The sequence below is a fragment of the Plutella xylostella genome, chromosome 10 (genome assembly GCF_932276165.1).
Source record: "Plutella xylostella chromosome 10, ilPluXylo3.1, whole genome shotgun sequence".
In the NCBI taxonomy this organism is placed as follows: domain Eukaryota; kingdom Metazoa; phylum Arthropoda; class Insecta; order Lepidoptera; family Plutellidae; genus Plutella; species Plutella xylostella.
In genome coordinates this window covers 2800925-3089282 of record NC_063990.1, presented here as the reverse complement: position 1 = coordinate 3089282, position 288358 = coordinate 2800925, and the positions used below count along the sequence as shown (strand labels likewise).

Below are 288358 nucleotides of genomic sequence, written 5' to 3'. Positions count from 1 at the left end.
TGGACAGAGTATAGAGTTGAGTTCTACGTTCTACACTAAACACGGATTCAGTACAGTAGTGGTCCACCTTAAGAGGCAATTCGATATAACTGCCAAAGAAGCAACCACTAATGAAATATGGCTATATGGGCTGCTGAACAAAGGGATTATTATTAAAGGGAGAGGGCACATACAAATCATTGAAATCCTGAACTGTGGTCGTCCTATATTCTGATATAAAATGAGCGGTGTATGATTTGTTTTACCTTCTGCATCAACTTCTTCAGGTAGTTAGGAGTATTTAAGTATACCGACTGGCAACCGCAGAACTATACCAGGTGGCAATGGAGACAAAAGTTTCAATAGCTCTTGTTCAAGAACCCTACGTGGGAAAACATGGCTATATGAAACAACAGCCAGGAACACGCCTTATCCAGTGTACCCTAAACCGACAAAAGCCAGTAAAGGCAGCCATCATCGTCTTCGGCGACTTGCTAGAGGTAATCCACGATCCACAGCTGGTGACAGAAACCGAAGCAGCAGCCGTGGCGATCGGAGGGGGGACAAAACTGGGCCTGGTATCAGTTTACTTTGAGGGGGATCAGGACATAGATCCATACATTGAAAGGACTAAAACATTCTGCGAAAAATTGAACACGCGAAACCTCATTGTAGCAGGCGACGTTAACGCATGGAGTCACTGGTGGGGAAGCGTCTCGGAAAATGACAGAGGGGTGGCGTACAGCTCATTCCTAACAGAAATTGACCTCCAAATTCTCAACACAGGAGACACACCGACCTTCGAAACCTACAGAAATGGAAAAATCTGCAAAAGTACGGTAGATGTCACCGCCTGTAGCACGTCACTTCTGGGTAAGATCGAGGACTGGAAAGTCGACGCAAACTTAATAACTTCTGACCACAACGCAATCACCTTTACACTGCGAACGGGAAAGGCACTAGAACACCTAAAGCCAATCACAACGCGTATGTATAATACCAAAAAGGCGAACTGGTCGAAATTTGCGTCAAAACTAAAATCCCTCCTGGTTGAGAAAAATATCACAACCACGTCCGTACAAGAGTGTGACAATCCAAAAGATCTTGAAAATATGATCTCAACGTACACTGAAGCCATCCACGAAGCCTGCGAAACGTCCATCCCAACCGCAGGAAAATGGAAAGGGGAACCCAAACCCCCGTGGTGGTCAAAGTCGCTTGAAGATCTCAAAAAAGATGTGTTGAGGAAAAAAAGAAGAATAAGGAATGCTGCTGCAAGCAGAATGCCCTATGTCATAGCGGAATACCAAAAAACTAAACAAGAATACTCCGAAAAAGCCGAGAAAGCCCAAATAGAGAGCTGGAAGGAGTTCTGCACGACTCAGGAAAAAGAAAGCATGTGGGACAAAATCTACAGGGTGATAAAGAAAACCTCAGGCAGGCAGGAAGACATGCTCCTCAGAGACACTGCGGGCAACACTTTATCCCCACAACAGTCAGCAGAACTCCTAGCAACGACGTTTTACCCAGATGACTCCGAAAGCACCGACCAACCATTCCATGCGGAACTGAGAGAAAAAACCAAGGAAATACCACGGGAACATCTAAGAGATAACGACCCACCCTTTACAACTGTGGAACTCGACCTTGTGCTACAAGCAATGAACCCAAAAAAAGCCCCAGGACCCGATGGCTTCACTGCCGATATCTGTGGCGCAGCCATCCAGTGCGAGAGGGAGGTGTTTATGGCGATAGCCAATAAATGCTTATCATTTAGACACTTCCCATCGCAATGGAAAACGGCGCACGTGGTGATCTTGCGGAAAGCTAGCAAAGAGGACTACACGCACCCAAAATCCTACAGACCTATAGGGCTACTCTCAGTTCTCGGAAAAATAGTTGAAAAACTAATGGTCGCTCGCCTACAGTGGCATATCTTACCGACGCTCAACAAAAGCCAGTACGGCTTTATGCCCCAGAGAGGTACCGAGGACGCTCTCTATGACCTTGTAGCACACCTAAGAGAGGGAATGAACACCAAAAAATTTGTTGTACTTATCTCCTTGGACATAGAGGGCGCCTTCGACAACGCATGGTGGCCCGCTTTAAAACATCAACTGGCAAAAAAAAGGTGCCCACAAAATCTGTACGAGATGGTATGCTCATATCTCAGTGACCGAAAGATCAAGGTCAACTACGCTCGAGCGGCATGTGAGAAGGGGACCACTAAGGGATGTGTCCAAGGCTCCATAGGAGGACCAACTTTCTGGAACATCATCCTCGACTCACTGTTGCACAAACTAGAGGCTGAAGGAGTGTATTGTCAAGCATTCGCAGATGACGTGGCCCTTGTCTTCACAGGTCTAGCAGTAAAAACCCTAGAGGTGTCGGCTAACAAAGTACTCGATAAAATAGTGGAATGGGGAACTCGCAACAAACTCAACTTTGCACCACATAAGACCAACGCGATGCTGTTAACGAAGAAGTTGAAATACGATTTGCCCCAACTATTCATGGCTGGTACAAAGATAAACCTCGTAGAGGAAATAAAACTGTTGGGCCTCATCATAGACCGCAGGTTAACTTTCAAAGCTCACATAACCGCTCAGTGTAAAAAGGCAGCAGACATTCACAAACAGCTAGCGCGCGCAGCGAAGGTAACCTGGGGACTAAACGGTGAAATTGTGAGGACAATATACATCGCAGTAGTGGAGCCCATCATGACATACGCCGCAAGCGTCTGGTCACAAGCCGTCGAACTGGAAAGTAACAAAAAACAACTTTTCTCGCTACAAAGAGGTTTCGCACAAAAAATATGTAAAGCCTACCGAACAGTGTCGCTCACATCTGCACTGGCACTGTCGGGCTTGCTGCCTCTCGATCTCAGAATACAGGAGGCAGCAAATCTGTACAAATCAAAAAAACTCTTGTCAGCTGACTACCTCCCACCTGGCAAAGATCTCGAACGGAATGTAGGGTACTTGGACTTACCACATCCGTCCACACTTACCTCTACCAAGTACGAGATCCTTGAAAACACCACCCTGCTGGACACCGGCTCCCAAATCTTCACGGATGGAAGCAAGATAGAGGGAAAAGTCGGCGCCGCCCTAAGTTGGTGGGAGGATGGCAAAGAAAAACTGTCCGAGACTTTTGGTCTCCACCCATCGTGCACGGTCTTCCAATCGGAACTTTATGCACTTCACAGGGCAACAAAACTGGTGAGCTCTAGCACGGATAAAAAAGTGAACATCTTGAGCGACTCGAGATCATCACTCGATTTGCTCCAAAATCCGAAACTCAGCCACCCCCTGGCAAGAAGCATAAAGGAAAACATTGCGAGGGCTGTGAGCGATGGCGGAGAGATACAAATGTTCTGGTTGAGGGCGCACGTAGGAACTGCCGGGAACGAAAGAGCTGATGAGCTCGCCAAAACAGCAGCACTACACAGCACCTCCCACGACTATGACAAAGTCCCCCTGTCCTATGTCAGAAAAAAGATCAGAGAGGAATCGGTCCGAAAATGGCAAGATCGATACGCGACCTCGAGTACAGGAGCAGTCACGCGTAAATTTCTACCGGATGTCAACCAAGCATACCGAATTACGCGAACTTCTAAATTGACCCCCGCTCACGTACAAATGCTGACCGGACACGGGGGGATAGGAGAATATTTGTACAGATTCAAACTTAAAGGAAGCCCTGGATGTGATTGCGACCCCAACATCAGTGAATCGGTATGGCACATCATTCTGGACTGCCCCCGTTTTCTTGCTGCAAGACATGATCTGGAGACACTGATAGACAGGAACTTGGTGGAGTCGGAATTAAAAGATATTCTGGCAGACACCAATCACAGACCTCATTTCCTATCATACGCAGATCGAATCTTCCGAGTAGCAGCAAGGAGAAACAGCACAATTTCTCGCCCTGAAGCCCAATCAACATCAACAACATCAACATCAGTAGTCCAATCATCAAACCCGACCATCTCAGCACCACAACAAGTGACTCCAAAAGCAACAGCGACAAACCAGCTGTTGTCTTGTGGCGAAAAAGGAGAAGCCGGACTAAGACGCCGAAGTGTGGCTCTCTTCATGGACAGTAGCAGCGAAAGACTCGGCATCAGCTTCTGCGTCTCGGGGGCGCGAAAGCGTGTAGCCATATCACCCGGCCTAGCCTCTCTCCTAAATGGAAGCACATCCAAAGCTACCATGAAACGTAAAGCCTATGACGCACTGCCGGTAACACTAGTGGGAGATCAGTCCTGCAGACTAGTACGATGCCGTAACAAGACCATCGCACTATTGGAATGGGCCTATGACACCCCGTTTGTCCAGGCATGCTCATGGCTCACTATGCTTGGAGAGAGAGCACAAGATAGTAACGTCCCCAAGATAATAAGCGTAGACGCAATGGTGATCGAGCATAAGAAAGGTGAAATTGTTGACCAGCTGGGCTGCCTAAAAGCCTCAAAACAACACGAAATAGTTGTGTATGAGGACAGAGGTGAAGACCTAAGCTTTCTCAGTGGACACATACCCGTGAGGAACAACAACCACCAGCAAACTGAAGCGGTCACCGGATCAGAACGCCTACAGGAGAGGATGGCTTCCGAGTCCGTCGCTGCTGCTGAACAGCAGGAAATAAATATGAGGATGCAGAGCAGAATCTCGCAGGGGCGCGCACAAGGGTTCCTTCAGGCATTCAAATCAGCTGCCCAAAGCCTTATGGGGAAACCACAGAGGACACCTGAGTGGCGCCAAATCCCCAAAGGCCCCATCCGAAAAAGAACGGCCCAAAGAACCATAACAAGAGCCGACATGGGTCAGGTGGTCCCACCGAAGCTAAAAACAGCAACCTCCCCTAAAGAGCATTTGGAGAATGCCGTCATAGAATTTGTGGCAATAACAACCGCCACAAAGCAGGTAAACCTCTTGTCCTGCAAAACCATCATGCAGACCTACAGGCAAGAAAACGAAGGCCGGCTAAAAATTCTACTCGAGGAGGCCGAAGCCTGCATATACGATAACAGTAGTTGCCAAGTCCTCAGAGGCAAAATGACTGGAGCGTATATGGCGGCTTACAGCGAGGAAAGCGGATTTGTACCCTGGGAATGCAACTCCTCAAAATTTACTGTCCCACACAACAACCAAATAGTGGTCGTCGCCCAGTGCACCAGGATTATGCTAGAGGATAAAATCCTAGCAAAAGTGGAAACCATCAACGCCAACTGGAATCACTGGACGATGCCCACTATCACTTGGGTGAACGGGGTACCTGGATGTGGGAAGACAACCTGGGTGATAAATAACTTCGATGTGAGCAAAGACACCATTATCACAACAACAACTGAGGCGGCCATCGACATAAGAAACAGGCTAGCGCATCGTATTGGTGACATGGTCAGAACTAGGGTGCGTACGATGGCATCAGTCCTGGTAAACGGCTTTAGAGAACATGTCGGATGCCAACGCCTGATAATTGACGAAGCCCTGATGAACCATTTCGGGGCAATCGTAATGGCCGCCCACCTGTCTCGTGCCTGTGATATTGCTCTGATCGGAGACATCAATCAGCTACCATATATCGACAGAGAGAACCTATTCGAGCTTAGGTACAATCGCCCAACACTGGTAGCAAACATCACCCAGGAGCTGTTGTGCTCATACAGAAACCCCATGGATGTTGCATACGCCCTAAAGGAAGTATACTCAGGCATATACGCAGCCACAGCGCGCATCCAATCCCTGCAGCTGAAAAGGTTAACAGACGCAGTAATTCCCAAATCCCAAATCAACACACACACAGGTGCATACACAGGAAGAAAAAGAGACCTTGACCAGCCAAGGGTATGGTGAAGGAATGGGCTCACGCGTCCTAACCATACACGAAGCACAGGGATTGACGTACGAATCCGTTATTATCATTAGAACAAAAGATAAAATAAAGCTGCATGATAGCGTACCTCACGCAGTAGTGGCACTGTCGAGGCACACCACCACCTGCACCTACTATGCGGATGACACCGAGGACGCTATCGGCAACCTCGCTAAAACGGCAATAACAGCGCCAAAGAAACGCATCCTCGAGTACAATCTAAAAATGGCAGTTAAGAATCGAGACGAAGAGGTCATTGCACTTTCTGGGGAAATGTTAAGAAGGCATAACGGGGCGGAATAAAACATAAAATATAATTTTGGTTAAGAGCGCAAAATATAGGCCAAATTGATTATTATATAATTATTATAAAAACTAACAATTAAAATAAGTTATCTTTAAGAACAGAGTCACACACTAACATCAGGCAAAACATGACCTATAACGACTGAGGGGCCGAGCCATTGCCAGGTGTCTACTAAGTTCTCCGAAGAAAGCTGGCATTGGCCCTGTCCTTCTTAAGTTTGTTGCCATTACTAATGTAAGTGTGACTCTGAAAACCATTAATAAAAAAAATAAAAAGGAAAAAAAAAAGAAAAAAAAAAAAAAAAAAAAGACATTTCTTGTATAATGAGATACACGGCTGGGGGTTTTTAGTCGGTTAACGCCCGACACTACCTGGGTCCTCTTCCCAGGTGTCCATGTGGATTTTCCCCCAGCAGTGAAAAAAAAAAAAAAGAGAAAAAGAACAATATATATATAAAAGAAAGAATATATAAACTAAAGACAAAATAAATATATATAAAAGATAATATATATAAACTAAACTTCCTTACCGAGTAGAAAGTAGATAAAAGAATTAAAAACTATCTCATAAAAATTACCACTCTTCAAAAGGCACGGACATAAAGTCTGTGGAGTGATAATCATTTATTTAAAAAAAAAAAAAAAAAAAAAAAGTATACCGACTGTATTACTCAGTAATTAGGTAGACAAAAGTAAACTGATAATCTACATGATTTGGTCTTAGCATTAAGCCCTCCTTTTGTACATTTATTTTTACTAGCTGTTCCCGCGAGCTTCGCTTCGCCTTAAAAAGTTTTCCCGTGCGAATTCCGGGATAAAAAGTAGCCTATGTTCTTTCTCAGGGTCTAGACCATATGTATACTAAATTTCATTCAAATCCGTTCAGTAGTTTTGACGTGAAAGAGTAACAGACAGACAGACAGACAGACACAATTACTTTCGCATAATTTATAATATTAGTTAGGATATTTGTACAATAAAGAATTAAATAAATAAATTATTTATTATTACCAAATTTTGTTACAATTTATGTTATGTTGGGGAACATGTAGATGTATTTGTATACCTACCTACATACATTTTAGTAAGTACTTACAGATATTGTTTTAGTTACCGGTATTAAGTACTTATAAGATAAAAGTGATCCATTTGTGGTTTATAAAGTTTTATTTTGAAAAGGCACTAAAATTTTGCAGACTACTCACTACTCAGTGCCTAGTTAGTAGTTCCTATAGTTATTATGGAGTCGACTCTACCAGTACCTACAGAGTGTCCGTATTTTTTACTATACCTAATTACGGATGGAAATGTATCTTAAATTCTGCCTCAAACGGCATGACTACTTAAAAATTTTCATTGGTTTTCGGCCTAAACTCAGTGGTATAACTTTCAAAACGATCCATAATCAACAATCATTTTGCCCAATTAAGCGTCAAACATCAGTTAAAAATAACGTGAATTCCAATGCTTTTAGCATTAAGTCCATCTTTTTTACACTTATGTCATATTAGTACAATAAAGTATCAAATAAATTAATAAAAAAACCGAATGATTTTGTTGATAGTAAAAGTAATCATCTGATTGATAGTGCATATAGTGTGACTTTTGGTTGAGCACGTAGTTTAGGTTGTGATGTTTTGCTATTATAAAATGATCAGGCGATAGGGCACGAATCTCTATTAGCAGGAGTCTATGCCTTCTCGTTAGTGAAGTACTTATGTTCCTTGTTCTATGCCTCCGCTATCTCAGAACTACAACACTAGGTATAACTTAAATCTATTTATCAAGATTCTTAACATGGAAATTACTTTAACTGTATAGCCTTCAGCCTAAAAGTTCTGAACCGGCAATTAACAGAACTGTTTGTGATCGCTAATCATCATCATCATCTTCTTCATCATCGTCATATTTGTCACCATCATCATCATCATCATCGGTAAAGTGATCGCCCGTGAACATGTCCTTGAGTGTCTGCTGCATTTGTGGCGTTCTGCGGAAAATATAATAAATATACTGAATATATAAAAAAGTGATTACATTATTATTGAAGTCAATGACTGTAAAGTATGTGGTCAGGCTTATGCCACGATGTCCAATCGGAATTAGGCAAATTTTGTTTGAAAAGTCTGTTCATCTTGATAAAGTTTTAAGTAGGTATTATGTTTTAAATAAACTAAGCCGATCAAAAATTATGAGTTCAAAACATGATCTTACTTGCAATATTGACTCCTTGGATACAGGAAGCAATGTAGAGATTGGAATCTGAAAAAATAAAAAAGAAATCTTTAAGTAAAACTTTCCTTAATAATGATAATTATTTGTGACTTTATATTTACTATTCAGGGTAAAATTTTATCAGAGTGCCTTCCGTCATTTGAGCAACATTTACTAGCTGTAACTAAGCGGCTCAAGACTTAAATCCACCTTTTGTTTTTTTACTTAGAATCTTGGTACCTACAAGTTAAAAAAATTGCAAAAATCTAATATTAACTTACGTATTGGCTTCTTTGAAGCTGAAAGAGACTTGCTCTCTGAAGCTTTGCATTGGCTTAAACTTGATGTGTTCTTTTCTTGAATGGAACTCGGGTAAGTTGAACAACTCTATCTTCAGCAAATGAACTGAAACAATTTACATGTTTTCAATATCCCAACCCAATAACTTGATATTTATCTAAACAATAGAATAGATAATAACATAATTTCTTCACAGTTATGCGAGCTTTTGACAACCCTTTTTCGGAAGTCCTAGAATAGCTTCAAATAACATAGGCCATCACTCATATATACTACTAGCTGTTCCCGCGACCCGCGAGCTTTGCTTGGCCTTTAAAAGTTTTCCCGTGGGTATTCCAGGATAAAAAGTAGCCTATGTTCTTTCTGTATACCAAATTTCATTCAAATCCGTTCTGTAGTTTTGGCGTGAAAGAGTAACAGACAGACAGACACAGTTACTTTCGAATTTATAATATTAGTTATCATAGATGAGAAAAGGCCACCAAAAACTCATGATATTTCTTAAAAAATTACTTATGATAAATCCTAGAGCCGCATCATCTTTGAGGTCGTACGCAGCACAAAATTGATTAAACCTGTCTCCCCTGAAATGAAAGAAAATTGCATTTATCATTACTGATTATTTTATATGCCAGTCTTCATGAGATTTATGAAAAAAAAACTTACCGAATGTAATGTTTAATTTTGTGAATCATTCCTAAACTCAAACAAAATCCGGCAGTGTTGGATGAGTAAAATATTTTCTGGAAATGATAATTATCATACATTGTAATTTTAAGTTGAGTTTTATAAACATTACATTACATTAGTGAAATATTTATAATTACATACTTTGGTCAAGTCACATAAATACATTGCAATTTCTAGTAAGTACGAGTACCTAATACGCTAATTTGAAAATTGTATAATTGAATAATTATATTACCTTCACTCTGTATTTCTTTCGTCTCGAGGGCAGTTTGCTGAGGCTTACGTTTCGATGTTTTTTACCCAAATACCATTCGTCCAAATAATTAAACCTCTGGAGAACATTCACCAATTGATTTACATTCACATACGTTCTATCATCAAAGTGACAGAACCATCTAAAACATAATTAATTATCTATAAGTATATACCTACATGTATACCGTAGGTAATTTAATATTACATATTGTACCTACTTAATATTTACTAAACTATAAAATACGAATAACTAAATAACAATTCAATTATTTTATGCTTAGTTGTAATTTATATCTGTTGAAAACACTCACTTAGGTTCTCTGGCATAGATTTTCACTTTATTTGCTGGATGTATTAGTGCTTCAGCGTCCTTTAATATTTCCTCTTCAATTTCACTCTCGCTACTTTTGTATGTATTTGCCCATACGCCTTTGTTGATCGCAGCATCTACGCTATTACGGAACTTAAATATAGACCTAATTGTATCTCCTTCAGAATATTTTTGTCTTGACATCAATTCAGCAGTGCTGGATTCTGGATTAGTTTTTACTGATGAACCTTTTTTGATGATAATAAAAGTTTTACTATCTTTATTACCAACACTATTCTTGTGGCTAGAATTTGTATCAAAACTTTTAGATTTATCTGTCGATAATTCAGGCATCGTTGTCGATGACTCATACTTTTTGAAGGATTTTTCAGTACTTTTTACATCAGTTGCGTTAGTTTTTTTTTGTTTGCTTTCTGTATCATTTATATTTTCAGTTTTGGGTATATCTGTCTTTAAAGGTTCTTCTCTTGCCTCATAGTCTGTATCAATTTCAAATGCAGGACCGATTTCATCCAAATGCCCTACTTCGGGTAATGCTCTTATTTTTCTTAGATATTTTTCATAGTATCTATTTTTATATTTCAATACTTTATATAAAATCTCGTCATCTAAGCTTTGAGCATCTTTTGAAAACAATTTTGATGATTTTCCATAAACGGAAGAAGTTACATTCCTTATTTTGGATTTATGTTTTTTACCTTTTTTGCCTTTTTTAGCTTTCCTGTTACGTTTCTTTTTTTTATTAACAGTTGCAGTAATATCTGTTTTCTCGTAGAAATAATGCGTCCCGTTCTTTTTCAATAGCATCTTAGCTTCTTGGTCGACGGGCTCTTTACTCATGACAACCAGGAATGAGTTCAACGCAGCGGACATTTTGCAACAGTCATACGGCGTTGGCGATACGCAGTTGGCCAAAATGAAGTGGTTACCTAAAACTGAACAATCTTAGCACACAGGACAAAAGATAAATACTTAATTAATATAAATACATTTTGTGTAAACTGTCTGCTTACTTTTTGTTGTAGAGTTATTTATAAGCTCTCTGATTGTCTCGTTAGCGTAGTTGCTGAAGAACCATGTCTAAAACAAATGAATTAATTAGGAAATTTTAACAAATGACTACTCATTTCACGGTGGTGATGGGAGACTTTAACGCGAAACTCGGAAAACAAGAAGGCGGCGAGACGAAAGTGGGGTCACATGGATTTGGAGTCAGGAACCATCGTGGGCAAATGCTGGCTGACTTCTTGGAGAAGGAGGGCCTCTATATGATGAACTCCTTCTACAAGAAGAAGCCACAAAGGAAGTGGACGTGGATTAGCCCCGATGGGAAGACTAAAAACGAGATCGACTTCATATTGACGGATAAGAAGCACATATTCAATGATGTCTCAGTGATCAGTAGGGTTAAGACCGGCAGCGATCACCGACTCGTAAGAGGCACTTTGAATATAAACTGCAAAATAGAACGCTCCCGTCTAATGAAGTCCACGCTCCGTCCTACTCCTGCTCAAATCCAGGATCCCGAAAGCTTTCAGTCTGAGCTTTGCGACCGCCTGATATGTTTAGAGAATTGCGTTACAGTTGACGATTTAAACAATAGGTTTGTGGAAACTGTCCGAGAGGTAGGATCGAAATATTTTTCGTCCCGAACCAACCGAGGACCTCAAAAACTCTCAGATGGGACTCTGAGTCTCATAAGAGAACGGAGAGAAATGAGGTTGCAGTCTTCAGTTGATATGGTCGAATACAGACGTCTAAACAGACAGATCGCCAAAGCAAGACGTTGCGATATGAGACGCTACAATTGCAAGCGCATTCAAGACGCAATAGAGCAAAACAAGGGCTCCAAAGTCTTTGCTAGAGATCGATCTGTTCGGCAGACTCTGTTGACCCAACTGAAGACCGACACTGGCAACACCGTTTCATCAGTGCCCGAAATTCTGGGAGAAATTGAGAGATTCTACGGACAGTTATACACCACAACACAAAACCCTATTACCAGCGGTGCTCACGACAGCCGAGCGCCACTCACCCGACACTATACCGAAGATATTCCGGACGTCAGTCAAGAAGAGATTAGTATAGCTCTCAAACAGCTAAAAAACAACAAAGCTCCGGGAGATGATGGAATAACGACAGAACTTCTGAAAGCCGGCGGTAGACCGATTTTAATAGCACTTCGGAGGCTGTTTAATTCCGTCATACTCGAAGGCACAAGCCCGGAGGCATGGGAGCAGAAGTGTAGTGACTTTGTTCTTCAAGAAAGGCAACAAAGCCCTATTGAAGAATTATAGACCCATTGCACTTCTGAGCCATGTGTACAAGCTGTTTTCGAGAGTTATTACGAATCGTCTCGAGCAAAGACTCGACGACTTCCAGCCACCCGAACAAGCCGGGTTCCGAAAAGGCTATAGTACCATAGATCACATACACACGCTTCGGCAGGTTATACAGAAGACCGAGGAGTATAATCTACCTTTATGTCTAGCGTTTGTGGACTATGAGAAAGCCTTTGATTCTATTGAGCTCTGGGCGATGCTTCAATCCCTTCAGCGGTGCCAGATAGACTATCGCTATATCGAGGTGTTGAGATGTATGTACAATGCTGCCACAATGTCAGTTCGATTACACGAACATAGCACAAAACCGATCCAGTTGCAAAGGGGCGTGAGACAGGGAGATGTTATTTCTCCGAAACTGTTCACCTGTGCACTGGAAGATGTTTTTAAGCTTGTAGAGTGGAAAAGACTGGGCATTAACGTCAATGGCGAATATATCTCTCATCTACGATTTGCTGATGACATAGTTATTATGGCGGAAACGCTGGAGGAGTTGGGCGAAATGCTCACAGACCTCAATGATGCCTCTAAACAAGTTGGGCTGAAAATGAACATGGACAAGACAAAGGTCATGTCGAACGAACATGTTTCATCATCGCCCGTAACTGTAGGAGGTGTCACCATCGAAGTTGTTGATCAGTATCCCTACCTAGGACAAGTGATCCGATTAGGTAAATCCAACTTCGATAAAGAGGTAGCTCGTAGAATCCAACTCGGATGGGCAGCGTTCGGGAAATTACGACACATCTTCACTGAAAACATACCTCAGTGTCTGAAAACAAAAGTTTTCAATCAGTGCGTGTTGCCAGTGATGACTTACGGAGCCGAGACGTGGTGCTTCACCAAAGGGCTTATCCACAAGCTCAGAGTTGCTCAGCGTGCTATGGAAAGGGCTATGTTAGGCGTGTCCCTGCGAGATAGGATTCGTAATGAAGAAATCCGGAGGAGAACTAAAGTTACCGACATAGCCAAAAGGATTAGCACGCTGAAATGGCAATGGGCTGGCCACGTAGCCCGCAGAGCCGACGACCGCTGGAGTAGAAAGGTTCTGGAGTGGAGACCCCGTGTCGGCAAACGGCGTGTCGGTCGCCCCCCAACCCGTTGGTCTGATGATCTGCGGAAGGTAGCGGGAAGCCGCTGGATGCAGATGGCGGGTGACCGTTTGGGGTGGCGATCGTTAGGAGAGGCCTATGTCCAACAGTGGACTACGGAAGGCTGAGAGAGAGAGAGAGAGAACAAATGAACACTATTTTGAAATGGTAATTAAAATGATAATTTATAATATAAAGTCAACATAATGCATACCTGATTTACTGCCAGTGGATACCACGTCTTTAATATTAACAACAAAATATTTAAGCCATGACGTTCATACGTACTGACTGATATGAAAACATCATCTACAGACAATTTATTGGCTTCAGCATTTAAAAACAATACAGTAATTGTTGTTGTTATTATATATAACGCTAAGGTAATTTTAGACATCGTTGTAACTATTTTTTTAAAATTATAGAACTAATGAAAAAAATACATTTTGAGCGTCCGTATTGGCTTTCTTCTTTACTATGAGACTTCTATACAAAGACGTGTTGTTATATACCTTCGCTATTCTTCAATATACATTGTCATCAATTGTTTAAATATTTTGTAATATACACTATTGTTCAGTTGAGTTTGTTTATCACTAGATTAGAAGGTACCACAAGAGAAATTTCTCACTGACTGTACCTATATTTGACTTACTCAGATCTTAGATCTTTAGAACTGGCTACCTATCTAGCATGCGGTTTTGTTGAATAAATAGATGGTGATGTAAGAGGAAGGTTTAATTAAAGTAAAGGTACCTACATAAATAACCATTGCCTTAGTAACGAATCTGGAACCGATTGCCAGTAATTTATGAACTATCATAATTAGTGAAGTATTTGGTAGACTGTAGTTGTCTGTTTTTTTTAAATAAGTAAGTACACGAGAAAAAGCCTCATATTACTTACCAAAAAACGAAGCCCTTCCAAATGGTAGATATAAAACAATCGGCTATACGATAGCTCTCAAATTAACAAGAAAACATTTTCTATTTACTCTCGTGAAAGTATTAAAAAGCGCTTGCAGAGATAAAAGGGGTGAGCGCTCAGTGAGGAGCGAACATAAAAGTAATTTAGGTGCTTTTAACGACCTCAAATCTGTGTCGACCTTGATAGTCGCAGCCGAGTGCCTGTCAGGATTCCATCAACGGATATAGTTTCAGGGCGGCAAGTTTTTGTTGTTTTCGTTGCGTCCGCCTAACCCATATAGTATATTGTGAACGAGTGTGACGTCACGCTACGTCCTCGATTTTCCTATGAAGCGAGGGTCGGGTCAGCTCGGGTCCCGCCGGTTCGCGAATGCACCGCGCATGCGTTAAAATTGCGCCAATTTCACCTTCAGCGGCCTCTGCCGACGGCTTCCAGTCCATTGAGGGAGCGAGCCGGCGCCGCGTCGCTCGACCCGATGTCACCAAATACATGAAAATCATATTTCGAAAATCGCAATGGAACTGCTAAAGACGTCGGTTTTACGGTCGTATTCTGTGTACAGTTAACGTGGCAACTGACTGTGTGTGTGCGTTTTGGAATGAGTGGTGGTGTAAATTTGGGGTTGTATTGTGTAGGAAATAAGGTTTGCGGTTTGTAATTGAGAGTGATAAATAGTGGTCGGTACTGCAGCGGCTCGTGGATAACCTTGACACGTTTTCCCGCGCTCGCCTCCAGCGCGTGCACTCTCGCTTGACATTCGCAAAGAAAGTGCTATCCAACCAATTAGAAACTACTTCCTAGTGTAACTTGTGTGTAGCTGCTTGTTCCCGTCATACTTCTAGTTAATCTTATAACAGAACTAATTAACGAAATAGTAATCAATAAGACTGTAGCAAGTTCGTTCTTACGTAAAATACCTAGGTATATAATAAAAAATACTATGGTAAAGTTTCAAAGTTAATAAAGCAATAATGATACCTGATTGGCTGACATTTGGATGAGAAGAGCGTGTGCTTCAAGATGAGATTTCTGCTGGGTAAGCACCTTCTATATTTATTATGTACTTAGGTACCATGTAGTTAATCTGGAAAGGGTACAATTTTACGCGATACCCATTCAAAGTTAAAGGAGAATCGCTTGATTTAATTATTTTCCAGGGAAAAGTAGGATTGGTGTCATATTGTCTCGTGATGATGACATAAAAGTTACGGATTTTATTACGATAAAGCTACGTTTTATGAAGTACGTAACGAGTAACGACGTACCTCTATTATTTGATCTCATCTAGAAACATTAGTCTACTTTTCTGAGACATCATTGTTTTGTGAATCATTATTTATCATGAATGAACTGGCTGGTGAAAATGCTTTGGGCATTAAGTCCACCTAATTGTGTTATACTTAATTGCTTTTGTATATGCTATAGTGCTATAGAATAATAAATAAATAAATTAAAATAGAGGTAAGTACCAGTGCTCAATGGGGTCTATGTAAAAGGAATAAATAAGATATTCATAATTAGTTTGGTATGTTTTAAGTTAAAAAATAACCCATCGTAAACTGCTAGTCTTACAAGACGTGTTTCATGGTTGAGATAAAAAATTGCAAGCTGAAGAGGCTTTATAATTTAGGGCTTTATATCTACTGAAATACACAAAATGTAGCGTGGGATGCCCTCCTGACCGCTGGACCTACGTCTTATTTCCTCAGCCGTGTAACGGTTTGCTGGAGAAGACCAAAGACAGAGTTTTGTAGCGCTTGATGTTTATGAATGTGTAGAGTACCTAGTGGGTCACTTTTTAAATCATCGAAGGAACGAACAAAAAATATCACGCTATCGGCACACAACTTAATACAACCAGATATAGTCGTGGAGAATTGACCGGAACATTTTGCGTACAAATAAGGAGGCCTATAAACAACAGTGGGCGATAGAAGGCTGATGATGATGATGTTGTTAGTCGTGGTACGTAGGTCGTAAGCGCAGCGGTCTGAAGCTTTAGAAAAACAAAACTGCAGCACTAACCACGATTCTATCTCGATTTAGAGAGAGGCCCTCCTAGTCAGTGAGTCAGACACTACTATTTTATCAATGCATAGAGAAGGTAATACTTGAGTTTTAATAGTGTATAAAGGTTATTTAGAAATGATCGTAAAGCCCAGACATTTTGAATAATGTTTTCAGCCGGCGACCTCGGCACTAGACGCAATGTCACCTTCGCACTTTCTAGACCTTCACCCTTTTATTGGCTCGTTATATTATTAAAAATATTGGATCGATAATTAATATTATGATGGGGTTTAAATAATATTATTAAAAGTGGGAAATAGGGATTCGGGATTCGTTTTGCCGTATATACACATACGATAGTAAATATCAACTTAATAATTATGAAATAACTGCAGAAGAACGAATATAATTCACTAACTTTTTGAAATATTTTATTTACTTACGAGATTTTATGTATTGTGAATGAGAACTTAATCCGAACTTAACTAACCACTTCAATTATTCAGCTGAAAGCCTTTCCAGCGGATATCCTTTAGGATTTAATTCAATATTCATTTAGTTCTATACCTTAAGAGGACTTTTTATCATAGGATTTTTTGCGAGCGGTACCTGATTGCCTTAAGTAAGCGGATAGAGGCAAAAACTTTCAGCCTTCCGTGAAAGTTTTAGCTTTTTAGTTACTTTTAAGCATATTATTATATTAAACGTTTTCAATGATACTATAATGTATCAATAATATTTTATTTACGGCATCATTGATTCTTGGACTAGTCTTCAATCAAATTTACTAGGGGCGTAAGAGTAGGAGGTTCTATGAAATGAAGTGCAAAGAAATTAAAGTAGGTACTTACAAAATATCGAAAATGACGAAATTCGACGTAAAAGTGTGGGCGACGTGGGTAACTGAATCACAGGATTAAAGTGGAGATGGGCAGAACACTTGGTTAGGAGGGACGACGGCAGGTGGACTGGGGCAGTCTGAGAGTGGTTGCCAAGAACTGGCAAACGAGGAATAGGCAGACCGCCGGCCCGATGGTCTGATGACATTGTTAAGGTGGCCGGTAGACACTGGACTAGACTCGCACAGGACCGGAAGTGATGGCGTGATAGGGAAGAGGCTTATACCCAGCAGTGGGCAGATACGGGCTGATAATGATGATGAATGATTACAAAGTAACAAAATAATTATGCAAGAGAGAGTTATGTAAAGAGATGCCTGAACTTTTTCTTAGCTAGATGGTGACTAAGGTTTGTCACCGTGGGGAAAGCATTAGCTAGTAAAACTTTCAGTGTCAAGTCAAGACCGGCATCGCCTTTGCTTTAATTAATGTATTCTGATGCTCTTTGCAGTGAGTTGCATAAATTGTATCATAATAAAACACGAACCTTGCCTTGTGTTTGCTTTAACGAGCTAACTTGGGCGTCCAACACAAAGGGGTGATTACTTGAACAATTCACCGACAAATTATGCGTAATTCCAACTCTGAACATCTGAGGAATTCTTAAGAAGTCTTCATTAAAATGTCGCTATGAATACTGAAAAGATTTTCAGCGGTGACGAAAGTATCTACTTACTTAAATTTGAAGTGGAAGTTAAAGTTTAACTATCAGTTTCAATACCTTTCTACCGATAAAAGATTACTTTCATACGATTTTGACCGATTGCTACTTTATATTATGCCAAATCATTTGAATGTTTCTAGCCTCCTCTCATCGTATGACATTCTTATTGTAAATGTCCGTACTTAGCTTTGGTACACGGCAGAAGGTACCCATGCAGCAGCTTCAATAAACGTAACCAATTTTCACATTCTCCACCATATTAACATACACTTTTTCATTGCTCGCGAGTGTAAGTAATATCTTCATTTCAAAAGGAGTACACATTTCATTGACAAAGCTTCTACTATGTTTGCCTATTCTCGGAATATTCGCCAATGACAGGCTACTCGAGTCTCCGTAGTAAAGTTTATCCGTTCATTCAATATTAACGTCCCACGCGCGAGCGTGCGGGGCGGAAACACACATTCATAAATAAGTTGGGTTTTCACTTCATCGGGTATGTGATTCTAGTCGGATTTGTTTGATTAAAGAGCTATTAGTGTGATAATTACTATATAAATACACTATTTATTTAAAGGTATATCTACTATGTATCTTGCATTTGTTGTATTTGGTAAATAATTAGTTACGTTACGTTATTTTTGTAGTACTTATAGGTACCAACTAGAAGTTAATACTTCAAATGAAAGTACTACCTACTTAACCCCTTCATTATCATTGGCAGAGGATTATGACAAAGAGTGAACAAATAATACGTGCTGATAATGAATGATTTTGAATTGATGATATAATATCTTGACAAAAACGGTTGTGTTGCATGAATTACCTTTGACTGAAGGATAGCACCTTCAGGGAGTATGATAATGGTAGGTACATAGTAGAACACTATATCATAAAAGTCATGACACAATGTTTGCTGGATAAAAATAACTGAATAACGTAGTTATTCGTAGTTATTCCTTCTGAACACTCAGTCAGTAGTTGTAGAAAAACTAAGTTTAGGAGCCCTGTCGCTAACAACAACTCTCTTGGGGCAGTAAACATACCAATTGCATGACAGCTCTACTCTAGTATTTTTGTCAAGCTAGCTAAAGTAATCCTCCTAATCTTTCCGATATTCGTGCACGATGATCGAAGCAAAGCTCTATATAGTAAGTATGTATATAACAGGGTGATTATTGGCGCTTACCACCCGCCGTAAGTCCAGTATCACCGACTAAACCTCATAAATTAAACCCTCAGGAAATGGAAGGTTTACAACTCACTGGGTTTCCTTGCTAAAGGGTTTTCCTTAGTTTTGGGTATGTGCCACCCTTTTATTTCGTGTGGCGAACAATAGGTTATATGGTCATTTATTAATACTATTTTAAATAAGTATATTACATTTATAATCACATTATAATAATTATGTAGGTAATAAATTGCTCATAATAAAACAGATAAGTAAATTACCATGTAGATTGATCTTAAACTGGCGTTGACACACGCAGACATCATTAACCAACACCACTCGTTTTTGGTCTGAATATTACATCGATCGTAAACTAAGTAATCAAAGTCATTTGACACGCAGCGTCAAGATAGGGGACGTTGCCGCCGGCAGCGATAGACGTCTCCGTTTGATTGGAAACACTCTGTATTACGTGTGATACCCAACCCCCTGTATAACATGCTATTGGCCACACCCTGTAGAATGTCTACGTGCGATTGCTAATAGGACGATTAAACAGAGTCACGTATGCGATGTCAAAAAATATTAGTAAAGTATACTACACTCACGAGCATTGGAAAAGTTCCAGTGACACAGCACCAAATTACTTCTGAACGGAACCAAATTAAGCCTTAATGCCGTCTGCAATATTTAAGTTCAGTTAATTGCACATCAGAATATAATATTAATCCCCAGGTACGAGTTATATTGGGTGAAATGCATACAGTTCATACTACACACAAACATTTGTGAATAACATTTTCAGCATTATTAACACACTTGTAACCGCAACTGTATTTACACTATTACATACTTTCAGTACCCACTCTTACGTGAAAAATGTACAGTTTTGTTCGTCACAGAACGCACGTGACCGACCACTTTACAACACCACTTCATCACCATTAACGTGATGGACGGAAATAAATTCATTTAACAAAGTTATAAATATTTAAACGCGTTAAGTTTTAAACGGATTTCGCACATTCTGTTCCTGTTAATTTCTCAACGTGACGTAACGTGACGTAATGTACTTATTTAAGTATCTCGTGCGGAACTTTTCGCTCGTAATTTGTAAAGTTTGAGTATTGTTTTCGATGAATTCCGCCTTCGATCATGCTGCCACATCTAACTTTCCGGAGATTTCAGTCGTGAGATTAGTAAAATTTATGCATGGACAAAATGAAATCCCTAAAATGAAATACCACACGTATGAAATATAGGATGACAGTCATAATACTTACTCTCACTTCTCTACAAGTGCATGATATTATATCTTTTCCCTTTTTCGGAGTTTATGTACGCTGATCCTTCTTTCTTACCCAAAGTACCTAAACCCTGAGACTCCCCAGTTCATTAGCTATGTTCTTATCAATTCTTACGGAGCAGAAAGTTAAGCCACTACACATTAGCTATTAATATAGACGGATAGATTTACCGACGTGCTCTGTAGTGAACACACATTGATTATACAGTACACGATTATACACACATGAACAAACGTGCCAGCGAATGTCCATCAGGACTTAGCAGTAACGCCATGGCTCGGATGATGCTAGAATATTCGAGCTAAATCTTACGTCACTATTAGCTGGAGCAGCTGACAGTTTCAGCCACTGTTGATACAGAAGGGTCAGTTTAGCTTAAGGAAAACGAAGTTTCAGAGTGATGCTGCGCTAACAAAGACTCTATGTCTTTGTGTAAACCATATACCGATCGCAAGACAGGTCACGTCAGACAATTTCTTGTAAAGTTGGAGTAACCTTCTAGCTAGTTCATGATATCGATGCATACAATGCAATTGTAGAGGTTAAAAGTTATCCGAAAATAAGAATACCTAATAACCAACTTAAAAAATCTATAAAACCCTATTATAATTAAGTACTTACCTGTAACATGTAGCAATGAAAAAAGTTAATTTGTAGGTAGGTACCTGATATACTCCTTGTTTCTATTCCAAATTAATGTCAGTGAAGCATGTAAACCTGATATAAGCGAGCACTCTCATATCAAAAGCATACCTTGCTCCAGTGCTCCGAAACATGATCAAATTATTACATTGTTCTAAAAGGATATTATTACGACATTACTTACTGATATCAAGATATTTATGGCAATCGTTTTTAACTCAACATTATATTTGTATTGTGCTAACAAAACAGTGATAGTGGAAGATCCATTTAGAGTAAATTTTGTTGAAGATAAATTATTTTCTGCTACTTACATCTGATTTATACTGTATAAATGTACAGACAAACGGACCAAAAAGGTTTTATACCAAAGCCATTGTAAAGGATTTGGCGGAAATTTATTGCACGGGTGTATTGTACATTGATAAGAAAGGAGCCGTTCAGTAGATTTAGCCTGAAAGCCTTAAGTTCGATAGCCATCCCATAAGACCCACTTGAATGGGATGACAAGTTTACGGTCGAAGCATAGGGATTGGTTAAAGGTGCCTACTGACTGCCGATAATATCAGACCTTAGCTCCAATTTCTCGAAAGGTTGATCAATTATACGTCATCTCCATATTAAATTCTTGACAGATGTGTCAAAAGTCAAGCAATAATCCCTGGTTATGATCTAACCCACTATGGCGAAATTGGCACTTAGTGCCAATTTCACCATTCTCTGTTAGAGCATAACCAGGGAGTAATGGTTAACTTTTGACACATCTGCCATGAATTTCATATGGAGATGACGTTTAATTTATAAATCAATCCCTGTCGGTTAGATAACCGAGAATGGTGAAATTGGCACTTAGTCAGTCAAAATTAATCCCATAGAGATAAATACAAACCAGCGTTGCCATCTGTACTCGTCGTTGTCATATACCTACTACATACCATTACATTCTATTCTAGTATAGAATAGAAAATAGATAGAATAGAATACCATTACATAATATACCTAATGCTAAATTATAGCAAAAAAAATATTAATTTATTATTTATTAATTTATTATTATTTTAGCTAGTGTTCTTATTACAGTAAAGTTGATACAATAACACCTTTTCGGTATAAAAAAACAATCATCCCTCTTTATTATCTGGCGATGATTGGGTTACCAACAGTAATTTCCCAGAAATTACTTCCTTTCAAATGGGGGTTGGTTTAACTTTACTAATTTACACTTTGTTATTTTAGGATCACCGCAACATGGTTTGTTTTCGTATTAGCTGCGGGCAAAACTTTTATAATTATTCAGTAAAAAATACAGTATTTAACCTGTAAATGTAATTTGAATTTACTAGGTGCGTTGGTTAATTATGGTTAATTATGTGTGTTACTACTAAAAAAACTTGTTTAATAAGTGTTTAATTGAAAGTATGACACATTCAGTCACCTAATGGTGGGTTGCGGCTGTCAAATGACAAACAGTGAGTGAAATTACTGATATCCCAGCTTCACGGTATGTTTAATAATTTTAAAGGGTAGATAGATACATTAACCATAGATACATTAGCCATCAACATTATGAAATTCATGAAAGACACACAAGTGGGGGGTGGGTCATATTCTATTCTATTCTCTGTGAGGTGTAAGTACCTGCACCTGGCTCTGTCGAGTGGAACCTTTGTGCATATCTCCCAAGGTCTAAACTGCCTTCCTAAGCTTTTTAGCATTTCCCACCACACTGGTCCACTGCGGGTTGGTGGCTTCACATATCTAGATGTACTAAATCTAGATATGCAGGTTTCCTCACGATGATTTCCTTCACCGTAAGAGCGATGGTATACATTGTACTTAAATTCAAAGAACTCATTGGCACATGTCAGCGCCGGGATTCGAACCCGCATCTCTAGCGTGAGAAGCGGGCGCTTACCCGACTGAGCTACCAGCGCTCTATGGTGGGGGGTGGGTATGCTAGGTACTTCCGAGTGCCACTTCGGTGACAGTTTCACTCGTGCCGCTTTCAGACTTGATGTTGATCATTTTGCCGATAAGTTTCGGCGTACACGTGTTGATGCTCTATAGAAAACTATTTTGACGTTTGACACTGTTAGATTACATTGTGTGGAATGATATTTTGATACCCTATTTTATGTTCCAGGGTTAGAAATAATAGTTAAACCGGAGCGTTTTAGCGAAAATAAAATCTTATGGCGGTACTAAGAGCTGACTACAATAATATGCATATTTTGTAAAATATGGTATGAGCCCTATAACAGCTGTCAAAACCATAATGACATAAAGATTTGAACTGTACTAAAAAACACCAGCAATTATTCTAAAACAAAACCTTATGAAACGTTATCAAGACAAAAAAAACGTTTGTAGAAAATCCAAAACATGCAACAATGTGGGCGAAATGTCACAAAAGGAATGCTGAACTCGCCAGTCCTGAAAACTGTCCCGAAATCCTGGGATTTCGGCGTTCACGCGCGGAACGTCGCATCGACCGCTTCACTTGTTTTCAGGGAGGTCACTCTACAGGGTGTTGCAAAAAGGTTATACTATTTATTTATTTATTTATTTATTATGGTTCACCAACATTTGTTACATCAAAACTATTACAATTCTATAATTAAATACAAACTAGATGCACAAACAATTAAAGGTAAACACTGCATGCACAAAATAAAAAAAAATCGTTAATTTAGTGGCTACTTAAAATAAATTTAACTACTTATACTAATTATAAAAATAAAATTATAATTGATTAATAATTGAATTAAAAATTTAGATTAATATATTAATTGATTGAGAAATTTATTGTATTTTTAAATTTAAACAAAGAGTCAGTATGAATATCAATAGATCCAGAACACTTATTTAATAATCTGCTTAACCTAGGAATGGCAGAGTTAAAACCGAGAACTGTATTACGGTGAGGCGGACACAAAGGTTTTATTGGTTGTCTGGGAAGTCTTCGAGGCACCAAAAAATTAAACTTGGACAAAATTTGTGGACAATCAATTCTATTTCTAATTATTTTAAACAAAAAACTTAGGTCTAGTAGATGTCTTCGTTTTTCTAAGGAAGTAATTTTCAAAAAATCTAATCGATCAGCGTATTGTTTTTTTTTATTTAAAATTCCTGCAAAATATGATAAGTGTCCCACGAAACGCTTTTGGATACGCTCAATTCTGGCAATATGGGTTGAGTAGTGGGGACGCCATACTACACTACAATACTCTAACACACTCCGAACAAATGCATTATAGAGTAAGATTTTTGTGTTCGGGTTCCGGAAGGCTTTGCTATTTCGAAGGACAAAACCAAGAGCTTTATTTGATTTTTTTACAATGTGGTCAATATGCGGCACAAAAGTTAATTTTTTATCCAGTGTAACGCGTACTAAGCCGAAAAGGGGTGGCTCAGGGAGGTTATAACCAAAAACTTTTTTCTACGAGATTTGGAAATTCGTTAAAGAAAAAAGTTCGTCATAGTAAAAAGTCACGTGACCAACAAAGTTTGTATGGAAAAGGATATTTTTTTCGTATTTTTTCTAAACTCTTTGTACCAAAAGTTATGCAGAATGACCCTCTGATTTACCCCATTTCGGAGCGCTCTACTCACGACTCTATCTCGTTGCCGATTGCACGACAGCTCGTATTCGTTCGTTTTTCCTCAGTATAGAGTAACCCTCCAGTGTAGAGGTACTTTCGGGGAGTTCCCGGGACACAAAGGCAGACTGGCATTCCGCTGAGTTCCAACTTGTGAAAGGTGCTGTCAAAAACGTAGTGTAAATAAAAGATTGTCTATCAGTTTCACACCTGCAAACGTCAGGAGATTCACACACGCACTCACGCCTTGTACTAATGTACTCCCTTGCGGGGTAGGCAGAGGTGCATTGCTGCACCCACTTTTCGCCAGAGTGTTATGTTAGTCCCAATGTAATAGGGGGCGGGCCTATTGCCATTTTACGGGCACATCCAAGACCTGAGAACAAATATCTGTGTTTAAACAAATATCTGCCCCAGCCGGGAATCGAACCCGGGACCATCGGCTCAGTAGTCAGGGTCACTAACCACTACGCCATTCGGTCGTACGTCAGGAGAAAAAAATGAATAATATTTTATTATTTTAACCAATTTAAAAAATCATAATTATTATATTGTATTTAGGTACATAAATAAACAGAGCTATTTGTTTGGATAAAAAATAATATTTCACTTTATTATTTCCAACCTTACCGCCGACTTAAAACGGTTAGCAACAAGGCATCAATAATGTACACCTGTTTTGGGTGAAATATTAATAACCTCACTCAACGCGATTGTATACTCGGCTTTTAATTACAGATTTAATATAAAATTTCACTTGGTAACGGGTTGGTTAAATTTAAAGGATTACGGTGAGCACGATTAAAAAGGTTAAGGATCTAGATAGGTTTTATATTCCTAGTATTTCATTTAAAAAAAAGGTAATTAATACACTCACGTCCAAAGCAACAGTTCCACTTACAAAATGCAGACATGCTTACAAATTTAATAGGAAATTACAACCAAATATTTACGTTTTTAGTTGGCAATATTCTGATGCGCCGTTAAATGTAATTAAATATTGCAAAAGGAGACATTAAATCACACACGCACACACACACGCACTCACGCCTTGTACTAATGTACTCCCTTGCGGGGTAGGCAGAGGTGCATTGCTGCACCCACTTTTCGCCAGAGTGTTATGTTAGTCCCAATGTAATAGGGGGCGGGCCTATTGCCATTTTACGGGCACACCCAAGAACCGAGAACAAATATCTGTGTTTAAACAAATATCTGCCCCAGCCGGGAATCGAACCCGGGACCATCGGCTCAGTAGTCAGGTCACTAACCACTACGCCATTCGGTCGTCACATTAAATCAGTTTTTTCAGTTTATGAGTAATATAGTGATTTTCTCAATGGAACTTTTTGATTGCCTGTGAGTGTAAATTTAGGATGGTTAATTCGGGCCTTACCATCAAAACATATACACATGCTAACCCTGTGGAATGTTTTATTATCTTATAAAATAATGCCAAATGTCATTCAAAATTGCAAGTAGAAATACACTGACGGGTGTGAATGACTTATCGGGCGGCGGTTGTCACATCTCCCTTGACAAGGGTCGATGTAAAGGGGACATCATTCAACATCACTAATAATTATGTATATTATACATTATGTCGCCGGAAAATACAAAGGTCTATAAGTAAATAACATTTTGTAGGATAGTATAACGACAAAAAAAAAATGCGCATTTATCAATTTGCGACGTCTTGCGGTAGGTTTAGAAATTAAAGAATACAAATTCGTTAGTCTAAATGGGAAAATCTAGTGCTTATCTAAATTTACTCAACTGGGAAATTACATTAACATGACATTATTTCATACTTTGTACTTATTGTTACTTACTATTATTAGGCATTGGCATTAGTTAATGTATTATTAGTACCTACTGATCATTAAGTTGTTCTCGACTCTCGACAGAACATCTGTTTATGAAATGAAAAACATGTCAAGCTCTTTGAAAGCTTCCACAAGATTGATGATATTTTCGTATTGAAACTCTATTCCTTTCATAGAAACCTACGGATTATGAATTATGAGTATCGCTTTCAACTTTTAAGTTAGTAAGTAGGTATAACTTTATATTAGTAGGTACGTAAATTCTATCGCAACAATACGCAATATTACGTAGTACTTCGTTATCTGAGGACATTTCCATAGCGAACTAAATAAAAAATCTGACTATAGATAGCGTAGACATGGAATTCAATATGTTTACTAAAGTCTTTTTTTTTTAAATCCAATTCAATCTATCCATATATATTGAAAGCAATTTTATGCCTTTAATCTGTGGCGAAACCTCCCATTAAGATAAATCATCATCCAAGGAGCTCTACGGTAAGAATTATTTATTACGAATAAATATTAGTGACCACAAGAAAGCAAGACGCCTGTTTTCTAACTTTAAAGTTTCATGAAGGTTTCTTCTTAACCTACTTGCCTTTATTAGGGACCACGATACTCCCGGGCAGAGGAAGTAAGTGGGCTTAATGGAATAACAAACTAGATTTGTACAGGGAATATACTTTGTCTTTTACCGTTGAGGCTTCACTTATACTGTGGCTAACTATACAAATTCTAGGATGATACTCGAGTTAATCCACATAGGTATAGGTACTCACTGAGAAAATCTTGGTAGTAGAATTTTATGGCTGTTCTAAACTTGTACCTATTAACTCATTAAATTAATCATTTTTTTGCAGTATTTCAGGTTTTGATAAAAAAATACATGCATTCGAATTCGTCTTTCAGTTTTTCATAAATAGTAGTTACTTACATTGCATCTTATTTATTTATAAATACTCTTTATTGCATACAAAACGAATATAATTTAAAAATAAAACGTAGGTAAAGAACAGTAAAATCACCATAAACAACTTTATTTATTTGTAAAACAGCTACAAAGCTGTTACCTCCCGAGTTGTCGGCCGGACGCATTCCAAATGGAGTTCCTCGCCACGGGCCGATCGGCAACTATCGCCCCCGCCGACTGCAACACCGGCCATCCATATTGATGACTTGTTTAGAATACAAATAGGCACAGGTACGCTGTAAGTTAATTTGGCCCAGGCGAGCGAAACCGCATCGAATAATAAGTTTGCTGAAGGAAATTGGAGTCTGCATGCGAGAGCGCGTTGTTACAAGTCGCTTAGTTGGATTTATTTCGGATAGCACGCCTTCGTGTCTTGTGGCTTCCGCGTCTGTGAAGCTTTCATTTGAATACTTAGATTGGATGGGAGAGGGGTGTAGGGGGGGGGGGATAGGTGTGAAACTTGCAGTTTGTTTACTGACGCTACAAGCGCGCATTTGGTAGTACGGTGCCAGTGGGTGAAGTGAATACATTATGTTTATAGGTAATAATACGATTAATAAATTGCGATAAAACTGCGTTCACCTCTCTATTTTAGACGTATAACTACCGTACATCAGTAACCCTATATTATGAAGTCCCGTAGTACATAATCGCTATTCATACGGTATGAATAGCGATTATGTATTTTAATTACAAATATGGTTCTGTCAGGACACTTATTATGTGAAACAAGGCACTCATTCCTGCTGATTCCTGCATCATCTAATATAAATAAAATTTGGTGGATTTTTATGAAGACTATTTGTTATACCAAATACATTACTAGGTAGTTATTTTTAATCATGGGGCCTGCTCTAGCTACAAACTAAGATTTCAATGACATGAAAGTTAGATGGCACCATAAAGGCAGAAGTAAAATAAAATCCTCTGTTTAACGTCTTAATACAGTCACTTTATGTTACTCTAGTGCCAATAAGGATCAAGTTTTACGACAAGAATGTGTACTACTATTGTACATAAAGTACAGCTGTGTTGTTATACTATGAATAAAATCTAGGTTCAAATAATTATTTACTAGAGATACCCACGGCAGTGATGCCAAAGTATGGTGATCTTTAATACTGACTATAGACCATAATATAATTAAAAAGGTCTTCCTTGAATGAAGACTATATTCAAAGAATGTGTCAAAAATATAACCGCTTTGCTGACCCGATATTCTAACCTTCTAAACTTCCATGTCTTCTAAATATGGAGGAAAGTATAATGACACATCGTCAGTAAGGTACCTACGAATATGTAGCATCGCTGTGGGACATACTACAGACAATACAAAATATATAATTAGATTTGATTTCTTTGCACAAAGATAGTGCTGATTGATATTATATTATTACCATCTGGTTATGACTCGATGTTGTGAAAGTTTTGGTTCAAAATGTAGTTTGCAACAACAAGTATTGTTCCGTTCGTTCAATCTACTAGTGTTTATTATTGACTTTAGCGAACGCAAACAAAGAAAACAAAGACACGTAGATTTCCAATCAACTTCAGTAAACATTAACTGTTTACTCCCACCAGTAGCTCTGTTTACTTTGGGTTACCTCTAAAGCCTCTCTTATTGCTAATTGAGCCAAATCCTTTTACCTGTAAGGTTATATTCAGTATAGATTATTCGTAACCAATCAAGCACTTTTAACTGGTATAAAAAACATGTTTTTTTTAATTTACTTTGGCAACACTTTTGTAAAATTACAGAAGGTTATTTATTTATTTTTAAAAACACAATAATGCTTTATTATTACTAATTAAGTCAATCAATATTTCCCTCTAAAATACGCTGGTACCTAACCTAATAAAATAAGGTGGCTTGAAAGATGTGCACTTTTTTCCAACCTCTTTATTAAAGAATTTTGATATACGAGGGGTTATGAATTTTTAGTAAGTATGCGAAATAGTTATCTACATATTGAATTTTTTTCTTAACGGAATCATTCTCTTGTTTCAGGTTTCGGCAACTTGGCAATAGCAGTCGCGATTCTCTCGATAATAACACTGACTGATTGCGACCGGGTCACTGACGCGCCAGAAAATTTAGATGAAGTTCCCCGAAAAGTACCAGGATACCAGAGAGATGGTGAAAGTAACGAGATCCCTCAGCCGGAGATCTTGGCAGTACTCCACGCTAACGGGACCAGGTGCAGGATATCTGAGTACCAGTGCGGGAACAAGAGGTGCATCCCCATGAACCGAGTCTGTGACGGCAGCAACGACTGTGGAGACTCTTCCGATGAACCGAGGCATTGTACACGTAAGTATTGATTTATTGATTACTTACACTGCTACTGTTTGCGATATGAACTGTAGTCTAGGAATTGGTTTTTAACGGTTTCTATATTCAAAATACTCAAAGAAAACTAAGTCCATGATTACGTTTCAATTTTCAATGTCTAATCATATAACATGTTAAAGATAAGATAAAGAACTCATTCACAAAATAACAAAACGTACTGTACCTAAGTGTTCGTACAAAGAAGAGGCACTAGGTTACGTGGAGCTACGTAAACATTTTATTTACAAACTCGGGGTCAAATCCTCTTTGGTGGAAGCCGTAGAACGTAATATATTTTGCTTGGCGAAAACCATTTTGTTCGTGATATAATAGGCTAAGTGTACTGCAAAGGAACAGCTGCGACGGAAGTGGGCTCTTCCTGTAAAATATCTCTCTCATGTGACAGTAAAGCAATTTGCAACGCTGCGGCTGTGATATAATTACTTCGCTCAGCTAAAAAGCTGCATATTTTTGAAGCCTACAGTCAGTTTATTGTATACAACCGACATATTATGTAGATAATCTTGACGTTATTTCCGGATACATTCGTTACATAGGTATAACGGTCAAATAGTATTAAAGCTAGCCTAGTCTTAGCTGATGTATATTACCAATAAATACCTACCTAATTCTACTGATAATAAAGTTTAGATTCACTTAAATCATTGACGTCTATAAGCGTTGTGCGGTTAAATCCTTAAGCGGCGCACGGGGCAATGTAAAGAAATCAACTGTAATCCTATTTCATCCTATTTCTAAGGCTTACAGACCTTACAGCGGACTCACCTGGCGACCTTTCATTCGATCCGAGCCGAAACTCTGTAAGTAATGGCTGCTTTTATTGAACTACGCGTTCCCAATTTCGACCGTTTGCACAAAATTCATCTTGAAAAACCCGGTGATGGATGTACACTCATTTCAGCAGTTGAACTTTCAATGTATTTTTGTGTGCCTACGTAAGAATTAATATTTAAATTTCGAACCTTAGAAGCGATCGTGAAGTCCCGCAAATTTTCATGAGAGGCTTTAATTTAATAACCGAGTAATTGCTACGTAAATGTGAACATCCACACAGGAGGCACATACTTAGTATACTTTCATCTGAGACGGGAGGAGTTAATGTAACTAAAACGCTTTTAAAGAGCAAAGTGCTCCGGAAATTTCGATCGCACGTACGAAAATAGTCGCGCAAATGCAATCTTGTGTAAGACTAAGTGAGCCCCAAGAAATGGGATCAATTCGGGAGCAGCGAATAAAATAATTGGACCCCGGATTGCGCGATCACGCACAGAGCAATGCCGTAGTATTACCGAGGCGTGAATTTAACTCGCTTATCTCCAAACCGATTTTGCCTAATTTCTGGTCAATTACTGGTGCAAGTTTGCCGAACAGGTAAAAACTCTACCTTTCTTTGGTGGATCAAAAAAGTAATTAAGTAACTACCTATAAATATAAAGTTATTTCAAGAACACTACTATGAACAATCCATTAGTGGTCTGTAATATAGTAATTACTAATGGATCTCATTATCATATGAAAGGTATCCGTTATGAAAATGGGATCACGGGATCGGTCAAAATCTTCAGTAAGTTTTATTGAGAAAATACTCCTCTAAAACGGATCAAAGGACGTGGGTTCAAAGAGTTTGCGAGCACTTTCGATTAGAGTGTCTGCTGTTATTAAATTTGAGCGGCGAAGTAATAATAATGTAGAGTCACACGCCCCACCGCCGGCCGAGACACTTTGAGACCAGCGATATAATTATTTCTTCAGTTATTGTCCTCTTCTTTTTGACAAACCCGACACACAAGTCGCCATCGTTTAGGAACCAGGCCTACCCACCTTATACGCTTTTATTTTTTGCAATAAAGATAAATATAAAGATATTATTCACCAGAAACTGGACTAGTATTTGTCACCGTGGTGAAAGGATTAGCCAGAGAGTAGCTGGCTGCGCAGGGTGCGTTGAGAGAATAGAATACAAAGCTATTTTGCATCATAACCCATACAATTACTGTACGGTGATACGGTTTGCAATAAAGAACCTACTACTACTACTACTCTACTTCACATTATTATTGTATCAAAAAATATATAAAATATAAAAATTTATATTTCTTTAAACCATAGAAGCAACAGAACTAGCTACAAACATTTTATTTAATCGTACTTTTAAATTATGAATGCTGCGGTCGTAAAAATGTACCATTCTACCTACCTAAAACGTAGACAAAAGCTAGTCTGAGTAAGAAAGGGTAATACGATAAGGCGGTTCATTAATTTAGCCGAGGCTGCCTTCCTAATTAACCCTAAATGGTGGGTGAGCCGTTATAGGAAGTGGAGATTAGATTATTTAAGGCATTACTTGTGTCACCGGTACCTTCGGCAAAGATAAACAACCTTTATTTACCTTTTTATTTCAATTTAGTTAAAACTATATAATTTTTTTAAATAAATTTAAGAACTGATGTAATAAACAAGCCAAATAATAAAAACTAACTTTTCTGTGTAAAATCACACTTCCAAAAAGTGCCCCGTTTGTAGTAGTATGTGAACTAGTGTTAGCGGTGTTGCAACATTAATGAAATCAATTTGGTGTGTCAACTATGAATACTGTAGGGCGCTAAGAGCTAATAGAGGGTAATCAACTCAGGTTATACTTGCTTGGCGACAACAACTACACAATTACATAAACTGTGTGTAAAATATCAGTATTTACGGAAATTCTTAGCTAGTGGTCTAGTGGTCCTTCGAGCCGGATCTGAACCAGCGATGTTAAGGTTTGGGAAGGCTTGCAAAGTGTCGTAAAATTCAGCTAAAACTAAAACGCAATGCGTCATGCAATAAACACATGGCCGTTAAACAGTTGAACCCAGCCTACTGCAAATTGAATCAGCCTTTATTAAATTTTAATGACGTCCTCGCCACAATGGTAGGCCCCAGGCGATAAACAAAGGATAATAGCCTCTGTGTCGCACGTATTAAGATGAACACCCGCAATCTCATCAGGACTTCTCCGCGGGGAATCGACAGTCGGAGGAAATGAAACACACTCGAGAGCAAACAACAAAACAGCTGAAATTTAAATGTTTTTGGCAAAAAAATACAGTAGCCAAAGGAATGAATTAGTTACGAAATCTGTTCGTAAATTCGACAAGGTTCAGATTCACAGGCAAAAAGTGGTTAGTCTAAAATATTCGTGCATTGATTTGCATATTTCCATTTGGTAGCATTAAATATTGAAGTTTATCGGCGAGGTCTGTGGGAGAGCGCGGTTGCAGACGCGACGGCTGCGTGTTGTCATTATGCGGGTGTCGTTGTCATTATTCACGCATTAACGTAGTCAGAATCGCTTGATGATGTGCATTTCAGGCTGCACTGAGTCAAAAGTAATTAAAGCTGCATAGCGGCGATGGTGCAGCGTCGTCGGTTCGTACAACAAAGAGCATAATAGCCACGACTCGATAAACTAGAGACGGGGAAAATGATGTTTTTGGTTAGCGTTTTGATATCGATGAAATGTTCAATATTTCCTGATATAATTATATTGGCTGTTGGAGAAGGTACTACCTACTGATTAGATTCAGATTGTCTTGAATATTGATTCAAGGTTCTTCTATCTATGTATAGGTACATATATAACATAAGTAATGAAAGTCAGTGAAAAGCGAGAAGCACTGTGGCGTCTGCTAGTACCTACATAGACACGTGAGGCTGCAGTTTATTCAAAGTAACTTTGGAACATTTGTAAAATTTCCATTTAGCTTTAATGAAACACAAATAAGTACTAAGTGCGAGAATAGCTGTATTTTAAACTGAATCCAACTGCAGTTTAATTTCAAAGTTTCAACTGTGCAGTGTGCAGTTAAAATTAAAACCATCCAACAGTTTTGTTACATTTTAAGTAATTATATACCAAAACAAAGTTGTATTTATATTATTTTTACTCACGGGCAATGAAAAGGTTCCACTGAGACAGTTTTGTGAGTGGCACTTTTTCATTGCCCGTGAGTTACTCTAAGCCCGTGAGTGTAGTTAGTAGGTATATTTTTTTTTTGCACAGTTGTTACAGTCTACTTTGCAAACCACCTATTCATTATTTTAAAGATTGATAGTTGGTTAGTTTGACATAGCACAGAAGTGTGATCGTAATCCACTTCACGAAAATGAAGTACTGTAATCTTATAATACACTTTATTCCCACGTTGAATTTCTATTGTTTTGAAAAATAAAATCTTTTATTTTTTTACTTTTACAATTGAAGGTAAATTTTACCACAACGCCAAAGAATGTAAATTTATGAAATGTTAAAAGTATATGCTATAATTCGGTTCCTACACACAAAAAAGGCACAATAATCAATCAGTCTAATCTTTATATTCTTTTCGAACTGCATTTATTATAAACTTTTAGTGCAAGAGAGAATCCCAAAGCTAAGTCAGCTGTGGGTGACTGCTGGCTGGTGTCTAAAATTTATCTGTTGGCTTTGAGCCGCGAGCTAATTACGCGGAGCTGGGACATGCATGTTATTACAGGGCCGCTATTCTGTCACTGCACAGTTTATAGGGTTAACTCTTAGATTAACAATATACGAACAAGATGTCACGTACAAAGCAAAAAACAGTCCGTATATTCTTTACTGTCAAACCGTTTTAAGTTCAACCAATGACAACCATTGTACCTACCAATGAATAAAGTCACAAATCTTGAAACCGAGCTAATTCAAAATAAGAGCTCGTTGGCACTGACAATCCATCTAGATCATATCAAAATATCGTTGCGAAAATTATGCTGAGTTTAAATATTGAGACATGGTCGAACAATGGCTTGTCGTCAACTCTGTTTATGAATTTCCCCGGATAACCCTGCCTGTCACAGCCAAATGGTACATCCATACTATATTTACATTTACTCTTACTGATGCAAGAAAGGAGTCTATTATTTAGTAGTCCCTCCTTCCTCCTTCAGTGCAACACCTTCCAGCCTTGGTATCTGTGACCAACAGACAAGAAAGCTTTTAAACCATTTTAAACAATTTAACACATACTTGTTCCAGTGACATATGGAACGTCAATGGCAGCTGGAACTTTTTTCATTGCACGTCGTGTATTAAAGTCAAGGACTTTGTATACTAAAGTATACTTTTCATAACTTGCCACATTTGCCCTCGTTTTTATTTATTTAGGACTTGATTGTGCCCGTGAATTTTACTGAACTACACCTCCGAGTGTCCTCTACGCAACAATGGCGCCCTCTCGTGGCAACTATTCTGCACTTTATTCACATTTTGTTGTTTGTTTTTAATATCACTGGCTTGTTCCCTGTTTTCATTTTACGCTTAATTTCCTCCATGTGATTAAAACTTTAATTCTCGGGGCTGTAATGATTAAATAAGTAGTTAAAATTTAACGAAAATATTCGTGAATCAGGATTACAAATGGATTAATGTAGCCAATTTATTATTATTGTTAATTTATATTGAGTTTTGAATTATGATTACTTGCATCGTTTATTGAATTGAACATTTCGACATGTTTGTGAATTTTCGAGACATTCGTATAAATGATCATATACATAATATTTTAAATAATATTTTGAAATAGTATCAATGTAATTCGAAACACTAGATTTGAATTGCACAAATCATGGAAATTTGTCGATCTCCAAGGCAAAGTTTGATATTAATAATGTTGAATTTAGACTGGTAGGTATTTCTAAAAAACATACTTACATGTCATACTATCGAAATTATAACCTTCTGCTTTTTATGTCGTTTGAAAATTGGAGAGCAGGTAAAAGATTATCATTTTATATTCAGTGGCGCTAGTACTGTACTGTAAATCCAGTAATACTCTTAGGTACCTAAGTGTATTTTTCCTTAGATGCGCAAAAGTTCCCTGGGTATTAATGTATGGGTATTAAAGCTTTAATTGGTTCGGCTGTCATAGTATTTTATATATATATATATATATGTATGAGTGTTTATATCAATATATATATATAAAACATCGAATCAAATATGTTTTTTTATAAGATCACCTTTAAAATACTATATATATATATATATATATATATATATTGATATAAACACTCGCGAGTGTTTATGTTAGTCCCAATGTAAAAGGGGGCGAGCCTATTGCCACTTTACGGGCACATCCAAGACCCGAGAACAAATATCTGTGTTATCTGCCCCATCCGGGAATCGGACCCGGGACCTTCGGCTCAGTAGTCGGGGACACTAACCACTACGCCATTCGGTCGTCTGGAAAATTTATAACAAACAACCAGATATTATGTATGTCTACTTAGATGATCTAAGTATTAATAATAATAATAAATACATTTATTTCAGGTAATTTTTCATAATTACAAAAATAACCCATTGTTGTTGTTAGTAACAATAGCCCTTATTTCTATGTTAGTACACAGAATTATCTGTATTACTGATACAGAATAAGAAATGTAAAAAATTACGTTATTCCAATGAGAATATGCAAAATGCAATCGCATTATAATAATAAATCGCGACATTCAAACTATCTCCAAATTAATTCAGCGATGCAGCGCTTTTTATACGGCCTTATTCTGTTCCCTTCCCGCAGTGCGAGTAGTGCACCCAAATAACTATTTATAAGAAAGTCATGGAGTAAAAAAACTATTTGGTTGATATACGCCTTTACTTTATACAGACACGAGCTTTTCCGTTTTATAGGACAGGGGGCATAATACTTTACGCATACCTCTGCAATAGTAGTTACGTTAGTCTAAAGATAAAGGATAAGTATTAAATATTTTTTGGTGTTGGTCTTGCTAATAGTCCGATAATGATAGACCTTTCGAATTGCTTATCCTGTAATACAAACTGTTGTAAAAGGGAAAAGCTAAAAACCGCCCTAAATGCCAATAAAGTTACCGAACGGTGCTAAAACCCAGATCGCTCAGAATACAGTCCTCGCGCCGGGATGGAAATAATCAGAGTCGTGGTTCCACTCCGACTGTACGTCAACTAGCAATGATCGCAGTCCGCACTGGGGGCTCACTCTACCTTACCAACAACGAAGTTTCACAACCCTGCTGAGCTAGCGACAACTCTTTCTCGTGACTTTAAAGGTATCGATTGCAAGACAGTGTTCGTTCGTTAGTTTTTTCTGACGGTAGAGTAGCCCCCCTGGCGCTCTGCCAGGATCGGCCGCTGCAATGTCTCCCCAAGAACCTCTCCATCATCACCCTTGATGACACAAAAAAACGACCTGATTGAGAAATGAGCTATGCGGATTTTATTGAGATGGATTTCGTGAGATGAGTTGCGCTTGGTGTTCTGATGAAATAAATGTATGTTAGACGTGTAAATGAAAATAAGGTAATAAATATAGTAATTTTAAACCTTTTTAAGTGTGTCATTAAAATTCGCATCTCGATTTAAAAGTTCTAAGAAAACTCTACGAGGGCGTGTAATTTGTTCACTAGCCTTTGAAGTGCTGCCATAAAAGCTTCCTAAGCTAACAAGCCGAAGCAAATTACTTCATTCACTAAGTTATAAAACTGTATAATAATATTCACTGCCTACGGGAAATGCTACGAGCTAAGCTACGAAATTACTACGCAATTTCGTAGCCCGATGCTACGACTTCTCGTAGCTGTAGTCGCGTAGCGCGTTCGTAGGCCTCCCACAAATAAAAACAAAATTGTGTTGGATGATTTATTTGTGTGGTCTAAATTCTTTCCGCGAATATGCAATATGCTATGCAATTGAACACTAGATAAGTATAAACTATTTATTATTAACTATACACAAAAGTTCTGTTTATATTTAACTGGCCTGTGTTGTTTTCGTCTGCTGGGCAACGACGCAGCGCCTTCTTACGGGGGTCTACGAAAGGTATACTAAGCCGAAAGGGGGTGAATCAGGGGTCATTCTGAACATCTTTTGTTCTACAGGTTTTAGAAATTTACAAAAAAAAACGTTCTCCATAGTAAAAAAGTCAGGAGACCAACAAAGTTTCTATGGAAAAGGAAATATTTTTTTCGTGAATTTTCAAAACTTGTAGAACAAAGGTTATTCAGGATGACCCCCTGAGTCGCCCCCTTTCGGCTTAGAATATCCTTTTTGCAACACCCTGTATACATAGAGATAAGATCTACAATTTCTAATGTTTTTTAATGATAAAACACGACAGTAATAGATTTAAGCTCAACTAATGTTTGTCAAGAGTCCCCTGTGAAAACCGTGTACTTTGGATATTTAAACGCATTTTTAAGTAATATCTATTTACTCTTAATTCCATCACAGTTAACTTTCATAAACAATACATTCTATGCTCGTTTTAGTATTCGGCACAAGTCGAGTCACAATTCTCGTGGTGGCCGAGAGCCGGTGTTTACGACACGCCGTTCCACGCAGAGTTCGTTATGTTTCGCCGTAAAACTGTCTTTTCGGTGAACGCTGAAGTATTGCGAAATATTTTTGGGAAGATTTATTGGGTGAGTAAAAATAGCAAGATAAATGATAAGCTCTGAGTAGGTATTTATTTCATATATAGGTATCTCTCAAAATACGCCAGTCAATAAGTAGTTATACCCTGCATTATAAATTCATATAGTATAATATGTATCAATGAGTTACGTTATAAATTCATTGTTGATAAAATAACTAAACAGTGAAACACAAATTCACTCACTTAATATCTCTTTTTGTTTAAGTAAAATACTTTTGGTAAAGTTTAAGTATTTAGTTACCCGTAAAAAGTACATGGGTATAAATAAAGTTAACTTAAGTTTCCTTAATGTAAAGAGCATAAAGGTCACTGCAGGTCTGTCCCCTCGAGTCCATTCCTTACTCTGTGGGTTACGCCCCGGGGAACAGTCGACAGAATCGCTGAAAGGATTTCAATAAAATGTGTTACTATTATTATTTATAGACCTTTGCCAAGTACAGTGTAACTTTACACCTTTACGAAATCTGCACGAATATTTTGATATAAATTAGAAGAACTCTTCAGTACCTCTAGTACCAACAAGTTTGATAGTCGAAAACTATAAAAGTTTACGTTTTCTCGCAAAGTGCCTAGCCGAAACTATAATAAAAAAATTAACAGATAATGTATGCATATGACGATTATGTTTACGTATAATTTGCAAAACCCATACAGCTTGTCTGTAGTCTTTAGTTACCTAAACCTACTATATAGTGCGACATCGCAACTTTGTCATTAAAACAAGTGCCAAAACTAAAAAAGGAATTAGTGCAACAAGCAGTAACAACAATAATTTATTCTTTGTAATTTCTGACCCTGACGTGGTACGTTTCATTCTTCTTCATTCATTTAGATGTAGGGCACCCAGCTCCCATTTTTTACCCGTTGAAAATTTATAGTTATATTAATCAACATCCTAATGGTAAATCGCAATATTCATCGTAAAGTTACCTACGTATACATAAATTACAAAATTGTAAGTAAATGGAAGCCGAAATAGAACCTCGATAAACTAAAGTTTCTATTGAAACCCACGAGCGAACATCCTAGAAATTTAGATTGTAATTATGATAAAACTAATAACATTAAGCTGCGAACTCCGATGTACTCCTAGAATGGAGTCAGACATGTAGGTCGGTTTCCAATTTCATTTCTGTTTCGCGAGCGGTATTAAGGTACTTCGGTTTTAAGTATGATAGTAATCAAAGAGAGAGCCCGTTACATGTAGGCGCGACCCGCCTCTGGAGGATTACTCTAGATTACGAATAACGAATATTTGGAGCGCTGCTGAGTTAAGCACTACTGCATTTCTTTGTATTTAACGTATAGATTACATGACAGCTCTCGGTCGTCCGTTTCTTGTGAAGCTAGCGTAACCCCGCAGTTCACTAAAATGTACAGGTATTTTCCGACTTCGCCCGCTGTTTTATCACAATTCTGGAATTGCACTCGAATTCGATATTATTTGATTGCACGGCACCGTATTGTAGTTGTTAATCAATTTAGTGTATTGGGTTACGGAATGTTGCCCATTTTAACCATGCTTTAACACCAATTATGTTAAAATGTTTGAAATAGAATTGTTTGTCGTTTATATCACTTATCCGGTTACACTGGTTACAATTATGGTTCATTGTCGGTTCGCACTTAATTCATAATAACAAACGTAGTAATAATAATAAAATAAACTGAAGTAAAGCTACACAATTTCATACAAAATTAGATCAATATTTTCGCTTACCCACCCTCATCCGGCCCCTGGCCTCTTCAGGTGTGCCACTGCTATCAACACCTAACAAGGAAAAAGGAACATGAGCCGCACTCATTACACACACGTTGCACAGATCACAGGACAGTGGACCGGGCAGTACACAGGGCAGTACACAGAGCAGTGGACAGGGCAGTGCGGTGCGGTAATCAAGTTAGAGCAGCCGGCTGGACGCGGCACAAAGCGACGGTCCGGCTGCCCGCCTATTGCATTACCCACGCCGCCTGCGCCTGACCTGGTTGCATCAGGCGTGTGGACGTGGACTGACGTGTCAATCGGTACATTATATAATTAAAACATAGACAAGATAAATGCTATAGGGAATACGAGAGAAAACCAATTGACGAATATAAATTTTAGGTCAAACTGTTTTTCTTCACCCGATATTTTGATAAGTTCGTATATTTTTAATCCAAGTATTCACTATTACTCGATCTGGCACTTTGCTGTACTATGCATATGGACACATGGATAGACGTGAAAATCGGCATATTATTTAATTAGATATGAGTAAGACGAAGAATGGTCTAGGAATACGAGCACAAAACCAATTGATGAATATAAATTGTATGCCCGTTTCGGAGCGTAAATAAAAATATAGGATGTTCATTTAGGTGCTGAATTTGTTTACGTTACGGTATTTCCTACGAGGCCATTGACTTAGAACGACTTATACCATCGTCACGAAAATTGTATGAGATAAACAAATAAAAAAATGATTTCCTGTTGAAGACGTCATTTGAGAGGCCAAGTGTCTCTTTCGGCTGCTTGTTGCCAAATGGGATGCGTAAGAATAAAAATATTGTTTGGATTAAATATGAATTCATAATTCACTTTGATCAGGTTTTTATTAAGCTACCTAGTTAAATCCTTAAAGCATACTTTAGAATACAATCATTGAATTAGTTCATTTTGAAAACTGAAGTTATAAGTTTATTTCGTCGACAGCAGCTTGCAAAGACTTTGTAACAAAATTATCCGGAAATGGGTCCTGAACTTCTGGAGCAGGTAAGGGCGCCCGCAAACACGGTATTACTGAGTTCGCAGTTCAGAACTACTTAGGAAAGGTAAGTGCGATGTGCCTTCATGCATATCAATGGAGGGCGCTCCAGAAGTCATTGAATTTAATGAGATGTTTGTTTTAGTTTACAAAAAATATATTACACTCACGGCCAATGAAAAGGTTCCACTGAGAAAAGCACCAAATTACTTCTAAACGGAAAAGGCTAGCTTAATGAAGTCTTCAGCAACATTCAGGTACATTTAACAGATCATCAGGATACCAACAAAAAATAGTAATATTTTGTTCCGATTTTAAATTAAATCTTTGAAAAATTTTGGGATATTTGGTATCGAAATTTTGTGGGTGGAACTTTTTAATTGCCAGGGAGTGTATTATGTCGAACAAGACTGTGGGTCGTGAATCGTGATAGATAAAATATTAATTTTATAATACAATATAATATTGAAATCAGTTTGATTTAACTTTAATTATTATTCCTGCTACCCAAAAAATGGATATTAAAATTAATAAATATAAGATATACTGTTTTAATTCACCTTCTGCTCAGATCAGAAAAGAAAATCCAATTTATCTTACCACAGACATTCATAAAATTTTCGCAGCGCTTTGTTCTAGATCAGATTGATTTGCAGCGGAAGGAATGTAAGCAATATTGAAATGAGCGCGGCGCCGACGACAAACGGTTTCCAATCAACATTTTTATGCTTCAGCATTATTAAACTCAACCACAATGTTAGAGTTGAATACTTTAGAAACTTCACTTTAAATCTCTTCATAGTAAGAAGTGATTACAACTTACTAGTTGGGTTTTACGAAAATACTAACTAATACAAAATTTTTAGTCTACAACGACACGATTTCGAAATCCCAAAAATAACTGACAAAATAAACAGCCGAAATGATATTCGGTTAAAATTTCGTGTTTTGCCGCAAAGTTTTGCGGTGGCAACATTCTGTGGAATCAAAACAAGTTTGAAATTATGTCGACAGATAAAATAAAAGCTCTCTGTGGAGAGTTCACGTCTGCCGCCCACGCCCGCTCCTCACATTGTTTAACGTAAATTTATTCCCACTGGTCATTCTGGGCAACATTAGCCAGCGGAATATGCTGCCTTCGAATGTTTTATGTAAATCTCCACGAAATTCAACGTCCGTCTGTCTGTCAGCTGGGTAAGAACTCACGAAAATTGTACTCATATATTTTTTCAAATTAACATAGCTTTGTAAATGGATACCCACTATTCGAACAAAAGTTTACGTTTCTACCATTTTTGTAAAAAATAGCGTATGAAATTAATTTAATACGAAAATAACTTAGCCATTTCAATTCGAGGAAGAAGCAGAAAGTAATGGGAACACGAAGTAGTTATTGCAAACGCCGAGACTGTATTTACGCGTTCCAGAAATGCCAGAAATTAATTGTAGCAACTCGAGAATAAAACAGTTGGTACTGCCAATTATGTAACAATATTCCTCGCATTTATAAGTTTTAATTAATTTACTCAGGCGACACTCAAATACTTTTTAACGAAACTAGACTACTTTGTGTTTACTGACAGAGTTGATAGATGGCAGTTGGGAAGAATACGGGTAAAACTTGTTAAAAATTGTATTGGTATCGTCCGCTGGCGATCACTAGGCGACGGCAACTTTGACCGGCGATGAAAGCGAATGTACCCGCGGGCTAATTTCGGAAACTTTTACCAAGTTAAATTAAAAGTCTGTCGATATTGCGCCCGTCCTGCCCTCAAGCGAACATTCTTAGATAAATTTTCGGGTGCCACTCACAATCACAACAGTTGGTAATTGCAAATACGCTTCGCGAAACTCAATTGTTATTTATATTTCCTGAAAAAAATCCCGATGTAAAAATGTAGCGATTGAATGTGAAATATGGCATACTGTACCTACCTATATGCGTCACCTTTGACTTTAAGGCCTTGTTTCACAATGCCTAGTAAGTGGCTACCTGTGAGATTAAATACATGCTGTCACTGTCAAAAAATAAGACATTGTGAAACAGGGCCTAACCATTTAAAATAATAATCGTAAGCATCCAAAAGAGTCTGTTTCTTGCATTTCGTTACACTACCAGCTTTATGCTTCCACTTACGCACACATAGTTCAGTTCATTAAAAATCTGTGTCCCTTGGCAGTAACCGTTTGTGTGCAAAAACAGATAACAGCCACAAAGCGGCATTGAGCTCATGAAAACTTATTAACCGCGCTCAATAGATGGCGCTGAGCAAACCGTGCTCAGCATTCCTCTGTGTACACCACACGGCGGCACCCCATTATAGCTGCCAATTTGCATATTTTCAGTTAGCTTCTAAACGGTCACCCACTTGTTTATTGTAGAGATCAACGACCATGAAATTATGAATTTGTACGTGTTTATTCTAACAGGTAGGTGCTAAAGTTAACATATTTTGTAACTTGATATGTTCGCAATCATTGATTCAGGTGATTCTTGGTATCAATTCCGAAATCTGATTGGCTTTTCTGAATAGACACAAACCCATTATGAACATAAACACTACTATGCAGACTGAAATGTAACACTAACATACAATATTCCGTTTCAACGGAATATCTCAATAACGGGAACCAATTTTGGAATACCGCAACCGCGGCGCGGCCGGGTGGCGCGGACGGCATCAAGCTTATTAAACCTGCTATTTATCGCATAGCGTTCGAAAACACCGCAATTCACATTCAATCGATATTACTGTTAACGTCGATTGTACTGTTTATCTCTGTTGGAGTTTCCAAGTTGTGAAGGCGACGCGATGGCAACTATCACAGATAAGTCTTCGGGAGGAGGGAATAGCTCTGTTCCATTGCATTGTGAAAAAATATAACAAGGTATAATTATTTAATTTGTTTAGTTATTATTATGAAATTATAATAAATTGTTTCTTACAAAAGGTTTTCTTACATACACACACAGTAGGTATTTCTAAACTCATGATAATATTATTCATTGCCCTTTTTTCCATTGAATTTTGTTTCTGCCTTTCGAATCGTGTTATTACGAAAAATAGGAGATTAATTTTATATCTTCTCATATGCATTTAAAAAAATCTGATTTCTATCGCTCTTCAATGTTGTCTCGCTGTAGTCGTGTAAAAATAGGATGGCATCGCTGGACGGATAAATGGATGTAGCCGTAGCTTTGAGAACTATCGATTGCTTAGTCACGAGCAGTGTGTTTGTTGTTAGCTCTGTGACACCTTCTGAACACTGGTTTGCTTTAACGCTGTAAATCGATGACACCTTCATGATACGATGTAACAATAATTTGGTTTAGATTAAGCTGACACATTCTAACTACTAACTAAAGTACTAAACATATAAACCATACAAATTAATATTACTAACAAGGACCTCCAACATTTTTTCCACAAAGAGATAACAAATACTTACGTAAAAGCAGGAACATAAATTGGGGTCGAAGATAAAACAAATAAAGGCAGAGTCCAGATGATGAAGTTACTTCTGCAAATAAATAAATGAAAATCCCCATCATAGCAGGGCCAGGCCAGTCCCCGAGGTAAACACCATTACTGGGGTATAAACCCGCCAAGATATAAGACAAATGGCTATTGGAAGATTCTTAAAAATGAGCCAGAGAGAGAGAAATAATTTTACAGGGAATTAAAGGAAAACTGGGTCAGGGCGATACCTGGCTGTTCTAAAAAGGAATTGCTATTAAGTGTTTAAAATTGCTCGAAAAAAGTTAGGTAATTTTCCATGGTTTTGCTGCTGTTTTTTTATTTTGCATGTAGAGGGTTCAAGCCGCTGCTTAATCGCTACTCCGGTCACGGAAATACTTCGTCACTAATGTAATACCATTAGGCAATTTTGAGAAGGTAAAATAGAAAACTTGTTTTATCACAGTAAAAATATTATTGCCATTTCCTTCAGTTTATCAATAGATTGCACAAAACATTTAATTAATCCAATAAAATTGTGAAATTACTACATTATGTCACTTAGGGAGCCTGCTTTCATACATGCATGTTATACATAGGACAATTTTTTACATAATTTTCTAGTTTAGTCTTTGTTGCTCTTTTACAGACCGTCTAAATATATCCTTAGGGTGTGTCGCCAAATAAATTGAATCTATTTCACATAATGTATTTTATGAGCCTGTGTGGCAAAAACTGGAAAATATATATGCGTGATATCTCTTGAGAAGGGTCGAGGTGGATTATATTTTCGTCGGATTTACATATTGAGGAAAATGATTCTGGTATTTTTAGCTATTGTTATAAGGCGAGGAAAGTTCAAAAGTACAGTCAACAGGCTTACCTTTGTAGTTAACTTATTGATGTTATGGTTTTTGTACGGGGTTTTTACTGATAAAAAAACGTATTATTACCTACTTTCTATTGTAAAAAAAATAGTTAGTGAAAATTATGTTAAGGTGGTGCGGTGCAATGATACAAAATAGTAAAAACTAAAAAACTTAAGATGCCATGTTCAAAAGTAATCTGCAATTTAGATTGAAAATTTTAAAGTGCCATTAAACTTATTCTGCGATCAACAAGAAACATCGAGACTTCATCGTGCCGATCCCTGCCAAACGATTTTCTTCCTAAAGCTCTTGCTCATAGAAACCAAGAAATATGTTGAGTTAAAATTTTGCTCGTAGATATATGGTATGGGAGTTTGGTCCTGTGCTGAAGTGTGCCGAAGCGTGGTTTCAAACTGTGGACTCGGAAAGCGTTCTAACAATAAAATGTGAGTACTTTTAGGTTGTTTGTTCTAAAACTTACTGCCATAACAGTGTAGAGAAAGCAAACACTGTGTGACCGATTCGATCCATTTTTACAGCGATATCTAGATTGTTTAAATTTATTATGGTAGGTACTTAGTCGCTTAATTTTAAGATAATTTATTACTTAAGTACCTGTATTGTAATCGTGCAATACTTACATAAAATATGAAAAAGCATTTGATTGACTTATAATTAAATTGCCGTATCTCCAGAAATATTATGACTTATGAACTTATGACATTAACTTGTAGGAAAACTACTTATTTAATTGTACCTACTTAAAATATAGTAGCCGATAAAGCACAGGGAATTTTTGTCCGTAAACTGTCAGTACTTATCTATAAAAGCATGTGGATAAAGTGTTTCCACCGTGACTGCGATGTAGGAAGCGTTTCAAAGGCATTTCAAGTGGCAAATGCATTAACACGAGGACGCATGCCGAGGATGGAAAACACAGGGCCGGGTCACTTTAACTTTACAAAAGACAACGCGAGCTGTCATACGTTCGATACGTTAAATGCAACGATATATACCTAGTAGCGTCGTGGTTAAGCGGGTCACTCTATATAGACGAAAAACCAAAATTCGTAGTGCTGCTAGCGAGCACGACAGCTCTCGATCATCCGTTTTTCGTCAGTACAGAGTAACCCTCCAGTCCTTTGTTTTTCGTAAGCATTGCTATACTTGCCATAGGGTAGCATTTTCTAGCGATTTTCTTTACCATTCGATAATTTTTTTTTAATAATTTCAATAACATTACTATGAACGATATATCTGGGAATAAATGTTTAATAATAATTATTATTATTGAATGTTGGTATGTCTTGACTCAAATACCAGTTCAGTCTCTGGCGCAACGAAGTTTAATTTGTTAACTGTTGCGGGTTTTTTAACTTCTGTTGGGTTAGTTAGGTAGTTAGTAAGAAAAGTTAACGTATAGCACCCGTTTGAAATATAGCGATTCGTTCGTTGCGTTGTACCTAGTTTATTTGACGGTCGCAGAGTGCTGATAAAAAATCCCGTTGGTCATTATTTCGACTGCGAGTTTGAAAGACCGAATCTACTCGTAGTACCCAAAAAAGTACTTCCAATTATGTACTTATTAACATAATCATGAAATAAATAACTGTCTAGGTATAGGCTACAGTAAAAAGTCTTCTTAAAATGATAGTAATTCCAGATAGCTCAGTATTTAAAAATGATGTGGATATAACATTTCTATCACTATGAAAACAAATACAAATACAAATCGATTATTTGGTGCTTAGTAAAGGTTCACACGAATGCATCTTATCTCTAGTCCCTACAATAGGATTCCTTGTGTTGTAGGGGCTAGCTTTCACTCTTCCACACTATTATACAAACATTAATAAAATATATATAAGAGTGTTACAAGAAAACACAAGCTAGAGTTGTGGTAAAACTACAAATCAATAAACCTAGTTACAAAACGTACTCAGCCACAGAGCAGTTTACAAAACCTACTCGGCACTGGAGCTAGAACTAATCAATGTAACTTACCCTGTAGTTTACAGTATGCTGCACAAATGAGGGCAATGTGACTGAATCGATGCCTTTATTGCATGTCTATTGTTAGAGAGTTCTAGCACGTTGTAGGTACGTGCTATCGAGCCAGAATGGTTATTCTAGCTTAGCGGAAAACGAAGAGGCGAGAACTGACGTGCAATGTTTACTTTTAAATGAGATAGAGTTGCGGTTAGCGTGCTCTAAAACTTAAGTTCGTTTACTCTATTTTTTGTAACCTAGAGTGACCCTTCCAGTCCGCTGGCTGGTGCTGGTGAATTAAAAATTACACTTAGAGCTGTGTTACATTTGCATTATTGTTGTGCAGCTAATCTGTTTTACATTGGAGTGGAGCTGGCTTAGTGATTAAACTTTTGACTGTAATACTAGCATAGTTTGTGTCTAACATTATTACAATAAGGTACTGACTACATTTTTTTGTAATTAGAACATAATATTGTTAAAAGTAATTCTGTAGGTTATTTAACCTTTTAATTTAAATCTTCTGGCATGGTACACTCTTGCACCTTTGTTCTATGCCTAATCATTGATCATGTATTAGATATATTGTCAATTAATATTGACCCCCTCTATGACATCAGGACAATTTACACCACAGCAATAATTCAAACGTAGATAGCCTAAAAGGATATTTATTTCCAACACCATATTGTAACTATCTGCTTTCTAGCTCTAGTCTGCTTGAATTGAAGCCAAATCTAGGTTTAATGCTGAGCCAGGCAGAACCTAGTACGGGCGGCGAGCTCATCGCATCAATCGTAGTTTAGTGTTTCAGCTCTCTAGTGTGAACTAGTCGACTATTAGCAACCGTTTAGTTATCATAGACGATTTTGATACCCGCTTTGTTATAATCGAACCACGGTAACTCTGCAAAAAACTGACAATTGCCAAAAAACTTTTGAGATTGCATTACGATAGCAATTGATTTATTTTATTAATATTGATAAACTCGTGCAGAATTACACTTAACCATGACAATGGTCCAGCATAGATATATAAGTAGTAAAGACCAAACATAAATATGGTTTTCATACCGAAATCTCCATTCTCTGCCAAGATTTTTCTATGCAAATAGTGTTTTTATGTGACACTTCACACATTCAATTATGCCACTATTTCTTCTGCTATGTACTCACTAAAATCTCCAAAAAGTGATAATAAATGTTATTTTATTAGACTTAAACATTTTTGTTCTTGAAACGACCATGAACTTTTTCTTTCAAAACTGTGTTTTTACGTACATTATTTACTAAGTTTAAACGTATCTATTTTTTTTACTGTTTATTAATTTCTATATAGGTACTTGGAGCATTTTCAGTCAACGTAACACTGCATATCTCTACATCGCCTACACAAGTATACATACACAACTTCCCTACTTACTGCATAAGTTTGGCAAGCGGCAGCTCAGCACCGTATATTTATGGTTCGGCAATCAACGTGAAAGCTCGAAGCTACAACTTTCCCATACGACTGTCATACTTAGTGCGGAGCTGAAAGTTCCCTCTTTGTCTGAATAAGATGGCTCATTTACTTCGAACGAGGCGCGTATTTTTCTTCGAGCGAACTGAGCGCACCGAGACTTGGGGAAGGAAAAGCTAGGAAATTAGCCTTAAAAATACAAGGATTGTTGTTGCTATGGATATGGAGGTACTTATGTGTGTTGTTGGAAGTTTTTTATTGAATTTAAGTTACTTTACTCACTAGCCGACTACCAAAAGTGGGTGTTTTGATGTCTGTGAAAAGTGGGTGGCTCGCTTGTGAGCCTCTGACTACCCCTTCGGGGATTACAGTCGTGAGTGCATATACCTATACCCACTACCACTAGGTAAGTATACCACTTTTGAAACACCCTGTATATTAAATAGAGTAGGGGCTAACTAACCATCATATTGATGTTGATTCTGAAGGTAGAAATTCTAATTTTAACGCTGTCAAACTAAAAAAATTGCTAGCATAAAATGACATTTACGGAAACAATCATAGAGTCGAATTTTAAACAAAGAAATTAAGGTTTTGACATCGCTAAATTTAAAATTTCTGCCTTCAGAATCGATATCATTGTTTTTATAATTAGGTATATATTTTAAGGCAAAGCTGTAATGCTGTCGAAAACTGTTCCACAAAAACAAAAAGAAAGTTCATTATAATAGCCAATTTAAAAAGAAGAATGATGTTTTAATTTTACCATGAAAATTGCTTTGACGTTAAACGCGATACGAATAAATTTAACAGTCTTTCAGAATTTGCATTAATTTAATCCCCTTGATAATTTAACAATTCCAAATTTAAAACATTTTCAAGCCTACTAATTATATACTAATTACACGAATTTCGAAAGTTAAGATTGGTATTATAAATAATATTGCCAAAGAAGGTAGATAATTATTGTAGTTGTAGTGTGATTAAATGTACGATACGGGGGATTCAGGGAGTCATCCCTGAACAACTTTTGTTCAATGACTTTCATTGATTCGCAAATAAAACAGCTTCCTATTGTAAAAAGTCACGTGACCAAGAAAGCTTTTATGAGGTGCCAATTTTTTTGCCCTTTTTACAACAGCCTATATCTCTCTTGATGCGAAATTTCAATATGTAGATAATTCCATGCAGTAGTACAGTAACGCAATAATGATAACCAGGGCCAGCTGAAAACCAGGGCTGTGGCCTCCTTGGCCACAGCATATGCTGAGCTGGTGCCGATTTGACGCTCTGGACAGCAATCTAGTTTGTTTGTACTATGTTTGTTTGTATTATTCCTGTATTGTTATTTTTGTGTTGTATTCTTTTCTTTCTTTTTTCTGTTTTTGTTGTTCATTGTGTCAAATAAATGTTTTCTTTCTTTCCGATATTTAATAAAAAAAACATGGGTTCTTACTTTCGTACTTATTGTCAATCTCCGCTGGGGAGCAAAGAGCCAAAGTGCCGGATTAAATCATTAACCCTTTAAATGTCCTCTTCCCTGCAGGTTGCAACAAGACGTACTACGGCGACATCGGACGCACGTACGAGCTGGAACTGCACCGGCCGCGGGAGGACCTGGTGCCCTACGTGTGTCTGCTCACCATCACCGCCGCCGGCGGCGTGCATGGCGACTTGGTGCAGGTTGGTACAGTACAACAGAGCAGAACAGAGTAAGGGGCAGAGAAACCTGACTCCTCTCAGAAGCATTGTTACTATGAGAGGTGGGTTAGGTTTCTCTGCACCTGACCGTACTCTATTACCGCCAGCTACCGTACTATTGAAACATAGTTGGACGCGACTCCGCTCAGAGTCCACCACTTCTTCGGTTAGCGTCGAACTGGCCTCGCATATAGTAAACATAAGAATGGCGCGCTTCTCTGGCGACGCCGCCGCAAAGCCGCTTCGACTCTTGTGCACTGAACAGAGTACCTAAGAAGAACGATACAGAGCTACCAGCACCGGCCGCGGGAGGACCTGGTGTGCTATGAGTGCCTGCCCACCATCACCGCTGCCGGCGGCGTGCATGGCGATTTGGTGCAGATTTATAAACCCGTGTTATCATTACCACCAGCTACCGTACTATTAGAACTTAGTTGGACGAAGGAGCAGCTCCCTGGCCAAAATGCCCATAATTATAGTCGACTGCTTTCGGTCACTGCACAAGAGTCGAGGTGGAGTCGCAGCGGCGGTGACAGAGAAGCGCGCCTTCCCTATGTTTTCTTATGCGAGACCAGTTCGATGCTCACTGAAGAAGTCGAGGCGGAGGCGGGGCGGAGTCGCTGCGCGAGCGAGGTGCAGACGAGGCGAGAACTCGACATTGTAAATGACACATAATTCCTTGCGCCCTTTAGCTTTCGTCTAGGGAGTAATTTATGACGAATCACCCTACAGAATGACGAATCACCATCAACTATAGGCAAAATAGTGTTCAGTTGGAGCAGTATCGTGAAGTAGGACGTAGGTAATTGCATAATATAGTTATACAATAATTATTTACTCAGTGTAAGCTAGCTAGGCAGCTAATTTTGTATTGGCCTCGCCTGTTTGTTGAAGTTTACAGTTGGTTACAGTACAGTTGCGTTGTATCCTACTTAGAAGATTGAAAATGTGTCTGTTAATGTTCGACGCTTCGAGCCGCGCACACAACTTTGTTCGGGAAACTTTCCTTCGGTGCAGTAGTTTGTAAAATCTATACTAAGTACCCAGTTCACGCCTGAGTTGAGTCAGGCAAATTTTTAATTGTATTTTATCAGTTGAACGAAATGGAAAAGATTGAGCTTAAAAATATTCTATACTGCATAATATAATTATTACCCATCACATACTTAATACTTTCAGTTTTCGGTACAAAATGCAGTCTTGATACTAGCAATTTCAAGATGCAACTTGAAAATAATAACAGACAGAAACGGCTCGTGTGGAAAATCTGAGTTTCAAATATTATTATCATCGTAATAAAGTGGTGTGGCTGTCAAAAGATGGAGGAGAAAATGCTCAGGCTTGGCAAGGACGAATGTCGGGGATATGAAAAATTTGACGTCAGAGGAGTCGCTTCATAATGCCCGGTGCTGGAGGGTTACTCTATACTGACGAAAAACGAACGATCGAGACGTAGCTCGCTCCGAAAATATATTTTTCGTCATATAAAGTTACCCCCTGCCCCCCGCGCCCGCCGCGCCCCCGCCTCACCCCCGCGCCCGCGCGGACGTCCAGGCTCCTTTCAATTTTGCTTTTGAGACACAACCCGGCCGCGGAGAGGTGCCAGCGGGTGAAATCGGTGAAACGTACCTTTTTATCTTCGGGTATGAAATTTCCTCACTTTTGTACAGTTCAGAGGGCAAAGAGCATCCCCTTCCGCTAGGATTTCTACGAATAAAGTTTTTAGTATTCCTCTGAGGTAAACGGATACGAAGATTTAAAAACAAAAATGTCTCGTTCATTTGTATTTTTCGGAGGGAATTCGCATTTATTTCGGCTTATGCAAATCTAGCGTGTGACACGGCAACAAACGAGGCTCGCTTCCAAATGGACATTTAAATGTATGAGCAACGTTTGAACACAAATTGTATGAAATTCGTGAAATACCTCGCATGCTGGAAGTGCACATACATATTTGCAAATTACATTTGAAAGGGAAAGTGATTATTTATACAAGTATTTAGTAGAAATACCTAGGTGTCTTTCACGTTGCTATCGATTTGGTTTATAAATGCATGACTGATAGTTTAATATAACGTAAGAGCGGGGGCACACGTTGCGATGCGGCGCCGCACCGCAATGATTTTGATTTGGTCTTGTGATTTTGTAAAATCATCATTTGATTGTCAAATTTACAAGGTGAAATCTCTGAGGTGCGGCGGCGCCGCAACGCACTGTGTGCTTTTGCACTAAGTGCATCATAATGTAAGTAAGTATATGAAAAACATATATGTAGTACTCATGTTTACTAATAATAATCATCTACATAGTAAGTTATGCCATGGGTTTTTTTTAAAGTAATTACGGAAAACAATTTGTTACTTGCTCGACAGCTCTACCATTATTTTCTCGTAAGTAACGATCGGCTTTTTTCATTTTTCTTCACAAAGTAAATGGAAAAAGTAGTCTTCTTGGCAACACCATCTTCTAATTTCAATATATATTTAACGAGAAATTTCTTTTAATTATCTTCTTTTTTTTTCTCAATTAGACAGGAATATATCTAAAAAGGCAAGAAATTAGTAAGTACATTTTTACTGATCGAGATTCCAAGAATACCGTTACACGTGTACCAACCTGTTTGTACAAATAAATTAAAAAACTTACAGTACTAAAAATACTGTTTTTTAAATTCCTCTCAAATAAATAAAAAATCTGTGTTGCCCGTGTATTTACGAATTACACTTAATTGTATTTTTTTTAAATAAAAACTCTACGTTCTTATTTTAATAGCGTCGTGGTTTCTAATTTGTGTAATTATCTTCTGTACGTTTTATGTTTTACTAATATTAATATAAAATCTATTTCACACCAGCGAGTGCCACTCTCTCATATAAAACGCATAATTAAACCACTTAAAAATACATAAAAATGTTTACATAGGCGAAGCATAAAAAGCTCTTTGTTAAATTAAACGGCGAGGTAGGCGAAACTCGACAAAACCTATAAAAACAATGTAAGGCAATTTGTAATTTATAACGGCAATAAACAACAAGAATGAGTTACAGTACCTAACATTCAGTCTCCTAGACAGATACGGCACATTTGACCTCAGGTTTACACCCTTGTTTACACCCTTGTTTACAAGCTTTGTTACGCGAGATTAGGTAATACCTACAGTGTTTAGTTCCACGTCTAAGCAGGTCAAACTCACAGGTCAAACAGGTCGCTTGCTGGGCATTTGACCGGAAACTATTTGTTTGTCCAGGTCAATAGTTTCGTCTGCAACTTATGGACGGCTTATGTGATTGGTGGAATGTGAAAACAAAAGAAAAATAGGTAGGTAATGTAGGTATTATGCGGTTCAGTAGAAATAGCTGCTGCTACTCCGTTGAGTAATCGTAGGATTCAAATTTGTTCATAACCGGCGTAAATAATGACAGTATTAAGTACTTGAGTATTTTCTTATTTTTATTCCTTCTTGTTTTTTATAAAATCTAAGTAGGTACCTAGGTAATGGTTCAGGAGTGTTTTGTTAATAATTCGGTAAATTGTAACGAATGGTGATTACAAAAATGTATACATTTTTTTTTGTCCTCAGGCTCCTTCGAAAGCAAAGAAATTTAAATTCTTACAAAGTATCGACGTCGTATACAATACACCAAATGGCGTTTATCGGCCTCATAAAGACCAACAAAACTTTTTCCATTTCGAAAGTGGGCTTAAAACTCAAAGGCGCCAAAAGTGCTTAAATGTTTGCGCATATTAACCGGCATATTTCATGCAAAAAAGCAATGTTCGCATGAAATTCAATCTTTGCCGAGCGAGAATTTTGTTTCAACCATTTCAACCGATTTCGAGTGGAAACCTCGTTTTTTTTTATTCACACAGGCATGTCAGCTGGCTTTTGCAGCTTGCTAATCAAACGCGCGGCGCCAAAATGCCATTCACCACCTATATTTTTCGGATAGTGTCCCGGATAGCTGTAGATCGTAATGTGTAGATTTTCGACTCTGACGCTCGCATAAATGGTCCATGACGCACCATCAAGGCATCCCGGGATTTTATAGGAGTAATTTCCTTTAACGATTAATATTTTCGCAAAATTTACTAAGGTATACCTAAAAGTAAGTAGGGTATGACAATCACTACTGAAATTTCTGCTCGTCCTCCTTAATATTGTATTTTAAAGTGTAGGTATTTCTTAGTATTTTTCCTAGATCAGGAGATCAAAATGCAAAATACCTCTAAACGTTTTTGTTCCATAAATTAGGTGATACAAATCCCGCACGCCTACTACAGGCTAGGACGCCTGCCAAATCCACCTCATACTGTTTAATTATGCAGGAGATGTTAGGGCGCGCCTCACAGACCTCGCCTGGAGTCCCACGCAAATGAGCGAATCTTATCGTGCCTACTAATTTAGTTCCTTGTAAAAAGGATCTAATGTCTGCCTCCACTTTTTCTGTACGAGTCTTTCTTTGCTTAAGTTTTTTTTCCTTATTGTGCTTTCCTATGTACTTAGACCCTGGTTGTTCAAACGCTATCTTGTAACCATTTATTCAAACAAAACACAGCTCCCTATCTGAGGTAAAAAAGTAAAACGAGGGAGCCACTTTGGCGCAACGAAAATGGCAACACCAAATATTAGCTTACAGAATTCACCGCCGTGAAACCGTCATGTAACTGCAGTGAAAATTCAGATTTAAAAACTTTGCATAAAGAAACTTGGCTTTCAACCCTGAACTAAATGTTTTGAAATACCTACTAGGGAACTGTATTTACACGATTTATTTAAAAGTCAAATAAGATAGCAAAAGAGTTATTTCATAAATCATACTTACTATTCCACATGTTTATTGTTTATGTAAATCTTTGAATTCACGTGAATGTACAATCGTGTAATGAACGTCTATCGCCAATTCGCCAACGCCCAGCAGTGGACAATTGCTTTGTGGTCAACCAAATAGGTGATAATGAAATACATTTTTTCTTCAGTCAAATTTTATTATACATTTACAGGCAATGAAAAAGTTCCACTTATAAAATGCCGACACCAATCGACTCAAATGTTTTCAAACATTTAATTTTAAAAAATTAACAAAATATTACCGCTTTTGCTTGGTAATATCCTGATGCTCTGTTAAATGTAGGTACTTCAATGTTACAGAAGGCCACATTAAGCTAGCCTTTTTCGTTTAGGAGTAATTTGGTGCTTTTATCAGTGGAACCTTTTCCGTGAGTGTATTACCTATTCATTAATGTATCGACACAATTCAGTTTGGATCGAGTTTCCCACCAATGGTAAAGCGTGAACAGATCTTACGCACGCGCAATGCTCAGTGCAGATTACAGCTAATCCTGGCCCATAAATTTGGTGGATTCCACACACATCCTCGCCGCGGTCTGAATGCCAAGACCAACCATAATTATGTAACTATTATATAATATTGTATACCTAGTCCAGTCTTGGGGAATTAATGACATTAAAGTTTATAGTCTCCTCTAGTAATTTATCCATATTGAAATCATTGACTACCAACTTATTTATCATAATAAAATAAATTGGTCCTTGCTTTTAGTCCGTAGCTTCACTGGCATAAAATAAGTCGTCGCTCATAGATTTGTAATTCTCACCGGAAGAGAATAAATTTATGCTCTCCTACTACTTTTATTCAATTTCCTGTCTCGAGAAATGTTTCGATGGCAATTTATTATCATACAGCCTTCAGGATCGTTCTTTATTTCCTACAGCTTTATGACGAGACTTAGGTAACTATACAGGGTGTTGCAAAATAGTTATACTTAGTAATCTGATAAGGTATGATGTATGTATGTATGTATGATAGGTTATTCCAAAATCTTTTAATTTTTCTAAATTAATGTTTATTTATAGCTAGAAAGTTTGTTTCAGTGCTCCCGTAACTTATTACATAATCTCAAATCAATAAGTCACGTCATACAATACAGTTTTCATTTCACTTAAAGTACTACGAGAGTGTTGAATGCTAGGTAAAGGCGAGAGAGTGAAAATCGGAGGCCTGATCTCTCTCGAGCCGTGTCGGCCATCCCCTTTTGAGAGCTCTTGTGTACCTCTATACTGTGCTCTTCAATAAAATTTGAGCCATCCATATGGCTCACTGATTTCAGAGAGATTGGTACAATTTGCTAAGAAGACATCAAAACTATTTATAATATAACATAAGAGCGAAGGAACATTTCAGAACCTATTTTTAGGGTTCCGTAGCCAAAATGGCAAAAACGGAACCCTTATAGTTTCGTCATGTCCGTCTGTCCGTCTGTCCGTCTGTCCGTCTGTCACAGCCGATTTACTCGGAAACTATAAGTACTACAGTGATGAAATTTTATGGGAATATGTGTTGTATGAACCGCTACAAAAATATGACACTAAATAGTAAAAAAAAGAATTGGGGGTGGGGCCCCCCATACATGTAACTGAGGGATGAAATTTTTTTTTTCGATGTACCTACATACCCGTGTGGGGTATCAATGGAAAGGTCTTTTAAAATGATATAAAGTTTTCTAAAAAACATTTTTCTTAAAGTGAACGGTTTTTGAGATATCAGCTCTCAAAGTCGTAAAAAGTATGTCCCCCCCCCTCTATTTTTATAACTACGGGGTATAAAATTCTAAAAAAAATAGAGGTGATGCATGCTAATTAACTCTTTCAACGATTTTTGGTTTGATCAAAGTATCTCTTATAGTTTTTGAGATAGGTTGATTTAAGCTACGGAACCCTTTGTGCGCGAGCCCGACTCGCACTTGGCCGGTTTTTTTATATGTATCAATTACCGTCCATCTTATTAATGTTTTTTTACGTTCGCTTATGTCTGGTAAGTAAAGTTGGTTTTCGTTTGCAGTCATCAAATATGTATGAGATTTCGAATGTCAAAAACATCCATTCCATTCCATTAATAAGATGGACAGAGTATAAAATAAAGGTCTATGATCAAAGCTTATTTTTTCACAACCGAAGAAAACACCGTGAAACCTTTCTTGACATGTTGAGAGATATCTTGAGCCGGTTCATCATCAGCGACCTTCCACACAGATCCACTTGCACCAGTCTTGATCACTTCTATTATACCCAGAACTGCTGATTCCACACTGAAAGATTACCAAATTGTTCGTGAGATAATGTCATTTTAGTACAATCGCTAATTTATGCAAATATTCAAATAAATAATTCGCTTCTTTAGTAATATACCTAGCTGCTGTAATCATATTTTTCGAATTGTGCCCCTATATTACTAAAGCAGCGAATTGTCGAACTAGCGATGTCTGATACGGGGATATGTGATATGATACAAACGTGGACAGACTTGGAACAGGCCTACCCTATACTCTCATGACAAACTGAATTCTCCAAACTCTATTCAAATATAGTCAATTCGCTTATAATATTATAGCCTTCCGTCTTGGCCGGATATTCTATTCTATCCGGAAGACATATTGTTATGCACCGTCTTTAGTTGCGGACCTGTGGTAGGCCACATTCTGCATACCTGCATACAAGTTATGGCTATTATTCCGAGCTCTAAGGAAACGGATATACGTATGCTGACCAAAACTAACTAGCATATTCACCTGTACGTACGTGTGCAGATGCTTCAGTTACCGGCCAGTATTGTTCAAAGCTATTCGTACAACTGAACTGAACGTAATCGCCCCACCCCAATTTCAAGTTGTACCCACTGATATGAGTTTTACTTTCTACTATAAGGGGAACGTTTATTTGGACTAAAACGGATGATAAATCTCATCTATGTATTACCTGATTAGTTATTACTCATATTTATACCTAGTTTGCCAACCAGATGAAATGCAAAAAAATATATAAATTAAAATGACAAAATAATGCTTATACATTATAAAGCATGAATAACAACTAACAATCTAACTTTGACTTGATTTTTGTGTACTAAAGAGTATAATTTAAATGTCATAATGAATATTATTTATATAATTAAATTAGTTATATTGTGTTAGTGAGAACACTAGCAGTGACAAACCGCTAGAATTTGAGATGCTCGGATGCGAGACGCGAGAGTGTACTGGCTTGGAACATTCAGAATGCATACATCTGCATACAACATAACATAATACAGCATATATACAGTATGTGAATAATACACAAATATACAGGATGCTCTCGTGCAGTACAAGTATGTGTTGACCCGGCGCATTGTCGGGGAGCAAACCGCGTCAGGAGGGTTACTCTATACTGACGAAAAAGGGACGAACGAGAGATGTCGTGCAATCGGCACGTTAAATACTACGAGATAGAGTCGTGGCAGAGCAGAGTTCTGAAACTTCGTTTTTCGTTATATAGAGTGACCCCCCAGTCTCTTGAAATGTCTTCCACAAGTCCCGCTTGCTCTTGCATTCCTTAGCGCATATAAATTTGTCATGCTCGTAGTGTTTCATGATTTATTTTTATAATATTATAGCTGAATCTTTGGCTGAATAGGCTTTATGTATTCCATGTACTCGTCAGTATGAAATTAAATAGTATAGGTGAATGTAAGTGTAATAGAATCCCTTGATCGATTCATATACTCGAAGTTCTCATTCTATTAAATTCACGTAAAGCGTAGGCCGACATTTACGGTCCATTATAAAGTGAAAATTATTAATTATGAAACTAAAAACGCCGCACAAAAATTTAAAATTATTACAGCACATTTTCTTTTTACTGAACTGGCCGAGCAGAAAATGGACGACAAAAATTCCATGAATAGTTTCCTTAACAGCACAAGTTGTAAAACAAACTTAAAATTCCTCGTTGGCACAACAAAGATTTCCAACCAGGTGAAGTCGCCCGGCCGAGTAACGCAATATTCGCTCCAAACTTTAGTTCAGTGTCTTCTTGTAATTCTATAAGCAGGTAACAGGTTTTTAAACTATGCTGACTATGAATTAAGTTTAATGTGTACAAAATAATGTACTACATTGCAGGAGTCTAGCCGTAAAATGAGACCGAGCGGGCACCTGGGTTATTCAGCGAGTATAGCTGACTAGCTCATCCTATCACCATGGTGACAAATCCTAGAAGCTTTCTAGTTTTTGTCATCATGAAGGATGAACCCTATGAAGAATTATTATCATTACAATTTTGTAGCCTTGCTTGGCCTTAGAGCGCTACAAACAACATATATCCTTTGAAGGAGTATCCTATTACCTTTGTTTCTGGGAATATGGTTGCGTGAGGTGTGCGGGGTGATTCTGCAAGTTCTGTCGGTGGTAGATGGCGGTGTCGGTCGGGCCGGGGCACACGGTCAGTAGCCGCACCTTGCTGTTTGTGTAGAATGGCTCCTTCTACAAAATAGAGGTACACTCAACAAGTATTCCTTTCAGGACTGTGGTTAGTTCACGATGCTTCAATCAGGTGCGTGCGTTGCCTGTTGGGTGTAATTTGATTCCTGCAATGGTATACTTATACCTATATTTTAGTATTACTTAAATCCCAACTCTTTGAATGTTGTTATATAATATAAATCTAATTTGCCACTGGCTAAATTTATAGTTTGATCGCAATGGTTCTTTTAGGAACTAACCCGTACGTAACACATTATCTCTATCCATCCGCATCCCTTACAAAAAGTTTAAAAAGAGAGGGCGCCTCACAAATTCAACTTACTCCAAGGGTGACAGTGAACTGTAGTACTGCAGCTTTAGTGGCGGAGTAGACCGCCAGCCGGCTGTCTTGGTTCAGGGCGAGGAGCGAGGATATATTGACCACCACCCCTCCGCTGCCTCCGTTCTCTGCGCTCATTGCCTCTAAAGCCTTGAATGTGCTGTTCACTGACGCTTTCTGAAACGAAGAATTTTTTAACGTAAAAGGTACAGTGGACCGTTTAATTCTATACTCATACATGCATAGATTATAAATTGTAGGAGCTACCTTATTCCCACCATCAGACTACCGAGCTATATTAACAACCAACAATCATAAAACAGTGCTGCCATGTGGAATAACTTTTATCTACAGAAGTTTGATGGATTGGCAGCACTGCTGAAGGTGGTACAGTACCAGATACTTCCTCAGAAGGGCTTCAACGGGGAACGCAAGACAAAAGTGGTCCGTCGCGGTCGCTCTAGTAATTACGCGATGCAGAATTTTTGTCACGTCTTGACATGCACAAAACACCAAGAATTATTTTATAGGATATACATATACCAAGCAACGTAGGTACTTACAAAATTAACATCAACCATTCTGCCGCTGTTCTCTCCGTCTCTACTCAGCAAGGCAGCGTTGTTCACGACTACATCGAGTCGTCGGTACTTGTCGGTGACTAGTTTGTACGCTCGTGTGAGTTCGTCTTCGTTCGCGATGTCACACTTTATGAACTTGGCTCTCAGCGCGCCGAACTTTGCGTTGAGTTGCGTCTCCAGAGCCGCGCCTTTTTTCTCTTCGATGTCGAGAAATGCTACGTGCTGGAAAAGTGTGGGGGAAGTTGTATTTTGTAAAATTTTGTTGTTTTACAACAGGATTTGAAGCGATATTATAGGAAAATTCAATGCACCTGTATGTACAGGTGTGTTTATATACAAAGTTGGCCGTACCGATACAAACTTACTCATTTAAATTATAGACGGTTTTGCTGTCCCTTAAAGAATTTAACTTGACGAAAATATGAACATTATTAAATAAATGTAACCACCAGAACATAATGCATAACAAAGCTACTTAAAAAAGTAACTACCTAATTTAAAGAATAACATCTTGGTCCCAAAATAATATAGCTTTAAAATAAACCATTTTCATTGTTCCAAAAATAGAAATTTGTAATCTTACTTGCGCATTTTCCGTCAACAATGAGCTGACGAGGGCGGCGCCCACGCCGGCCGCCCCGCCCGTCACCAGGCACACCGCGTCCGACAGAACAAAACACTGCTTCACTTCATCCCAAACCATGATCACCAAATCACTGAACTACTCGTAACTACAATAAAACAATACTAAAAACTTTACAATGCTGATAAAAACGTGCGCTAGGTGGAATGATACGAGCGTGACTCATTTTTTTATACCTTTATGTTTTTTTTTGTTTTTTATCTAAGTCAGAGCATTTAGCTGATAATGTGTCAAATACCTACTTAGGGCAAGCGATAAATAGATAAACAGTCAATCTGAATGACCGTGAAATTGTTTTTAAACAATAACATTGCGTGCATGTTGTATAAGCGAATGTTGTCAATTGAATGCGAATAAAAATTCATTGTAGACTCATCCATGAATGTTGTGATTGAATTTTCCTAGACGTAGACGTACCTAATAAACGTTTAAAGACGCCTAAAGAGTACTGAAGACCCAGTCTCTTTTGAGTAAATCTAACCAAACATGATCCAAGTCTTAAGTAACTAAGTACTTAAGTTCAGCTTTTTCTGCTCAGTTGCGTAACCGGCAATATAAGTCATCCTTAATTTAATTTTTATTGATTCGTTCCGAGAAAAATGCTTGTGATCGAATTATTCGGTGAACTGTTTTATTTCTTCATGTTTTCTGTTTGTATTATTCACAACAATAGGTTTGAATAGATAGCGATAAGATAATCTTCAGACGCCTTTTTGGGATGTGAACTATTTCGCAAACAAAGCCATCATCTTAGAATTAAGTTTAGATAATATTCCGTCTTCATCTTAAATTTCCTGTGAAAAAAACATCAATCTCTGTCTAGAACTCCGCCCTGGCATTAGACTTCCATCTTTGAGGCATACATACGCGTACCCAAATCCACAATTACACAACCTAAAATTAAACACGGGAAATCTAATCATGTGTTTTCCAACAGCTACTCACTTTATTGAACAAACAAAACCCGCTTTAATAAAACAGGTTGTCTCACAAATCCTTTCTGCAGGATAATCCCGGAGATAGAAAAAGAGGTACAGCTATGTCAATCTATGTAGCTCTACGTAGAGTGTTGTAAAGGGGAGCCTGAAGCGGTATAGTAAAGTCGAGACAGTACAGTGTTGTCGTAACTGTTATACCTACAAAGCCCTTGCTCTCAGCAGACCACAGGCAAACACATTTATACGGAGATGCATACAGTCTTGCGTGAGAGTGACGGTGCTTGTTTGGTTTTACTCCCCCGAGGCAAGCCAAGTGGGGGCTGCCGCGGCGAAACAGCTAAAAGGAGCGTCAAGTGTCTCGCCATTCAACATGGGACAATGACCACTAATCCTGCGGAACCCTAACGACGGAGGCATGTTTTCAGAGCACATGTTTGCTTCAGAATAGTGCTGATGCATTCGTTGTCAGTTTGTGACTATGAAAATGTTGCGTGTTTTATGCAATGGTTTGGTAGGTAGTAGGCTAATCTAACTGATAATCTATTAATAATGACTGACGACAGATTAAGTAAAACTGATGAGGTTCCATACTTACCCGTTATTTTAACGTCGCCGGCAGGATATACTACAGATTTATTGCCTAGTCAGCATTGCGAATCTATTAAGCTTATTGTTAAAACTCGATTCTGAATCCGGAGTGAGTTTTGAAATTGGCATTCTGTAATTTCCGCAATTTCGAGATTTTGACAAATAATGTATGAGATGGCATACGTGAAGTGAAAGGTTAAGGGAGAATGAAGATCGAAGTACGTCCATTTTCGAGTTTATATTTTTTTGTTTTTTTAACTATGTACCTATGTGACTTTTGTTATTGTTTAAGTCAATAGATTTTTAGCATGTTAGTATTAAGATTAACTCGAAATAAACTTTCTTTTATCTTTATCTTTATCTTTAAGTAAGATGTCTGATTTTACAGAATCGCAAAGCAGATTAGAGTTCAATAGAAACCGATATAGGATCATTGTTAAAAATAAAAAAATGATTTTTTTATAACTGACAGAAAGAAGCGGTACTTACCCGAAAATATGAAGTAATCTAAGTGTAATAAAGTTTTGTACAGAAGAAGTGTCTTTCTTTTCTCTCGGAAATGGTTCTCAAGACAAAAGAAAGTGTGTTTGACAAAAATTCTCGCAGTCAATTGAAGTCTCGGGGACAAATCTCTTTTGAAGTTGTTCCTATTAGAGGCAACAAAGCAGTCGACTTTGTCGCTGCAAACTTTACAATCAATTGTTTTCACAATTCGTAGAGATAGAAGCCGACGTTAAAATGTAATTTCAGTGGATACTAGATGTTTTAGATATACCCATATATCTAAAACATCTAAATGCATTAATATATGGGTTGTCTAATACAACATTAAAATTATTAAGCCTCCCCAAGTGACGTATCAATTCTCGGGCGCACCCTGGGCAGTCCCATAACTAATTAATATTGCTACTCCTTTCACCACAGTCACAAACCCTAGACTTACTCCAACGAGAGCGGTGCGCGGTGGTAGCTCAGTCAGCAGTGCGATTCTATAAAGCTAATTGTCAAAACTCGATTCTGAATCCGGAGTGAGTTTGGAATTTGGCATTCTGTAATTTCCGCAATTTCGAGATTTTGACAAAATTAAATAATGTATGAGATGACATACGTGAAGTGAAAGGTGAAGGGAGAATGAAGATCGAAGTGAGATGTCTGATTTTACAGAATCGCAAAGCTGTAAGGGCACACTTGTATTCTCACGCCAAAGATCGAATCCCGTAGCTGTCTTTGGAATTCGCTCCTACGGTGATGGAAAACATCGTGAGGAAACCTGCATATCTAGATTTACCACATCTAGATAGCGCCACGAAAAGAATAAGTTTATCTAAATCAGAAGTCAACGAATTAGGACATACGTCTAGTAACTTAATCTCGCGCGTCACATTATGTTCGTATCCCTAGACGTGGGCAGAATACTTTCAATCAACAAGAACCCTTGCTGAAATAAAACACGTACGTGAAACATCAACTCCTATTCCCGAATGAAAATGTTATTCAAGCCTACTGTTGTGCCGAATTTCTTTGAAAAGGTATGAACAGTATTTAGTTCTTTAGTAGGTATGTTTTTTAACAATCATTCATATAAAGTTATTTAGAATGACAAAATGAGTCACCCCTTTGCCATACATAGCACTTTTACATTTTACAACACTCTATACAGATCCTATATTGAACCAGCTTTTAAATTTTTCATAAGAGTTCCCTCTGACTTCACTAATAAAAAGCAGCTCATTTCATATTCATACCAAGAGTATGCCTAAAGATCCGAATTCATTCGTTAATGTTTAATTATGCACGCAAACAGCCGCAGAACAATAAACACCTTTCTATTTCATCCCTGGAGGGTTACTCTATACTGACTATAAACCAAAGAAGGAGAGCTGTTGTGCAATCGGCGCGTTTAATATAAGTACAACAAGATAGAGTCCCATCTCGCGCAGCAGCGTTCTGAAACTTAGTTTTTCGTGATATAGAGTGACCCCCCTGTAACTTGCCCGCGGAGGGCGAGTATGAATATGAGAGTTCCAACCTCTTTTGTTCTCCTGAAACGAAGGAATAAACAAATACGTAACTCACCTCTTTAGACCGAGTGAGGTGCCAGCTCCTTCCATTTTTTTTCTGAATTTAGCTCCCTCGAATTTTTTTTTGCTGTTTTGCTTTGCTGTTTCTGCGCTGCTTGGAAGTTAGGAACCTATTCTGTACTCTCTATAAGTTACTTTTTAAGAGACATCTTTTAAAATATATAGAATACATTCGTAAGATATACCTAGATAGGTCCCTAAAGAAGTACCTACCTATTATGTTCCTTCAGTCACTACTACCTAATAGTGTCAATGTTTGATTCAAGCTATTCTATACAATACGGTAGGAATGAACCGAATGAATTAATCACAACACACTCCCCATCAAAACAAAGCGAACAATTTATTGAATGTCATGAAAAGCTACGAATGCTACGATACGATCATTAATGTTAAAGTAAATAACTAATAAAACAACGACAAAGCCGAATGACAGTATAAAATGAGTCAATCTATTATTCAATAAAGCCTGTAATCCAAATCTGGAGATAAAGATAAATAAATACAGACTATTACTCATTGTCAGAATCAGAGCCTCGGATTCATCCTCACTATTCGTGTAGAAACTACTGAGATTAATTGCTTACGAGATGATAAAATGGAGAATTAGTAATTAGTACTTTCTAGTCAGTGTGTTTTAGCTGAAGTATTCTGATTAATTAGCCAATTCTATGCACAACTTACAATTAGTTATATGTAAAACAAAATGATATGAACATTGTGCATATATATACTAGTTATTTATTATCTTGTTAGTCTGTAAAGCTGAAGTATTCTGCTGAATCACCCATCTACCTATATTTCGGTTTAAGAGTAGAGTACCAAGTCTTCATTTGCAACCGATTTTCCCATGTTAGATACTGAGGTTAGATATAATGTAATACATATTATATTCAACTAGAATATGCCAATATGAAACAGAGGAGCAGCATTGAGGCTGCATAGAGGTCGGATAGCAAACAGTGTTCATGCGAGCGTGACCGCAGTTCAGAAGTTCATCCTTTGTGAACAATAAATAGAGCTCTATTTACACCGCACACATACCTATGTAACAAAATGGAGTTGAAATTTCGAGAAACATCTTCCTTTCATTCAGACCGGTACCTCGTTCCAACTAAAATGTTTTCACAGCATATCCTACAGAAACCAAAGTTCCGAAGACTCTGGTTACTAATGTTTTCTACTCGTAAACTTTACCTTTCTCCCACAGTAAGTACCTACTTACTGTGGGAGAAAGGTTTTTGTTATAGAATAATGATTTTTTCATTTTGTTAGAGAATAATGATTTTGTGTTTGATTTTCATTCGGTACGAATCGAATCCATACCTACCTGGGGGATACGGAAATATTCTTATTCTGTACAAATAACATGGAACAGCAAGTTCATAGTTAGTTACATTTGGTTTTTTAAATTAAATTCTACGTTTTTTAAATGTATTGGAAAAAAATATAGTTACATATTCGAGCGCTTCATCAAAACATTATAAACTCTCAAGGAACAAATTGTGTTTACTTACCCTTTTCTTAACAGCCTCCAGAGTTGGCAAAGTGGTTTATTTGACTATACTTAATATATTATTGAACATATTTTCTTGAAAAATCCCGACGTAAAAATAATCTGTGGCACAGACAGACAGCGACACCCAAACCGGAAACGTATGCCGCCCCCGCTTTAACATGACTTCCCGCTACCGGACTTTTAGGCAACACCCAACATATAGCCGCATACCTAAATTGAATATTTTTATATTTAACACGTAACACGTATATTTGTGTGACACAAATTGAACCGCCAGTGTCGCTCTCGCGAGACGTCTGCAGCGTATTTAAATTTCATCAGAAAGGGGAACTGTTGGTGGAGGAAAATTGTATTTTCTACATGAACGACGCAGATGAGAGCCGACGCTCGGTCTCACACGTCGTCGTCGTTTTGAGACATGTTCTATGATACACTGGGGTATTTAAATAGTGAAGGAGACCTGTTTTTTATGAAAATAAATGTGAGATAATAGATTAAACACGTACCTACTACTTATTAAAAGTATTTATAATATAAATAGTTTAAGTATTTTATTTAAAATTAATAAGCTGTGGTGCAGTATTTTGATTCACAGAACACGATTCAAACGAATCTAAATCTATGATAAAAGCAAAAATTCGTGCAAAAACTTTGCTCGTGGCAGTGATTTAAACTCTGAAAACAAATGCATATTTCCAGATAAAAACGCGTGAATTTTTGTTTTCAAAATCTCTTGTTGCAAAACAAACAACTTTTAATAAATATAAAAAGTGAAAAAGCAAAAAGTTCCCGTTCGCACTTCCTAAACCAACGGAACATGGGATGGAATAAAATCGTTTGAAATATTTTACGCCGATGCTATTCAGTCGCACAGATATTCCGCTGAGAGCCGCCCGGGCGGGCAAACAATATGGAACTTTCTTTCCTTTGTTGGACTCACTCGTAGCAAGGAGGTTGGGGGTAGCGGCGCATAAATACTCCGCGGAGCACAATCCTTATCGCCAGTTTATTCTCTAGATACAGCGGCGCCCGCAATTTGCGCCCTCAAATTGCATTTCCCGCACACTTGCACAGCGCCATTACGGTCAACTGGCCGCTCAGAGTTTCCAGAACTTACTCCGAACTTGAACGTAAATTCAATCGAAATTTTATGCCGCTGATGCCAAAACGGTTTTTTATTCTTTGCTTTCTGTCACGTAAAATATTTTCCCACTGAACCGATACCGAAACCGTTATCGGTTTTTATATTTTAAGACTCGTAGTCAGCCAATTTAATCTCATTTAATCTGTATAAATACGAACAGTTAATTGGTCCCTCAAGTATATACTTTGTACCTATATAGGTACCAACCCTTCTACATCACCTTGACCTATTTTTTCTTTTTCAGTTTGTAACTAGCTTAACGATTCGAGAAAGCTTGGAGATGTGCCATCCGTGGCACAGTTACTGTAAAAACTATTATCTGCTAAGACATATAAAAACTCACAAATAAATATCGTCATCGCGACCAACCACAACATATTGTTACAAATGACAAAGTAGATTAAGATCAAGAAAATGCGAAATAAGGAATTCATTCTGAAATAATCCCATTACGTCTTCCAATCTCACTGGAGCTTTTCCCGCCTCGTAAATGCTAAGTCACAGATGTTCATTTCTAAACCGCTGGCTGTTGACTTGATGAGTCATTCTACTGTGAACAACGTTCAGAAAACATTATCTTGTAAACTAAGTTTTAAGACTCTGATTTATTTTATACTGGAGGCATTAATTTAAATTTTTATATTCACCCGACATTAGGAAGTGGAAAGCGATGGCGAGAGTGTATTTAATTGAGTGGCCTTTTTAGGTGTGCTAAACTTCCATCCTGTATTTTATTGGGCGAACTTTTTAAAATACAGTCACGTATACATATAATTTTATACTTACTGAAACTTTTTTTAATAATTAGATAAATTCCCAAAATCGTTTTTTTTTACTACGCCATGAAAGGTCTGAAAGACTCAAAAGGGTAGCCTTAATGTTTACGTAAGCCAAAGATAATAATGTATACCTACGTACCTGCTTAGTAAAAAATTGGTGAGAAAATTATGTGTACTTAAATTAATTTACATACCTAAATTGGATCAGATTTACCAACACACAAAGTTATTATTAACAACACACAATGTTAGATAGAAGGTACAAGCGTCGGTTTTCTAGCTTCTTCTTCTTATAGTGCCTCTCCATCATTGGAGGTTGGCAGATGGAGTTGAAGTTTTCTAGCTAAGTATATATTTTAATAACGAAAAACACACACGTTATCGCAACGCAACCATCTTGGACCACCACCGCTGCAGATAACCTATAAATTAACAAGCAACTATGCAATCAAAGTCCACTAACACCCTTCTTCTTTCCAGGTCCTCTTCGACAGTTTCACCCTGGGCCGGTTCACCTCCTTCACCGAGGACGGCTGTCCCGACGGCTACATGCAGATCCAGGAAGCCAGCAGACCACAGGTTGTTGTACAAATATTACAAAGTAAAAGTACAAATTGTACTAAGGTGTACAAAAAAAGAATATAATTAATCATAATAATAATATGAGGGGACTTCTCACACACGGCCATCCAACCCCAAACTTGACAGAGCCTGTAATATGGGTATCGGACTGCTGATATATCTATACAAATACATACATAGCCATATTTTTTTAATACATGCAACTTAATATTATTTAATACTACACCCAAGACCCAAGTACAAACTATACTGTCTGTCTTTAACCTCTCACACACCGAGAAATCTGAGACAATTAAAAATGTATTGTGTCTGGCTTACAATTACATTGTACAGTGGTTAAACAAATATTTGCCCCAGCCGGGAATCGAACCCGGAACCAACAGCAGAGCAATCAGGGTGACTAACCACTACACCATTCGGTCGCCAGGTCGGGGGCTCCTGGTGCGGCACTTCATGGGGTCCCTCCATCTACTACAGCGAGACCAAGTCTATAACCCTCATCATACGGCTGCTACACCTGTCCAAGGAGCAAAACAACTATAACTTCGACTTCCGCATGGCGTATAAAGTGTTGCGGCGCGAGTATGCTACTGTCAGATTTGGTGGGAACCCTCCTATAGGTAAGGAGTAAGGAGTGTATAATTATAATAGTTGTACCTATAAGCCCTGCAAGATGCTATTATTAATTTATTTATGCCTAGAAGCCGACTAAACTTCAGGCACATCAGTGATTTACAAGTGTCTAATTTTATACATATAATTATTTCCGAAAATTATATCACATCTTCCTAATTTACATGTATTTAAATGATATGTGACTTAGCATTAATATTGCAACGGTCTGATGGTAATGTGGTAGATTATAAACGGATCCGGAATGCATAAAATATGCGTTCAAGTTGGTCTGCAGAGCACGATTCCACTTGTCACCGGGGAGTTAACTTTCGGGGAGTCTGGTGGCTTAAATTTAATTCAGTTGGCGGTTTGTATTTATACCTCAACTAATGCAAAGAGCCTTGTGGGATTATATTAATAGAATTGCATTTTAACATGTTTACATATCACAGCAGTTTTAAATTTCGCTTAGATGCTACTGCCTTGTTTGTTTACCATAATCCGAGGCCATAAATAAAATCCGTAATACCGTATTTCATTTCAGAGCGGCCCTTTTTCAAGCTACGGCCCATGGCTTATCCCGCGAATGTATCTCGCGAACCCGCAAGCAACATGACGAGGCCGGCGCAAACACACGAATACTACCTCGGGGATTTGATCTCAGGGACGTACTGCTCGCGGATTTTCAGCGACTGCGATCGTAAAAACTGTCGGCTCCAGTCGCCAAATTTCCCCGGCGTATACCCGAGGAACTTGACGTGCTACTACGCGGTGCGGCAGCACGAGGTGCCGGCCGGGAAGCACGCGCTGATAGTCGTGAAGCAGCCGAACGGGCAGCTGGTGTCTATTCGGAGTCAGAAAGCGTTATACGCGACTCCGGAGCAGGATCGCGGGAACAACGGGCGAGAGCTGAAAGTGTGGCAGGATTGTGACGAGGTCCAAGACTACGTGACGGTATACGATGGGTATACCACTCGAGACCCGGTGATCCTGCGGTTCTGCGGGGGCGGGGTGGCTGTGCCCGAGGCCATCTCCAGCGGGCCCGAGCTGCTGGTGGAGTTCACCACGTCGCCCTTCGGCACGTTCCTGCAGCCCGCCACCGCACAGGCGCTGCACGGCTTCCAGCTAGAGGTTGAGGTGAGTGAAGAGTGACTAGTTGTGTAGCAAACATCATCATCATCACGACCCATCACGTCCCCACTGCTGAGGCACGGGCCTTCTTCCAATGAAGGAAGGGTTTAGGCCTAGTCCGTGTTGCAATCAAACTAATGAAATCTGGTGAGGCATTTTGTCTGGTTAGGGAGACTTTGATTAATACTATAGGATTCTTATGCAAGTATCGCTATATAAATCTATACTCGAATGAAACTGTGGAATCTTCCATTTAAGGCACTTGGCTTAAAAAAAGTTGAAAGCACCGATCTATAAATGTATAGCTTTCAGTAGGTAGTATGTAGCTATGTAGCTTTGGCATAGTTACTTAGTGTTGGCTTGAAAGTTTTATTCGACCAAACAACGGTCCGAGTTTTGGCTTAGAGTCCGCTTTGCTCCACGAATTTTGAAGTCCGAAAAAAAACGGAACATCGTCAACTGGATACCGGCCAAAATGCAATTAAGCGAATACCCTCTTCAACACTTCATTTTTAGTTGAATCATCTCAGCACTATTTAATTTTATTATTTTACCTACGGAAATTTTCTCTTAACGTTCCATGGGGGTAAATCTAGCTTACGAAAAATGAAACTTACTCGTACTTCGTTAGCTATATATAACTATAACGGTGCACGTGGCTGATCAGCTCTATTTCAATGTAAACGTACTACTGATTGTTTGTTTTTTGGTCAAGACAGAGTACTTCCAGCACCTTACAAATTAGATAAGTAGGTACTTAATTATTTTCAAAATTTAAAACAACACGGACAAAGATAAGTGCCATCAAAATTTTAATTACAAAACGTCCCAGATTATCTTAATTCAAGTATCCCATCGTCACAAAGAATCAAAAAGCTTATTATGGAAGACAGAAGTTTTTTTCTGAAATAAAAACCTAATTGTTTCTTTTCGGAGAAATAAATCTTTTCTTTTTAAAACGAAATTTGTTATCAACTGTAATGGAACTAAAATGTAGGTACATTTTATAGAGTTCCCAAATTAATTTGTCTGCCTCCCCGAACATATTAAGTCTCGGGTATCTTGTCTCGCTTCATACATTAGTGTAATTAATTTATGTACTCTAGAGACTAGATGTTGAAGTGTGTGGGTTGACGCTGCGTCAGTACGCTCGTCTTATTACAAAATTTAAATAATCCCTCTCCTATAAAAGCAGTACTCCATCATGCGTGTATTATCATAAACTGTATATAATGTAAGTGTTTCATTCACGGTAAGGGGTAATAAATCAAGCCGCGCCCTAGCCGCGGAGGTCGCACTTGGGCCTCTGCCAAACTGTAATTAGTACCCAGTGGGCCACACACAGGCCGCTGGTCATACAATACAGTTCAGCTCAGCATAAACTCACCCCTCATTGTTTCTGCGGCGAAAATTAGGACATGACCTCATTATTTAAAATTTCCGTCAGCGAAAAATCCTTTGAATATTTTTACCCAATCTCATCCGCAAAATGCTTTAATTTTTTTATTCGAAATGCAATGTTGTGAGCTTTGCGGTCGTTTAAGTAACTTTGTTTGTAGCAAACTCAAAGGGAAAGTAGCCTAATGAGAGCAATGTAAAACATTACCGAGGTCGCAACGACACACGATATGTGATCTACTTTTATCTCTGCCTCCATCCTATCACCCTGACCTAATTTTCTTGCGAGGAGGCTAGAAACTTGGCTAATGTAGTTTGTAAAGTTGGCTGAAAGTTTAAAGATAATATTGTTAGAAAAGAAGCGTAACACTTTAGATAACCTCTTTACGTGTTCGCAGGTACGGTTCGTCGATCAGCAATCTCCGACGTACGCGAAGAATAAGCGCGCATGTGAATTCTGGATCCGCGGCACGGGGAAAGGCGTTTTGGAGAACCCGCAACATTCGTTACCTCCGAACACGACGTGCCTGTACCACATGCAGGGGATCGACACCTCGGGCCCCACCGGCCGCAACATCATTTACCGCCGCCCCTCCTTCTCCGCACCGCGCTTCCGAGTTTGGTTTTCCGTTCTCAAATTCTACGTAACAAATCCGCTCAATCCGAATTTGCCGGAGGACGAATACTGCGGGAGCCATTTGAATATTTGGGACGGCCCCATGAGGATATCGCCGGGTTGTAGTGACATATTCTGGTTAGTTTATGTTCGAATTGGCTTTTGACTGCTTCCAAAAACTTGTATACTTATTCACTGTTGTAATATTTCAGTGATAAAGAGCGTTCCGTGCTGATGTCCCGAGCGACGTCGCCTCAGTCGGTGATCGTGGGGCGGCCGCCGGCCAACGCGACGCTGGTGGCGCGGTTCTGTCGCGAGCGCGCGCCGCGCACGTGTGAACATGCCCTCATGAGGAGGTCGCGGGCCTGCGCTCGCACTGAGAGCTTCCTCTCGAAGGGGGACTCTTTGACCCTCGAACTGAAACTGACTCAAGGAACTGCCCTCAAGTAGGTGGAACTATATTATGTTCGTTGCTAAGTGTAGTTTTGTAGCATATACTTCTGATATACTGATGTTTGTTTTTTCTTTACAGGCCAGTATTCTTCAAAGCTCTGTACGAGTTCGTAGACCTGCATCAAGACGGCGAGCCGTGGGGGCGCGGGCCCTGCTCCCGCAGGTTCGCTTCCCGATCGTTCCCGGAGGCGCCGCCGGACCCGCCTGTCACTTTCTCTTCGCCCAGAGATGTTTTCCTTTACGGGAGAGGAGGCTCTAGGAATATCAGGTATAGTTAACAATGAATATATTGAAACAATGTATCTAACTATTCAAAATTCAAATTCAATAACTCCGCCTGAATTCCGCCCATTGTCACACTGAACATATCGAATTACATAATCATAACACTTATTATAAATTATAATACGATAACTAGTTACTGTACACTGTAATTTGATTTAACTAACCTACACAATCTACACATCTATGTATCTCGGTTACCTGTGTCAGCTCCAAAATAGCACCCGATTGCTATTTTGAATTTGTGTTTAGCATTTCATCCATTGACTTATATCATTTCACCAACCTATTATACTAAATCAAATTTAATGCTAGTAGCATTCTCTACCAGTTAGTCTTTGATGATGTCGAGAAAGTGATCATCATATCATAATCAACCGTTTTTACCGACCGTACTTCCAACTCAACCGTCCTTCCAGCTGCACATACCGCTTCGAGGCGAACCCCGGCGAGGTGATCCGGGTCCGCGTGTGGGGCGTCCGGTCCGGCGGCCGGCTGTGCCGCTCCGTGCACTCGTCGCACTCGCCGTGGTTCCGCTGCGCCGGCGACCCCACTGCTGCCGTGAGGATCTTCGACAAACCCTGGAAGAACAGCGGCCCGGGGATCCCTAGGGACTGCTTGTGCAGGTGAGGTATTTAGGTCGTGCTGTTACACATGCTTTTTAGGTAGGTACTAGCAATATAAACAGGTCATTAGCATGCTTTTCACCATGCTATTTTACACACATGGCATTATGCACTTAAATGATTTGCAGAGATATATTGTAACGACATAAATTTGCATTTTGTAAATGTGTTCTTTACTCAGCCATGATTCTTAGATCAATCCATGAAGTTAGGATTAAAATAAAGTAGATACTAGGTAGTAAATAACAATAATTAACCAACATTTCATAACATTTTCAGTGAAATCGAAGAATACGAGTTCACATCGACAGCATCAGTGGCCGAGCTGAAGTTCGACGTCGTGAACATGTCAGCGACTGACGACTTCCGTTCCTTCGGCTTCGAGGCTTCGGTGGAGTTCGTTCGCCTCGACACCATCTGTGAAAACACTCGGGTTCACAAGGTGCACGGTGCTAGCGGTGAACTCAGATTCGTCTCACGATCGCCGATGTCGGAAACGGTAGGTTGATTTTGTTTTTCAGAATATCTAATATGAAAATCTACTACATTAGAAGGGAGACCTGTGTTCCAGCAGTGGGGATGTATAATGGGTTGTGATGAAGATGAAAATCATAAGTCTCCTTCAGTTTACGCCAATTTATTGACCTTTTTCGATGTACTAGCGTACAACAACAATAAAATTGTTTGTAGGATTTACGTAGTAAAATTGTACTGTACTTACCTACTTTAATATTTGAATTAATTTAATAGGGTTTGAAATTCAAGTCGTCGATGTTTGCTAATCAAGGTTTCAACTCGTTAAGCTATGTAAATACCGATCGTGTTTCTAGCGCCGTCTGAAATTAATTATTCATTTTTAATTCAGACGAGACGCTCGAAGATTGGAAATGAACAAAGAAATGGCTAATAGAAATTGAGAACAAAGCTACAAACTTTGTTTCCGATTGTTTCAAAAGTGGAAATTACTTTGAAATATTTATGAAAGAAATAAAATAGAATAATTCGCTTCTGTAAATAATTAACAATGACGGGCGGTAATAACTAAATTTAACTAACTATTTATAGCTTTTAGATTTATATTTTTCTTTTACATCAAAAGAGTTATCTGTATTATACCTATCTCTATAAATTAGCAGTACTTACTTATAAATGTAGATAGACAAGACTAGCAACCTAAACACAATAAAAATGACTATTTGAAATGTATATTTAAAGATTTATACCTAATATTTTTTATTTATCATACCGTCTATTTCCAGGAGCGCTGTGAGCATGGCCCCTGGCTCATAGACCCGTCGCTCGGCCGCTACCTGTACCTTCAAATCCGCGGCAACATCATCGAGGAACCTTTCCTCAACAACTTCACTCTGCTCAACAACATCACCGTGGCTCCAGACATGCGCCACATGTGTCGCACACAGAACAGAATCGCCGTGTACGCTGGGGGATTAGCACCGATTTTCATTTGTCCCGATCCTTTTGAACATTTGGTGAGTATCCCGAACAAGATCCGAGCCATGCTCTAACGGAGCAATTAAATATGCACAGATAGCGAATACAGATTAGGGGATGTACAAAAGATGGAATATACCTAACGTAGATCTGCCAAGGATACTCGAATAGTCACAAATATAAAGGCAATAACGAACCTAAGTAGCATAATAACCGAGTAGATGATCCGGCAATAATGATCCGCAATACCGTACGCCTCAAAATCTTAGTATGTATCACCACCACTGACCTTTTTTATATTGATCACCCTTACTTACGCACCACGAATTTATCTTCCTGTAACCATATTAACTAAGTCACAAACATCGAAACATCTTTCTTCCAGGACCAAGACGTAGTATCAGTGTTCTCCGATGGCTGGTCAAAGGAGGTGGATGAGCTGGCTCGCCACGTGCTGGCGCCCGCCCCCTCCGCCGACCGCTTCGACCTGGACTGGCCCAGGGCTCTAGCTGTGGAGCTGTTCGCTATAGAGCCTGGCAGTTACTTCGTGTCGTGGCTCGAACTTTCTAGAAGGTAAACGGAGTGTGAATTCCTGAGATGTTAATTTTACATGAGGGAGATAATGCGAAGTCTTCACTTCGCTTTATTTATTGTGCATGAAAAAGCCCACCCGATTAACGTATCAACTGTACTCTATTATATATACCTCTGGGCACGTCTGACGCTAAACTGTCCGGCATATCCTTTTACCACGGTGATCAACCCCAATACAGCTCTAAAACTTTTTAATTAAGTACTTACAGAAGTTCTGTGAGACCTTGACATAGCTTGAGATAAAATTAGTAAATATAGTAATGCTATATCACTTAGAGAAGACATGTAGTACTTACCTACTTATGTTCCTTATCCATAACCAGGCTTAGGTAGGTTTTGGATAGATGTTAAAGTCTCACAACCTACAAACTCCTCACAATCCATGTCATCTATCCAAGAATCCTCTCCTATTCCAGGCACGCGAGCCAGCACGGCGGGGTATACGCCCTGTCAGGTGAATGCGAGTACCGATGCGAGTCTCTTGACGCGTGCATCGAGGCGGCCCTGTGGTGCGACGGCGTGGAGCAATGCCCTCACGGGGAGGACGAGAGGCTGTCGCAGTGTTCAGCGCTGCTGAGGATGCCGGCTCAGTACGCGGCGGCCATATTGGCGTTGACTGTGCTGTTTGCGCTGGCTTTGGTAAGTGTGGTTGGGTTTTGAAAGGGTTAATAGGCTGGGAGTATCAGAAATTATGGCTAGTACTTATGTGGTTGGCTGCACTGTATGATTAAAAAGAGAAGCTTATTATCCAGCACAGGATTTTATTGATAGGATCTTTTGATAATATTATATGCTTGTATGCAAGTATTTCTCTGTATGTTCCCTTTTTAATAGCATTTCTAACAAAGTCGTATTTGCCAACTTTTTTTCTAAATAATATGTGCAAATAAGTCCTGTGCAGTGCAGAATTGGGTCAATTCGACATCAAATCCGGCAAATATGATCCTATTGAGATCTCATTGGAGTTTCTATCGCCTTACAGATAGCGGCAGCGCGGTCCTGCCGCCGGCGCAGGTCGGCCCTGCAGCAGCGGCTCAAGAGTCTCTCCTCCGACACCGCCATCTTTGATGAGAAAGAAGTGATTTGCTGACCAAGCGAGGACTCTGTGCGATACGTGGAAGTAGACCGGGTCACCACTGTCTGACTCCTGACTTCCTGCGCAGAGTCCCATGCTCTCAAACTGTTACACTGTTCCTTCTCAGCCCTCTATACGAAGCTCGTACTAGTCGTACTGTTAGTAAATCAATGATCATTGACCACAATGACCAGTTGGCTCAAGAGTTGGCAAAGACTGAAACTAAAAACACGCAATAGGCAATTTTGCTATTGAATACGAAGTGACGATGTTGATTAATTGTTCTACACACTTGTTAATATGTTGTGATCTAGGTAGATGATATTATTACTGTACTGAAGTGGATGCGCGTCTAGAATACGTTTTGGACCAAGTGCAGCCGATCGGTTTTCGATATTTTTGTTCTTATATTCATTCGGCTGATGATCGTATTTTGATATTTTAATTAGTTATTTATACTTAAATGCATAATTAAACGCACAATGTTATACAAGACACTTTAAGCCGATCGGCTTGTGACGCGATTGGAGTGATGTAATGACTAGTTAATCTAGAGAATTTGTAAATAATGGAAGTAGTTACTTATAGTCATCCTATTTGAGGTTCGGATATAAGTATATTCGGTAGACGTACTTGATATATCGTTGAGGCAATAATAATAAATTCTTTAATTTGAGAATCAATACCTTATGTAGGTACATACGTAATCATTTAGGTTATTTCAGATCTGTGTTCATAATGTGTTTCAAAACGCAAAATTCGTATACGTGATATTAAACTGCCATTTTTGTAAAGTTAGAATACGAACCCACGTTTGATGGTTGGATACTTAGTTCAGTTTTCAATGCGTCTTTTTTATATAATTAATTTCTAAACGAGTGGTATCGAACCTTGTATTTATATTCTTCGTGTTAGTTTTCGTATTGTTATATTTGTAGAGAATGTCCTACAATATGTACTATCCCGTTACAAGTGATGTAAATAAAACTATTCATATCTTAGCCAGTATTGAGGTGATATCCGATTATTTCCCAAGGAAATTAATAAAGTTTATGATAGTGCAAGTTAACTATTAGCAATCTTAGAATGTAACTACCTTTGATCGTTTTGAAAATATGTATGAATAATATTACAGTGAAGATGGAGAATTTTTGTGTGTGTTGTCAGTCATCTGAAGTTAAAAAACAATTACTATTATGTTTGTAATAGCAAATGTTTTCATAACGATCAAGCTAGTTCACGATTAATAGTAGAGTTCCCAATTATAATTAAATAATTAGATAGGTAATTTGAAAACAAGGAATATTATTAAGTTACTATTTATTCGCGATAAGTGATTAAAGTGTTCTTTATCGATAAATTTAATATCGTTTATAATAAGGTTGGATTTAGTTTCGATGTGTACATTCCTACGTACCGCTTTAAAATGTATGTTTCAAGTTATTTTGGTATTATCGATAAAAGTAATGTAATTTTAAAATTAAGTAATCAAATTATAAGTATAGATGAAGTAGAAAGCGTTTGTATCGTCTTCCATAATGTACGAGGTTGGTTTTTATCAATTTTTTGTTAAAACATTTCAAAATAGTAGGTAATCCATTAAAATCTTGTTAAAAAATTTCACAATTACGCGAAATTATGAAAAACATAACGTATCTTTCGATTAACTTCACTAACCATTGAAATGAATCATATAAAAAATATTTAATAGCAGGTTAGAAATATTTTGCAAAGAATGGCTTTCTGCTAATAAATTGCAATCGCAAAGTGAAAACTAGGTACTGACTTGCGCCTGTTTTTTGTTTGTGGATGAGATTATAGTTTTGGGAGATACTCCTGTTATTAAGTTTATTTAAATAAAATTCAAATATGGAATAGCTAAGAATACACTTTTACATGGCATTAGTTACTACATTAAATGAAAATCTATTATTATGTTCTTAAAGGTAAGTTCTTACAACAAACTTACATAACTACCTACATACTTACATGCTAATATTGAAAATTAATTAATTATGTCTCCTGAAATATTCCAATTTCTTTAATAAAAAAAACACTAATCAGGTCTCAGCCTGGAGGACAATAATGGTTGATTAATAGCTGTACGAGTATAAGCAGAGAACCTACTTTCAAATCTACATAAATGGATAATTATGAAAAGTTATCAGCATAAAATAAGATGTTTTGAAAATAAATTATTTATTGCATGAAATGTTGTTTTTTTTATTCGTCTTCTCAGTTTAGTTAAAAGAAAAATAAGAAGACTGAACAACTATTGTGCTCAGTGAGGAAGAAAAATTATTGAAGATGCTAAGGGTAGTTTATAGGATTCTATGAACTGAAAATTTGATTAGTAACAATAAGCTATTCCAGTTATTCATAGTGATGTTGATTATTAGAAAAATCATTGTAAGTACCTAATAGGTATGCAATGCAATATTTTAGAGGAAGTTCTGTAAATTTTGGCAGGTAGTGGTATGTATCTAACAAATGGCTAAACCAACCCCTATAAAATACGACATTAAGGGTTTGTTTCACAATGTCTGATTAAAGTATAATTGCGTAGCTATAGGCAAGTATGTAAGTACGTTATATTTCTATTTACTAAACTTAATTTTAATTATAACTAACGACAGGAAGACCACTTACTGAATACTTTGGTATATACTAATGGTAATAAACATACTGACTACTTCTAGAACTACTGTGCCTCCTTAACAGCTAAAGCCATCTGTGTAGACATGACAGTGTAAGCGTCTTTAACATCTTGCGTGATGTCCACTGGTGGGCGGTCTCGGTTTGCCAGCCACGTGCTAGCACTGGCGCCAGCCTTGTATGCAGCCACCACGCCATTCACCGCTGACTCCAATCTAGGAAGACCAATCAATTGTTTAATGACATATTCTGAAGTTCTGCGAACAGGGAATAGGCTGAATGAGCAAGGGCACTGACACTAGTATTTTGACCCATGGGTTCCTTTGAAGATTCCTTTAAAAACCTACAGCGACAGATAATACAAAATGTTGCAAATGTGGAATAGTAAGCCGAAGAGGTTGGACATTGTAGGAAGTTACTATATCTACCTCTTTTGCAACAGCCTGTATTGGCTGATGCTGTGGGTTTTTATAGGAATCTTCAAAGCAACGTAGAAAGTCTACCATTAACCTTCCTTAAACATCCTCGTCAAAATCCATTCATATTCAGCCTTTTTAGCACCTCAACCATCCTATTATTAAAATGGTACCTATTAGGATTAGGTAAAACAGTTAAGTACACTAAATCAATTTCATTTGTTTTTTAATCTCAGTAAGTACCCATCATTTCTTCGGTATCTAACTTACTTTTGCTTATAAGCGTGATCGACAGCGGTGTTGAACTCCCCGGTCCTCTCATCATCGATGGTGCCAATCTTCTGCACGTGGAGCAGCGAGGTGTCAGTGACCCCGAAGCAGACGGTCACCACGCGCACCCCAGTCACCTTGAAGTTTGGCTCCATCTGGGAAAGCATCATGCATCATCAGCAACTGGCTCTGACATATGATTTAAAGGGAAGGGCGACCATTGCTCATTCGCTACTGCGACCTAAAAGATCTATTGTGACTCCTGACCTGTGATAACCCATTCGGTTATTAGATATTAGCATATGCAATTATGCATGCATCAGGCATGATCTAACTATCATCCAATCCTTGGAATGTTATAGCCTCTCACATGGTGTTACGCGTGTATTTTTGTGACTGTAGGCTAGTTGGCTATTATTTTGCGTTATTGTCGTTAGTTCTCAACCTATGCACGTACCTCTAGCTATTCATATTTATGTAGACACGGATCGGGTAATCCTATCCGTTATGCTAACCAGACTCAATTTACATTCGATTGTGTCTTGTTCTGGTACTGACGCACGAGAGGTTAACTTCGGTGAGGTTATCGACAAAAGTGTATCTTCCTGCCTTTCAGGCGGTGTCGATATTATCTTCCTATTATTTGACTATAAGGTATATAAGTACCTACATTTGTTTGTAAGAGCTAAGAGCAAACATATGATAATTTTCTTATCGTAGTCTTTGAAAATAGTATCTAAGTAGGTTCACTATATTCGAAAATAGATAGATTTGTGTTCTTTAAAATTTTAATATATTGAGAGATATTTATATACTTACCTATAACTGCTTTATATGTCATACCATAGGTGGTTAAGTAAGTTACTAAGATTTTATAATGTCTACTCTCCACATAGTAGGTATCTGCTTACCTACATAGCCCGGCATGCAAAACAGTAAAACTTTTGTCTTGTCTTGTCGTGCGCGTCTTGGACGCAGTGCTACATGGGCTGAATATAACTTACCCCGATACAGTTGCTGAACTGTATGACAGCGCTTTTAGTCGCAAAGTAAATAGGTAGGAAATGCGACTGACTGAGGCCGGCTATTGAAGAGATATTGATGACTGTTCCACCATTCCCACCTTTGTCTTTCCGCATAATATCTATGGCCTTCAGTGTACTCGTTATCACAGCGGTCTGAAAAAAATATGGAACTGTAAACATACATAACCATAATAAAATCATCATTTAAGATGTCCAATTAAGCGGCATAACTAAGGTAAGTACCTATTTACTTGATGTTGGTATAGGTATCTAAGGTAAGCGGCATAACTAAGGTAAGTACCTATTTACTTGATGTTGGTAAAGGACATCGGGCGTTATTGCCACGCTTTTGCCGTGAACATAAAGCAAAATAGTTTTAAATCGTAGTGTTACAAACCAGATTTAATATTCTGTAGTTATTTTCAATCAAAACAATGGGAAACCTTAAATAATTAGAAAAATGATAATCATATTTCAAGGTGACTTTTTCGTAATTACCTACTTAACGTCACTGCTCAGTAAATTATAATATAACTCCAACCAACAGCTATATATCTATATAGCTAGTACTTATCTACAGGGTGTTGCAAAAAGGGTATAGGTACTAAGCCGAAACCTACATGTATGTGCAGCATGGAAGAATGATTTTCTTCTTCGCGAATTTTGAAATTCTGATTTCATTTTCGGGCTTAGATATACCATGCTGCACATGTAGATTTCGGCTTAGTATACCCTTTTTGCAACACGTGTATAACATTGTAATCTAGATTTAATATCCTATTCATCAGAAGTAACAGCCCAATGTCCTTTGTCTAAATTGCCACATTACTTATTATTATGAATACGTTATTTACTAAGTATTGTACCTACATAGAATACTTAAGTTAGTACTAAACAATTTTATGAAACTAATTATTATACATATATTACTTCATACTAAATTGTTATTGGGGATCATTAACCTTGATAAAGGAAACAAATGATAAAGCGATAACTTTCATATTTTGTTTACAACAGTTGTAGAGCAAGTTATGTATTTAATGATTAAACTATCAACATGCTATAGGGCATATTAAATTTAGGATTAATATTTATTTACCCATTTTAGATTGTGACGATCTCACTGAAACTTTAGACTATGCACGAACAGCAGGTAAGGTACTCTACTACGATCATAGAAGTAAATAAACCAAAACAAATATTCTGATAGGTTACGAAAAAAACACAAACGCACCACTCATAATAATCCACTGTCCTAACATTAAGTCTCCTCTTAGACTGGAGGGTTTTGGCAATAATCATCGGGACCTTCGGTATCGCATTCAGGGCCACTAAACACTAGACCGGACATCCGGACGCGGACACACAAAATAAGATTACATTAAATCTAACACTTACCACATTAATTTCTATTTGTTTCTTGTACGAGCGGAAGCTATCATTCATTATGGCTGCATTGTTGATCACAGTGTCCAAGCCGTAGTTCTTTTTAGTTTCTTCAAATGCAGTATAAAGCTGATCGTCATTGGTGACGTCACATTTGAAAAACTTCGCCTTCCCAGACCCGTACTTTTGTAGTAATTCCTTTTCAAACTCCTTGCCGGCCTCTTCCGCAACGTCTAAAATGGCTACATGCTGAAAAATTAAAAATACTTAAGTTGTTAAGTTTGTATTTATAATTCAAGGCAATGTGTTTGCACCAATGGTAGGGTACTTAAGTAGCACTTATTTATTTAGAAACATAAAAAATATGTGGCTAGATATTTACGGTTATTTTGGTGAATAGTATTAATAAGTTAATTACACCGCCAGTGGCAGGCTAGGCATAATCATAATCGCTGTTGGTTTTAATTTAATGGTTAACAATAATTCAAACAAGTACCTACTACCTACCTAGAAGCACCTACTTATTCATTTTGAACTTCGCACTTTAATCACCTGAAAAACAAACAACGACTTCAAGTAGAGTTCCTACCTTCGCTCCCTCTTCCAAAAAGGCTCTGACCACTCCTGCGCCGATCCCCCCGGCCGCGCCGGTCACCACAAATACTTTGTCACGGGCTTCAAACACACTCATTTTGTCACTCTTATAGAACCAGTATAGAACCCAAGCCGCGCCCGATTTGAGAGACGTATCACAACGCAATGATGCTCACACAGTAACAGCTACAATTTAAATAACAGCTAACAGTCGGTCGGTCGGCATCGCCGTATCTAAGTAGGTACATACCTAATTTATCGCGATGGTTCTAACAAGGAGATTGGAATAGGAACCTTGTTCATTTTAATGATGTTGTTGATAAGGCCTTCTTTGAATGTGATTTTTTAATAACTATTATAAGTAGGTACCAGGAGCGGTGGTAGCTCAGTGGGGTAAGCGCCCGCTTCTCAAGCAAGAGATGCGGGTTCGAATCCTGGCGCTGACATGTACCAATGAGTTCTTTTAACTTATGTTCACTGTATACCTACCGTCACTCTTACGGTGAAGGAAAACATCGTGAGGAAACCTGCATATCTAGATTTAGCACATCTAGATAATATGTGAACCCACCAACCCGCAGTGGACCAGCGTGGTGGGAAATGGTCCAAGCTTAGGAAGGCAGTTTAGACCTTGGGATATGCACAAAGGTTCCACTCGAGAGAGCCAGGTGCAGGTACTTACACCCCCAAAGATAATAGAATAGAATAATAGAATAGAAGTAGGTACCAACTTACCTATTATTTAACAAAAATAAAAACAGGCCAAGTCGAAGTTGCATGCTTCTGAACAAGGGAAGGGAAAGACATCACAGCCACGATAAAACTTGATAAAACTGTTAAATAGTATGTAGTATGGTAGGTACTTATTATTATTAATAAGTACTTATCTTCTTCTTTTGTCATTAACATTGCACGGAACCCTAAAAAGGCCTAAAAACATACATGAACAGCAACAGATGGACCGCTCATATACTACACCATCATAGGTAGTATGTAACTAGTTTAGTTTAGGTAGCTCCCACACACAAATGTGAATTTTTATGGTTAAATAGTAGGTAGGTAGGTATTTTTCAGCAAATTTCTGATTTGTGACTTCACGCTTCATTGCAGCTGCCAGGATATGTTCATTGGTGTTATGAAAACTCGTGCTGTCAGGTAGGATTTCCTACGTCCGTATCGTTTATTGCGTAGGCATTGCTTAGCATTGAATTTTCAAATTATCGGTAATTATTTCTTATTGCTTTCTATTGACTGTTGCCAATTCCATTCTGTTATTTCTGTTAAGCCCCATCCATACGCTTGCTGTTTGTCACAAACACGGCAAACAGCAAACAAAGTCACAAACACCAATCACAATCACCGAACACAAACAGCCATCCACATGCTCGGCGAACGTTCATAACATTCCGAACCGGCAAACACGGCGGACGACGAGCTATTACTTTCGGGTTGACATATTTTTATTATATAAATTAAAGCAAGAGAAAGAAAAAAGGAAAATAAGAAGAAAGCAAAGACGATGATGGGATCAAGGACTTTGTATTATAAAGCCCCATCCATACGCTTGCTGTTTGTCACAAACACGGCAAACAGCAAACAAAGTCCCAAACACCAACCACAATCACCGAACACAAACAGCCATCCACATGCTCGGCGAACGCTCATAACATTCCGAATCGGCAAACACGGCGGACGACGAGCTATTACTTTTGGCTTGGCATATTTTTATTATATAAATTAAAGCAAGAGAAAGAAAAAAGGAAAATAAGAAGAAAGCAAAGACGATGGTGGGATACTAATAATAATTTAAAAAAAATTAAAAACTGACTTTTTCTTTTTAATTATTATTTTATTTTATAGTTTTTCTCTGGCGAAAAGTGGGTGCAGCAATGCACCTCTGCCTACCCCGCAAGGGAGTACATTAGTACAAGGCGTGAGTGCGTGTTTTTTTTTTTTATAGTTTTTAGTTTATTTGCAATAATTTTTAATCAAAAGTAAGATGCAAATGATACCAAAAAGTCCTACTAATCCTTACGAATCATTCAAGCCTAAACACGAGGTAGTTGCTATATACCGTTGAGGAGTTCCCTTGACTGCCTTCCGTTTCCATCATCAGATCAGCTCAAGGTCACCATCATATTTTTTTGTTATAAGAACTATATTTATGTTCTTAATTTCATTAGAATCGGTTAATATGTGTCCAAAATGTAAATTCATACCCTGTTTTTACCCCTTTACCCACCCTTAGGGGTGAGATAAAATTCTGAAAAAATGGGACCACCTGGGAGCTCAACCCAATACAACAATAAAGAATTTTCAAAATCGGTTCATAAACGGCGGAGTAATCGGTGAACATACATAAAAAAATGCGCGCCAACGAAAAAGTGTAGCAAGTTGATACGTCCGCCTCCCGCAATGCTAGCGCGCATACTGACCGCTGCCAGACGTGTGGATACGTAGCGAACTGTTTGCCGAACATCCTTTGATCTGGCAAGAAAAACCGACACCGATGCCGAACACTGGCGAACACAAACACAAACAGGCAAACAACGACAAACACCCATCCACACGTCAGTGTTTGCTGTTTGCTGTTTGCCATTGTTCGCCGAGCGTGTGGATGGGGTATAACAGGACTGAGTACTGCCAAAATTTTAATTACTAAAACACATCGTAAGCTGTTGTAATAAGATTCAATTTGGCAATCACGTTTCAAAAGCCAAAACGAGCCGAGTGAGATAGCTAGATTAGAGGCCGTTTGTCCCTTACTAACGCTTGCCATCCCAAAAAAAACGTGATAGTTGGTAGAAAATATTTGATTTGATTTGAATTGAAAATGTTAGATTTTTATTTCAAACAATGATTTAATTATCATACGAACTCTGAGCATAACTTATAATTAAATAATAACTTTAAACTTACTAATAAGATTAAAGTTATTATTTAATAAGATATATGAGAAGGGTCCTATCGTGGGAGTAGTAGGGAATAACACAATCTCAGGGTAAAACACAATGTAAACTATATTGTCAGGTTCTACAGACACGGTTAGGTAAGTGAGGTAATCTTAAAGCAATAAACTTAATGTCCGGAAGGATCGCGAGCGAGCGTGTAGCCGGGAAACGGGTTGGCCCCGACTGACTGCGCGGGCTTCGCTGGCCGGTGGCGCGAGCGCGGGGTGCGCGCGGGTGAAGGGGAGGACGCGGGACGCGGTCTGCGCAGTAAAGCTGCGCAGTAAAACGGCGCGGCGGCGTGGGACGCTAACCGTTTTCGGCGCGCGATTTGTTTTCGCGGGAAAACGGTTAGCAGTCTTGTTACATCCTCCCCCTCTAGTCCGAACTAAGCGCCCTCGCGTTCGGAGTAGCAGACTGAGTAGTTCTGGTCCTCCCCCTAAACTGATCGTCGTCCTCGACGATGGCGGGGTGGTCTGCACAGGCGTACTTGAGTCTTGAGATGTCTCAGCAGCACAGAGAGCTGCGCCGCCGTCACGCAGGCGAACGCGTCGAGTGTAGCGGCGGAAGCGGCGGAAGTATCGCGCGCCGCGGGGGCTGCGCGCCGCGTACTCGTTGGTCGCGTCGTGCGTGGCGGGCGCGTCGTGCGTTGCGGGTGAGGCGGCGGGAGCGCGCGCCGCGTGCTGGTACAAGGCACCGGGCGGGCCAGCCGAGCCTGGTGAGGCGGGGCGGCCGGGCGCCGCGTGCTGGTACAAGGCACCGGGCGGGCCAGCCGAGCCTGGTGAGGCGGGGCGGCCGGGCGCCGCGTGCTGGTACAAGGCACCGGGCGGGCCAGCCGAGCCTGGTGAGGCGGGGCGGCCGGGCGCCGCGTGCTGGTACAAGGCACCGGGGGGGGCCAGCCGAGCCTGGTGAGGCGGGGCGGCCGGGCGCCGCGTGCTGGTACAAGGCACCGGGGGGGCCAGCCGAGCCTGGTGAGGCGGGGCGGCCGGGCGCCGCGTGCTGGTAGAAGGCACCGGGCGGGCCAGCTCTGCCTGACGAGGCGGGCGGCCGGGCTCCGTGTGCTCCCAGAAGGCACCGGGCGGGCCAGCTCTGCCTGACGAGGCGGGCGGCCGGGCTCCGTGTGCTCCCAGAAGGCACCGGGCGGGCCAGCTCTGCCTGACGAGGCGGGCGGCCGGGCTCCGTGTGCTCCCAGAAGGCACCGGGCGGGCCAGCTCTGCCTGACGAGGCGGGCGGCCGGGCTCCGTGTGCTCCCAGAAGGCACCGGGAGGGCCAGCTCTGCCTGACGAGGCGGGCGGCCGGGCTCCGTGTGCTGGTAGGTGAGGCGGCGGGAGCGCGCGCCGCGGGCACGCTGGGCGCGCCGGGGTGGGTCATCACCGTCCTCTCCATGAAGACAGAGAGCTGCGCCGCCGTTACGCAGGCGAACGCGTCGAGTATAGCGGCGGTCGCGGCGGGGGTAGCGCGCGCCGCGGGGCTGCACGCCGCTTACTCGTAGGGCGCGTCGTGCGTGGCGGGCGCGTCGTGCGTGGCAGGGGAGGCGGCGGGAGCGCGCGCCGCGGGCACGCTGGGCGCGCCGGGGCGGGTCATCACCATCCTCTCCATAAAGACACGGTTGGTCTTGGCGGCCTTGGCGACGGTGTCCAGCAGCACGCAGGCGAACGCGTCGAGTGTAGCGGGGGGCTGCGCGCCGCGTACTCGTATAGCGCGTCGTGCGTGGCGGGCGCATCAGGCGCGGCGGGGGAGGCGGCGGGAGCGCGCGCCGCGGGCACGCTGGGCGCGCCGGGGCGGGTCATCACCGTCCTCTCCATAAAGACGCGGTTGGTCTTGGCGGCCTTGGCGACGGTGTCCAGCAGCACGCAGGCGAACGCGTCGAGTGTAGCGGGGGGCTGCGCGCCGCGTACTCGTATAGCGCGTCGTGCGTGGCGGGCGCATCAGGCGCGGCGGGGGAGGCGGCGGGAGCGCGCGCCGCGGGCACGCTGGGCGCGCCGGGGCGGGTCGTCACCTTCCTCTCGCCGGTGCAGCTGCGGTCGTCATCGTCGTCAAGGCCGCGCGCCGAGTGTCCTCGGTCCTCGGAAGACGCGCCGGGCTTTGCGGGGGGGCCGCACCGCAGGGGGCCCGCGCGCCTCGTGCTGCTCGTGCGCGTAGGGCGCGCCGGGCGAGGCGGGGCGGCTGCGCTCCGCGTGCTCATAGGACGCGTAGGGCGGGCCAGCTGGGCCAGGCGAGGCGGGGCGACCGCGCGCTGCGTCCTCGTAGGACGCGCCGGGCGTGGCGGGGCGGCCGGGCACCGCAGGGGGCCCGCACGCCGCGTGCTCCTCGTGCGCGTAGGGCGCGCCGGGCGCGGCATGGAGGCCGCTCGCCGCGGGAGGGCCACGCGCCGCATGCTCGGCGGGCGCGCCGCCGCCTGGGGGCATTACCGTGGTCTCGCCGGCGGTGCCGCTGCTTTCGTCTTCCTCGAGGTCACGACGCTTCGCTCTTCCCTTTTCGGCAGCATATTTTTTCTTCGCACACACTTACATTCACGCGTCTCCGCGAGTTGGGCGCCACTATGAGGTCACTATGCACAACTAGGAGGTAAATTAGGTAAGCGTGGTAACAGTCTTGCGTAAAAACAAATTTCCGAAGCGGCGCAAGAGCGAGCGTGTAGCCGGGAAACGGGTTGGCCCCGACTGACTGCGCGGGCTTCGCTGGCCGGTGGCGCGAGCGCGGGGTGCGCGCGGGTGAAGGGGAGGACGCGGGACGCGGTCTGCGCAGTAAAGCTGCGCAGTAAAACGGCGCGGCGGCGTGGGACGCTAACCGTTTTCGGCGCGCGATTTGTTTTCGCGGGAAAACGGTTAGCAGTCTTGTTACAGATATTATTTTGTATCGTACCTCATAATAATTATGTTAAACCTGTCATTATTTCAAACACTTGGTAGTATTCTTTTTAGTACCTCATGCCAACCCTTTCATCTGTCATGGCGGTTTGTTTTGAATTTATTTGTTGTTGTCTTGTCATACCTAGTTATTTTTGCAAATTACTAAGTTTCATTGAAGAAATTGAGAAAAAGTGATGTGTACAACAAGTTTGTAAAAGTGAATCGTATGGTGGTTGCGGCATATTATTTCACAGGTAAGCCGAGAAAGGTAATATTAGATTTATAACAATAGGGTAACCATGCGGTATGACAATCTATTGGGGCTACGAGCTACCACACAAAATAACAAAATTTTTTTCGATTGTCCACGCATATCTCTGAAACTATTGATCCGGATGCGACTATGTTATTAGGGTTCCGTACCCAAAGGGTGCCAACGGAATCCTATTACCTAGCTTCCACTGTCTGCCCGTCTATCTTTCAATGTGCCATGACTAATTATATATTTTATTTCTTTGTCAGATTTCCCAAGAATGAAGATAAGAAAAAAAATATAGCTGGATGTTGTTCCGGTGTCACAATAGATCATCATCATCCAGTTCAATGTAATGAGGAACCACACATAAGTTCCAGTTGTGAAGGCATTAGCTAATTCATATTTAAATTTTAACATACTTATTCCATAATGGAAAATTTAATTGCTTAAAGAATTTAGGCAGTAAGATTGGCCTCCGGCAGAATAGGGAATATGCGTAATTTTTTTTTATACTTTTATTGGATAGTTTTACATCACTTTATTATAGTAAAAAAAAAATCAACGCCAAAATAAGTAATTTAAGGTATTTTAAAGAAAGTTAAAAAATTACAACCATCACGACCACTTTGAAATTCCCGTCAGGATGGCGGGCTGTCGTGACGTCATAATCGTTTAATTTCACGGCTCAGAATAATGAGTCCCGTCAGTCGGCATAGATTTTTTACCTAATCAAGTAATCACAGAGTACTTTTGAATTTTCAACAAACCAATGTTGTCATGGTAACAAACGAAAGAGGAAGTGTATAAAGTGTGATCAGTGGCTGTTTTGTAATGGTAATAAAGTGTGACCAGTGGCTGTTTTGTAATGGGAGCTCGTAAAGTAAATAGCTGCTAGAAGCTCTTTTGAAATGGGAGCGCGCAAACCAGAGGACCTTTGTACACAATATTACGCTATTATGGCAATATGAATATAAAGTAATATTTGTATTGTATTACTAGTACTTACTGTAACTTTGGTTCTCAGTAAGAGAGACTAGGGTTAGTGGGTCATTCTATTCTATTATCTGTGGGGGTGTAAGAACCTGCACCTGGCTCTCTTGAATGGAACCATTGTGCATATCTCTAAACCCCCTCAAAGGTCTAAACCCCCTTATCTAAACTATCGAATAAGAGTATAAAAATATATGCATATTCCCTAATATTTGGGCACACGGCTCTCGAGTTTTCAATAGTCTTTGCTGTCCTTTTCCGCAGCTGGCCACAGTTTACTCGTTCATACTGCGTAATAAATTTAATGTTTCCAGTTCTTATGATTACGAGAATTCTTCCATAACTTAATTTAGAAAAAAATAACAACTTTTGAAATATACTAACGACTGCCATTATAACCTAAAAGTAGAAAGAGCAACTTGTGTCATGTTCATGTCATAATACTTACAATACAAATTTAATTTTATTGTGTTGCAATATGGAGCATATTTGAGTGGCTCGTTGACTAGCGAATGGCTGTTTACGTCTCATTACAATAGAACAACTAGTGGCAGCCCATACACTACCAACAAAAAATATAAAAAGTCCTAAACTTTGCAAACAAACAAGCATATCAAACAAGAAGTGGAGAGGTTATAGGAGGCTAGGATCTACTCGTATTGGAAGAATTTTTATGTGATTCATCGTATCTGATCACAACGAGCATCACAAATACTCGGTGACATTAACATTTCTTTGTTTACACTTGACATTTATTTAACTATACGCAAACGCAAAGAAGTTATTATTATGAGATTGATATATAAAGAATTATGACGTCACATCCGCCCTAAGAAAATGGGTGACGTTTCTCGGAAGTTAGAATTAACCGAAGTTTTTTTGTACTTTTCAACTTCATTTACTTGCTCAAAAATAAATTATAATCAAAAATTATGATGGAGTCGTAGTTATGAAACAACAAAGTTTATTATAAATAATATTTGACCTTTATTTGAACCACTTGCATATTCCCTATTGTATAAAACAATATTGTTTAGCCATGTTTAGTAATAATAAAAATAAATTCAATAAATACAGTGTCTTTTATTTGAATTTGTCATAATCTACTATATCCCATTCCACGGGGAAAGACATTTGATAAGTCAAAGTCAATATATAAATACAAACAAAAACTAGCCTTATTCGAATGTAATAAGGGTTCTGTCAGATGTCTTTCCCCGTGGATTGGGATATAAACTATCGCCGTCCTTGACAATCACAAAATAATTTCATTTGTCATAGACAGCATCCCGAAGATATATGTACATATATCTCCGATATATGCAACTCCGAAGAGTGACTAAGATTATGCCGACCTACGGTAGCGATTGTTTAGTAGAATTATCCATAAATTGTCTAGGTAACTATAAAGCAAAAATATTTTTTTTTGGGTCCCTGAAATCTTTGATCACTGTAATAATTATATTATTACAACAAGTCCCCAAGTCCCACGTAACACAAATTTCGTGGTCACCTTATTAGAAAGGGACAAACGGCCTCTTTACTACCCCTCCTGCTCGGCTCGCTTTTGGGTTCCGAGTACTCAGTCCTGTGGGATAATAATAATAATTAAAAAAAAAAAAAAAACTGACTTCTTTTTTTTAATAATTATTTTATAGGTAAGTATTATATTTTTTAGTTTATTTGCAATAATTTTTAATCAAAAGTAAGATGCAAATGATACCAAAAAGTCCTACTAATCAATACGAATCATTCAAGCCTAAACATGAGGTAGTTGCTATATACCTACCGTTGAGGAGTTCCCTTGACTGCCTTCCGTTTCCATCATCAGATCAGCTCAAGGTCACCATCATATTTTTTTGTTACTAGAACTATATTTATGTTTTTAATTTCATTAGAATCGGTTAATATGTGTTCAAAATGGAAATTCATACCCTGTTTTTACCCCTTTACCCACCCTTAGGGGTGAGATAAAATTCTGAAAAAAAATGGGACCACTTGGGAGCTCAACCCAATACAAAAAAAAAAGAATTTTCAAAATCGGTTCATAAACGGCGGAGTAATCGGTGAACATACATAAAAAAATGCGCGCCAACGAAAAAGTGTAGCAAGTTGATACGTCCGCCTCCCGCAATGCTAGCGCGCATACTGACCGCTGCCAGACGTGTGGATACGTAGCGAACTGTTTGCCGAACATCCTTTGATCTGGCAAGAAAAACCGACACCGATGCCGAACACTGGCGAACACAAACACAAACAGGCAAACAACGACAAACACCCATCCACACGTCAGTGTTTGCTGTTTACTGTTTGCCATTGTTCGCCGAGCGTGTGGATGGGGTATTAAAATGTACGAGCGAGTTTATCAACAAAAAATTGCAATGAAAAACCCGCCTTTTTTCTGTGCGTCCGTCCCTATCTTTTCCGTTTCCGGTTCTGTCTGTTACAGATTATAATAGCGCTGACACACTAGCGGACGCGGCGAACACGAACTGTCCCAAAAGACCGTGCACACTATCAGTCGCGGCTGACAGCCGCGTCCGTAAGCCGCGTGCGCTAGTGTGTCGGCCTTTTAATGATATTAACTCGATATCTTTATTATTCTGAGTACTAACCTCTTTTTCCTAACATATTCGCCCTTCGGACCGTACCGGCGCGGATCACAAGCAGTGCAGGCATGGCTTCTGAAAAGATAATCATGGTTAACATTTCACATCACGATCAAGTCTGCCGATGATGTCTTCATCCAAATATATATTACGGCCTCAGAATATTAAAGACATACAGAGCCACAGAGTAATTTTAGATTGTAGCTAGTGTATAGTGTCATCTGTCAATGTCAAGCGGACAAACGTCAATCAGCAGCCGTCGACGTCGACAATCGACATTTTCAATTTCATTCAATTCAGTTTTCGTATTCGGCGGCTGTGACTCGTTTACATTCGATCGGATAACTATTTATTTTTAAACGTTTCACTAAACATTTGTGGTGTGTTTATATAAATAAAAGTGACAAAAGTTAAGTTGAAAATGAATCCCTACCAGCAAGTAAGTGAAATACTCAACTTAGAAACCTATTTGCATGAGCCGAGTCGGCGATTTCCTTGTTTTGTTTATCACAAAGTATTCCTTGACATAGAAGTTACGAGGCCAATTACAGTAATTCTGCTTATTTCAAGGGCCAGTCGGGATATCCACAACAGCCTTACCTGCACAATATTGGGTTCAGTAACAGCGCCCCACAGTCTTTTGGGAACCCGATGCCTATGGCTGGCTTCCCTACAACTGGTTATCCGGCCCCGCAGCCTGGTTACCCGCAAGCAGGGTACCCACAAGCTTCACCAGGCTACCCACAAGCTTCACCAGGCTACCCACCCACTCCTGGCTATCCACAGGCCAATGCGGGCTATCCACAGGCCAATCCGGGCTATCCCCAGTCCAATCCAGGCTATCCCCAGCCATCAGGCTATCCTTCAGCCAATCAAGGCTACCCGTCCCAGCAAAGTGCATACCCTCAGGCCAATCAGGGCTACCCTGCTGCACCCCAGCAGTCTAACCAATACCAAGGCTACCCGCCTCGCAGTGAGCCAACCATGACACAATCTCCTTACCATGGGTCTGCTTCCTCGCCAATTAATGAATCACCGGTAAGTCAAATCTAATTAAGAAATTTAAATCCTTCTTTTTCTCATGGTATGCTTGTATTGTGCTAACTGCTATGTGTTTCATTAATATTTTATACTTGTGATAAGCAAAACTTTGGATACTATACTATGTCTATTTGGGAATTCGTTAGAATATTGTACTTACTTTTATTGTTATTAATACACATTTTTTTTCAATGGGTTTTTGCACTTTATTATACTTTCTTTGCTTTCTATGCAATACTTTGTATCTAAGCTATCCTTATAATAATATCTCAATCATCATTATCATTTACATCATCCAAATAACCACCCAGACATGTCGACATAAAATTTCACAGTCAGTTTGTCTTAAAACAGGTAAGGCTGTACTGGTTACATTTAGAGATTTAGTTTTGGGGACAGAGTGTGATAAAATTAGTTCATACACATACATCTTATCTAAGTAGCAGATATGCAAGTTGGAAGTTAAAAGCTGCCTATTTGAACAGGGGCTCGGGTAGTGGAATTGTAGAAATGGGAATCAATTCTATTTATTTGATAGAACCCTAACTTACCTAGTATACTTTTTGGGTGATTTAGTAGGTAATTAACTAATGATTACTAATTATATGTAATGTAATGTAATTAGAGCCCTAGGGCCTGCTGGATGGCGGTAAGTGTTGGCAGTGGCTGGGTTATGAAGGCAGGGATCAGATTAGTGGTGGAGGCAGAATATGTAAGGTTGATTCACCTTAAATATTATGTAGTTTAGCTAAGAGAGTGACAATATGTTAATTTATATGTATTATATTAGACCTGTTCTTGTTTAGTATAGGTACTTACCTCATTGTTTTTGTATTAAAAAAGTTTCGTATTTATCTTATTTCTCCATCAATCAAAGGTTGGAATAGATTAGAATTGCTTTTTGACAATATCTTTCCAGTGGGACTTCCAGGATAAAAGGTAGAGTAGATAGATAAAGATAAAGATAAAATACACTTTATTGCACACAAACAGAAACAGTTTCACAAACATAGACAAGAAAAATGGTACAATTGGCGGCCTTATTACTAAAAGTAATCTCTTCCAGACAACCACATTGAAAGGAAATATAAAGTATAAAGAAAGGGGTAGATAGGTACAGTATGGAATATTTGTATGGCTACAATGGCTGTTGTATCGCATCGCAAGCATATCACTCTCTATTTTTTTGTATTTACAAGATTAGCTAAATAGAGGAAGAATCTAACCTTAAGAAATCTCTTTGTGAATCACTTTTTAATAAAAGTTATATTGACGACCGAATGGCGTAGTGGTTAGTGACCCTGACTACTGAGCCGATGGTCCCGGGTTCGATTCCCGGCTGGGGCAGATATTTGTTTAAACACAGATATTTGTTCTCAGGTCTTGGATGTGCCCGTAAAATGGCAATAGGCCCGCCCCCTATTACATTGGGACTAACATAACACTCTGGCGAAAAGTGGGTGCAGCAATGCACCTCTGCCTACCCCGCAAGGGAGTACATTTAGTACAAGGCGTGAGTGCGTGTGTGTGTGTGTTATATTGACGACGCGACGCCCTTTCTCGTTCAATAGTTTATTATTCTGGTCAAAATTCAACGGCTTCCAAAGTCTGTTACTAACATAAGTCTAGAGCAGTACAGTCAACAAAATACGGGAACACTGCCCTGTATGAATTGTACGGTCGAAGGAATAAGGTGGCAAATTGGGCACGACAGAACTGTCCTTTTACCGGGACTAAACTGTACGCGAACGACATTCGCTATTCAAGAAGAAGTTGCTGCAATTACATTGTTATGCTCACCTCAGTACTTCTACAAGTCTCAGTCTTGGCATTGGCTTTCTGTACAATGGATGTGGTGGTCCCCGAACAGACAACCACATTTTTGTCGCCAACGTTCCACTGAAGTGCTCCGCAATCCGCAAGCCATGCTATGGTGGTCCCTTAGTGATGCAACTGAAGTTCAAGTTTAAAGTGTTTTTGAAGCGAAAAGATTGAACAGTTTAAATGAATATGTCCTCTGTAACGTCGCATTCTAGTATGCGCAGTGCCTACAGAGCAACAATTGGCGTTCGGCGTGGGTTCAAATCATTTCGTTATACGGTATTTATGTGCTCTTTTTGTTCTGTTTATAGCATTTGAGGCCGAATTTGGCGTGGTATTCCGACCGACCTGGTAATGGAGGCCTCTAGAATAGGCTAGTAGCTTTGCATCCTATATCGATGCTAGCAATTAACCGTGCATCTACTTTTCTAGGAACTTCTTACACATAAGTACTTTATATATTTCTGCCGTGGTTTGTTCATATAGGCTTATTCCAACTGCTTCTAATCATAGACAACACTCTGTCCTCATAAATATATTTTTACTAGCATGGTATTCATCCACTGCAGACCTACACATTTATTTATGCTATCCATATAAACCTAAACTGCACACACTATACATGTTATTAGCTGAAAGAAACAAGCAGATTATACCTTAATTGCCAACCTAAACAACAAAAACATCACAGCATTTTTTTCAAGTCACGTTGAATCAAACTCCACGGAGTTTTGCTGATTTCATAACTGTTTGCAGTCTAAGCCGACGGTAGTTCCCGTGAACCCTTTCGACCCTCGTGAGGATGCAGCGGTCCTGCGCAAGGCTATGAAGGGCTTCGGCACAGACGAGAAGGCCATCATCCAGGTGCTGACGAGACGCAGCAATGAACAGCGGCTGCGCATCGCTTACGAGTTCAAAACTCTTTATGGAAAGGTAAGCTGATGAACTAATTATAGTGACTTCGAGAAGTGTCATTTCATGATCCTTGTCGAAGTTTTTAAGCCAAGACGTTGAATACCCCACAGTCCAAGCCATGGCATGGAAGGCTACATAAAATAAAAAAATATATTCATTTCATATTTTTTTTATTTGAACCGAGGTTGAACAAAGTTAATCTCCGTTTTCTTATACTGTTTAGTAAAGTATTTACTTATCGGGGGTTTAATAGGTATTTTTACGTGTTTTCTTTTTAGACATTTCATTAGCTTCGGTCTACAACTCCAACTATTAAATTCATACATACTTACCTAGATATTATAATCTCACACGAGTTAGACAAACCATACGTACACTACTACTGTGTAGTAAATTATAAATGTGTGACTAATTTGAAAACTATTACGTAATTTAAATGAATAGACAAAGGGGCAACGACCTCAACTAGGTGTGTGTATGACATATTCGTGTCGCTAAATGCCTAATTATCCTTCAGAAAGAACATCGCGTCGTACAAAATTGGCTTAATTACTATGATGTATGAAAATGGTCCCCATGAGGCATGCTTCTATCTACTATGCTGATAACGTTTGTTTGTACAGATAATATAAAGGCATTTTTATTTTATCTGAGGCCCCTGTGGAGGCTTAAATACGTTAAAAATAGAAATCCTCGACACACAACACAAACAATACATTCTTCCCTAATGGGATAAAATGATCAAGTCTAGACAGAGCAATCAAATTGTGTTCGCGAGACGAGGCATGGCGTTTATTTTTATTGTTGCCATGTAAGAATACAACTTTTTGATTTATCCTCCTACAATGTGCGAGATAGTCGAGCGCTCTAGGTATTAAAACCTTAACTGTCCCCTTATCACATTGATTAAACCCCAATTTCTCACCACTCCGCCTACCCACAGGACCTAATATCAGACCTGAAGAGTGAAACCAGCGGCAAGTTCGAAGACCTGCTAGTTGCCCTCATGACACCACTGCCTCAGTTCTACGCCAAGGAGCTGCACGACGCGACGGCCGGCATCGGCACTGATGAAGACGTGCTGATAGAGGTCATGTGCACCATGTCCAACCACGAGATCCAGGTCATCAAACAGGCGTACACTGCAAGTAAGTGGGTTTGAACTTATCCCCCTTCATCATCATCATCAGCCAATAATCATCCACTGCTGGACATACGCCTCTCCCAAGGTGCGCCACAACACTCGGTCCTCGGCCTTCCTCATCCAGCCACTACCGGCTACCAGCCTAGGGTCGTCGGTCCAGTGGGCAGGAGGGCGGTCCAAACTGCCTTATAAAACGTAAATTAATGACACCGATTATAGTCCTGAGCTTTCATACAAATCAGTAGAATAAACTCGGGCTTAAACCTGAACTATGTTTATTCTTCGCTTCTTATAAATAGGTATATCTAAACCCGGAGTTCTTATCTTACAAAGGGTTTGATAGAATGTTTTAAGAACTTAATGTTTCGACGAAAATCACTCGTGTGACGTAATGAGTGAGAATAAAGTGGCCCTATCAATGCCTTGTCTGTATTTTTCTGTCCTTGGCCCCATTTTGCTAATAGCATCCAACAGCCTTCTTTTTTACCGTAGTATAGTTTTATACCTAGATAAACTAGTCCTTGTACAATATTATTATGTTAATTGGGTATCGTGCTGTGAAATGGCCAGTATTTATTAAGTATTTACCAGCATTCAGACAGAACTTATTTAAATGATGTGTACTGTGTAGTGACACAAATGACACGCTACGCTAATTTCATGGATTAGTTTAATATTTTTTTTCAGCAGGGAGTAGATAGGTATATAGGTATAGCTATGTTTACAAAATGTATGTAGGTATTTTTTATTCCTTCGTACTTCCTTGACTACTATTACGTACAGTGCGTGGCACCAGCACAGAAAACTGACCTCTCTTAGAATGACATTGCTAGTGCTAGAGTGGGTTAGGGGCCGTCCATTAATCACGTGAGGTCGTTTTTCTCATTTTTTGACCCCTCCCTCCCCCCTGGTGATATTTGGTGAGGTTTCGCATCAACCCCCCCTCCCCCCCCTGGATCACGTGTATTTTTTTGGAAGTCTATGTAAAGGCTGTTTTTATTATTTGACTACAAAAAATATAACGAAAATTGCGTTTTGAATTGAAAAACATTTCTGTATTTGCAATAAATCCTATCTACCGTTCAAATTTTTGCGCCATTCAAAATTTCGGTTCAGAAATACCTAGCGCTTTTTGACAAAAAAATTAATACACGATGATGTCTAACGAGACCCCCCCCTCCCCCCTCGTGATGTTTCGTGAGGTTTTCCGTAACCCCCCCCCCCCCCCTTTGAGCCTCACGTGATTAATAGACGGCCCCTTAGGTTTATTTGCAGCCCACTGTACCTTGTCACATGGCTACAAATTACAGTCTGTATAAGTTTTCACATGAAACCTAATATTCCGCGAACGTATGAAACATCCTTGTAGTGTATTCTTGATAACATTTAATGAATGATTTCCTTACGTGTCATCGCCGGATCCTAAAATGTCCACTTACTTAATAAGTACCGGGTATCTTTTTAGACTACGTCTTTATTTCATGCCATGTCTACCCGGAGGTATTCAAATTCTGTGCTTCTTCTTACAAACAACACTTAGACTTTTGTATCAACTTCGCAGTATCATAGTTTCACATTAAAATCATTCCCTGTACCCGGATTTAACAAACCGTTGTTGAAAATAGTTGAAGACATCAACATTTATAAGTATATACATATTTTAAAGACTATGTACCTATACATATAGGTCGTGGTCGTATCTCATCTCTATTCTCTTCTTAAAGCCATTGATGAGTATCTCACATTGTACTATATGAAAAGAAGGTCCAACCGTCTAACCCGATAACAGTATGTCTGCAACATCGCCTACACAGTTTGTTCTTTAATTTATGAGCATACGTCATCAGAACGTAAATGTTTAGGTAACGCGTTTTCCTGTAGAGCAATAAGTAAACTTACGTGGGTATATGATATGAATAAGTACGTGAATAGTGCTACTAAATATGAGGGGAAGCCCATTGCATAGTGTGAATCATCATCGCGTGATCGTCAACATGACTCGTTCTATCAATTTTGGTGTTTGACTTCGTCAATCACGTCACGTTCTTCGTCACGACCATCGTCAATACGTTGCCAGCTTAGATTAAGAGGGAGAGTATAGCACTTGTTCGTTCATACAAAAAGAGAAAACGTTTTACTTCCTCTAAATATTATCCAATCTCCATGATTTTTTAGTATGTTATTGACACAAGGAATAACTAGGTTTATAGCTTTTTCTTTTTTCAATATTGTTTATAGATTAAAACTTATAGGTGTCGCAGGCAACTGGTTTAATCGGTTCTACCTTTTTTGGCATAAGATTTATTTGCCTAATCTCGTATTGCATAGTAACGTTTGGTCAAAGTCTCGTTACGCCGAAAATCGTATGGTATAAATCTCGTTTAGTAAAAAGTTATTTCGCATAACATTGTTTAGCCTAATAATGGTATGGCCAAATCTTGAATAGCCTAATAATGCTATGGCATAGGTTTATACAAAGTAATAATATTCGTTTGGCTTTAACTTTGACGGAGCGTCCCCTACATAGCGCAAACTGGTGCCTTGTATTGTTTCCGCTGTTTGGAAAACGCTCCGCTCCGCTTCGCTGCGCTCCGCTTTGGTTTTGATGAACATGTGCACCTAACACGCTCCTCCTCGCTTTGCTCGTCGTCGCACCTATTTTTAGGTTTCGATCTCATGGGGTTTGTAATAATTATATTGGTCTTTAACTTTCGATTTTTTTATCATACAATATCGTGATTTTCGGGATGTAGGAGAAAAATACCACAATTTGTACATTTACTACATACTTAATATATTATTTATTAAGATTAGACATTAGGAGAAACAAGATTATACATAGGTATAGACGAACATAAATTTGAGCAAACGAAACTTAGGTGTTTAATGATTGTGCCTAAAGAGTTTTAGACGAAACGAGCCTTATGCCACATAAGTCTTGGCAAAGTGATGGTTCGGCCAAAAAAGTTTAGACCATACGAGTTATGCGAAATGAGTTTTGGTCAATAAAAATTATGCTAGATGAGCGGAACCCGGTTTAATCTCCTGTTTGATTGAACCGCTAGCCCGTTCATTGGATGACGCTACTCAGTTGAATGACTAAAGAACAACTCGCCAAGTGGTTGACTGTAACGTCCAACGTCTTGACTGAACGATATTCAGCGAAGTCGTTAAATGGGATATAGTATAGCAACTTTGTAATGTCTGGTTAGGATGAACATGACCAGACAAGAGTCAACAAAAAGACTATTTTACAAAGATCTCATCTCACAAATTAACTAAACAATAACAATAAACGTACCTTGATATTGTTGTTCATAATTATCCATTTTCAGCACATTTTTTCTTTGAAACTATCCGCCGACGGTGTTATAATAGGTAAATCCATGTTGTCACACAATTTTAACATAAATAACGCACTTTAAAGCTAATTTATTTGCAAAAAATAACAATACAAGTGCTTTTTGTGTCAGCTGTTCGCTGTTAGACGCCATATTTGTTTTATTCACCACCTGACTGATTTTAAGTCCGCTAACTAGTTGGACGTTTTGTGACGCTTGTACATTCAACGTTCGGCCTAGTCATACAACTGAATAGCGTCATCCAATGAACGGGCTAGCGGTTCAATCAAACAGGAGATTAAACCAGTTGCCTGCGACATAGGCACCTCAAATAACGTAATTTTTGTGTGTTGAATCAAGCCGTTCGTTGAACAATAACAATGTATTTTTTTTTCAAAAAGCGAAACCTATAAACCTAGAATATATTATGCTGAAGCGATTGACACCAAAATCTAAGAGATTGCTTAATATTTAGTTAGTGTAAAACGATTTGTACCAGAATACAGACCCGAAACCAGAATTTCATTAAGAAAAATACCTATTGTCATCTCTATCGCACCCGTGCCCGGGGCATGAGAGCGCAAGCGATAAGAAATCTTTTCCTAAATACCTGTTTCGCTAGAATCGCGAAGGTATACTCTCCTCTTAAATATACGAACAAGGTGTCTCATACAAAAACAAACTGTCCGCATTTTATTTACTTTCAAACCATTTTACGTATAACACCTAATGTTATGTAGTAAAAGTAAATAAAGTCACAAATCTTCTAACCGAACTAACTCAAATTCAAAATAACAGCTCAGTGGTAGAAGTGGAGTTTTATTATTTTGTCGAGCGAGACGTTTATTGTTCACTGAAACTTCATCTAGTTCGTATTAAAAACAATATATCATTATACCAATTGTTGCCAGTAAATTTCGTTGAAGTTTGGATTTGCTATTCTTACGTATGTTACTTGGGTTTCATTTATTATAATGACTGCTGAGCAACACGTTTACAACAATCTGCGTTGTGGTTTCATGGTGTGGTTTGTTATCAATTTGCTCGCTTAAATTCCTTCATAAGTTTATCAAATATTACTTATTTACTGCCAACACAAATACAAATTGAATTTGATTGGTTTGTTACGATCAGGTCAGCTCAGATTTTCATGAGATTTTCATATATTTTTGCTGTCATCTACCTTAAAACTCCTACCGCTATTGGTTGCTATTCTGAAGCCACAGCTCATGCTGAGCTGGTGCCGTTTCGACACTCCGGACAGCAACCCGTTGTGTTATTGTTTTATATTTTGCCTGTATTTTTGTTTTTGCCTCATGTTAATTTTTTATTATTATTTTTTTGGCCTTGTTATCTTGTATATGTATTTCTTTTCTTTAAGTCTGTATTTTTCTTTTTGTTGTTGTTGCTGTCTATGTGTCGAATAAATGTTTCTTTATGTTTCTTTAAATGTTTCTTTAGAAACTCTTAATTTTAACGCTGTCAAACTAAAAAATATCCGAGTAAAAAAGATATTTACAGGAACAGTCATAGAATCGATTTTTAATTAATCACAATTAAGATTTTGAAAGCACTAAAATTAAAATTTCTGTTTTCAGAATAGAAATGATTGCATAAATAAGTACCATTTCCTTTTACCGTGTCGGCCCGACACTGTCGGCGCAAATACGTTCCGAAAAGTCGATAACTGCCGATAGTGCTTCGTTACTAAATAGAACATACGTTTGTCATTCATGCAATGTCATGCATCCTATTTATACTTACCTAATAAATAATGTTTTTTTTTCTCTTTCACCAGTGTACGGCAACCTTCTCGAGGACGATCTCCAGGGAGACACTTCGGGCAACTTCAAGAGGCTCATGACCTCGCTTTGTATGGTTCGTATAATTCTGCATAAACTACAAAATTAAAAAAAAATGCAACACCCTGTATGACAGGACTAATAATTATGTCGATAGAATCTAATAGCTGTAAGTTAGGGTGAGGCCAGACGAGCGTAATTTTGTGAAATTACTCACTCTCCTCGTCTCGCGCATCAGAATACTCTACTCACAGATCACAAAATTACGCGCGCCTGACCTCATCACTCTGGACAACTTTTTTCTCTATGACATAGGAAAATTGACAATGAAATCCTGGTATAGTGCCACCATAGACCTACTACCTCTAGACTGGCAATCGCCGTGTGCACTATTCTCTTTCTCACTCAAACCATAGATGTTGCCGACAAAAAAATTAAACCTAAATATGGGGAAATTTAACTTATCATAATAACAAAAACAAAACTTGAGTATATCGTCGGTTGATAGGAAAAAGACACTAAAGGCTAATTTTTCAATAGCCAGATAAAAGTTTTGCTGGGAAATAATTTTGATGCTGTTGCGTCTCAATGTTTCTCAATGTTTGTATTACCCAGATAACATTTATCTGAATATTGAAAAATCAGCCTTAGTGAGTTTTTCCTGTCAACCGACGATATAAGAAAAAAAACTTTACTCATACTTATTTGATTTCAATATAATTATTTCATATACACAAACTGAGTGGATTGTATGATTCATTGTCTTCGTCCAATCGAAACAATCCTCTTCAAAATGTGCCGAACACAATTTTTGTATGTTTCTTTGGTTCCCAATTTGTGCGACCGGTAATGTCTATCCATTTTCTTGATATTTTTTTTTCTGTCGGAAACCTATGAAGCAGAAATAAATGGATGAGCATGAGCATTATAATCGTGGGCCAAATATGTGATGGGGTTTTTTTTAAAGGAAACACGCATTTCGTATCAATACAATAAACTTTATATTATACAGAAGAAATCACACATAGAAGAAAAAAACGAAACGAACGTTTCCTCACAATGAGAGGCACCTCATTTGAAAGAGGAGAATGACTTCTACAAAATACAATCTTCACAAAAACCGAATTCGTGAGCCCCATTTGTAAACCCAACCCGAGTCCGTTACAATTTCTAGTATTTTCTTTGCATACTATAATATTTGTGGGTAAAATAAATTTTCAATAACTTGCAACACCATGTGATTTGTTATGATATGGTACCTCGTAATTTTTACTTAAAACTGATACTAAAAGACCTTACAGTATTAAAATTAGTATCGTTTTATATTAAAATCGAGCCAATAGATAGTACTATGATGAATGTAAGCTTGTTAAACTTGATAGTATCTACTTACATGTGAAAATATATCTCATCCATCATTCCATCGTGTTTTCGTTCAATATGCTCAATACAACCGAACAAAATCCACCCACCCATGTCACACACTCGTTAAGTGATGATAATAGTCTAATAAACTTAATAAACACCCACAAATCACTAGCAAATCAAAAATAAATAGCATTTAGAAAATTTTGTTGTAACTGTCAGCCTTTGTTTGGCAAAGATTTTTCATTTGTTTCATTGTTTGGCAAAGAGAACTGACGTAAACAGGCGCCACAGCAAAAAGGGCAAAAAACATTTACAGCTTAACGTTTCTTTCTTACGCTTAATGTAGCTAAGCGTCTCTTTTTCGCAATGTCAGAACTGTCACGATTATACCCCTGTGAGTGCCACACACTTATCTGTTCCGGTGACAGCTCATATAAATGTCTAATATTTCTTAATTCTGTAAGATTTTAAGTTTGTTTGTATTGTATATTCGCTCTTGCGGTGTTAATAAACCCATCTTATCTTTAACAATATACAATTCATTAGTAAGTAATGAGATATGGATCAATTTAGTTCGTTCTCACCGGAACAGATAAGTTTGTCGCACTGGATAAATACGGTAATGTTGCTATAAATAAATATACGAACCTTATATGAACTGATTGTATTTCTCTACACTCGTAATAATTTGTAATTTCATACGTTTTTCATTACTTTTCAGGGAAATCGTTCGGAGGACTTCCACGTGGACCAAGAGAGTGCGAGACAAGACGCCAGGAGCCTTCTACAAGCCGGTAAGATTATATTATTATTAGTTTTTAATAAAAATATTTAAACATTATCTGTTATTTACATCTACTACCGGATATTCATCTTAGGCTTTTTATGATATCAATTTGTAGGTACATTACCAAATATCGCTTGTAGTTCATTTTATGGGATATAGAAGTTAATACTTACAGGTCAAAACCAGAAAACCACGTAGGTGAGCATTTTATTACAAACAATATACTCATATTTTGTATATCATGAAATTATTTAAAGATTCCAAATCATCATAAGTTATGACTTTATAACGGAGATTTTCCTATAATAAAACCAAATTTAGTGGAGGAGTAGGAGGAGTGATTCCAAATCACTCCTCCTTTTCATTTCTACAAAATGATTACCAGATACTCTATAATTATACTTCCAAAGAGCTCGTCAGACCGAACACAATCTCTTATCATTGTTCATGTTTCGTTATTGGTGAGAACACAAAACTTGGCACAGATCTTCGATCAATATTATCAGCGTAAACAGGCCATTACATGGTGACTCAACGGCCTTCAACCGGCAGAAAGAAATGACTCAGTTGCCTCACTCGGCCGGTTTTATGACGTATAATGGTGACGTCATCGTTTCACTCTTGTTTTGTGTAGTCAGCGGAAATTGGCAGTTAGGGCCTCAGTGGGGTTACGTTTGAATGAAACGAGAATATTAACGAGTATTAAGATTAAAATAACCTTCGATTAGTATATAATACAGGGTGTTGCAAATAGGGTATACTAAGCCGAAACCTACATGTGAAGCATTGTATATCTAAGGCCGAAACTCAAAGTTTAAGATTAAAATGAACTTTTTTTTCGCGAATTTCGAAATTCTGATTTCAGTTTCAGGCTTAGATATACCATGCCATGCCGCACATGTAGGTTTCGGCTTCGTATACCCTTTTTGCAACACCCTGTATAATTATGATCGAAGAAGAAAACGCATAAAGTATGATGGATGAAAGAGTTAGTATTACTTATAGTTAGGTATTTTTACTAGTAGTTACTGCTGTATCTGTGCTGTGGTTATATTAATCACAATTTAAGTACCTTGTTGACACAAATGTAGTAGATATCAAGTGGTTAGTATAGTAGGTAGGTATACCTGTATAATATTATTCATGCATGAAGCTCGGTCAATATTATATGAGTAAGCTTCATTCGAAGATATAAATTAATAATGTAGTTATTTCAACCTACAACGCAACTTCTTTTATAATTAAATCGATTCAAGACTTGATTGTGTGTTCCGAATTTAAAGAAAAAAAAGTCATCCTACCACTTTTTTTCATTTTCACCGTATTTTCATTTCATTCTTCAGATATTTTATAAGTTATGTCTTTATAACGGAGGTTTTCCTATAATAAAACCAAATTTACATTTATCAAAATAACGTTTATTCCTATAACCTAGGTATAATTCTACTTAGTTAACGTAGGGCCTTAGGTTTTGCTTTTGGTTTATGTTATCATAATATTTATATATTCAAAATAATTGATCAGCAACTATTTCTTACTAAGAATAGATTTTGCAAAAGCACCCTCATCAGAAATAGGGCGGTCGTAATAGCGAGCGAATGTTGAAGTGTTTGTCCAGCCAGCTGCCCTAAGAATAACGTCTAAGGAAATGCCCGCGGATCTCGCCGCTGACGTGGAGGCGTGCCTCGTGCTGTGCGCACCGAACACCGTCGTGTCCACCCCACTGTCAGCCAGTACCTCCTTTATCCACTTACTGATATGTCGGGGTGCGGCTGCCCTGTAAGGCTGTTTAAATCTAAGTATAAGGTTATTTACATCTGTGGGTCTTATGTCCTTGGTACATTTTATGTAATGTTCTATGACAGCGGCTGGGCAAATACTTTTATTCTCATTAAAATATGGTAAAACTAGTTCAGGTTGTTTACGCCCAGGACCTGAAGTCTTTATAGGGTCAGAGATAATAATCTTAATTCCGTTTGAGTCAGTTTTAATATTATGTAATTTGATTAGTGACAGTGTTTGTACTCTGTGAGCTGTACATAACGCTAAAAGCATAACCAACTTTTTGGTCAACTGTTCTAATGAAAGTTCTTTATTTGAGCACCAATTTGATATATGATTTAATACAACTTGTGGGTCCCACGTTGAGGAATATTTTGCATACGAAGGTCTTTTTTTAAACGCTCCTTTCAGAAGTTGTTTGATTTTGATGTCGTTACTTATTTCTTGTCCTAATAGGACGGCGAGTGCCGAACGATGTTTTTTCAGAGTTCCATAGCTTTTACCTTCATCGAATTCTTTCTTTAAGAATATTAAACAAGATATAGAAGATTCGTAAAAGTTAAGATTATTATCTTGACAAAATGTCCACCAACGTTTGAAAGAAACATTATATCTTTTCAACGTGTTCTCGGTCCATGATGCAAGAGTTAGACCTAAGGCATCCTCTGGAGTTCCTCTTAATCGGAGCGCGTGCCGCAGAACCTCGTCGTAGCCAGGGTATGCTCCCTCACTGGTAGACACACTTGGCTGAAAATTTAGGTATTGAACTTCTTGATTTAAGAAAATTATCTTAGAACTAAGCATGCTTATTTAATGCCAATTGACTTGTCAAACATATTTTTTTGAAGCCATTTTAGTATTAATGATTATGGTGGGAAAGCATAAAAGAACCGCATATTCCAATTTTGTTGGTGCGAGAAGCGAACAAATCGATCTCAGGTTGTCCTAATCTGTGAACTATTTAAGACTTAAGTAATAGTTTATTTGGATAGTACTTACCTAATAACACAGTTTAAGAGACTCCTCATCTGCTCCCTTATTGTCATTTGTGTTTAAGGAACTTAACAAGGAAATAACCAGATTTTCCCTCCTCGCACCGTTGTCAGATCATCATCTTTTTAGTAACCACAACTTTTTAGAAAACCCATATTTTATGTTTTTATGCACCTTAATACCATACGTTATTTATGATTTATAGCCAGCAATTGAAAAAATACTGCTACTAATACTAATACTACTGAAATAATACAGCGTGACGTACCAAGTTTACTGGCGCAGAGGAGCTCGCTGCTTGTTGTAACTGCCCTTCGCTTGTGTTGTTCCCCGTGGTGGATACGGTGGCCTCAGCGTCGCTTGTGTCGTCTCTTGTGATGGGTACGATGGCCTCAGCGTCGCTTGTGTCGTCCCTTGTGATGGGTACGATGGCCTCAGCGTCGCTTGTGTCGTCTCTTGTGATGGGTACGATGGCCTCAGCGTCGCTTGTGTCGTCCCTTGTGATGGGTACGATGGCCTCATCGTCGTGTGAGTCTTCTGTGCGCCTCCCCTCCCCCTGTCTGTTCGACGGCGACGGCTGGAAGCGGGAAGGCGTGGGCAAAGGTATTATTACTCTGGCGGCCGTTCTGTAGTTCTCCATTTTAAAATGTAATTTAGGAATAAACTTGTTAAGTGGTTTTAGATTTGGGATAAATCTCTTCTCACCGTTGGCCTTAGGGGCTAGAAAAATCTTGGATTTGAACTGTTCGTCGCATGGCATACATTCTGATTAAGCCCCTAGCTCTAATACTTTGCCTATGGATACTGCCATATAGTTTTTCTCGAAAGGGTAAAGTTATTTTTTAGAACAGTTTTTTGAATTACTTTGGATTCAAAAGGAATTTAAAACTCATTTTTTATCCAGTTCAATACGGCGGGATTATTCATAAACTGATAGAGGCAATCGAAAAGCGTCAGCGTGACGTACCAAGTTTACTGGCGCGGAGGAGCTCGCTGCTTGTTGTAACTGCCCTTCGCTTGTGTTGTTCCCCGTGGTGGATACGGTAGTCTCAGCGTTGCGCGAGTCTTCTGACGGCGACGACTGGGACGTGGACGGCGCAGGAGGTTTCTGGATTGCGGCGACTTCATTTTTTTGTGCTTGTTTTTTGACTATCTCAGATGCTCTGATCTTTTCACCGAGTTTAAATATTAATAGTGAGTCGTCTCTTTCTACATCCGGAATAACGGAAAGAAGAGATTTTTTCGATTTTGGAATTAAATTTGATCTGGATTCTGAATCCTTATAGTGAAGGTCACACAATATGCGGCATGCATCAGATAAGAACCTTAAAGTTTGGACTTTATCTTCCTTATCACCGCTGCCAGTAATCAGTATATTCATGGCACGGTTGATAGCCGTTATGCCCAGACCGAGTTGTTGCTGAAGATTCTCGATCTTCTTATCTATGCTCCTGGCAGTGCTGCTTATGGCCGAAATCATCTCTGGGCTGAGTGGGGGCGCTCTCAACAGTTTGCAATTTTCAGGAATCTTGTATTGGTTTAATAATAATTCAGCTGCCTCCTTAGGCAAACCGCCGCGGAGAATTGGCAACCACCTTTCCGCCATTGTCTCGTGAATTTTTTCGCCGTACATAGGCGTTTCCGGAGTTATGTCGCCTAAAGCCGAAAGAAATTCAATATCAATTTCTTCCGATCCGTCCACTTGAGTATCAGTATTAGTTGGCACAGGTGCAGTCTCCATTGTTACCATTTGCTCTTCCGGTTGTGGTGACGGGTTTTCGGCCGGCGGCTCGTTGTCTGAAACAACGTAAATTCATCATTTAAGGAGGACCGGGTAAAATACTTACACAAACCATCGCTCTTGGGTCGAAAGGACTACATACTCACATTGAACGTTCGTCCTGTTCAAGTGCCGCGTGCAAACTGGTCGGGGCGGGGAGTGCGGCTAGCATATATGGTAACTTAAAGGTACTAAGCACGCCAGTTAGTAATATGAAATATTTTAAAAGTTATGGAGTTATAAATAGGGAGCTGGGTCTTTTCGACCCACGCGCGACTGTCTTCGGGTTAAAATGATCGAAAATTAATAATTTTTACTCCCCCTCCCATAAATCAAAAAGTTGATTCGAAAAAAAAAACGATTTATCGTGTGGGGTATCGTTAAAAAGGTATCTTTAAAAACAACAAACATTGCCTTGAAACCATATGGATCAAACCCCCCAGTCTCGAGATATATTAATACAAAGTTAAAATTAGAGAGTCCCCCCCCCCCCTTAACTTTTGAATTACTATTACAATAATTCTGAAAAAAATGTGCAGTTTACAGTATGCCTCCAAGTAAGCCTTGCCCGGTTCAAGCTCTTGGCCGGTTTTTTTAAAATGCCTTGAGAATTAAATAATTAGTAGGTACCTAGTATAATATAACTTTATATATGTATCTTCTAATGAGGATGGGGATGGGGATGCGAATTTAGATAGGGATGGGAATTATAGGAAACATGATTTGGTGATGTTTTATCCATTTTGGTGACTACAAAGAATATCTATTGTAAACTTGCAATCATGTATTTTGAGGCATGTTTATTAATTTTGGAACGTAAATGTTATTGGTTGGGTATTTCGGTTTTGGAGTAGGTTTAATTAAGGGCGCAAATTAAATCATTACCAAAAAAATGTTTGTACACTAACATCAAAAAAAATAATTAAGACCAAATTCGGAATCCCAAAAAAAAAAGTTTACGTTCCAAAATAAATAAACAAAATAATCCCAAAATGATTGCAAATTAACAATAGATATTCTTTCAAATCATGTTTCGTATAAAAAAAAAACACGCACTCACGCCTTGTACTAATGTACTCCCTTGCGGGGTAGGCAGAGGTGCATTGCTGCACCCACTTTTTGCCAGAGTGTTATGTTAGTCCCAATGTTATAGGGTGCGGGCCTATTGCCATTTTACGGGCACATCCAAGACCCGAGAACAAATATCTGTATTTAAACAAATATCTGCCCCAGCCGGGAATCGAACCCGGGACCATCGGCTCAGTAGTCAGGGTCACTAACCACTACGCCATTCGGTCGTCTAATATTGTTTCGTATAATATTGTAGAAATGTTGGCACTATTTACATACCATAAAAATTATATGAACATCATTAAAATTTATTTCAAACCAAATAAGATATATTGCTGTCCCCGTCCCAAGGTACCCTAGGTCCCCAAGGTCCCCTAGGTCCCCAAGGTCCCCTAGGTCCCCAAGGTCCCCTAGGTCCCCAAGGTCCCCTAGGTCCCCAAAGTCCCCTAGGTCCCCTTGGTCCCCAAGATCCCCAAGGTCCCTGTCCTCGTCCCCGTCCTCATCCCCGTCCCTGTCCCCGTCCCCATCCCTGTACATATTCCCATCCTTATCTAAATTCGTATCCCTATCCCCACCCTTATTTGAATATATATAAAGAAATATTATAGTAGGTACCTACTAATTATTTAATTCGAAAAGTATTTAACAAGACTTTGACTTTGGTTTTGGGTACAATTATTATTTTTTGGATTTGCAGGGTTACTAAAATGATACTCATAAAATAAAATATTGGTAACATCTACTTAGCGACAGTATACCTTATGTGGTTTGAAATAAATTTAATTGGTGTTGATATAGTTTTATGGTATGCAGTAAAATTTAATTAGTTTCATTTCTGCAATATTATAGGACACATGATTTGGTGACGATTTATCTTTTATGGCGGAGATTTCGAATTTATTTTAGGCAGAATTGAATATTTTTTGGTGGAGGTCAAAGTCAAAGTCAATGATGATTTAAATTGTACCCATTTGAAACTTTACGCGGGCAGTTCCAACCTCTGCGTAGAAGCCTTGTATTCTTTCACAAGACGCGGCGATGACGTGGCCATGGCGTCCTGGCGAGGCAAGGCTCTAACACACACTATTTTGTTATACATTCGTGAGCAATGAAAAAGTCCCACTTACAAAATACCGACACGTGATAACCACATAAATGACCCATTTTTAGACATAAAAAAACTTTTTTTTAAATTATATTCTGTTCTGATGCGCTGGTAAATGTACTTACTTAAATATTGCAGGCGTCTTCATTAAGCTATCCTTTTCCGTTTAGGAGTAATTTCGTGCATTGGTCATTGGAACCTTTTCATCGCTCGTGAGTTTAAGTACTTAATGCTTTTTGACTTACATGAGTTTTCATGCGATAATGAATCAGCCGGCGGCGGTGTGGCATTTTGTTTTTTTTGTAACTTCTGTAATTTCATTTTATAATGCTGAATCTTCTCTTCACAACTGCGCTTTGGCATTTTTACTCGAAGTATTTGTAAAAAATAATAAACGAAATTAAATTTTAGGTTAAGGCTGTTTCTAACATCATGCGGGATTAACCACCCACGCGGGATTGCACGCGTGATACCCGCAAGTTCTTTTTATGCAAAGTATTTACTGTAATCCGTGGGATACGCACGCGGGACATGGGAAAATGCCGTGCGATCCCGATGAGTGATGAATCCCGCACGCTGTTAAAACCCAAACCGATGCTTCGCACGAAAAAAACAATTAAGTGAAATGTACGAACAGGCACAACCTAGAAATGAGCGGATAGGATGACTTATCTTTCTTTATGTTGTTCACACAATAGATTCTTGAAGTTGCGTTGTAGCTTGAAACGATTAGATGTTTAATTTATTTCTGAAGAATCCATATAATGTGTCAATATGTTTAAGTCTTAAGGTGAAGTATAAGGCCAACTAGCGCGGAAAATTAAAAAAAATCGTTAATAGTTTCCGTCACAAACGCCCGTTTTTAGCCTTTTTTACATTAACTTTAAATTCTAGGCAGGTACTAGATATTGAGAGCTGGTAGGTTCTAAAAATTAACAATGAAGAGGGCGTAAAACGTGGCAATTTTGTTACAAACGCTTTCAAAAAGTAGTAAGAATTTTTTTTTTCAATCGGCAGCGCTACACTTCTCCTTAATGATAAGTGTGTTATCTTTGACGATATGTAAAGTGGTAATTATGTATAGATTTGCGATATCTTACTGCAATGCAATAATTTTACTGTAGCTGGGTATAATAAAACTGATAGTTTGTTTGTGAACTGTAATTAATCTGTGCATTAGCCTCGAATTCTTACAAACAAAGAAAGATATTCCTTGAAATACGGCTAGTCAAACAATTTCTAATAAAAAGGTAATATGTCGTTCGTTGCATTCTAGTCCGACGTTTCAATTGCACTTCAACTAACACCGACGGAAAATTCAACCATGAAGTTAACACTAAACCCACTTACCTATACTTACTTACCTACTTAAAATCTCAAAAATCCCAAAGAAAAACATCTCTCCAATAATCGACTCGCCCAATTTCAGGTGAGCTGCGCCTAGGCACGGACGAGTCCATTTTCAACGCGATCCTGTGCTCGCGTTCCTTCAAGCAACTGGCGGCCATCTTTCAGGAATACCACTTCCTGACCGGACACGACATCGATGACGCCATCAAGGCCGAGTTCTCGGGGGATCTTGAGAAGGCGCTGAGGGCTATCGGTGAGTTTTTAGCGTGTTTCTTGAACCTATAGCGCAAGGGGGTAAAGAAGTGTCTGTATGTGCGTAAAAATGAAATAAAAACCCCTTCATCCTTTTCTGGAGAATGTCATTTCGGCCATAAAGTATTTATTTAGCTACATAACTATATATTTTTTGGCAATTGAAGCCGACCGTGAGATAGTAGTCAGTTTTCTTTGCCATTCTACAAGAAAACATCCCTAGACTATAGAAGACGTGAGTGTTAAGGGGATCCCTAAAGCTAAAATGCTAAAGTCGGCTTGATATACTTGATTAGATTGGAAAAACGGTGGCTTCTATCACATTGATAAAAATATATTTTGTAGCAGAGGGTATACTGAACATGTTAGTTGCTTATAAATTGGTGCAGGATTATAATAAGTATGTTAAAAAAAATTGCAAACACACCATGTCTTTTGCCATTTTTTGACTTATTATGAAAAAACCCTCGAAATCAGAGGGCCCATTTTCATGGAATCTTATATGTATGTGTAGGTAATTAAATTCTTAACAAAGTTACCTTAAAGAGTTGGTTTTAATGGACCAGAAGTCAACTTTTTTTGCAAAAAACTAATAAATTCCGGTTTAAAAATGATGACACCGTGACAGATTTCAGATTTCTTCAGTCGTCGCCCTGGTGGCGGCCTGTTAGGAGCGATACCCACGCCATTTTATTTTTTATCAAATATTTCACAAAAACTGATTAAATCAACAAATTATGACTACAAGTATTATAATACATATGCATTTGCTATGGAAAGTTAATTTTCTAATCATTTTAGATGCAGAAAAGCCGAAAATTCTTAGAAAACATTTCGCCTTTTCGATTTGTTTACATTTTTTACTATAGAGTTACAGATGCATAGATAAAGGTAAACATTACACATAATGACACTTATTAGATTCTCCGAATAAGAACTATACGGTCAATGCAGTATGCCAAAGCGCGAGCCTGTTTATATTCTGAGGGGTAATTTATTTTATTTTAACGGTTGTGTATGGTAGGTAAGCTACACAATATACAGGGTGTTGAAAAGTAAGTTCATAATTTGTTTTATTTGAAACCAAAAACCGTAGTTAATTAAAAATATATATATTTTAAGATGTGGCAGTCTGTACACTACAGGTTGTTAAAAATAAGTAAGTATTTTTAAAAATTGAAGATCTAATATTTACATAATTTTTTAAATCTATTTAACAAGCTTTGCAAAAAAGCGGTTAAGTGCGACTGTATCTCGCCATGAAAAAAATGAAATGTTTACTGTAGCTATGAATTTTATGCGTTACAAGTGGAATAAAATACCGCATAATATTATGTACAACTATGTAAGAGCCTAGTTTTTAAAAAAAAACTCATAAGAAAATATTAAATACACAGGTTTTTTAACCCCTGAAGGAAATAGAGGGGTGTTATAAGTTTAAAGTAAGGGCTGAATTTTTTTTTTTAAATTAGGGTGATAGTTAATGTATATTTTTAATGATTTTTTCAAATAGATAAATGTTATACCATTTTTAAATTGCCATAAAATTACCTATAGTTATAGTTATAGAAAAGGGCAGGGCTACCAGTGCCCATTCGCCACTGCAACCTAAAAGATCTATAAATTATGACTCCCCATGCCGAGTCTCACTCTACAGGCCCAGGTCTTTTATAAACCTGATATTACCTATACAGGATGTTGCAAAAAGGGTATACTGTGCCGAAAGGGTTTGACTCAGGGGTTATTCTGAACAACTTTTGTTCTCCAAGTTTTGGAAATTCTCGAAAAATAAATTCGGTCTCTATAGTAAAAAGTCACGTGATCGAATAAGTTTCTATGTAAAAGGTTTTGTTACGTGAATTTTCAAAATTGTAGAAGAAAAGTGGATCAGAATGGCACCTAAATCCACTTTTGGCTAAGCTTTATACCCTTTTTTCAATACCTTGTATAAAATATCGTCAGCGTCACCTTAGATCGTAATCATCGTACTCGTAACTCCTCGTGACCAAATTTTAGAGGAGACAAAAATACTGTTTTATTTGTAGTTCTAGTTGGCATACTACCCACCTAAAGTTTTTTTTAACTAGCCTAAAAATGATTTGTTTAGACAGTCTATCTTCCTGTTCAACCGCAGCCTGAGTGCCAGTGACTCAATGACTGAAAGGAGGCCATTAGTGCTCCTAAATAAATAAAGCAGGCCTGTAGATTATCTTTCAGTGTACCGACACATCTGATTGCTGTAAGAGCCTGATAAGATCTTCGAACGAGTCATACCTCTGTGGTGGTACGGTTTCGACCTTTCGGACAGTCAGTTTGGCATCCGAAATGCGGATTCGAATAGTGGGTACAATACTTTGCGTTCGTTCACTGTCGGAGCAGGATAAGAACCACGGGCGAGTTGTTGCGCTGGCTGTTTGCTTAAAAATAGTAACCGCGTTCAACTCTATCCCCTAGAGGGCGAACCTTTAGGGCGGCTCTTGTATACCATCACTTGTCTTCTTATCTGCAGAAAATTGACAGAGGTCATACGTGTCTAACAAGTACATTAAGGATGCGAAAAGAGAGGGTTTGTTTTCACTGAAGAAGTTCAGTTGCGGAGTTCCACAGCGGTAGGTCTTGGACCCCTCTGCTGTGGAACTTGGCATACAACGCGGTCCTGCAAATCAAGCTCGCAAACGGCGTTAGCACAGTGCATTTTTCTAATGTCACACAGGTCGTGAGGTAGGCTGAGAGCCTCCTTCGGGGATGACATCCCAATGATTCATTACGAAAAAATTGCTGCAGCTGTGCTCGCCATGCAGTGCATGGGCTACTTCCGAATCTGGGGGGCTGTTGCAAAAGAGTCCGTTGCCTCTATACGGTACGGGTTCCGTGCGATCTATGATCCTTCCGGGAGCACCTGTCTTGTCAAGTCGAAGAGAATGGCTCGTATTCGACGCAACCTGCAGTACTGGTGGGATTGGTTGGAGGACAGGACAGCAGGAAGCTGCAGCAGCCGTCATGCTGTGATTCGACGCATAGATGCAAAAAAAAGTTGAAAGTAACTTCATGTTAATAAAATATTAGATCTTAATTTAACAACATAACATTGCAAAAAAAAATTAACATTGTTGAGTATGTTATTGTAATTTACTAAAGTAGTAATAAAAACAAAGGCTTATTGCATAGTTTTCGTTCACGTTCGCCTACATCGCACGTTGTATATGAGAATAAAGGGTATCATTACTAAGTTTTCTTGTTTAAAAATCACGGTTTGGGGTTTAGAGGAAAACAAATGGTAAATGCGGAATACAGTTTTTTTTTCGAATAAAGAGGAAAACATGTGAATTCAAAAAACGTTTCTATTGACACCAAAGAGTACTTTTCGCCGAGAAAAGTGGAGTTACAATGTTTGCGATCTAAAGTGATGATAGAACTAGAACTTATTTTTTCAGTTCACCTGCTGTTGAGTGAAATCGTAATTAGGTAAATGACTCCTTGACATGAAAATAACTTTTTTTTTATAATCGTTATAACAAAACCGTTTTTTTTAATACAGCAATATTTGTAGGTGTACTTACAGTGAGCAAAAGAGCGCAGCAAGGTGTAAATTTTTTGGTTTTTAAGAAACAAAAATATTATTTCTATCATATCCCAAATACACATAAGTACTTAAAAAAAAAATACACACTCTCGCCTTGTACTAATGTACTCCCTTGCGGGGGTACTTACATGTTATTATTTTTCTGGTGACCTCCCCATATCCCTTTGCCAGCTACGTAACCTTTTGTGACACCCTGTATATGCAGAGTTCTGCAAACTACTGTTCTGCTTTTGAAACACCAAAAAAAAACAGGTCGTCTAACGAAAAGGTCACGTGACCAAAAAAAAATTATATGAAGAAGCGTTTTTTTCATGAATATAAAAAATTACGTAGGATAAAAGTTTTTCAGAGTGACGCCTGAGTAACGCCCTTTCGGCTAACTATACTTTTTTTATTACACGGGGGCAGAGTTTAATACAACACCCTGAACTATTAAACTCTGATAATATTTTCGCGATTTTTTTACATTCTGATTTCATTTCCTGGCTTAGAAATAACATCAATAACATGCTGCACACGTAGGTTTCGGCATAGTATTAAACCCTTTTTGCAACAACCTGTATAAATATCGGCACGGGTACGACTTTATATATAATTAATTATTAAATATTAAAAATACTTTCAAATAAAAATTAATATTTTCGTATCACAAAACAATATTACTTACTTAGTATATTTTTAACAAAGTGGCATGTCTTCACTTTTATGTTTTCGAGTACTATGTTAAAATTTCATGTCATTGTCCGTAGAACGCCCCGCATACCTCAACCCCCCCTCACTAGATTTGACAGATTCTGATTTTCTTCCAGCTTTAGTGACAGCCTTAATATCACAAAACGTATGTAAGATGCGCAAAACAAAACGCGCCAATAATCACATCGCGCGGCCTCAACAGCGAATGTAACGCAACATTGTTGTCACACCTTTTTGGCATCCTTTTCATTATCCTAACCTATTTCCCGTCACGCCCACAGTGAAGGTGGTCCGCAACAAGCCGTTGTTCTTCGCGGAGCGCCTGCACAAGTCCATGAAGGGGCTCGGGACCAACGACCGGCAGCTCATCCGCATCATGGTGACTCGCTGCGAGCTGGACCTGGGCGACATCTGCGACGTGTTCGAGCACAAGTACGGGGAGACGCTCGCTAGCTGGATCGAGGTATGTATAAGGGAGTGAGTCTGCCCACTACACCGTGTGATACCATGACCGTGCTATGAACGTATCGACACGGCAAAATATTCTCGCCGACAATTATCAATGCTTTGTGCATGGCACGTGACGGTACGGGTCGGTGACGGAACGGTCTAGTGGATTTATTTATTTCTATAGTCTTTTTATTTATTTTATTTATGATGGTTTTCTATACAAAATATATTTTTTTGCTACGGTTTTGATACGGTGTAGTGGGCTGACTCCTTAAGGGCTGCCGCACACGGTTCACCGGCCACAAATACAAAACGCCGCCACTGGCATATTTCCTGAAATTCTTGTACATTTTATACGGACTCGCCGCACACGGTTGGCGCCGGTGGCGGCCACACGCTAAAAATCGTTTGTCTACAAAAGCTTCTAGTGTGCCGCCACGGCTTTTGCTTTGTGGCTATGGCCGGTGGCCTGTGTGCGGCGTTCATTGTGTAACATTAACAAAATTGCTATTTATTTCTGTGGCATTTATTAAAGCCAATTAGCCATATTATAAATAAGTAGTGAGCTTGTGAGGGATCGCCCAGCTGGATATGTATGTAGTGAAGTACAGACAGCGTGAGCTTCGGTGACTAAACAACTAGTCGCCCCTTATTTGAGTTTAAGTACAATTATACCACGTGCTCTTACGGTGATGGAAAACATCGTGAGGAAACCAGCACATCTAAATTCTAGATGTGTATCCTAAGTGCATTTAACTTATTCCAAAACGGCGATATGGTTCGCAACCTATCACGTGAGTACAAATGTGCTGCGAAACACCTATGACTACCCCTTCGGGGATTACAGTCGTGAGTGCATAATATGTATATGTATGTCCAGTGACGTTCCGACATGTCCGTCCGTTGTCTGCTACAACCTCATGATGTGCGCCGCCTATTTGTTGTTGTGACCATTTTTTAATAATATATCCTTCTTATTTCCAGGGCGACTGCTCCGGCCATTACAAGAAGTGTTTCCTCGGTCTGCTGGGACTTTACTAAACATTTACAGTTACATTATGCAATGACTACTGACACATAATAATATTATTATCCAATCTAAAGATTGAGACGCTACATTTATACTGAAATTAAAATTATGTTATGAGAATAGATGATAATAATATTGTCAAGATACTTTCGTACAACTCATATTGCTGTGGTGAGGTTTTCATACTCGTATTAAAATCCTTATACAGGGTGTTGCAAAAAGGGTATACTAAGCCGAAAAGGGTGACTCTGGAGGCTATTCTGAACAACTTTTGTTCTAAGAGTTTTGGAAATTCACGAAAACAAAAACCTATTCCATAGAAATTTTGTTGGTCACGTGACTTTCTTACTATGGAAAAAGAATATTTTTTTCTCGGGATCTGTCCAATTTCTGTATGTAAAAACTAGTATAGAAAACAATTAATAGATTGGATAATAATAACGGCCAGTAAGTCGTCAATCATCACACAATGCTATTTCGTTGGTACATATTTGTACAATACGCTAGAAATAAGTTTTGTCTCAAAGAGAATCTGATTGTATTTATGGATATTTTATAAAGTTTATCTCCCATACGCCTATATTATAGTAATATGCAAATTTATTTACCATTGTATTATTTATGGTTTTATCGGTCAATTAAGCCAAAAGTATTTTAAGAAAATCTCATTGTCAAATTTTAATTTTAAATTAAGTATACACAAATGATGATGGGCACAAATATATGGAAGCTGGGACCAGCACCAATAGAAATGAGTGATACGTCGTTGAAAAGGTATTTTTAGCAGAATATGAATAACGGAAGCGCTAGTCTTGATTTACTGTCCAATTAGAATAATCGTACCTTGAAAGTTTTTATATTTTATTTCTGTAATTTTAATGTTTTTGTTAGTTTTTCACATTCATTTTAAAGTTTTATAACAAAATGATCATATTTCATATAATATTATATTTGTTTATTATCTCAGTAAATAAAACCAGTTGAAAGTAATTTTTCCAATTTCAATAATACGTGTTTACGTGTATTACGCCCTAACTGTCATCAGAAGAGAGAGTGCAATGCCATAGAAAAATACTTCCTTCCGACGAATATATTTCAAAATGGACAACTTATACGGATTTGTCGTCATAATACTTTTTTGCTCACTTGAAAAGAGCTATCCAACGATGTATGTCTCGTCTTTATTGGACATAGGTCCCAAAACGCCCATTGTCATTTATTGGAAATCTCAGCTGAATGGTTTAATAAAAATGTTACTGTGCTTACGTGCCTTTTTACAATTCTTATAATTATGTGCCTAAATTGATGATTCTATCGTAAGTAAGCATAAGGAATTTTATATATTTACAACTAATACTTACTCGTAAATATACTTATATAGTATACAATACAAATAGTCCCCACGTATATGAATAAGCTTGGGATAAGTAAGAACATTACTTACATATTTTTTTATTTTATTTTTCAGTACGAGTGTTTTACTAAACTTAAGGTTATTACACTGGGTCACATTTCAATCTGCATTTTGAAACACTCAAAACACCCACCATTTTTGTAAATGTTATTTTAATGCCGTAAGATTTTACACAAAAAGTTTATTGATGTTTTGTAACGAATAAAAATATGATCTTAAATTATAAGAAACATGAATGCGATAAATATTTATAAAACTTTATATATTAATGCCTCCAGCCTTTTTGACTTCAATTATATTTAAAAACTCATATTAGATAGAAGACTATTTACAAATTACATCCATTTTGAATACAAAAGATGCATTAAATATTACTTGGCCAATGTGAATATTGTGCTTTGTTATTAAAATGATTTATTAAATGATATTGAAAATTTTTGATTGCCTTTAATAAATGTTGGTAAGTTATTTACATTTGTTTCTTTTTATTATATAAGTATCCTTATTTATTAATCTTATAAACATAGTACCTATGGGCCGGTGTAAGTACTTAGGTACATAACTACCATAAGAATATACGGCGATCACGATGGATGAAGGCACGCAGGCAGTCTCGAGGCGCAGAATATATTATTGTCAGACCAGCCCTTTTTGCTGATTTTTGGCGGAAGATCCACCTTCTGATGATGATACGATAGAGGCCTATCGAGAAAGCACGCATGACAACGCTTTGTCCAACAAAAAATCTTCGACCATTTAAAAATATACATAGTCCGATAGGGCCACTTTGTATTTGTCAAATCAGAAACTTTCATACGTTTCACAAACTATCAAAACTCCCAAATAGGTACTACCGTGGTACTACCTATACGTAGTATGGTATGCGTAGGCATACTTTATACATATACATTTAGCCATATTACCGTCATCATCAGTCATTGGAAATTCGCTCGTAAGATCGAACGGCTCAACCTATTTTCATGAAAGATCGCTAAAGCCTGTGCTGAACAGTATGCAACAATATTGATTACGCTAGGTACTAGTAAGAACATAAGTACCTAGGGTATATCTATGTACCTACCTAAAAATATTGGTAAATAGCAGTACTATATTAACTAACGACGACCGAATGGCGTAGTGGTTAGTGACCCTGACTACTGAGCCGATGGTCCCGGGTTCGATTCCCGGCTGGGGCAGATATTTGTTTAAACACAGATATTTGTTCTCGGGTCTTGGATGTGCCCGTAAAATGGCAATAGGCCCGCCCCCTATTACATTGGAACTAACATAACACTCTGGCGAAAAGTGGGTGCAGCAATGCACCTCTGCCTACCCCGCAAGGGAGTATATTAGTACAAGGCGTGAGTGTGTATATTAACTAAGTACATAACTACGGTTACAAAACATTTCCTGAAATGCATTTCCCATTTGTAGCGTCGGTAGGCAGGTATTATAAAATTCTAAGCGATTTGCGGCGTAGTTCGGACTCGCTAAGTAAAAGCACTTAATTTCACTTAATTAATGCAATGGGGAGTAGAGATTTTGGCTATTCTGCAATTTCGTGGATAGAAATAGATTATATCTATGTGGGCACCTGTGTAGTATAATGCTTTAGGATATTGTATTTGGTAAGTATTGTTCTGAATTCTCATAGCATGAAGGTGCCTGTAGCCACAAATTAGTTACCATTATATAGGTAAGAGCTCCTAATATTAGGTATTACTTTTTTTTCGGTATTACCTAGCTACCTACCGTAACATTTTCAGCAGGGATCTTTGGCTCCTGCAGATTTTATCACCTTACTGTCTTATTCTTCAGGATGTTGGAAAAGTGATAAGCCGAAAGCTGCAGACAGAAGTAAGTACTGAACTATATAAGTACTTACCTATATTTATAAAAGTACCTACTTTTGATCTACGAATTACGAAAAATTACAAATAAATAAACCATAGTTTGAAACTTTGTTGCTGTTGCATAGCTACTTACGAGTACCTACTTACCGAAGCAAAATGAAATTAATTACACTTTCCTTACAATTCCTTGACGCCCTCCAATTAATCATTTCTTCCGCGTACTTGCAAGATTTACACACTGGCAAAGGATCTCAGTAGATCCTCTACCTACAAGTATGGTATAAAATAATTAGTAAGTTACCGTTTACGATCAACGTAATTAATCTTATAATCAGGTATATCTACCTACCTATAGAATAGGGTGTAAGAATATTGGCGGGGGCCAAATCTTTTCTATTCTAAGTATTCTCTGTCGGTGTAATTGTCTGCACGTGACTCACTTGAATATAACCGTTTTTTGTTAATTTCAGATATATATATGGTATACCCTATCGCAACACCTATAGGTATATTGACGGCACAAACCATAAATAAGTTTTTTTGTTAAATTATGTCTACCAAATAAGCACGATTGATCTCATCACCTCATCCCTCTCGGCTGATAAACCCGTGGATGGCGAACAAGGGCGCGCTGATAGACGAGTCTTCCCCGGTTACCGTGATACATCGACGGCAGGGGCGTATCTAGGGTGGGGCAAAAGGATCCAGCCCCACCCCTTAACCTTAACGCCCTAACTAAGTCGCCTTACCATTTCTTACGCACAGAATTTTGAGATAATCGTTAACGAAGATTACTTATTTACTTACGCATTTACACATAAGTACACATGCTGACGACTGTTATCCCCGAAGGGGTAGTCAGAGGTGACAAGCAAGAGCTTACGTTGTCCTGAAAGCAAAAAACGACTAAGTATATTAAAATTGTTCCTAAAAGGGCAGCAAAATGGGATTATTTCTGTAAATCAATATTTTTAGATACTTACCTTATTTACACTCACGGGCAATGAAAAGGTTTCACTGCGAATATTGAAGTACATTTAACAGAGCATCAGGATATTACCAACTAAAACGATAATATTTTGTTCAAATTCTAAATGAAATATTAGAAAAAATTGGGGTTGTTTAGCGTCGGCATTTTGTGAGTGGAACTTTTTCATGGCCCGTGAGTGTACTTAGGTGCTTACAAAGCCGTCCTTTTGCGCGATAAGCCCCCTCCAAACCCAACCCTGGATCCGCCCCGCAGCGGGATAATGAAGTGCAATAAAACGAAATTTAATAACAACAAGAGCCTGAAAGTGATGGATCACGTCTCAGATATGCAAACAAAATGAAGCTAATCAGTTATACCGAACCCTTATTTACTGGGTTTCACTGAGTTTTTAGGAAGCTACGGAAGGTTTGTTCTGCTATAGGTAGGTATGCATGTAGTATCTTGATCTAGGTGATCTAGGGTTCACAATGACATGAGTTACTCACTTTAGAGTCTTTAGACCATTGACGAAAGAAAAATTCTTTCGTCATTGCTTAGACTTACTACCACTGCCTGTGCCTTTTTGACAACCTGAAGAATCCCGTCACTCAGATTCTGAATAAATATGGTGAAGAGTTCCAAAACCCCTTCGTAGAGGAAGCCTTATAACCCTGGACGAAGCTATGCCCTCTAAGCGACCTGCTTCCCAGACCTTACATCCAAAGTAGCTGGAACGAAATCAAGGTAAGGGTACACTCAAAAAGCTAAAAGACTGGTAAAATCTAGCGCATGGATTCATGCCTTACCATCTTCGGCTTTTGGCGCGTTAGTGGAAAATGACACGCTGAAAGCACTCTGCGCCCTTAAAGGTTTTCCCGTGTATAATTACTATTAATTAACCTACTCAAATATCATAAATTAACCCAATGCGTATGGTACATACCTATTTTACTTATAGATAACCTAACTATAACTAGTGCAGTACGGTTCTCAGGTTTGTAGTTAGTACAATCGTACTTTGTAGGTAGTTTCATAGAACGTGAGGTGCATACATCTGAAGACATGAGTTTATGCAAACAAGCACGCTTGCCCACCGAATACTCATAAGATAAGTCCTGCTTTCTGTCTATCGTACAGTAAATTATTTGACAGAATGTCGCAAAAAAGGATCGAGCACCAAGCAGTGATAATCACTCAAATTCGTATGGTGATGAGAACATTAGCAGCACGTAAACCGCCAGCAACGGAGAACATTTTTGTAAGAGGAATGCTCCGGACCAGGAGTCTAGCCCCTTGTCCCTCATTCCCCATCATATTTCTCTTACAAAGGCTTTCCCCTGCTTTCCCATGCACCTGTGGTCTCTATGGCCAGAGGAACAAAGATGTAGGATCCTAAAAGGTAATTTGAATTACCTTATTAAAGGTACTTATGTTCGGCCTCAGATTGCGAACATAATTACATTTATAAATTGTTCCAGCAGAGTTCAGAAGTAAGTTTAAACAAATACTTAACTCCATTCAATTTCAGACTAACGTGCGTTAATCCTTGTGTAAGTACTTTTACAAACTTTAACGAATTCATAACATATTGTTACGTTTACAAATTTTCCGTCCGAAACATACATAACTGGACTCATTTGTACCCGAGTATTGTCCCAGAAATAATATATACTCTAAAAGAGATTTTCTACTGAAAATTATAAATTTTTTTTTGCAAAATCGCACTCTTAATTTTTATGACTTTGTAGATGTAGCGTTAGGCGCATCCTGGGCAGTATGCTAATACCGCTATTCTGCCTCGCTACCCACGGTGACAAACCCTAGGTATACAGGGTGTTGCAAAAAGGGTGTACTAAGCCGAAACCTACATGTGCAGCATGGTATATCTAAGCCCGAAACTAAAATCAGACTTTCCCTTCCCTATTTGCAACACCCTGTATAATATAAATGACCTACACGGTGACAAGCGTTATTGTCTTCAATAAGAAGAAGAAGCATTCAAATAAAACATACAAATATTACATCAAACGGGGCCTAACTGAAAAGTTTGTTTGAGCAATAAATTACAACATCTAAAGATTCGTACAAGTTGTTTGGCACACCTTCGCTACAAACTAAGTAATAAGTAAACTAAATATGAAGCAATATTAAATTTGTAGACGCGAAGGTAAGTTTATCTTTGACCCCTACGGAATAAAAGATACTTATGCTGTGTTAACGGGTGTTTGTCTGTGGTGAAATGTTCTGTGAAACGGACGCGGTGATGCGTGTATTTGTTTATTTGAAGTGTCAAATAACCAAGAGTGTTTGCAATCGGATATCTGATCATTCAGTGAGTCTTAGATTTTATGTAAGTACCTACTAAGTACTTATGAAAATCCGGTTCCACTATTTTTAGGTTTTTGCCTTAATTTTGCCCAGAAACCTACTGCGTAGCATATTGTAGCACGGTCGTAGCTCGTAGCAAAAGCGTAGCATTTCGTAGCACGACAACGAAATACTGTAAAAACTTTTTTTAAATATAACTTAAGTATGTGTGAAATGGAATAATGTATTGTTTAGAAAAATCTCGCAGTCATGTACTAATAGAGGTAACTCCTTAATAAAAAAATATCTAATAATTACGACAAGATTGACAAGTGCATCAATTAAAGTGTTTTGTTAAAAAAACGCTGAAATGGCACCAGTTAGTTACCTATTACTATATAGCGAAGTCAAAACATTAATATTTACGAATCAATTAATATCAAATTAAACACATTCGGTAGTCCCGCGAGCTTCACTTCGCCTTAAAAAGTTTTCCCGTGGGAATACCGCGATAAAAAGTAGCCTATGTTCTTTCCCAAAGTCTAGACCGTATATGTTTACCAAATTTCATTCAAATCCGTTCAGTAGTTTTGGCGTGAAAGAGTTATAGACAGACAGGCAGACAAACACAGTTACTTTCGCATTTATAATATTAGTTAGCAGGGTGTCCACTATCTGGAAAGTCAGGGAAAAGTCAGGGAAGGTCTAGGTGGTCAGGGAAAGTCAGTGAAATTGATGGGCCACCTGGAAAGTCAGGGAAAAATGACCTTTTTCTAGCAAAATTGTTAGTACTCTCCTTTACTAGTAATACTTATTTTTTACGTGAAATACATAAGTCATAAAATAAAATCTCGTTTAGTTTTGGAATATTTTTGACTGATCCTCACTGTTATATAATAATTACTTAGAAAATTAAGTTTAATTTAATAAAATATGACAAATGGAAAAAAAATAGTAGGAATTCTAAAAAATTAGCTAGATCACAGACTCAGCTGGTAAAATTATGTCCCATATATATATACAGGTTGAGGCAAAAGAGGGTCACTCATCTCACCATTCAAAACAAATTGAGTTGGTGCAGACGCGCTGCAGCCGCGCTCATTAACTGACTTTGAAAAAAGGAGGAGGTTCTCAATTCGCTAATTATTTTATACGTCAGCGAGATCGCATACGGCTGCCTCCGCGCTGCATCTATTAATCAATAATCTATTTTTACTAATTTAGCAGAGCAAAACAAACTTTATTCTATTATGTACTGCATGTTTAATCAAAATTCATAAAATACAACTAACAACTTTGTTATGCAGGAGAGAGCCATACAAAAAAATGGTTCTGTTTCAATTTCTATTTCGGTTTCAATTTATACTTTTATGGTAATCAGTCTAATTTTGGTCAGACTATTAAACTAGGCAGTATAGCAACTTGGACTAAGGAAGCTGCAAGGCAAATGCGAATGATGTTTTTTTTTTCGGAAATTTTCAATACTCACAACAAAAAATGTTTAGAATGACCTCCCTAGGCTTAAGAGGGAACCTCGAGAAATAGGTATTTAGGAAAACATTGGCTTTCGTTTGTGCACTCATTCCCCGGGGCTCGGGTGCTATAGAGATAAATGCAGCTCGTGGCTAACATAGGTACTTTCCTTGATAAAATTTCAGGGGAAATCGTTATTCACCAAGTAAATATCAACAATCCATTTTGTATTTGATGTCAATCGTTTCAGCATAATATTTAATTCTAGAGTTGTAGGTTTCGCCTTTAAAAAAATACATTATTTTTGTTTAACAACGACGTGATTCGGCGCAGTTTTGATAAAAATAGCGTTGCTTGAGGTGCCTATTAGTTTAAATCTATAGCAAATTTAGAGAAAAGAAAAAAAACTATAAACCTTATTATTTATTGTATTAATATCCTTGTTATTTATTGTGTTAATATCCTAAAAAATCATTGAGATTGGATAATATTCAGAAGTAGAACAACGTTAGTGTGTGTTAAGTGCATACATCCCTCTTAATATACCATTTTTGCCGACCCTTTATACAAATTTTACGCAGTCAAGATTTAATAAATTGTTTGACACAAATGAATGCAAAACTTCGAAATCAAGATTGAGGCTTCAAATTACTTAAATTAGGTTTATATTTAGATATTTGGTCAGGGAAATTTTCTGAAACGGTCAGGGAAAGTCAGGGAAAAGTCAGGGAATTTTTTGGAGCATTCTGAGTGGACACCCTGGTTAGGTTGTCTCCAGAACTGCGAAATCTACGAACAAGGAGAGCGTCCAGATGGCTAATTCGGTTTCCGGTGCTGCGTCTCCATGTGGGTATATCACTTGTGTATCACAATGGTCCCGTGAACTGATACGACACACGTACACATGCAAATGTGTCTCGCATTCGAGGGAGTGCTGTTAGTTTCGCATGCGAGTTCAACATAATTAGGTATGTATTGGGTAGAGATATACGAGTACATACTCAAAACTTACTTAAATTTGGAAGACTAAAAACAAACAAAATCATAGTTGACTGTGCTGGTATTGCTGGTAAGGTGTGTATACCTAGATACCTACGGACTAAGAAGCTCGCAGATCATAAATTAATAAATATCACTATAATGTACGAATATAGACTATAATGTTATCATTGTCGCCAGTAACCTAATAATTAATTCCTTGATTAATTTTATTGATTATACACGAAGGTAAAAATAAATTGTAGTAGGTAGTGTGTATGTGTAGTCAATGTTTAATAGTTCTTGGATATTGCTTTTAAACGTAAATTTCACAATCATGCGTATGGTCTTCGGTAGTATAGTGGTCAGTATCCCCGCCTGTCACGCGGGAGACCGGGGTTCGATTCCCCGCCGGAGAGATTCTTTTTTTCAGTAACTTATGATGACATTAGTACTTAATTACTTTTTTCTAGCTAGCGGACAATAGCTATAAATAAAACTATGTTGAAATTAATAGGTAAGTATATTCACGTTTGCCGTGGTCAAAGATTCTCCTAGAGAAGCTTTAAATTTTAACGGAAAGTGCTCTAACGTGCTGAAAATCCTCCATTAGCTAAGCCAGCAGGCTCTCGGGGCGAACCCCGAATGAATCGAACAGACACTATATCTTCTATCTACTATGCATTCCTACCTACAGGAAGTAGGTGTATAAAAATGCCTATGTCCTCTGAGTTTCGATGCGAAACTGACGAACTACTGATGCACTGTAGACAATACGATCCTACCTACTAATATTTTTACATTCTTGACTATAAGTATACCTACACACATTTAAATTTATTCTAGGTAGTTACGCTTCAGCTAAGCACAATATTGTACCTAATAAAATGTTATCTAGGTACTATAATATATGTAATCACAATGTAAGCTCTCGGCAAATCACAAACAATGCATTAAAAGCTGGAGATATACATCAGATGGAGTGCATTTGTCCTTGTAACCGCAGCCGCCACAGATGGTCCAGTCATAGAGACTTGTAGTCGGTTGGAGACTCGTCGGGGCATAGTGGATTCTGTGCAGGTTTAGTATTTATAAAATACCTAAATTTTATTATAATGTTCGACATACATACCTACTTATTTATGGTTTTTTAAACAGTAATGCGACCTGCACCAAAATCTTAAATGTAGATTTAGTGTTTGACGTGTCGTTTATTAAAGATTTGACCCTAGGGTGGCTTGCACCAAACAGTTAATCAAGTTAAGAGATCTAAAATTTAATCTAGATTTAAGATTTTGGTGCAAGTCGCTTTTAATCCCAGTGGCAAGAAGGACCTGTGTACTACCTCTGATAGAAAATCATTTTATTGAATTAGGTACTCTTAAACACCTTAGTTTAAAGTTCGTTGTTATTGGTAAGTTATGGATTTTACTGGTGTTATATTGTAAAATATGTATTGCTTGGCTTGCTTATTGTCGTCTTCTGACGGGAACCGAATACGCAAACTTTGACTTCACTCAACTTCAATAGTTCAATAATAAAATAGCATGGATTAGATACTTACAGTCAACGGAGTCAGCGTCAGTAGCACTCCAATGACTCCAACCAGAATATTTCTACCTACTCGTGAAAATAGAAGGTAAATAAAATTATTCTGCTCGTTTGTACAAATCCAAACAAAATGTAATAAACTGATGAACACACACAACTGCATTCAATGTTACCAGTTAATTAGCTGTCCAAATACCACGGGGTTGTAGATAAAATACTGACAAATGAACAATCAGGATAACTCATCCAGTGTGATATAATATTCATTGTATAATTATTAGCGCCGGTTCAATCAAAATGGCGCATTGTTTAACGAGGGTCTATATTAGTTTGTCAATCAGACCACAATTTATATTTTAATCGACGTTTAAATAGAAAAATATTTAAATGAAACTTATTTTAGATATCACTTGCTGAACGTACCTCACCCAAAGGTTATCCCTGGCGATACAAAGAAGAAACGCAGCCAGCATTATGGGTACCTTTGGGTGGGGTGCAACAGAAGAGCGCCACCAACATTTGTAAATAATATATATACATCTAGTTAAATATAAGTTTTCTATTATTAGTTTATTTAATATTATTATGTATCTGCTTAAACCTACTTATTTATTAATAAATGAGTCCAACCCTTCCTGAACTGTTATTTTTGTTATAGGTACTTAATCCGTCGTTTTAGAATAAGGTTTTTATAATAACCGTATTTTTGCGCAAATCCAATTAAGTAGGTAGTAATAAATCCCATAAGTACTACTAGTTATTATTATTTTACATTTTCAGACTAATTATAAATACTTACTATTAAGAACAACACTACACGTTTTGTTTTCCATGTATAAATATAGGCATCCGACAGCTTCCCGAATAGAACTCCGACGCTAAAAAAAAGGAGATTACTTATTCTCAAAGATTCCGCGTTTTTGTCACGATATAACGATATTGAAGTCAAACCTACTGGTTATATTTGTTTTTGTCATAAAATGTTGTTAATGGGTAAGTAATGGTAATGAAGGATCGAAACTAAAAGTATACGTTTATTATGTTGGTCGTAGACCGTTGGTATATTAATGTGCTTTTCTTCAAAGAAATTCTATTTCTCCTACCGCTAAACATTGTTGACTTGACTGCAACAGTCGCATAATATACGTACAACTACATAGACGATTAAAATACCAAATACCAAAGTTACTTTAAAAAAAGTTTAATTGAAAGAAGTTACGTTTTTTTTCTATTATGCTAGTCAGCTAAATTAGCTATGCTGACTCCTTAAATATTGTGACTTAAATATGTATCTACGAAACCACAAATCTAACCAACCGGTTTACAATTTAAAAAAAATTGTCTCTCGCTGAAACTTTTCCTGAATACGTTTTCGGAATGTCTGACACGCGTTTGCCCTCTCATAAAATGACCTCCCTTTGTTCAAAACATGTTTTCCTTTTCTATGCTGACATTTCCAGATTTTATTGGACTGATTTTCCTTCTAGGAACTAGAAGCTGAATGTTCCTAGGTGGTGATTTCTGAGCACACAACATCAATGTCAAGAATACGGTTAGCAAAATGAGCTGCAACGAACAAATGAAAGCGCCTTCAAGGGCTAAGTTCAGCTACTGTTTCTTCAGTAGTGCTTGTCCAAACATGGTGAAGAGAAGCCGCGACACTGTCTGACAGTCGACAATGCTGGCTCTTAAAGGTGGGCGCGAATAACTTTAGAATTGGATTCGACTGTAGCTCTGCTAAGGGAATAGAACCTGAGAAGTAGGTTTACACTAATAAAATTATCACTATTATAGGTCTGCTGGGCTAGTAGCACGGGGCGCATTTAAGACGTGACGTGACATAAGTTTTGCATCGCGCTCACTAACATCGCGCAGGCTCAAGAAGCGCGACGGAGAACTTTTGTCACGTCTTAAAAGCGCCCCGTACTATATAGCCCTTCTGAGTAGGAGTAAAAATATATTAATTTATAATCATTTACAGCTGTTCACCAAAGTGTCTTATGCAAGTTGTAGTTTAGCATGCACAATTGTAAATGTCCTATTAAACAACACACAACTCCTCCAATCACAGTCATTCACAGGACTGCGTGTCATACTTAAGTTCTACTTAGGTAAATCGCAGTGTAATAAAGTGTCAAATCATTGAGCTATCAAATAATTTCGTTTTATCAAGTATATAAAGTGAGAGTACTGCACAGTATAGTCTCACCTAGAGGTTTGCAGTTAGCGGCAAGCGGCAAGTTCTGGCGACAGTTCCGTGCTTCCGAGGAGGTATCAAGCCAAGTTGCCGGCTCGTTCCGACAATTAGTTCAACGACGAACGTTGTCCCGCTTGCGTTACGGAGTGTTGCGTCTGCAGATAAAATTAATAAGTTACTTATATTCATCCCATTTGCTACAATTTTTTCTTCAAATTGTTGTAAGAATTTAGAAATTAGTTGTAGGTACTGACCAACATTATACACTCACGGGCAATGAAAACGTTTCACTCACAAAATGCGAACACCAAACGACCCCAATTTTTTCAAAGATTAACTTAAAATGTGAACAAAATATTACCGTTTTTGGTTGGTAATATCCTGATGCTCTGTTTATGAGTAATTTTGGTGCTTTTCTCAGTGGAACCTTTTCATTGCCCGTGAGTGTAGCTTGCTACCATAGTACGCAATACCTAGCACAGGTAAGGTACTCCATAAGTTACTGTTGTATCTTTTAAAACTGAATTTTAGGACTTCATCTCTCACAACAGACCGCTTTTTACTATTTTACTTTACATAGGTACGTAAAGTAAAATAGTAAAAATAGTACCTATTTGTAGGTACCTAGATTAATGCCAAATGAGCACCAATTACATAGAACACATTTCTGGCCATAAAACAATGAGGGCAGTAATGTAGCATGCAAACAATTTAGCCTCGTAATTACCTGTGTGAGTCCAGCCTCATTCAAAACCTAATCAGCCAACACAAACACGTGTTCTGTGGACAGCGAGACTGGATAGTAGCAGTAGGACAGTGCGCTGATAGGATAGAAGCAGCCATTGGCCTATGTGCAACAGAGGACTGTCAATTTGAATTGTGAAACCTACGTGATTTAAAATTGTGTGATGTGTGATTTCTTTAGACAGTGCATGATTTCCAATGGTCGAGTTAACTACGGATCAAAAAACCAGCATTGCGATTCTGTAAAATCAGACTTCACTTCGCATCTCACTTTATATGTCATCTCATACATTATTTGTTAAAATCTCAAAATTGCTTTAGTTCTACTCACTTCCAACCAGTCTACAATTTGAATTTTACCTAAAAAAAAAAATTTTTTTAAAATTTGAACTGTTTATTTCATAAAAAAGGTTAATTGGATAAATTAGTAATTCCCGGGTTTAATCTTTACATATTTGAGATTTTTATCCCTGGGAAGGTTGCCCTCATTTACATAACTATGTGGTTATAATTAAGTGCCTAATCAATACAAACATAGAACAATTATCATTCTGGATGTGAATTATCTGCACGTACATCCCCTTCTTTCTTATATCTGTCATATATATAGTAACGTTTAAGTAAACTTCGAACTTGCTTTGGATTTGCATCTCTTACATTATTTATTAAAGTTTTTGGTAGTGAGTTTAATATATGGGGTAGGCTGTACGTCCAAATTCTTCTTCCGTATTCGTTATTACAATTAGGTATATTAAATGTGGGTGTTTTTGGCAGAGTTCGTAGGCTACCATACCTCACTCCGGATTCAGAATCGAGTTTTGACAATTAGCTTTATAGAATCGCAATGCAGCTCTTAGCATTATGGCTATCTATCTATCAAGACCAGCTGCTTTTCCGCTTATAGCCTCTAAGGTGGTTTTCAGCAGAGCACGGTGATACTGTAATTTAATTTTGTCAGTTTGTTCTATGCTGTCTTTTAGCTGTTCACTTCCTGTGGAGAGGAACGTAAATAATTTTGACAATATCACAGGATGGCCGGTAATTATGTTCGCAGTAGGTACTTTAAATACTAATTGCTACCAAAAGACATAATTGTAAATGTGCATGTGTGCAGATATTCAGTTGAAACAATTTTTTGATTTTTTGTTTCTATTTAAGTACGATAAGAGTACCTACGATAAGAATACCTACTGTACCGTACCTACTGGTCAGTTCTTCTTACGAATACCTAATACTTATTTATTTATTTACTTAATACTTTATTGCAAAAATATGAGATATAAGTGCAAAAAAAGATAAGTATATGAAAGCAGGAAAATCTAAAAAGTCACTTGATTGATAATTAACTTACATGTATCTCGATGTTAGATGTTACGTTTAATTTAAAATTCTCATGTGATCAATTTATATTCTATCACCCAATCACGATTACAGAAAGACACCTTAAATTAAATTCTTTATCTAATTTTCACTGTATTTTTTTAGTTGGATATAGATGTTAAATCTGAAGGGACACAATCTTATTTTAGTGCTTCAAAATTTTAATTATTTGTTTGTAATTGGACACTACGAGTGTCGTAAACCCTCGCAAAATTTATAGGTAGTTTGACGTGACAAAAATAAGTTTGTGCCTTGAGAATGAGAACACCCAAATATTCCGAAAATCTTTTTTCCGAATTTGAAACTACCGAATGTGTAATTTACGAAATATTGCAATACCGATTTTTTAAAATACCAATTTATAAAAATCACGTAAATTATAATTTCGAATATTATAACCACGAAGATTTTTATTACGATTGTCATATACACGAACGTAAAAAATACGATTACTTAAGTATACGAAAAATAAAATACCGATTAATTATAATCACGAAAAATTAAAATCCCGATCGAAAATGTGATAATTCGTGGTTTTGAAAAAAAAAAACAAAAACGTCTTAATATAATTATATGTAATAATAATAATATGTGGGGACATCTCACACACGGCCATCCGACCCCAAGCTAGACAGAGCCTGTGTTATGGGGATCGGACAGCTGATATATCTACACAAATACATAGATAGATACATATTAAATATAAATATCAACACCCAAGACCCGAGTACAAATATTTGTCTTTAAACAAATATCTGCTCCAGCCGGGAATCGAACCCGGTACCTTCGACATGGCAGTCAGGGCCACTAACCACTACGCCATTCGACCGTCTAAAACCTCACCGTCACCGTCTTTAAAAACCTTAGGACCTAAACCTAAAGATAGGTGCGACGACGAGCAAAGCGAGGAGGGGCGTGTTAGGTGCACATAGATATCGAAAGACAAAGCAGAGCGCAGCGAAGCGGAGCGGAGCGTTTCAAATATAGAGCGAAACAATTGCTATGATTTTTATGGTGTTTAAACTTAAAAACCTTAGGACCTAAACCTAAAGATAGGTGCGACGACAAGCAAAGCGAGGAGGAGCGTGTTAGGTGCACATACATAAGGAAGACAAAGCGGAGCGCAGCGAAGCGGAGCGGAGCGTTTCAAATATAGAGCGAAACAATTGCTCTGATTTTTATGGTGTTTAAACTTAAAAACCTTAGGACCTAAAACTAAAGGTAGGTGCAAGGACGACCAAAAGCGAGGAGGAGCTTGTTAGGTGCACATAGATATCGAAAAACAAAGCGGAGCGCAGCGAAGCGGAGCGGAGCGTTTCACATAATATATGTAGCTTAAACAATATTATTAAATTGTATACGGATTATACTGTTAATAACACACTATTCCTAATAGATAACTATTTCTTGTTAACTAAGATACATTCGGGAACTTGTATTTTCGGAATATTAAAACTTCGGGATTCGTAATTTTTACATTTCGATATAATATTTCGATATTATAAAGAATCATTCTTTTGAAAGATCGAAATCATAATATTCGTGAAATTGACTTTCGTCATTTTAATAAATCTGTTGTTTGAAATTTCGTTTATTAAGTATTCGTGAATTTCGTTATTCGGAAACTTAAAATTCGGGATTGTGAATTATTCGGAACGATGAAATTCGTAAATTTAAAAATCGTTATTTTCATATTCGTAAAAAAGTAATTCGGATTTATGTAGTGTACCCCTTGAGAATTGACATCATAGATAAAATTAAATGTGGTGCCTTCAGAATCATCATCACTACCTAGTAAAAAGCTATAAGTAAGTATATTTACAAAAAATATATTTTTAGAAATGCAATGAGAAAGTCGATGGAGTAGGGAACAGTCCGCTCGGTTTTATTTTTATTCAGCGGTCGTACTTGGTGCATTAAGCAAACAACGTCTACAGTGCACCCACTTATCGGCCAGACTACAACGCTAGTTGAAACACTATTTAAATGTTGTTTTAGTAAATAAATATACTTAAATATACGTAAAAGCGCGTGATAATTTTATCCCCGTGGGAATTTCGGGCATAAACGTACCTGTTTCACCTATAGCATTTTATGTACTACTTAATTATGGATTACCCTGTCTTACAAAAAGTTAAAACATAACATTATTATTTACACTTACTTTTTATTGTTGTGATTGAGTTATTAGGTAATTTCCCACTTTCCAGTTTCCGTTCGGTCCGGACGACCGAATGGCGTAGTGGTTAGTGACCCTGACTACTGAGCCGATGGTCCCGGGTTCGATTCCCGGCTGGGGCAGATATTTGTTTAAACACAGATATTTGTTCTCGGGTGCAATGGTATTGCAATGGCTTGCAATGGTATGGTACATATAAGGTATATATATGGTATACAATAAACGTTAATTTTAGCGATTTGCGAATTAAAATAGTTTTAACAATGTATTTACCACGTGGCTTTGTAGTTTAGGAAGTTTATTTTGCGACACTGTAGACACTTTTCAACAATACCTTTTAAATCTTACAGCAGCAGTTGTTAAACTTCTTACAATATTTATTATGCAAAGGCGGCAAGTTATTATACTAGTTTGTAAAGATCAGTTTTTCTATAGAGACGTCCAAGCAACTTTGAGTATCTTGTTACAACTCTGTGGTTCTGGAGAGCAACGATACTATACTTCCTTTATAATGTTTCTAGGTTCCTTTAAATTTTGTAAAGGTATGAATTACCACTTGATTAAAACTTTTAACAAGGTAGTTAATAATAATCCAAAGGAATAATAATATGGATCATGAACCATCACTGTACCATATTATGTGAAAATAAGACATCTGTCATCGCACTTTGCCATAAAATGCATAGAAGTTACGAACCCTAGAAAGATAACATTTAATTGTACTTTAAAGATACAAATCATACCTCATATTGACTCCATACTTTAAATTAGCTGTAAAATTATTAAAATAAAATATGCCTTAATATCGAAACGTTTAACGTTTATAATTTATATTGAATATAAAAAGTAACAGCATTATTTCGTCGGCGCTGGAGTCATTTTGACGTTAATTATCTTTCTAGGGTTAAGATTTAAAATACATAACTAGATTAATTAGGTAAATAAGTTTTTTAGAAACTAGATTTTTTTACATAAAAATATTAATGGCATAATTTATTTATATTTTAGTTTGGTTGGTCGCTTTCCTTACAGTTCAAGACACCTTAGACTTAGATGGACGGACGGACAACCACGAGATCGTATATAAGGTAATGTTTCCGTCTTTTTTCACGTGCGGATATAAAATATACAAAAAAGAGACTCTCTCCGGCGGGGAATCGAACCCCGGTCTCCCGCGTGACAGGCGGGGATACTGACCACTATACTACCGAAGACTATGCATATAGGTGTGAAACTTATCATTAATACAAATGACGTTTATGTAAGTTTAATTATGAAATTATCTTTGCTAAATACCTATTATTAAAAAGATAAGACTAACCAACTTAATTCATGTTAATTTATTTATTACTTATACCTACTTAATTAAAACTAAAGTAATAATTTTAAAACATAGCTTCTTATATATTTTAGATTTTCCCCGATAATATAGAACGATTATAATTAGATAGTCAAATTTTAATTTTAGACCTGTCCGTAATCTAGAATTATTAAAAAAAAAAAACGATTCTATGACGGTTTACGTTAATCTCATTTTCCACTGGCTAAAGTTATAGTTTGACAGCACTAAAATTATTATTTGTTGCCTTCAGAATCGACACCAAGAAACAATTACCTTAATGATACTAGGTACCTCTGGTTTATAATTACAACTAAATTAAACTTCATGAAGGTGAAACGCGAAAAGGCTCAAAATCACATACAAAAACTTTGCAAGGAGATAACTTATCTGCTAACTTGAATATTGAGATAAGTTTCATAGCACAGGAACACCTAAAAGTTGTCTAACAACCCGGATGCAATACTCAGAAGTTCAACCTACATCGTACCTGATTCGAATAGCGTATTCCTCTGATGTTGGTGTATGTAGGTACTCCATTCGATTTCACAAAGATTTTTCTACTTTACGATAGCGAAAAACTTTCCGTTTTCAATTTTCATCTCTGTCAATTGCATGCAACCTACTTAGGTAAGTAAATAGTGTAAATACCAAGATATTTTATTGTAGCGGAACTAATACGACAAAACATATAAATTCATTAAGTAGTTACACTAAAATATAAAACACGAGTTTTACCAAACCAGTGATCAATTATCCTTTTCATCTTATGTATGTACTTACTGAATAAAATGTTATTTTTTTATTTCTCAGTTTACACGCATATATATAATCGAGTATTATGTCGCGTGTACATAATTTAAAATCAAAGAAGAATGGCGAAACCTGACCCGCTTTGCATAAGTTAGCAGCCACTAACCAAACCTATTTTAAGTTATTGATAAAAATGACTGTTATCAGGGAAAAATATTTAAAAAAATCTAAACCATGGGGTTCTTGAGATATTAGTATTCAAAAGTAAATTAATTAAAGATTTTTTTTTCGTTAAATAAGATTTTGATGAATGGTACAAGCACAAATAAGTTTTATAATCTAAATCATGGGATTCCCAATACATAGCGCATCACAGAATGTATTACATGATTTTATTTATGCAAATAATATCATAATTATTTTTGCACATTTCACACTCAGAAACCTATTTTTATAAAGAGACCAATTTCAAAAATTATTTCATTCTATCCAAGATCCCGTTATCCCGAAGTAACATAAAATACTTTTTATCCAGGAATTCCCACGGGAACACTTTTAAAATCAATTTTTAACTCGAGGGTAACATCTAGTACAGTAGAAAGACTTGATCTTTCAGCACCTATATCTTCGTTCTCCCATGCCTCATAATAATAAAATTAATACCAGTATATGCTGTAGTCACGGACTACACATCAGTGTATGTTTCATCAATGGCCGCTCTGGGTCATGGCGCCATAGAGAAATGGCCATTCTCCTTTAACCTAAACATTATACCTATCAATATTAATAATTTGGTTGTATTTTCAGAATATTACTTAAGTATAAATGTATAAAGGTAATTTTTTGTTCAAACTTATACGTAACTAAGTTGGACAAGAATAAAATTTGAATAATGTTTAATCGAGTTGGGAGCCCGTAATCCTTTAATTTGTGTCCGACTGCGGGGGGTTACTCTATCTTGACAGTAAACGAAGGGACTTGAGCTGTCATGCAATCAATACGTTTAATATAACGAGATAGAGTTATATACAACGTGGTTAGCACAGCAGCTTCGTTTTGCGCAAGGTAGAGAGACCTCCCGGGTACGTACCGGGTAAGGTTAGACCGGGACGCGGTCAAACCTTCGCTTATTGACGTTTAGGGCCACAAAGTCGACCCTCGTTTTACTACATACGAATCAAACTATCACAATGTACCAAAGTTACTTACAAAACGAAGTCTCTTTGTAGGTATACGTATGCGTAGTAAATTGTTGGTTAAATAAATAGAATAAGTGAATCCACAAAAAAAAACGAGCTTAATTAAGTACCAATCTTGTAATAACTCTCTGCAAATTTCGTTACTATACTTATAATTACCTAATTTGAGTTTACATGGATACCATACATAAATATACAACATCTTAACGAAATCTTTTAATTAACAAGGCAAGGTACTATGAGGTTGACAGCAGCCGAGCGTGAATTAAAATACAAAATAGTCCAGTTAAAAAGTTTAGCACAAACAGAACTATGGAGCAGCACTTCCACGCTTCACACTCGCACAAACTCGGCTCGCATTGTCACCCAACCTTTTAAATCGTTCTTTCATATGCATATGAGGAAAAAAACCTCGTTTCCATATATGAAAATATCGCAGAATGCCCGACACTGGACCGCAGAAAAGTTTTAATTATACAAGTTATTGCTGCGAGACAGGCGTGGGGGATGGCGTGTTACCCGTTTGTGTAGAGCTTGCCGTGTAAGGCCGTATACAAAAAAAAGAAAGCTGAAAGAATAGGCGCATTAAATTTTTCATAAGTTGCAGAACCAGCGCTGATAAGCGAAGGGAAAATAACCACAGTAAAGTAAGCGCTTATAAGGTCCCAAGTTTCTTTCTGTGTACGGGCTAACGTATGACGTTTGACGTCTATATTTATTACGAATTAATTAATTACAGCTGTATACATAGAGTGTTAATTAAAGGAGATTTAGGGCCTGTTCCACAATGTCTGGTTAGTGGCTACCTGTCGGATAAAATACATGCTGTCAGTCTCTGTCATTATTTTTTAGACAGTGACAGTATGTATTTTATCCGACAGGTAACCACTAACCAAACATTGTGGAACAGGCCCTTAATATAGTATGGTAAGCCGAAAAAGGTGACATAGGGGGTCATTTAAAAAAAAACGCGACATTATTAATGTACTCAATGGCAAGCACGTAGCAAACGAATAATACTTTCCGAAGTTAAAGCTGCTTGAGCACTACACGAGAAAACAAGAGTACACCCACAGAAGTACGAGAGAGGAGAGTGTTTCAAAGTTTTATTTTCGTTCATCACGACATCACGAGGTATTTATTGTCTGAACGAATTTAGTGTAAGTAATAAAACCGGCCAAGTGCGAGTCGGGCTCGCGCACAAAGGGTTCCGTAGCAGCAAAATTACAGTTAAATCAACCTATCTCAAAAACTATAAGAGATACTTTGATCAAACCAAAAATCGTTGAAAGAGTTAATTAGCATGCATCACCTCTATTTTTTTTAGAATTTTATACCCCGTAGTTATAAAAATAGAGGGGGGGGGACATACTTTTTACGACTTTGAGAGCTGATATCTCAAAAACCGTTCACTTTAAGAAAAATGTTTTTTAGAAAACTTTATATCATTTTAAAAGACCTTTCCATTGATACCCCACACGGGTATGTACATCGAAAAAAAAAATTTCATGCCTCAGTTACATGTATGGGGGGCCCCACCCCCAATTCTTTTTTTTACTATTTAGTGTCATATTTTTGTAGCGGTTCATACAACACATATTCCCATCAAATTTCATCACTGTAGTACTTATAGTTTCCGAGTAAATCGGCTGTGACAGACGGACAGACGGACAGACGGACATGACGAAACTATAAGGGTTCCGTTTTTGCCATTTTGGCTACGGAACCCTAAAAACCAACGATAAAACCAACGAAAATGAAAAATATGTCCGAAGATAGGTAGATGATGGTACCCAATAATAATTAATTAAAATAATTAATTAGAAAATAGCAGACATAGTACTTACATTTTATTCAGCTAACTAAAATTCACTTACACACCGTACATTCTGTCCTTGGGGCTACAACAGCTTCACAAAAAACGAAATTACGAGAGCTCATGCAATCGGTAGGTACTTTTAAAGGTCTTGCTTTCGGCATCGTATGCAACGAACACATTGCATTTAGTATTCTTTGTATAGAAATTCACACAAGTTCGTCCACTTAATTTATCGGTATTGCCGTTTATACAGGGTGTTGCAAAAAGGGTATACTAAGCCGAAACCTACATGTGCAGCATGGTATATCTAAGCCCAAAACTGAAATCAGAATTTGAAAATTCGCGAAAAAAAAAATTCATTTTCCATAGAAACTTTGTTGGTCACGTGACTTTTACTATGGAAAAAAAATATTTTTTTTTCGCGAATTGCCAAATTCTGATTTCAGTTTCGGGCTTAGATATAACATGCTGCACATGTAGGATTCGGCTTAGTATACCAATTTTGCAACACCCTGTATAAGTTTATATTCATGACAATCCGTTTAGTGCAATACATATACAATGTAGGTATATGTATGTGTGTAATAGTGTGTAAACATACGGTGACGGCAGGTGGACGCTTACCTTAACCCTTAATCAAATATAGGGAAATTATTTCCCACTTGGTCTGAATCGAGAAAAATATTTTTATTTTTTTACTGGTTACTCTGATCAATATCAACATTAGAAACAAAATAATCTTGATTAAGTTTTAAATTTTATTGATGCAAACACTTTAAAAAAAACCGCAAGCTGTCATCGTACGTCAATGTCAAAATCACGATTTCAATTTTTCTGTGACAAAAACCGGTTCTCGTGACGTTATTTCAAAATTTTTGGAGAAAAAAATCTCTTAAGTACCTAACCACAATATTATTAATGTAAACTTAACTTGTTTTACAAATGGATTTTATGGTGATTGGCACGGTAAAACTGGTGTTTCTTGCTTTTTCGTAGGTTCAAATAAGTGGGAAATAATATCCCACTGTTTGTTCCTGCAGTAAAAATATACAAAATTTATCTATACATAAAATATAATGTTACTTTATTGAACGAACTAATATGTATGGTTTTTGATAAGTATAAGCGGTTTATTACTCCAGATTCTTCTTATTTATTTGCAGCATTTTGAAAAAAATATCAAAAAGAAACGTAATTTCGCTTACTACGAAGAATTTAGAAGAGACTGTCGAAAACATAGCTGACATTTCTGATTTATCAGACACAGATTCGGAAGACGACTCATGCTATGTCAACAGTATTAATTCTCCTTCCGATAGTTACCTCAAACAACTTGACGACTGCATATTTCCTTATTAAAATATTGTTCTTAATACTATTGTATCATTTTATAGCTTTTTTTCTAACACAAAAAAATATTTTTAACCCTTAATCAAATATAGGGAAATTATTTCCCACTTGGTCTGAATCGAAAAAAATATTTTTATTTTTTTACTGGTTACTCTGATCAATATCAACATTAGAAACAAAATAATCTTGATTAAGTTTTAGATTTTATTAATGCTAACACTTTAAAAAAAACCGCAAGCTGTCATCGTACGTCAATGTCAAAATCACGATTTCAATTTTTCTGTGTCAAAAACCGGTTCTCGTGACGATATTTCAAAATTTTTGGAGAAAAAAATCTGCTAAGTACCTAACCACAATACTATTGTAAACTTAAATTGTTTTACAAATGGATTTTATGGTGATTGGCACGGTAAAACTGGTGTTTCTTGCTTTTTCGTAGGTTCAAATAAGTGGGAAATTATTTCCCACTGTTTGTTCCTGCAGTAAAAATGTAGTAAATTTATCTATACATAAAATATAATGTTACTTTATTGAACGAACTAATATGTATGGTTTTTGATAAGTATAAGCGGTTTATTACTCCAGATTCTTCTTATTTATTTGCAGCATTTTGAAACAATTATTAAAAAGAAACGTAATATCGCTGACTACGAAGAATTTAGAAGAGACTGTCGAAAACATAGCTGACATTTCTGATTTATTAGACACAGATTCGGAAGACGACTCATGCTATGTCAACAGTATTAATTCTCCTTCCGATAGTTACCTCGAACAACTTAACGACTGCATATTTCCTTATTAAAATATTGTTCTAAATACTATTGTATCATTTTATAGTTTTTTTTCTAAAACAAAAAAATATTTATAAAAAAACAAGCAAACTTTTTTTTTTTTTTATTTTATTTATTTTATTTATTTATATCTTAAGTTTATACATTAACCACCCAACACACATATTTCAATTACAATCCACGGCTCAGGTATTCGGTCGCTCGCACGACTCGCATGCAGAAGCGACGAACCAGTTTCGTTATCAGCAGTGACCAGATGCGATCTTCCGTCTCGCTCAGATAATTACCGGTGTACATGGTGTTCTAGGATCAGTAGTATGATATGAGCAGTGATAATATAAACAATATAAATATGTATAAGTAATGAGTTATTAAATGTATATGTTCTTATATTACGTGGCAAGTAGGTATGTTATTTACTAACTATTAGCGGTGTAAATAGATAGTGTAAACTAGCGGCAACTAGCTTGTATAGAAACTGTAGTAAATATTAATTAAAATTTGTGATCTGTACCGGATAGTGGGAAATAGTTTCCCACTTGATATTATTTTGCTTAGCAATCACGAATAGTGGGAAATTATTTCCCACAGCAAAACCCCCCTTTCCCCCGACTAAAAAAAATTTAAAACATTTTTTTCGTAATCTACGGACCCAACTTACCTAAAAACCATACATGGTTTACATTTTTATCAAAAAAAATCATCCATTTGATTAAGGGTTAAAAAAACAAGCAAAGTAGCGGCAACTAGCTTGTATAGAAACTGTAGTAAATATTAATCAAAATTTGTGATCTGTGCCGGATAGTGGGAAATAGTTTCCCACTTGATATTATTTTGCTTTGCAATCACGAATAGTGGAAAATTATTTCCCACCGCAAAACCCCCCTTTCCCCCCACTAAAAAAATAAAAAAACCTTTTTTTCGTAATCTACGCACCCAACTTACCTAAAAACCATACCTGGTTTACATTTTTATCAAAAAAAATCATCCATTTGATTAAGGGTTAAAGCTGCGTACAGACCGGCCAAACGAACGCCAACGAACGGGCTTCGTTGACCTTCGATGCTGCAATCTGCCCTGTATTATGTATGATAAATCCCATTGTTGGGCGTTCGTTGGCCGTTCGTTGGGCCGGTCTGTACGCAGCTTAAGACAACCAGAGTATTGTGTTTATTTCGTCAGCGCTCGGAAAATTTGTTTTTCGTAAACTCTAGCTTAGACCCGCAGAATCTAAAGCTAGTCGTCGGCTGCACAACCTTGTATCTGTGTATCCAAGTATCTCTGTGTATCTGTGTCAACATCCAGCAAGTCCTTTGCTTCGTTAGAACAAGAATTTATTTGTTTTAACTCATAGCAGCGAAGTCGTGCGCTTTGACAAATATTTTCGCGAGTTTGCTTTGCACTAAACTTCGTGTAAAAGTTTTTTCAGGCAAGTGAAATGTGCAAACTGTCGGCAGTTGTTTGCTCTTTTCTGAAGTTACATTAAATTAAGTAATTTGTGAAAATACATTCAAATGTTTCTTTTTAACTTAACGGTCGGATGTAATAAAATTACTCGTATAAGAAAATAGTAAGGTTAGTCGTCGTATATCTTCCTTTTAATCATTTGAAGGTGATAAATTTCCAGAAGGAAATTACTCTACACTCTCTGTCCTCAGGTACCTACCGAATTCCATTATGTTCTACACGGCTCTCCGCAAATTTCAATTTCGAAATCGGATAGTAGGATCTAAATTTACGCGAAATCATTTTAAAATATTGGAAACACTGTTGCACCATTCTCTTCAGAAATAAAAAAAAGGTTTTATTCAATAGATATCCTTACTGATAAGGGTAAAACTTACTCATTCAATACAGGGTGTCCCAGATTAAAATTTGACAAAACAACTCATCATTCTAATCAATTTTTGATCTATTACTTTTGGATATTCGTAAAAACAAACTACACTGCATAGTAAAATGTCGTTGAAGGTGACCAGCAAAGTAACTGCAAAATAATCGTTTTTGTTTAGAATTACGAGTCGTGTTAATATATTTTAGATGTGTACTTTAGACTGGCACACCCTGTATTTAAAAGCAATGGTAACAGTCGGAACGGCCTGCATTTTCTATATTGCGTCCCGGATACGATCTCTGATTGGATTACGAGTGAAGCCAACGTCGCAATCTCATTCAAACTAGAACTTATATTTGCTTTCATATGTAGACCTAGACTTGCAGAGTTGTAGTTAACTATTTATAACTTTTTACTTAAATGCCATTAAATATTAATTATAGATAGGTACTTACTTACTGAAAAAGACAGTAGTAGTTATTAAAACTCCAATTAATTTAAAATACTTCCTGTTTTATGAACTTACGCCTTGTTAGGTTTTTACAAGTCCGAAGAAATATATATATATAAACTTCATGTTTACACAACAACTCCATTGTAATTCTAATTGTGTAAAATCCTATTATTTAACTAAAAGACATAATTAATTTAACCATAGCCCCTAAAATAACTTTCAATTAAATTGAATTAAGTACTTACTTACGTAAATTAAACTTGTAACTTTGACAGTCAATAAAATAAATAAATTGGATCAAACTCTAATTTAATTCTTACTTTTAACAATTATTTACTTCTTCTGTAAATAAGATTACGTGCTTGTAAAATGTATCTTCAGGTAATGTATTTAAATGTCGAGAGCTAGGAAACATGTTATGTAGGTAGATAATTTATATAATTCTACCTTTCTGTACTTAAATACGGTGTAAATACAATGATGTCATATTTGGAAACAGGAAAAATATGTAGATGGTTTACATAAGAAACCCGACATATTTATTTTCGCGTTTAGTGAATTGTGACTTTTTAGTATGTAAAGAAACGTCCGAATGGATTCAAATTCAAAATTCTTTGTTTGTATAACTTAAGGTTGGTAGGTATTGATTAAGTACATAGTTTTTAATGGATGATGTAGAGGCGAAGTAAACCAAAGATCCTGGGTTCAAAGCCCGGCCCTCGGGTCTTTGATTTTATTTTTTTATGTTTCTGTTTTGCTATCTCCAATATCAAAATCACACTTATGTGTTTCTAACCGACTTCGAAAAAAATACGAAATTTTCAATATCATCTGTACCTATGTATATCTTTTTAACCAACCCCAGTCGAGTGAGTACATCACATCAGTGTCAAGGGAAGACTTCGTGTAGGGAAATATGTACGAATGCGTATTCAATGGCCCTACATCGTGTACGGAGGCGGAGGGCTCTCGAAAAAATTACCTGCAAACCATTAAGTAGGTACATTTAAAATCAATTTGCGTCAAATCACCTGAGAGTGGTTTGAGAAATTCTCGGCAGTTTGTAACCGAGGTAGAAACGATTATTCGTGGCGATGTGAAAATATTGTTTGAAACTTTTGTTGGTCTGGCCTGATTGAGTAGGTAAATTTCTTAGATCAAGATTGTCTGAGATGATGTGTTTATTAAAAAATATTATTTCTAATAAAATGATAAGGACTTTTTAACATCTGTAACGTAGTTCTACGCGTAAGTACAACCACGTTGTCCTCTTTGATTATAATTATGTTGTCCTAGTGATAAGTTCTTGAGGTGCAGGAAAGTAACCTCGCCTACATAATATAAGGTCCTTGTACTGAATGCACTGTTCTAGATTTACGAGGAATTTTCTGTCTTGATCTTTGCCATAAGAAAAAGAAAAAAGGACATGCCACTAAAAAGCCACTATTAAACAAGCAAAAAAGTCACAATGACATTCAACTAGACAACAAAACAAACATGACCTGAGTTTTTTCATAACAAATTTATATTTAAAGTATTTTTTATACCTACTTACACTTTATTTTACCACCATGACGATGGCCGAAAAGAAGAATGAGATCCCACCGAGCGTGGAAGCAGACCGGAGGCTGCTGGCCTACAAGACCTATGAAGACTACCTGGACTCCCTCATCGATGTCGCTGACCTGAGGAATTTGAGGAGCTTGGAATCAGCTCGCACTATCGCAGCGCTAGGATATAGGTTTGTGCGTATGCTGAAGATTTTTGTGACTTTTGTAGTGAAATTATTGATGCTGTATTGGTGGGTTAAGAGTTATTTAAATAAATAAATAAATAAATAAATATGTGGGGACATCTCACACACGGCCATCCGACCCCAAGCTAGGCAGAACCTGTGTTATGGGTGTCGGACAGCTGATATATCTACACAAATACATAGATAGATAGATACTAAATATAAATATCAACACCCAAGACCCAATGGCTCCCGGATGTGAATTCGGAATCCCTCTCTGCCTATACCTATAAAGAAGAACAACACAAGGCAAGGTGAGAGTAACATATTGTATTAATAATCTGTTCATGAAATCAGTATTAATAATCTGTTCACATTGAAAATAGAAAACCCCTTCATCCTACAAATATTTTGGTCGAATTTAAATCCTATTCCCCAGAACACACGGCGACACTCTCACCGAGCGAGAGTTCTACAAGCGGCGGGCGGTAATACATGAAGTGGTTTATCCCACTGTGAAGGCCTATATCCTTGTCAGCGAGGGCGCTAATCTACAGGACCCCTTTAAAAGAGAACTGGCGGTGAGGGAGACCGCTAACAGGATCGGTATTGTGCAGGTATACCCTTATCTTGCTCTTACTGCATTTCTATTAAAAATTTATTACTCATTTTAAAGGCCTATATCTATACTAACAAAACTTAGAGAAGGCCTACTATAGAAATAACAGAGTTGTACCAACAAGCGAAGCTCGCCGGTTGCTAATATTTCCGTATTATTTTACGACGTCGCTTCTTTTGCGCAATGCAGCGTTCCCTCGCGGCTGAAAGCGGTAAATCAAAGAATCTCCTCAAGAATACTAAATAAAGAAAAAACTGCGTAGTACAAGCCAATAAATTATTTTACTAAATAGCTTTTTATTTGTGCTATTTAGCAAAAAAATGGGGTGGAGGCTGCTCATTGTTTCAAATCCGTTTCGTAAAATATTAATCACTAAGAAAGTGTGCGTATTAAATCCGTATTTCAATGTTAATTTCCAGTACTGTTTCATTAAGATTTGAATCGCTTAAGTTCCTAGACTGAAAATATTAGCGGAAGGGTTTTATTATAATTTGGAGCTAAAACTGAAAGTTGTTATAAATTATTAATATAAGATCCCTTCGGACGCCGACGACTGTGGTTTTGATTGTTATGTTATAAAGTATTGACGACCGAATGGCGTAGTGGTTAGTGACCCTGACTACTGAGCCGAAGGTCCCGGGTTCGATTCCCGGCTGGGGCAGATATTTGTTTAAAAACAGATATTTGTACTCGGGTCTTGGGTGTTGATATTTATATTTAGTATCTATCTATCTATGTATTTGTGTAGATATATCAGCTGTCCGACACCCATAACACAGGTTCTGCCTAGCTTGGGGTCGGATGGCCGTGTGTGAGATGTCCCAACATATTTATATTTATTTATTTATTTAAAGTTTGTGAGAACACAATATATTTATACCTACCTAGCTACGTTACAACATAGTTATAATTTCAGGCAAATCAAAAATCCGTCTTTGGTATGGGTTTTTTGTGTCAATGGCTTCATATAGCATTGCAGGGGCACGTTCTAGTATCAAATAACGAACATATTATAACAACCGAGGCTCCCCTTTATTCTCGGTGAGAGGAGCAGTGTGACTGATTTACGTGTTCTCAGATCGTAATAAATCAAAAGTGATCGCGCGCCACACATATTTAACCGAAATACGGAGAATACTCGTGCCAACAAGGCTTAATTTATACCTGTGTGTTTTACTGGTGCAGGCTCGCAATTTAGATGTGAAATACATGAAATAAATGACATCGCCTGAAAATTCTGTTAACAGACGCGAGCAATAAAGAAGTTTCACTTCCAAATGCCGACACAAAACGATGCAATTTTTTTTTAACATTTGATTCAAGAACGCAATATTTATGTTTTCAGTTGTTAATTTTGTTGATTTAATTCTAATGCGCTGTGAATTGTACTTTCAATATTGCAGACGTCCTCATTAAGCTAGCCTTTTCCGTTTAGGAGTATACGGTGATATTGTCACTGGAACTTTCATTGCTCGGGCGTGTAATAGCATACATCTACAATAGCTATTTATAAACACCCCTTCCCACCAGACCATAATCTTCGTCCGCAACTTGACGCGCGCCGGCTTCGAGATCTCCGGCTACGTCGACTTCGCTCACCGGCTGCTGACCAAGGACTGGAGGCCGTTCTTCCACGAGGATGCCCTCCTCTGGCCCAGGAGCTCGGACCTCGGCTACCACCACTGGCGGCACGGCACCGTTAGGAGCAACATTAGCAGGAATTATAAGGTATGTTTCCTGCGGCAGTTACACGGGTTCGTTTTCGTTGTCGACGTCGATAAAATCGTGTAATGCGCGTTCCACCGCATACAGCGCCGTATTTACAGCGAATCGCGATAAAATACGTTTGTCTACGTCTGTTCTTTTTACAAGGTGTTGCATAGTAAGGGTATACATATGACTCAGAGCTCAGGAGATAAGTCTAAACAACTACCTACCTATTGTTCGACGACGTTTGAAAATTCGTGGAAAAAAGTTCTTCTGCATTTATTAACTATGTTGGTCACGTAATTTTCATAATATGGAGTTAGAATATAGTTTTTCACGAATTTCGATAAGTCGCTTATTAATTTAATTAAAAAAGACCCCTTGGAACTTATACGTACTTACTACTTTTATAATAATTGTTAAGTATATTTTCAGCCACTCATGGATCCAGACAAAGGTCTCCTGTTCCAAAACCGCCACGACCACAAGATAATCTGCCCCGACCCGCTCCAGGAGCCGGGCACCAACACGACCAAACTACGAGTCTACTCGGACCGGTACACACAGGTGGAGCTCTACGACCATATTGTGAGGAAAAAGAGCTGATGAAACTGGAAATAAATAAAATCATGGCTGGCGAGTGAGTTTTTTATTTGTTGAACTAATAGGTTACTTAGGACTTAGGTCTTATTTGGTTTATTACGTTCTATGATGAATTTTACTTATTTTTACCTACTCTGAATACAATGTCTCTTGAACTACTTTAAAAAAAATGTCGTTGTCAAGAGGCCATACTTTATTCTTATTTGAGTAAAGTGTAATAACTGTATGCCCCTTTTAAGATCTGAAACAAATGTTGAACATTAGGGGAGTAGCTTCCACAAACAACACTGAAGTTCCTGCACTGTGGCCCTCTCGAGTGGAATATTATTAAATTATATAATGTATATGAAAAAAGAAACTCACGCTAGTAAAGGACGATATGTTAAGCGACACGAATGGGCCGGCTGTAAACCGTATCGTTTTGTCGAGTTGATATCCCAGCAGGACCAACTCCCGCCGATAAATATTCCTCTTGTACCACCCGCTTTCAAACACTCCGCTTTGGACTTGATTACTCTGAAAACAGCTTTTCAATTAATATTTTAATGATACATGAAATTGATGCATTCGGTAACACTGCTGAATATAATAATTATACTGACCATAAAGGTAACATCATTTCCGTGCCAGCAATACAAAAACAACTGTGAAACGCCGAAAATAAGAAATTCTGCAATTAAAAATCTGTTCAAAGGATTCGTCTCCATCTGAAAAACAAATGAATGCATTTTCATGAAACATACGATTTTGGCGGCCATTAAGAGGAAAATAACCAAATCCAAATTGGAAATTTCAATGCAACTTCGTAACTCCTCGATCTACTTAATTTGTTTATATTTACCAAAGTCTGATAAACGCTTGCACATAGCATGAAGGAGCAAATCACCATGTATAGAAACATAACGGGAGATAGGCACGAATTGTAGAGAGCCGCAAACCTGTGGGATGAAATATAATATTCATGAAACAACAGACATAAGAAAATTATAGATGAGTATAGTATTTTTCTTCTTAGCGTGGCAGTTTGTGGCAGTAACAAACACTGATACTTTCTAGGGTTCCCCACATTGTGAAAGTATTAGCCAGTGAGGTGCGTCAATATCACTAAACGCTTAGGAATCGCAAGATTTGTCGGACATATTTATATAAAACAAAACAAAAAATTATTCAATCTAAAAAAAAATTATGAATTTTTATATTATATTTCACCTACTTGACTAGCTCCTTATGTGTTGTATGACACGCTATGATCCTCCTCCTTACTTCGTCATCGCTGACAGTATCATAGAGTATAACGCAATTTCTTCTGAGCAGTTCGAGTTGACCTCTAAAGAAGACCATAATGACCATGGCATTAGTATCATACGAAGTGATCCAGCCGCCACCGTAGATTGCTGCGAAAATCTGATACGCCGATGCTCCAAGAAAACCTACAAAAACTCACATGTAGACGACCAAACAGATTTGAGCACCATGTTTAACACTCGCATTTTGACCACTCTACTTAAATCTCTCTAGCTTGGTTCTAGCTCTATCTGAAGGGCTAGTACGGGGCGCATTTAAGACGTGACAAGAGTTTTGCATCGCGCTCACTCACATCGCGCAGCCTCAAGAGCAAGCGCGACAGAGAACTCTTGTCACGTCTTAATAGCGCCTTGTGCTACAGGGCCTGGTAACGGCAAATGTTACAAAAAACAGATAAATATATAAGTATTTAAATCTAATAATAAGTGTATTAAAATAAATAGACTACGTACCTGGTGTAGTAGTTTTGACAAACGGTACCCAAGAGCTAACAACTTGTGCGAGAGGCTCCTCGCCTTTCCTGACATTCTCTCTGTACTCGGAAGAGCAGAAGAATTTGAGGATCGGCTGTACTATCACGAACAGATTGGTAGTGGCCATCAGAGACCAGAATAGGTAGGTAATTTTCCGACTGTACCGGGTGTAAGAGCGGATGATGTTTGCGTCGCCGCGGCCCGCCGCCGCCGCCGCCGCCGCCCTGGCCGAGGAATCCGCCCTCGTCACGTAATCAATTATGTCCTTCCATCGCTTTTGCCAAAACAAAAACGTCGAGATTTTACAGCAACTGATCGTGGCCAGCAAAGTGATTTTCACATTCGTCAACACCAGTATCAAGTCGGAGTTTAAGATGAAAAATATGTCCACGTATTCGGTAAATGTGAATAAAAACACTAAGGCGTGCAGGAAAATGTACATGTATCTTCTTGGTTTGTTTTCTGGAAGTAATATTCCCCAAAATTCTAAGGCTTTCACGTTAGGGCCCAATAGTTCGCGCTTAGGATCTTCTAACTTCATTAATAAATTACGCAGCATTTTTTCAGCAGAAAAAAAGATGAAATGTTTTATATTTGCATTTAAAATTTTGTAAGTTAAACTTTAAGAACGTATTAAGTAGTTACGAATAGATTAGCGTAGCGTGGGACACCCTCTAAACTGACGAAGTTCTAGACAAGTGACCGGTATTCACTGGAATAATTGAAGAGCCCATTACAATTTAGTAACTTCTTAGGAGCGGCCTCTGTCCAACAGTGGACGATGACGGGCTGGCGATGAAATAAAGTTATGATATAAACTAATATTTGACGCAATAGAACATAACTTAAAATCTTTACTTTACTGACGCTTTTTTGGTATGAAACTGCACTATTTAGGGCGTCTTGCATAACAAAGTTAAATAAAATTAAATCTATGACCTCTAGCTTGACAAACTATTTAATTTTATTTAACTTCGTTGTGCAAGACGCCCTTAAAGGCACAACCATAGAGTTAATATTTTTTCAATAGGTTTCAGTTTTAATTAAAATACCAACCTTCAAACTATTACGATAAGTAAGTAAGTACATACTGTGTTTATTGTACACTGCTATTATGCACATAGGATTACCGTTATAAATTATAATGAATCATTAAGTGCGTATCACTATCGTATTTAAAACTAAAAAGTCTATACTTGATGATAAATATTAAGGTTTGATATTCCAAATCGGAAGTTTAATTCTGTAGTCTGTGGGCAGTTAATTAAAACACGTTCATTGTTCTTAATTACTAAGAAATATATAATTGCATTGTATTAACCTGTCAACGACAATGACGCTCGTGATATCGACCGTAACACACTATATTAAATTATTTTAAGTACTTATATCTATAGATTTTCATTTCCTAAAATTAAGATTCAACAAGAGGCCTAGCATAGCGCGCTTAAAAAGATGAGATGTTTCAAATGTATGTTTGAATTATTTAAGTTTAGTTTTGTTGTACTTAATGATTTAATTTTCAAACTTTCAATCGCATGCAAGGCCACCTGATTCATAAATAAAAGTAACAACACAAATTCAATCATTTCACTGGGTACAGTTCAGTCTCCATTGTAAAATTTGTCTCTTATACATATACTTATTAGTGAATTCAGTGTTGAGATTGCATTGATTCCAGGCGAGTCCTCTTGGCCAGGTCCCTGGAATCTCGGTGTACCTCCGCAGTGCGAAGAGTAATGCCGAATATGTCTTCGTGGTATCTGTTGTCGTCCTGAAACGAAGATACTGTGATTACCAAGAGTTTCAAAGGACAGAAGTGAGCGTCTGCATGTCCACATTCTCAGAATTTAAGTCATGTGCTGAAACTATTAACCATTCTGCCTTTCGGTGAGGCTACCTTAATACATAGTCCTGAGCCTACATTTTCATATACACGGAGTACCCCGTGACAAGCGATTGTAGATTTGCAAATGCAATAAGCAATGATGCAGTAAGGGTATATCTAGACTAGATCTAGACTATAGAGGCCTTCAAATTTGAAACAAGGTAGGGAAGTACAAAATATAATAGTCTTGGTAGGTAAATCGTGTGACCCGGATTTGAATCTTACCAATCATAATTTTTATACCATTCACAACTTCATTCATGTCGGTAATAGAGCAATTTTAATAGGATGCTAATGTGTTACTTAGAAACAAAGATGCATCGATTACGCTGCTATTATATCGATTATCTCGACTCGATTCTCACCATCAAGCCAAGGATACAGTTGCCGACTTCCTCGTCAGTCATTCCAGCGTGCGCTTTCATGATTCCTTTCAGCTTGTGCATGACGTCTTCCGCCATTTTGCAATCACCGCACACGTAGAAGTGTCCACCTTCTTCCAGCAACATACGGCACACTGCAGGTCCTTCCTCTTCTAGAATGTTCTGAACGTATTTCTGTCAATAATAGAAATTGAGTAATATTATTCGGCAGGTATACTCGAGATACTGGGCAATGTTCGGTGTGAAATCAACTATGATATCGCAAAAAATAATACCCAGGTATTAGATTGTCGACAGGAAATTTACTGATACAATATTAGAAACATCTCCTGAAGAATTTGAAGGAAAATCTGAAAATAGTTTAAACTGAAATCTACCTTCTCAACTCCATCCTCTCTCGATAGCGCCACCATAGACTTAGTGAGCACTCCGTTCTTTAGTGCCTCTGCTTTTTCCTCTTCATACAGATTTAGGCCTTGATTTCTGCAGCCAAATATCAGCCACATGGCACCAGGGTTGGCTTGATCTTCCTTCAACAGTTCTCTCCGATGATGCCAGAATCCTCGGAACGGTGCCACTCCAGTACCGGGTCCTACTAGGATAATCGGTGCTGTTATGTCTTTTGGCATATGAAAACTGGGGGCTCTGAAAATACACCAATTATTTAATAACCTATACCAATCTTAGAAGTATTATAACTTTATATATATTTTATGAAAGTATACCGTCTTATAAATGCAAAAACTTCATCGCCAGGTTTTCGTGTTTGTAAAAATGTGGAGCATACGCCATAATGTTCGGGGCCCTCTCCATCTAGAACAAATACCAAAATGAAAAATAAAAAGGTAAATGATAACTCAAATTAAATATGATAACTCACAGGGGCGTATTTAAAGATTGCGCGCCCTGGGCTCCTGTAGTTTTCCGCCCCATCAAGGAATGAAAGAAAAATAAAAAACCGACTTCAAAAAACCACCAAAAAGTAAGAAATAATTTAAGGTTTAGACCAATCCTAGGTGATAGTACAAATATACCTAAGCAGGTACTGTCACCTAGGAATGGTCTTAAGGGTCGGCAATAGGCAATCGAGGGTTGGCATTGTCATAGAATTATGTAGTAAATGATGCTCTACAGCCTTGAAAAAAATCACACCGGTAGTCGAAGAGTTTAGCTAGGTGCTGAATCATTCGAATTTAAGTAAAAGCTTATGGATAACTGTAAATTAAATTCAGAATATGACGAAAAACCAGTAAATGACCCTCCCGTATTGTAACAACTGTGTCGTAATCATAAAGAATTTTCATATGATTTTTATCATATTATAAAGTTAAAGGCTTGGACTAGGCGCTAAATACCTTGTTTTTTAATAAACACACACTTATTTTGTGTAAATTAATCCCAAACTTAAGCAATTTTTTTCCCTCAAATCTTCATACAAATATCTATGGCGGTTTTCTGTGTTATAAAATCATAAACACAAGTGACGTTTGACTCAGTTGGCCGCTGGCCTCCAAAGAAGGGTCACGTCGGTTTAGGCAGCACTGACAGCTCGCGATCTTATCGTGTACAGATACAAAATCACTGCACATTGGTTGTCATTGCACTTTTTCAACTTTTATGACACCAACATAATTTGATTTGAAATTGAGGAAGCATAATTCTTCCAGTATATTCAATACATTAAATTAAATTAGATAGTGTGCAATATTCTCGTGACATTACAGTCTCGTAAAGGTCTGAGGAGGAGCAGGAATATAGCGAATGGATCTAAGTGATTACAATACGCACGAACATTAGGTAAGGGATCAAAAATACAGTCTCTTGGTGCTGGTTGAGGTATGGTCTCGTGAGGATCTGATGAGGGCAGTAACACGGTGGTGGCTCAATTTTATTTCAAAGATGTTAATAGCTAAAAGCATCGAGTTTGGGCTATTAAGTATGTTTTTCAGAGAGAGAGAAAGAGATTTTATTTTTCCTCTGGATGTGTTAGGTTTACTGGGTTTACTAAGTTCATTCTGTTAATGGCATCAAGTTATTATGTGTTCATAAGTAATAATTATTTATTAACAAAATGCTGTTGGTTCTCCACGAAAATGTAAAAATAAAAATAAAATAAATTCGTAACGTAAAATTGTCAATGACGGAATTTCTTCTATAGACAGTAGCCACAAAAAAAACAAACGATAGATGGCGTGATTTGAAGATAAAGATACATTTATTCGACACATAGACAGCAACAACAAAAAAAAATACAGATTTAAAGAAAACAAACACATACTTATACAAAACATCAAAGAAAAAAAAGGATACACATCAAAATAACTGGAAAAAATATAAGCCCCAATTTACTTGTGTGGGACAGGGAGTACCATAATATTTTTTTTGGGTTACTCCCCATCTATGCGAAATATCAGCTTGATATCTTTACCCGTTTCTGAGAAAAAGGGCGGTGACAGACGGACAACAAAGAGATCCTATAACGGTTGCTTTTTTTCTTTTGACGTTCGAAACCCTAAAATTAAGTAAAAATATTATGCTGCTACCAAAAAATGTACTTACAGGTATTGAAAAAGCGGTATATAGTACTAAACAAATTATAAACAAACAAAAAACCCGACTGCACGCTAAAAATATGAAAACAAGTCCCAATGTTAATGGAAAGTATCGTAGGCGGGGACCAGCAGAGGGTTCACCATTTAGCTGAATGTTACTTAGAAAACGGCCTTGAGTGGCGGTCAAGTTGGTCCCCGCCTGCGATACTTTCCATTAACATTGGGACTTGTTTTCATGTTTTTAGCGTACAGTCGGGTTTTTCGTTTGTTTATAATTGTATTTTTTTATTTGTAACTTTTTAGTTGTTTTTATTTTATGAAATTTTACGTCAGTAGTTCATGATCATTTTTTATTTCAATAATTTTGGTGTTGTTATTTAAATACCTTCAACATGCATATTTTTATAATGTGAAAATCAAGCCCTTTCATTTGATACCTTACACGGCAAAGTTGAATTATTATTTTTTCGATCATCACGTTATGTCCTCTAGAGGGCGCTATGTTCATTTTAATGGAGCGTCACATAGCCTATAACCATCGCGCCATCAATACGCTTCTAACAATACCTCATACATCAAAATCTATCAAGCCGTTTAGGCTACAGGAGGGAACAAAGAAACAGACCTTAAAAAAACTACACCTACACCTTTAAAAAAACATTACCCTCCTCTTTCGGCAGTCCGGTAAAAAGGAGTAAGACAGGGGGTCATTCTGAACTTTTGCTCTACGAGTTTTGGAAATTAATTTTGTTGGACATGTGACTTTTTACCATGGAAAACGAATATTTTTTTTCGCGAATTTGCAAATCTCGTAGAACAAAAGTTGTTCAGAATGACCCCTTGAGTCATCCCCTTTTGGCTTTTGCGACACTATGTATTTACTTTGCTTTGTCGTCAGGGTTCAGTTGGCTGTAGAATTCCCGAAACTTATTATCTACACTTTAATACTTGTAGTTACCTTTCTACAAGTAAATACCACATTTGTTTGAGAAAGCTAATCGGGTTCCGAGTATAGAGTAAAGTGGCACCCCTATTAATTTCTACTCTTCCCTGGTGCCTACCAGTGTAAGTAAGAATTATACTTACTTACCCTAAAATCACCCAAAATGTACTTGAACATAATTGTCAATAAAGTTGGCGAGTAAAAGTTTATCGACCCACTGTGCAAACTTACATGTGTGCGTGTCACTGCGTGTGCTGTGTGAAGAGCATTGAAAACCCAAAATTGGCGCGGCACGTCACCCTGTACGGGCCCTTAACCTTAAATTATTTCTTACTTTTTGGTGGTTTTTTGAAGTCGGTTTCTTATTTTTTTAAATTATTCTTTTATTTTATTATTTTTCGTTTATTTGCAATAATTATCAATCAAAAGTAAGATGCAAATGATACCAATAAGTCCTACTTCTCAATACGAATCATTCAAGCCTAAACACGAGGTAGTTGCTATATACCGTTGAGGAGTTCCCTTGACTGCCGTCCGTTTCCATCATCAGATCAGCTCAAGGTCACCATCATATTTTTTTGTTATAAGAACTATATTTACGTTCTAAATTTCATTAAAATCGGTTGATAAGTGCCCAAAATGGAAATTTATACCCCTGTTTTACCCCTTTACCTTGTTTTTTCTCCTTTTTTCGAAGTCGGTTAAAAACAAAAAGAGCAGTCTAGTATGTGTATAGTACCTAGTACCTACCGACCTACATAATATTTATACATTGTGGTGATACATTTGCATAGATAATGATATCTTCAAAAAAAAAGATTTTTCTGGATAGACGAGAACATTTTAGAACGTTTAGAAATAAACTTTGACAACTGAGTCAGGCAATTTTTTTTTCTTTAGATTTCCTTAAAAAAATACAGAGGCGGAAAAAAATATGATTATTCCACCGGCACCCGTTCAGAAAAGAAGAGGCCGGCTTTAATACTAAAATACCTCAAAGTGACCCTGGATAGATCTCTCACGTACAAAACCCACTGCCAAAACACCAAGAAGAAAAGCTCTCGAAACAACCTTCTGCGACGGCTTACGTCTACCAACTGGGGCGCCTCTCCGCAAGTTCTACGAATAAGTAGCTTAGCACTCTGCTTCTCAGCCGAATTTGCCTGCCCTATATGGGTAAGATTTCCATTCCTCAGAGCCAGAAGACAAAAGTCTTCAACCAGTGCGTCCTGCCAGTGATGACGTATGGTGCAGAGACGTGGACACGACGGCAGGACTGGTCTACCGATTTAAAGTCGCTCAGCTTGCTATGGAGACAGCTATGCTTGGGGTTTCTCTGCTGGATCATATCAGAAATGAGGTTATCTGTCAGAGGACTAAGGTTAACAAAAGCTGTCAAAATAAGCAAGCTGAAGTGGCAGCGGGCTGGTCATATCTGCGGAAGAACCGATAACCGTTGGGGTAGACGAGTTCTCGAGTGGAGACCACGAACGAGGCAAACGCAGCGTGGGACGCCCCCCTGCCCGCTGGACTGACGACCTTAGGGGGGTAGAGCCGGTATTGGTTGGATGAGGAAGGCCGAGGACAGAGTGTTGTGGCGCTCCTTGGATGGTTATTGGCTGATGATGATATAGGCAAGGTCCGCGCATGCTAGAGAAGTAGATTTTGCTCTTAACGACACAATTCGTATAGTAACGGGATGCCTCAAACCGACACCGCTCTACAAAGTCTACTCTCTGGCTGGGATAGCACCCCCTAGCATACGGCGAAAAGTGGCATGTTCTTTTGAGAAGGGCAAACAAGAATGCGACTCCAGACATACACTTTACTCACATACTGCCGCACCTTCCCGCCTTAAGAGCCGCAAAGCGTTCCTAAATAGTGAGGTGTCCTTAACGGATGAAAACCCACAAAACGCAAGGCTAAGGCACTGGGAAGAAAAGAAGCCTCAGGATCCTTTCCTACCTCTTGAGGAAAAACGTGCTCCCGGTATCAGTCTCCCCTGGCACATTTCAAATACACTAAATCGGTTGCGAGCAGAGGTAGGCTGATGCAAGGACAATCTTTGCAAGTGGGACTATACCGTTGGTACCAACCTATGCGACTGTGGTAGGTACCGCCCCCCTGACTATGGAGCATTTACTCTAAAAAAATAGACTATTCACCGACCGGTTCAGAAAAGAACGAAGGTGGCTTTCATAATTTAAATCATATTTCTTAAGACATGAAATCAACATTTGGAAAGATGGCTCAGGGCCGTTCTAGGCTTACGTCCTAAAATATTGTTCTGTACTTTTTTACTCCTCTAACCTAAAGCCCAAGGGCGGCCTGCCGGCCGCCCCTGGGCCGCCCTTCGGCGCCTTCCGCCCCGGGCTGTAGCCCTTTTAGCCCTAGGGTAAATACGCCCCTGATAACTCATGAATGAAAATTAATATACCTCTTGTGTTATATCTAACAACAGCCACTGTCAAGTGTACTCTGTTAGGATGAGCCAATAACGAGGATGATATTGAATAGAATCGTGGTTGTAGAGGTGGTAAAATAGCTGCTAATAGAGATCCTTTTGGTTTGCACGAAGGAAACATTTCCAACACTTCAGCCAAGTTCGGATAGTGGAAATGTCGCCAGTCATCATATTCTTCCGTGTCCTGAAAAAAAATCAAATCTTGAGTCTGAATTTAAAGCGCCGTTAGAGGTACAACTTGAGCTGAAGTAAGATTTAAAAGTTACCGCAACTAATTTCTTCAGTTCGTTTGCTTCATTTTCATTGCTGCATTTGCTTGCTAAATATTTTAGAACTGAGATGGAAGGCGGTGTTGTGATATCCAAAAATCGAGTGTAAATATCCCGGACTGTCATTGCTGATATGCGTTCGTGACGATGCCAATTTTTGAATGCACCTGAAACATTTAAAATGTTTTATATTTTCTGATATTTTTTTCGATTGAATTTTCTTACTACGATTATCTAAGTCCATGAAAGTACCTGTGACTGTAAGAGTTTCCTTCATGTTCTGTAATTGCATCGGTTTGTCATAATCGTCCACATCAGTAAGTTTCGCCAAAACGGCATCAACGATTTCTTTTCTGTTACATGCCATTATTCCAACATGGTCACCTGGATCATATTTTATATGTTCCTACAAAATGTAATTTAGTTTAACAACGATATTAATAACAATATATATATATATATATATATATGTGTTTATTTTAGTTTCTATCTTAAACCAATTGCTGATATTAATTACTACTTACTATTGGTTCTAGATCGACGAATATTGTAGCACGTTCTGAACAACAATGTCCCAGGTTTTTGTTTTCTTTCACGGTACATGATACCAACTGTCTTCGGAAACCAGTTTCTAGAGCTGACTTCATAGGTACCGCTTCAGTCACTTTGCCAAATCGAACGGTTTCTTCAGTCAATGGCATAGAACCAAATACGCTTTTTGCATTTTTTACCATATCGTTATCTTCAAGACAAAACGTTTCACATGATACCTGTAAAACAAAGTTAGTAGATGTATAAGGTACATAATTTTTAATGAAATTTATATAAAATTATAAGCTAATGTAATTTATGATGTATGAATGTTTTTAAATTCTTTTAATAGTAATTCTGTATAATATTACTTATATTATTATTATTATTGCCAACTATTACTTAGCAGTTCAATGAATGTTGCTTCCGCCTCTAATAGGAATGCACACGAGAACCATTTTGTGTCTTAGTTTTTAATAAATTGCATGTGTGTTATTCTGTTGGTGGAACAATAAATAAATAAATAATTTTTAAAATTATTTTAAAAAGCAACGTTTGGTTAAAATATGGTGTTACGGGGTAAGTCTATACACAATTTAAAAAAATATTATTTATTATTTTTAATAAAAAGCATGATTATTATTACTGCATAGACATCTTACTTGAAAAATATTTGAAGCCCACAGATGGAACTGTTGCTCTTGTCCTGACAATTCATCTCCAACTCCAATTTCTAGGAGTCTTTCCCCTCCGAGATCACCGAGAATTTTGTCAACGGTTTTAGCGAAGTTGCAGAATTTTGGATATGCACTTGATCCCAGACCGAACACGGCGAAGCAGACGTTGCTGAGTGGACCGATGTGCCCATCGATAGATGACGTAGCCACACTGCCTGTAATTTGGTTTTCTTATTAGGTATAACATTTGTTGCAATAACGTGGACTTATTACTGGACTCTAAATTACAAATCATTGAGTACACTAGAGTGTGTGACTCTGTGGGCAAGGGTACATTTTTAATTAGCAAATAACATATAAGACGAATTTTTTAGGAATATAAATCACTTTAGCCTATCTCATCGGGAACTAAAAAACGTAAATTATTATGAAAAATACAAACTTTTCAGTGATTCAAGTCGCGACAGTGGCTTCTTGAATTCAGTGACGGGGGTCATGATGCTGTTGGCTCTCATCAATGATTTTGGGGTCGGGGTTTTCAGTTTCATACTCCTGTAACAAATAAAATTAAGTAAGTATTAGTTTCATTTTAAGGCTAATGATATTCTGGATTGTATTTCGCAGAGTGAAATAAGTACAATCATATTTTTTTGCTTCTTGTAATAGTTAATAATTAAATTAATAGTAATATATAACCTATAAGTATGAATTAAAAGGAATACATTATAAAAATGATGTCCCATGCCATGAAGAGAAAAGGGCGCACACAGTACTTTTCCAGATATTTCAGCCCATCATCATTACTAATGAAAAATCATTCCCTTACCCGGCACTGAAATCTGTTACTTGATGGCCTTGATACTGTTGCTCGTGGTAGAACATTTGAAACAGGTGGTCGGCAAATTCCTAAAACACAAACAAGCCATTTGACTTATTAACATAACGTTGAGATCATATTAAAATTAATTACCACAAACGACGACATTCAGTATTATGATTAGATTGATCAGTTTTAATTAAGTTACTCACCACACCATTCGCAGGTGGCTCGCCATTACCGAATGTTGAAGTCACTACCAGTAAAAGAGTTTCATGCTCTATTGAGAACATATCGTATTCCGACATACAATGTACCTGAAACATACACATATTTTAAAACTATTTTGTCATACTGAAACACACGTTCTATCCATTGATTCAACGTAAGTATCGAATAGGTGCTAAATAGGACCATTCGTAGACCATACCGAGGTACCACTCTTTATAAATCCGATTTACCAGCATGGAATTTTAAAACGTACCTGTGCATTGAAAACGTGACCGAATATATTTCCTAGCTCCTTGGCATACTGTTCAGATTTGCCCGTCTCAGTGGCGTACAGTATTGTGGCTTTGATTCGCTTAGAGAGGGCATGGCCGAACAATCTGGATGTAAACTTGACGGCTCTGGCGATCTGCTTGAAGTGGAACTTTCGCTTGCCCTCCGACTTAGCCGGCTTCTTCCATTGGTGGGTCTTCCATGCTGGTTCCTATGATAAAAGATTATAATGCATAAAAACATGAAAATACAGCAAAGTTTTGAATAAAATATTCCGAAGAAATTGCATAAGTACCTGATAGTCGTAAGAAGGTCTGAAGTAGTAAAGCGCCATTTCTTGATGAAACACTGGCGTGAGAGAAGACGACATCGGAGGCACTATCCATATCCAGTCGGCCGGACATCCGCCTCTAAAATTAACAAAAACATAATTTAATTTTACTTACCACCGAATTTCGAACGCACAAGCGCAATCAATAAAAATAAATAAAATGCAAATGATCCAATTACCGGTTAAAATAAATATACGGACTGACCTGCTTTTGTTTTCATTGTCCAAATGCTTAATGAACTGTTCGGACGCAGTGTGGTGGTCTACGATTGTCGCGTTGTCTCGGTGGAAGCTGTGCAGCACGGCGAGGTTCACTTCGACCAACGCTTTATCTTTCCACAGAGACGTGTACGATTTTGTGTCCAATCCCATTTTCATGGCTACGGTCTGGAAGTCGTAAGGTTTTTACACTGATGCATTTTTCAGTGTGTCGTCGTGTCAGAGCACAACACGCGGCATCAAACTGATATGAAGGATGATTTACATTTTACGGTTCTACCTTGTTTGACCTAAGATTTATTTGCCTAATCTCGTGTTGCATAGTACCGTTTGGTCAAAGTCTCGTTTCGCCGAAAATTATATGGCATAAATCTTGTTTAGTAAAAAGTTATTTCGCATAATCTTGTTTAGCCTAATAATGTTATGGTCAAATCTTAAATAGCCTAATAATGCTATGGCATATGTTATACAAAGTAATAATATTCGTTTTTATTTAACTACCACGGAGCGTTTTCCTACATAGCGCAAACTGGTGCCTTGTACTGTTTATACTATGTGGAAAACGCTCCGCTCCGCTTCGCTGTGCTCCGCTTTGCTTTTGACGATCATGTGCACCTAACACGCTCCTCCTCGCTTTGCTCGTCGTCGCACCTATCTTTAGGTTACGATCCCATGGGGTTTAATGGCGTTTGTAATAATTATAATGGTCATTCAATTCACTTTCGTCTTTTAATCATTCAATATCGTGATTTTCAGGATGCAAGAGAAGAATATCGCAATTTGTACATTTACTACATACTTAATAAATTATTTTTTATGATAATAATGAGAAAAACAATATTATACCTTTACAAAAATAAATTTGAGCAAACGAAACTTAGGTGTTTAAAGATTGTGCCTAAAGAGTTTTAGACGAAACGAGCCTTATGCCACATAAGTCTTGGCAAAGTGATGGTTCGGCCAAAAAAATTTAGACCATACGAGTTATGCGAAATGGGTTTTGGTCAATAAAGATTATGCGAGATGAGGGGAACCGACATTTTACATACTGTCACTCCGAGCGGAGTTCATTTTAAAATAACGTTAGGAGGTGGCAGTGTGTTCATAGTGTGCCTATAAATCTAGTCTAGCTCAGTGCGCAGTGGTAAGGACGGTAATAATTTCATACCCAGTTTATAAATGTGGCGGTTATAAGAGCAATAAATTTACAATGCGTAAGTGTTTTATTAGCGCTATACAGAAACAAACGACTTGGTATATCTGCAAGAAATTAATTTTGTTTTGAATTTTCAAACGTATGTTCGTGTATTGAATACTATAAAAGTAGACATGAAGTGCTCGTATATTTAGAAACCACTGTGTAAATTGAGACACCGACTCACCTCAACAGTGTTGAACCTGTTGGAGTCACAGAGGTTTCGACAGCCGATCTCAGTGCTCATGTACCAGCCGTTGAAGGCATTCGCCGTGAACTCCAGACCTCCGCAGTCGAACCTCATGCTGGAGACGGCGGGCAACGCGTACCAGCGAAGCTGCAGCTCTTTGAACCAATCAAACCTGGTGATGGAAAGAGAAAACAGATGAAAATCGTTCCCGGTCTTATTCTCAGCTGGCTATGACTGTTTTGACTGGCGGTGTTATAATGATTTTGTTATAGCCATTTTTATTGGTCCAACCTGATGACAGGACCAGAACGACAAGAATGCAGATTATATTACCTCTTGAAAGCCATGTTTAAAGAATATATACTTGATGATATCGATTCTGAAGGCGGAAATTTTAAATTTAGAGACGTCAAAACCTTAATTTCTTTGTTTAAAATTCGACTCTATGATTGTTTCCGTAAATGTCATTTTATGCTAGCAATTTTTTTAGTTTGACAGCGTTAAAATTAGAATTTCTGCCTTCAGAATCAACATCAATATATTATTTTAGTATTAACTTGGAAATGTTTTTGAATAACTATGTTACAATTTGGTGCAGAGCCGCAAAACGGCTTTGGTCTAAAATACGAATGTAAAACAATATTATGAATCTGTTACAAATACTAACTCGGGGTGCTCCAAATGTACCTCCATGACTATGTCTCGAGGTATTTCAAAGAACTCTGGATCTTTGCCGTCGGCGGACAGTACGAGGGGCAAAATGTCCCACGCTGTGTACTTGGGTTTCCAGCCCAGCTGGATGCATATCTGTAACAAACGTGAAAGTATGTTAAATTGTAAAACTGTGCAGTGTTATCCAGATTAACTGATATTTGGTTGTCGGTTCCTAGAACCTGAAGGTTCCAGATACCTCAAAAGTTACCAGTTTCTCCCATATTTACATTTGATATAGTCAAAAAATTACAATCTTTATATTACCAGAGCTGAACTACAGTTGGTCACCGTTGTGAGAATATCAGACAGCCAAATCAGTCTTCAGTCTCTCACTGGCCAAGGTGCACCGGAATAAGTCATTGGCTACCACTCGTGCACCCTCAACCTCATCATCACAACCAATCACGTCCTCACTGCTAGGGCACGGGTCTCTTTCCAATGTATGAAGGATTTCGGCTAAGTCCATCACACTGACCTAGAGCAGGTTGGTGGACCGAAAACCTGATGTCTACATAAAGGCACAACAAGAAGTCTTATCATCATCCTTACATCAGTGAACTCGACCCTGGCGGGGTCACCCAGCACGCCACCGTCCGGCTGGCGGTACCCGGCGTACGTGATCAGCTGCGGGTTCCAGATCCGGTAGTCGTGCTGCCCGTCCGTGCGGGGAGGGAAGATGGTTATTGCTGACCTGGTGAGAGGATATTTAGTATATAATTATAACCACCGACCTTCCATTGACGTTCCATTCACTGGGACTTTTACGTAGCTCGTGAGTGTATAAGAGACCTTTTTCTTTCCGAATGGTGAGTAATTTTTTAGTTGACTTTCATGAAGATTTTTTATTTTATGACGAATAAAAATGAATTCTTTCTTATTAAGTATATAAGTATGATGTTAAATTAAAATGAATAAATAAATAGTTAATTGGGCCCTAGAAATAATGAAACATTATACATATTATGACTTAATTTATCAAACAACGGTTTTGCGAGTTTTGCGCAAATTCATTATTTTAGAAAGATATTTGCTTTATTCCTTAGAATGAAATTGTTATACTTACAAGACGTATTTTTCTAAGAAGTCAGGATAGAATTATAAATGTATTTTTTCAGTATCGTTTATTGGAATAATTCCGTGCTCTACTCTTCAGGTATTTCCAATTTAGTGTGTCAGAGCGGTTACGTCTAAAGGAAGGAATCCTCAAATTAAACTGTGCACCCAAAATCTCTTTTTTCAGCAAATACCTATTTTCCCTCTAACTCTGAAGAAAATAAATATTCAAGTATAAGGTAGAGGTACTTATTACTCTTTCCCACGTATTCGATATAGAAAAATATTAATAAAAAATATCTAAATTCCTGTCCGATCTCTAACAGAAAACAAATTCATTATACTTACATCAGGATGTTAAAAAAAGAGAATGAATTGTAAACAACTTTTTCATGTCCAAGCTTAAGCTTTTGAAAATTTACGAAAAAATATGTTTTTTGTACAAAAGCTTGTCTGGAATGACCCCCTGACTGCCCCTTATTAGTCATCCCCTTTTTGCTTACACTTTTGCAACAAATCTAGATGTAGATATTACCTGATATTGCCTTTGTTGGTGGCGTATTTGATGTGAGTGCAGAGAGCCTCGAACATGCCGGTGGCCGTCGTCACCTCCCTGCAGTCGAACAGCTGCCAACAAATAAATAATGATAGACAGGGTAGAATTTTATAAATGACTTAACCTCCTGACACCTGGCGTGCTATGAGTAGAAAAAAAGTATAATAATAATATATAGTTTAAAAATACCTATATTAAAAGTTTTACGGAGTATCCCTGTTATTCCTTTAAAGTTTTATAAAGTACCTACCTATCCCTTGACAAAGTGACAAAAGAGTTCAGTAGTTAATTTTTTTATTTTTTTTTTTAAATTTAATACATTTATACCTCTCGGGGTCGGGAGGTTAAGTACCATTTGTCTGATGAATGTATTTCAAGGTTCAATCCAAGGACAAATAGCGCCAGAATTGAAAAAAAATCATAACATCCGTTAGAAAGCGTTTTTCACAAAACTGCCGCGTTTCACGCCCTCTTCATGCCAATTTTAGAACCTACCTCCCAATACCTAATGTATATATATAGTAAGTACCTAGAATGTAGAAGTTGTTTCCGCTAGAAACGGCCAGTTTTAGCGTTTGTTACTGGTGGGCCTTGGGTTGAACCCTAAATGTTTATTGAAAACAAAAGAATGTATGTTCAAAATGCTAAACAATATTATGAACCGACTAATCAACTGGTTAATAGGTAAGTACCTAAAATAAATAAACATAGCTTATCCTGTACATTATTAAAATAGAATACCATTGTGCACTGCGTAATTTAAAGTGTAGGTAATAATTAATAAATAATATACATTTGCATGGTAATTATGACATATTGAGACCAAGGCCATGGCCATATTAACCATTAGAATCTGATCAAATCTCCATTCAACAGTAAGCCGTAACCAAATAAAATCTATGAATCAATAATAAATATCAAAACTCCGTCAATTTTATAAGCTCGTTATATTTTATTGCTGTAAAATAGTTTTACGTAATATTTATGTTTTAATTTCGTTTGAGTCTGGGAGGCCATTCTTGCTTGCAAAAAAAGCTTCTAGCTCTATCTCGCTGCATCAAGCATACCGATTGCACTAAAGTTTTCGTTCGTTCGTTGTTTATCAAGCTAAAGTAACCTTCCTGCATGTAATGACTTCCGACTAATGCGTCACATCTCGTTATAAGTTGTCTCACATTAGCGCGACGGCCACCCTAATTAAAAGTTGTCTGTGGTCGCCGCTCGGCCCTCAAAGAGAACACAACAAGTGCTTAAATATTATTCCTTTTCGCGTGGTTCCTTTTTATGTCGTGTTGTGAATCGCTTGAGCATCTGTACGGAGCGGATTTTTATTTGTGAAATAAATAATTAACAGCCGTTTTATGTTAAGTTATTTGGGCAACTTGACCAGAAACATTGATCACTGATAAATTTCACCCCATTTATAAATACATTTTGTATTTTTACTAGTCTTTTCCGGGAATACATATGGCCTTTCCTAACTTATTGCCTCTTTAGAAAGGTACATCGTAAAACCTGAAGAAATCGTATTTTTACCGAGGTAAGTGAAGGAGTTTAAAAGGTCGGTTTACACCTATTTCCGCTGAGCTAAGTAATTTATTACCCTTTCATTTAATCTACCTCATTCTGAATTCATCTCCTTACCGAATACTTAGTACTTTCTTACATTCCGGCTTCCGTATTTAGAAAAAAGGAATTATTTTTGCACTTGTTATTATATTTCTCTGAGCCAATGAAAACAAACCTCTTGGTTGCTTTTGGTTGGATTTGGTTTTGGTTATGACCGAGTTAGTAAGCGTAAGTGGCAGTGGGCTGGTCACATCTGTCGATTAACCTTTAGCCGATGGGGTAAGCGATTGAATAGAATAGAATAGAATAGAATTCATTTATTCACCAGAAACAAGGTATATATACAGTAGTTCTTAAAGTACAGTTTATAGAGACAATCATGTTTCACCGAGCAGACGGTATGTGAAATACAATTTTAATGTAATTATAGGTACAATTTTAATTCATGCAATTTATTTATATTGATTTAATATGCTATTAAGTCAACAACAATAATAATTTATAATACTTTATGTCTATTTATAAAAGCTTAAAATACAATTTATATAATTTAATTTCATTCTCATTTCTACTAATTAATAATACAATTTAATAACACTTAATATTAGTTAATAACTATTATCAAAAAAATCTTTAATTGCATAAAACATTTTTTCAGTCAACCACTGTTTTAGTTTTTGCTTAAAATGATTGAGTGGCAACTGCTTTATATCGTTTGGGATACGATTATAAATCTTTATGGTCATGATATGACAGTTTTTGCTGTATAATGCACTTTTATTTTTAGGTAACACAAGTCGTTCTTGGTTCCTGGTGTTAAAATTTACAACATTACCTACTTTTGTATAAAGGTTTGGGTTACTTTTGACATGTATGCCAACCTCTAGTATGTACATACAAACAAGTGTCATTATTTTTGATTTTTTGAACAGTGGCTTACATGAGTCTGTTTGTTTTTTGCCATATATTGCCCTCAAGCATTTTTTCTGCACTATAAAAGCCTTATTGAAATCTGTGGAATTTCCCCAAATTAACAAACCATATCTTAGTACAGAAAGTACATAGCCGTGATATGCTGCCAATGCAACTTTTTGTCCGGATATTTTGCTTAACCTGTAGAGAGCATATACAAATCTATTTAACTTCTTACATACAATATCAATATGGGATTTCCAATTGCAGTGTCTATCAATTGTTACACCAAGAAATTTGATTGATTCAGACTCTTTTATTATTATATTTTTATGTTTTATTGTAATTTTAGCTTTTTTGTTATTATAATTATAAAATTGTACATAAGTAGTTTTATCTAGGTTAACTTTAAGATTGTTCGACTGAAGCCAACCAACAACTGATTCAATAGTTAAATTAATCTCAGACTCTAATCTCTCTTTATTTGTTGAAATTAAAATAGATATGTCATCTGCAAATAATATTGTCCTATAATTTGATACATCTGGTAGATCATTAATGTACAGAAGGAATAGTATTGGCCCTAGAACACTTCCTTGAGGTACTCCAAATGTATTTTCCCTAGTCGAAGAATCAAATAATACTATTTCATCATTGACTATGCTATCAATCCGAACAAACTGCTGTCTATTCTGCAGATAGCTCTGTATCCAATCTAGAGCAGGTCCTCTGATGCCATAGTTATTACATTTATATAAAAGCGTTTTATGGTCCACAAAGTCGAATGCTTTTGACATATCAAAGAACATTACGATAGCTGGTTCACGAACATCAATTAGCTGAGAAACATCCTTTATAAGATTGTAAACAGCCAATGAGGTGGATTTCTTTTTTTGAAAACCAAATTGTTCATCGGCTATGATTTTAAATTTATCAATGAAAGCAATAAGCCTTTTCTTAAATATTTTTTCAAAAATCTTAGATATTACTGGGAGAAGCGCCACAGGTCTGTATTTACCCATGCATGTTTTATCGCCTTGATTGGAGACCGCGACTAGGCAAACGTAGTGTAGGCCGCGCTAGATGGGGTGACAACTTGCGAAAGGTGGCTGGTATTCATTGGATACGGAAAGCTATAAATCGCACCCAGTGGCTTGCTTTCGTAGTGGAGGCCTACATCCAGCAGTGGTCTGCTATAGGCTAATGACCCTGTACGAGAGCCCCCCTACTCCTACCCACTAACCTGCAGCTTCTTCCACTGTATCCGGCCGATGCAGCGGGCGGCGTTCCTCCAGGCCAGCTTGGCCCCGAACACCAGCTCGGCGGTCTTCAGCTTGTAGGTGCCGGTCTCTGTGAGCTCATCGCGGACCTCCTTGAGGCGCCGCACGTGGGCCTCCGAGTTCTCTCTGGTGGGGTAAGTGGGGGGTCATATGGGTTTTTAGAATTGGCCACTTACAAACTATTTAATTAACTAACTTAAACAACGTTAAAAAACACTGACATTCAACAAAAAATCGCATAACTAAGCTAAGCCAATTTTGATCAAATATGGCTAAGAAGTGTATAAGAATACTTCGTATAACATTACCTATGACCCAAAAAAAAAAACAATTTGAAAATCAGTTCAGGCGTTTGGGAGCTACGCTACCACAGACAGATACAAACACATAATGGTCCAAAAGTGGTAAATTATTTTATATAATATATGTATAATATAAATATAAATAGAATAATATAAAGGAATACCTAGTTATGAATTCGGCTATTAGGTACCTGGTTACAGATTTGGACCCCAACAAATTTCAAAGCGCTTACTAAATTTTGTGGCTTAACAGCAGGAATTAATAATTAGGTACCTAATCACGGTTGTGGTTGCCGTAATATTCATCTGTTGACTACCACGAATGTACTCTGATCATTAGCATCATAACAATATTTTTCTTTTTGACGGTTTCTCTCTGTCCCGCATCAGGCTGCGTTTTGCGTGAATTGTGTGAATGCATGAATGAACGTTATATGCGTTTTCCGTGTAAACGGAGAGATTTCAAGCATACATCGTTCGGACGATTCACGCAAAACGCAGCGTCATGCGTGTGGGAACCGCATTTGAGCGCATTTCGGTCACTCTCTCTGGGTCTAAGACGAAAAACTAAATTTCAGTGTGCTGCTGCGTGAGCCACGACTCTATCTCGTTGTATTTAACCTACCAATTGCTCTCGTTCGTTCGTTTTTCGTAGTATTGACTAGTATAGAGTCACCCTCCTGAAGCTTAGCTTTAACAAAAATAACAGCACAAATTATTTCCTACCTTCGTATGGAAGCGAAGTACTGTTGCAGTAGGATCTGCGCATCACTGTAGACCTCGTCAGGGGTTCTCAACACGGAGCCGCGGCCAGGGATGTCCATCACGCTGGACTGACACACCTTCTCCGAACATTTCGTTGTCTGTCGGGTAAATTGGAAACGTCAGTCACACAACAGGAATATGCAGAAAACATGTAAAACACAAGGTACAAACACAGGGTCGGCAGAACAATGTTACTGGATATTAGAGGTGGATGGATTCGTAAATCCGATATAGAGCAAAAGATGATACGTAGTCAATAATGTAGATAGGAAAATCTTATACAGGGTATTGCAAAAAGGGTATACTAAGCCGAGTATAGCCTTTTTGGAACACCCTGTATAGACTTAAAACCTCTAAATATTCCTTTAATCACAAACTAAGTACCGCTCACCAAACTAAAACTTTAATCACAAATAAGTACCTACCTACTCTCACTGACATGTACCTACTACCTACCTACTCTTCAAACTGATCAACTTTCCCAAAGAATCATGCACCGCAATGAAACTTTTTAACCAATACATCGTCATTGCTGTATCCTAATCCTAATCAATATTATAAATGCGAAAGTAACTGTGTCTGTCTGTCTGTCTGTTACTCTTTCACGCCAAAACTACTGAACGGATTTGAATGTAATTTGGTATACATATGGTCTAGACCCTGGGAAAGAACATAGGCTACTTTTTATCCCGGAATTCCCACGGGAATACTTTTTAATGCGAAGCGAAGCGCGCGGGAACAGCTAGTATTGTATAAGTTCAAAAAATACAAGGCAGGTCAAAGTAGAGTAAAGCGAATAGTCGTAACCTACACACCGTCGCAAATTATTTTCTGTATTACCCCAATCAAAGTGCAATCAGTCGCCCTCTCGCACACCCCATGCACTATTATGTGGCCACCCTGTATCATGCTAATCAGCTGCTCAATAGTGAACCTATCAATGCTGAGGAGCAACCTCATAGCAATTACATTCTATTCATTGACAAAGTACAGTCCAACTATAAAGTCCTGACATGAAAGAGTGCGATTTTGCAAAGACTTTTATCATTATCAGTCATTTACTTACATTTACATACATTAAAAAAAAACCGTTTGGCAATGGCTTTCTAAGGGATTAGTCCTTTAATAAATAAAATACATCGATTAAATACAGTCCCTAACAATTAGTTAAGATCCACTTCCGTTTTCAGGACTTTATTATATAGTTTAACTGTAGGTACAAGACTATTCAGGTATTAGGTCAGTTTCAATAAATATGAATAAAACATTATGTATTTCCCTGGGTATCCTGCGTAAATGGCGCCCCGATTCCAGTAATTATGTTTTTAATGTTTATATTTGTTTTTATCAGAATAAGGTTTTTATGATAGGAAAATTACGGAAATCCCATGGGTAGGCCGGTATTAAACAAAATCAAACCTTTTAGACAAAGCAAATCTCGCTAGAAAAAAAAAGCGCAATAGATTTTGTCTATCTGCTTATAATCATAAATTTAACGTCTCTATATACAAACTTATTTCTTATACTTAATTATTTATTTACGGGGTACCTACCTACCTAACTTAAATATATAAACTGAATATATTAGGTTTGTCACGTGAGTCTGAGTAAATAAGTATTTAGCTAGATGCAGGAAGTGAACATTTCATTAGTATACTTATATACTTTACATTACATACGTACACATGTATGTGTGCCTAGGTATATAATTGGTTGTTTACTAAATCACTTAGCTTAGTACGAGATGTCCTTATGGGCTCATAAAGTTAATAAATGTAAATAAATATGTAACCCCAGCCGTATGTCAAACATCCGTGCTAACTAGTCATGAATTAACACTAGAGTGATATATTTGAAACTAAGAATATTACTTCGGTACCTACTGCGTATATTTAAAACACGTGTTTTTATGAATTTGCAAAAGAGACAAGTAATAATAACTGACAGTTGATAATAATAAGAATATAGTATAATACCTACTTATAATTATTTATTTTACACTAGTAGAAATTGATAAAATCAAAAGAGGTCCGTCCTATCTGACAATGAAAAATGTAGGCACCTAAACGCGTTTAAGGGCTGATTCTTCAATGGTCAGATAAGTTTAGTGATATCTGAAGAATAAAATTGCTGCTGTCACTGTCTAATACAAACATTCAGATGCGACAGCTACAATTATATTCCTCCGATAACACTTATCAGACTATTGAAAAATCAGCCCTAAGTAAAATAATTAATTCTTGGAAAAAATACTATAGATGCTTGTTTCTGTAAGTATTTCCAATATCCTTTGCGTATCGAGTCTTGAAAACAAACGGAAGACATTCTATAAGTAGGTACTCTTACCTCTATTCATACCAGTCATTGACACAGTATTTCTTATGCAACCTTTTCCGTCTACCGTACCAAGAACTAGTTTTTTTTTCTAATCAGATGTATTGAAATGATAATTAGCCGTGTCAGGGAGGTTACTCTATAGTGACGAAAAACGAAGTTACGGAGCGCTGCCGCGGGACTTTATCTCGTTATATTAAGCCGGGTCCAGACATTGTATCATTTGCCCGATCCGATCACCATGTCCGTATCGTCGACGCGTATCATGATCGCATATGTGGACTGTTAATGATACGCGATCTCGATACGCCGTTATGATACGGCCCGGCCCGTCCCATGTTGTATCGGTTTTTGCCCGATCATCAAAAGAATTATGACTAATGTGAAGATATAGAGCGAATCGGAGGCGTCCACAACTTGATACGGCGCTTGATACAATACGCAGATACGGTACGGTGATCGGATACGGTGATAGGATAGGGCAAACGATACACTATGTCTGGACCCGGCATTAAACCTGCCGATTGCACATCTCTCGTACGTTCGTTTTTTGTCAGTATAGAGTAACCCTCTAGCCCATTGTTCGTCGATCATTGGTCGCTGGGGAATACCTGCTCTGCATCCGTCTAGTGACCGGTCACGCTTCTTTATCTAATCTATCATCTTCTATAATACAAAAATGAAACACAATACAGTTAAAATTTAGACTGGTGACTCGAGGTGGTCAACATCCAATGGCTGTCGGATGCAGTGACATATATGCAAAAAAATTAATATGTTCAGTGTTTTGGATGTTATATGGTAGGTATATATGGCTCAATCAACTCGCGTCTCTATAAAAATAATAAAAATATTATGTCACGCTCACGTATAATTTTAACAATATGTAAAGTAAAAATTCAATTTCCTCCAACTACTTACCTACCTACTAATCTTTTTTTAAAGGTATATATTTTTTTAAGTACAAATATTTTTTTAAAAATGGAGTGCTGAAAATGATGACGAATGGTTTTAGTCCACTTAGTACCTGATGCTTGTCACTTACCGAAAATGGCACCTGCTAAAATATAAGCCCTTCACTAAAATAAATTCATTTATTTCAGGCAATTTTTCATATTTTCTATTATAAGTACCTAGTAACAATAGTCCTTATTGCTATGTTCGTAACCCGGGTTCCGCTCATCTGGCATAATCTTTATTGACCAAAACTCATTTCGCATAACTCGTATGGTCTAAACTTTTTTGGCCGAACCATCACTTTGCCAAGACTTATGTGGCATAAGGCTCGTTTCGTCTAAAACTCTTTAGGCACAATCTTTAAACACCTAAGTTTCGTTTGCTCAAATTTATGTTCGTCTATACCGATGTGTATAATCTTGTTTCTCCTAATGTTATCTTAATAAATAATATATTAAGTATGTAGTAAATGTACAAATTGTGGTATTTTTCTCCTACATCCCGAAAATCACGATATTGTATGATCAAAAAATCGAAAGTTAACGACCAATATAATTATTACAAACCCCATGAGAAAACTAAAAATAGGTGCGACGACGAGCAAAGCGAGGAGGAGCGTGTTAGGTGTACATGTTCATCAAAACCAAAGCGGAGCGTTTTCCAAACAGCGGAAACAATACAAGGCACCAGTTTGCGCTATGTAGGGAGACGCTCCGTCAAAGTTAAAGCCAAACGAATATTATTACTTTGTATAAACCTATGCCATAGCATTATTAGGCTATTCAAGATTTGGCCATACCTTTATTAGGCTAAACAATGTTATGCGAAATAACTTTTTACTAAACGAGATTTATGCCATACGATTTTCGGCGTAACGAGACTTTGACCAAACGTTACTATGCAATAAGAGATTAGGCAAAAAAATCTTATACCAAAAAAGGTAGAACCTCGTAACCCAAGTACACAAGAACGTAAGTTTAACCATAACAAATCATAAAAAACAGGTAGGAACAAAAATGCCTTTGTTGAACTTCAACAAAACATAACGGTGCGTGCGGTAACCAGAAGGGCTAGCACAGGGGTGCAGTTATAACGTGACAAAAGTTTTGACTTAACTCAACTTTCTAAATAAGTAGAAAGGTATCAATTTATTCCCTTAATTGTGTATCCCAATTCAGCAGATCACGTAATATATCCGTGGTTAATTGTTTGTCTGTTGAGTAATGCTCGGTGCTTAATATTCGTTTGTTCCGAGCGTGTGTACTTAGTAAAGTGCAATATTATGTTATAGAGTTAATGATCAGAAACAATCTACTTAGAGGGGGACGCTACTTGAACCTTATCAATAACCCTGAAGAAGCATACAGGGTGCCCCGCAAATCTTAATCCTAACTAATATTATAAATGCGAAAGTATATAACTGTGTCTGTCTGTCTGTTACTCTTTCACGCCAAAACTACTGAACGGATTTGAATGAAATTTGGTATACATATGGTCTAGACCCTGAGAAAGAACATAGGCTACTTTTTATACCGGAATTCCCACGGGAAAACTTTTTAAAGCGAAGCGAAGCTCGCGGGAACAGCTAGTGAAACATAAAACTGGGAATACAAAGGGTTCTCCTAAATACGAAACATTCGTAATGCCATAAGTACTATCGATAAAATTATAACATCGTTACAGGTTCTAGAGTTTTTAAAGTAAGCTAGCAAATAGAGTAACATTTAAACGGTTAACCCTCACATTTAATCATATGATTAGGTAGCTAATTAGGAAGTCACACATCCGGTCATGTGATCTACGTAGGTGACATATCCCTGATCGTAAATAACGGTACACTAGTAATAGTCGTGTTAAAGTAATTTACCTATACTTGACAACTAATTTGGCTAATTGACACAACGATATACCTGCATGAATCAAGAATATATCTGGGTATGTATAAATTGAGGTAATATTATGAAATATTCACCAATACTTCTTCTAATCGTGATGGTGATTGACACGTTTCTTGACCGTGACTTCACCTAAAGGTTCTAGCTGAAAACCAGGGCTATGATGTGGTGTGATGTACAGTCAGCTGCATAAGTAGCTGTACACACTTGTACCTTGTCAAACTCACAACTGACTATTAAATCATATGTAGGTAGGTAGTTTGACAAGGAATAAAGGTGTACAGCTTCTTATGCACCTGACCGTACCCACCATAGCATCAAGCTGAGCTAGAACCCGTGTCGGCACCGGGACGCCACATTCACGCTCATTTTTTTATTCTTTTTAACCTTTTTGTTGTAAATGAATGTGTTGTTTCTGTGTGTTAGAAATAAATGAATTTTCTTTCTTTCTTTAAACACTAGAGAGCGCATCAAGGGAGTTGTAAGGGTTTAGCTAGTCAGAAAAGCATCAGTCACTGACTTTCCAGGGTGCACCGAATGCATATTACACGACCTCTAGTACGAGTTTTGCAATTTATAAACGAAAAAAGTTTTGGTTTTCTTCTGTCACCTACATATGCATACATTATCTGTCAAAAGTTTCATGATAGTTTCCACTAGAAACGCCACTTTGTATGTGAGAAAACTGAAACTTTTATAGTTTTCGACGAACTATCAAACCTGTACTCACTGGACAGGATGTAGGTATAATCTCAACTAAAAAGTTTGCGTGCTCCGTGCAGTAAACTATCAACTAAATATCTTACTAACAAGGTGTTTGGGGAACTCACCCACTACTTAACACATTCGCCTATTATATCCAAATACACATCGACTATCAACCTTATCTGTTAGGCATTGAGCAGAAAATCATGTGTAGATTCGGTATGTTGGTACTTACAATTTTGAGAAACGGTCTTAAATTGATTCAAGCTTTTCTTAACCGTAAATAATTGAAGGTAAGGTCTCAAATGGAAGGAAAGGGGGACGGAGAGTTGTGGAATGGTGGAACAGAATTTTGTTAACTAAATTAGCAGTTTTTTGTTTTTTCCCACGACCTGAATATGAATTACCTATCCCAAGTAGCCATGTGTTGTCCATGACAGTATACACTGTTGAGTTTTGTTCAAATTAAATTTAAGCATTTTTGAAACTTCAACTGTTTTACTATTATTTTTTTTTCAGTATGAACATAGAGTAGAATAAAATCATTAGTCCATGATTAGACAACTACCTAGAGGTCTCCAGTTTGGTCCAGGGACATAAAAGCCACAAAACTTGAAAAAAGACACCATGATGCCTGTGATGAAATATAATATTTAATCCTGTTTGTATTAATTGTGATAGATTACGAACACAAACGAGCAATCAAGATTATTCGAAGTCGAGTCATTGCCGCTAGTGCTAAGTATATATATTCTTCTTGTCATGCATTGTTGGGCTGCGTAATGCTTATGATCTCTTATCATGACTTATGGTACCCATATACCAAGCAACTACCAACGTAGAATTTTCATGGTCAAAGTCTTATAATCTTTTGTTACGCTATCTTTGTACCACAATGAATCGTGGTGCAATCGACTGAAATTCAGGCAGGTACAGTCAACTTCATAACTACGAGTAGCTAGACTCTTTTGGACCAAGTCATACTCACACTTTGAATTAATTAATACACTCACAGGCAAAGAAACTGTTCCACTTAAAATGCAGACACCAAGTGAACCCAATTTTTTAAACATTTACCTAATCAGAAATTTGAACAAAATATTTACTTTATTTACTAATATTCTGATGCGCCGTCAAATGTACTTAAATATTGCATAAAGCGTCATTAAGTTAGTTTTTTTCGTTAAGGAGTAATTAGTTAATTTTCTAATCGGTTTGTAAGTTTTTTTAAGCTGAGTTTTATTTTTATTCGAATAAATATGTCTATAAATGTAAATATTGATTTTGAATTGAGGTTTTTAGAACGCTTTAAATAGATGAACTGAACCAAGCAGAAATTAAATTCGGATAAAAGATATTAGGATTGACATTACTCACTGACGGACGAACCGTTTAAATGCTGACGTGATGACGTCATTGTTTGGGCTTCATTAGAATCGGTCGTGTTTTTCGTGTCAAAGATAAACCGCACTTGGCGATATAAGAAAACATGTCTATTGCTGATAGATATGATAATACATACATAGTTCTAAATAAACAATGACTTATAGGTACATGTTGGAGCCGTTACGGTAATGTAAGTATGTGTTTAAATGCTGGGGTGATATAACTATAATTACTCTGGTATACCTATTATGTCAGCCATAACTCTGTCTGTACCAAGTAGAATCTAAAGCCGATTGAGAGAGAATGGTGACTTACTTGGCATAGGTACCTATCATAAATTGTTAAGATTCGTATTTAAAAAAAAAGGAATATTTTGCTACAGTAAGAAAACATGGTGATGGGTGCCTACCATAGCTCCACAATAATTATGTAAACTAAAACCATTTTAAAGAAAAGTTATATCTAGTGTTTTGTGTATGGCATTTGTAAAAAAAGAACACCTTACAAAATCTTTATCAGAGGCAAAAGATAATTTCCGTGCAGGCCATCGTATAAATCAGTTTATTTTGTTTAGAAGGGGCATTATCTCACAAATTATAAATCATTGCTTTTATTTGTTTTCTATACCAGTAAGATTTTCATTTATAACTTTTGGCTTTTAACTAAAATATTTACTTATCAAAATGAATTAGTACCGAGTAAGATTCCTCCGTTGTGACATAATAATATTATGATCAATATCGACTCAGATGTTTCCAAGTTCATGCACTCATCAAGTTTATTGAAGTATTTTATTCACATAGGTTGGCCAATAAATTGTCTTGTAATATCTTTCTATTTTATATAAAATAAAATATAGATAATAAAATAATAAAGAGGCTATAGTTGGTTTCTTTAAACCGCATTACCTAAGTATGTAAAGATTTAAGTAAATGTGTCTTAGACGAAAACATCCGCTCAATATAATTTGTCCCACGATAAAAATATTATAAGTTATTATTAGGTAATTTAATGCTCGCATAACAACCTAATCAAATCAATAAAGTGAAAATTTATTAAAAAAAAAGTCTAATCACAGATCACACAACCCGTTTACATTGAAAGGTACAGTGCGACAAACTTATCTGTTCCGGTGAGAGTGAACTAAATTGATCCATATCTCATTATTTCCTAATGAATTATATATTGATATAGATTAGATGGGTTAATTGAAACCACAAGATCGAATTACCACTACTGGCAAACTTAATTTTATAGAATGAAGAAATATTACACATTTACGTGAGCTGTCACCGGAACAGATAAGTTTGTGGCACTGTACATTGAATGGTAGAGCTATTACAGAAGCTAACGGCAAAAATCGTGACGACTAATGATTAGAATGATGATGACTGTAATGAGTTTAGTGTATAACGAGCTGACATCAGTCGCGGTCCCGCTACCGGATCTATAGCATTTTTTATAATATTTTGATGATCACCTCTATGAATATTTAGTGATGGAAGCGTTTAACGGACTTCTGCATAAAGCTCCTATTTTTAGCAGCTAACAATATAGTTTTTGCATCACTGTTACCGTTGCCGGACTAAACTAATGCATAAAAAATATAATAATACCAAACGAGACCACAAGATAAAAGGGTTGCAGATTACGTTCATATTTATAGATTTTAGTTTATCAGATGAAAAAATAAAATACAATGAATAAAAGCATTTTAGTTTGAGTTGTTGATAATCTACAATATTATATTATTATGGGTGTTTTCCCACGCCAGAAAAGTATACATAAGTACGTTTTGATATTTATTTTAAAAGTTGTGTATACAAAAACTCACATAACTACTGATCTCATCGACATGTGAGTGCAGCAAGTCGTAGTTCTCATCCTGAGCGAGGTGGTTCTTCAGCTTCAGCGGCTGAGGAACCCTGATGCGGAGGTTCGGCTTGGACCCTCGCTGGCCCTCAGCCTTCCCTTCACTGACGAAGGGACACGACTTCGGAACAGCCACAGAATAGCCATTCAACTGCTCCTTCTCCATCGGATTCAGTTTCTCCAGCGACCCTTTCTGGTCCTGCACGCAACAGTTAAACACGTTTGACATTTAAGATAACACTAGCACATTAATAACACTAAACTTTTTTTAATGTCTTTTTTATTGAGCGACATCGGCCGTCCGCGATCGATCGTGATTGACCGAGGAATAAAGTCGGCGGTGGACGAGACCCGGCGTGCTACTAACGTGAGATAGTGCGAGGACGGAGTCAGGTCCGTGAAACAAGACAACATGATGATGCGTCACCTTCCTGCCGTGTGATCGGCGCCCGCGCAGACGACGGTGCGGGGATTTTGTGCGCGAAAGTCTAGAACCGGTTAGTGTTTATTGTATAATTATTTAGATGTAATTTATATGCGGGAATTCTAAGCGCTCTGTTGTGAGTTTTGTCTGATATAAATTAAGTAATGAAATGAATTTTAGGTATAAATAGTAAATTCGTTGCCGGTTTTTTGCTCTAATTGTATAATCATAAGCTAAAATAATAAATAAAGAATATTCCAGCGCTTTGCAAACTTTTTCCATCAACAAGTCTGAGATACTGAGTAGAGAATTGGTAGATGGTAGAGACCACGATGTTAAAAGTATAGAACAATACAGATACGGTGATCCGATGCTTGCCGGGAAAAGATACTTTTACAATTAAGTAGTATTTTCCCAGATTATTGTGCCACTCATCTGCGTTCTACCTGACTATTATCACGTATTCAAGCATTATCCCCAGCTGCCATAGGCAAAGGTATAACCTAAGCTTAACTGAGGTTTCCTTATACATTTTCCAGTGTCCGGTAAAGGTCCGTGTATTTCTATAAATTGTTAACTAGGTACACACTATACAAATATACAAAGATACTTAAGTACCTCTTTAAGTACCTCTGCATCCATTCACACTTGGTACAAAAACTAAACAATCTAAGAGTTGGTTTTGGAGAAGTATTCCAAAAATACCTTCTGTTATACATATTTACTGTATTTTTATTAGTCTGGCATTCTTAGCAAAACTTATTTTTATTTTGACCTTTTTGATTGTGAATAATACAATAATGTAAATGTACATTTTATATGCATACTAACATTACGATACATTATGTATCCAAATACAGCATGTTTCTGTGAACGTGTTATCTGAAGATAACGTTGAAATAATGTAATTTCCAGGTTTGCCGGACACTATCAGTCGATTTTTCGTAACATTTACCTTTATTAGAAAGTTGAAGTGTATAAATAAAAGTAGATTATGGTAATGGTGTGCCATGTTTTGTTATCACTATCACCTTATCTTTTTGTACCTACGGTCAGCCTCATAAGTACAGTTTTGTACCTTGTCAAACGATCAAACCGTCACTTATCCGATTATAAAGGCACCAAACCAATGTTAAATTTTGTAAAGACAAAACGATATTTTTGGTTTGTCCAAATTGACATATAAGCGATGCTTTTTAAGGATTGTCGATTGATAATGTTAAGTGGTGGTATGGTAACCCCACAGCTCTATAATTTGTCACCACTACGGTATCTTGTGCAATCTAATAAATAAGGTAAATAATAACACAAAGACATTAGTTTGAATATTATAAGGAACTTTATTTGACCAATAAGGTACCAGAGAAATATTTTTATTAGTTATTATAATTATTATAGATATTTTTATAGTACAAGAACCATTTCAATAAAATAGATGAAATAGTGCATTATGTAGGTAGGTATATATTTTGCGTGATATGAATTGTATTGATAGGTAATATTTATTTGTAGGTATTTAAACTTTATTAACAACTGTGCAATTAATTATTATTTATAAAAGATAATTTCACAAAACGACAAGAATTTTTATAGGTAAGTACTTACTAATCTTGAATTTGCTTTAATATCTTTAGTATTTGTATCATAGAAATATTATGTATCAGAAAAGCTTTGTATATATTAAATTCTTTTAACATGGATAATAGAAAATATGGATAAATTTCTTATATCTACAAAGAGAATCACAAAGTCAACACTCACATCTAGTATAGCAGTTTACAGGACAGACCAATGATCATTATTTATTAGATTAGATAGAAAATGTCATTATAATTTAGTTAGGGATGTTTAAAAATCATCAAATCTTTATAATAACTATAATTTTACCCTTAACGTATTTTTAACTCTTAAACTTTCGCCAAAAGAAGCATGATTATTTTAACATAATTCATAATAATAAGGTAGGTATTTACGTACATAATTATGTATTTAAACGATAGACGATAAAAAACACCAAAAATTAAATAAGGTACATACTTTACTTGCTTATCTAAAACAATTGAGAATCCAAAAAAAAGCAAATAAGACAAAAAATATGTCGTTGCATTATACCTTCAATATCACAAAATATATAATTCTCATTTAAAAGAATTCAATAGATAAGTAAAGAAATTATTAAAATTGTTACATATTCTCAAAACTTTATAAAATTATACAAAATGTAATGTAATATAAGTGCTACAAATTACTCCTTAACTATTTCTTATATAGTAACAGCAGGGTTATTAACTTATTATAATTTTAAAAAACAATATCAGGTAAATTATAATAGTGAAGATGTCTGTAAAAAATATTAATTAAAAATATTTAAGCAAGTAATCGTAAATTCACCAAATTGCATTTGTGCGTCCATAATATACAATTCACCCTGCTTATCTTCCTTAAAAATAATATATTATTAATATGTACTCATTAATTTTCTGCAGCCTTTGGTATTAAGCATTAAAATAGTAATACTGAAATTTAAACCTCGATCGATAGTAAAAATTTGATTGTAGATTTTTACAAAAATCAAGACATTGTATCACACACAACCACAGAAATTGATCAACGCAACATTTATAAAATACAAAAATAAACTTGAAAGCTTGCAATATTGTATATTATGTATTATTCTGTCAAGCGTTATTTAAACTGGAACACCATCAGTTTAAACAACTAATAGGTTTTATTTGAAAACGATATGATTTGTAGATTTTTAACATTGAATTACCTACGAGTATATAAGCTCGGCTACATAGTAGTGTCACGTAAAAGTCCAAACAAATGGCAAAACTATTTTTTTATTTGATTGAAGGGTTATAAACTTAAACCTTTGCTCTAAATGATTGTAAAAAGCTAAATATATTTTTCTTCTTGAACAGGTAAAGTCTCATTCACACATACAATATTTCAAACCGAAGATAAGTTACAGCCTTCAACGAAGCTGCCGCTGCAATATTAACCAGTTAACATTAAATTTTGTAATGATGTTTATCTGCATGAACCGTTTTCAATAACCAATAGGTTAAGTAGCCTTGATTCCTGGGTAATCATTAACTTTCATTACTATGTACTTGATATTTATATTCATTTAAGTCAGAAGAAAAGCCTACTACCCTACCTGACACATGGGCAATCAACAGTCCTTAAGCAGCATATAGCATACTGTCAAAACTTTGTCAAAACTACTCAAAACTAACGAAGTACCTGAGATGGATGACCAATAAATTGTCGAACCCAGCGTCAACTCCGTGGGAGAGGTACATTTTTTTTTATTGTGTCAGCTACAGTTACACGTCGTTGATTGCTCATGTGCCGGTAAGATATCTGGATATTGAAGATGGCTTTAGGCCTATCACAAGTGCTGTTAATTCAAGTCACTAACGTAATTCGATAGCAATATATATGACATCTTGATCAGCGCCTGTCGGTAACGTTAAGGTGGGTCCTGGCCGTTACGAGGTGTAATGTAACATGTTACACAGCGAGCATTCATGCAATCAGCACGTAGTGTTACGGGGACACCAGCGAACCTTTAGAACACAGCGTTGCGAAACATGCTCGCTGAAAATTTTACATTACAGTCCGTAACGTTGGTCAGTACCTTTAGAAACTAATGGAACGCATACAAATTCCAGTGACTTTCCTATCGAATCCGTATCGAGTGTCGACAACACTGGTGATCGACTAATGTCCGTGGTGATGTGGTCTATGTCGGGTAGTTGATGAGGAGTTCAGGGCGCGCGCGCGAAGACCGCCGTCATGGCAGCTCCGCCACGCGGTTGCGCCTCGCAGACTCGCGAGACGCACTGTGCACCTCGGCCGTGCGCAGGGTGATGCCGAAGATGTCTTCGTGGTAGCGGTTCTCCTCCTATGAGCATGGAAGAAGTTAAAAAGAGCCAAATGAATTTCACCATAGTTTGTTAGATTTTAACGCCCCTGTTACATTGTAATGTCATCAATTACGTTATCTCCATATAAAATTCTTCACAGATGTGTCAAAAGTCAACAACTAATCCCTTGTTATGATCTAACAGAGTATGGTGAAACTGGGGCTTAATGTTATAACATTAATTAGTATACTACTACATCTGCACAAGTGCCAGATACTCGTGGAAGAAAAATCTTACCTTCAACATATACATGATGTTTTGTGCTTGTTCGTCAGTCATTTCTCCGTACTTTTTGATAATGCCCTTTAATTTCTGGTGAACATCTTCAGCCATCTTACAGTCACCGCAGACGTAGAAGTGTGCGCCTTTGTTTAGTAACAAATCGTGAATGTCAGACCCTACTGTCTCGGCCAATTCTTGGACATACATCTGGGGACAAAATCAGGATTAAACTCCAATCGTTAACCTATTGGTCGTTAATATTTGGCCTAATGACCACTTATTTTATCTTGGCTTACCTTCGGGACACCTTTTTCTCTGGACAAGGCTAGGAACACTTTAGAAAGAACTCCGTCTTTCTTGGCTTGTTCCTTTTCTTCGCGGTACAGGTCCATGGTCCTGGTCCTACAACCGAAGAAGAGCCAAACTGGACCTGCATTGGCGCGGTTCCGAGGGGAGATCATCGCTCTACGGTGATGCCAAAATCCTCGGAAAGGTGCGATCCCTGTGCCAGGACCTATTAGGATCAGTGGCACTGCTGGGTCTTGTGGTAGGTGGAAGTTAGGGGCACTAAAACAAATGGGTGATTAGTTTTATTTTATAATTATCTAATAAATATTTAATCTTTAACTTAAACTTGGCTTCATACCTTCTGATGAAGAGGTAAACTTCATCTCCAGGCTTACGATCCATCAAATAGTTTGAGCAAACACCATAATGGAGGGGACCAACGCCATCTAAAACATGACATCATCATGACGGTTGCTTATTTCAATGTATCAGTATCATCTTGATTAGAACGATGATCGACACAATTTTACTCTATAATTACGTCTACCTACATACATATAATGAATCATAGAAATCAACACTCATCATTCCAAACTTGAGCACCTTTTATTATCTGAGTGAGTATCATATTACAATAGAACATACTAAGTAATGAGAAACTAATAATATAGAGCGATATTTTTACTAACCTTGAGTTTTGTAAGAGACTACAGCAACGGTCAGATGTAATCTCTTGGGATGAGCAAGCGGTGATGATGAAATGGAGTAGAATCTGGGCTGCAGTGGGGAGAGCAGGGCAGCCAGTAGGGACCCACTCGGCCTGGCAGAAGGAAACTGTTCCAAAACTTCTAGAAGGGTCGGAAAGTTGTACAGACGCCAATCTTCATAAGCTGCGGGGTCCTGGTAAAATCAAACCTAGATTAGGTTCTAACAAACATGACCGCTGTTGTTCTTTCGAAACTAAAATAATATGAAATAACTACGTACTATGGTAACGTACTCCGAGTTGTTTACAACAATGTAGTTAAGTTAATACTTACATTAGCCAGAAGATTCAGTTGTCGCCTTTGCTCATCGTTTTCGCATGTTGTTGCTAAATACTGTAGTAGGATGGTAGTCGGCGGCGTCGTAATGTCAAGGAATCGCGTGAATAGATCTCTGACGCTCACAGCCGGCAATCTCTCATGTGGCTCCCAAGATTTGACTGGTCCTACAAGATAATAAAAATACTAAGTAGGTAAGTACTGAAATAAAAACATTTAGGTTTTATTTTGTACAAAATTATTTATTTTGCTGTTAGTCGAGAGACCCGTGAGCCGTATTAGTTAAAAAATCCAGGTTGTCAGCTCCCTCCATACAAAACATTAAAATCAGTTAATTTTTAACTCTCACATAAGTAGGTACTTTCCCCTTTATAATACACTCATGAGCAATGAAAAAGTTCCAGTGACATATGGAACGGCAATGACAACGGCAACTTTTTCATTGCTCGTGAATGTACGAGGCGAGGGCGATACCGAAATGATCGGGATCGTAATGATCGGGATCGTACTCGTATTAGTAGGATTGACAGATTTTACTTACCACTGTTCTTCGGCAGATAAGACCAGCCCGCTGCCACTTTAGCTTGCATATTTTGACAGCTTTGTCAGTGCCCTCCTGCCCGCTGGACTGACGACCTTAGGCGGGCAGCAGGTAGTGGTAGGATGAGGGAGGCCGAGGACAGAGGGTTGTGGCGCTCCTTGGGAGAGGCCTATGTCCAGCAGTGGATGATTATTGGCGGATGATGATGACTTACCACTGGAAGTATGAGTCTCCTTCATCAACTGCAGCTGCAGGGGCTCGTCGTAGTCATCGACGTCCTTGAGCCGCCCCAGCAGTCCTTCCACCAGCTCCTGCCGGTTGCACGCCAGCATGCCCACGTGGTCGCCGGGGTCGTACTTGATGCTTTCCTGTTCGTTGAAGTTAGTTGAATACAGGGTGTCTCATCAGACTACGTCATGCCGGTAAGACGTGATATCGACTTTCTAAGCAACTTTGTTCTAGAAAAACTTGCGAAAAACTCGAAAAATTTTAAAGGTACAGAAACAGAACCAAAAAAAAATGGAATAAAAAAAACACGGAATCAAAGTTGTTTAAAATGACGAGTTATATCACCTCCTGTCGCCATGACGTTGAATAACGGGATAATCTGTATAAACTAGTAATGAAAACATTATATTTCAAAACTCTCTTCCGGCAACACAATCAAAATAATAAGATAATCATCTCAGATAAAAACAAATGCCACACAATATACGATTAAGGTGTAAACAAAAGAGTTATCTAGGTAGGTATGTACCCAAAACAAGAGACTATCTGAATTACCTTCGGCTCCAAATCGATGAATATAGTAGAACGTTCAGCGGACTCGTCGCCCAAGTCCTTGTTGGCTCTGACGACGCAGCTCACCAGCTGCCGGTTGACGGCCGACTGCAGCGCCACCGGCAAGGTCGGCGGGCAGGACTCCGGGTCCGAGAACCTGACAAAGTCATAGTCTAACTGTACTACCACAAAAACTCTAAACACGGTTTAACTAGTGTTTTAAACAAAATTTGAAATACAGATTTTGCAGGCGTTTGACAGCGTTAAACACCTGTTAAATACTGTCTAAGTTATTGTGGTAAGGCCCAAAATTTTATTATAAATATAGGTTAGTAAAAACAATGGTCTTAAATATAAATAGTTTCTCTAAATTGATATAGATTGACAAATAATAAAGAAGAAAATATACCTGACCGTCTCCTCGCTCAGGGCCACCGTGCCGAGCGCGCGCTTCGCCTCTTGGAGGGTCTCGTCGTCGTCGAGGCAGAATGTTTCGCAGGCAACCTTTGGGGTTAACGGAAGAATTAGGGTGTGTTTTTGTCAGAGACGTGCTGTGGATGCTTTTGTTATGCACTGGTCGTAGCATAGCACAGGTGAGAACAGATTTCTTCCACAACTTACATCATCGCAGCAAAGCTGCATTTGCATAGCACCCTTAATGTGTTATGTAGTGAGAGCCTAAGCTACAATTTCTCTATAGTCGGTTATCTAACCTCCAGGAATTGGTTAGGAATTATATGTCATCTGCATATAAAATTCTTGACAGATGTGTCAAATGTCAACCACTAATTATGCTCTAACCGACTATGGAGAAATTGGCACTAAGTAATTTACTGGTTGGATTAGTTGATATCTATACAATCATTAATGTTATGAATAGGAAGAGTAACTGTATTTCTGACGGATCTAGCAGTTGGAAAACCCACGAGAACTGACTAGTATCAATTCAAATGCGACGGAAGCATGCTCAATTAACTAACAACATTTGGAAACACCACAAACGCAAACAATGCTATTCGACAATCGAATAAACAATCCGACAAAAATCCCAAAATTAGCATATTATCCAGTCAAAGCGGAAGGTGAATAACTTGCAACATTGCAAAAGTTGCCGGTAATAGATCGCTTTTACTGATAAGGCGATGAACTTTATTTCGAGTTAAGTACATAACCTTAATATTTACTAAACCTTAACCTTTTTTATAATATTGTTATCACTTTATGTACTGTACAATCTACAGTTAACGACACGACAGCATCAAATTTATAGGAAAGCAGTTAATAATAAATGAGAAAAAAATCTTGAAATTTGACGTAGACCCAGCATAAGCTATATCAGTAAGGATACTAATATGTTACCGGTTTAATAGGCTATGGCTGATAGCACTGGTTTTCAGCTTCCTATATGATGAGATTGGCCGCCGTGGTCGATATTCGACTAGTAGGCCATTATTATTATTAAGTATTCTTTTTAGGTATACCCCTACCACAGTTTAACAAGACAGTATTCTAAGCAAAACTCACGTTAAAAACGCCTGAGGCCCACTTCCGGAAGGCCTGGTCCTGTCCGCACATCTCATCTCCCGTCGCCAGGTCGTGGATCCTCTCTCCTCCGAGGTCACCGAGCAGCTTGTCCACATACTTGCCGAAGTTGCAGAAGTTGGGGTAAGCGCTGGAGCCGAGAGCGAAGACCGCGAAGCGCACGTTGGAGAGAGGACCGAAGCTGTCGATCGAAGCGGTCTCCGTCCCGCTTCCTGATTGGATAAGTCAATGTGTGTTGGCTGATGGTGTTATGGAAATAAATAAAGGAGTAGCAGCATGTAAGTAGCATTGATAGGACGTCTGACGCTTGTAAATGGTTAAAGTTAATAATGTTTACTCTATCAGAATGTGGTAAGATACTTATTTATGATCTAAATGCCCTCTTTCTCTATAATCTAAGTTTACTAAGCTGAGATTTATTTTAATGTTAAGGATACGAACATGCAAACTTTCACAATTAGTAGGTACTTACATAAACAGGAAGTAACAATGGCCATCTATTCTATTCTATTCTATTCTCTGTGGGGGTGTAAGTACCTGCACCTGGCTCTCTCGAATGGAACCTTTGTGCATATCCCCAAGGTCTAAACTGCCTTCCTAAGCTTGGACCATTTCCCACCACGCTGGTCCAATGCGGGTTGGTGGGTTCACATATCTAGATTGATGTGCTAAATCTAGATATGCAGGTTTCCTCACGATGTTTTCCTTCACCGTAAGAGCGATGGTATACATTGTACTTAAATTCAGAAAAGAACTCATTGGTACATGTCAGCGCCGGGATTCGAACCCGCATCTCTTGATTGAGAAGCGGGCGCTCACCCGACTGAGCTACCACCGCTCCGCTGGCCGCAATCAATGGCCATGCAAGTGTCTGTTCAATTAGTCATTGACTCATTGTATAAAATCGCCGAATACTAATGAATCGATAGGTAGATTGTCCTAATTCATCATAGTTCAGTGACAAGGTAGCGACAAGAGAGTTGGAGTGAATGAACAAGCCAAGGAACAAAATAGAACGTAACAACTTACCTTTCAAAGATTCTAATCGGCTCAATTGCTTGGGATTAGTAACGGTGTACTTCTGGAATTCCATTTGGCTGTTCGCTTTGATGAAAGATTTAGGGGTTGCCAATTGAGAGTTCCTGAAAGTGATTAAATATGTATTATGTTGTTCACTTGAGGAACTGTTGCGTCCAAACAAGTCAGTATAAGGAAGTACTTACGCAGCACTTTCGTTGCCTACATGATCAGCGTACAAAATCTCGCACAGATGATCTCCGAAAGCCTAAAAAAGATGTAATGTAAATCAACTTTTCTCCAACTTAACAAATTGAAACTTTCCAAATAACATTTCTACTTACAACTCCATTCTCGGGGGGATCCCCGTTTCCGAAAGTGGAAGTGACGACGAGCAACAGGGCCTCGTGTTCTATCGATGTTATATCGTAGTCCGCCATGCAGTGGACCTAAAAGTGTGTTGTTGTTACTAAGAGAGCAGTCAAAGGTTAACAAGCTAAAGGTGTAATAGAACCAAAACAAGAAAGGTACTCGTAGATAGTAAAACATAGGGTTGAGTCTTTAAAGAGATTACATTTCCGTTTAACTGTTCACGCTGGCTTGCACAATAAATTTAAAAAGAAAATAATTTACCTGAGCATTGAAAGCATGGCCGAATATGACGCCTAGTTCTTTGGCATACTGTTCAGATTTGCCTGTCTCGGTGGCGTACAGAACTGTGGCTTTAATTCGCTTGGAGAGGGCGCGACCGAAGAGTTTGGAGGTAAATTTGACAGCTCGAGCTATCTGCTTGAAGTGGAACTTCCTGTTTATGGGTCTCTTGCCGGTGATGGGCTTCGACTTCTGCCATTGGTGCGTCTTCCAGGCAGGCTCCTAGTGTTGGAAGATTGATGAATAGGAAATATAATATTATAAGTATTTTAATTTAACTCTAACATATTATATCTATGTAAATTAATCCTCTTGAACTTTACATAATGAAACTGATTCTCATATCTCTTGATTAATCTGTTACGATAGTAAAACAAACAAAGTAACATTGCAATTGCGTATTCCTGGAAATACTTTTATTTGTACCGTTCATGCTGCGCCGTAATAAGGATTTAAAATTGTTTTTCCACTATAGTTTTTTACAACACATAATGCAACCGAATATTACAAGTTTCCTACCTGATACTCGTATGCTGGCCTCAAATAGTACAACGCCATCTCCTGGTGGAACACCGGAGTGATGGATGACGACATCGGAGGCACGATCCATATCCAGTCCGCGGGGCAACCAGACCTGAAGGAAACACAATCTTATATCCAACTTGTTGTAGAGACGGTGGTGTAGAAAACTTAAATTGACATCAAATTTAGTGGAAATGTCCAGAAAATATACAGGATAAAGTATGCTTAAGTAGTTTAGAAGTTCGTCCCATTTTAGGTACTTACTACTTATAATATTTTAACACGTATATTTTTCCGATCAAATCTCGTCTTAGATAATATTTATCCAAAAACGCACTGCATAAAGAATAATGTTAACACTTCGAGCTAATTCAAACAATCACTGCAATAAATATGTCATAATTCGGGGTCAAGTTGATACAACCTAACAAAAGTGCAGCTGTGGTAAGTGGGTATTAGGTCAGTGTTTACGATATTCAATTAAACATGTGGTGTTTTGAAACTTACTTATATCACATTAACATCAAATGTATAAATAAACTGTGAACGCTTTAATAGCTTAATTACGGCATTTTGCATCCAAAATCTCAGGAAACCAAATTGTAGCCCAGTTCCCAGGGCAGTTAGCAGCACGGTTTGTTTGTTAATATGTACTTACTACTTATTCTTTTTTTTTACAAAATGCGATCAACATCCGGGAGCAAATCCTGTAAGTCTTGGGCCTTTGTAGTGCTTATGCCTAAAGTATTCGAGCCAACTCGGTTAAGGAAACTTTGCGGGAAGGTACTGAAACTAGTTTAAAAGTAATGAAGTTGGTTTAATATTTATAGTTGTTTTGTGCTGTTTTATTACGAACATGTCTGCGGGCGGCATTACACTTTCTGTTTTGTTTAAAGTTATATTGTTCACGTAGATTATTCAGGATAAGCTTATTCTTATGGGTAAATTAGCATAGTTTACCTTACGAGTTGTCCGTATATAAGAACAAACACATATTAGAGAGACAGTGAATATTTTATGTATTTCTATCACAATATTTACGTATCTATGCGTAATGAGTGACCGTTTGCATGGTAAGGTGTAATGTATGTGTAAACTATGAGATCATTTATAAGTACTGCGGGGTTACCAATTACTAGACATTTAACTAGACGATCTTGTTAACACATTCACAACTCGTAACTGTGACGTGTTAATTTGGAAACTGTAACATAGGCAGTTAGTAGGAAATACCAAGTTATACCTAATTAAATAAATTTTCCTGTAGTGCAATCTAATTGCCGTTTAACGTAAGGCAATCCTATCAAGTAATTGTATAAGTACTCACTTACTTATAAGTATGTATTATTTTATTCAATGTTAAGGAGTAGGTAGAGATAGTAACGTTCTACATTATTTTAGCTCTTTGTAGCAGCGTCGGTAATATACCTGCCTCTGAGTTTGGTCACTTTTACGTTAGGTGAGTACGTACCAGAGTGCCGGCCAAAGGTCACATTGTATCTATAGCAGCGCTCCGAAATATCATTTCCATAAATCTAGCGTGACTCTTCAGCGCCGATAAGGGGAGAAAAAGTTCCATGCACCGATGGAGGTTTCCCAAATCGGCGCTAGTACCTATCTAGCTGCCCACGGGCATACGACTCAACGCAACCAGCGCACGCTACACGGCTTTTTATTATTATTAAACATTTATTTTCAGATATAACATCCATAGTGAATTAATAAAACATGTCGAAAATTGTTAGTCAAAATATTAATATCATAGGTAGGTACAGTATGCAAAAATTAAATTAAATTAGATCCGAAATAATAAATAAATATACTTAAATGTCATTTTAAATGTAAATTAAATTGGATTGAATAAAGTGAAATAATAAATTGAATTAATAAATAAGGCTTTGTCATCGACGTCGATAAAATCATACAGGGTGACTTTTTAGTCATTAACGAAATTTTTTCCATGAGTTAGGTATGTACAATAGAGTCGATTTCAATGAAAAAATTAGTAGGTAAATTTTTCATGATTTATTTTTTTTGTATCCCGAAATATTGGTAAAATATGGTCACTGAGTCACTGAGCAATAAAAGTTAAAAGCGATAGGTTTCTCACGATACAAACAAAGCCGAAATTAGACCTTATTGCCGCCATAAACCAATAAACTCTCGTTTAGCGTGAGAAAGGGGCGGAGCTTCATTTTGCAAAGGATGCCGCCGCTAATGGGTAATGCGTCATCGATCTGACGTCAGTCGCCTGCGCACCGCCGCGTCACACGTGTTTCTGTTTACTCAAAAACCTTTTTTCTTTCGACGCGCGCGCACCCCGGGCCGACTTGTGTTGTGTTTGTGTGTGTGTGCTAAATGTATTCTAACCAAGAGTAGGAGTAGGTATGTTGAAGAGTCCCAAAATCTCGCAGACCTCAGAAATAAGATAATTGTCGCTTTCGAGGAAGTGAAAAATTACATTGTGGTGTTAAATAAATTAAAATACAATGAGTTGAAAGTGTTGTGACGTGCCATACTTTGTGTAGATGTGTAGAAGGACTCCACTTCGAACAATTTGATACTTCATCAATTGTTCATCACTTACAGTGATTGAGGAAGTGTGTGCTAATTACGGTGTTGCGGTAAGGTCCCCTTGGATTTGGATTTTTTATTGCAATTTGACGGTTCTAACCCCTTGAAAGTATGGGGAAAATCATTGAGCAACTTATGAATTTATTTTAAACTAGCTGTTCCCGCGAGCTTGGCTTCGCCTTAAATAGTTTTCGTGTGGGAATTCCGCGATAAAAAGTAGCCTATGTTCTTTTTCAAGGACGAGACCATCTGTATACCAAATTTCATTCAAATCCGTTCAGTAGTTTTGGGCGTGAAAGAGTAACAGACAGATACAATTACTTTCGCTTAGTTAGGATTCGCGGGCAAGTGGGCGTGGCCAGACGCGCTAATCGCGCTACTCGCGCACGGTGACCATGAGTCTTGGTTTTCTGGAGAAAACTTTGAGTGCCAATATCTTATAATTTTAGTACTGAAAGGTACTGAAAGAAAATACACGTAAGTTATATTTTTAACCAAGGAATGTTATGTTACAATTTCGTTACTGACTAAAAAGTCACCCTGTATAATGCGCATTCCTACAATCACAGCGGTGTACTTAAGGCGAATCGCGATATAATGACGTTTATTTACGTCAATAACGTACATACCCGTGTAACGGCAACAGAAACCTCACTAACCTGAGCCGGTTCTCATTGTCAAGGTGCTTGATGAAGCTCTCCGCAGCGGTGTGGTGGTCCACGATGGTGGCGTTGTGCTGCTGGAAGCTGTGCAGCACGGCCACGTTCACCTCCACCAACGCCTTGTCACGCCACAGAGTCACTGGCGTACGGGTGTCTAGGCCCATGAGTTGGGCCACTTTCTGTTGGAGGAGAAGATGTGAAAAAAAGGGCTGGTTAACGCATAAGTTATAAGAGTACAAAGAGTACTTATAATGGAAGAGGAATAAAATGGTGGTTATCTGAATCATTATGTTGCAAATGTAGTGTATGAAAGAATCATATTCATAACCGAGGAATGAATGAGGGGAGCATCTTTGGCGCAATAGACCAATAGCGATGGAGTGGCTATTAACGCCCTTCAATGAAGTCGTCCATCAAGAGTTAGTTTGATATAAATAAGCTGAAATGCGTCTTTATTTTAAATCCGTTTCAATTTTGGTGCTCAGCAACGTATTACGCGATAAGATATTACTTATTAGTCATTGAACAAATTCTCTAAGGTCAACATTAGCACGACTCCGCATTGTAATCAAGCGCAATAGACGTCACACGTCTACGGAAATCCGTTCAAAAGCCAGAGGTGTACAGTACACTAAACGGGCTGACATTGTCACTTAACAAGCCGCACTTAGAAACAGTTGAACACTTGCACCTTTCACAGCCCAAATTTAACTCTTACGACGATCGAGGTAAGAGCCACTCGACGTGACAATAAACGTCGGTGCTGAATTCGAACTGCGAACAAACTAGCCGGTTCAATTTCGTAGGAAACTTGCGATAAGTGTCGGGAGTGTCGAGACGTCGTGCTTGCAGTGTAAGCTTCTAGACATTGATGTGGTACGTATTAGAATGCATTGACTGAGTATCGGAATGCCTGTGGAGACGTATAATGCTCATGCTGTTGCATTGCCATTCCGATATTGGAGCAGAGGTTAGACTGTTGCTTGTGCTAAATTAAATTTTATTTTGAAAGACACAAATAACAGATTCTAATATAGAAAATTTTGAGAGATATATGTCGATTCTCTTAATTGAATATCTAAAGCGGTTTTAAAGCTACAAAATTGATTCAAAATAAGAGTAAGATGGCCGCGGCGACACACATTAAGCTAAATTCATATCAACGTATAACTACTCTCTTTTCAGTTGAGGCATACAAGGTCTTCTCTATTATACGTATACTTGGTTAAATAGTGTCGCAGTGTCGGCATTCGATCTCCACTCACTGGAATCTTGAACATTCTTGTACCACCAAGCTGTTTTAAACTATTTCACTGAATCAAATACCTTCAGCGCCTTAGTTTAGCTAGAAAGTGTGGAACAATTTGCCATAGTATACTTATTTATTACAATTTATATAAAAAGGCCTTAATATTGATTAAAGTGTTGTTTGATTTTATATAGGTAAATTATAGCTGGGCCTGACTAAGTACATACCTACATATTTTCGGTATGAGTTTATTGGGTTTTCCCGTTCCCAAATGATGATACTTACAGAGGCATACTTATGTCAATAAGTGAACATTAAAAAATTATGTGTGCCACTGCACGGTTTGTTTCCGCGCTCTACAGTTACAACTTTGTGAGTTATCAAATTTTTTGGGAGCTACACTACCACAGATACTCTGATACACGTATAAGTTTAACTTTAAACACCCCTCCTTTTTCAGAGGGTTTTTTTTTAAATAAAATCTCAAATACGGCTGCGAATACAAACCTCCAACATGTTCAATCGGTTGGTATCGCAGAAGTTCCGACAGCCGATCTCCGTACTCATGTACCAGCCGTTGAAGGCGTTGGCCGTGAACTCTATGCCTCCGCAGTCGAACCTCATGCCGGAGACGGCAGGCAGAGCGTACCAGCGCAGCTGCAGGTCCTCGAACCACTCGTAGCTGTGGAGGAACAGAAGGTTAGGAAATTTGACGAAGGATGTGGGTGAAGTTTTGTGAATTTATTGCACGGAAAGGTTATAGCGGGATCGCGAGCTAGAGCCGGACGTTTAAAAAGTTATTTAATATTTTTTCAGCAGTTTTCATATTACAGCATACATTTTAATTATAATACACTCGCGAGCAATGAAAAAGATCCAATATTATATAGCATAGCACCAAGATTGCCCAGCAGTGGGACACAAACTATAATAATTAAAAACAACGCAGCAATATTACTCCGAAACGAAAAAAAACTAGCTTAATGATCTAAAAACGTAAATATTTTAAAAAGTTGGTGTTGGTATTTTGTGAGTGGAACTTTTGAACTTTGTAATCTTTGACCTTCATATGTCGTCTTTGACATCTTATAATTTATTGAATATTTGGCTGGACCTAGAAGTTTCCCGTGATAACGTAAATTTTCTCTCGATGCCGCTGCCGTAAGGTATGAGCTTAGCAAAATTCAAATCAATATTCCTATCGAGAAATATTGTGAGCTGAACGCAAACTGCATATTTTGCGGTTTTGAATGCCACACCATCAAAAGCTGATTCAGAAATAGCATCCACATGAATTCAATCTAAATATTTGAACCTGCCCGGCTGGTCACCGCAGTGTCGACGTTCACAAGTATGTAATGATTTGCCATTGCCATTGTAGGAACGGGTGTAATTATGTTATCTACCTATGTATTATGTATACTCGTACTATGCCTATGAGCATTTCTTGACGGGCTTACTTTCAGCGTTTATCCCTTCGATCATCCTAATCCTAACTAATATTATAAATGCCAAAGTAACTGTGTCTGTCTGTCTGTCTGTCTGTCTGTCTGTCTGTCTGTTACTCTTTCACGCCAAAACTACTGAACGGATTTGAATGAAATTTGGTATACATACGGTCTTGACCCTGGGAAAGAACATAGGCTACTTTTTATCCCGGAATTCCCACGGTAAAACTTTTTAAGGCCAAGCGAAGCGCTGTCTGTCTGTTACTCTTTCACGCCAAAACTACTGAACGGATTTGAATGAAATTTGGTATACATACGGTCTAGACCCTGGGAAAGAACATAGGCTACTTTTTATCCCGGAATTCCCACGGGAAAACTTTTTAAGGCGAAGCGAAGCGCGCGGGAACAGCTAGTATATATATATATATATATATATATATATATATATATATATATAATATGTGGAGACATCTCACACACGGCCATCTGACCCCAAGCTAGGCAGAACCTGTGTTATGGGTATTGGACAGCTGATATATCTACACAAATACATATATTTATGATCGAAGGTTTAGGGCGACCTGCACAAACATATTATATATAGATAGTGTATTATAGATAGTATAGTATAAATAGTGTTAAATCTCGATTTATTCCATAAATTTATATGGATGGACGTTTTTTAAATCGTGATTTGACACTAAATCTAGATTTTATATGTTTGTGCAAGTGGCCCTTAGCCTCTGATACATAGGTATCTGTCATTATGCCTGAATTATTTTAGATGCCAGATGGATGGCCTTTTGACTTTATACTCAGTTGGACCCTGCCTTCGCAGTGTGGGAAGTTATGAGAGGCTGATTCATGTTCATCCATCTCCCCTTCTTCTTCTCCAATCTCTTCCATCAAAACCACGCAACTTCAGCAAAGAGGGGTGTTTATTTATTCATTAACGGGGTGTTAACGATATTCAAAACAATTGGGTGTTTAATCAGCAGTTAAGACTAAGGCAAGTTTCCCGCTTGGCTTTGTCTTTGGGTAAATTAGGGTAATTTACTATATGGTATAGGTTGCTTTAGCGTTACATGGTGACGAATGCTTACATTTTTGTATAAATTAAACCGTACCTAATGACGGAATTTTATACGCACCATTAAAACATGACGTTGCACAAATTAATAACACCACGACAACTTAACTGTTTACACATTAACATACTATGTATGTACACCGAAATGATTTACGGCACATAAAGTGAGATTGAAGATTTGGTTCAACACTTTTATGATAAGCAATCTGTTATAGGGTTGACTCTCTTGGGTATGTCCTAGAAGAAATTAATGTTTATCCACAGCTATAAAGTTAATTATGGACTTATTATGTAGAGGTAGATAATTCTAAAAATAAATCTTTGGTGTTTTCTGAAATATGTTTCTACGAAATTGGACGTAAAAGCATTTCATAATCCGTGGTCAGCAGTGTGAAAATACCACACATGTTTGACCTTTTACACCAGATAAAATGCTTCAAATTGCAAAATACTTTCTTTAAAATACGGCGAAGCAGATGAAACCCTATTCTGTAAATAGCCATTCGGTCAACGAGCACACACAACCCAACCTAAGTGGGGCGACTTCAAGCTCAATATGCATTCTTACCGCCTTTTTACGAACGCATAAACCCTTGGCCCCACCCTGGCCCCACCGGCCCCCTGATGGGGACATGTTTGGCGACAACATGTTGCTTGTTGTGGGATTAGGTGACAATGTTGCCATCCAATCTCATGCTTTACGGCTTACGGAGAAAAGTGGGGATAACGCGTTTTGTTTTATACGCTATGCAGTTTGCTAGACGGCAGGATAGTGTAGGAAAATTCGTTAAATGTTGTGTGTTTTAGGTGCGATAAAATTTGCTTTACTTATTATAAGATTCTACCTTTTTCTGCATACCACCTATACATAATATGCTGCAATCCCAGTAGGCCAAATGTTTGATGTCAGCTAAGGTAGCGGTTTAGTTTAGTATGCCGAGTATTTGCCGAGCACTAGTTTAGTTAGTTTGCTAGTTTTACGTGGCGTTGGCGTTGTGAGCGCCTAATAAAGAGTGATCAGTTTGCCTGCTGGGAAAGCACCCTAAAGGTAAGCATCCCTCTTTCGGTATCGAACGCAACAGACGCATCGCATTCAGTATTTTTCGTATACAAATTCACACAGGTGCGTACACTTCATCGTCATTGCCAACGAACGCCGTATGACAATCCGATTGGTGCGATGCGTATGATACCGATAGTTGGACGCTTAGGGTCAATTTATACTTGTACAGAGTCGAAGCGCATCGAAGCGTCTATTCAATACTGAACATTACAAATACAACATTAACTCTACAGCATAACGCACACATTGCTACTGAGATTTTAAAAAGTCGCGCGCATTCTTCGCGATTCGCGCGTCTACGCGTGACCAACGCGAACCATTCGTGCGGCTTTGCTTTAGTTGTGAAGAATTTGACGCTTTGACTCTGCCCCAGTATAAATTGACCCTTACATTAAACATACACTTCCAAAACTGTTGCTACTCACTTGGGGTGCGTCATCGGGATCTCCATGACGAGTTCCCGTGGGATCTCGAAGTAGTCCGGGTCCTTCCCGTTGGCGGAGAGCACCAGCGGGAGCACGTCCCACGCCGTGCGCGGCGCCTTCCACCCGAGCTTGATGCATAGCTGATGACAATACAAAATAATAAGAGTTTATTTGCACCAAAAATAAATAATACAAAAAACAATTTATAAACTTAAAAAAACAGTATAAAAAGGTGGCCTTATTGCTAAAGCAGTCTCAACCAGACAATAACTGAATGGAATATTAATGCCTTTTAACGGACGGACACGGACACACACCATGGATAACCCATAAAAGTCCGATATAGAATAAGGGTTTCTCCCATGACTTAAACATGCAATAACCCTATTGCCATTTGCCATGTAGACTCCACAATTGTTGGCTGGCGATTACGATCATACGTTACGGGCACCACCAAAAACCACTTCCGAACTAATAGTAAAACAATATGCCCAAATAAAAATCAGATGGTAAAACTCGAGCACGTGTAATAGCATTGATGTTTTCGCATTTCGTTTCTATTCACAAAATGCACGGGCGGATAAAATATATCCGCGTCAAAACGGATATGATCCAGCTCAGAACTGCATGTTCCGTGCAACAAGTAAATACGATTCATAGACAAGCACAGGTGCTCAATCGGTTGATATATCGGCTCTTGTGATTTATGGAGCACGGGCTTCCATATTTATTCTATATCTGAAAACTGTAACATAGAAATTGAGACTGGTGGAGTCGTGGGTTGCATCGTTAGGATGGAATGAAACTTGTGAGGGTAAAATGTAAATATACTACACTACACAGGAGAAAATGTATTAATCGAAAAGCTACAACTTATTATGCCTACAAAAATCCAAATATGCATCAACTTTAATTACATACGAGCAAGTACTTATAGAAACTATTTAGGACCCTTATCAACGTCTCTTGTAATTTAATCGAGAACTTTCATTTGGCAGACCAGTGACGTCACATAGAAATGTTAAGTATTTTCTAATTTTACTGTAATGTAAACTCTTCAAGTGACCCGAACTATGAAGTTGCGCCCACACAGTCCCACGTCCTGAAAACTGCCACTGAAAACTAATTATGTAAAGTACTGCTGAAGTTGAAATTAATTAATAGGTACTAGTACTACGTACTACTGTTTATTTACTTCTATGACCAACACTGTGTATCATCATCGTAATCAAGACACATCACGTCCCCACTGCTGGGGCACGGGTCTCTTTCCAATGAAGGAAGGGTTTTAGGCCTAGTCCACCTCGCTGGCCTAGTGCGGGTTAGTGGACAGACACTGTGTATGTGTAGTTGGAAAAACATTGACTTCACTAAAAATACCTTTCTATTAATTATGAGTTGTGTGCAATAAAGTTACTAATACTTATACCTGATTTTAATTTAAAGTTCTAATGTGTATAAGTTTGAGATCTACTGGAAACTTGGCACACGTCGTGTGAGGCAGCTAGTACTTGCGACAGTTAGACAAATGATTTAAACATATTACACCAGAGTACCGAGTCTAGGATGATGCGATTAAATGTTTCAGTTTCTAAAGAAAAATAAAATAGAAATACTTGTTTTTTTTAATTCTTTATACGCTATAATTATACCAAGAATGGGTACCAAAAAATATATTCGTTTACGACGTTTTATTCATAGTAATGTGAAAAATAATCGTTTATTTTACCGTAAGAAAATGTTCATTTAGGTACGTGGTATGAACACTTCAATCGTAAAACACAGCAACTTTCTGTTGGTAACCCAAAGCCAGAGAATAAGTAGTATGAAAAACCGTGTCAAGATCCATCTTAACAACAAATCTATTCATTTGTGAAAGAAACAATTTTTCGGGTCTTGTCCGGAATAATTTACTACAAACAAGGACAAATGGGAAATGGTCTAACCCAACTTTATGTGATGAGGATTTACGAAACTAGTTATCTTGTTGGGCAACAATACTTTATAGCAATAAAAATATGTATTACACTGTTTATGAAATTATATCCAGTGTCCGTGAAAAAATACTTTTGCATGTGCAGTTATTTTTATTAAGACCTAAAGGTATTTTTTAAATAACTCAGTAAGGCAATAAAAAAATAATACTATGAATTAAAAGCTGTAAAATACCAAGCGTAAAACGGTACCAAACTTTTCCTGAATACTTTTGCATCACAAATGTCGAATTCTGTTGGAACCTAACTTTCAACTTTCGTTAGCATTTTACGCTTCGGGGGGGTTACTCTTTATTATGAAAAACTAAGTCACTATCACATTGTATTAACGTGCCTATTGCACGACAGCTCTCGTTCGTTAGTTTTTCGTCAGTATAGAGTAACCCTGCAGCTTTTGTCTCGAATGACTGAGAATCTGATTCAATGGCACGAGGCAGGAGACCTCAATGTGTAAATTGCGTATAGTGTATCAATAATCATAGACCCTCCAGGCATTATTTTCACGATTGAAATTGTTGTAATAATTATAGGTATACTGTCACAACCTGTTGAATGATTTAAATCGTCCTTTCGACGAACACAGATTTTCAAAATCACTTATTACTTTATGCACACTTTAGTGATCAGTCACGAGAACCTACCACTACGATCGTCTCACAACGTCATCTTGTCTGATTTGACACAGAAACATCCTGAATAGTGATAGCACGGGGCGCAACATGCACGTGACAAAACGTGGCAAAATTTACGGCATGATCGCTTACAACGCGCGGCCTTGACGAAAAACTTTTGCCACATCTTGGCGTGAACGTCTAGCACCCCATTCTAGGTACACTCACGAAGACACCTACCTCAGTGAACTCGCAGTGCATGGGGTCCCCCAGCAGGTAGCCGGCGTAGCTGATCAGCTGGCTGTTCCAGATGCAGTAGTCGTGGCTGAGGTTTAACGGACCAATCATCGCGCAGCCTTATCTTGACATACCCGCAACAAGAGGCCAGAGGCACGATTGACCAATCGCAGCAAATATTTACGACACAAAGATCGCTACAACGTATTGCGAGTGCGACGGAAATCTCTTGCCGTGCCCATCCCACGTTCCATGCTAGGTAAACTGACGAAGACACGTACCTGCAGCGCGTAGCAGATGCTGAGTCTGCCCCTTTTTGTTCAAGTATTATTAGTTTCGTTTATTTTTCTGTATATTATTGGGAACAAATGAAAATCTTTTTCTTTCTTTCTTTCTTTACCTCAGTGAACTCGCAGTGCATGGGGTCCCCCAGCACGCTGCCGTCCGGCTGCCGGTAGCCGGCGTAGCTGATGAGCTGGCTGTTCCAGATGCGGTAGTCGTGGCTGCAGTCCGTGCGCTGCGGGAACACTGTGATCGCTGATCTGTTGGGGAGATGGAATGTTAATTATGGATCACTCTTTATATTGGGTGAAAGGACCACATATTATGTATTAGGGTGAGGCCACACGAGCGTAATTTTAGAGTTGTGCGGGGCAGAAAAGTGTGCGCTGGGACGAGGGGAGTGAGTAACTTCTCCGCCCCACTCGTCCCCGCGCACACTTTTCTGGCGCGCACAACTCACAAAATTATGCTCGTGTGGCCTCAGCCTTATTTTCATGGGCTATGTCCTAAGTAAAACAGCAGCGTTAAAACTGACATAATTATCTGTTCTGGGAATCTGAACCAACACTCTAGGAACACACTAGGTGTGCCGGTGAACCTACAGTCTGAGGTAGGTACTACAATTGAAAGTTTCAGTAAACTTAAAGTTTCAAAAGCAGTGTTTGTGTGCCGAGCTCGCATTACACACTCGGCAGTTTCCGGATTTGATGTTTCAATACAGCCTTTATGTGCCGCTGCCATTTAGTTGTCGCTGTTGTATTTGGGGACAAACATGCAGTTTGTACAACTGTACAAATTCAGCAATGCATTAGAACCTGGGTGCCTGCAGTTGTTTAGATAAGGTTGACTCGAAATATAAACGACACTGCTTTCGTTAGGGGTTCAAAACTACAAATATTGTGTCTACACCTACAGTTGTTAATTATTAAAATACTGTTTTACTCTATTTATTTATTGTAAGAATAAAACCAAAGGAATTAGTTGAATAAATTGCACGAATATTTCTAAAGTAGGTATATAAGTAAGCACCTGTTATTTTCTGAGTATTTTATTTTGCTCTATATGTTATTTTCAGACATATTTTATGTCTTGAAATTCGAACGGAACAACAATCTCTAGATTGATTTTGCTTTCTGATGGGCAGGTCATGGTTAAGTGACAGGTTCTACCCTTGTCTCTATCGATGATATCAATCTGTAGATTGGATGTGGAAGTGGAATGACAATGGCTTAAATATCTGATTATATGTCATGAATTCGTGATATGCGTTGTATAGATCTACTTATAGTGCAAGTTGTAGAAACTGTATATTTTTTTTAATTCAGCGTTTAGCATTAAACTGTCATGAATCTTTTGAAAAATCAAACTATTCTCGTTTTTGTAAACAACAAAATTTTAGGGAGTTAAGAAAGCCAAAAGTTGTGACTCAGCCCATTATTGTTTTACCAGTTTTCTAAATTCGTGAAAAACCCTCCCATTTTGGTTTATACCAACCCTGAATAAATTCCTGAATAAAATCAATTTTAATAAAGTATAGAATAAAAATATTGGATATTGTACCTGATGTTGCCCTTGTTGGTGCTGTACTTGATGTGGTTGCAGAGGGCCTCGAACATGCCGCTCGTGGTGGTCACCTGCCGGCAGTCGAACACCTGTGGACACACGCAATCTGTAGACAAAATGTGTGGACAGACGCAATCTGTAGACAAAATGTGTGGACAGACACATCTGTACTCTGTAGACGGTGCGGTGGGCTTAGATTGACTTGTACAGTCCAACTTTTATAGTTGTCATGAATACCATGAGTGTGATTTTGCAATGACCCATTATCATTATCATTTATTTACTTACAGTTACATACATTGCAGACTGATAACCTCTTGTTAACAGATTTTGTAAAAATTAAGGTAATTTATCGATTAAAATACCAGCTTAAACAATTTGCTACGATTTAATACGGTGTAAAAGGAGTACAAATGGTCTTTTACAGTAGATAGGTACCTAGTGTTTAATCTGTGGTCTTGGTCACTTAACGCTAACAAAAATATTACATACTTAGTAGATTTTTTTACAGATAGCGAGGGCGTTTTGCATTTCCATAAATTATCATATAAACACTACACTCTTACAAAATAATCGTAGCAGTAGCTATTCATTGCAATATTTATCTTAGTGGCTAGTACATGCTGCTTTGTTTATATTCTTATCGTGCAGGAATTTTACGACACGTCGAATAAGTTTACATTCGCGTTCATGTTTTAACAGAAGCAGAGTATGTACATACTTAGTCATGCTTTAATCGAGGTCATCATGAGGCAACAGATCATTCTTCCTCTATTGTCCTCGGAACTCAACCAGGCTTTATCATAATCATAATAAACAACTTTATTTAAAATTCGCCCATAAATAACTGCGCAAATTAGTTATGCCTTGTAATTAACATCAGTCCCATTTGTCAGTCTCCGAGTAAACCCCGCGATCACAAAAAGCAAAGCAAGCTGTTGCGGAATAGCCCGGACAATGACATAGTTTGTTTTACTATGACATAATGCCGTCAGACGAAACAACTGAAGAGAACACTACTACAGCTTAATTGCCACTTTTTTTCTTTCACAATGAAATAAGAGTTTTCTCATTAGTGACGGGACGGCAAATTCATTTAGCCCATTCTTCGCCGGTTATGCGCCACTCGACGTGGGAAGGCGTAATTGATTTTAATCTTGGCTGGTTCCTTGCATTTTTGTGCTTTTACAAAATATATTTTGTTTCGGCTTAGCCGCTTTGCTAAAACAACCAACTGAAACTAGCATTCCAAAAGCCATCAGCGAAGAAAAACGAGCAATTTCTTTCTAATTATTCAATCGCCTCTTCGGCGGCGGCTTATCTGTGACGTAACAACATTAATTCGTTCGTTCGTTCATTCATTCAGTCGCGTCGGCAGCTGAGGTTGAATCAAATCAGCATTTGGAGGCCGTCAGCTCAGTCCTCTGCGTCGAACACATTTTATAATTACGCTACTTAATCAGATTGGCCGTCTGCGTATTTGGGGGAAAATGGTTTCGGAATGTTGACACGATGTAATTTTAGAGGGCACGTTACGATGTTTTGGCGTTTTCTGGCACGGTTTCATATTTGCAATTCCAACTTAATAAATTGATTAACTTTCGTTACGTGGTGCTAGTATTTACCTACATGTTTATTTAGGCCGGCAGAAAATTGGGAGATAACTCTATTTGTGAGGGGATGTAATGAGTCGAAGACCACTCACAGTTTTGACATTGAGTGATCTAACTGCTGTACCAGGAAAAAATCGCTCAGTCGTACTTATTAAGCTGCCTAAGCAAAATTAAGATATTTGATCGGAAACTAGGTACTACATTTTATTATACGTTCTAATATTTAATTGAGTATAAGTACCTATATGTATAAAATTTAAAGCTCTAACTTTTCTTCATGAGCACACAAAACCTGAATGCAATCCCAGGTCCCATTTCTTCTTGCTAATCTGATCAAATTATGCCCGACAAAGTAAAAACTATTTAGATCTCGCGATCCATAAATCCACCGAGCACAGCGACATCTAGCGGAAAACCAAGACACTTCTTCAACATCGACTCACCTGGAGCTTCGACCACTGTATCCTGCCGATGCAGCGGGAGGCGTTCCTCCAGGCCAGCTTGGCTCCGAACACCAGCTCGGTGGTGGTGAGCTGGTAGGTGCCCGTGCTCGCGACTTCTTCCTGGACCGTCTTCCATCGGGCCTCGTGCGCGGGGGTGTTGGCTCTGCAGGAAATTGCTTATTAGAATCAAAGTTCAGTTTTTCAGTTATGGTAAATCTTTGTTCTGGACAGTCGTAGGCATCCCGAGTCCACGTTATGCTATGGTTGTAGGTAACTGTATACGTATTAAGCCTTTTCATTAATATGGATCACGCACGTTTGAGCAGCGTTTTGCCCTTGACAGATCCTATAGTTAAAGCGGTGACTGACTGAACTGGCACCAAACTTTTTTCTTTCTTACTCTTCTAAAGTAAACTTTCTTTCTTTCTGTCTTTCTTTCCATCTTTTAAAATGCAAACACTACCAGGATTATTATTCCAAGGGAAACCCTATGCAGATCCTACAGGGCAAAAACACACAACTTACCTCCGTATAGAAGCGAAGTACTGTCCGAAGAAGTCCTTAGCGTCGCTCAGCACCTCGTCCCTCTCCCGAGCCACGTCCCCGCGGCCCGGGATCGCCATCACGCTTCCCAGGCATGTCCGCTCGTTGCACAGGTTCGGCTGCGGAGGTGAAATGTCTTAAGCGGGAATGTTTAAGAAATGTGGGTTGTAAAAAAATGGGAATAGATGTTGAGCGCGGTGTAATGTATGAATTGAAAGTATTACAAAACAAGTGACAGTAATTTGATTAAAAATATTTTCAATAAACTATATTGTAAGATAAAGGCGACGCATTTTTGGGCGCCACCATATTACGAAATTAAGATAAAAGGCCAATTGCCTAATATATTTTTTCGTAATGCAACTGATAGTCTAGGTATCTTCTAAACGCAATTTAAGTAGCATTATTGCGCCTCATTTCTCAGAACACGATATTATTCACAGATTGGATACGTTTTCGCTGCAAGTTTTCGCAACTTTCAAACTGCTTGGGGCCACACGGTGGGAATAATGTAAAAAGGCAGATATGCATTTGATTTGAATGCACCAAAAGAAATTGTCAGTAAAAAAATTAAAAGGTTTATTACCTCATAGGATTTTTATGATACTCATTAAACGTAGTTCTTTTTTAATGAATGGTCGTATAATCGCCGCTTTTTTCAAAATTTGAATAATATTGATTAAATAGTCGTTATCTAACAAACATGATAAATAAATATTGCAAAATTAAAATAAACTTTTAGAAAATAGTAAAATACCTACTATATTTACTACGTTGACGTGGCTTAGAAAATTGAGGTAACTTAGTTTTTCGTTTATAATAGTAGCTACCTACTATTATATTGAGAAGTAAATACACTTCTCCATTTCCTGAATTTTCCGCTCGCGCCTCGCACCCTTTAAACTACCCGTTAAACTTCGCATCGTCGATATGATGATACAGGATGATACATGGAGTGTCTTGGCCCGGCTTGGCGCAGGCCGTATCACCGTATCGGATCTACGTACCTCGGCATTGTGATTGTAAAGGCTAACTTGGATGTTGTTTACAATTTTACAAGTTTTAATCATTTTTGGTGGACGGGTTGTCATAATGCGAGGTAAGATTGATGTTATACGGATTTCACAAGCATAGAAGTAGATTTTTTAAGGATTGACTACAAAAGTACCCGTTAAAAATCAGTTTCAAGTAAAATATAGGTATTAGCCATGATTCGTAGTTTCAAAAGTTATCATTAAGTTATTGCATATCGATATGTCGAACCAAGCTCGTTCGCATCTTTTGGGTACGTAGGGAAACCCTTATAAGAACAAAGAGACTCGCGATAAAGCCAGTTTTCCCTTGAAATCCAGAATTAATCAATTTATAACCAGTATGGTATCATGTATTGTGTTAAATTACCCGAAGTCGGTAAGCCCGGGAGCCTTATGCTGTTCGATCATGATCGCCTTATAATTGAACACATAATTATAACCTATTATCAAACACCTATACTTAAATATATGTTTATGTCGTCATGATAAATAATTGATAACACATCAGTTACTAATTAGATAGTTTATCTGTTATGCAAATTAAACAACGCGGGAGTACTACATATTTGTCAAAATAAAGGCTTATTTTATTTGCCAGGAGATTACTTTGTTATATTTTTTGTCCGATTTGAAACGAGTACATTTTTCATAGACTTGTATTTAAGCTTTAAGGTATATCGGAGTGGTGATCTAGGGAAATAGAGAATAGATATGTATTGTAAATTGTATGTAGGTATGTACCACTATCGTCAATGTTATGCCATAGTATAAGTAAAAAGAATTCCGAAGGTTGTCGGTCGGTAATGTCAATATAGTTGCTCTCAGGGTAACACTAAATAATAAATTCTGCTGCCAAATAGAGCAAAACTCACGTACAATGATATCAGCTCTAATGTGACTATTTGTCATGTTTGGTACAGTTGGCATACAGCAGAAGTTAAAAAATATATTTTTGTTGTAAATCAACATACTTTTTTAGGTTCGAAAAAAAACAAATAAAAAGTTAATAATGTTGTTACAGGGCAGATTTTTTAAGTAAATTAACCAAATAAAAAAATGTTAGGCTACCTACAATGGTAGTCATAAGTTCGCTATAATAAAAATGAAAGTCTATTTAAGGTCTAAGGATAATTTTAAAAACCGCTCGTGGCTCGTTAGGTGGTTTGATAAAGAAACTAACGCAAAAAAATGCGTTTTTGGCGGAGACAACTAAGGCTTCTAGGGGAAAGTAAGTTCTGAAAATTGGAATTAGCATGAAGAGAGTTAGCATAACGTGTCAGTTTTGTGGAAAACACTTTAAAACGAAAGCTATGTTTTTTTTCAATTAGCGGCACTAGTGGGAATGGGTTAACCTTAAATGAATAATGAAACTCACCACTCGCGGACAGGTAGAATCGTACAAACGGTCGTATAGATAATTGTGCGATTCTAAATTCTTCAACACTTTTGGGCGTGTAACTTTGCGCACTGGTTTCTTAGCGGGTTCTTTCTTTGCGATCACAACTGCTTTATCTTCTTCTATATTCTTTTCTGCTATAGTTTTCGTAGAATCTCCATTAATCATGGGTTTCTGTTCATCAGTTCCATTTAATTTAGAATAATCTTTTGCAACAGCCAATGATACTTCCTTATAATTCTGTACATATGAACTATCTTTTTTAACATCGCCATTTGTATCCACTTTCCCATTTAGTGTAGGACTGCATACTGTGTCATTAGTTGTGGCATTAGATTCTTTCAAAACTATCGAAAATGATCCGATGTCGTGATCGATAGGGCACGATTTTATTTGTATTTCCTCCACTATCAGCTCTGAATCGATAATTTCTACGGAATTATCGATCACCGTTTCGGTTATTTGAATACCGGGAGGCATTTTTATGAAGAAAAAACTGATGATGTTTTTTTCTAATTAAATTATGCGCACGCGCGGCGCGGGCGCACTAACAGAAGTAACATTTGACCGAAGTATATATGAGACGTTATCACTCAAAGGTGACTTGTTTACATAAATCTTTATTTGCATAAGTTGTTTAAATACAAATGTTATTGTCCTGTTAGTTTTGATTTATTAAGCAATACAGGTGAATTGGGTGGGATTTTGGTGGATTAATAAGTGTAAGGTGAATCTTCAGTTTCAAATATCAAAATCAGAAACCCCGTTATAATAAATAGCCTGTGGTGGGTGCATTAACGTCCTTACAGTTCTCCCTGCGAAAACGAAGATTGGCAAATCCTTTCACCATGACAAAAAATGTCACATGGCGGTTTACTAATTAGACACACACACACACTCACGCCTTGTACTAATGTACTCCCTTGCGGGGTAGGCAGAGATGCATTGCTGCACCCACTTTTCGCCAGAGTGTTATGTTAGTCCCAATGTAATAGGGGGCGGGTCTATTGCCATTTTACGGGCACATCCAAGACCCGGGAACAAATATCTGTGTTTAAACAAATATCTGCCCCAGCCGGGAATCGAACCCGGGACCTTCGGCTCAGTAGTCGGGTCACTAACCACTACGCCATTCGGTCGTCACTAATTAGAAGATTTTTCAATAACCATTCTAATTTATTTATTTCCTTATCTCATCTCCGCTAAGGTCCAGTAAAATTGCTAAGCGAAGATGTGTTTTATTTGTATGTCGCGTATTTTGTAGTTGGTCTAAGTCGCGTATCGATAGAAGCGTGGAATATTATGACGTATCGAGTGACGTACGACTTGAGTTCACCGCTCTCCGTTTTACCGCGAGTACGGCGAGTATCTTCAAAACAACGTAAAAGTTACGTAGTAATTAATGTCAAATTCAATACAATTTGAATCCGAAAATCGTTGTCTAAACAATTAAGTTTGCGATAGGGAGCCAGCTTCGGTCGGCTGAAAAACATATCTTCTCGTCTCCGCTTTGGACCTCTCCACACTGGTAGAGTACGGACCTAAATCCTTATTCCTACATCCGTTAGCGATTAGGTACAGTGTCTTTTGTTTTAAGCTTAAATTTTATCTAATATTTGCATTTTAAATAATTAGTTACGCCACAAACCAAATATCACGCGACCAATGATTAGACTGTTTCATGTCTGGTGTTGTGTTTATGTAGTGAAGTCATATGACTACTGTTGTGTACCAGATTCTCTATCTAGTTATATCTGGACCTATAAACGTCTTATGTTGATGTCAGATTAAATTGTAGTGCAAGTAGCGTCTAAATACGCCGATGTCTGCAATCCGCACTGGCAAAATAGAGTAAACAATAAAATATCAATAATTTACTCTCACGAGTTGATATATACTTTTTTTTCATAGATTTTTTTTATGAGTAGTTGCTTTAAAAAAACTTAAAGTTGACATTTCTCTCAGACTTGCTTATCAACCAATAACCAACTTTTCAGTTGATTATTGATTTCTGTTTTCAGCAAGGCCAATAATAATTTGCCGTACAATATTCTGGAAAATTTAACCCCTTTGGTTACGGATTGTACCACATATTTAGTGTTAATACGACTATTTAGTTAATTAACCGATTATTCGCTTGTGATTGTGTTATTGTCATCAATTGCATAGTTACCGAATCACACAAACGTTTATACAATATATGTAGTGTAGGTACTAGCGTTTGACTAGCTCCTTTGAGACAACAAGCTAAACATCTTTTAATGAACAGGGTGTTAAAGGTAAGTAAGTAAGCCAAAACGGGGTAAGTAGATAATTCTGAACAACTTTTGTTAAAAAAAAAGTAAATAGAAATTTTATTGGCAACGTAAGTTTTCTCTATAGAGAGTAGATATTTTTTTTCACAAATTTTAAAAGTGGTATTACCTACAAAAGTCGTTCAGAATGACCACGTGACTCACTTGTCCTTTTCTCGGCTTACTAACAAATACCACATTTGCATCACCCTGTATAATTACCAAACATTGGCGAACTGAATTATCCTAATAAGAAGATCCGCTGTTGTTCCCCAAATCTAGTAACAGTTCATCCTAAGTTCCTAGGTTGCTCTAACAAAAACCTACTTATCCTCCTGATTAATTTTATTTAGGGCCTTGAAAGAAGCGGTGATACGATAGCGGAAAGGGGTAAAGTCAAGTTGGAGTAAGCTTTACACCATTTAATTAGAAATAAGTACCTATGTAAAAATGTTCAATTATAAAATGGTTGTCATGTAGGGATGGGCGGGGTACCCAGTAACACAGGTTTGTCACCTAGTACAGGGGCCCTTGCAACTTGTACGATTGATATAATTGAACAATAAACGATTTTGATTTTTTGATTTTGAGTAATGTTTCCACGACCCGCAGTAAAGTGAGGGATTGTGATGACCTTCCGATCTAGTATCACACGACGTTTTTCAATACATTTGTGAGAAAATAGTAAATAACATTCAAAATCATACCGTACGGCACAAGTCATTTTGTAGCAACACTTTTGTTTCTTCTCATATTATAATGTGTTTAAACGGTTGTTTTAACGGGCTTTCAGAGTTGAAATATACATTACTTATGAAAATTACAGAGAATGGCGAGTTCCTTTCCTGCCGATTGGAGCGACAAAATTCAATGTACTTTTTGATAGTTATTGTTAAATTGCAAAGTTCAGGGGCTCTATCACGAAGTCAAAACAAAAAAACATTTACAAAATAATTAGTGTCAAGCTCAATTTTTTTTAATGTTTTGAATAACTTTTTAATCCACAAATGGTTGTCAAAACAAGTTCGCGATAGATACTCAGGTACAGGATATACAAAGTTAATTCTCGTGGCCACATCGCGCACCGCCTAGTGAGGGTCTGTGGAACATGAACCGAACAAACAATGAACTCATCTGCCTCCCGCTGCTCACATAATAGGGTCAGCACAAAAACTCGCCCAATTTGGAATTGGAGAAAACCGGGCAAAAAATACAATTTATGTTTTGCTTTTTAGCAAATTATTTCAGTAACGGCGATACGGATTGAGACCTATCACGTGAGTACAAATGTACAGTGAAAAGCGGGTGACGTCGCTTGCGAGTCACCTCTGACTGATTAGAGTTGTGAGCATAATACACTCACGGGCAATGAAAAGGTTCCAATGAGAAAAGTACCAAATTGCTCCTAAACGGAAAAGGCTAGCTTAATGACGACTTCTGCAACATTAAAATACATTTAACAGAGCATCAGAATTATTACCAACTAAAAACGGTATTATTTAGTAAAAAGTTTTTTTTTTATTTAGTAAAAAATTTAAATTACCTATGTGTTTGAAAAAATTTATTTCGTTTGGTGTCGGCATTTTGTGAGTGAAACTTTTTCATTGCCCGTGAGCTTGAGTGTAGGTATATTATTTGTGTATGTTATTTAACTAAAAGGTAAAATCGTCAATAGTTTTGAGTTACCAGATTACCAGTGACATTAATAGCACACCTAATCATTAGTAAGTATTTTGCAATTTTGTGTAAGGACTTGCTATCTCTACATTGTTTAAATTAAGTTCAAAGGGCCGCGATTCTTTTGAAACCCATAAAGCGAAGTATGCTTCGTTTTTTCAGTTATATTTAATTTTAATACTTTTGTTTGAGGATTTATGTAACGTTTATTATGATATCCTCTCATTTTGTTAAATACTTCGGATTACGAGCGCATTGTTTCAAACTTCTGCGCTTTTGTTTTAACTTCGTTGTGTTTAAACGTTTTTTCCCTTCATACTTTACCGAACTTTGTTCAGTTAGCTTTATTGTTATACTCGCCCTAAGTAGTAAATTTCAGTAGCTATAGCTACCTCACTCCTCCCCCTCAGAATAGAATAGAATAGAAAAGGGTAGGGTAAGTAGGGTACAATTCTATTGTACAAGCCTATAGACATAGACATCCAAGAGCGGAAATGGCGATGGCTGGGCCACACACTGCGAAGACCTGATGACCATATCCCGAAATTGGCCCTACTATGGAAACCCCAAGGCGGTTCAAGGCGACCCGGTCGACCAGCTCATACTTGGAAGCGGTCCATATACAGCGAGGCCCAAGAGAAAGGGAAGTCGTGGCCAGAGCTCAACTTGCTGGCCCACGACAGAGAAGGATGGAAGCGCCTGGTGTCAGCCAGACTTCTCGGAGGAGTAACGGGATTAAAGAAGAAGACGAAGAATTGTATTGTATTCTATTATATTCTGAGAGGGGGGAAAGCTCCTGTACGTGGCTTTCTTGAGTGGTGTCTTTCTTCAACCCTAACATCTGCTCAGCCAGCCTAGCTCCCGTGTAAATACTAACCTAAAACAGCTACCCTATCACTAGCCCACTATCTTCATCAACAGTTTTTACAACCGTTAATTTTATCAAGATAAATTGAAACAGCTAACCTCCAAGTAGTTATTTAAATTGGCAAGCCCCGTCTCATTACCGCAGCCTGAACTAATAGACAGCTTACCGATAAAATATATCGAGGGAAGCGATTCTAGTACGGGACGCGAGGTACGACCCCGTTGGGAGACTAGCAGTAAACTTGTAAGAGCTTTTAAGTAATCTGCTGTTACAGGCATACAGGTACTGTTACACTAATGTAGAGAACAACAAAACTAACTTGGCATCGGGGAAAATAAATAAGTTTATTTTTATAATTAGCTGCTGGTAGCCCTAAAGTAATGAAAACCTAATTTACTTTTAGCGATAAGGCCGCCATTTGTCATATGTGTTAGATTAAGTTTTTTTTTTGTAATTTTTGTCCATTTTTTTGTGTACAAATAAAGAATATCTATCTATCTATCTATCTATCAACTTTTTCTTGAAAGCTATTTCAGATTTTTCCCTTTGTACCTAAAAATTATGTAATATACTTTGCATAGTTAATATGTAATGATAACATGTAATATACCTTTCTAATAGTGTCTTCTACTAGAACAACATCGACACACATTATCCATCAGTGCGACACTAGCCCCTGCAGTGGCAAGAGTTATTACCAGAATCGTCCGCCAAGATGCCTCACTGAATATTTATGCCGATAACCTTTGAGATATCGACTGGATATTAATTACGAGCCGGGAACATGCCGGCGACATCGCCAGGAGAGGCGACTTTGAGATCGGACGCCTTCGTACAACTTGATACAGAAAATATTGAAAACTAGAGGTAAACTTTTGCACTCAAGCTTCGCAGGTTTCCTGAGATAAATAGACAGCGGCAGCGCCCTCGCTAACCTCCTGACTACTTTTCTCATGTTTAGGCGAAAAAAAAGCACCATTATTATATTATTATGTACGTTCATACAATTCACGCAAAATGCAGTGTGAGAATTGATTTAGTAATTCTGCTGCAGTATTCTACACAGTTGGGATGCAAATGTACCCAAATTTATTATATGCATATAAATAAAATTCATATTTTATCTGGATTCTGGATGACATCCCTCGGTATTATTATAAATAATGTCCGATTATAGAGCTGCCACTATGTTATTGTATTTTAGACGTTTCTTTATGTCTTGTAAGTAAAGTTGGTTTTCCTTTGCAGTCGTCAAATATGTATGGGATTTCGAATGTCAAAAAACAATAATATAATGGACACAGTATAGTTAGTTTAGTCCCTTCCTATAGAATACACCTTCTATAAAATACATTTTATAAATCCTACTCCAAACACAATCACTTTTAATTGTGTTACGTTTCCCCGTTCTCGCAATTCCGATCTTTTCTCGGCAACCTACCCCAACGCTCGTATCGCCTAATCTCAGCACTCAGGCACTTCAGTTCAGACACCGATCTGACGTCAGCAACAGATTGCCGTGATTACCGGCCAATATTAGCTCATCGATTACCAACTTCACGGTGGATGTGTAAAGACTGCATCAAAGAGAGCGGTTCGCTCGTGCCTGGTATTAATAAAAAAGTTTATCATGCATGCTTGCTATGCGCTGGACTACTGCACGGACTCTAGGTATATTTATAGGTATATAACCTAATGTATGTATGTAGGTACATGTAAATATTTAAGAATAATTTTGTTATAAGTAACTAATACAAGTATTCCAGTCAGTAGACAATGTAAACATTGGGAAGTTATTCTAATATGCTCGTATATTCAGTTTTCACCTTACAACATTTTCAACTCAAATCTCGTGTTTATCTTTTTGACATTTTGACTAATTAAACGTACAAATGTACCCATTTCTTTCTTTTAAACGAAAAGCGGCTAAACACTGCAAAACTGCTTATTTATTTTTCATATTGTTCTTGGCCAGACCGCACAATATTATTCTTTCTACGATAGCGATAGGGATCATCCTTTCTTCAGTAAATACGGTCCTCAGTTCGCAGTATCTAATCTTTCTTAATCTGTGGCTTAGAAATTGAACTGTTTCATTCTGCTTATTTTTCTTGAAACTAGGTAATGATAATAAAGGCTTTTGAATTTGTGTGCACTTTACAAACACTATTCGGGGATTATCCAGTCTTCTCGTACTCGCAAATGGTCGAATATGGGCCTACAGGACATCATTAGTCAATTAACCTATTATTTCAGGTCACTTTACCTAAAAAAATATCATACCTAATGAAGATAAATAACTCTAAATATTCTTAAAAGCTTGCAAGTAAAAGCTTTTAAAGGTATAAAGCGAACTAATTACACCAATAAGCCATATTATTACGACAAATGACATGACATTACATCGCGGCGTTAATTCGAGAAGACAACAAAGTAGCATTAGGCTAATGAACAGTGGATTCAACACCTTGGTCGACGACGGTAAGTTACGAGTTCTTACATTGATGCTATAACAGGGTGGAATAGACTAAGTTCTCGCCGAATCAATGTAGGTACCCTGAAAAGTAAGAACATTATAATAGCCGTAGATCAGGGATACTAAGCCTAAGATTTATTTTTCACTGTTGAACGTAAAAAAATTATGAACGCTTATAACGAATTGACGGGTACGAGACCTTATAATGTGAAATAAACCTCCTAATGTGATTCATTTTTAAACAACTGACTATTACTAACGGAGTATAACTGAGGTATAACTTATAAATTTCATTGTATCTGTCTACTCGAGCCTAAAAATATACACATGACTTAAATTTCCGCTTGGGAACATGGCTTCATAGGATCACATAACAATATCAGTCATATTAGGCACGTAAAATTATGGTTCACTTCGACAAACGCTAGTTTTCAGCCATCCAATTCGTCCAACAAGATGAGCCAGGGGACACTCTAGCTAACGAAAAACTAAGTTTTTTAGTACACATTGACCCTATTTGATAATAATTATTCTTCCACCCAAAGGCTGTCTTTAAAATATCGCTATTAGCGTTAAGACCGCCGTTTTTGTACCTACCTATGTGTTTGTATATAAGCTTTGTAACTTCTGTTCTTGAGTTTGTTAATTACTTAACCCGCCAGTGGTGACGTCAATTTGACTTACATCGTTGGTGACGCCGGTCTCACGCACCGGGATTTTCAAACTTATTTTTTCACATAATTAACTACACATGCTACCCAAAATTAGTTTAATTTTAAAGATAAGTATTTGTTTGACAGTAAAACAAAGCATCATCATAAATCACGGCTCGTTTATTAGTCCTTTCACGATGGTACTTAGAACACTTAATATTTAGATAAATTTTCACCTATCATCTTAAAAAAATAAAAATACAACAATGATGTTATTTTTTATAACTAAATCTGCCTTTTATAGTTTTATTACACTACGAACTTTATAAGAAATAACAAAAAAAATTATACTTCTACCAAAAAATAATTAAAAAATACACTAAGAGTCATTGTTCCTCCACAGCCAAACAGTCTCTGCAAGACGGCACTATAAATGTTCGTGACATAAATATTTCTTACATTTTGTGACAAATGTATTTTTTTATTCTGTTTATTTCACCATCCACATTCATAACATTGACCATTTCTTGAAGGTCCAGCTGTCTCCGTCTTTATTTTCAAGGACATGCTGAAACTAGCTGATATTACTATAAAAACTTGTTGAAATCTATAAAGTACTTATATTTGTATATATACCTACAAATATCTATTAAAAATACTTCAATAATGAAAAATATAATAACAAAACAAAAATATAGTAAAGAAAAATAAAAAAATAAATGAAAAATTTTAAAAATACTTTTAAATTTGACTTACATAGTCGGTGACCCCGGTCTCACGCACCGGGTTGGCGCCAAAACTCCGAAACCTGCGCACGAGTCATCGTCGCGGGGTGGACTGACGGTGGGGGATGGGAAATGAAGCAGCTACCCGAAATCACAACAAAAATCGATGGCTAATAAGAAAGTTATTCGACTTTTTCAAACCACCCGGTCTCACAGACATATACGTCACCACTGGCGGGTTAATATTCTATCGTACCAAAAGCATACATCACTCGTTCGTTCATTTAATATTTAGATAGAGTAACCCCCCAGGATGACGCGGACGAAAACGACAATCTTGTAGACGTCTATAAATCCGAAATGAAATTGTTAGTCGTAATGCAACGCGATATAATCTGCTGTGTGCGCCGGCTCGAGATAACCACATTCTCCTAACAAAAATTATATTTGTGGCAAAACGTACACAAATTTGATGCCCGGTTTTTTTAAGAAAAAAAATTAAATATTTTTTTCATCCTGTTTGATCGTAAGAAGTTCTGAGGATCTTTTTTGCAGATTTGTTATTTATTCAGTTCTAACCACGTTCTAACATACAAGTGTGCCGTTTTTATTAATTGAATACTTACATAAATTTGTATCTCCACGACAACCTTTTTTCTGATTCAAATCATAGAAATCAAATTTTACTACTATTTTAGACACTATTGTCTAAATCATTTTTTTCAAAAATAGCTTTTTTAGGTATTACAGGATAATAATATTTTCACACAATTCTCTTATCGTAAAAAATAACAGTCAGACATTTTCAATTCACTTTAATCGCAGTACCAGTACCCTTGTTCCAAGAAGTCGACAACTATTTGAAACACTCACGGTAAGCGATTAGGCGGAAGAATATTAGTACTCGATTACCCAATAACCGATAACCATACAAGTTAATCGATACCTAACCGATTCTGGATAGGTACCCATATTGCAACTGGTGCCGGTTCTAATGATATTGTAAGTGCTAAGAAGCTGACGTGTTACACCGGTACAGGAAGCTTATTCTCATGTCATAAAGACAGTTAAATGGGGTCCATGTTATTTTATACACACCCTGGTAAATCGGATCTATTCCCACAAGAGTTTAAAAAGTGTTTCAAAACCCTGAGATTCTCATTATTTTATACCGTCTCTATCATAAATATAATAACACTCACATCATTAAATTGTTGGTGTCTACATTTTTATACAAAGCACATAGTCTTAAACTGTAACTAGATAAAGTACTAAACTACTTACAATAGTAGGACTATAAGGTAGGTACACAAGAATATCTTCAAAAGACAACAGAGACACAGTATTTGTCTATTTTATTTACCACTGAAAACTACGATGATGCTATTACTATACGGGTGATACTGTTTATTTCATACTACAACTCAGTTTGTTTAGCCCTATTATTGAATAAATATTATTAAAGGTAGGTATTATTTGATCCTCATGTAATTTTGGGCTTAGGTATGCTAAGATAGTATTTATAAACACAATCTATTGTTGCACTGTAGTAACAGCAGTCGTACTATTACTAGAGTAAAGTACTCCATAAAATAATTATAGCTTAAATCCTATCAAAACAGATAGGTACACATAACCCTCACTGCATGGAAGTAGAAAAAAATAAGTGAAATACTTTTATCTCAATTCACATAATTTTGGTGAATCTAACGTCACCTACCATCACCGTCTAATATGTAAAAGAGAAGACCGTAAAAATGGATCAAGATCAAACGATACGTGATCGAAATAAATATTTTCAGCTAATAATGTAAATTTAAAAAAATATATAATCATTATAATGTCTGGATATGTCATTCGAAAGGTATAATATTAAATTACAGTAATTACTGTTGGTTCCCACTGTACCAGTTATTATTAGTCTAGCAAATATGTAATTGAATTAAAACTAAACAATTAAATAGGTTTAGTGATGTGATTAAAATCAGATAAATTACTATAAATAGTACTTCATTATCAGTACCTTTGTTTTTCAGTCATTGACCCTAAGTATAATTTCTAATTTAAATGCATTGGGTATACCTAGGTCCTCTACGAAAACCCTTGTGTAATACTCAGGTATCTTAGGTATCATTGTGGGAAAGACGCTTTGTTTTGACTTGGGGGTTAAAACGTGAAAACTACTCATTTCATTTAGTCCTGAAAACGCTGTATAATGCTACAAAGAAAAAGTAATGCATACTAACTTCAGATAATTATTTCCCACGGTATTACGGTTCAATATTATTAAGATGTACAGTCAGTTGCATAAGTAGCAATACACTTTTGTGCCTTGTCAATCTAACAAACCGCCTATCCATTCATTGAAACATTAACACTTTGTCAGTTTGACAAGGTACAGAAGTGTATAGCTACTTATGCAGCTAACCGTACCTGTGAGTTTGTATGTTTCAATGTATTTATTAATCATAAAACACACAGTACAATTACCTAATAATGACCCACAAAACCAGTTTACTGGTTTTTCTGTGGAGTGAACTAATACATCTTAGCCAAACCTCCTAACAAAGTGTTCAAAACAAACCGTTCATTCGTAAACCTCTTCACCGCTAATGCAGAAGACAAAATTCATTAGACGTCCCTATTCGGTCTCACACGTCGAGTTAATGCTGAGTAATATCTGTGTAGTAGCGAGTGGTAATTGTAGCTCCTTCATTAACAACCCATCTCGCTGACACAACCCTGAATCAGCAGTGTGACAATGACTCCGCGTCTTGGGGTGCCGGAATAGGGACTTCCTATGCATTTATAAGCTCCACTTATTACAATACTGTTTCTTTCAGGTTAAATCCAGTGAAATGAGACACCATCAAAAACTCTTGTGTCTTGCGCGATACGAGTATCGCGCTTTCGGGTGCTCACAGGTTAAAATAACAAACATTCCAAAAAAGTTACATAGATATAAATTTTATTTCAGCCGTACTAATTATTATTTTTCTCGTAACACGTAGGTAACCTAACGGGAAATGATTGCAAATCAGTGACAGACTTTTTGATGCAGAAAAATTGAATACTTACCTACTTTCTTACTGATTGCAACGTACACGTCTTACAATTATAAACAAACAAAAAACCCGACTGCACGCTAAAAAGATGAAAATAAGCCCCAATGTTAATGGAAAGTATCGCAGGCGGGGACCAGCAGAGAGTTCACCATTTAGCTGAATGTTACTTAAATAGGTACCTTGTGTTGTGGTCAGGTCGGTCCCCGCCTGCGATACTTTAGGAAAGAAATAGTTTGTCAATAAGAAAAAAACGGCCCGATAATCTGTTCTACAAAACTGGCTGATGATTCACTGTTTAATAATCAAGTCAGATGATTCTACTATCTTCTCATTACATATGCAGAGAACATATCACATGAACATTGCCATCAGAAAATAACAATATTTATACAATAAACAAGTCACGTGGTTAAGTGAAGAAAGTGTTACAGATAAGCGAGTGTGTCTGGAGTAAATACAAAGAATCCGAGCACACTTCGGATGATTCCGCATTATTTGCAGTGAATTCTTAGGTACAGTGCCACAAACTTATCTGTTCCGGTGACAGCTTACATAATTTTATAAGATTTTATACCGCTCTTGCGGTGTTAATAGATAGATAGATAGATAATTCTTTATTGCACACACAAACATAAATTACACAAGGAAATGTACAATATAGACGGTACAAATGGCGGCCTTATTACTAAGAGTAATAAGAGTAATGTTAATAAACCCATCTAATCTTTTACAATATACAATTAATTAGTAAGTAATGAGATATGGATCAATTTAGTTCGCTCAGTTCGGAACAGATAAGTTTCTCGCACTGTAATTCTTGAAGGATCATTTTCGTGTCAGATGTGTATGTACATCGTACGTATCGTACTGTGGTTTATCCAATGTCGTAGAACAAACGTCTTTCAGGATGACCCCTGAATTACACTCGTTAGCTTTAAAAAAAGTATGTAAAATATAATTATAAATACGTAATGATAATGCCCGAAGGATAAGTCTGAGGTGAGTCGCAAGCGAGTAACCCGCTTCTCGCTGTTTAATTTACTTATACCTATGTACATATTAAATAATCATTTTTAACTTAAGTTTTTTTAATTTAATTGTAGGTACGAGTACCTAAGCATTTATCATTTCGAATAAGAGAAGTATTTTTGTTATTGGTGCTATTATTGCTATAAATTATTAATGTAGGTCAGACATAAAATACGTCCTAAGTACTAAGAACTAAATATGCCTACGCCAAACGATAATAACTATTTTCAAAGAATAACCATAAATATTGTGTTCAGTAATAGGTAGTTTTAATTTCGCAGAAGCTAAAATAAAAATACTGGTAGCTATTCTGAAGCCAGGAATTATAATTTTAAAGCTGTCAAACTAAAAAAAAATGCCAACAAAAATGATATTTACGGGAACACATACGAGTAGTCAAGTTAGAAATTAAGGTTTCGACAGCTCTAAAATTTGAATGTGTACCTTCAGAGTCTACATCACTGTCGGATCAAGTGGGATGCAATGCAATATTTAATATTGAACCCAATGCAATAATAATGAGTGAAGTATGCAATGTTAAAATCATTATCATCAGCCCAGTACAGTTCAAAACGCGTTAATTCGGGAAAATCTATTCCAAAAAAAAACATGCATGCACGGTTTCACGAATATTGCTTCCTCGTGTGACGTGTCGCCGGGGGGTCTCTCTATAACGAAAAACTTAGTTTTGGAGCGCTGCTGCTTGAGACACGACTATATTGCACGAAAACCTCTCATTTGTTGGATTTTCATCAGTATAGAGTAACCCTCCAGTCCATATAGGACCTCTATCCGTGTTTTGTTATTTTCTTATGTGTCTCAGGAACTTAAAAGATTCATTACACACAGAGTTTATTACCAAAAGCAATTGGACTGGCCCATTCAACTGAAAAGCACTTACGTTAGGCCTCAGTTTTACCCTCGCTAAGTAAAAATAACGCGGGGGGCTAACTCCGGATCCTGACGTGTCGTGCTGTAGGCGATAGCGTCTCTACCATTCGGCTCGAAAAGCACGAGAAGACTCGTTACGATAAAACTTAAAGCAGCTGTGTCTTGTATTCGGCTCGGAAAATAGGATGGTAGAGAAATTCACTGAATAGGGCTATCCTTCTCATAAACAATAGATCTTTGCAATAGATAGCAGCTAACTATCACATCATCAAGAGACATCTAAAACGGACTTTTGAAACTATTCATATTCGTTCGAAGCCGCTAGATAGCATGCCCGATGCAAGATAATACAATACAAAACAATAATCTTTATTTGCACACCATAAAAAACTTAAATCTAACATAACAGTGATGCACAAATGGCAGTTTTATCGCTAAAAGCGATTTCTTCAAAAAACCACTAAAAAGTAAGAAATAATTAAAGGTTCACCAATTGACAACATTTCAAATAAAATGCTTACTGATTTTATTTTATTTTCGAGGAGATATCACAAATTTAGATGACCCGTATTTTTTTATTTCTTAATATTTCTATGTTTTAATATATTTTTTTAATTTCAAAGTTCAAAATATTTACAACCTGAGTGAAGTCACGTTGAGGCTCTAAATAAAAATATTTTCGTTGCCTGCCTAACCTAAAAAAAAAAGTTTGATGACATTAACTTGACATGAACAAGGACCAATCAACTTTAACTTCAACTTCATTTTGTGGCAAGGACCAATCACAAGCTTTCGTCATTGACGTGGACATATAAAAGTGACAGACATTTCGCGGGCTTCATGCCAGAGGGGCGTATGCGCAAAAAATGGATTTTGCGTTTTTCATGCCAATCGATTCCTATACTAGTAATACACGTTCTGTAATTTTTTTGAAATTTTCAGTAAACTAGATTTTAAGATATTAATAAATAACATAAAGGCGTATACAATGTAACAATAATTTTATGTCGTGTCAAAAAGGCGTATAGACGGCGTATAAACATCAGTGGGGCGCATTCAAATAATTATCGCCATGTCATAAAGACGTATGTGCATATTGCTAACAAAATATAATGACAATATGTTTTCACTGTTGATAATTATTGATGCCTAGTCCTTGCCAATCCAGAGTTTTAAATAATTCTTCATCACGGAACAGTATCGGAGAAATTACGTCCTCCTCCCTCACGCCCCTTTGCCTATGGATAAATCTTGTGGCTGGTTCTATACTTTGACAGTAATCGTTTCAGTGTCATTAGGCACTTCAGCGCATCGATATATCGTCAATCTATTTGACATAATAATATCTGCAAGGATGCCAGAACAGCCCACATCTCAACGGAGTAAAAATTTCCATAGTCTACGAAAGCTAAGCACAGAGGCCGATTATATTCTTCCTTCTTCTGTATAATCTGCGGAACTGTGTGTATGTGCTCTACGGTGCTATAACCCCCACGAAATCCGGCATGCTCCAGCGGCTGAAATTCATCAAATCAAGTTTCGTGATGACTGTTATAAATGTACATAAACATCTTATTCATGTGGTCAAGAGTGTGATCAGTCTATAGGTTTTTAAGAGCAATTTGTCTCCTTTATTGAAAAACAATAGACCTACACATCTGGGGTTCTGGCTGTTGCGCATGTGAAGCGTACAATCGGGCATAGAAGTCCTTGATCGCTGCGAGTATCTCCAGCTTAGAATCGTCGATTTTGCTACGGCTGGTTGACAATTTTGTCATAAGGGTCCCTTCAAGTTGCCTAGCAAAGACTAATTTTGTTTAATAGCTTCTTCATTCCGCAGTGTGTTAAACCACCATCATTTTGTTGAGAGCCTCTAGTTCTGACGGAATGGTCCAGCACAAGCCGTTTGGTGTCCGTAAGTCAAAGAGTCTCACCTGATAACTTAGACTTCCTTCCCGTGTGTTACATTGAACAGAACCTAGTGCCATCTTTCTGTATTGCATTGATCACGTCGTTGCAGGATTCTTCAATGTCTTTAGTAGTTTCCAATACGTCAAATAAATGTTTAAGCTCTAGCTGAAACCATTCGGACCCGGCAGTGGTCTGGCGCTGAGTTGGTCAGAGGGTGGACTTCATCAGTCACTGTTCTTGAAGCTTTAGATCTATATTTAGAGTTCCTCTGAGTATACGGTGATTAAACCGATTGAACTCTGAGATATCTCTGAATCCTCAGCCTCTTCATCAGTCATGATGATGAAATCGATTTCATTTTTCGTGACAGAGTCCGGCTTGCACCAGGTCCACCTTCTTTGGGGCTTCTATTTGAAGAAAGAGTTCATCAAGGAAAGCCCCTGCATTCTGCGAGGTTCCAACCTCAGCCCTGTCATTTCTATAAGGAGTTTTTTTTTCACTTAATTTAGAGTAAATTTTGTTTTAACAGTCATTCTTGTTTTATTTTGTACTCTTATTGTTTCTACAATAAATTATTCTGTATTTTCTACAGCTTTACCATGTATTTAATAGTTCCTTAAATAGATTGTTAATTTTTTTAAAGGCGTATCATCTCTCTTAAATTGAGAACATCCTTTAAAATACGCCATGGCAAAAGGGCGTATAAAATTCGAAAAAAATAGAAGCAGTTATATTTTCGGTTATATTTTGCTATCAGTATATTAAATGATTTAAGTGTAAACCAAATAAAATATATACAATATAATTGGATAACAAATAAAAAAAGTTTGTTTATACGCCCATTATTCCTATACATAATATGATAAAAAAGGCATAGCAATACAATAATTTCCGTCAAGGCAAATAGACGTATACGCCATAAAATGTACTTAAAGCATAGATATTATAAATATTCAGTTTTTATTTAAAAAAAAAATAATTAACTAAGGTATATGCAAAATTATAGCAAGCTAGATTACTTATTAACAAAGTTATGATGTTTTTTTGCTCTCCTGAAAAGTAGGGTCGATGCAGATACGCCCCTCTGGCATGAAGCCCGCGATTTGAGTGATGTTTGTCATTGTCATTGTCAAAGTGACATAATATGTTTTTTTTGTGTTCATGTTTGTAGAAGTAAAAGCGCGTTTAATTATTATGCCACATCGTGACGTCACGAACGCGAATTTAGAATTTTATGTTTTTCTCTGAAATAAATCAATAGAAAAATCTGAAACATTTTTTTTTGTGAATATTAGAGCCATATCTCTAAATGGTTTTCGAATTTCAACTGTATAAAATATTGAAATGTTGTCAATTCTATGTGACACTACAAATATACCTAAGCAGGAACTGTTTTTTTTTTATGTTGGTGCGGTGACAAAGTAATCTGAAGAAATATGGCACCAACTTAAAAAAAGAACAGTTCCTGCTTAGGTATATTTGTACTGTCACATAGAATTGATGAACCTTAAATTATTTCTTACTTTTTAGTGGTTTTTTGAAGTCGGTTTTTTTTTAATTATTATTTTATTTTATTCTTTTTAGTTTATTTTCAATCAAAAGTAAGATGCAAATGATAAGTACCAATAAGTCCTACTAGTAAAAACGAATCATTCAAGCCTAAACTGGAGTAGGCACCCTGGCAGATGTTTCCAACAGTTTCCTCGGGTCGCGTGTGGGTATGGCCTATATATATGTCCTAATCCTAAATTGTATTAGAAATGCGTTTGTTTGTAGAGCCAGACTGTTCGATTAGTAATCAACCGAAAATGCTTGAACATGAAAATATTTTTTAAGAATCATCTCTGAAGATGTTATTATTTATTTATCGTATGGCTTTACTGGTTACATAAAATAATATTAAAATAAGAATTTATACACGATATTTGATACGGTTGGCAGTGGTAATGTTCATTACATTACCATCACCATTTATTTTTACTGGTATTATTATTATTATTGGAGACAAATACCTATCACAATTTAGAGGCTTTTTCCTAAAAAATGCGTTTTTAATCTCTTAATTTAATAACATGTCATGTCATCACCCATGGTTCCGAAAAACTTATAAGAGATATTTACCTAATTAGGTCTATCTATACTACTAAATTTTCATATTATAATATTAAGTACCTACATCACGTAAAAAAGAAACTTACACTATCAATGCGAACACCCTGTATATCTCGGAATTTTACGTACCTATGGACGGTCTACCTCCGTTGTATTTTTTCCCAACATTCTACACTTGGGCCGGATAGCGACGATCACTATCTCGCCGTCCCAGGGTCGATTCCCGCCCGGGGCAGATATTTGATTAAAGACAAATATTTTCCTTCGGGTCTTGGAGGTACCCGAAAGAGTGAAATATGCTCGCCTTTTCTTTTCATTTGAAATGTACAACTGCGACGCAAAGTGGGTGTGAAAGAATCATTATACAGATATACGATACCTAGGTACATTCTAATTAACAATGAACTTAGGTTGAAATAAAAATGATTATTCGTAAGTATTATGTATTACTTTATGGAGATGCTGGAGGTGTTGGAGCATCCCCATGCAAAGGGAGGATCCTCCGACCAGGCCGGGTGGTGTGGCCTGGCGGGCAGCTGCCCAACGGTTAGCGTTGGGGATTTCTATATATTGCAGAGTAGGTGAGAAACTTCGAATGCGCGATGTAGGATTTTGATAGTAATTTGTTCCGTGTCCATACATCTTCTCTGTATTGCGTTCCGAGCGCCATCTGTTGATCATCGTCTGAACTAGTGGCTAGGAGTCCGCCACATCACTCCCCCACCGAGACCGGAGGGCGATAGTCTTCAGTGCAGCCGAGAGTCTTGATTGCCAGCCAGTGCCGCGTAGTCCGCAGTGAGTCGGGACTGTGAGTGCGGTGAGGAGTCCCCAGTGAGTCGGGGTGATGCTGCAGTGGCGATGTCCACGGTGAGTCGGGATGAGCCTGCAGTGGAGCATGGTGGCAGAGTGCTGCGTCGACCAGGAGAGGATGGCTCTGCTTGCTGACCGGCCGAAGTGCAGTGGTGCTGTGCCAAGTTGCTGGTGTGGGTCGAGGGTGTGACCAGGCCTGCGCGTTCGCTGCATGCTGGTGGTCATGATGCCCTTTGAGACCAGATGCTGGCTGGTTGGCTCCAGGGGCTGCTTGCTAAGGTTTCTGCTGCGTGGCTGTTGAGGTGAGGAGAGAAAGTCGTTGGAAGATGGCGTGGAGGCTGCTCTGCGGGTCTTCAGAAGGCTGCGCTGATGTTCTTCTCGGGGTCACCACTATGGAGATGCTGGAGGTGTTGGAGCATCCCCATGCAAAGGGAGGATCCTCCGACCAGGCCGGGTGGTGTGGCCTGGCGGGCAGCTGCCCAACGGTTAGCGTTGGGGATTTCTATATATTGCAGAGTAGGTGAGAAACTTCGAATGCGCGATGTAGGATTTTGATAGTAATTTGTTCCGTGTCCATACATCTTCTCTGTATTGCGTTCCGAGCGCCATCTGTTGATCATCGTCTGAACTAGTGGCTAGGAGTCCGCCACAACTTAATTACAATGAGTGAGTTTTTTGATTTTTGAATAACTATGGGTCATGTCGTAAATTGATAATTATTGTGATAATATTTTGTCATACAAAGTCAGTCCAAAATGATACAGTTCGCAATCAACCCTTATAACCATAATCTTAACAAATTTTCAGCGAAAAGTGTCACTATCGCTGGTGATCTGATCGTACCCTTAGGAAGAATTTATAATGCTTCGTTCACACAGACTGCCCGGGGAGTAGAGCAGATTTTATCACAATGGAAATAGAACTTAAAAAAAAAAAAAAAAAACACGCACTCACGTCTTGTACTAATGTACTCCCTTGCGGGGTAGGCAGAGGTGCATTGCTGCACCCACTTTTCGCCAGAGTGTATGTTAGTCCCAATGTAATAGGGGGCGGGCCTATTGCCATTTTACGGGCACATCCAAGACCTGAGAACAAATATCTGTGTTTAAACAAATATCTGCCCCAGCCGGGAATCAAACCCGGGACCATCGGCTCAGTAGTCAGGGTCACTAACCACTACGCCATTCGGTCGTCAATAGAACTAGAACTTCTATTCATTTTAATAAGATTTATTTGGCCAATCACCTATTTTGACATTGCGAATTTCATTTAATTGTCGGCGTGTGTGAACGGAGCTTTAGTATGGGGCTTTCGAAACTGAAAATTCATTTGAATATCACATTACTTTGTAGTCTCGCCATGTCAATAACTCATACCGACATACCAATCGCACTTTGATTTCAACTCTACATACAATGGACAAAATAGAAATAGCACAAAATGATAGACCGTGCCTTTGCTTTATTTGTACCTATGAATACAAATATTACATTTATAAATTAATATTAATATTATTATAAAATAATATTAACAAAAATGGTAGGTAATGCTATAGTGCTTTGCAAAGTGTCCGCAAAGATCCATTTATTTTGTAAATATTTTTACCGATTTGCTTGCTGAGCTACAAAATTTTAATTAGTTAGGTACCTATCTCAATTCTGTCGAAATTATCAACGCGAAAATATTTCATTTTGTTGCAATAAATTAACATTCTCTTCAATAAACTCGTTTATTCGCAGTTAATGCCCAGTTTCGCACTTGAGTAAATTCATCTAAGCACGACTCATTGACAATTCAGTCAATCACAGTGCTGCAATTTCTAAACATACATAGTTAAACATTTTGCATTACATACAATCAGCTGCATAAGTAGCAGAACACTTTTTTACCTTGTCAAATTCATAAAATGCCTATTCACATATTGTCAGTTTGTTATGTAGCTAGTTTGACAAGGGACAAAAGTGTATAGCTACTTATGCAGCTGACCGTGAACCACGGTAGGTACCGGTATTTCTTTTATCTTTTTGGGCAGTCGGGTGGAGAATCCTGAACTAACACTAAACAAAGCTCCACAACATGGGCACGAGTAACAACTCAATTACACCCCAGCATCCTTTGACCGCAAGGCATCCTGCCCCTGTATGCATCAGTATGGGCCTAGGTCAAAATGTTCTGAATATACTGTGCTATAACTAAAAGGTATGAATTCACAAAGCTTACATAGTAGAGCATAGTTTCCATTATTATACACTCTCGAGCAATGATAAAGTTCCAGTGACTATAGCACCAAATTTCTCCTTAAAGGAAAAGGCAGCTTTAAAGACGCCGTCTGCAATGTTGAACCACTTTAACTTTAACAGAGCAACAGAACAACTAAAATCGTGAACATATAGTGTATTTTTTTTAGTTACAAGTTTTTTCTGTTTGGGCTATTTGGTGAGGGGAACTTTTCAATTATTCGCGATTGTAGGTAATTATGTTTTCAGTAGTATCCGTATGCCCTCTACGATGACAATGATGTATAATATATGAAGGTATATGGCAAGTTATACATTTTTTCAATTTCGTAAATCATGTGCCACATTGAGAGACAAATGATTTTAAGCAAATCATTCGTTTAACGAAAATAAAACTTTTTAATACGGACTATATAATTTGTAAAAAATCCAAATTCTATCGGCAATCAAAAACGTACTTTATTTCATTGAAGTTATGATCTTGAATTAATAATTTATCGTGACGGAATCAGCACCTGCTACTTCCGTCCATTTTTACACCGGATCAGAATGATTTTCAATATTACGTGGATTTAATTACATTATTCATAATTTTTATTTTACCTACAATTTTCATAATTTTATACCATTTCCTTACTTATTTTTGATAACACACATTTACACAAACAGGGTATGCTAAAAGTGTAAGTGCAAACGCCAGTAAAGTAACTCAGAATGATTAATAGATAATACATATTTTTTGTGACCTCAGAGGGGTCAGTTGTTTTTACCTTACACTGTACATAATTATGGCTTTGAGCTGAATAGCTCACCGTTTCACCAGTTTACGTAAGTATTTATTTATTTCAATAACTTAGTCTACCCTTACAGCTAAGCCAATTCGATAGACAAGTAAAAATATAAATGCAAAAGTTCACGTCAAAACGGCTAAACAGATTTTAATAAAATTTGGTATGGAGTTAGCTGTCAGTTTGCCTCAGCCCTGGATTACCACATCGGCTACTTTTTATCCCGGAATTCCCAGGGGAAACCTTTTTAAGGCGAAGTGAAGCTCGCGGGAACAGCTAGTAAGCAAATAAAACCCAGTATTTATTGGTCGATTGATACTGAATTATCTCGAGAGGGGAGAGACGGAAATGCCCCATCGGTCGGAAAACCCCAAATGAGTGTTTTCCTTTCGTTAGCAACATTCACAAGTCACTCGGAAACACTTCATGCCACGTCGTAGGGTACGCAAATACAGTGGAAGAAATCTAACATTTTACCATGAATTCATTTCATATAGGTACAAAATGTAGATAGGAATAAAATGTTAAGGTATTTATTTAATATGATTTTATATACATTTTTTTTTCTTTTTATGACTAGAAATGTATATAAAATCATATACTTAATATACTCAAAATATATATATACAAAAAGACCGTCGGTTTTGGTTGCATCGTGGAACATACCTGCTCCTCTATGGTTGGCTATTCAAAGGGGTTATCAAATATTCAACAACATGCAACAAAGAGTGTTATTAAATTTAATCGGCTGTATAAAATTCTCATATTCCTTTAAAACCTATTGAGCTGCCTGTGTATTTTGTTTACCATAAGAAAATGTATTCTTCAAAATTTCAAATACTACACTCACGGGCAATTAAATAGTTCCATTCACAAATTGCCGACACCAAACGACCCCAATTTCTTTAAACATTTAATTTAAAATTTGTAATAGTTGTAGTAAAAGTTGGTAATATCCTGATGCTCTTTTAAATGTATGTACTTCAATGTTGCAGAAGACATAATTAAGCTAGCCTTTTCCGTTAATGAGTAATTTGGTGTTTTACTCAGTGGAAACTTTTCATTGCACGTGAGTGTATTAATACATTTACTTTACAAATAAATAATACGAGTAAATACACACTTACAATTACAAAACAATTAGTAAAATTGCAACATCTTTAATACTCACGTCTTTTACCTGTTGCAAGTTGTAGGACTCTAGATGTCCATTATTGTAATCAGCTTCGCAACCTGTGTTTTTTATTACGTTTATTGTTCTAACGCTCTTTCAGGTAGGTACTCTTCAGTTTCTCTTGCTACAGTCAAACTCAAATTTGACTCTTGCCACCTACGAATTAAGAACTTCACAAAAGCTCGGAGCGTCCCGCTGTTCAAAACACCGAGGAGGTAATGCAAACCAGATGTAACAATTTTACACCTGAGGCTTCACATAATTTCAGTTTACACAGACTCACTTGGAATAATGCCACAAATGGGCGAAGAAGGGCCGTATAATAGACGTTTTATATCTCGAATACCTGCTTTATTCAATTTACCTAAGGCCCACTTTCTAAGCATTATGGCCACCGCTGTTTTATTCACGTTTCAACAATAGGTGCTGTGTTTATGGGTCCGTGTAGAAACCTTTTTCTTATTAAAATCCTAATTCTGAAGTTAGAGAGAGAGAATATAGTTTAGTTGTTAATGTATTAATACAGTGTTAAAAGTGTCTCAATTACACTTGGTGAAATTTTATCAGTAACATTGTCAGTATCATATCAATATACTCGACATACTAAACTAGCTTTTCATGAAACTACAACTAAGATAACGGAACAAACAACAGCTCTATACATTTGGTGGATGATTTTTGTTAAATCGCGATATCAAATTTCTCATACCAATGAAAGTTTTTCAGTTCATGTTGTTATTTTTTACCTGTATTGCCGTTTACTGATCAAATTTAACCATGAATAACTGAGAGCCATTGCAGGGCAGAGTGGAATGATAGTCCACTTCTATGCCAACTAGTTATAAGAACAAAATCTGTTTTAGTATTTAAGTATTAGTGTAAGTGTTTATTAAATGTACTCTTTTATATGGACTTAATGGTCTGAAATTTTATTATGTTGTGTCGTTACCATTTGGAAGGCGTGCATGGGGCCGAAGCCAAAATGTAGAGGCCCGTTTGACAACATTAATCTATATGAAATGTGACACCAACCGACGATTTTCCCTATGTAAACTATAGAAGTAAACCCAAGGAAAACCCCCGGTTAGTGCAGGACTATTGTAGGATATGGAGAAAACTAAATACAGGGTTATGGAGTGGGGTGCTAAATGGAATGGGTAACTGGGACTATGGAAGGACTATGGCCCCTGCCTGACCTATATGTTGCACATACGGATAATATTATTATAATGCCACCACAACCGTGGATACTCTGTGCTCGCGGCAGGTGAGCCGTGGCACAGGGCGCGGCGCGGCGAGGTGCGAAAGTGTAATGTTAACGTAATTACCGAATCCACATGTCGACTACTGACGACTATTTCTACATGTAAATATAGGTGTACGTGTAAACATTTTTATATTTTGGTTCTAACTGTTGATGATCGCCAAATACCAAATAGATCCATCCCAGATTGACATATTGTATGTTACTATAATGTTGCTATTTTTGTGTGTCGAATAAAATAATGTTTTCTGTTGTAGATGTGTTTATTTTTTATCAGAAAACCGTAATTTATACCTATATAGTTATAGAACGGAATACTGTGAGCCGTACTCTGGATATAACTATGTACCTACTTTGAATGTACGTAGAGGTAGAGTATATGATTAAATACATACTAGAATACTTACATAAAATACGCGTGTACCCTATATTCCTTTATCTCGCCCATTGTGGCATCATGAATATATTCCAGAAAACTTTAAAATTGCAAAGGACGTCGTAACGCCGCTCTACATAAAATACTTGATATTCCATTTCTCTTTAAGGTTTCTCTCCGCGAAATGGCATTGTTGTGTTAAGATGCAAAGATATAGGAATGTCGTGTTGAATTTTTAAGATTTCCCTCAGAAATATTCTATCGTCAGCAAAAGTTGAATAGAAAGATGTAACCCAGGAGTTGATCTGGGATATATATATATTAACTATAAGGGGGAGGGGTAGACGAGTACCGTTGGGGTAGACGAGTTTTCGAGTGGAGACCAAGAACAGGCAAACGCAGCGTGGGACGCCTTCCTGCCCGCTGGACTGACGACCTTAGGCGGGTAGCCTGGTTGGATGAGGAAGGCCGAGCGCCGAGTGTTGTGGCGCTCCTTGGGCGAGGCCTATGTCCAGCAGTGGAAGATTATTGGCTGATGATGATGATGATGATCAGGGGGAGGGGTCAGGTTTCTTTGCCTTAGACTGTACAATGCTATAGAGATATACATTATTTTTCAAACGGGGATGACTCAAGGGGTCAATCTGATCAACTTTTGATCTACAACTTTCGGAAATTCACTAACCGAATTGGCTGAAAATTGGTAGCAATGTAGTAATGTAAATGTGTGTAATGTAACCAAGAGAAGGACATGGGATAATTTTATCCCGAAATTCCCACGAGGCTTTTCAAGACGAAGCGGAGCTGGCGGACATCTGCTAGTATAATTTAGAAGCGGTTCCTGATTGGGACACACAAACCGAGTTTCATTTAAAATTTAATCTAAAATTAATTTTGTGGGCTCCTTCATTATTGAATTTAGCAAAATTACATTCGAACGATACGACGAAATGTGTATTAAAATAATTTCTAATTTAATTATAGGAAAGCAGTAGGTAGGTACTATTTTAATGACAAATTCAAAAAGTTGATGAGAGGTGTTATAAACGCGTAGTATGAAATGAGTATAGGTTTGATAGATAATCGAAAAATATGTAGGTATAAAAGTTTATGTTCATGTTTTCTAACATACAAAGTGAGGCCTCTAGTGGAAACTATAACGAAACTTTTGTCAGATAATGTATCACAGATGACAAACTTTTTTCGTTTTCGTAAACTGCTAAACCCGTACTAGTGCCCCTGCTGATATCCAAATGCACTTTATCGAGAATGGCACAGTATTAGTTTTTGCCGACAACTCACTCCCGAGGGGTTTATTTAACGAATTGGTTCCATTCCCACTGAAAAGAAGCTTAAAGCGACTAAACTCACATTACTACTGACTTACCTAGCACCATCACAAATGGGTACATCAAGTCAATAATGAGTTAATCGAGTTTTTTTGCGGCCAAATTGTGTTCGGGGTCACTTTAGCTTACGAAAAACGAAGTTTCGGAGCGCTGAGCTGCTCTAATGACGACGGTTTATCTTTTTGCATTAAACGTATCGATTATACGACAGCTTTCGTTAGTTTGTTTTGTTGTCAAGGTAGAATAACCTTCTTGCCGACTTGCCGTACGTTTCTCTTGTGCATTGCTTCGCAACGAACCAATCAAGCACCTCACAAAATGCAAAAGCTTACAACAAAACCACCTAAATTGTACGTACAATAATACACCGATGAAGTTAATAGGTAAATAGCACTCTAAAATGTTGAAGTGTTTCATTTAGTATTTAATTAAACCGAACAAAAATACAGTGAAAAGCGCAGTGGTTCCCAACCCTCAGTGTTTGCGGGCCGCGGTATTGTCGGCCGAGTGTTTGGGAAGCCCTCCACGCAGCCGCTTCGGGACTTATCAAAACACGCGAAAAACACACTAATATTGGCATTAGAATCCCTGGAAATAGATCTTTTGGTGACATTACTAGCTTTAAGTATAGATACTAAATAAATATAAATAAATAAACTGAGTTTTAATAATTATACTTATTTCAATTTATTGAAACAGAAGGATGATTATCGTATCTATAGGTACACAATGAAATGGACATTATTAGTAACTATTAGATCAAAGATAAACAAAACCACATTTCTTGAAACTCAAATTAAAACCCTTTGTATACCTACAGGCGCGTATCTAAAATGCGAATAGATAAATGGATTGAATGTCGATTAACAAGCGAATATCGGCATCCTGGCTGTGATTGCAATCGGGAACATTTCATTCCATTCGTTACATTCCATACTTTGAATAGTCCTGTTACTATGCATACTTACTAACTTTTACACTACAGTTCATTAATAATTCTTATAAATAATATTATTCGTAAATTCTTTAGTACACTTGACCCTATTTGAACATAAATATTCTTCCACCAAAAGGTTGTCTTGAAAAAATCGCTTTTAGTGATAAGACCGCCTTTTTTGTACCTATGAGTATGCTTCATAAACTCTGTTGTTGTGTACAAAAATAAAGAATATTCTATGTATCTATCTATCTACAGTTAATTGTACGTTTGCACTAACTTTACTTTATTTACTACTAGCTGTTCCCGCGAGCTTAACTTCGCCTTAAAAAGTTTTTTTCATGGGAATTCCGGGATAAAAAGTAGCCTATGTTCTTTCCCAGGGTCTGGACCATATGTATACCAAATTTCATTCAAATCCGTTCAGTAGTTTTGGCGTGAAAGAGTAACAGACAGACAGACAGACACAGTTACTTTCGCATTTATAATATTAGTTAGGATTAGGATTAAGATTTAGGGTCACTTTTACCAAACGCTAAACGTATTTAAAATTGTATTTAAATCAAATTTTAAATACATTTTGTACTAACTGACAGACATTTGACAGGCTACTAAATACGTTTGTTGAAATTCCACCTTAATGTATACCTACTTAAAATAACAAAAGGTTTTATACGTATGAAATTTTATTGGCATTCAATATTACACTCACAGGCAATGAAAAAGTTCCACTGAGAAAATCACCAAATGACTCTTTAACGAAAAAACAAACTTAATAACGCCTTCTGCAATATTTAAGAACATTTAACGGTGCATCAGAATAATACCAACTAAAAACATAATTATTTTGTTCAAATTTCCTATTAAATGTTAAAAAAAATGGGCCCATTTGGTGTCTGCATTTTGTGAGTGGAACTGTTTCTTTGCACGGGAGTGTATTATGTTATTTCCAGTATTTGAGGTAAACCTGTATGTCGGTCCCAGATTGACATAAAATAAACATCGACCGTGGAGACCATAAAAAGCGTAGCAGTAAGCTTAACTAAAGAAAAGCCTAACCCTGGGGCGGTCCACATGTGCCTAGAGATAAAGCCCAGCCTTAGGTGGTAATTTAACTTAATACGCTAAGCTGAGCTTTATAAAAACCAATATGAAGTGGTGGAAGACGACCGAATGGCGTAGTGGTTAGTGACCTGACTACTGAGCCGATGGTCCCGGGTTCGATTCCCGGCTGGGGCAGATATTTGTTTAAAGACAGATATTTGTACTCGGGTCTTGGGTGTTGATATTTATATTTAGTATCTATCTATCTATGTATTTGTGTAGATATATCAGCTGTCCGACACCCATAACACAGGTTCTGCCTAGCTTGGGGTCGGATGGCCGTGTGTGAGATGTCCCCACATATTTATTTATTTATGCTAAGCTGACCTTTATAAAAACCAATATGAAGTGGTAACTTTACGACGGTGTTAAAAAATAGGTTTAGCGTTTTGAAGTAACCTAAAACTTATCATCATCATCACCCAATAGTCATTTACTGCTGGGAGGTCACTCTACAGGCACAAAATTAAGTTTCGAGCGAGAGAAATTGGTATAAGAAACTATGTCGGAAATGACGTCGTTACTTTTTACCATGCAGAAGCAACATTTTTATTCGTGAATTAGTTATAAAAAAATTAATTCGTTGAACAAAAGTTGTTCAGAATGATCCCCTGAGTCACCCTTTCGGCTTAGTATACTACTTTCGCAAGGCCACGATGCTATGTTCACTGATAAATTTCCACTTTGTTCAGGTATGGGTGTTAAAAATTGCGTAAGCAAATTAAGTTAATCCAGTGATTACTCAAGCTATCGATAGCTCAGCCGTGGACACGAAATAATGGTTCTCATTATCATTAGGTACAGTAAACAAAAGAGATAAATCTTTATACACTCACGGGCAATGAAAAGGTTCCATTAAGAAAAGCACCAAATTATTCTGCAACATTGAAGTACATTTAACAGAGCATCATTACCATAGACTAAGTAATACTAAGTCTATGATCATTACCAACTAAAAACGGTAAAATTTTGTTTAAATTTAAAATGAAACGTTTGATAAAGTTGGGGTTTATTTGGTGTCGGTATTTTGTGAGTGGAACTTTCATTGCCCGTGAGTGTAAGGAGGTAGCTAGAGGAGAGGAGTGAAACCCGCGAGTACTGAGTAGATACTGATTTATTAGTCATAAGGTTACATACGTGCGCACGAATAGTATAGGTATAGGTAGATAATATATGTATTAGTAACTAAGTAGATCTTATAACTAGGTATACACCACATCTATGTTATTTTTTGCGCTTGGGAGTTTTTACATAATAATATGTATGTACTTATTGGATTCGTAGATTGGATTCATCTATCCATGAATCCTAGGCTCTTACTGTTTGCGCTGGGGTGGCAATTGGCATACATATCTCTGTTGCTGGCTATACAATCTGTTTCACGGTCAAGTTCCTGTTTTATCCCTCTTTGTAAATGATGACCCCTTTTCGATTTAGGTTTTACTAAATACCTATGAGTCCTAGGACATCACTAATACACTCACGAGCAATAAAACAGTTCCACTTACAAAATGTCGACACCAAATGACAACATTTTTTTCACAATTTCATCAAAATATCTACGCTTTTAGTTGTCAATATTTGGATGTAATAATGCAGACGACGTCATTGTGTGAGTCTTTTCTGTTAGGAGTAATTTGGCGCTATTGGCACTGAAACTAATCAAAATCACAGGGGATTTTTCTGCCTTTGATCGCCTATGTTGGTAGGTTTAGCCCATATTAATAACAGAAACAAGCAAAGCGCTATCATTTTGAAAAGTCAATTTGTTTCGTGCGTTAAAAGATTTTAATACGTTTTCGTTTACTTCCGTTTTTTATTAACTCGAAAACTAGTTTCAGTACAAATTGAATTCCAGAGCAATTTTTAATCAAACTTCTACTAAACGAAGCTTTATTTCCGATCCAATGCTTGGTTTGAATACAAGTTTGTTGCGTACGATTTTAACGGCGGTAAAACAATATTAACTGTTCTGGCTCCATTCGAACTATTGCATTGTTTATACACAATAAAATAATCTATTAGGGTATTGTAAAACCAATTTTGTAACAATTTATAGAATACAGGTAGTTAGAATAGGTAAAAATTGCAAGCATAAAATTAGTAACTCAGGTGGTTAATAAGACTGAACTACTTCCGTTCTACGATTTTGGAAAAGTCTCTTATCTGCTCTATACCACGTTTGCACTACAATATCAATAAATCTAGAATAGGTAGAATATATAAAAAACAACGTAACTTACGGGGGGGCGGGGACAGGGACTTAAAAAATGCTAACACTGGAAGAACTTCCTTCACGAAGATCGCGAGGAGAAAATTAGGCCCATTGTGAAATACCAGTCACCAATTTACAAAAGTAGTAGAACAAAAGTTGTTTAGTATGAGCTCCCCAATAGCCCCTCACAGCTTACTAATACTTTTTGCAACCCCCGTATTCTTAAACAAACGCTGAGATTTGAGGCAGATGCATCAAGTATTAAACAACTCAACTGTTTAAATCCCTAAAGAAGGAAGAAAAAAGATAAATAGGAATTGTATTTTTTTACCGCGACGTTTAAAATTTATTCAGTAAGTATTCGCGGGATACCGGGATTACGGGATTCAGGAAGTTTCGAATTCGCGTAAAAATTCACAGTCATGAATAATGAAGATAAGAATACACAGTGGAGGAAGATGGAAAAAATACTTTAACAGGAGTTTAATTGGAAAACTGCAATATTATAACTGGTCTTTGGACTATGCTCGCTATTGCTACTAAGTTCTTAAATACAAAATATGTTTACGAATTTTTAAATAAATGTGGGTAGCCCCCGATTGAAATAAGCGTATACAGTCCAGTTTTGAAATTCATTTATTTCTTTTTCCTTTCAGGAAATGAGGTGTCATTTTTGTGAGACATTGCTGTTTTTCTAAGGACACTTTCATACCACGTAATTTCTAAATACTTTACTAAAACAGCCTTCAATGTTTATACTATGTATATGTACCTATATATACAAATATACAAATAGTAAACTTCCCATTGCGTCTTCATAAAACATTGAAACTTGAGTAGTTAGCAAACACCAATCAGAGAATTTAATCAAACCAGCTCATTAATATACCGGCTATTATGTAAAGTTGTCTGTCACTCAAAGTGCTCCAGTATGGGTGACCCCAAACCTACGATTGTTGGGGGCACAGTGGGGCACGTTAGGGGTCTTCAATTTATCTGGCGACACCTGTCCCGGTTTCACTCGGTTCCATTATAAGGGAAATAAGGCTGTGTTCACAAAGAGTATTTGAATTATACATTGAAATGTATTTTAGATTACAAAAAATAATAATAATCATTATGACTTTTATGTATTTTTTCTTGTAAGTAAAAAGTAACAGTAGATTTTTCGGAGACTATTGTACTATCACTTTACTTAGGATTTTGTCCATGAAATAAACACTAACATAAATTATGTTTTGTGTTTAAATTTAAGCTTTGATAGATATTTCATTTAGTCTAGGTTTTTTTTTGCTTTTTCTTATTGTATGGACTTGTTTCCAGCAAATAAATGAAAACACTTACAGTAACTAAGTAGGTAGGTATGTTTGTTTATAAATTCTGTGAAAATGCAACCTCATTTAAAGTCGTGATTGCCTATCAAGTACACTGCGATTTCTCTTTAATGTTCCTGTCACATCAGAGAGTTCATAAAATTACATACAAACTCATCGACAAGCAGGATATTACATATACGTAGCTAAAACACGTGTAAATAGGTGAGTAAGTATACATTTATTATGTACGTAAATACATGGAGATATTGAAAATATATTGAGGTATTTATGTGTGCAAGAGAATAAAATACTTATAGGTATTTTTGAGTTAGCCATCTTATGTTCAAAAGCTTTAAAAGGCAGCTAAAACCATCACAACCGGAAAAAAATACGAAGTTCATTATTATTCACTATATCAGTAGTTTCTTATTTATTACTTAACAACACACATGTACATATACATACATTGTACAGTAAATAATGTTTCTGTATAAACTCGCCCTGTCAACATTAGGGCGGTTTTACATCTCTCATTGCGGGACCCTAAACTTGTCTAATAGTTCGACCGTCCAATAAAGTTTGTAAGCATTTTACAAGTTGATAAGTGTTTCTTCGAATGTTACGACGAACCCTAAGAATTAAAGTGCCTAGTATCTGATTGCGGTTGTAAAAGGAGAATGAAGTACAGTCAGCTGCATAAGTAGCTATACAAACTGCCCGTTCAGTCATTGACGGTTTGGTAAGTAGGTAATTTGGAAAAGTACAAAAGCGTATAGTTATTTATGCAGCTGACCGTACTTAAGGTTGTTCGCTAAAATTATTCTATAAGTAAGTAAGAAAGTATTGAATGTTTTCAAATTAGCCACATATAGAGACTAGACTAGACATAAATGCTCTCTCTCATATAAAATTAATGAACTTCCAATATAAAACCTGGAATGTATAACTTATATAACTATATCTATGAAAGTATACATAATACACCAGCCTATTCTTTCTGAATACGTACCGCCAAGAGTTTCTTCCGTAATTTATTCCAAAAGTTTCATAAAATCCACGATTAATTAAAAATTATACTCTTGAGATTTCCGACTACAATAAAGATTAAAATAGATTTCAGAAGTCGGTACATGTTAAATGCATGATTTAATGTAGGTACCTAGGTAATATAAGTTAATTGTGGAATAGAAGGAATGATTGCTGTTACTTCCTAGCACCAACATTGATTATAATAACATAAAATTATTCTCCAGATAACTTTTTTACTATTGCAAACTCAAGTACAAATATTAAACTATCAAAATATTGAACACTGCACACTGCACAGGGTGTTAAGGCTGTCACTAAAGCTGGAAGAAAATCAGAATCTGTCAAATCTAGTGAGGGGGGGTTGAGGTATGCGGGGCGTTCTACGGACAATGACATGAAATTTTAACATAGTACTCGAAAACATAAAAGTGAAGACATGCCACTTTGTTAAAAATATACTAAGTAAGTAATATTGTTTTGTGATACGAAAATATTTATTTTTATTTGAAAGTATTTTTAATATTTAATTATATATATATAAAGTCGTACCCGTGCCGATATTTATACAGGTTGTTGCAAAAAGGGTTTAATACTATGCCGAAACCTACGTGTGCAGCATGTTATTGATGTTATTTCTAAGCCAGGAAATGAAATCAGAATGTAAAAAAATCGCGAAAATATTATCAGAGTTTATAGTTCAGGGTGTTGTATTAAACTCTGCCCCCGTGTAATAAAAAAAGTATAGTTAGCCGAAAGGGCGTTACTCAGGCGTTACTCAGGCGTCACTCTGAAAAACTTTTATCCTACGTAATTTTTTATATTCATGAAAAAAACGCTTCTTCATATAATTTTTTTTTGGTCACGTGACCTTTTAGTTAGACGACCTGTTTTTTTTTGGTGTTTCAAAAGCAGAACAGTAGTTTGCAGAACTCTGCATATACAGGGTGTCACAAAAGGTTACGTAGCTGGCAAAGGGATATGGGGAGGTCACCAGAAAAATAATAACATGTAAGTACCCCCGCAAGGGAGTACATTAGTACAAGGCGAGAGTGTGTATTTTTTTTTTAAGTACTTATGTGTATTTGGGATATGATAGAAATAATATTTTTGTTTCTTAAAAACCAAAAAATTTACACCTTGCTGCGCTCTTTTGCTCACTGTAAGCACACCTACAAATATTGCTGTATTAAAAAAAACGGTTTTGTTATAAAGATTATAAAAAAAAAGTTATTTTCATGTCAAGGAGTCATTTACCTAATTACGATTTCACTCAACAGCAGGTGAACTGAAAAAATAAGTTCTAGTTCTATCATCACTTTAGATCGCAAACATTGTAACTCCACTTTTCTCGGCGAAAAGTACTCTTTGGTGTCAATAGAAACGTTTTTTGAATTCACATGTTTTCCTCTTTATTCGAAAAAAAAAACTGTATTCCGCATTTTACCATTTGTTTTCCTCTAAACCCCAAACCGTGATTTTTAAACAAGAAAACTTAGTAATTATACCCTTTATTCTCATATACAACGTGCGATGTAGGCGAACGTGAACGAAAACTATGCAATAAGCCTTTGTTTTTATTACTACTTTAGTAAATTACAATAACATACTCAACAATGTTAATTTTTTTTTGCAATGTTATGTTGTTAAATTAAGATCTAATATTTTATTAACATGAAGTTACTTTCAACTTTTTTTTGCATCTATGCGTCGAATCACAGCATGACGGCTGCTGCAGCTTCCTGCTGTCCTGTCCTCCAACCAATCCCACCAGTACTGCAGGTTGCGTCGAATACGAGCCATTCTCTTCGACTTGACAAGACAGGTGCTCCCGGAAGGATCATAGATCGCACGGAACCCGTACCGTATAGAGGCAACGGACTCCTTTGCAACAGCCCCCCAGATTCGGAAGTAGCCCATGCACTGCATGGCGAGCACAGCTGCAGCAATTTTTTCGTAATGAATCATTGGGATGTCATCCCCGAAGGAGGCTCTCAGCCTACCTCACGACCTGTGTGACATTAGAAAAATGCACTGTGCTAACGCCGTTTGCGAGCTTGATTTGCAGGACCGCGTTGTATGCCAAGTTCCACAGCAGAGGGGTCCAAGACCTACCGCTGTGGAACTCCGCAACTGCACTTCTTCAGTGAAAACAAACCCTCTCTTTTCGCATCCTTAATGTACTTGTTAGACACGTATGACCTCTGTCAATTTTCTGCAGATAAGAAGACAAGTGATGGTATACAAGAGCCGCCCTAAAGGTTCGCCCTCTAGGGGATAGAGTTGAACGCGGTTACTATTTTTAAGCAAACAGCCAGCGCAACAACTCGCCCGTGGTTCTTATCCTGCTCCGACAGTGAACGAACGCAAAGTATTGTACCCACTATTCGAATCCGCATTTCGGATGCCAAACTGACTGTCCGAAAGGTCGAAACCGTACCACCACAGAGGTATGACTCGTTCGAAGAGCTTATCAGGCTCTTACAGCAATCAGATGTGTCGGTACACTGAAAGATAATCTACAGGCCTGCTTTATTTATTTAGGAGCACTAATGACCTCCTTTCAGTCATTGAGTCACTGGCACTCAGGCTGCGGTTGAACAGGAAGATAGACTGTCTAAACAAATCATTTTTAGGCTAGTTAAAAAAAACTTTAGGTGGGTAGTATGCCAACTAGAACTACAAATAAAACAGTATTTTTGTCTCCTCTAAAATTTGGTCACGAGGAGTTACGATGATTACGATCTAAGGTGACGCTGACGATATTTTATACAAGGTATTGAAAAAAGGGTATAAAGCTTAGCCAAAAGTGGATTTAGGTGCCATTCTGATCCACTTTTCTTCTACAATTTTGAAAATTCACATAACAAAACCTTTTACATAGAAACTTATTCGATCACGTGACTTTTTACTATAGAGACCGAATTTATTTTTCGAGAATTTCCAAAACTTGGAGAACAAAAGTTGTTCAGAATAACCCCTGAGTCAAACCCTTTCGGCACAGTATACCCTTTTTGCAACATCCTGTATAGGTAATATCAGGTTTATAAAAGACCTGGGCCTGTAGAGTGAGACTCGGCATGGGGAGTCATAATTTATAGATCTTTTAGGTTGCAGTGGCGAATGGGCACTGGTAGCCCTGCCCTTTTCTATAACTATAACTATAGGTAATTTTATGGCAATTTAAAAATGGTATAACATTTATCTATTTGAAAAAATCATTAAAAATATAAATTACCTATCACCCTAATTTTAAAAAAAAATTCAGCCCTTACTTTAAACTTATAACACCCCTCTATTTCCTTCAGGGGTTAAAAAACCTGTGTATTTAATATTTTCTTATGAGTTTTTTTTTTTAAACTAGGCTCTTACATAGTTGTACATAATATTATGCGGTATTTTATTCCACTTGTAACGCATAAAATTCATAGCTACAGTAAACATTTCATTTTTTTCATGGCGAGATACAGTCGCACTTAACCGCTTTTTTGCAAAGCTTGTTAAATAGATTTAAAAAAAACCGGCCAAGTGCGAGTCGGGCTCGCGCCCAAAGGGTTCCGTAGCAGCAAAATTACAGTTAAATCAACCTATCTCAAAAACTATAAGAGATACTTTGATCAAACCAAAAATCGTTGAAAGAGTTAATTAGCATGCATCACCTCTATTTTTTTTAGAATTTTATACCCCGTAGTTATAAAAATAGAGGGGGGGGGGACATACTTTTTACGACTTTGAGAGCTGATATCTCAAAAACCGTTCACTTTAAGAAAAATGTTTTTTAGAAAACTTTATATCATTTTAAAAGACCTTTCCATTGATACCCCACACGGGTATGTACATCGAAAAAAAAATTTCATCCCTCAGTTACATGTATGGGGGGCCCCACCCCCAATTCTTTTTTTTACTATTTAGTGTCATATTTTTGTAGCGGTTCATACAACACATATTCCCATCAAATTTCATCACTGTAGTACTTATAGTTTCCGAGTAAATCGGCTGTGACAGACGGACAGACGGACATGACGAAACTATAAGGGTTCCGTTTTTGCCATTTTGGCTACGGAACCCTAATTATGTAAATTTTAGATCTTCAATTTTTAAAAATACTTACTTATTTTGAACAACCTGTAGTGTACAGACTACCACATCTTAAAATATATATATATTTAATTAACTACGGTTTTTGGTTTCAAATAAAACAAATTATGAACTTACTTTTCAACACCCTGTATATTGTGTAGCTTACCTACCATACACAACCGTTAAAATAAAATAAATTACCCCTCAGAATATAAACAGGCTCGCGCTTTGGCATACTGCATTGACCGTATAGTTCTTATTCGGAGAATCTAATAAGTGTCATTATGTGCAATGTTTACCTTTATCTATGCATCTGTAACTCTATAGTAAAAAATGTAAACAAATCGAAAAGGCGAAATGTTTTCTAAGAATTTTCGGCTTTTCTGCATCTAAAATGATTAGAAAATTAACTTTCCATAGCAAATGCATATGTATAATAATACTTGTAGTCATAATTTGTTGATTTAATCAGTTTTTGTGAAATATTTGATAAAAAATAAAATGGCGTGGGTATCGCTCCTAACAGGCCGCCACCAGGGCGACGACTGAAGAAATCTGAAATCTGTCACGGTGTCATCATTTTTAAACCGGAATTTATTAGTTTTTTGCAAAAAAAGTTGACTTCTGGTCCATTAAATCCAACTCTTTAAGGTAACTTTGTTAAGAATTTAATTACCTACACATACATATAAGATTCCATGAAAATGGGCCCTCTGATTTCGAGGGTTTTTTCATAATAAGTCAAAAAATGGCAAAAGACATGGTGTGTTTACAATTTTTTTTAACATACTTATTATAATCCTGCACCAATTTATAAGCAACTAACATGTTCAGTATACCCTCTGCTACAAAATATATTTTTATCAATGTGATAGAAGCCACCGTTTTTCCAATCTAATCAAGTATATCAAGCCGACTTTAGCATTTTAGCTTTAGGGATCCCCTTAACAGTAAATCTGTCACACGTTATTAATTCGACAGATTTACAGGGTAATATTTTTTATTTCCCAAATTAATAAAGTGACGGCTTGACGTGACATGGAGTCCCGCGATTTCAGAGGTTGGTCCTATCGTATATCGACGACCGAATGGCGTAGTGGTTAGTGACCCTGACTTCTGAGCCGAAGGTCCCGGGTGTTCGGGACAAGAAATAGTTAGGAAATACTTATGTATTCTACCACAGTTAATTAATATAACATTCTCGGGAAGTGAGGAAACTAGCGCCATCTAGTAGAAAGTAGCCTAACTATATAGCTCATCTATTCAACAACAGATGGCAGCACGGTACTAGAAGTTTCTACTAAGAAGTAGAACATTAAGTCTTTTCTAGAGCTTTCTGGAATACTCTATCTTCCGTAGAGAATGGTATAAAAGGCGACGCTTGCGCCTCACAGGCATTCAGTTAAAAAGCAAACAGCGAAGAAAGAACAAGAAGAAGAACAAGCAAGCAACAGCTCTAGCTCTCTCACTTCCTGACTGGTGAACATTAAGAAGTCTTTCATTCCTGATCCCTGCCCGCCGTACTTCCCTCAACCAGAATAGGTGCACCCTGCACATTTGGTCATTCGGAGCCGGATACTTCGTCGTTGCAGGAAGTCGGATCAAGAATGCCGATCACCACGAGAGCCGCCGCCGTCGCCGCTGCCGCCGCCGAAGCCGCTGCCGCCGCCGAAGCTGCTGGCGCTGCCGACGCCGCTGTCGCTGCCACCGCCGACGCCGCTGTCGCTGCCGCTATCGAGGCCGCCGACGATGCCGCTGGGCCTGCCGCTGCCGGTGCCGCCGCCGCTTCTGTCTCCGCCACGCCCACAGAAACCTCTTCCGCTGCCGTGAAGAAGGCCGGAGCAGAAGCTCTCACCACCGCTGCTGCCGTGTCACAGAAACCCCAGCCCGTCGCCGCGTCGTCACAGAAGTGCAAGTCGAAGAGTAGCAAGTCTGCGCGTGCGCTGCGAATAGCTCGAGCCAAGGAAGAGATGCTGAGAATACAACTCGAGCTCGCCGCCGCACGCATCGCCGTCTTGGAAGCAGAAAGTAGTGAAGACGAAGACGAAGAACAGTCGGAATACGCGTCTGAAAGTTGGAAAGTAGAAGAGTGGCTGGATCAAACGGGAGTGCCACCACAGCTACAAGCTCCGCCGCCCGCGCCCTGCGCCCCCGCCGGTGTCGCCCCCGTTGTTTCCGCCCCTGTCGTCGTCGCCGCCGCAGCCGCCCCCGTCGTCGCAGCCGCCACTGCCGCCGCGCCTGCACACGCCGCCGCTGCGGCCGCCCCCGTCGTCGCAGCCGCCACTGCCGCCGCACCTGCACACGCCGCCCCCGTCGCCGCGGCCGCCCCCGATGCAGCCGCCACCGCCGCCGCGCCTGCACACGCCGCCCCCGTCGCCGCGGCCGCCCCCGATGCAGCCGCCCGCGTCGCCGCCCCCGCTGCCGCTGCCCCGGTCGCCGTCGCCGCGGCCTACCCGACTGACGCCGTGTTGCCGCTTCACTCATCGTTCCCACAAGCGGGTACCTACTATGAAGCCCTACAGTCAAGAAGCCAACCGCGGGACGTCCCAGCCGCTGCGAGTCAGCAACAGAAAATCAACCTCTCCGAGCTGGCATCTGCAATAGCGCTAGCCGCGCAGGCCGGGCAGAGGGCTGCACCGCGCTACCACACGGAGCTGCCTATATTCGCCGGCTCACATCACGAGTGGCTGTCGTTCCGTGCGAGCTTCTATGAAACAGCCGATAGCTTCACCGAGACAGACAACGTGGCAAGACTACGACGAAGTCTAAGAGGAAGAGCCAAGGAAGCAGTCGAGAATCTGCTGATATTGAACGCACGCGCCGACGACATCATGCGCGCTCTGGAGTCTCGCTTCGGCCGCCCCGACTCCATCGCCATGTCCGAGTTGGACCGCCTGCGCGCACTGCCGCGCCTCACGGACAACCCGCGCGATGTCTGCGTGTTCGCCAGCCGCGTGCTCAACGTCGTCGCCAGTCTGCGCGCGCTCGAACGCATACACTACCTCTACAGCCCGGAGGCCACGAAGATCACCATAGAGAAGCTGACGCCGGCACTACGCTACCGATGGTTCGACTACGCCGCCACTCAGACTACAGAGGAGCCGGACCTACTGAAGCTCTCCAGATTTCTACAGAGAGAAGCCGACCTCTGCGGGCCCTACGCACAGCCAGAGACAGAACCCACAGAGCACAGTCAAAACAGAATGCAGAGAGCTTACACCACAGCGGCCACAGTCATAGAAAAAATAGTAAAATGCCGCCACTGCGCTACAGAAGGACATCTCATCAATAAGTGTCCAGAGTTCCAAGAAACAGATGTGAACTCGCGATGGGAAATAGCCAAATCGCAGCGACTATGTTTCCGATGCCTTCGCTACAAGAGTAAAACCCACAGTTGCAAGCGAATCCGCTGCGGAGAAGATGGCTGCAATTATTTCCATCATAGATTGCTGCACTTCAGAAGATCAACGGTCACAACAACAGAAACCGCACCGAAAACAAATAACAGCGAAACAGTATCGTCGATGTGGTCGCCGCGCAAAACACACGCGTACCTGAAGATAATACCTGTCAAGATCGTCGGACCGGCGGGAGAGGTACACACGCACGCTCTGCTCGACGATGGCTCTACCGTCACGCTCATAGACGCGGCCATAGCGAAACAGGCGGGCCTCACGGGCCCCATCGAGCCGCTGAATATAGCCGCCATCGCCGACACCAAGATGAACGCCTGCCATTCTCGCCGTGTCAAAGTGACTCTACAGGGAGAACGCGCACAATACACGATCCAAGCGCGGACCATCGACAACATACGTCTATCCGCACAGACGGTGAAATACGAAGATCTTCGTAGTTGTGCTCATCTACAGGACATCGCACTCCAGCTGAAGTATGAAGCAGCAAAACCGCAAGTCCTCATCGGTCAGGATAATTGCCATTTACTCATCGCTAGCGAGGTGCGCCAAGGACAACAGGATGAACCCGTCGCCTCACACACGCCTCTAGGCTGGGTTCTTCACGGAGCGCACACGAGAACAGTGAATAAGAAACACAATAGAGTCAACTGCCTGACTACGCGTGAAGATGACCTGCGTGAGCCACTTATCGTGCCCACACGCACCCACAGCAACTTAGAAGGACGCGCCACCAGTACTCTCGCCAAGTGTACAAAACAAACAGAAGCCTCACGTTCATGTCGCCGTTACGCCGCCCGTCGCGACGCCTCAATCGAAGATCATAGTACAGTCCACGACAGGCGATGGGCATCGAAGATGAACGTGAGCAGCACAGCTACGCGAGATGTACACAGTCTCAAAGGGCGCCCCCACAGTGTGGTCCAGACTAGAGGCACAGATCAACGCCACAGACGAAGTGAACTGCCGCGCCACCGCAGCCGCAGCCGCCGCCTCCGCCGACGCCGCCGTCGCCGAGAACAACTAATGATAGAGCCTACAGGGAGCGACGAGCGAGCTGGCCATCCTGCCCCCCGAGCCTGCGGAGCCAGACGTCCCTCACCGAGATCTGCAATGACGACCAACGGCGTCAATGCACGGCGGGAGTAATGTTCGGGACAAGAAATAGTTAGGAAATACTTATGTATTCTACCACAGTTAATTAATATAACATTCTCGGGAAGTGAGGAAACTAGCGCCATCTAGTAGAAAGTAGCCTAACTATATAGCTCATCTATTCAACAACAGATGGCAGCACGGTACTAGAAGTTTCTACTAAGAAGTAGAACATTAAGTCTTTTCTAGAGCTTTCTGGAATACTCTATCTTCCGTAGAGAATGGTATAAAAGGCGACGCTTGCGCCTCACAGGCATTCAGTTAAAAAGCAAACAGCGAAGAAAGAACAAGAAGAAGAACAAGCAAGCAACAGCTCTAGCTCTCTCACTTCCTGACTGGTGAACATTAAGAAGTCTTTCATTCCTGATCCCTGCCCGCCGTACTTCCCTCAACCAGAATAGGTGCACCCTGCACACCGGGTTCAATTCCCAGCTGGGGCAGATATTTGTTTAAAGACAGATATTTGTACTCGGGTCTTGGGTGTCGATATTTATATTTAGTATCTATCTATCTATGTATTTGTGTAAATATATCAGCTGTCCGATACCCATAACACAGGCTCTGCCTAGCTTGGGGTCGGATGGCCGTGTGTGAGATGTTCCCACATATTATTATACTCGTATTATTATTATTAGTATAGTAAAAGTTGCTCAGTACGACGAATATGTAAATTAAAACTCTCTAAGGTGGGTCAAAACAAACGTAATTTCCGATCTATTCTTGTAATTTCTACGTGTAGCAATAGTACTCCTACTACTCCTAGGGCCACTTGCACCAACATATTAAATCTAGATTTAGTGTTAAATCTCGATGTGTTCCATTAATTTATATGGACTGACGTTTCTTAAATCGAGATTAGACTCTTAATCTAGATTTCACACTTTGGTGCATGTCACCCCTACATTTTAAAATGATAATATAAGCTTTAAGTACTTAGGTACTTTATTTTCAAAAACTGAATGCATGCATTAACTGAAAACCTATATTCGACGAATGAAGTAGACACGCACGCCCAACACAAACGGAAACCTGAATACTGAAAGCATTGCTCGAAAAAAACTTCTTTTGAAAGCTTACGCGTTTTAAAAACAGCACTCAAAATTGCTTTGTGCTATAATGAATGCATCCCGTAGTGTGCTTTTGTCCGAAAATATAAGAAGCTTTGTTTACGAGTGCACATTATTTTTGGGACCGAATATAGCTATTCACACGTAGGTAGGTGGGCGAAAGCACCGCGCACCGTGTCCGAGTTATATTAATAAATTTCACACAATACAATCGTTGTTAAATACTTAAGTAGGATACAATATTCTTTATGACGCAAGGCTCATTTTCAATAAGTTGGTCTTATTGTAGGTGTGAAATTGCTCTACAGCCATCTTGCTAAATATTAGTATGAAAAATTCAACTGGACTGAAATGTAAATAAGAACAAATTTTGTACACAAACAATGTTTCGTATTTAAATGTCGGCCGGTCTGTGGGCGAAGGTTTACAGCATTTTGGGAATTATTTTAGACGCTTCATAGTTAGGTAGAGGTACGTAAAGTTGTTTACCAATATTTGTTGTTCATTTATTTTAGAGAGGTAGAATATACCCGTTTTGGAATAAAACTGCTTAGTATGAAAATTTATGTTATTGTTATTACATTTTTGTATTGATGTAATGATTGCAACATTATTTTAAATTTATTATGATTAATTTAGGTACATTGTACAATAATACAACTATTTCATCATCATCATTGGCCACTGCATCTTGACAGATGATTGTTACAGCGGCTGTGGGTTTTGAGAGCCACATTTTCTCATGTGGCTGAACAGGCCTATACGGGCCTTATACTACTTGCCACATCGGACACAGGCATAATTCGGGTTTGGCGATGCTTCCAGATGTTGATTAAGCCTCTTAGTTTTTAACTTTTCCAACCATTTCCCATCGTGTTTTGATTTACCCTGATGCAGCAGTTGTCTCCATACTGGTCTGTCCAGTGCCAGGGACTCCCAGTTATCTTTATCGATCTCGAAGTCGTCCATATCCTTGAGTCCTTGAATCTCAGTAATGGCCGCCCGACTGGTCTGGTAGCATTGGCCAGTTGTCCCAACATCACTCTACGGGGCAGTCTTTCTGTGTCCTGTCTTTGGACATGTCCCAGCCATTGCAGGCGTCTCTGCTTCAGGATGGCAGTAATGCTGGTCGTGCGTGTGGTGTTGAGGACGCATTCGTTCGTAACCTTGTCCCTCCACGAGACTCCGATAATTATCCGCAGGCAGCGCATGTGAAATGCGTTAATACGGCGCTCCTGTTTTCTGTAGGTTGTCCAAGTTTCAGAACCATACAGTAAGGTACTGAGAACGCATGAATTGTACACAAGGACTTTGGTTCGGGTGGTGAGCTTAGAATTTTTCCACACCCTTGTGTACAGCTTCCCAAATGCCGTTGTGTTATACACACACACACCTATTAAGGTGTGTGTGTGTATAACACTTTCGGCAAAATACTATATTATAACTTGTACGTCTTATGTATTTATTCCCTAATCCAGCCAGTCCATAAAAAGGGACATGATGGTACGCATTATAATAAAACAGCATAATAGAAATAAATAAGTATCTTTACAAAACCAGTGTTATACAAGAAAATAAATGGTTCTTTCGACGGTTATTTTCTTCAGTAAATAAGAGTACAAAATGAAAATTACCTAAATTGCTACTTTTCAGAATTGTAATCTCAAAATCTGTTTACAAAATGTAAATAGGATATATTTTACTTTATAATTTTAAGGAAAGCCGTTGTGTATCTTTGCATTTATTCGCCAAAGTTTACAAGAATAAGGGCTACTTTTTGTGTCGTGTCTTTCCATGTTAATAATGCATAAAATTATAGTGACAAGCACACACTTTCATATAACTTACCTTATATTATGAAGGTTGTAAGCAGGAGTTACCCATCCTTACATATCTCAAGGGTATAAACTAGGTCCCGTTAAGTATGTTGCTTTAGTATGGGGTACCTACTAAAAGTTTAACCCTTAATTATATGCATCAGCGTCTGCTAAGCCCGAGCAGGGAGTGAGGCTCAGGGGGTTACTCTATTATGACGAAAAACTAAGTTTCAAAGCGTTGCTACGCGAGCCACGACTCTATCTCGTTGTATTAAACGTGCCGAATGCACGGCAGCTCTCGCTTGTTTATTTTTCGTCAGTATAGAGTAACCCTCCTACGGTGTGCGCGCTCATAATGTAATGAGGTCGGCCGACAGGTTAACTGACTACCTACTTGGTGTGAAAAGAAAAAATATCTGGCCGGAAATAACCTTGTACGTAAAGAAAGTTTTACAGGTTGTAGTTTTACTACCTCGTAAGTACTTTATTACCAAAAAGGTTGAGGTTGAGGCTAGTGAGATGGTTTGTAATACGAGTACGCTCAAAAATACTTAGCCGAAACAACAAAGAGGGAACCAACTAGTTAATTATATTAATAATTAATATGTAGGTAAGTTATATTATGTACCTAAGTATATTTTACAAACCTATATTTTATTTTTTCACTAGTTCAGTCAGCAATAATATACTCTAGCATATTGTATTATAAGTATCTACCTTTACTTTTGTACATTGTAAAACCAAACTTAACATCGGTATAAATATAAAATACAATTCAGAGCTTTTGATCTAAACACCACAAAGCAATTTGCATGTCATTAGGACGCTTCTAAAAGTAGTCGCAAGCAGGTTCTGCTAATTAACAAGAATCAAAACAGTCCATTTTGATGCGGATTTGAGTTTTAAATTCAAAACAATCGCGGCAGGTAGCTCTGACAATGGACAGACGAAAATGAGGTGGAATTTATATTTTCAAATTTAATGTGATGTCTGGGAACAATAGGGATAGTCTATCTTAAAAGAAAACGAGAGCAGAGGTGCGATCACAGGATTCAATACTATTTTCGAAACTACACTAAGGGTCACTTTTACCAAACGCTAAACGTATATAAAATAGTATTTAAATCAAATTCTAAATACTTTTTGTTCTAACTGACTGTTTTGTATGACAGGCTACTAAATACGTTTAGCGTTTCGTGAAATTCCACCTAACATGGAAAAAACAAATGTCACTTTTGGAACTAACAAATTTGCCTTACATTTTGACAGTACCTAACAGTTGACGATACGCAACGAAAACGGAGGTTTCGAATCTTATCATCGCTGCACAGTCATGCAATCGTTACGTTTAATTTAGGCCCGGGTCTCCTATTTACGTCGTAGATCGCGTCCAGCGTCACGCCGTAGGCCGCGTCACGATGCTCACTATAGAAATGTACTGATGCGGTCTCCCTCACACGCCGACGTTGGCGCGTAGACGTAGTGAGCATCGTGACGCGGAATACGGCGTGATGCTGGACACGACCTACGGCGTAAATAGGAGACCCGGGCCTTAACGAGAAAGAGTCGTGGTTAACGCAGCAGCGCTTGGAAACGTCGTTTTCCGTAAACTAGAGTGACCCCTCTGAAATGTGGTCAAGAAAATGTAAAAGAAAGATGCTGTTAACTTAATGTCGGGTTCTTTCATCTCTTGATGAATTCGTGTAGTTTAATATTTTTTACCATTATTTGGGAAAGTGTTTTACTTGACGATTATTTGTGTATTTAAGTCGCAAATGTTTAGTCACTTTGTTCTGCTTTTAAACGTTCGTAGATACGTAGGTGGTCTGAAAAGTTTCCGACCTCAACGTGAAGATGGCAGCACACATCAACTAAAGTCAGGGAATGTAATGGTGCATCTTTTGACAGCAGCTCTTCAAAGTTTCAGCGATTTTTGACGCGCGGTTTTTATTTGACAGTCGCTTGAGTGAGTCGATGTGAGTGGCCTCATTTGCAGAATAAGAAAATTCTGTTTCACCAAAACAACGCCCCGTCTCACACCTCAACGGTTGCCATGGCGAAAATCCATGAATTACGGTTTGAACTGCTTGACCATCCACCTTACTCACCAGATCTAGCCCCAAGCGACTTCTTTCTGTTCCCTCAACTAAAATCTCCGCTCGGAGGACAAAGATTTTCGACTTCGAGATCGACTCACTCAAGCGACTGTCAAATAAAAACCGCGCGTCAAAAATGGATGAAACTTTGAAGTGTTGCTGTCAAAAGATGCACCATTACATTCCCTGACTTTAGTTGATGTGTGCTGCCATCTTCACGTTGAGGTCGGAAACTTTTCAGACCACCCACGTACATATGATGGGTCTCTAATGTTTTTCAAAAACAAAGTAAATAGGTAGTTTCAAAAATTTTAATCCTGAACGAAGTATACAAATAAAATAATATCTATCTTTACATATTAATAAGTGAAATAATAAATTCGTAACCCGTAAGCCAAATTCAGCAAAAACAAAATAACAAAAACCTCGTCTGACTCGAAAAAAATGCGACGAACTCAAAACTCCATACCCCAGACACGTTCGGAAGCCGCAGAAATTAGAATAAACAGCGTCTTTCACCCGCAGCGGGACACAATAAACGTTATGCATTTTAAATGTAGAAACCGCCAGCTATAATGCATTTCCGAACAGTCTGCGCCTGCCCGCAGGATGTGCACGATACAGAAGTGGGGGGAAGACTAGCCGCAGTATACAGGTTGTTGCAGAAAGGGTATACTAAGCCGAAACCTACATGTGCAACATGGTATATATCTAATCCCAAAACTTTAATCAGAATATCAAAATTCACGAAAAAAAAAACATTTTCCACAGAAACTTTGATGCACATGTACATGTAGGTTTCGGCTTAGTATACCCTTTTTGCAACATCCTGTATACAGACATACATTCTCTTATACTTATGTTTAGTGCTATTGAGCTAAGTGAAAGTGAGGCATAAATTTGGCCGATTATGACGAAAGAATGGTCTAGTGGTTAGTGACCCTGGCGGCTTTGCCGAAGGTAGCGGGTTCGATTCCCGGCCGGGACAGATGTATATTTGTTTAAATGCAGATAATTGTACTGGGGTTATTATGTAATATTTATCTAGAGAGATATTTATAAAAACACATGAAATTTTACATAACAATACACGAACGGCCGTGGTTTAAATATTTGTTCTGTCGAGGGCTCAATTGTTTGTGATGGTACCTAAATTTAACAAGTGTGTGCGTTCACAGGTAGGAAAATCATCACTGGACTACGCTTTGGAAAGTCAATAAATATACGTTACACAATATATATATATATATACTTCTAGCAAATTCCATACTAATTTTAAAATCGCATGATACTGTTATCATCATCATTCACTTTTAGGAGCATCTAATTAGTACCTATATAATATAACCTATTGTATGCAGCTTTATTTTTACATCTATAAGCATACCTTCCATATCAAAAAGGAGCCATTGAATTAGATTTGTCACCCTCAGTTTAGCATAAAGGTTAGAAATACTTGTTGGCTTCGTCATCTGTTGTTGACATATTGGGTCAACTACGGCTGATTGGTCACCCTTGCCGACCCAAAGATGAGTAAAGGTAAGCGCCACCTTTCGGCACCGTACGCAACGGACGCACAGCTTATTTATTCTACTATACTATTTAACATACTATTGAACATTATTCTTTCTCTCTTTCTTATCTTCCGTGTTAACAAAGCTCTGTGAAATGAAAAGAGTACCTATTTAAATTAGCTAATCAGGCTTCTATTAACAAAGGAATTTCAAATCCCTTAAAATTTACCTTAAATCACAATGTAATTAATTTTATGAAAGGCAAGAATGTGAGTTGTAAGGTTTCAATTCGGTCTTTTTAAGTAGGTAAGCGGATTTAACTTACTTGATAAAAAAAAGTACCTTGCTACTTATATTACTAAAAAAACTTATAATTATTTAAGATTCATTACTTCAAAAGCACGACTTGTTAAAAATTATACACTAAAGTTAGGGAAAAAAAAGAAAAGTTGCTGCTGCATTTTTTTTATTTTTTGTGTTTGACCTAAATACTCTCACTGATATCTACTTCTGATAAATATTAAATTTACACCCTTGCGAATACTTTCAGAGCCTTTATTGACTTCAAGACATAAATTAACTCTCTAGAGACATTACAGTTCCTTGTTTCCCTTCAACTAGTGATGGTGTTATAATGACATGTGACCCTTTTAGATTAACATTACTTAACCACCAAATGTGGTGGCGGTTATTACCCGTACAATATTAGATGGATGTTCTAAGATTAACAATTAAAGGGGAAGAGAAATTCATATTTGAAACAAAACCTTAAGATAATATTATTTACTATCAATGGTTACTCGAGTTATTAAAATACATATTATATATTGTCTTGACATCCGTCGGTTGGATATTTATCCAGAATTTTAGATAAAGTAATTGAATAAATAATATTTAGTAATTTTACTTATAGAAAACCATGTATTTTCTAATTGCGATACTTTTTAACCTTTTGCGACCCAAATTCGCGATATCGTGCCTAACGACAATACATTTCTATTCTGTGTGAATTCAAGGGATTCAAGCTGTTGAAGGTACTGCTTTTGTGTTGTGATAACTTCTCCCAGCTCCCCTGTTCCCTGTTTGCGTGTGGTGTGTTTAAGTAAATATTATATAATCATGAAAGCCGACCCAATTTCTCAACTAATACAATAATAATCTGGCTTTGTCTAGAATCTGGGAAATGGCGTCTCACTGCATTAACTTCTTACTGTGGTTTATTAAACATTCATTGCAGTAATGGAAGTTGTGTTGTGATCTTCTTAGCGTGACGACAAACTAACAAAGTCGCTAAATAATACATTCCTAGAATCTATCAATCAATCTTTCCTCACGATAATTGTATAGAAATTCCTTAATAGAAAACAATGCATGGGTACGTGCCAGGATTTGAAACAACGGCCTCTCAATTGACACGACGAGGCCTTATCCGCTCTGCCATCAAGGCAATTATTTATACACAAATTCTTATAGTGTTATAATAATAAGTAGTTATAATATAAAATGTACTAAATATTGATTTATTCTTTTATTGCACAATGTACAAAAGTAATTGATGCACAATCAGGTAGAAATATCAAAGTATCCGATGAACCGCAAGAGCCAAATACGCAATAGCGTAAAATATTCCCTTTACATGAAGCAACTGTGCTAAATCTGGTATATGAAGTGAATTCCTGAACGCCTATCCTCAATGCCATGAATTTTAGGGCACCCTATCGGGATTTCTCTCTGCAAACGCTCTATGATTACCAAAATATTCGGCAGTATTGGGGGCGCTAGTATCGACACGTTTTAAGAAAAGTGTAACCGCAATCTCGAGAAGTACTTTAGTTTCTTGTGGAAGAGACAGGTACGTTGCTTCACTTACTTATTCTTACTTCCTACAAATACCAATCTGTCATAAGCCAGGACTCGAAATCTACCTGTTCTGTTGTATAAATACTTACTTTATTTTTTACGTAAACAATCTTCCTCCTATCTAAAAAGTTTAAATTATGTCTGTCTCTTTATCTGTCTGTGGTAGCGTAGCTCCCGAACGGCTAAGCCAGGCTGAGCCGATTTTGATCAGTATTTTGTTTGCTATAACCGCCGTAAGCAAAAGTTACCTGAGCAGAACATAAAACCCCAGACACAAGCTACGGTCTTCTTCGTGAGCCCTCCTTGTGACTGTAACTTTTTATTGAGGCCTATGAAACGCTCGGCACAGGTAGCTACAGGATAATGCCAACAGAAAAATGTTGCAGCTCTAAAAAGTATTTTACGTAAAAAAGTATGAATTCTTCGTAAATACTTTGCCAGTGTTGTGGCGGCTGCGGGCTGAAGCGAATGATTTATGTAGATGTTTTGGAAAGAAATACCTGTATTGTGTAAGGATTGGGAAAAATATTTTTGACTCGTTTTTGGGAACGGTACTGTGTACCTACAATACATACATCGCCAATTTTATACTCCAGTAAGTTTTATTGGAGTGATTTTTATAAATGTTGTAAGTATGCTTTTCTCGTTCGGTTACAATTTATAATAACAGACCATTTTCGATTGACATTCGCCTATATTTTTACTATCAGGCGATGATAGTCTAATATGAAACAATCAGGAATAAAACAACATTCCTTAGTCATAGACTATTAGTCTATGGTCGTACATAATACTTATTGTATTTTAACAAGATTCAACTTTATTAAACATTTATGAAAGGTAAGAAACAAAATAGCAAAACATCATTAAATCATGTGTATACCCATAGAACAACGCGGACTCGTGTATACCCAACAATATGTTGTGTTGTCGGCACAGGGCGAGCGTACCTCGAGGTCTGAACTTTTAACGTACCTAAACAACACGTTGCAAATAGTCATGAAACAATGTTTAAAACATTGCAACGAACGGGCCAGTGTTTCTCTTATATTGATGCCTGCAATTGGATGTTCCCAACAAAAATATTGAAGTAGCTGTAGCTTTATGCTGAGTCAGAGCCCTTTCACTGCCACAGCATGAAATTTACACAAAACTGATTCCTCCTTTTTTGTCGTAAGGTGCTTTGCATATTTTTATTAGTGTATGCTGTGTGCTATAAAAGTGAATAAATGTTTGAACTATCTATCATAAGTTAAATGTATGCTCGACCAACAGCACAGCAACACTATCGGGGAATGCCGTTGATTGACGCTGAAATGTCAATTATGATGAGCATTGACATTTACGTTGTCAGCAGTGGAGGAGGTGTGTGGCCCCAGCTCAACCCAACTGAATTAAAGGTGCAAATTGGTAGCAAGCGACATGAAGTTGCAGTAGACGACGTGTCGCACAGTAGCAGCCAGTGACATTATTTATTATGAAAGTACTATTCTCATTGGGCATTCACAAAATGCATTCCATCTTCAAAAAAGCGATGCAGTTGAATTTAAATTTGAATTTCGAAGCATTCCATTCCAGACTGACCCATCCAGCGTACGTATGCTTGTGGCTTGGATAATGATGCCCCTTGTTTATTTATCAATATCCCAGTTCAATAATTATTATGTGCTTATGTATAATCCTAATCCTTATTCCTTACTAATTCCTTATTCCTTATTCCTTATTCCTCATTCCTTATTCCTTATTCCTTATTCCTTATTCCTTATTCCTTATTCCTTATTCCTTATTCCTTATTCCTTATTCCTTATTCCTTATTCCTTATTCCTTATTCCTTATTCCTTATTCCTTATTCCTTATTCCTTATTCCTTATTCCTTATTCCTTATTCCTTATTCCTTATTCCTTATTCCTTATTCCTTATTCCTTATTCCTTATTCCTTATTCCTTATTCCTTATTCCTTATTCCTTATTCCTTATTCCTTATTCCTTATTCCTTATTCCTTATTCCTTATTCCTTATTCCTTATTCCTTATTCCTTATTCCTTATTCCTTATTCCTTATTCCTTATTCCTTATTCCTTATTCCTTATTCCTTATTCCTTATTCCTTATTCCTTATTCCTTATTCCTTACTAATATTATAAATGCGAAAGTAACTGTGTCTGTCTGTCTGTTACTCTTTCACGCCAATACTACTAAACGGATTTGAATTAAATTTGGTATACATATGATCTAGACCCTGAGAAAGAACATAGGCTACTTTTTATCCCGTAATTCCCACGGGAAAACTTTTAAGGTGAAGCGAAGCTTGCGGGAACTGCTAGTTTGTGTATAATCCATAGCATGTTGACTCTAACTCCATCCAACATAATACTTAGACAACATAATTATGTCTGACATAATATTATAGTTCCTTAGTTGAGTATCAAACCTTTTCGGACTATATGGGGAGCGGTGGTAGCTCAGTCGGGTAAGAGCGGTGGTAGCTCAGTCGGGTAAGCGCCCGCTTCTCAAGCAAGAGATGCGGGTTCGAATCCCGGCGCTGACATGTACCAATGAGTTATTTTAACTTAAGTACAATGTATACCATCGCTCTTACGGTGAAGGAAAACATCGTGAGGAAACCTGCATATCTAGATTTAGCACATCTAGATATATGAACCCACCAACCCGCAGTGGACCAGCGTGGTGGGAAATGGTCCAAGCTTAGGAAGGCAGTTTAGACCTTGGGGATATGCACAAAGGTTCCACTCGAGAGAGCCAGGTGCAGGTACTTACACCCCCACAGATAATAGAATAGAATAGAATATATGGGGATGGGGTTCGTCTCGGTCAAAAATGGTTTGTACATTTTTTGTGTTAGCACTTGTTTCAGTTGCATAGTTAGCTTTGTCGGACTAACACCCTGTCTTGTGTGTTCCTTTTTTCCAGGATATAGGTATACTGAACTTATTTAACTGTTGCTTATAAAGATAATAACTTATGTTATGTTAAGCTAGCGAAAACGCTTCAACCCCAATATTATTGTAGTTCTAGAACAGAACCGAAATACATAAAACTTAATCCGAGTTACAGCTAACTTGAGTAAAATAAATTAATCAACCAAAGCTTACAATTAATACGTCCCGTGGCTATTTAGTAACGAACCAATCGGGCTTACACTGATCTCCCGCAAAGACAATTCAGACCCTATTATTAATAACTACAAACTTCCAATAATCCCTATTAGAAGGAGTTTAGAGCGGTTGTCATATGTATAAATATAGTCAGTGAGCGGTTTATTAGTTTGTCTTTAATCCTTTGCGGAGCATCGACGAATGTAGGGTGTTATTGGTATCCCTTTATCATTAAATTCAATTGTCAAATAAATTATATTCAATTGTTTCTGTTTTGTTTCTAGTTTTGTAAATATTAATGTTTAAAAAGGTAATCAGTTTAAACCTCTTAATAATAATTTTATCGCAATGTACCTATTCGTATATTGGCTTTCCATTTCCCGTCTACAGATTTAGTGGGAATGCCTATTTTTTTTCTTTACACGCTAATCTAAATAGAAACGTTTTTCTCTCTGACATCGTTTGATATTTTAACGCTACAATCAATTCCCTTCAAACAAACATCGCACACATACTAAGCAAATTCATACATTCTTTCTAGCATTAGGACACACGCACACTGAGAGATAAAGACGCGTTTACACGTCCCGAAAACGGAAACACGTACGAGTCACTTCCGCTTGTAAAGGTCATGTGTCGATGTGTCAAATCAAATATGTTCAAACAACAGAGATATAGCCTGTTTGACCAGAACTAACGTTTATCTATGTGACAATGTTTATTTATACCAATCTACGCGCAAATGAGAAATTCAACGATATTACTGACGGGAAATCTATGCCATACAAGTACTGTCTGATGGGCTCTATTTTTTATCGACTTTGAAAAAAGAAGGAGGATTTCAATGCATCTGTACAGTGCGACAAACTTATCTGTTCCGGTGAGAGCCAACTAAATTGATCCATACCTCATTACTTACTAATGAATTGTATATTGTTAAAGATTAGATGGATATATTAATACCGCAAGAGCGAATTAACAATACGAGAAAGAGAACAGAAACTTAAAATCCTATAGAATTAAGAAATATTAGACATTTATGTGACCTATCACCGGAACAGATAAGTTTGTGGCACTTTATGTATTTTCGTTATTGTAAGAAGGACTAATCTCTTTAAAAATATAGTGTACAAAAAGTCACCACTGATACATCCAAAAAAAAACACACATTCATAAGTACACCCCAATATATTTAATAAACTGTAAAGGAGGCTGTACACTCAGCAAGCACTCGGAACCCGGTTATTCCTGGCGACTCCGCGGCCGCACGTGACTCGCACCCCGATCACTGGTTCAAATTACTGTAAAATACTCCGCACTACCGCCTGAATAAATGAACGGGCGGTTCCGTACATGTGTGCGTTACGCCTTTTATTGAGGTTCCAAAATTAAAGTTTGATAACAAGCTATTAAACGATTTTTCCGCATTGCGAAGCTATTTTTCTAATTAATTTTACTTATAAATATTAGGATTTCAAATAGCACGTTCATCATTGAATTCTTTCGAATTAATGTTGCAAATTATACACTACTGTCAGGGTGGCTTATATCACTTAATTCTTCGCACTGAAAAAATATACTAACTTTCCCGTACGAGGGTTTGTCCGTTACGCTCGATTGCAATTTATGAAGAGGCTTGATTATAACATCATAACACCCCAGCAACATAGAATACCAAAAGTACCAGATAGTAATTCTGCTATGCTATGACTATTTTATAATATTTATAAAACAAGTGTGTGGAGAGCTATCGGTGTTGTTTTATTCACTTATGCAATTACCTATGTGTGCTTTTGTATATAGAAGTACTGAATTAAATAATTATAAATAATAAAATAAATAAGATTGAATGAATTATTCAGATAAATATGTACCAAGTACAGTGGCACTTGTCCAAGTATAGCATTTTAAGCTAAACCAAACTATATTTTTATGTTGCTTGGTCGTGTTTTTGTCGCAAAGCAGCAGTCAAACAAAATTACTCCGTTTTTAGAAACCATTGGTGAATCATCTCAGCTGTTCAGAAGTTATGATCTCATTTCACAAAAAATTTCGTGAGTCCACAATTCGAGTTCCGATATTACTATTCAGTGTTCTCGAGCTACGCTACTGGGGTTACTGTAGCATTTATGAAAAACGAGTTTTAATTTCACGACTCTATTCTATTCTCATCATTGCTACATTACTCTGTGGGGGTGTAAGTACCTGCACCTGGCTCTCTCGAGTGGAACCTTTGTGCATATCCCCAAGGTCTAAACTGCCTTCCTAACCTTGGACCATTTCCCACCACGCTGGTCCATTGCGGGTTGGTGGTTTCACATATCTAGATGTGCTAAATCTAGATATACAGGTTTCCTCACGATGTTTTCCTTCACCGTAAGAGCGATGGTATACATTGTAGGTACTTAAGTTAAAAAAACTCATTTGGTATATGTCAGCGCCGGGATTCGAACCCGCATCTATTGCGTGAGAAGCGGGTGCTTATCCGACTGAGCTACCACCGATCTACTACTGTAGCATTTATGAAAAACGAGGTTTTATTTCACGACTCTATTTCGTTGCATTAAACTTAAAATTCGTTCGTTTATTCTCAAGGAAGCCTCTAGTGGAAGATTCACTCCATTCACACGACTAGCATTTAATTAGGCGGAAGATTTTCATTTCATACTCACTTGACTTTCGTTTCTACGAACCCAAGTTGGGTTCAATCAGTAGTGTTTGCTTTCATGGCGCGACTCCGTAACTTTCATAGCCCCTGCATGAAATGCATTTTAACCAGCTATTAGTTTTTAGCTTCATTTCAAAAAGTAATAGCTACCTCTTTTTTGTTATTGATTGGACGCGCTGCTCCATTACTTATAAGTAAATACTTAACTACTTTAAAGAGTACTCTATCTTTTTATATCTACCACAAATTAAATGGTGTTATAACAGAAATATCTCCCAAGCCATCATTAAACAAATAAATGAAGTTGCTAACATTTTTTTTGTAGAAACAGTATACGTTTTACCATATTATCGATCACTAATTCTACCTACACAATAATGTAGTTATGTATATCAAAACAACTGCGTTAATCTATGAAATGTGTATCCATATTAGTGATAAATTATGTGCTCGCACCACAAACATTAATGTTTTGTATAAACGTTTTGTTAATGGACGTTTTCCGTTTACGAAATTATTAGGTATCTATTTATAACGTTACCAAAGTTACAATAAACGAGCAATACACATTTTAAATTAAATATGACTCAAATTTACTCTGACGTTCCTGATCGTCACTAATGGTTTTCAATCAGTTTTCAATGTAGCTAACGGTAAATCGGACGGTGGTCCATTTTGCATACAGTGCCTGTTTGAAAATTTCTATTTCAACATAATTACAGATAGTGACAGCATGTCTTTTATCCGATGGGTAGCCATTTTCCAGACATTTTGAAACAGGTCCTTACAAATCTTAGAACTGCTGCCTGCACGCGTGTGTTCACTACAAACACGCGAGCACGGCGAGTTGCACCCGGGTTATTGTTTTCCAATCCAGACCAGCAGGGATTTCCCCGATGGCCATATTGTACAGTAGTGCTTTATTTACTTCTTTGCTATAAAACTTAATCCAAGCTTCTTTTTACAAGGCTCTGGTCTCAAACAACGTAACATGATCCCATTCGCTTTGAAAACTTTTAACAAGTGCATGATCCTCCTTAGCTTGAGTCTGTTGCATTTTTTAAACCAGTAACAATAAAAATAGAGAAGCGGAAAAGTTTTGGAAAGTTTAAAAATGTTAGAATTTTTCATAAGATTGTTGCAGGAGTATATAGGTAGGGTGATTACTAAACTGTATACATAGGAAGGTGATGTCGGCATTCATAACAGGATTTATGGGGATTTAACACAAAAATATAAACGTGTATACTTTTAGTAGTGTTTGGTCGTTTAAAAATATCAATTAATAAACATTCTTAACGCTTTCGATTTAAATGCAAACCGCGCTGTGTGAAACTTTCATTTATAGCTAGACGGTGATTTTGAATAATAAGTATTGCAACATAATAACTACAAGCACCAGCATTGAAGTCGTCATCGGGGAATCTCCCCACACATAATGACTCTTATGTCTTTGTCATCTCGTCGATATGGGGTCCCAAACCTTTGGCAGACGAACACATTATTATTATCCATTTCGGCTGCCACCATCTTGAGTCTATTCCATCCGTCGTCAGATGTCCGCCTTAGTACCAAGGAACAGAGGTCATTATGTATGTACAGAGCGCGACGTCAGCTCGAGGCACTGGTAAGAGGCTCAGAGAAAGCCTCTTAGTAAGGACAGTACCGAGGGACTTAGCGCTACGCTCAAGTAGCTAACAAACTGTGTCTAACAATTACGGGCTACACCACTGCCTTGGATATTACGCCCCGGGGGCTGCCCAGATGTATGTATTGTCATACCATTAATATTTAGTGGTATCTTCTATACGGGAACGCGTCTGAAAGGGGGTCATTCGTAAGAGAACTAGAGTATAACTACCCGACAAGCTGAACTGTGTGTGCTTGGGCTTGCCATGTATGCTGATTATGCTGAAAAACCGATGATCGGGGCGGTAAACCGTAGCGTAAGGCGCCAGGAGCCTTAAACAGGTAGCCGGTACACAGGGTCCTGCAAAAGTAGTATACTAAGTCGCATAGGAAGACTAAGTTATTTTTTTTTATTAACTGTAACTACAATACAAAAAAAAGCTTTAATTTGAATCACATTATAATAGCACGGGTCACCTCTTCTAGTGCACTCTCTTATTGTCTGACAACGCAACACAAAATACACAGACTTTTCCTGCTTTCGGGTCATCCCAAAGGCTATCAAACTTATAAGTTTATACCTTTTGTGCTAAAAAGACCGCATAATTCAAGTGTCTTTACAATCCCGAAGCGGATAACACTGCCCAGTCTTTATCGGGGTAAAACTCCTTTTGGGGCAATATACATTTTTAACTATCTATCGCCACTAAACTTTATGTTAGTAAGTATCTATTCGACATAAAGTTCATCGAGATTCTGCAGGCAGTTCCGCAGTGGACATAGTTGGTTATGAAGCACAATTCCGACACCAGTTTAGCGTGTGTTATGAAAATAGTTTACTAACAGAGAGCCCCTGAAATACCACTGAAGGTGTTTTCAGCTGCAGTTCATCTGCGAAGACTAAGCTGCTTTTAAAAGTAGTAAAATATGTTTGGCTTGATAGTGAAATAACTAATTTTAAAGTTAAATAACGCTGCAGTATATTAAGAAGTTTATTTAATAACACGTTGAGCGACGACTTAATATGAAAAGTTGATGCATGAATTAATATGAACTCGTAATCTATGTGTATTTTTTTACTGCGTTTCAAGTTTTTTATCTAGTAGGTCCTCAGTTGGAGGGGTTCAGAATTCCTAAAGAGGTAACTGAAATAATAATAAAAATTAACGACAACCAGGCCGTTTTGCTTCACATTTCGTATTACTTCACCATTAATGTTGGTTGGTTGTTAGTTGTTTAGTTAGTTACGATCACGTAACGATCCGTCATCATGCAAAACATACGTTGTACAAACATACATACGTAACCGGGCCGAATGCGTGCGGTCCGGATCTCAGTTACCGTAAGCTGACAGTAAGCGCCTGTAAGACACAGATACATTAAAGTGGGCAGAATAAATTACCTGAACCTTTGACCACCACTAACATTACACAAACGGGCTAAGAGATGGAGATTCTTGTTTGGGTTTCGGGAGATTCCTAGTGTAAGCTTAACATTTTCATTTAAGAAAATGTTTAACATTGTGGTTTTTGAACTTAGTATCATGGAGGTAACTTAAAAGCATTAGGGTTAAATAAAACGTCAGTAGATGTAAAATCTGAGGAAATGAAACTACACCGCGCAACGGACCAACTTAGTTCGTTGACGATGGCCAATGTTTTATATCGCGCGTTAATTCAGATCAACTTTTGACTTTGATAGGTAAATTATGAATGAAATAAATAAGTTCCACTTATAAGGGTGATAACTTGATATTTGATTGGTGAAGAGATCTTCTAATTTCGAATCTGTACGTTGGATATGCGTTCATTGTATGCACTTATTTATTCACTATGCGCCGTTGTGAGAGTGATTATGCGCTCAGTTCAATGACAATGGCAGTATTAGCGGTACAACGCCTATGTAGATGGCATGTTTGTGCGATGAGCAACAAAAGATTCAGCAGAGCGCCGCGGGCTGCACCGGGCGCACTCACGTAAGCACGCGATAACGCGCTTCACGTGCGCTGTTCGCTGATATGAATTCTAAACCGACGCATGGGAAACCGCTAAGATCTCCTAACGCAAGTGCACGGACACCTTAGAGTATGTGGTATTATTAGATATTGCAGATTAACCCACAAATTAAAATAGGTTTAAAATTGAATTTCAACTTTTTGTCTGTGTTTCAAAGTAAATTTTAACGTTCTTTCAAGTTACATAATGCGGTCTATGAATTTGAAAATTATTAGGTACCGAGGTAGGTACCTATTAATGATAATTTTGTTTATTCATAAAATCTTTAAACAGGCGTATAATATTGTCGTAACGACATGAACCTTTTTGGCCACAAAAGTCAATATTGAGCTAGGATTTTGAATTTAATTTCAGTAATGAGCTCTTTTGTAAAAGCGAGCCGACATTATCAGTTAAAATGGCGGCAAACACATGAATGCAAACGGAGGGTAGGAGAATGCTAATAAGGGTGCATGGATTGTTTGCGTGTCTTCGACGTGGGTCACAGCTTGCTTAGGTACTGGGGGTCACTCTATATACGACGAGAAACGAAGTTTTGGAACGCTGCTGCGCGAGACGGGTCTTTATCTCGTTGTATTAAAAGTGCCGATTGCACGACAGCTCCTATTCGTTAGTTTTTCGTCAGTATAGAGTAACCCTTCTGAGGCAAGGCAACTGTCGAACCAGTCTGAGCACAGAGTATCGAATGTGAAAGTCAAAAGCTTCCTAATTTCGGCACTTTATTATGTACTTAAAGATTTTAAATTCTTCATGGGATAGCATTTTACAAAGGTATTTATGTCAGAGTCTCTTTATTCGTGAACCCCAGAAGCTAATAATATTATTATGAAAGTTGCATATTACATGTCTGTAATACACAATCTAAGATATACTCTAAAGTATGATGTAGTGCACACACTAAAAATAACCTTTCTATACAATAAAAATAACAAGGTTCGGTAAGTTAAACTTTGAAGTTGCACAAACTAACAAAGGAGGAATGTTAGTGGTGCAGTAATCAGATCTATGAACAATGTGGTCTTGCTGCGAACGTGCTAAGAACAAGACGCTCTGAACGCCACAAACAATAGTGGACAAGACGCCAAAGAAGACTCTTTTATCTTAGACCCCAACAATGAAGCAACAACTCGGAAACACTGACTCAGTATTTATCTGCTAATTATTTAACTACTTGTATCGACAAGTTTGTGAGAATGAAAAAGAAAATATAGCATCGTGCTTTAAAACTCTAGGGGTTAAAAGCAATCAAGCTCCGGCTCCATACAGAATATTTATGTAAGTACTTAAAAATAAATGTCAGCGTTCTAATTTTTTATTTATTTATTTGACGAAATTTAATTGTGTCACAATATTTTAAATGTGAAAACTATCTTATTTTTGAATTAACAAAAGGTATAAATTTAAAATTAACTAAAAGCCTTGTAATTCTGAGATGATTATAATAAATCAATAGAGGCCCCATTTGGGCGTTCAAATGTGAAAATAAATCTTTGAAAGAGGGAAAGGCCCTAAAGGCAAGTGCAGATCGTTAAGTAGTCAACTGAGATCGCCCTGCCCATTGCTAATGTGAACATGGCTTTTTATCTTACTAGGAATGAGCTTGTGTGTGTGGGTGCGTTGTTCTACACTGGGGGGCACTCTTGACGAAATACAAAGCAAAGACTAGAATATACACACGACCAATGAAAAAGTTTCACCTGCCATCGCTGTTATATATCGCTGCATAATGTCACTAACTTTTTCATTGCTCATGAGTATATAACTCAACTTTATAAAATACGAGCTTCGCTACGCCTTAAAAACTTTTCCCGTGGGATTACCGCGATAAAATGTAGCCTATAATGGCCTATATGTTAATCCAGGAATTCAGCTAACTCCATACCAAATTTTGTTAAAATCTGTTCAGCCGTTTTGACGTGAAGAAGTAACAAACATACATACATATTCACAAACATAAAATATATCATGAGTCCTATGACGTTTGATTGGCAGATCCTTATGCGTGAATAACGTTTATAAACGTTTATAAAGTATGTATAGTAAATACAAAGTTTCGGAGCTTTCGTGCAATCAGTATGTTATTCCAAAATGTCGTTTACAATAATATAGGTACCTATGACATTTTGAAATGATACGAAGATGTGCGAAGTGTGCTGCCACAGTTGTTAATTCTCATAATTTCTCACAACACCTACACGGAATGATAAATACTCAGTGGAGTTCGTATGGTGAAAATTTCGTGTTTATAAAATAAGTTATTTCAGCTGAAATGTTCTGAAGCATATGATTTGTCTTTTGTTTGTGCCGTAAATACTAAATAAATTTTATTTGTGTGACAAGCAAAGCAACTTTCCTCGCATCATCTCTTATATACCTACCTTGCTTTCATAAAAAAATATTAAAATAAACTTAATACGAACAAACTTTTGCGGAGATTAAGTCACGGGCAATGAAAAAGTTCCACTCACAAAATGCTGACACCAAATGACCCCAATTTTTTCAAACATCTAATTTAAAATTTGTTTAAAATATGTCTGTTTTTGTTGGTAATAATAACCTGATGCTCTGATAAATGTATTTCAATATTGCAGAAGGCATCATTTAGCTTAGCCTTTTCCGTTTAGGAGTAATTTAGCGTTTTCCTCAATGGAACCTTTTCATTGCCCGTGAGTGTTAAATATCTGTAACAATACAACCAAAGACACATTAGCTATTAACTATGCTAATCAGCACTGCCGCCAAACGACTGACAGATCCATAGAGGCTATGTCAAATTGAGGCGCTACGGATTTTCGATGACGTTACGGCAGCTGACTAGCAAGTATATAAATTGATGATAAAACTTATAAATGCAGAATATTGTGCATATGAACCAAGGTTCCATCTGATTATAATACCACTATTGCAATACCATAATATTTGCTCGTAGTATACGTACATGTATCAAAGGGTAAGGTATTGCAGTTTATTGTGTTATCCCCAGACACCGGTGCGCCAACAAACAACTATTTTATTTGTGATGGAACACTATTACATTTGTCGCAAAACGTGTGGGGAGAGGAGTTGAGGAAAACAGTGAAAATCTCCTACAAAAAGTTACATGATTTTCCTTCATTCGAAGGGAATGGCGTCTACCTTTTTCTCGAAACAATTGGCTATGAAGCGTAGGATAAAAATACCTATTGAAGAATTTATGTATATTTCTTGTTATGTATTGCACTATCTGGATTAAAAAATAAACATGCCTATATGCATACTTAATATTCACACGACTTGTGATGCTTTTCACTGAAAATTGTACTACGTGATAGTTCGCGAGCCGTATCGGCGTTTGAGTAGTGTACCTCTATGCACTACATCTAGATTTATACCCTAAGAGAAAAATATTTTGAAAGTAGGTAGGTATTTAACAACAATCATTTTAACATTTGAACATTCAGCTTAACTGATCCCTATCTATGCGATGATGATGATAGTAATTTTAAGTTTATGTATGTACATATGTGTATGTATGTAATGTATGTATGTATGTATCATGTATATAATTATTTACTTATATTGTATAGGTATAGTTATATTAATATTTTGGTTAGGTACTCAATTTAGACCATCTTCTATCGTAAGCACTACCAATCACTTTTTCAACATCACCAAAGGTTAACTGGTAGAGAATGCTGCTAGCATTAAGTTCGCCTTTGTAACAATTTATTTTGTTCAATAAAGAGTTTAATAATAATAATATTTTCCTCAATGCGAAAACTTCGTTAATTGAATTTGAGTTCTCTCATTACCTCTGCAGTCAAAATACACACAAGAAGAACTATTCTCGAAGTTTAAAAACAGTCAGGAACTTCCAATGCATGTGAAAATACTTTGTGAAATTCAATTTATATTGAGGGAATATTTTTCAGCTGTAATTTACGTACGGCTCGTGTAGTATTATTATTGTTACATTAAAATGTAAGCTGCAATCGTGAATATACAAAAACCCACATACATCACTATTAGTAACTCTTTAGTAACGGGGATACGGATTTTTGTAATTTTAGTATTGAAATTTGGTCTGCACATGAAACATTTTGAGTTAACTAAAAAGGTAAAAAATTACGCTGGTAACCTTATGAAAACTCTTTAAATGTCCAATATTGTAAATATGTATATGTATAAAAGTCTATCTATACATAGAAGCCTTCATCATTATTCTGTGCATCCTAAAAAATCTCTGTACCTCCAGAATTTAGCTCCAGAAGAAAAATGTATGCAAAAAAGCGGAGGAAATGTATGTATTTTTTTATGAAAATTGTAAGACTAATTTTATGGTTCGTAAGTAAGGGCACTTGCTCCCCGAGGCCTTTTAATCAGAGGGCGACGATTTTTTATTAATCTCATGATAAGGTCTCCTAAATTTATTTTTCATCAACATAACAACCGTAGATCTACGACGCATGGTGTTGTAGGCTATGAAAAAAAAAAGTAACATAACTATGTTATTATTTATTACATACTAGCTGTTCCCGCGCGCTTCGCTTCGCCTTAAAACGTTTTCCCGTGGGAATTCCGGGATAAAAAGTAGCCTATGTTCTTTCCCAGGGTCTAGACCGTATGTATACCAAATTTCATTCAAACCCGTTCAGTAGTTTTGGCGTGAAAGAGTAACAGACAGACAGACACGGTTACTTTCGCATTTATAATATTAGTTAGGATTAGGATTTGAGGAACCTGTTTTGTGCCCGACACTAGGACTATTACAGATTATTTCAAAAAACATAATAAGGATGGTTTCGCTTTGGAAATACCAGTAGAAATGTAATATAAGTATAACGAAATAACTTAAGTAAACAATGAAAATCCTAACTAATATTATAAATGTGAAAGTAACTGTGTCTGTCTGTCTGTCTGTCTGTCTGTCTGTTACTCTTTCACGCCAAAACTACTGAACGGATTTGAATGAAATTTGGTATACATACGGTCTAGACCCTGGGAAAGAACATAGGCTACTTTTTATCCCGGAATTCCCACGGGAAAACTTTTTAAGGCGAAGCGAAGCGCGCGGGAACATCTAGTAAAAAATATATAAGTAAGTACTTACTTATAATATGTTGCACATTTTTATGAAATAAGCAAACTTTGCTATGTCTAGATTCCCTAAATACGTATCAGCATACCTATTATAAACTAGTTTGCGCTGAAACTACATTCAACGAGTGACAGGACATAGTGAGTTTTTATATCACTCGGCTAAAATTAAATATCGGTAGATTAAAGCGACGTAGGTACTCAACGTTTTGAAGCGGATTCCTATCAGGCAAACGTTAGTGGAATTCCTTGTAAATTATGATTACAAGGAGCCTAGTAATCACAATGTTTAGTGGGAATAATAACATTGATGTAGTATCGTGCACAGTACACTCACACCTGTAAAGTATTACGCAGGCGATATATAAAAGTCAGAGAATATTAACGTCGCAAAAAATAAAGGGGGTGTTTTTATTCTTTAACTAAGTTTACTGTTAACTTTTTTGTGAAATAAATATATTATTATTATTATCATTATTCTTTAACTGATATCCCTATGTTAATGACGAATAATAAGACCACGTATGTTTCAATTCAAGAAATTACAAAGATGAAAAAAGTTGTTGTAAAGTCTGTTCCAACTATAGAGTTGCTGGACTCTACAAGTCTGCACTTCGGCTACGGAACCCTATAAGGGTCCGAAAACCACCCAGACATTGGACTAGACGGCAATCACCCTGAGTACCTACAAGAAGTGTGCCGTATAGGTACAAAGGCCTGGAACTTATCATTTTGTTTGATAGTTGGAGTTCAAACAGATTTCTTGGTCCCGTGGGATGCTCGTAAGATTCCATCTTCTTTTGCTACTTTATGTATAAAAAAAAAAAAAAAAAAAAAAAAAACACGCACTCACGCCTTGTACTAATGTACTCCCTTGCGGGGTAGGCAGAGGTGCATTGCTGCACCCACTTTTCGCCAGAGTGTTATGTTAGTCCCAATGTAATAGGGGGCGGGCCTATTGCCATTTTACGGGCACATCCAAGACCCGAGAACAAATATCTGTGTTTAAACAAATATCTGCCCCAGCCGGGAATCGAACCCGGGACCATCGGATCAGTAGTCAGGGTCACTAACCACTACGCCATTCGGTCGTTTTTATGTATATTGCTATATATTCCGTATACTACCTACACACTATACCCAGTCTAATAGAACTTCGAGTTTTTAAGATACAAGCACGACTTAAGTTTCGTAGAAAATACACACATTAAAATTAAATCACCCCTTAATACCTTGCAGTCGCTTTTAAAGATAAAAATATTATGTACCCGATGGGAAAGATTATTAACTACCTACATGGTAACAATTTCACACAAATATTTTTGTAATTTTATAAAAAATATACACGTAGGCAAAGTGCAAAACACGTGAGTAAAGAATGCTCCGCTTCCCGCGCCTATCTTTATATAAAATAAAATAATGTGTATAAAACAAACCCTTTCGACTTTGAAGCTTTTTTCTTCACACTTCGCGTGCAAAAAGGAAATGAATAATTTATTTATTCAGAAAGATTTCGGTGTATGAATCAGCTTTTTATCATATTCAATACTTAAAAGTGCTTTTTATGATACATGAGATATATCTTTTACACAGGGTGCAATTTTATCTGTGACCGTCCTGTAGGCAGCTCTTAACGGCATTCTTAAACTCTGAGGGCCTTACTACAAAAACATAGACAGTATTTAACAGGTGCTTAGCGCTGTCAAACGCCTACAAAATCTGTCAAATTTCGTTTTAAACACTCGAAACAGTGTTTAAAGTTTTTTGTGGTAGTACAGTGACGGTTTTATGGATGGTTAATTAACCATTTCACAAACTTGAAAGTTTATTTCAGTAGCTTTATTGTACATACACAATGTTCCAAAAGTGGTACATTGGGGCTAAAATAGGTGACACAGGAGTTCATTCTGACCAACATTTGTTTTATAAATACCTAATTGTGAAAAAGTATTGAGCTGTCTACTGTATAAAAGTCACATTCACAGCCATAACAAAGTTTCTATGGGGAAGCTATATATTTTCGCGAATTTCCAAAAGTTGTAGGACAAAAGATGTACAGTATGATCCCCTCAGACACTCTCTTTCGGCTACTATAACATCTTTGCTGTATACTAATATTGATTTCACTATTTACCTACTATGTTGACTAGTGATGCCGGAGTTCATAGATACCATGACTTCCGGTTAGAACTGTCACGTATGCCTTCGAGCCTAATTATTATCTTCTTTAATTACACTCTATCACGCAATGACCTAATATTGAACGACAAAGTAATAATTACTTAACTTACAGTCAATAACTGCGCAATTATTATCAACGCAGTTTTTGTTTGAAAAACTAATATTCTTTGTTCATGTTCATGTCATGTTTGTTATTTAGACTAGACTTTTCAATAGTTAGATAATTGCTTAAATTGGTATATCTGAGATATTTTATAGCTGTACTTTATTAATAGCATTTTAACAAATGACAGACCTTAGTTAGTCAAATCAATGAATAACAAAGTAGGTATAGCTGGTTTTCCAATATTTTTTCAACTAAAAATAATAATAAATTATATTACGGCTATCATTATCTCCGCCTCCTACAATATGACGCGTAGCTGATCCAGCGAGACCCCATAAGGTTCGTTAGGCATTATGGTAAACCATTGATTGATGACTGCTTCTAGTCCTCACAATGAACTTTTTTCGAGTCCTTCGGAAGGACTCCTTCCTATCCGACGCTCCTATACGGGGTGTTTAAATGATACTCTCGATAACTTTAACCACATAATCTAATGGTGTAGTTTAGTAAGCCGAAATGGCCACTCCATGGGCTTAATTACACGATGATAATATTTTATATTTTCATTCTGTTATGTTCACAAAACTCTACTAAAAAGATCCAAAAAATACGGCTACTCAAATAAGAAACTTGAGTCTTAAAGTCAAAACATACAATATCGGGAAAACGTACAAAAGTAGCATCCAACTTACAGTAGATTATGTGAAAAAGGTCAATGTTTTTTCTCATCAAAGAATGGTCTTGGTTTAAAGTTAAAGTGCTCGTAGAAAGCTTTGTATGCACCGCGCAATGCCAAGAGCCGCCCTCTCTTTGTGTAACCGATACTTTACTCTTACTGCAATACGCCTGAGTGGGATGCTCATTGTTCACTTAGTACGAGTTTGTCTTTGGAAACTCTGATTTAACTTTAGCCGCCTGTGGGATGAACATCATGCTGTATGTCTTTGAAATTGTTGGTTTAGATTTTTGGGCATTTACAGCGTGATTACATTTACCGGCCGTGGATTTTTTTCTAATAACTAATGCTTATTTGATTTGCACACTGACCTCACACAACAAGACGGTTTCGTAGAAAATATTTGTTTTTTCGTACTACAGAATAATATTTAATATTAGTAAAAACTGATGAGTATGAACAGTAAATGTGTCTGGGACTCACCAGGGTGCTGTTTCCGTAGAGGGTGTCGTAGCTCTCGGCGCGCGAGCACACGTTCCTCAGCTTGTAGGGCTTCTTGAGCGGCGGCGGCGGCTGGTGCTTCGGCGACCCCGACGCCTGCTGTCCCGCTCCCGCACCCACGTGGTTCGCGCTCGCCTTGTTCTCCTTCTCTTTCGCTAGCTTACTGTTGTGTGACAAGTTGTTCTTCGTAAAGTTCCCGAGCTGCTCGAACATGCTCGTCAAGTGTTGGGACATCATTTTCACTGTGACACGCGGCGGTTTGTCGACAACTCGCTAGCCGAGCTCGGTGCGCCGGCGCATGGCCAGCGACGCGATCGTCATCTGTTTTCACGCGCACATGCTACACCTGCAGGTCGGAACGAAAATTCATCTCTGTTTTCTTTAAATTAAGCCGAAGCGGGAACAGGTTTGTGAAAAAACAAAGCGTTCCAATTTCCCGGCGCGGAAATTCTGTTAAGGCGGTATCCCACGTGAATTTCCTATGACAAGGTTGCAGCGGGCGGGGGCGGGGGCGGTGAGACAATGTGGCGTGACATCGGCTGATAGTGTCACTGCCGCAGCCCGGGGCGGCTTCTGCTCTACTTGCCGCTAACTTCATTACCAACTCCGGCCTACCTTACTCACTGATTGTTTCGATATGTCAGAATGTTCTATAAACAGACGTATTGATTCTGTATTGATTTTAAAATTTTAATCAGCGAGCCAAGTAACTACTATCAAGTTCTGTGCAATTTAAAAGGAACTATACCACAGCTCCGTTGCGACAACAAAGAAAGACAAAAAAGCTATTACCTATCTATATCTATACTATACTATACCACATTGGTCTGGGTTAAAAGAAAACAATCTAAAGCCAATAAAAGCAGAGACTTCAACGATTGATTTTATTATTTGCCAACGTTTATTTCAAAGGTCTAATGAGCTTCTATAAAAGATATAGACATGAGCAAATTTTAACAAGACCGTTTGTTTACATTCCATCACCTTATGTTTGTCATTATATGATCAAAAACAGTCTGGAACATACTTTTATACGTGGTTTTTGCGATAATGTTCGTGTTTCATGCGAAAAATATTTTAAACATGTTTCGTTGAAGATATAGTAGGGCAATAAAACCATGGCTTCAATATTGAAGATTGGAAGGAAGTCCGTGGGAGATCATGCAGATATTTGATTGGTCCATTTCGTCGGATGGGTATCACAGTTAGCTTTATAACGAGGTCCGATTGACTGATCATGTATTGAGTACATTCAATACAATATTTTGCTGCTATAAACTTTATGCCTAGCAGGTTGAATCAATAATGGCCATTATTACCGCCCTGTTTTCTCGTAAACTCTGCCTCGTTACTATTTAGACAAACTTTTATAAAACACAAAGGCTATTATAAAATTGGGCCTCAAGGCTCGGTTTCGTACCGAATATCGAGAATCTTATCGGATCAAATATTAAATTATTGGTAACTTTGTTTCGAGGAAAATTCTTAGAGTACTCCGCCCACAGGTATAGCACGTGTGAACGGCACATTAGATCACGTAAAAATCTGTTTAACACGTATATTTTTTTCCAAAAAATACTATTCTTGTGGCCATGCATAATGGTTCGAACAAATCAGGATAATAAATTGCATTATTTCTATCAATTTATTATTATTCTTCTACAGTGTTGTGAGCAGAGTAAAGCATATTTAAAAATGCATGTAAAAGCCTAGTAACGTTTTTTAGGGTTCCGTAGCCAAAATGGCAAAAACGGAACCCTTATAGTTTCGTCATGTCCGTCTGTCCGTCTGTCCGTCTGTCCGTCTGTCACAGCCGATTTACTCGGAAACTATAAGTACTACAGTGATGAAATTTGATGGGAATATGTGTTGTATGAACCGCTACAAAAATATGACACTAAATAGTAAAAAAAAGAATTGGGGGTGGGGCCCCCCATACATGTAACTGAGGGATGAAATTTTTTTTTTCGATGTACATACCCGTGTGGGGTATCAATGGAAAGGTCTTTTAAAATGATATAAAGTTTTTTAAAAAACATTTTTCTTAAAGTGAACGGTTTTTGAGATATCAGCTCTCAAAGTCGTAAAAAGTATGTCCCCCCCCCTCTATTTTTATAACTACGGGGTATAAAATTCTAAAAAAAATAGAGGTGATGCATGCTAATTAACTCTTTCAACGATTTTTGGTTTGATCAAAGTATCTCTTATAGTTTTTGAGATAGGTTGATTTAACTGTAATATTATATTTGCTGCTACGGAACCCTTTGTGCGCGAGCCCGACTCGCACTTGGCCGGTTTTTATTGTGAAATATCACTTTTTAAAAGCCACCTTGTAGGTAAGTTTTACTTATATCTACACGATATCTATTTACATTTAAGATGTTTCTTAATTCAAGACGTTTCTTAATAACACTTGATGTCTGCCCCTATCCCGTCCAGATAAAATAAAAGAAGCGAAATTGTGCTCAAAATGTTGTTAACAAAAGGGGACGAAAATAAAGGCTTTTCAAAAACTTGGACAAAGAGTGTCCACTCTGAAGCCAAGATCCGAGTTATCAGAGAAAGTTGCTTTTCTTACGTTTCTGTCAGTTTGGCAATCAATTGATGGGTTAAAAATGATTTCACAGCCCTTTACCAGCATTTACTTCCTGCCTTTAACGTATAACTTTTTTATAAAAACGTATTTATGTACTTATTACGTATCTTTAATAATTGTTTGTTATGGCCTTTAAAAATACGTAAAAGTGACTCAGTACTGTTGGCATTGTATTTTTATGAATAAGGCAGCCGCTACAGTGGAATATTCGGGAATAAAGAAGAAGGAAACGGCTTAGCCATATTTATGACAAACTAAGGAGAGGTTGAGAGACTTGGTTTTCAATATTTTGAGCTTTTTCAATACTACATAACAGTCTTTTTATGTGGCGAAACTAATGTTAAAGGCATAAACTACGAAATCATCATAAACTGCTGTTTAAAGTAATCAAATAAAAATAACCTGGTCTTTAAGTAGAGTAACACCGCTTTTCTCCGTGCGATAATCACAGGTGCAGACTGATGGCTAAACTCGAAATAGTTATTTACCTACTTACTTTATCGACAAGTTAGTGCAATTTTATAGCTTGGTATTTATTCCTGCAGTCCAGTGTATTTTGCAGCAAAACAAGAAGTTCAAAGTTTGGCTCGTTAAGTAAATACTTAACTAAATAAAACTAAAAGAGATAGTAGATGAGTTGTTCATTGTTTCAAGTGAACAGTTTCAGGTGTTTCAGACTCCCGAGCGCCGTAACGAGCGAGCGATTATATTTCTTTACTCCATTTTGTTACATTACACCACTAATGCGCCATAATGGTTTAAGTGTACATTCCATTTTAGTTCATTGTTAAGATTTTTTATTCAACTTTTCTAGGAAAATATTTGTCGTAAAATATTGAATCTAATAGGTTTTGTATTGCCTCGGGAAAATCGTTAGGTACGGACGAAGTTTTCCTAATGCGTATGAAACTTTTAACGATTTCTATTCATATTTTCGTACGTAGTTTATAGTTTGCAGCTCAATAGCGATTATCGTTGAAATAATTTTTTAACTATCAAAATGAAAAAAATCCTTATGATTTTTATCCTTAATTTTATATTTTTTTTGTAAAGCACTTCGTAAAAATATAAAAAAGTTTTTTTCCAAATTTTCATACTAAGGTACGTAAGTACATGGAAAATCATAAAGACCGTGTAACCTAGACCCTAATATCTCAGACTAGACATTCACACACAAGGGCTATTGACGTCACCGTGACGTCACTAAGTTCTGCTATTCAGAAGCGGGCTGGCTGCCGGCTCACATTCTTTCAATGTTTCTACTTTCTACGCTTCACTAAATTCTGTTTTCGTTTGCGAAAGATTCAACGATTCCTTTTTATTTAATGTTAGATTCGACGAATTCCAAATTCACAGTGAAGATCATAGAAATGAGCAATGGTTTTTTAACCGACATTGAAAAAAGGATTGAAGGAAGGTTCTCAATTTCTCTGTTTTTTTTTTATATGTATTTTTTTAGCAATTTGAGATTCTAAAGTACTTTTCAGATTACGCAGATTAATGCCTACCACTGACTTGATCCGCCTGATTAATGATTATAGAGAATCCTTTACTAAGTAACACGGAAAACTTTTAATTAATGCTATTGTCTACTAGGTAGGTACTGATTGTAATCCAAGATAATTAATTTGTTTCCCGTAGTTTGCTCAAAGTTACTTTAGGAGATAATTTATATTATGATATAGCAATCAGTTTGACACTGGTTTGAAAGTTTAACTAAAAATATTGATTAGTTATGGATTAATCTTGTTTAGAACCTCCTCCTTTTTTGACGTCGGTTAAAAAGAGTTTTTTTTTCCAGAACTTTCAGCAGGACGAAGGCATGATTTTTATAATTATATAGTATATCTTTAGGTTTTAGACAAGTCTTCTTCTTTTTCTTTGCCTCTTCCCATTATTTGGTGTAGGTTTTAGTCAAGTATTGTTAATGAATGGGCAAAACAGACTATGCAAGATAGAACAATTATAATAATATCGTCAATGTTATTTTATACGTAGGTATATTTTCCTTGTTTTTGTTTAAGTAATTATTAAATTTGGAAATATATTTTTTTACTGAAAAATAGCTTTATGTTTTATTTAAATTAAATTTTATATGTCATATAGATGACTTTTGAAGTAAGTTATAGTTCAACAACTAAGTTTGAAAAGTAAGCTGAAGTTAAACAACTTATAGGAAGGGTACAAAACTTTACAATAAAAGTTATATTTACGATAATAAAAAATAATAATAATCAAATCCATGCTTACTTCCACCTACTTGAAAACTAGAGATGAATTTTCGTCCAAAAACGAAACTTTTTTCGCGCGATAACTAAACTTTTTTGCGCTACCTACTTTCACTCTACGGTCTGTATTTTTCTTTTTTTAAGTTTTTTTTTTCACGACGTGGTGAGGCGGTGGTGCATCCCGTGCGTCCGGCCAGGTCGGAGGCTTCGCGGCGACTGCTGCGGCGGCCTCGCGCTCCGCAGTGCTCCTCCGCCAGCATCTCTTCAGCGCGCACAGTGCGCGTGCGCGCTCGGACTCCGCCCACCAAAACTTTTGTATCGCCCTTTCGGAAGTTTTGAGAATTCTCGCGCCGAGTGGGCGAAGCTGTTGCTTGTCGGAACTTGGATGGCTGCGAAATGATTAGATTGAAGTACACTTCAATCTTCACTTTATGATAGGGCTATTTATGGCTTAGGTACATAATGCATACATAATTTTGACGCAGTAGCTCAGGTGGTAGTGAACCTGCTTGCTGGACACGGGGCTGCGGGTGCTAATCCTGCCCGGGGACAACATTTACGACATGAGCACTTGTGTTTGCCGAGTGTCTTTTATTACTTAGCTGGTTAATTTGTAGCTATACAATATTTATCGTATGTGTTTTTGTATGTACGTAGTAAATAACTCGCCCACACTTTACGAACACCTTACACCATTTCAGCAACAAACGAATAAAAACAAACCCTACTTATTCGTTTACCTATCACCTTCCTATCTCGTAATTCTTAATGATGGCATTACGATCACAAATTCCGCTTATACAACTCCCAATTGAACACGACAATAATGTTTATTATGACAAAACATACTAAACCCCTTCAAATTGCGGGAAACAGTCGTCAAGTACAAATTGCACCTCTTTATTACACGCTAAAAGTGAGAATAAACGTAAAAACCGAAACGTGGCAGTTGTAAACCATTCGCAGATAAATACCGTAAAAACCTCCAACTTTGGTACGTAAATTTGTGCTCTACGTTACGCTGTTTTGTGCCCTAGTTACATGGTAGTAAAGTGGACTTTCCGTAAAAATTAAGAGGCAAATATTGTAACATCCTCTAATTAGGCTGTACCTAATGAATCATACCTTTACATTTTGTAATTTTATATTGTGTTTTAGGATAAGGATGTATTTGCCACATAAGTTCTTAAGTCTGCGGTCAGTCAGGTCCAACAAAAAGTGATTCAATCTTTTATAGACTATACAATATGCAGGCTAGTTCTAACTAAATAAAGTATCTACCTATGTATTAACAATTTTAAAACTTACGAATATATTTAAACTAATTTGTTCACATAGTTAAGTATGTTTCTCAGCAGTCAACAAAAAGCTATATCAATTGAATACAGGGTTATTGGTAAGTAGACCGGATCCTTTCAGGAGGTGATAGAGGAAGGCATTTCCAGTCGATTGAACCCTATAATGTATTATCCGAAACTTAACCATTTCTAAGATATTTAATATTTAAGTTTTTTTTATTTTTTGCCAAAATGTTATACTTAAACCCTAAAATAAAAAAAAACTAGCCATATTTCAATACTTTTTTTGGTTGTTTTGCATAAGTAACACCTTAATAAACTAATTAAAATAATCAAATGAGCATTATTTGACTTCAATTAGACATTTTTTGTGCACTTCAGCTTAAAAACATTGTCAAATTATAAGCTTTCAAATAAGATATTTCAATATCAAATCGATTTAGGCATCACCAAGATATAGCCAAAACAACCAGCACAGGCGGACAAAATTTAACAGAAAAACTAACAAAATTAGCCCAATTTAAAGGTAAAAAGTGTGATTGTTTTCAGTCCTGTTGACTTTAGTATGGAAACCCCTGTTTCCTCCGCTTCTCTGGTTGTTTTGGCCATATCTTGGTGATACCTAAATCGATTTGATATTGAAATATCTTATTTGAAAGCTTATAAGTTGACAATGTTTTTAAACTGAAGTGCACAAAAAAATGACATATGAAATTCTTTTTTAATTTAATTTTTTTTTTTTGCGTTTTGAATATTTTTTAAAATGTTTAACTATTTTGAGGTATTGTGTCTAATTGAAGCCGAATAATGCTCATTTGATTATTTTAATTAGTTTATTAAGGTGTTACTTATGCAAAACAACCAAAAAAAGTATTGAAATATGGCTAGTTTTTTTTTTATTTTCGGTTTTAAGCAAAAAATTTTGGCAAAAAATAAAAAATAAAACTTAAATATTAAATATGTTAGAAATGGTTAAGTTTCGGATAATGCGTTAATGCGATATGCTTAAATATTAAATATCTTAGAAATGGTTAAGTTTCGGATAATGCGTTATAGGGTTCAATCGACCGGAAATGCCTTCCTCTATCACCTCCTGAAAGGATCCGGTCTACTTGCAAATAACCCGTATAACTTGATTATGAAACTAATTTAAAAGGCAGATCACAGTTCGATAACATAAAACAGCTTTTATCTAAGTCAGCGAGTTGAGAGGGCTCTCGACAAATCATTCAGGTACCAACTTCTTGACCTTAAGGCTAACATCGTCACCAGACACCCTTCGATACGAAAGTAAGCTTTATTACTTAGAAATTAAGACTGAACTGAAAACTGGATTTTACAATTTGGAATTTTTAATTTGGGATTAAATAGTTAAATGTGCAATCAGCTTAGCTACTAAGCTTTGCTAAGCTTTAATGATCGTAGTTTTAAACTATTTAATGGTAAAAATTATATATTTTATCTATGACGGCATTACAGGTGAGTCATCAGCTTTTCGCCACACATTTTCAGTCACGTGATACAGCGCGATCTATGTTGTGTTTTGCACAGAATATAGTATGTACAATATTCTAACACAAAAAATTCAGTACGACGACTTTTGTGATCCCATTCTGTATTTACGATATCCTATAATTTAGCTACCTACTAAAATCTATATAAATTGAAAATATATGTATAATTATAAGCCCGACTTATTAACTCGTACGTGACCCCACACCTTTAAAAATACTAAGTAAAGTACAGTTGAACAAAGATTTCATTTTGAATTTCAAAAGTGGTAGGTATTGCTGGAGTGAGTAGAATCTCAAGATGGCGACGTCGTCATTTCCCCGGGGCATGTTCCGTTTTACAGGGCAAAGGCATAATGCTAAAAACAAGCCATTTCAGTCCTCTGTACGTGATAGAAAAACTAAATAAAGTCGAAGTTTGTAACACTATAAGTAAGTACGGCTCAAAGTTAAAATAACGGGACGTTTGAGAGTAGATGTCTTGGGTATTAAGAACGGTCAGTACCATAGGCTGATATTATGGTCGGTACCTATGGAAAATGTGTTAAGTAGACACATTCGCAATCATCCGTCCGCCAGCAGAAGAAAGACGAAGAAAAGTTGATGCTTACGTATTATATTTCAAATTTACTCAAGTAGAGTTTAAGTTTATTGCAGTATTGTCAGACCTTCACAGTTCCCTTTGGATCAGTTTTGACGCATTACTTAGCAATGAAGTACATATTTAAGCTAATATTTAATATTTTAATTGGAACTTTACTATTGCTCGCGAGTGTAGTTCTTTTCAGTGTTCATGAATGTTTTTCAGAATTCATGAAACTGAATATAGTGTTGTATTTCCTAAGCTAAAATATCATGGGCATGTTTACATTATTCATTTTGTCGTTGCGATATTCAATAAGACTTACCAAACTCAGTGAGTAGGAAATACCATATTATTATCTTCTTCTCACATAATGTATTCTGTATCCATCTATGAAACTAAAACACAAACCTGTAACTAAAAGCTGAAGTTCATATATTATGTACGCGTACTTTGCATGACTTCTCACTGCGTAATATATTAACTAACTCTTGCATAATAGTGTTATAATAAGTATGTGTGTTAATTTTATAAGTATGTGAATGTGAAACGTGAATGAATGAATGAATGAATGAATGAATGCACCCCACCAGCCAGGAGTTACCCTGTATCACGGAAATCGCCGCGCCTACTGGGGGGCGCTCAGTTTTTAAGGGAGGAGGAACACACGCTCAAGGATAGGTGAGGAAAGTGAATATCATCGACCGAGTATGCACCCTAATTAGCCAATCTAGGAGAATAGGTAAAGGTAGGAAATAGGTTTTCGGAGAGCGTAAAAGCCATTTTTGGCATACTCATTGTTGGTATGCATGTCCTGGTCTGCTTTTGTAGGTGCTCCGTGTATTTTCTTCTGCCTGTAGGTGTCTGGTGTAAATCTGTGTAATCCTGCAATCCTGTAGATTGCTGATATAGCCCGTGTCCGCTGTAATCCGTGTGTCTGTAGGTGCCCGCTCTGTAGTCCCTGTGTCTGTAGGTGCCCGATGTTGTCCGTATGTCTGTAGGTGCTCGCTGTAGTCCGTGTGTCTGTGGGGTAGGTGCTTGAAGTAATCCGTTTGTCTGTAAGTACCCGATGTTCTCCGTGTGTCTGTAGCTGCTTGAAGTAATCCGTGTGTCTGTAGGTACCCGATGCTCCCGTTTGTCTGTAGGTGCTTGAAGTGATCCGTATGTCTATAGGTGTCCGATGTAGTTCTTGTGTCCTGTGCTGATGCTGGAGTGGTCCCGTGCTAATGCTGGAGTGGTCCTGTTCTGATGTTGAAGTGGTCCTGTGCTAGTGCTGGAGTGGTCCTGTGCTGATGCTGGAGCGATCCTGGGTGATGCTGAAGTGGTCCTGTGCTAATGCTGGAGTGGTCCTATGCTGATGCTGCAGTGGTCCTGTGCTGACGCTGTAGTGTGTGACTGTAGATGACTGAGTGGTCCTGTGCTGATTCTGAAGTGGTCCTGTGCTGATGCTGTAGTGTGTGACTGCAGATGGCTGAGTGGTCCTGTGCTTGATTCTGAAGTGGTCCTATGCTGATGAGTGGTCCTGTGCTGATGGTAAAGTGGTCCTGTGCTGATGCTGTAGTGTGTGACTGTGGATGGCTGAGTGGTCCTGTGCTGATTCTGAAGTGGTCCTGTGCTGATGCTGTAGTGTGTGACTGTAGATGGCTGAGTGGTTCTGTGCTGATTCTGAAGTGGTCCTATGCTGATGCTGGAGTGGTCCTGTGCTGATGCTGGAGTGGTTCTGTGCTGATGCTGCAGTGGTCCTGTGCTCACGCTGAAGTGGTTCTGCGCTGATGCTGAGTGGTCCTGTGCTGATGCTGGGGTGGTCCTGTGCTGATGCTGCAGTGGTCCTGTGCTGACGCTGAAGTGGTCCTGCGCAGATACTGAAGTGGTCCTGTGCTGATGCTGAGTGGTCCTGTGCT

At 37.8% G+C, this 288358-nt stretch overlaps 11 protein-coding genes, 1 long non-coding RNA gene and 2 other non-coding genes across 23 annotated transcripts; 5 read left to right on the top strand and 9 right to left on the bottom strand.

The window, feature by feature from the left end:
- Nucleotides 1–7313: 7313 nt before the first annotated feature.
- On the bottom strand, nt 7314–11066 carry LOC105390361. 2 transcript variants are annotated; one of them, XM_011561651.3, is made up of 8 exons: nt 10969–11066; nt 9936–10884; nt 9605–9764; nt 9346–9422; nt 9193–9263; nt 8661–8784; nt 8380–8427; nt 7314–8155 (listed from the first exon to the last, which is right to left on the bottom strand). In XM_011561651.3, the coding sequence occupies exons 2-8, from the start codon at nt 10826–10828 to the stop codon at nt 8038–8040; spliced, it is 1491 nt and encodes a 496-aa protein (XP_011559953.3). In that variant the 5' UTR covers nt 10829–10884; nt 10969–11066; the 3' UTR covers nt 7314–8037. The 2 variants fall into 2 exon arrangements, with proteins under 2 accessions (XP_011559953.3, XP_048479734.1); XM_048623777.1 differs by having other exon boundaries at nt 9936–11060.
- A 3682-nt stretch (nt 11067–14748) lies between these two features.
- On the top strand, nt 14749–78357 carry LOC105390349. Its single transcript, XM_011561637.3, has 15 exons — nt 14749–15351; nt 29412–29714; nt 50301–50437; nt 68846–68944; nt 69375–69567; nt 70107–70699; nt 72490–72845; nt 72920–73153; nt 73240–73428; nt 73862–74068; nt 74348–74567; nt 75328–75558; nt 75906–76093; nt 76531–76753; nt 77097–78357. The coding sequence occupies exons 1-15, from the start codon at nt 15336–15338 to the stop codon at nt 77202–77204; spliced, it is 3297 nt and encodes a 1098-aa protein (XP_011559939.3). The 5' UTR covers nt 14749–15335; the 3' UTR covers nt 77205–78357.
- On the bottom strand, nt 57371–61479 carry LOC105390348 (15-hydroxyprostaglandin dehydrogenase [NAD(+)]). Its single transcript, XM_011561636.3, has 5 exons — nt 61257–61479; nt 60656–60895; nt 60096–60269; nt 59637–59773; nt 57371–57562 (listed from the first exon to the last, which is right to left on the bottom strand). The coding sequence occupies exons 1-5, from the start codon at nt 61374–61376 to the stop codon at nt 57412–57414; spliced, it is 822 nt and encodes a 273-aa protein (XP_011559938.3). The 5' UTR covers nt 61377–61479; the 3' UTR covers nt 57371–57411.
- Nucleotides 78358–79086: 729 nt separating the features above from the next.
- LOC105390347 (15-hydroxyprostaglandin dehydrogenase [NAD(+)]) lies at nt 79087–83733 on the bottom strand. The gene is made up of 5 exons (XM_011561635.3): nt 83531–83733; nt 82954–83190; nt 81535–81708; nt 80531–80685; nt 79087–80059 (listed from the first exon to the last, which is right to left on the bottom strand). Exons 1-5 carry the CDS (start codon nt 83630–83632, stop codon nt 79891–79893), a joined length of 837 nt encoding a protein of 278 aa, XP_011559937.3. The 5' UTR covers nt 83633–83733; the 3' UTR covers nt 79087–79890.
- Nucleotides 83734–86861: 3128 nt separating this feature from the next.
- On the bottom strand, nt 86862–88891 carry LOC125489105 (cuticle collagen 1-like). The gene is made up of 3 exons (XM_048623743.1): nt 88563–88891; nt 87181–87419; nt 86862–86959 (listed from the first exon to the last, which is right to left on the bottom strand). The coding sequence occupies exons 1-3, from the start codon at nt 88889–88891 to the stop codon at nt 86862–86864; spliced, it is 666 nt and encodes a 221-aa protein (XP_048479700.1).
- Nucleotides 88892–93451: 4560 nt separating this feature from the next.
- On the top strand, nt 93452–120101 carry LOC105390344 (annexin B9). Of its 3 annotated transcripts, XM_048623374.1 has the most exons (9): nt 93452–93629; nt 93761–94228; nt 96809–96985; nt 97911–98115; nt 103251–103330; nt 105344–105416; nt 113570–113743; nt 118300–118481; nt 119453–120101. In XM_048623374.1, the coding sequence occupies exons 1-9, from the start codon at nt 93612–93614 to the stop codon at nt 119507–119509; spliced, it is 1434 nt and encodes a 477-aa protein (XP_048479331.1). In that variant the 5' UTR covers nt 93452–93611; the 3' UTR covers nt 119510–120101. The 3 variants fall into 3 exon arrangements, with proteins under 3 accessions (XP_048479331.1, XP_048479333.1, XP_048479332.1); XM_048623376.1 differs by lacking the exon at nt 93761–94228 and having other exon boundaries at nt 93456–93629; XM_048623375.1 differs by lacking the exons at nt 93452–93629; nt 93761–94228 and adding an exon at nt 95855–96331.
- On the top strand, nt 99377–101844 carry LOC125489035. Its single transcript, XR_007266687.1, has 2 exons — nt 99377–100363; nt 101775–101844. It is a non-coding gene; the product is annotated as an uncharacterized LOC125489035 (long non-coding RNA).
- On the bottom strand, nt 106806–112924 carry LOC105390343. 6 transcript variants are annotated; one of them, XM_038117582.2, is made up of 5 exons: nt 112813–112924; nt 112386–112520; nt 109152–109981; nt 108453–108761; nt 106806–107938 (listed from the first exon to the last, which is right to left on the bottom strand). In XM_038117582.2, the coding sequence occupies exons 2-5, from the start codon at nt 112501–112503 to the stop codon at nt 106937–106939; spliced, it is 2259 nt and encodes a 752-aa protein (XP_037973510.2). In that variant the 5' UTR covers nt 112504–112520; nt 112813–112924; the 3' UTR covers nt 106806–106936. The 6 variants fall into 6 exon arrangements, with proteins under 6 accessions (XP_037973510.2, XP_048479330.1, XP_048479329.1 ...); XM_048623373.1 differs by having other exon boundaries at nt 108453–108617; nt 108702–108761; nt 112386–112848; XM_048623372.1 differs by having other exon boundaries at nt 112386–112848.
- Nucleotides 120102–128840: 8739 nt separating the features above from the next.
- On the top strand, nt 128841–128912 carry Trnad-guc. The gene has a single exon. It is a non-coding gene; the product is annotated as a tRNA-Asp (tRNA).
- An 8774-nt stretch (nt 128913–137686) lies between these two features.
- On the bottom strand, nt 137687–137758 carry Trnad-guc. The gene has a single exon. It is a non-coding gene; the product is annotated as a tRNA-Asp (tRNA).
- Nucleotides 137759–147549: 9791 nt separating this feature from the next.
- Nucleotides 147550–150784, top strand: LOC105388814 (cilia- and flagella-associated protein 299). The gene is made up of 4 exons (XM_011559817.3): nt 147550–147824; nt 148258–148435; nt 149968–150165; nt 150580–150784. The coding sequence occupies exons 1-4, from the start codon at nt 147655–147657 to the stop codon at nt 150748–150750; spliced, it is 717 nt and encodes a 238-aa protein (XP_011558119.3). The 5' UTR covers nt 147550–147654; the 3' UTR covers nt 150751–150784.
- Nucleotides 150779–153095, bottom strand: LOC105388825 (odorant receptor 22c). Its single transcript, XM_038118133.2, has 6 exons — nt 152505–153095; nt 151961–152177; nt 151589–151685; nt 151350–151454; nt 151111–151263; nt 150779–150988 (listed from the first exon to the last, which is right to left on the bottom strand). The coding sequence occupies exons 1-6, from the start codon at nt 153082–153084 to the stop codon at nt 150947–150949; spliced, it is 1194 nt and encodes a 397-aa protein (XP_037974061.2). The 5' UTR covers nt 153085–153095; the 3' UTR covers nt 150779–150946.
- A 708-nt stretch (nt 153096–153803) lies between these two features.
- LOC105388815 (nitric oxide synthase) lies at nt 153804–182213 on the bottom strand. The gene is made up of 22 exons (XM_011559818.3): nt 181748–182213; nt 172598–172734; nt 171533–171695; nt 167788–167879; nt 166749–166890; nt 166153–166292; nt 165483–165657; nt 164087–164268; nt 163846–163960; nt 163534–163761; nt 163262–163366; nt 163059–163138; nt 162675–162784; nt 162218–162447; nt 161549–161794; nt 161277–161430; nt 161022–161191; nt 160729–160939; nt 155522–155609; nt 155174–155441; nt 154779–154970; nt 153804–154299 (listed from the first exon to the last, which is right to left on the bottom strand). Exons 1-22 carry the CDS (start codon nt 182012–182014, stop codon nt 154180–154182), a joined length of 3615 nt encoding a protein of 1204 aa, XP_011558120.3. The 5' UTR covers nt 182015–182213; the 3' UTR covers nt 153804–154179.
- Nucleotides 182214–185476: 3263 nt separating this feature from the next.
- Nucleotides 185477–283308, bottom strand: LOC105388816 (nitric oxide synthase-like protein). 2 transcript variants are annotated; one of them, XM_038117455.2, is made up of 24 exons: nt 283175–283308; nt 278224–278587; nt 208530–208666; nt 208005–208167; nt 205946–206037; nt 204504–204645; nt 201262–201401; nt 197743–197917; nt 195984–196165; nt 192748–192862; nt 192211–192450; nt 191922–192026; nt 191784–191845; nt 191590–191702; nt 190543–190772; nt 189428–189522; nt 189022–189175; nt 188453–188606; nt 187695–187864; nt 187344–187554; nt 187013–187100; nt 186663–186933; nt 186382–186573; nt 185477–186122 (listed from the first exon to the last, which is right to left on the bottom strand). In XM_038117455.2, the coding sequence occupies exons 2-24, from the start codon at nt 278476–278478 to the stop codon at nt 186012–186014; spliced, it is 3597 nt and encodes a 1198-aa protein (XP_037973383.2). In that variant the 5' UTR covers nt 278479–278587; nt 283175–283308; the 3' UTR covers nt 185477–186011. The 2 variants fall into 2 exon arrangements, with proteins under 2 accessions (XP_037973383.2, XP_037973382.2); XM_038117454.2 differs by lacking the exons at nt 278224–278587; nt 283175–283308 and adding an exon at nt 210957–211539.
- Between the last annotated feature and the right edge of the window lie 5050 nt (nt 283309–288358).

Excerpts from the sequence above, each read along its gene's own strand:
- LOC105390361 (XM_011561651.3), bottom strand. The coding sequence starts at position 10,828 with ATGTCCGCTGCGTTGAACTCATTCCTGGTTGTCATGAGTAAAGAGCCC. Across the intron at positions 8,785-9,192 it reads GGCTCTAGGATTTATCATAA|TTCATTTGCTGAAGATAGAG; the intron begins GTAATTTTTTAA and ends AAATTGTTTCAG. Across the intron at positions 8,156-8,379 it reads CCAAGGAGTCAATATTGCAA|AACGCCACAAATGCAGCAGA; the intron begins GTAAGATCATGT and ends TATTTTCCGCAG.
- LOC105390349 (XM_011561637.3), top strand. Across the intron at positions 74,069-74,347 it reads CCTAGGGACTGCTTGTGCAG|TGAAATCGAAGAATACGAGT; the intron begins GTGAGGTATTTA and ends TAACATTTTCAG. Across the intron at positions 76,754-77,096 it reads TGCTGTTTGCGCTGGCTTTG|ATAGCGGCAGCGCGGTCCTG; the intron begins GTAAGTGTGGTT and ends ATCGCCTTACAG.
- LOC105390348 (XM_011561636.3), bottom strand. The coding sequence starts at position 61,376 with ATGGTTTGGGATGAAGTGAAGCAGTGTTTTGTTCTGTCGGACGCGGTG. Across the intron at positions 60,896-61,256 it reads TGTTGACGGAAAATGCGCAA|CACGTAGCATTTCTCGACAT; the intron begins GTAAGATTACAA and ends ACACTTTTCCAG. Across the intron at positions 59,774-60,095 it reads AGTTCACTGTCACCCTTGGA|AAGGAGCCATTCTACACAAA; the intron begins GTAAGTTGAATT and ends TCTATTTTGTAG.
- LOC105390347 (XM_011561635.3), bottom strand. The coding sequence starts at position 83,632 with ATGAGTGTGTTTGAAGCCCGTGACAAAGTATTTGTGGTGACCGGCGCG. Across the intron at positions 83,191-83,530 it reads TTTTGGAAGAGGGAGCGAAG|CATGTAGCCATTTTAGACGT; the intron begins GTAGGAACTCTA and ends TTAATTTTTCAG. Across the intron at positions 81,709-82,953 it reads AACAAATAGAAATTAATGTG|ACCGCTGTGATAACGAGTAC; the intron begins GTAAGTGTTAGA and ends TATTTTTTTCAG.
- LOC125489105 (XM_048623743.1), bottom strand. The coding sequence starts at position 88,891 with ATGCCCCCAGGCGGCGGCGCGCCCGCCGAGCATGCGGCGCGTGGCCCT. Across the intron at positions 87,420-88,562 it reads CGGCCCCCCCGCAAAGCCCG|CACGCGGCGCCCGGCCGCCC; the intron begins GCGCGTCTTCCG and ends GCCTTGTACCAG. Across the intron at positions 86,960-87,180 it reads AGGCTCGGCTGGCCCGCCCG|ACCACCCCGCCATCGTCGAG; the intron begins GTGCCTTGTACC and ends ACGCCTGTGCAG.
- LOC105390344 (XM_048623374.1), top strand. Across the intron at positions 94,229-96,808 it reads CGCCAATTAATGAATCACCG|TCTAAGCCGACGGTAGTTCC; the intron begins GTAAGTCAAATC and ends AACTGTTTGCAG. Across the intron at positions 113,744-118,299 it reads GAAGGCGCTGAGGGCTATCG|TGAAGGTGGTCCGCAACAAG; the intron begins GTGAGTTTTTAG and ends TCACGCCCACAG.
- LOC105390343 (XM_038117582.2), bottom strand. The coding sequence starts at position 112,503 with ATGCCAAAGCGCAGTTGTGAAGAGAAGATTCAGCATTATAAAATGAAA. Across the intron at positions 108,762-109,151 it reads CCTCCGCGCCAGTAAACTTG|CCGTCGCCGTCGAACAGACA; the intron begins GTACGTCACGCT and ends TCCCGCTTCCAG. Across the intron at positions 107,939-108,452 it reads CCTCTGCGCCAGTAAACTTG|CCAAGTGTGTCTACCAGTGA; the intron begins GTACGTCACGCT and ends CTAAATTTTCAG.
- LOC105388814 (XM_011559817.3), top strand. The coding sequence starts at position 147,655 with ATGACGATGGCCGAAAAGAAGAATGAGATCCCACCGAGCGTGGAAGCA. Across the intron at positions 147,825-148,257 it reads ATCGCAGCGCTAGGATATAG|AACACACGGCGACACTCTCA; the intron begins GTTTGTGCGTAT and ends CCTATTCCCCAG. Across the intron at positions 150,166-150,579 it reads ACATTAGCAGGAATTATAAG|CCACTCATGGATCCAGACAA; the intron begins GTATGTTTCCTG and ends GTATATTTTCAG.
- LOC105388825 (XM_038118133.2), bottom strand. The coding sequence starts at position 153,084 with ATGCTGCGTAATTTATTAATGAAGTTAGAAGATCCTAAGCGCGAACTA. Across the intron at positions 151,686-151,960 it reads ACACATAAGGAGCTAGTCAA|GTTTGCGGCTCTCTACAATT; the intron begins GTAGGTGAAATA and ends TTCATCCCACAG. Across the intron at positions 151,455-151,588 it reads CAAGCGTTTATCAGACTTTG|ATGGAGACGAATCCTTTGAA; the intron begins GTAAATATAAAC and ends TTTGTTTTTCAG.
- LOC105388815 (XM_011559818.3), bottom strand. The coding sequence starts at position 182,014 with ATGTCAAACGTGTTTAACTGTTGCGTGCAGGACCAGAAAGGGTCGCTG. Across the intron at positions 163,961-164,086 it reads GACAATGAAAACAAAAGCAG|AGGCGGATGTCCGGCCGACT; the intron begins GTCAGTCCGTAT and ends TGTTAATTTTAG. Across the intron at positions 155,610-160,728 it reads TGTTAGATATAACACAAGAG|ATGGAGAGGGCCCCGAACAT; the intron begins GTATATTAATTT and ends TATTTGTTCTAG.
- LOC105388816 (XM_038117454.2), bottom strand. The coding sequence starts at position 211,457 with ATGCCTCCCGGTATTCAAATAACCGAAACGGTGATCGATAATTCCGTA. Across the intron at positions 192,027-192,210 it reads GCCATGCTTTCAATGCTCAG|GTCCACTGCATGGCGGACTA; the intron begins GTAAATTATTTT and ends ACACACTTTTAG. Across the intron at positions 189,176-189,427 it reads CTGAGCGAGGAGACGGTCAG|GTTCTCGGACCCGGAGTCCT; the intron begins GTATATTTTCTT and ends TGACTTTGTCAG.